This window comes from Pongo abelii, chromosome 22, assembly GCF_028885655.2.
Source record: "Pongo abelii isolate AG06213 chromosome 22, NHGRI_mPonAbe1-v2.0_pri, whole genome shotgun sequence".
In the NCBI taxonomy this organism is placed as follows: Eukaryota; Metazoa; Chordata; class Mammalia; order Primates; family Hominidae; genus Pongo; species Pongo abelii.
The window spans coordinates 43,664,654-43,903,550 of NC_072007.2; the positions used below are offsets into that span (position 1 = coordinate 43,664,654).

Sequence of the window (238,897 nt, forward strand, 5' to 3'; positions counted from 1 at the left end):
TGCTGGCGGCTCAAGGAAGGGGAAAATGGAGAGTTGTTTAGTGGCTATAAAGTTTCAGTTTTGCAAGATGAAAAAGTTCTGAAAATAGGTAACACTACTGAATTGTACATGTAAAATGGTTAAGATAGTAATTTTTTTTTTTTTTTTTTAAGAGACAGGGTTTCACTCTGTTGTCCACACTGGCCTCAATCTTCTAGCTCAAGCGATCCTTCCGCCTCAGCATCTGGAGTAGCTGGGACTATAGGTGTGCACCACCACACCCAGTTTTAAAAAGGTCACTATTTTATTTATTTATTTTTAATTAGGGCAGACTTAACAGTAAGTGATTCATCCTTGGTTTCTGATACATTATTTCCTCCTTTCTCTAAAGGAAGTCTGCTCTCTGCCATTATTTTATCTGCCCAGAATACAAGTATAGTAACGTCTTATTACAAGCTATACAAATCCTTTTTCAAAGTGAGTGTGCAGACTGGGCGTGGCGGCTCACGCTTGTAATCCCAGCAATTTGGGAGGCTGAGGTGGGTGAATCACTTGAGGCCAGGAGTTCGAGATCAGCCTGGCCAACATGATGAAACCCCATCTCTACTAAAAATGCAAAAATTAGCGGGGCATGGTGACACACACCTATAATCCCAGGTACTAGGGAGGCTGAGGCAGGAGAATCTCTTGAACCCGGGAGGCAGAGGTTGCAGTGAGCTGGGAGTGCACCACTGTACTCCAGCCTGGGCAACAGAGTGAGACTCTGTCGTGAGTGTGCAGCTAATCACGTAGGCTTGTGTTGATGTCAACGTAAGGCAAGTACTTCCTCATTGCTCTACATGAGTGAAGAAATGTGAACGCCAAGGTTTAGACTGAGAAGTAGGGCAGGGAGATTGGATGGAGGTAAACTTTAAACATTTCATGTCTTAATTTCTGCTTGTTTACCCCCAAGAGAATTTTATAAATCAATTTACTTCTTCATGTTTTAATTAACATCTAAAATATTTCCTGACACGTTTAAATAGTTGCAAAAGGAATACTTTACAGTAGGTTGTAAATATTCACATTTTAAAATAAACTTGCTTTATCGCTCTTATAAATGCATTCAATGGAATCTCGTATCAAAGCAATTTGATACCCATCATTGTCTACTTTGAAATTAAAGCAACTCGGCCGGACATGGTGGCTCACTCCTATAATCCCAGCACTTTGGCAGGCCAAGGTGAGAGGATTGCTTGAGTCCAAGAGTTCAAAACCATCCCGGGCAACATAGTGAGACGACCTTGTCTCTACAAGAAAATGAACAGAATTAGCCAGGTGTGCTGGTGTGTGCCTGCAATTCTAGCTACTTGGGAAGCTGAGGTAGGAGCATCTCTTGAGCCCTGGAGGTGAAGGTATAGTGAGCCAAGATTGTGCCACTGCACTCCAGCCTGGGCAAGAGAGCAAGACCCTGTCTCAGAAAAATTTTAAAAAAATTTTTTTTAAAAAGAAACTCCAGAAACTCTTCTTTATAGGTTCTGAAACTTTACATCATTTCCTTTCCTCCTTGAATTCATATTCTTATTCCCACAAAAGTTTATCTTCATGCAGTAGATTTATTGATCATCTATCATGTATCTTTGCAACAAAAAATTATATAAATTGATATATTTCTTTTTATATGATCATAGTCTCTGAATGTTAAAAAGAAAAAAATCTGGTCAGGTATGGTGGCTCATGCCTGTAATCCCAGCACTTTGGGAGGCCGAGGCGGGTGGATCACGAGGTCAGTAGTTCAAGACCAGCCTGGCCAAATGGTGAAACCCTGTCTCTACTAAAAATACAAAAATTAGCTGGGCACAGTGGCAGGAGCCTGTAATCCCAGCTACTCGGGAGGCTGAGGCAGAAGAATCACTTGAACCCTGGCGACAGAGGTTGCAGTGAGCCAAGATCAAGCCACTGCACTCTAGCCTGGGGGACAGAGTGAGACTCCATCTCAAAAAAAAAAAAAGAAAGAAAAATAGCTTTTCTGGATTATTATTGCAATTATTAGTATACAATTGATCAAAACAAATATTTCATAACCTTTGATAAATAATTTTTCAGCATAAAAAGTCCGATTTCACTGGAAATGCATCTCTTTTATTTACTTATTTATTTATTTTGAGACAGAGTCTCGCTCTGTCACCCAGGGCTGGAGTACAGTGGTGCTATCTCAGCTTGCTGCAACCTCTGCCTCCTGGGTTCGTGCGATTCTTCTGCCTCAGCCTCTCGAGCAAGTGGGATTACAGGTGCATGCCACCATGCCCAGCTAATTTTTTGGATTTTTAGTAGAGACAGGGTTTCACCATATTGGCCAGGCTGGTCTCGAACTCCTGGCCTTAAGTGATCTGCCTGCCTCAGCCTCCCAAAGTGCTGGGATTACAGGCATGAGCCACCACGCCCCGCCTGGAGATACATCTCTTAATGAACTAGATGGAGCTTCTTCCCTCTTCCTTCAATGCCTGCAGGTGTCACAGATTGAAACATGCATTCTTGCCACATGGAGACAGGACCTAGTGCCTCTGCTGCTCCTGTTTTCCATGTTTTGGGGTGAGGCTTTGTGATGGGCTTGGAAGGAATCCCAAAATGTCACCTCCACTCGAGTCTTTGGATTCTTTCTGATTTATAGGTCAAAAGCTATTTAGTGAACGTTTATCAAAAATTATCTCTGTCTAGTTGCTGAGCATGATATGAAAGGAAAATAAAAACTTGGGACTCCCAATTCACTCTGCCAAAAGAAAAAAATTAAGCTGAAATCTGAGTCGTACAAGAAGCTGCCTTTCCTTCTGTTCCTAAGCAGAGAGCTACAGGTAAGGTAAGTATCTTGGGGGGATATTTAGCCTACTCTGTGTTCACCTTATCTTCTGTAAAGTGCCGATTTTCTGAACATCCAAGGAATACATAATTGAAATTGACTATTCCCCTACCTGCTCCTTTTCTCTTGAAACCTGTGGATTCAATAATGTGACCATACCCTCCTTCTTTCCACACCAGCCTGTTTTTTCCCTTATATTGAAGCCCTCAAAATCATCTTTGGAGAAAGGCACAGACCTGTCTCCTGGGCATTGCCCTTAACCTTGGCAAAGTAAACTTCTCAGTTGAGACCTGTCTCAGATACTTTTCAGTTTGACTGGGTGTGGTGGCTCACTCCTGTAATCTCAACACTTTGGGAGGCCAAGGCAGGTGGATCGTTTGAGCCCAGGAGTTTGAGACCAGACTGGGCAACATGGTAAAAACCGTCTCTACAAAAAAATACAAAAAAGTAGCTGGGCATGGTGGTGCACACCTGAGTCCCAGCTGCTCAGGAGGCTGAGGTGGGAGAATCACTTGAGCCCAGGAGGTGCAGGTTGCAATGAGCCACGATCAAGCAACTGCATTCCAGCCTGAGTGACAGATTGAGACCCTGTCTCAAAAAAAAAAAAAGAAAAGAAAAAACCCAGCAGCTAACATTATAAAAACAGAAACTGCCAAATATTATACATCTTCTGATGGACAGATCAGGAGTAGTCTTGAGAAAACCCATTGTTAGGAATGATAAATTCCTCTTCAAAGGGTTTAATTGTGTAAAGTTCTTGCTCTTTGTTCAGAAGCCCAACCTCCTTGTACTCTCTCATTTCTAGCCTGCAAACAACTCTCCCGCTCTGGTTGTGCCCTGACATGCCCAGACATGTTCAGACATGCCTTGTACTCTTAACAGACAAATACTCCTACCCCATCCTTCTCTTAACTGCACGTTTACCATATTTAGAGAAAGTTTAAGTCTTATCCAATTGGGTTAGTTTAGATTGTGCGATCCAACTCCAACCAATGGGGAAAGGACACAGGAACAGAAGCTGCATGCGGGGTAAAAACCCTTCTCTCCTTTGTTCGGTGTGCTCTTGCAAGCAGATGGACACAGGCAGCACCCTTCTGCAGAAGTAAATGAGGCCTTGCTGAGAAATTTTCTGTCTAAGTGCTGGTTTTTCTTTGCAGCACTGAGCACTTGTTTCTAACACCATCCTGACCTGGCCTTAGATCGAATTGCCAACTTATAGAAAATACAGGGGACAAAGAAACAGGTTACATGATACTGTACAGATGCAAATTCCAGACTATGAGCAAGTCTCTATGACAAAAGGGCCGGTTTCATTAGCGAATCAATTGCAAGGAAAAAGAGGGAGAGCTTATCTCTTTTCTTTTCCTTTCTTTTTTCTTTTCTTTTCTCTTCTTTTCTTTTTTGAGACAGAGTTTCACTCTGTTGCCCAGGCTGGAGTGCAGTGGCACAATCTCAGCTCACTGAAATCTCTGCCTCCCGGGTTCAAGCGATTCTCCTGCCTCAGCCTCCCAAGTAGCTGGGATTACAGGCACCCGCCACCATGCCCAGCTAATTTTTGTATTTTAGTAGAGACAGGGTTTCACCATGTTGGCCAGCTGGTCTTGAACTCCTGACCTCAGGTGATTCTCCCACTTCAGCCTCCCAAAGTGTTTGGATTACAGGCATGAGCCACCACACCCAGCCAAGTTTATCTGTTTTCAGTTGTGTGTGTGTATGTGTGTGTGTGCACATGAGAGAGAAAGAGAGAGGAAGTTACATTTATGAGACTGATAGTGGCAAGAGGCAGGCAAATGCCTAGGTGGATAACAGTGGGTCCCTGGTGAAACCCCACTGCCAAGCCAAAAACAGTTTAAAGCCTGAAAGTCAAGCTACAGGTCAAATCCACGGACTGGATTGAGAACCTGTCTTCCCATTTGGTGCACTTTCCTCTGATTGATCCCCACCCTTCACCTGTTTTATATATACCTCCTAATTGGTTCTCTACGCTGTCATGCCCACCTTTGAGTGGTGTCTTTGCTTTAGCCTTTTTTGCATACTCACAAACCAATCAGCATGCACTCCCCTATTCTGAGCCCATAAAGACCCCAAACTCAGCCACACTGGAGAGAGAAACCACCTGACTGTGGGGGTGAGGCACCACCCCCACGTCCACTCTCCGCTGAGAGCTGTTCTGCTCAACAAAATTCTCTGCCCATCCTCGCCCTTCGAATTGTCAGCGTACCCTCATTCTTCTCATTCTTCTCATTGTCAGCGTACCCTCATTCTTCTCATTGTCAGCGTATCCTCATTCTTCTCATTGTCAGCGTACCCTCATTATTCTCATTGTCAGCGTATCCTCATTCTTCTCATTCTTCTCATTCTTCTCATTGTCAGCGTACCCTCATTATTCTCATTGTCAGCGTACCCTCATTCTTCTCATTCTTCTCATTCTTCTCATTGTCAGCGTACCCTCATTCTTCTCATTCTTCTCATTCCTCTCATTGTCAGCGTACCCTCATTCTTCTCATTCTTCTCATTGTCAGCGTATCCTCATTCTTCTCATTGTCAGCGTACCCTCATTCTTCTCATTGTCAGCGTACCCTCATTCTTCTCATTCTTCTCATTGTCAGCGTACCCTCATTCTTCTCATTGTCAGCATACCCTCATTCCTCTCATTGTCAGCGTACCCTCATTCTTCTCATTCTTCTCATTCTTCTCATTGTCAGCATACCCTCATTCTTCTCATTGTCAGCGTACCCTCATTCTTCTCATTCTTCTCATTGTCAGCGTACCCTCATTCTTCTCATTGTCAGCATACCCTCATTCTTCTCATTCTTCTCATTCTTCTCATTCTTCTCATTCTTCTCATTCTTCTCATTCTTCTCATTGTCAGCGTACCCTCATTCTTCTCATTGTCAGCGTACCCTCATTCTTCTCATTCTTCTCATTGTCAGCGTACCCTCATTCTTCTCATTGTCAGCATACCCTCATTCTTCTCATTCTTCTCATTCTTCTCATTCTTCTCATTGTCAGCATACCCTCATTCTCATTCTTCTCATTGTCAGCGTACCCTCATTCTTCTCATTCTTCTCATTGTCAGCATACCCTCATTCTTCTCATTCTTCTCATTCTTCTCATTCTTCTCATTCTTCTCATTGTCAGCATACCCTCATTCTCATTCTTCTCATTGTCAGCGTACCCTCATTCTTCTCATTCTTCTCATTGTCAGCGTACCCTCATTCTTCTCATTGTCAGCGTACCCTCATTCTTCTCATTGTCAGCGTACCCTCATTCTTCTCATTGTCAGCGTACCCTCATTCTTCTCATTGTCAGCGTACCCTCATTCTTCTCATTGTCAGCGTACCCTCATTCTTCTCATTGTCAGCGTACCCTCATTCTTCTCATTGTCAGCGTACCCTCATTCTTCTCATTGTCAGCGTATCCTCATTCTTCTCATTGTCAGCGTACCCTCATTCTTCTCATTGTCAGCGTACCCTCATTCTTCTCATTCTTCTCATTGTCAGTGTACCCTCATTCTTCTCATTGTCAGCATACCCTCATTCTTCTCATTGTCAGCGTATCCTCATTCTTCTCATTGTCAGCATACCCTCATTCTTCTCATTGTCAGCGTACCCTCATTCTTCTCATTGTCAGCATACCCTCATTCTTCTCATTATCAGCATACCCTCATTCTTCTCATTGTCAGCGTACCCTCATTCTTCTCGTTCTTCTTGGACAAGAGCTTGGGAACTGGGTACAAGCCATAATGCAGGTGGGGCTGAGTGGTCAGGATATCTCCAGCAGCAGGCCTGGGGCTGAGCAAAGCCCAGGCAAGGTTGGGGGTGGGGGTGTGGGTCCCCAGCCATGGAGGTCCCTGCTTGGCAAAGTGGTAGAGAAAAATCCTGTGTCAAGACAATTAAAACTTTTAACACCAACAATTTTTTTTTTTTTTTTTTTGATACAGAGTCTTGCTCTGTTGCCCAGGCTGGAGTGCAATGGTGCAATTTCAGCTCACTGCAAACTTCACCTCCCAGGCTCAGGAGATTCTCCTGCCTCAGCCTCCAGGGTAGCTGGGACTACAGGTGCACACCACCACACCTGTCTAATTTTGTATTTTTAATAGAGACAGGGTTTTGTCATGTTGGCCAGGCTGGTCTTGAACTCCTGACCTCAGGTGATCCACCTGCCTCAGCCTCCCAGAGTGCTGGGATTACAGGCATGAGCCACCACGCCCAGCTACATTTTTTTGTTTTCTTTTGTTACATAGATGAGGGCTTTCTATGTTGCCCAGGCTGGTCTCGAACACCTGACCTCATCTCATTATGTGATTATGTGCCAGCACAATAGGCCTGAGCCACTGCACCTCCCACAATTTTTATAATATGAATTACTAACTTATTTTGTGCCAGCTAATAATATTATGGTATCTTGTGCTTTAAATAAGATGCATCTGAAATTTTTATAGATGAAGTAACATAATATTTGAAATTTACTTCAAAGGAACACTGGAAGAAAGATACAGAAATGCAGGGCAGTGCAATGGCTGTAATGCACTGTGCACAAGGGAAGGCCTTATTCCCCCACCTGCTGAAGCATTGCCAAGAGACAGCCTGGCTCTGTCAGTATCTTCGAGAAGCAACTCACTGAGGAGTACCAGCCTGTGCTGAGCCCTTGTCTGTGACAGCCCACATCCAGTGTCTTCTCCATCAGGGCTTGCCCCACTGGGTCAGCTCCCAGGTCCATCCCCTAGAACTCACTCTTCCCAGCCCTGCTCCTTCTCTTCTTTGCACAGATTTGATCCTGGGAGCACTCCCTATTCAACTTCTGCAAGCTAACCTGGATCTCAGAGTCTGCTCCCAGAGAATTCATCCTGTACAAGTTGAAAAAAAACTGGCCATGAATGGATAATTCTTAAAGCTGAGTGTGATAGGTAGAATTCAGAGATGGTCCCCAAGGTCCCCACCTCTGATATAAACACCCTGTATCATCCCCAGTACTGTCTGGCAATAGATTTTACTCCTGTAACTAGGTTCTATGGCACAGTTGACCTCTAGCTGGGGAGAGTATTCTGGTGGGCCTGACCTAAATCACATGAGTCCTCCAAAAGCAGAGTTTCCTCTGGCTCCTCCCAGATGCAATTCAAAGCACAGGGATTCAACAGACCACTGATGGCTTTAGGATGGAGGGAGCCACAGCACATGGATGCGAGTGGCTAGTAGCAGCTGGGGCAGCCACTGTGGGCAGTCAGCATGGAAACAGGGTCCTAGGTCCTACAGCCACAAGGAATGGAAGTCTGCCAACAGGAGCAGACTTCAAGGAGAATTCTCCCGCCAGAGCCTTCAGATGAGAACACAGCCCAGCCAACACCTTGACTTCAACCTTACGATATGCTGAGCAGAAAGCCTAGCCATGCTGGACTTCCGACCACAGGGTGTGAGCTAATCCATGGATATTGTTCTAAGCTGCTAAGTTTGTAGGAATTTGTTGCACAGCAACAGAAACCTAATGTACTAGGTGACAGGCACAGGGAGGTTCATAACCCTAGTCTCTCTATTTTTGTACAAGTCTGAAATTTTCCATAGTGAAGAAAACCAAAATATTTCACCCCAAAATATATTTCCTTGACATAGTTCAAGATGGTGATTCAGAAGGGCTAGAAATACAAGAGTAACTAAAACGCTGTCTTTTGTCAGGGAGATTTGCATCTGTCGAGAAAATCTGCACTGATGCAACCAGGCTTCCTCTCAGGCCCTCCCTTGTCCTATCCAGGAAAGATTAACTGAGAGTCAGACATCTTTAAAAGTCTGAAAAGCATTCATCATCTATTCTCTCTGAGCACTGCTATCTGTAAAGTTTCTAACAAGACCACCTTTGCTAACCAGACCTCCTCTTCTCCCCCTCCCATACCTGTTTTGCCATGATTCAAGTCCCCATTCTGTCTGTCCACTCAGGAAGGCGTGGAAGCTACTGAGCCCCACTGGGGAGTTGGGGTCATCGCTCTGGGGTTCTCCTGTGTGCATGTTAATACATTTGAATGCCTTCTATCCTTCTAATCTGCCTTTTTTTTTTTTTTTTTTTTTTGAAATGGAGTCTCACTCTGTTGCCCAGGCTGGAGTGCAGTGGCATGATCTCGGCTCACTGCAGCCTCCGCTTCCCAGATTCAAGTGATTCTCATGCCTCAGCCTCCCAAATAGCTGGGATTATAGGCATGCCCCACCACACCTGGCCAATTTTTGTATTTTTAGTAGAGACAGGGTTTCGCCACGTTGGTCAGGCTGGTCTCAAACTCCTGGGCTTAAGCGATCCACCCACCTCAGCCTCCCAAAGTGCTGGGATTATAGGTGAGAGCCACCAGGCCCAGCCTTAATCAGCCTTTTGTCCATTGATTTTTCAGCAAAACCTCAGAGGGTGAAGAGGAAGTTTTCCCTTGGTCCCCATAACAGTCACCATAAATGTTTAAAATCCTGATTTTCATGTTGCTAATCGAAGCTGAGTGTTGGGAACTCAGCTGAGTGGCTCATTATACTTCTCTCTAATTTCAGGAACATATAAAATTTCCCATAATAAAACCTTCAAAAATTTGTATAATGATTGATTGGTCAGCAGGCAATTTGAGTAGTTCCTATTTACATTATTTTTGTAAGCAAATATTAATAAGTGTCAGCCTTCTTAAAGGGCTTGTCACCCAGTCACTGAAATCATTCTGTTTCTCAACTGAGTTGTCTCTTAGCTTGTGCCCCAGAGATTTTCACACCCAGGTCATCCTAGTGAGAGTCCAAGGTGGGAGAGAGGAGCATGCTTTTCTTTATGAAGTGAAGGAAGGGTGATTGTGGAAGGGAAGGTGGAAACTAACCTCAAAACATGGGCCCTGAAGATGAATTGTAGGCAAAAGCACTTATGGAAGCTGAGAGATTGCAAATTAATTGCATTAAAGCAGTGGTGGAAGTTTTACCCCCAGAGGAATTTCGCATTGTCTGGAGACATTTTCGGTTGTCACAACTGGAGGGTGGGGGTAGGTGCTACTGGCATCTAGTGGGTACATGCACAGAACAGTCCCTTTTTCCCCACCCAAGTATCATCTGGCCCAAAACATCAACAGTGACCAGGTGGAGAGACTATGCCTTAAACACATCTGTGTCCACACTTCTGGAAAATCACCAGGAACCCCTAAAATTGTACATACTCTTTTTTTTTTTTTTTGAGATGGAGTCTCAATCTGTCGCCCAGGCTGGAGTGCAGTGGTGCAATATCGGCTCACTGCAAGCTCCTCTTCCTGGGTTCACGCCATTCTCCTGCGTCAGCCGCCCAAGTAGCTGGGACCACAGGCACTCGCCACCACGCCTAGCTAATTTTTTTTGTATTTTTTTAGTAGAGACAGGGTTTCACCATGTTAGCCAGGATGGTCTCGATCTCCTGACCTCGTGATCCACCCATCTCGGCCTCCCAAAGTGCTGGGATTACAGGCATGAGCCACTGCGCCTGGCCGAAGTGTGCATACTCTTGACTTTGTTACTTTGAGAGAGGTATTTCAATTTTTCTGCTACTAAAAGTGATTGCTTCTACTTGGGGAGGTATGAGTATGGGATGTAGCATTTGTCACTGTAGAGAGGCCAGCAGCCCCCAGGTCTGTAGCAAGACACTCATGCCCTCACTTAATGCTGAAGGAGACCATTGGACTGGCTCCAGAGGGCACCTCCCAGGTGCGTGGGTGCGGTAGGATTGTTTTTGGGGAATCCTGGGGCCAGGCCTCACCTTGTGGGTGGAGTAGAGAGGTTGCTCCTAAAAGAAATGAGAATGGGCCGGGTGCCATGGCTCACACCTGTAATCCCAGCACTTTGGGAGGCTGAGGCGGGCAGATCATGAGGTAAAGAGATCAAGACCATCCTGGCCAACATGGTGAAACCCCGTCTCTACTAAAAATACAAAAATTAGCTGGGTGCGGTGGTGCGCACCTGTAGTCCCAGCTACTCGGGAGCCTGAGGCAGAAGAATTGCTTGAATCCGGGAGGCGGAGGCTGCAGTGAGCGGAGATCGCACCACTGCACTCCAGCCTGCTAATAAAGTGAGACTCCGGGAAAAAAAAAAAAAAAAATGAGAATGAGCCTCAGTCCTCCTGGGAAGCAAATGAACTTCAGGCCAGGACATGAAGGCTTGAAGGAATCCATAACCCCTGATTCAGGGAGGTGCCTCTCCCTCCCTCTGATCTCAAGATGCGTGGGCATCTACCAGGGTGAGAGATTTGCCTGAGGGCACTGGGATTCTGAAGAGGCTGGCCTGGCTCCTTAGCAGACAGGAGGCCCTTCAAGGCCCTGAGTTCATTCCTGTGGATTCCAAGCATGGCCCCAGCATAGCAGCGTTAACAAGTGACTGCCTGGGTAGGAATTCCCTTCCTTTACCTGTAAACCTTCAGGGAAGTCATATTAAAGCTGTAATCTTGTCACCACTATCTCTTTGGAAAATGAAGGGAGGGATTTATGCCCAGAGTTGGCTGAACCAGTAGAGAGAAAAGCAAAAGGCAGGAGGTGCCAGTGTGGTGAGCAGACCCCTCGGGGAATAGTAAGCAGGCTCTGCTATCAGGTGACCAGTTGCTTTGAAACTGGGAGAATTCATCTGAAATGATTATTTATGAAGTTCAAGTATATATTCACCCTGAGCAAGAAGAGTTTATTTGACTTCATTAAAAGCATAACTGCATGGAAAACAGTACGTGATTTGTTTTTCTTTTTAAACAGATAAGTTGGTAAAATAAAGCATTTGTGTTGCACGTGTTTTCCTCTAAAATTAAACTGGGATTGTACCCAAAAGCTTCCTTCTGTAACCAGCTCTGTACCAGTTTGGCTGGTATCTACTTTCTGAAACTCACATCTTTATGACAATAATCATCAAGAATAAATACATGAAGCAAAGCTGGGTCTTCCTAGTTCTGTTGCTGCTTGTCACTTCAGGGAAAGGAAGTTGAAAGAAAGAAGACCGAGTGTGTTTGTTCATCCTACAAACTGTGCGCATGTATTGTATGCCCTATAAGGTGCACATCTACTCATTGCCAGGTTCAAGGATCTTTGACTTGGACAAAGTAGAAATTTGGGATATATACTGCTTTTGGGACTTTCCTTCAATTGTAAACAATTATTATGGAGAAGCATACATTTCTCTGATTCTTTGCTGGCCTTTCGGCCTCTTGACCCACTTCCTCAAATGTATAGTGGTTTTTATATTAAATTTTCCCCTTGACTAAGCAAAGCATGTAGTGTCCAGTTAACACTTCCTCTTCAATAGGGAAATGCTTATTTTTTCTATTTGTAGAACTTAAAAGCAAACAGTTGCAATATGAAAAAATTATTTAGTTCACCGTCCTAGAGTGTGGAAATGGATGATTCAGAATTATTATCACGTATTTCTTTTGGAGGTTGTACAAAGTTCAGATTCGCAATTAGGCACAAAACAATGTCTTGAAGGGATAGGGACTCCAGGGTACAGTAACCCAATTTGAGTCCCAGCCCTGCCACCTACTGGCCGTGTGACTTTGGGCAAATAACTTTATGTCTCTGTACCTAAAACCCCAAGCAGTGCTTGGTAAGTATTATATCATAATTATAGTAATAAACATAAAATCGACATGCTCATGCTCACATCGGTGTCACAGGGACATTGTAAAGAGAAACGATGATGAGCATGCAGCTTCTAGCGCAGTTCATAGTATTATCTAGCTGATTCTAGGGTCATGTGCTTCAGTCACTTTTTTTTTTTTTTTCAATAGAGGCAAGTTCTTGCTATGTTGCCCAGATTGGTCTTGAACTCCTGGGCTCAAGTGATCCTCCTGTCTCAGCTTCCCAAAGTGCTGGGATTACAGGCATGAGCCACTGCACTCAACCAAGACACATTTTCTTTCACATACACACAAAAGTCTTCCGTTATAAAATGGGAGGTACTGATGCTGATTTGAAACCAAATCAAACACTCTTCAGTCTTTTCCCATCAACATAAGTAGCCGCTCCTTCCTTCCAGTCGCTAAGGTCAAAAACCCTATGCCACCCCTGACTCCTGCCTTTCTCATGCCCCGCATTCTGTCAGGAAATCGCACCCATGCTACCAAAATACCTCCACTCTGACCACTTTTACCACCTCCACTACTGCTACCCTGGTCCAAGCCACCATTCACAAAATTAGGACACATCTAAAAAACACCTTCACAGAAACATCTAGAATAATGTGTGACCGAATGCCTGGGTATTGTAACCTAGTGAAATTGACACATAACATTAACTATCACATGATGTTCAATAAATGATCAAATAGTTGATCCATTAAAATAAGAGTTCAAATGGCTTAGTTTAAGCTAGCGTCATTGAAAGAAAAAAACACACCATTTAAAAAATATGTTCAGGCTGGGCGTGGTGGCTCATGCCTGTAATCCCAACACTTTAGGAGGCTGAGGTGGGTGGATCACCTGAGATCAGGAGTTTGAAACCAGCCTGGCCAACATGGCGAAACCCCATCTCTACTAAAAATACAAAAATTAGGGGGGGTGAGGCAGGAGAATCGCTTAAACCCAGGAGGCAGAGGTTGCGGTGAGCTGAGATCGTGCCACTGCACTCCAGTCTGGGAAACACAGCAAGACTCCATCTCAAAAAAAAAAAAAAAAAAGTTCAAATTTCAGAGTTTTTAAAATAGACATTTTTTTCTCTAATGCTAATTGTATTTAAGGTGTTTTCAAAAAGTTAAACAAAAATTTTTCTAAAACTAGATTGTGGTAGTATTTATATAACTCTGTGAAGTTAATAAGAATTATTGATGTATACATTTAAGATGGATGAGTTTGTGGCATGTAAATTATACCTAGATAAGGCTGTTTTTTTAATTGGGCAATAAATGAGCTGTTGATTATGTAAAAACATTCTATTTCAGGAAGAATATTTAAACAGAAAATTCCGGGGCTGAGACAAAACTGCACTTGATAGTATGCAATTATAAGTAGGATAAAATCAGGAGACACTTGAAAATTAGTATTACAGACAAAATCCTGAGTAGACACAAGAAAATAATCTTTTAAAAATAATCTTTGGCCGAGTGCGGTGGCTCACGCCTGTAATCCCAACTCTTTGGGAGGCCGAGGCAGGTGGATCACCTGAGGTCAGGAATTCAAGACCAGCCTGTCCAACATGGTGAAATACCAGCTCTCCTAAAATTACAAAAATTATCCAGGCATGGTGGCAGGCACCTGTAATCCCAGCTACTTGGGAGGCTGAGGCAGGAGAATGGCTTGAACCTAGAAGGCAGAGGATGCAGTGAACCGAGATTGCACCACTGCGCTCCAGCCTGGGTGACAGAGCGAGACCCTGTCTCTAATAATAATAATAATAATAATAATAATAATAAATGATCTTTTTAAAAGGTAATAAATTTTTTTCTTATAAATTTGAATGACATTGAAAATATCAACTGCTTTTGGAAGGAAAGCACTAAAATGCACCCTTTGGATTTAGCCACAAAGAAGCCACTGGTGCCGTGACAGTGACACTCTCCCTTCGTGTTCAGCAGCATCAGCACTGGGCTTCTGAAGGCACCTGGAGGAGGGAGCTTCCTTCCTGCCTTGTCTTCCTCCAGCGCCACTCATCCCATGTAGGGGACAAACAAAACTTTCCAGAGGTGGGCACTGCTCACCTTTCGGTCCCTCATTTTCTCCCAGCAATCACACTGTGCTCAACCTGCCCTTTTCCTTATTTACTCTCCTTCTTTCTATCTAGCACAGCCACCTTCTCTACTTTCTCCAATTTGCCAGTTTTTCTGGGATTTTTTTTTCCATGCTCTTAAAAATGTCCCATCCTCATGGCAGCGACCACAGTCACTGCAGCATTTTGACAGGTATGAAATGAGACTCATAGTTAGCCACTGTGTGCTCACCTGCTCTGAATGTGGTGCCCTGAAAGTCCCTGGACTGTGTGAGTTCACAGACACAGATGACCAGTCACCTCGTGACTCACATGAGGTCCAGAAACCCATCTGTAGAGCTCCCTTCTTGCAAGGGAGCTTAACTGGAGGAAGAGAAAACTCAGCCCCTTTTGATAAATGTCTCATGAATGCAGAGGCTGGCTGGCGATAGAAAGGGTGGCAGAATTTGGAGACTGTAAGAACATACCCCACCTAATTACCCCTTGGCCCAACCTCTATCATTCACTTGCTTCTCCAGTGCCCAGGAGCGATGGGACTAACCAGGCAGTGCTGAAAGAACTGTGGGGACTCTGTCTGAAAGACCTGGCCAGAGAGCCGGAGCAGTCAGCAGCAGCGTCAGCAGCACAGAAAAGGCATAGCCAACAGCAACACAGCAGAGAAGGCATGGCACAGCCAACAGTAGGGCTGCTTGCTGCAGGTGCATCTCTGAGGATATGTGTGAGCCCTCCTTCTCTGCCTAGGCTTCCCATCTGCTCTTCTCTCCCTACCCAGGAGCCCTTTGAAGAAATGGCTGAAGAGAAGGAGCCCTTCAAAAACCTGGATTCCCAGCAACATAGCTAAGGGACATCTGGATTGTTGAGATTTGAGATTCTCTATAAAGGCGATACAGTATACACACACACTGAGTGGAGCCTGGGACATTCCAGAGATGTTGGTATATGGTAAAGCAATTTATTTGCATACATTTGACATGTATCCAGTCACTTTCCCAAGCTCAGGGATACTGGCAAAGCTGTCTTGTTTATTTGTTTGTTTTGAGACAAAGTCTTGCTCTGTTGCCCAGGCTGGAGTGCAGTAGCACCATCCTGGCTCACTGCAACCTGTGCCTCCCAGATTCAAGCGATTTAGAACCTCAGCCTCCTGAGTAGCTGTATTTACAGGTGCGCCACCACACCCGGCTGGTTTTTCTACTTTTAGTAAAGATGGGGTTCTGCCATGTTGGCCAGGCTGGTCTTGAACTCCTGGCCTCAGGTGACCCTCCCACCTCGGCCTCCCAAAGTGCTGCGATTACAGGCGTGAGCCACCATGCCCGGCCATGGCGAAGCTTTTAATTGCATCTAAATGTTTCAGAACAGTAGTTCTCAAAGTATCCAGAACTCCTTTCGGGGGGATGCAAGGTCAAAACTGTTTTCATAACCAACCAAGAGATGAATTGTCTTTTTCACTCTCATTCTTTCAGTGGGATATGCAATGTGATTTTCTAGCGGCTGCATATGTGATACTGCACCTGTGCAGAGCAGAGCAGATGTAAGAACCCAGCTTCCTTCTATTAGGACAGAAACTAAAGAGATTTTTTTAAATCTCTTTTTAAAGAATAGCAATTTTGGCCAGGCACGGTTGCTCACACCTGTATTCCCAGCTCTTTGGGAGGCCGAGGCGGGCAGATCACTTAAGGTCAGGAGTTTGTGACCAGCCTGGCCGACATGGTGAAACCCCATCTCTACTAAAAATACAAAAAGTTAGCTGGGCATGGTGGCATATGCTTGTAATCCCAGCTACTTGGGAGGCTGAGGCAGGAGAATCGCTTGAACCCAGGAGGCAGAGGTTGTACTGAGCCAAGATCGCACCGCTGCACTCCAGCCTGGGCAACAAGAACGAAACTCTGTCTCAAAATAAATAAATCAAAATTAAATGGCAAGACCCCGGAGGATGCAGGAGAAATATGTGACCTCAAAATTGAGCAGAGCATCTGTGAGCTGGGATCCCATACCCGTTAGCAGTCACTCCCCGTCTCCCCTCCTGCCAGCCCCTGGCATCCATTGATGTACTTTCTCTCTCTATGAATGTGCCTATTTTGGAAATTTTACATAAAGAGGATCCTACAATACATGACCTTTGTGACTGGCTTCTTTCACTCAGCATCACATTTTTGAGGTTGGTCCGTGTCGAAGCGTGTATCAGTGCGTCTTTTCTTTATTGCCAAATAATTTCCGCCATTTGGATACGTCGCATGCTATGTATCTAGTTATAAGTTGATGGACATTTGGCTTGTTGCCACTTCTGGGGGCGATTATGAGCAGTGTTTTAGGGGCCCACTTTCTTTTTCTTTCTTTTTTTTTGAGCAATTTTATCAAAGAATACTTTTTTGTTTGGGAAAATATATTTTTCATGAAAAATATGTGGTTTGTGTTAACATGTAATTGGTATGTTACTTTTTTTTTTTTTGAGATGGAGTCTCACTCTGTCACTCAGGCTAGAGTGCAAATGGCGTGATCTCGGCTCACTGCAACTGCAACCTCTGCCTCCTGGGTTCAAGCAATTCTCCTGCCTCCCGGGTTCAAGTGATTCTCCTGCCTCAGCCTCCTGAGTAGGTGGGATTACTGGCAGGCGCCACCACACCCAACTAATTGTTTGTATTTTTAGTAGAAACGGGGCTTCACCATGTTGGCCAGGCTGGTGTCAAACTCCTGACCTCAGGTGATCCACCTGCCTCAGCTCAGCACAAACCACCCAAAATATGGCCATAGGAGATCAGAACATGCCAAAATATACTTCCTTGGCATATTTTGAGCTGGTATTTTGAGAAACTGCAGGCACAGGAGCAGCTGAAAAGCTGTCCTTTTGTGAAGAAAATTTACATCTACAAAGGAAATCTACATCAGTAAATTGTATCAGGCAGAAGGCCTGGGATATCTCTATTTTTTTTTTAATACCTCTATTAGCTCAGAGACTGTTTCTCTGCAGAGCAGGACAGGGTTTGCTCACCAAGCACTTACTCCCCTTGCCCTGCCATGACTTGCTGTTGCTTAATCCCCGGAAGCCTCAAGCCTCTACTCCTTTCTGTAGAGCAGAATGCTGTATAAGGCCTGACATGGTGGCTCACACCTGTAATCCCAGCACTCTGTGGGGCAGAGGCGGCTGGATCACTTGAGGTCAGGAGTTTGAGACCAGCCTGGCAAATATGGTGAAACCCTGTCTACTAAAAATACAAAAAAAAAAATTAGCCAGGTGTAGTGGCACGTGCCTGTAATCCCAGCTACTCAGGAGGCTGAGACAGGAGAATCACTTGAACCTGGGAGGCACAGGTTGCAGTGAGGAGCCGAGATCGCACCACCACACTCCACCCTGGGCGACAGAGCAAGATTCTGAAACAAAACAAAAGAAAACAAAACAAAAAGCCCGAACAGAATACTGTATAAACCTCAATCATCTGGCCTTTTTGAGGCTCAGATTTGGTGGGACTTCCATGCGCATGCACATAATTAAAATGGTTTTAGTGGACAGACTGTCATCTGTCCACTGTCAGTTTACTTCATAGACTCGATTATCTAACCTTCAGAGAGTAGAAAGTTTTACTCTCCACCACACTAGTCTTTAAACATGCCCGGTGTCTCTAACACGCAGCCGAGCTGAGAACACTGGCTGGGCTATCTTCAGGCCTCCCACACCCTCCGCTGTGACTCGCTCTGACTCACACAACAGGATGGCAGAGGCTTGGCAAGACAGGAAGCCAACGCCTGGGGCAGCAGCCAGGTCTGTGCTCCCGGAAATCCACATTTGGTCAAAGGGGACACTTCGGGGTTGGTCCTCCCTCTGGCTGGGTTGGCCCAGTTTCTTCCTGCCTCACCCCCATGCTTCAGAGACTCCTCCACGCAGAGCTGGTCTTAAAGCATAAACAAAACCCATGGATGATGCGGCCACAGAGATGAAATGGCAAGACCCCGGAGGATGCTGGAGGAATGTGTGACCTCTAATTAAGCAGAGCATCTGTGAGCTGGATGTCCCATACCCGTTAGCCGTCACTCCCCGTCTCCCCTCCTGCCAGCCCCTGGCATCCATTGATGTACTTTCTGTCTCTATGAATGTGCCCATTTTGGAAATTTTACACAAAGAGGATCATACAATACATGACCTTTGTGACTGGCTTCTTTCACTCAGCATCACATTTTTGAGGTTGGTCCATGACGAAGCGTGTATCAGTGCTTCTTTTCTTTATTGCCAAATAATTTCCGCCATTTGGATATGTCGCATGCTATGTATCTAGTTATAAGTTGATGGACATTTGGCTTGTTGCCACTTTTGGGGGCAATTATGAGCAGTGTTTTAGGGGCCCACTTTCTTTTTCTTTTTTCTTTTCTTTTTTTTAACACGGTCTCACTCTGTCGCCCAGGCTGGAGTGCAGTGGCACAGTCACAGCTCACTGCAGCCTCACCCTCCTGGGCTCAAGCAATCCTCCCACTTTAGCCTCCTGAGTAGCTGGGACTACAGGCATGAGCCACCACATCCAGCTAATTTTTTTTTCTTTTTTTTTTTTCATAAAGACAGGGTTTCGCCACGTTGCCCAGGCTGGTCTCAAACTCCTGGGCTCAAATGATCCCCTGGCCTCGACCTCCGAAACTGCTGGGTGCTGGGATTACAGGTGTGAGCCACCACTCCCAGTCTAGGGGCCCGCTTTCAAATCACAAGCAGCCACTTTCTGGAAGGCACCTCATCATGCATTGGCAGGGCTATGTCCCTCACAAGTTGCCCCAGACGACGCTCTTCCCAAGTGACTTCTGCTCCAGGTCCACTGTTCAGGCTCCCCTTGGTCCTAACCCCTCCAGACATCCAGCCTTGGGGGGATCCTGGGCCCCTACTGTTCTTTCCTATATCAGCCTCAGCCAAGCTCTCCCCACCCCTCAATCCATCAGACGTCCTCCAGTGACACTGAACTTCAAAGAAAGAGCAGAGGCCGGGTGCGGTGGCTCATGTCTGTAATCCCAGCACTTTGGGAGGCTGAGGCGAGTGGATCACCTGAGGTCAGGAGTTCGAGACCAGCCTGCCCAACATGGTGAAACCCTGTCTCTACTAAAAATACAAAAAAAATTAGACAAGCATGGTGGCGGGCACCTGTAATCCCAGCTACTCGGGAGGCTGAGGCAGGAGAATTGCTTGAACCTGGGAGGTGGAGGTTGCAGTGAGCCTAGATTGTGCTACTACACTCCTGCCTGGGCTACAGAGAGAGACCCTGTCTCAAAAAATAAAGAAAGAAAGAAAAGAAGAAAGGGAGAGAGGGAGGGAGGAAGGAAAGAAGGAAGGAAGGAAGGAAGGAAGGAAAAAGAAAAGTAAAGAAAAGAAGAAAGGAAAAGAAAAGAAAGGAAAATAAAAGAACGGAAGAAAGAAAGAGTAGAGAGGCCCAGTCGCTCTTCTCAGAGTCTCCGTGGCATCTCGGTAGATTTGCTGATCCCTTTACATAACCCAAGTTGAGGCATCCCCTAATTTCACCCACAGATGCTACTAAACCCAGGCCCTTGTCCAGCCAAAACCATCCTGCCAAGCTCCCACCACCTCCATCAGCATCATTTTCAGGTTGTTGTTTATCACTGGTTGTTGGTCATCTATGTCACCTAAGAGGCCACTCATGACATTAGCCCTTGACTTCAAAAAGGACCTCAAAGAAAATTCCAGTTTTCACTCCAAAAGGAGAAATCAGGCCAAGCTGTGATGGCTCATGCCTGTATTCCCAGCACTATGGGAGGCTGACGCAGGTGGATCGCTTGAGCCCAGGAATTTGAGACCACCCTGGGCAACCCTGTCTTTCCAAAAAAATACAAAAAATTAGCTGGGCATGGTGGTGCGTGCCTGTAGTCTCAGCTAGTCAGGAGGCTGAGGTGGGAGGATCACTTAAGCCTGGGAGGTTGAGGCTGCAGTGAGCGGAGATGGTGCCACTGCACTCCAGCCTAGATGACAGAGCAAGACGCTGTCTCAAAAACTAGCAAACTAAACAAAAGGAGAAACTGCTGGCAGCCCCTAATCTAGTACTGTCCCAGCTCCACCCACCTTCAGATCCAGCCTCCTCCCCTGGCACACAGGAGCCCCCTCCTCTGACTGTGCTGAAAGTGAGGGAAGATCCCCTCTGGGGAGAGAGCTGTAGCCTTGACCTCTGCACACCTTACTTATCCAGAGCACGAGGCAAGTCCGCTGACTCATCCTGGTTTACCCTGGGCTTTCCCAGTTTCAGCACTGAAAGTCCCGCATCTGGAAAAGCCCCTGAGTCGCTGACAAACCCGACAGTCCGGACCATGCAAAGCACAGTGCATGGTGCTTTAGCCACAAAGTTGATTGAAAAGTCAGAGGCAGTGAGCCACAGGAAGCGCCACGTGACCCATACTGTGAGGAGGACACAGGAAACCAACCCTCACCGTGTCCTGCCAGGGGGTTAACCCGTCTACAAGCATCAGGGTTGCCATTCCAGAGATCAGCAAACTGAACAGCAGTCGTGACTTGTCCTCGCCTGCGAGACAAGCGAGTAACAAATCCATGAAGGGAAGCACGCGGAATTGAGCAAGGGAGCAGGGCCTGATGTCATTTTGGCGTTTTTTTTCTTTTAATGATTGAGGTAAAATTCACATAACATAAATTAACCATTTTAAAGTGTACAATTCAGAAGCATTTGGTACATTCACACTGTTGTGCAAGCACCACCTGTATCTAGTTGCAAAATATTTTCACTTCCCCAAAAGGAAACTGTCCCCATCAAGCAGCCACACCCTACTCCCTCACCCCTGCCCCCAGCCTCTGACAACCACCGATGTACCTTTTGTCTCTATGGATTTGCCTTTACTGAACAATTCATATTAATGGAGCCATACAATATGTAGTACTTTGCGACTGACTTTTTTTACTCAGCATCAATTTTTTTTTTCTTTTTCTTCGAGACAGAGTCTTGCTCTGTCATCCAGGCTGGAGTGCAGTGGCATGATCTCGGCTCACTGCAACCTCCGCCTCCTGGGCTCAAGCGATTCACATGCCTCAGCCTCCTGAGTAGCTGGGACTGCAGGTGTGCACCACCATGCATGGCTAAATTTTTTTTTTTTTTTTAAGAGAGGGAGGTCTTACTATATTGCCCAGACTGGTCTCCAATTCCTGGCCTCAAGCGATCCTCCTTCCTCGGCTTCTCAAAGTGCTGGGATTACAGGCTTGAGCCACTGCGCCCAGCCTATCATCCTGGTTTTGTTTTTTGGGTTTTTTGTTTGTTTGTTTGTTTTTGAGACCGAGTTTCACTCTTGTCACCAAGGCTGGAGTGCAATGGTGCAATCTTGGCTCACTGCAACCTCAGCCTCCTGAGTTCAAGTGATTCTCCTGCCTCAGCCTCTCAAGTAGTTGTGACTACAGGCGTGTGCCACCACATGTGGCTAATTTTTGTATTTTTAGTAGAGGCAGGGTTTCACCATATTGGCCAGCCTGATCTCAAACCCCTGATCTCAAGTGATCCTCCCACTTTGGCCTCCCAAAGTGCTGGGATTTCAAGTGTGAGCCACCGTGCCTGGCTGCCTCATCAATTCTCTATAAACATTTATTAACGAGAAGTCAGTTGAGCTGTTTCTATGTATTTGTTTCCAGAAAGAAACAGGGTGCACCTAGACCACCCTGGATCTCAGTAAAAGGCTCTCTTCCCTTTAAATAACTGATCGAGAACTTCTAATTATTCTTCTATGAACCTTAGAATGTACCAAGAAAATCCATTCTGCAGAGTCTTATTTCTGGGCATCCTGTGCACATGAGCTGAGAGGAATCTGATTTTTATGCAGCGCTGAATGTCATCAAAAGGCTTCGAGGAAGAGTTTCCTGAGTTTCCTTGATGTTCGCAGCGCTTACTGTTACTTTCACACTTAGCTAAGTAACCTTTGATACTGTGTGGTTATAACATAATAACCACAGGTCCTTTGTCTTCTCTGTCAAGAGTGAAGAATTCGAAGGACTTTAACCACTGGTAAAAGTGTCTTCTCACATAAACCGCATAGCAGCAAGCATTACATGAACCAGCTGGTTATTCTCACTAAATGGGTTAGATACAAGTTACAAGCCGATCGCGAAGCTGCCTAGACTGGATTGAGTGTAGGTTAGCCAAACGGCATGATTGAGAAGATAAATCTCATCTGTCCACCCTTTTCCCATTAGTTCCAAGCCAGCCTCGCCGCTGAGCCCAGCTTCCCAAGCCTCTCTGAAGATGGCGTCAGGCAGTCCAAGACAAGTTTAGCTAAGAGTGCTTCTGGCCATCCCAGGCTGCAATCACGCCTTCCTTTGCCATCTGGGCTCTCCCCAGGTTAGTGGAACTGCTTTCAGGAAGGTGAGTCCTCCCCTGTGGAGTGCCTGGAGTAGGGACTGGTCACTAGCGTTAAGTGCCCAGGGAGGGAGCACGTATACATGAATCACTTTTTAGAAGAGACAATAACCCACTCAAAAAAGGGCAACAGCCAGACTGGTAGCTCATGCATGTAATTCCAGCATTTGGGAGGCTGAGACGGGAGGATGGCTTGAGCCCAGGAGTTTAAGACCAGCCAGCGTAACTTAGTGAGACCCTCGTCTCTATAATTTTTTTTTTTTTTAATTAGCTGGGCATGGTGACCCCTACCTGTAGTCTCAGCCACTTGGGAGGCTGAGGTGGGAGGATGGCTTGACCCTAGGAAGTTGAGGCTGCAGTGAGCTATGATCATGCCACTGCACCCCAAACTGGGCAACAGAACAAGACAAAAAAAAAAGAGGGGTGGGGGACAAAAGATGTGATAATAGAAAAAGAGATTCAAGTGTTGTTAAACAATGGATGGCCAGCCGGGTGCAGTGGCTCACACCTGTAATCCCAGCACTTTGGGAGGCCGAGGCAGGCGTATCACCTGAGGTCAGGAGTTCAAGACCAGCCTCAACATGGAGAAACCCCATCTCTACTTAAAAAAAAATACAAAATTAGCTGGGCGTGGTGGTGCATGCCCGTAATCCCAGCTACTCAGGAGGCTGAGGCAGGAGAATTGCTTGAACCTGGGAGGCAGAGGTTGCGGTGAGCCGAGATTGTGCCATTGCGCTCCAGCGCGAAACTCTGTCTCAAACAACAATGGATGGCCAACTTCACCCACGGTCAAAAAATCCAAATCAAACAACAATGAGATATCCTGGGGGTGGGGGGCAGTTTCATGGGCAAATATTACCCCGTTTAATATCCTTGGTACCAGTGAGGTTGTGGGGAAAGAATTTGCTCACTAGCGCCCCCTGAAGGAGACCTGAGCACCTTTCCTGGCCTTGGGGCCTCCAAACCAGCTTCCTGTATCTTCCAAGGATTGTGCTACCAGTGACCTTCCATTAATTTGTTTTCTGCTTAAACTAGCTAGGGTGGGTTCTGTTGTTTCCAACTTGGCCTCTAACACAAGGCCTCTGAGCTTCAGTTTTCCTCCCAGGTGAGAAGGGGATACTGCTCCCTTCTTTACAAGTGGGTTGAGAGCATTTCCCGAAATAACATCTCAAGTACGGCTGTTCACTAGATGGGTGTGTTATCAGCCCCTGTCCACAACCCCTTATCTGGGAACCTCAGGGGCCAGAAATATTTCGTGAGTTGGGTTTTTTGGTTTGTTTTTAAGATGGGAGGGGGTCTCACTATATTGCCCAGGCTGGTCTCAAACTCCTGGCCTCAATAAATCCTCCCATCTTGGCCTCCCAAAGTGCTGGGATTACAGGCGTGAGCACCCAGCCTAATTTGGCATTTTAGAAAAGCGATATGGTGCAGGTAATATTAGGTAGCACTCTCAGCATGTTTTGGGCAGCACCCTGTAATCAAACCATTTCTAATTTTCTAGGGAAAGTGTATCCATTTCACATTTAATGGAAGAATTAAGGACTATATCTAGTTTGATATTAATTCAAGTCAGGAGTTAAGAAAATGTTTGTGATTTTCAGAGCTCTTTGGATTTTGGAGCTGTAAGTTGGAATTTATTTTCCCATGACCTAAATATTTTATTCTGTGATACTTCATTTTTTTGTTTTGTTTTGTTTTGCTTTGTTTTTGAGATGGAGTCTCACTCTGCTATCCAGGCTGGAGTGCAGTGGTGTGATCTCGGCTCACTGCAACCTGAGCCTCCTGGGTTCAAGCGATTTTAGAGCCTCAGCCTCCCAAGTAGCTGGGATTACAGGTGCCCACCACCATGGCTGGCTACTTTCTGTATTTTTAGTAGAGACAGGGTTTCACCATGTTGGCCAGGCTGGTTTCAAACTCCTGACCTCAAGTGATCCTCCCACCTCGGCCTCCCAAAATGCTGGGATTACAGGTGTGAGCCACCGTGCCCAGCCTGATACTTGGTTTTTAAAAATCCTTCGACACAGGACTGGAGTGTGACATCTGCAGCTCTCGTGGGAAGAGCTCGGGCCCCTTGGCTTATTCTTGCTTCTGAGCAGTCCCAGTGACCTTCAGCCTGAGGCAGGTGAGCCCCAGGTAGTTTATGACATCGCTGGGTTGTTGGCCTCTCCAAGCCCAAAGTGACACTAGCATTTCTCTAGGCCTTGAACTACCTGGGGAGTCAGAGCTACCAGCATTGAATGGGCATCAGTTTGTTTTTGTTTTTGTTTTTGTTTTGAGACGGAGTCTCACTCTGTCGCCCAGGGTGGAGTGCAGTGACGCAATCTCGGCTCACTGCAAGCTCCGCCTACCGGGTTCACGCCATTCTCCTGCCTCAGCCTCCCTAGTAGCTGGGACTACAGGCACCTGCCACCACGCCCAGCTAATTTTTTGTATTTTTAGTAGAGATGGGGTTTCACTGTGTTAACCAGGCTGGTCTCCATCTCCTGACCTTGTGATCCACCCACCTCGGCCTCCGAAAGTGCTGGGATTATAGGCATGAGCCACCACACCTGGCCGAATGGGCATCAGTTTTACATACGGGTCCTGAACTGATTTCCGTGGGAGGAAATCCCAGAATTCCCAATTCAGATTAAGGGTGGGACATCCCTAGGTTAAAATTCTCTTATTAAGGTTCTCTAAGAAGTCACATTTGAGCATACAGTTGGACTACTACTGCAGCAATCACTGACTGAGCATTTTGCAACCCTATTTTTAAGGTGCCTATGTAGTTTTTTCCCTTTTGTCACAGCTTAATTGAGGTATAACTGGTATCTATTATGCTGTGCATGTTTTAAATATACATTTTGATAAGTTTTTAACATATGTGAAATCATCCCCACAATCAAAATAATAAAGATCCGTTACCCTCAAAATGTCCTTGTTGTACACAGTTTTGAAATAAATGTTGTTGGAATTATAAGAGGAAGTAGGCTGGGCACAGTGGCTCATGCCTATAATCCCAGCACTTTGGGAGGCTGAAGCCAGCAGATCACTGCACTGCTGCACTGCTGGCTTGAAGATGGAAGCGGGGAGCATGAGTTAAGGAATGTGCCCAGGCATGGTGGCTAACCCCTGTAATCCCAGCACTGTGGGGGCCAAAGCAGGCAGATCACCTGAGGTCAGGAGTTTGAAACCAGCCGGACCAACATGGTGAAACCCCATCTCTACTAAAAATACAAAATTAGCCGGGTGTGGTGGCACATGCTTGTAATCCCAGCTACTTGGGAGGCTGAGGCAAGAGAATCGCTTGAACCTGGGAGGCAGAGGTTGCAGTGAGCCGAGATCATGCCACTGCACTCCAGCCTGGCAACAAGAGCGAAACTCTGTCTCAAAAACTAAAATAAAATAAAATAAGAGAAAGTAAAATTTTTCTCTCTTACCAAGCTCTTGCTTTTAAGGGACAAATCCAGTTGCTTGACTTTTTGATTTTCTATTTTTTAAAGAGCAAACTAAAGTCAAAAGAGAGTCTAGATTCAATAGTACCAACAGGGTTACACATAATTAATACTACCCTATTTGTAAGTTTCTATCTGTCACTTCAAAAAGAAGCCAAGGTGACATAATGTGGTTGTGGGCTAAAGCAACTCCATTTCGGATGCTGATCTGCCGTGTTGGCTGCTGACTAACCCAGTTTCAGAAATGCCTCTAAAGAGTTCTACTCTACCGTTCCCTTGCATAAGACCATGTACTTACTGTAAATCCTGCCCTTAGGTCAAAACAATCTTGATGTTATCGTGCACATTATGACACACATAGATAGCATTCTGGTCTTTTCCTGGAAGCTCACCTCCCGGCGGAGCACATAGCCCCTTTCCCTATGGCTTACAAGCCCTGGGTCTGGGGGTAACAGTGGGGGATGTACCTGTCTTGTACTGCCCAAGACCAAGCTTCTGTCTACAAATTCCCCAATAAACTACCCTTTTCTGACAAACTGGATTTGTCTGCCACATTCCTTGGTTTCTCAGCTCCTTTTGCATTTGGGGGTGACTTTGCATATAGAGCCCCGGGATTGTTTCCTGGAATGGAAAAAGGAAATTAATGTGAAAACTGGTGAGATCCAAATAAAACCTGAAGTTTAGTTAATATTAAGATGCCAATGCTGTTTTCTGGGTTTTGACAAATATCTTAGAAATGTAAGATGTTGGCCAGGCATGGTGGCTCGCACCTATAATCCCAGCACTTTGGGAGGCCAAGGCAGGTGGATCACTTGAGGTCAGGAGTTTCAGACCAGCCTGTCTCTACCAAAAATATAAAAGTAGCTGGGCGTGGTGGCAGGTGCCTGTACTCCCAGCTACTCAGGAGCCTGAGGCAGGAGAATCGCTAGAACTTGGGAAGCAGAGGTTACAGTGAGCTGAGATGGCACCACTGAACTCCAGCCTGGGCGACAGAGCGAGATGCCATCTCAAAAAAAAAAAGTAACAACAAAACACATTTCACTTTTTAGTGCTGCCTTTCCCTAATTGGTTTTATCACCTTTTCTCTCTTTTCCATGTCACCTGTGCAGTCCTTTACCTATCTTCTGCAGCCATGTCTAAATGCAAGGTTGAACAGAAGGCTGGTATTTCGATTCTTGAAAATAAGACTAATCTGCTTCTAAAGTGAAGAGAGTAAGGAATTCCATTTGTGGACCAGGAACCGTCTTTTTTGTTTGTGCTTGCTCTGATGCCAGCACTGCTACCGTTTGGGGAAATGCTTGTGGGAGGATAGCATGTACACATCCGAGCACCCCCCTGCAGAAAGATCATGTCTCCTTTCCCCACCGGCACCTCCAGAAAGTTTTGTTTCCCAGCCCTAGGCTCCAAGGTTGGAAGTCTCCAGGAGGAAGGGAGTGGGCCAGCAGGCAGGGAGGCTGGTCAAGAGGGTTCCTAGGGGACAGCCATCCCTCCACACCTTTCTTGGGCTTTGTCCAACCCTAGAACCCTGGAAAGTTGGGCATGGAGCCTTGAGTAGCCATAGGTGAGGGGGACCCAGATGCCTGGGACCTCAAAAGTTTCCAGGAGTGGGGGCCTCAAACAGCAGCTCCACCCACTTTGAATAAACTGCTGAGTTGTGCTCATAGCAGATGTCACGCCCATCCGTGTAAAGAGACCACCAAACAGGCTTTGTGTGAGCAACAAGGCTGTTTATTTCACCTGGGTGCAGGCAGGCTGAGTCCGAAAAAGGAGTCAGTGAAGGGAGATAGGAGTGGGGCCGTTTTATAGGATTTGGGTAGGTAGTGGAAAATTACAGTCAAAGGGGGTTGTTCTCTGCTGGGCAGGGGAGGGGGTCACAAGGTGCTCAGTGGGGGAGCTTCTGAGCCAGGAGAAGGAATTTCACAAGGTAATGTCATCAGTTAAGGCAGGAACCAGCCATTTTCACTTATTTTGTGATTCTTCAGTTACTTCAGGACATCTGGGTGTGTATGTGCAGGTGTGGGCTCAGAGGCCTGACAGCAGGTTCAAGGCCAGCCCAGCCATCCCTCCACACCTTTCCTGGGCTCTGTCCAACCCTAGAATCCTGGAAAATTGGGCATGGAGCCTGATTTAATTTGACTTAGACAGCAAAAGTGATATGATGGTTCTTGTTTCCGAGTGTTGTGAAGAAATGCACAGCAGTTCCCAGCTACTTGGTAAAAGACCCACCCTTTAGGCTGATGAAAAAACTTATCTAGGTCAGGAAGTGCATCCTGTTTTCAGTAATCAAATCTGCCCAGTGATCCATCTAGCTTCCTATTTATGCAACACATCTTACTTGTAGATAATTACCAAATTCTTGAAGGCCAGGCTGGGCGGCTCACATCTGTAGTTCTAGCTACCCAGGAGGCTAAGGTGGGAGGATTGCTTGAGCTCAGGAGTTCGAGGCCAGCTTGGGCAACAAAGCAAGACCCCGGTTTTAAAATTTAAAAGAAAGAAAGAATGGAAGGAAGGAAAAAAAGTCCTACAGGAGGTTGAAGTTGAAGTTTAGCGACAACGCTTTGGTCACCGATGTATCTCAAGTGTCTAGAACAATGCCTGGCATCTAAGGAGTGCTTAGTAAATATTTGTTGAGGAATAAAAAAGTAAATGAGTTTGTCTCTCTCTGTTTTTTTTGGCGGAGGAGTGGGCAGGGTCTCGCTCTATCACCCAGGCTGGAATGTAGTGATGCAATCATGGCTCACTGCAGCCTCGAACTCCTGGGCCTGGGCGATTCTCCTGCCTCAGCCTCCCTAGTAGCTGGGACTACAGGTGCACACCACCAAGCCCAGTTAATATATTTTTTTTTTTTTGAGATGGAGTTTCACTCTTGTTGCCCAGGCTGGGGTACAGTGGAGCGATCCCAGCTCATGGCAACCTCTGCCCCCTGGGTTCAAGCAATTCTCCTGCCTCAGCCTCCTGAGTAGCTTGGATTACGGGCATGCACCACCACGCCTGGCTAATTTTGTATTTTTAGTAGAGACGAGGTTTCTTCATGTTGGTCAGGCTGCTCTCAAACTCCTGACCTCAGGTGATCTGCTCACTTTGGCCTCCCAAAGTGTTGGGATTACAGGCATGAGCCACCGTGCCTGGCCTCTAATTTTTTTTTTTTTTTTTTTGAGAGATGGGGCTTTGCCACATTATCCATGCTGGTCTTGAACTCCTGGGCTCAAGCAATCCTCCCGCCTCGGTCTCCCGAAGTGCTTGGATTACAGGTGTGAGCCACCACACCTGGCTGAATCTCTTTTTGATACTTGGATAAGTCAAAGCTTCAGCATTAGAATATCATATCTGGTAGTGTTGCCTTTATTTGAGCCAACGTTTTTTGAGGTGAGGCTGTTTCCTAGGCAATGTGAGTGATGTTCATTTGGAAAACAGGAATGTCCCTGAGTCTTGAGTAAAGTGGGTTCTGGAGCTTCCTTTGCCTAGATGCCCCAATGCTACCTGGGGGAATGAGTTAGGAGGCATGTGTGGATGTGCCCAGGTCCCTGGGTGTTGGACTGGACTGTGCTGGGAGGAATGGTGCCCTCCCCGCTGCATGAACTGGCAGGCCCAGGCAGGGTGGAGGCTCCCCCAAGCCAGGGCAGGTCATGAGACTGTGAGTTGGGGGTGCAGCCCATTGACAGATGAGAAGAAACTGCCACTCAGTGGACACCCTCCAAGTGCCTTGGGGATGTTGAAAAGCTCTGTGGATTCGTGCTTGTCTAGCTCAGCCAGAGGGGCCACCCCAGTTCCTGCCATGGGCTCCCCAACTCCCACACAGAGAGTCCAGCCACCTGGGGATCTACCACTAATGCTGGAACAGAGGAAAAGGAGGGGATTTGACAGAATCTCCTACTGCAGACCCCAAGAGAATCACCTGGGACTGGATGTAATCCAACTTGCAATCCACTCATGTCCTTTCCATTGCACGATCACCGTCGTTCCAGACACTAGATGCTGTGTTCAGCGATTGACCGGGCATTCTCTGTCGCTGCCACTAAAACATAAGCTCCGCAAGCTCAGAGTTTTTATCTGTTGTGCTCAGAACAGGGCCTAGCATAGAGTAGATGCTCAGTAAGTAAATATGTGCTAAATACATGAAAGAAGCGAGGGCGGAAGGGAGAGAAGGCACCACATTCCAGACCACCGCGTCCTTTCTGAACATGCTCCACCGCCCCTAGGCTCTCTGTGTTCTTGCCCTTATCCACAAAGGTACCCACATGAATTCATGTTTGCTTTGCTTGGATCTGTTTTGTATGGATACACCAGAAGTCACACACTATGATGTTTGAGGTTTCCAAGATAAAAAGAAAGCTCACAGTGACAATAGTTTAAGATTCTGCAAAAGAAAGGACATTACATTAACAATGTATTTAACATTCACAAAATGTAGCATAATCTCTACATAATGGCTTACGCCCAGTGCCCATGACTGGGCAAGTCACTATACCCGGGAGTCGGCCAAGGGAGGCTGAAGCTTGAGGGCTGCTGACAGTGAATTTGAGGCATTCGGCATCTCCTCTTATCGCTGGTCAAGGCGTGTTCAGGGCTTTGCAAAGTCAAGACTATACCTGTAGAGAATGTCCTGAAACTACAGGCAACCTGATTTTCAAACAATCCTGAAACACAGGAGAAGCAAAAGGTTCCTTCCTCTCCTGTTCTGTGTGTGGTTTCTACACACTTTTCAGAAAGGGTGAAATAATGCTGCCTTCTGGCCGTTTTGCTGGTGCTTAAAAATTGAGGAGTTTCAGGATATGAATTTTGGCCATTTCTGTATTGTAAGACTATGGAGGAATTGTTTTTTCTTCTTTATACTTTTCTGTATTTTATAGTTCCTTGACAATGAACAAGTACTACTTTTTTTTTTTTTTTTTTTTTTTTTTTTTTTTTTTTTTTTTTTTTTCTGAGATGGAGTCTCGCTCTGTCACCCAGGCTGGAGTGCAGTGGCGTGATCTCGGCTCACTGCAACCTCTGCCCCAGGTTCAAGTGATTCTCCTATCTCAGCCTCCTGAGTAGCTGGGATTACAGGTGTGTGCCACCATGCCCAGCTAATTTTTGTATTACTAGTAGAGACGGGGTTTCACCATGTTGTCCAGGCTGGTCTCGAGCTCCTGACCTCAAGTGATCCGCCCACCTCAACCTCCCAAAGTGCTGGGATTACAGGCGTGAGCCACCATGCCTGGCCCAAGTACTACTATTATAAAGACAACAGCAACAAAAAAGTTAGAAAAATTTATGGGCTGGGTGTGGTGGCTCACACCTGTAATCCCAGCACTTTGGGAGGCTGAAGTGGGAGGATCACCTGAAGCCAGGAGTTCGAGACCAGCCTGGGCGACATACTACGACTCCATCTTTAAAAGAATATATTTTTTAAATTAGCTCATGTGGCGGCACGTATTGGTAGTCCCAGCTACTCAGGAGACTGAGACAGGAGGATGGCTTGACCCCAGGAGTTCCAGGCTGCGGTGAAATATGATTGTGCCACTGCACTCTGGCCTGGGCAACAGAGATCCTGTCTTTAAAAAGCAAAAACAAACAAACAAACAAAAAACTTGTGTATTTAAGTTTACAAGTTCCAAATCAATTAAAATTTCATTTTAAGTTATCCCATATACTAAGGGCCCCCACAGAGGTACAAATCCTAACAAAAGCAAAAATAGCCATTGTCCATAGCAGAAGTCAGACTGAAAGCAAAACGTGTGTGCCTGTAAACTGCCCTTCTCTTTTTTTTTTTTTTCTTTTGAGATGGAGTGTCACTCTGTTGCCCAAGCTGGTGTGCAGTGGCACGATCTCAGCTCGCTGCAACCTCCGCCTCCTGGATTCAATCGATTCTCCTGCCCCAGCATACCGAGTAGCATGCCCACCACCATGCCCGGCTAATTTTTGTATTTTTAGTAGAGACGGGGTTTCACCATGTTGGCCAGGCTGGTCTAGAACTCCTGACCTCAAGTAAGCTGCCCGTCTTGGCCTCCCAAAGTGCTGGGATTACAGGTGTGAGCCACCACGCCCGGCCTCCAGGAGACTTGGATCCTTAGACCACACACCAGCTTGCCCTGGCAGCCTTAGTCCTGGCAAGAGCCTCTGCAAGGGGAATGTGTTCCCAGAAAGAACTGCTTGTGGAGAGGAAGGAGTTAAATAAAGAACATGCTGTCCCAGTAACCTCTCCCTCCCTCCTGTAGAACTAACGACCGGCCACACTCACCAGGCCAGGTCCCCACTGTTACCTTTTCACAACCAGAAAATTATAGTCTTGTCCATAAATGGATTTGGATAGATTATTCAAGAAGCACAGCAACTCCCTTCCACCCTCACTTGCCCTGAATCCCCAGCCCCAGAAAGCAATTTTAATCTCTCTACCTCCTCCTTAGTTGAAGGCAGGCTTTGACTAAGCTAATTTAACAATACACTGAATTTAACAAGAAAAGGACAAGAACCAGCCCCAGGAAATGTAGCCCTATAAGGGCCACAGGCCTGCAGATTTTGAGAGGAGGGGAATGCTGGCGTGGTGGCAGCCTAGGGCTGCCAGGCTCTGGGTGTGTGTTGGGAGGGGGGGTTGGGTGTGTGTGTGTGTGTGTGTGTGTGTGTGTGTGTATGTATGCGCACGCACGCACGCTGGGCAGGGGTGAAGCGGACGGGCCAAAATGGAAGTGGGGCAAAGAGTCCAAGGTCCAGACGCTGAGAGCTGCCACCTATCTGTCCAGTGTCATTCTCTGTAGCCCCTATGGTGGGCTGAATAATGACCCCCAGAGATGTCCACAACCTAACCCCCAACATTTGCGAATATGTTACCTTCCATGATAAAGGGGAGTTGGCAGATGTGACTAAGCTAAGGGTCTCGAGATGGAAAGATGATCCTAGATTATTGGGTGGGCCCAATGTCATCACAAGGGTCCTCGCATGGGGAAGAGGCAGGCAGGAGGGTCCGAGGAGGAGGGGTGGGGATGGAAGCAGAGATTAGAGTGGTTTGAAGATGGCTTGAAGATGGAAGCGGGGAGCATGAGTTAAGGAATGCGGCCGGGCGCAGTGGCTCATGCCTGTAATCCCAGCACTTTGGGGGGCCAAGGCGGGCGGATCACCTGAGGTCAGGAGTTCAAGACCAGCCTGGCCAAAATGGCAAAACCCCATCTCTACTAAAAATAAAAAATAAAAATAAAAAAAAAAATAGCCGGGCCTGGTGGCATGTGCCTCTAATCCCAGCTACTCAGGGGGCTGAGGCACGAGAATCGCTTGAACCCAGGAGGTGGAGATTACAGTGACCCCAGATCGCACCATTGCACTGCAGCCTGGGAGACAGAGAAAGACTCCATCCCAAAAAAAGAAGAAAAGAATGTGGCAGCCTCTCTAGAAGCTGCAAAGGTCAAGGAACTGATTCTCCCCAGAGCCTCTGGAAGGACCACAGCCTTGCCAATCCATTTTGGGTTTCTCTCTTTCTTTCTTCCTTCCTTTTTTTTTTTTTAACAAAGTCTTGCTCTGTTGCCCAGGCTGCAGTGCAGTGGCACCATCTCGGCTTGCTGCAATCTCTGCCTCCTGGATTCAAGAGATCCTCCTATTTCAGGCTCCCTAGCAGCTGGGACTACAGGCATGCACCACCACCCTCCCTTTCTTTTCCTATTCTTTTTTATAGATAGGGTTTCATTCTGTTACCCAGGCTTTGGGTTATATGGAATTGATGTCCCTTTCTTTTTTATAGACAGCGTCTCACTCTGTCACCCAGGCTGGAATGCAGTGGTGCAATCATAGCTCACTGCAGCCTCAAACTCCTGGGCTCAAGTGATCCTCCCAACTCAGCCTCTTGAGTAGTCCTCTACAGGTGCCCACCACCACGCCTGGCTAATGTTTTATTTTTTGTAGAGACAGAGTCTTGCTGTGTTGCCCAGGTTGCTCTCAACTCCTAGACTCAAGTGATCCTCGCATCGCAGCCTCCCAAAGTGCTGGGATTACAGGCATGAGCATCCAGCCCCATTTGGGATTTCTGACCTCTAAAACTATAAGAGAATGAATTTTTGTTTTAAGCCACTAAGTTTGTGGGGATGCATTACAGCAGCCATAGGAAACTAATCCAGCTTCCAAGAACTGGGGGCCCGGCCAGACCTCCTCGGGGTGCACTGGCAGAAGAGACTGGCTCACCCATCTCTGAGCTGGGCATCCTCAGCCTGGTTCCCTGCATCTTGAGTCCTACATGGAAGGGTGAAGTCCCTTAGTGTATCTGAACCCAGCATTTCAAAACCCCTTGGAAGTCACCCATGTGCTCCCAGGCAGGCTTCCTAAGAAAATGAAAACATCGAGTTTCTTCATTTGTGGCTAGTATTGCACCCCGTCAGTGTGGCAATGCGGTTCTGTCACCAGAAACGCTGACTGGCAACTTCTGTGTGGTTGTAAAACAGGGACTGGATTCACTGAGACTGATTCCTACGGTGTGGTTCGGCTGTGGCAAGGCAAGCGCAGGTGTTTTTGAGATAGTGACTGTTGCTGTTTCCTTAACAATCTACATAAAATGAGCACCCATCAGGCAGAAGCCGGTGACATCTTCACTTCTGTTTCTCACATCTCTGTTTTATGGGCTCTTTTAAAAAAAATTATTTATTTATTTATTTAATTTATGTATTTTGAGACAGAGTCTCGCTCTGTTACTCAGGCTGGAGTGCAGTGGCATGATTCTGCAACCTCTGCCTCGCGGGTTCAAGCAATCCTCCCACAGCCTCCCGAGTAGCTAGGAATCCAGGCATGGGCCACCACATTTCCGACTAATTTTTGTATTTTTAGCAGAGACAGAGTTTCACCACGTTAGCCAGTTGGTCTCAAACTTGTGAGATCCACTGCCTCAGCCCTCCAAAGTGCTGGGATTATAGGTGTGAGCCACCGCGCTCAGCCTGTGGGCTCTTTTTTTACACATTGGCATAGCCAAAGACCAAGCCCTTTCCAAGACACGTATACACATGCGCGCACACACACACACACACACACACGAGGAAGTCATGCTCTGGAAGGTGAACAAACTCAGAGAATACAAGATTTACAAGGGGTTCAAGTACACACTTTCCAAACCCGAAAAGTAGCAGTAATCAAATCAAAATACATGTTTGGAAAAAATATTCAAATATATTTTTTGAAAGCAAAGAGAGTCACAATAAATAAGGTAAAGAATGTATCTGAAAGGGTATTCATATGTATGTTTGCAAAGAAAGAGAGTTAGACTAACAAGTGTTTTTCATTTTTAGAATATGTGACATTAGATTCTTTGGGTTATATGGAACTAATGTCCCTCATGAAAAATTGTCAAGGAATTGGGGGTGTGTAGGGAGCTCCAGGTGATTCTTTGAGGTGAAATCGTGCGTGATTTTGGGTCCAGTGAAGGTGTATAGTGGGAGGAGGCTCCCACAGAAGGTGGGATTGACACATGCTGGAAAGCATGGCTGCAAGGGAGGTTGGGAATTTGAATTTTCTGGAAGCAGTGAATACTCACAAGACTGAAAATCCTCCCAGTACAGCAAGAACATTCCAAAGATGCTGGACAGTCAGAAATCAAGATAAATGGCCACTACCCTTACCTCATAGATGTGTTATAAGGGTTGGCAGAGCGATATATACAGCACACAGCAGGTCAATAAATGGTACCTCTTCTTATTAGAGGATATGGGCATAGCTCCCTGTTTGCCCACAGCCTTGTAGTGACTCATCAGATGCCCCATGGGCCTCCTCCTGGCTGCGGCTTACAGAAGGGGTCCCCAACCACTGCTCATGAACAGGGGTGAGCTACAAGCAAAGCTTCATCTGTGTTTACCGCCGCTCCCCGTTGCTCACCCCTGAGCTCCTCCTCCTGTCAGATCAGCAGAGGCACTAGCTTCTCATAGGAGCGTGAACCCTATTGTGAACGGCACACGCAGGGGATCTAGGTCGCACACTCCTCATTAGAATCTAGTGACAGATGATCTGTCACTGTCTCCCATCACCGCCTAGTTCCAGGAAAACAAGCTCAGGGCTCCCACTGATTCTACATTATGGTGAGTTGTATAATTATTTCATTATATATTATAAAGTAATAATTAGAGAAATAAAGTGCACAATAAATGGAATGTGCTTGAATCATCCCGAAACCATTCCTCTCTGCTCCCCCGTCCCCCATCCCCCGCCTGGTCCTTGGAAAAATTGTTTTCCACGAAACTGGTCCCTGGTGCCAAAAAGGTTGTGGACCACTGCCTTCCAGCAGCTGCTACCTAGCCTAAGCCTTTGGTTAATAAACTGCTCCTACTCATGCCCAAGCTGCCAGGTTTTTCCTGGAAGTCTGCAGGATCCCAGAGTGCAAAATTATTATTATTATTATTGAGACAGAGTCTTGCTCTATCCCCCAGGCTAAAGTACAGTGGCGCGACCATAGCTCACTGCAGCTTTGAACTCTTCGGCTCAAGCAATCCTCCCATATCAGCCTCCTGAGCAGCTGGGATTATAGGCATAGGCCACCATTCCCAGCTAATTTTTATTTTTAAAAATTTTTTGTAGAGACGAGGTCTTGCTGTGTTGCCCAGGCTGGTCTCCAACTCCTGGGCTCAAGGGATTCTTCCTGTCTCAGCCTCTCAAAGCACCGGGATTACAGGAGTGAGCCACCGCACCCAGTCGGTGAGCAAATTTAAACACACAGAAAAAATGATAGCCTCTTAATCTTTCCAGGAAATGGGGATTGGTTTGAGTTTTTCTGAATTACAAAACCCAAGAGGATTGTTACACAAGTCCTGTCCTGAGAACTCATGAAAAAAAAATCTCAGGCCTGGGCCTTCTAGTTATTACTGGCAGCTTCCCAGGCCCTGGGCTGTGGCCCTGGGGTTGTGGGTGCTTTTCCTACATACCAAAGTCAGGAATATTAAAGCTTCATATACTTAAAGTGTAGGAGTCTCCTGTTTTTCAAGGAGTTAAAAAGGAACTGGAAGATTTTCTTTTCTCTGCCTGTTGTCTCTTCTCCCTGACAAATTTCAGGATATCGGCCGGGCGCAGTGGCTCATGCCTGTAATCCCAGCACTTTGAGAGGCTGAGGCGGGCACATCACATGAGGCTAAGTGTTCAAGACCAGTTTGGCTAATATGGTGAAACCCCGTCTCTACTAAAAATACAAAAATTAGCCAGGCATGGTGGTGGGTGCCTGTAATCCCAGGTACCCAGGAGGCTGAGACACGAGAATCGCCTGAATCTAGGAGGCGGAGGTTGTAGTGAGCCGAGATTGTGCCACTGCACTCCAGCCTGGGTGACAGAGCAAGACTCTGTCTCAAAAAAAAAAAAAAAAATCAGGATATCATTCATTCCCTGTTTTCAGGAGGAATTAAATGTAGAATGCTGTATGTGTAATAGTTACTCTTGTGAGGGTCCCAGACAGGAGGCAAAAGACTAGAGAAGACTGGGCATTACTGGAACAATGTTTTATGATGGCCCCACTGGGGAAGTAGAAATGCAACAAGTGTAGGCTGGTGAAAGGAGGGGGCTGTGGCCCATGACAAACACTGAGAAAACCCAGCCCATCACCGGAGACCTAAGGGAATTCATCCTTTTGCTAACATGCCAATTCCTCTGATGTTGATCCTGGAATTTCTTGAAACAAGGGGCACCAAGTCACATATCAAGGCCCCACTTGGTAACGATCAAGGCCTACTTTGAGCTCGGAGCTCTTACAGCTCTGTTGAATCCAGGGAAGACACTCACCGACCCACTCACAGGTGTCAGCAGCCCTGCCTTTGGCTGTGTCAATCCCCAGGGACACCAATGATGACAGAAAATGGCAGCAAACAGGGGAAGATGGTAGTCAGAGAAGGCAACAGAGTTCTCAGGAAGTGGAGTCCAGAAGTTATAGAATTTGGACTGTGGGTATGGCAGGACTAGGGGGTGGGGGAGGCGTTGGAGACGAAGGCAGGGAGAGGCGCAAACAGGTGGGGTGAACAGCAGAGGAAGAGGCAGACAAGTAGGGCACACGTGACCTTCACGAAGTACAATTTCAAAGACTCACTGATGGAATAGCTGGGTCTTGGGGAGCTGTGGAGTGCCTGATTGGGCACAGAGCTGGGTCTCATTACGAGAAAACTGAACAGCATGATGAGAAGTCTGCTGTGAAATGCATGGGGCTTTGGCACTAGACAGGCCTGGCTAGGAGCCCACACTGCCACTCAATGGCTGTGTGATTTGGGGCATGATCAACCAGATTTTGAACCAACAAGCAAAACCATCATGTGATGTGATGTGTGTGTGTGTGTGTGTGTGTGTGTGTGTGTTGTTATATTACAGAGATTTGACCTCACATAAACATGAGAGACGTGTGCACAGTCCAGGAGAGACAATTTTCCCGTCCGGTGCTGGAGCCTGAAGTCCTTAGGGCAGGAGGCCGGAAAGAGACGGTGGACAAGAGGTGGAGGAAGTAGGGACAAGCTGAAATCTAAGGCTCAGCTGCCACCCTCCTCACCCTGCTCTCCATCGCCACACCTCCAGCTTACAGGACCACATGAGATCCACGAGGAGCTGGAGGAGCCTGGAGCCCGTCTGCATCCCCGCCATCTAGGACGTCAGCAGAGAAGCCACAGGTCGTGAGCTGCAAAGATGGATGCCTTGTGCCCTGCCCCAGCCTCCCAAGGGTAAAGGAATATGGCTGCACCTTTCCTTCCATCTTCCAAGTCTCGCACATTGCTAGGGTTTGAATGTGTCCCCAAATTTCACGTGCTGGAAATTTGATTCCCAATATGGCAGTATGGAGGAATGAGGCCTTTCAGAGGTGATTGGTTATGGTGATCCTGCCCTCATGGATGGGTGGATTCATTCATGGACTAATGGGTTCATGGACCAATGGATTATCATGGGAATGGGGCTGGTGGCTTTATAAAAGAGGGAATGGGCGTGGTGGCTCACTCCTGTAATCCCAACACTTTGGGAGGCCGAGGCAGGTGGATCACTTGAGGTCAGTAGTTCAAGACCAGGGCAACAGGTGAAACACCATCTCTACTAAAAATACAAAAATTAGCTGGGTGTGGTGGCAGGTGCCTGTAATCCCAGCTACTTGGGAGGCTGAGGCAGGAGAATTGCTTGAACCCAGGAGGCAGAGGTTGCAGTGAGCCAAGATCGCACCATTGCACTCCAGCCTGGGCAACAGAGTGATACTCCATCTCAAAAGAAAAAAAAAAAAAAAAGAGGAAGATAAACTGAGCACCTTAGCACCCTCAGCCCCCCTTGCCATGTGACGCCCTGACCACCTCGGGGCTCTGCAGAGAATCTCCACCCGCAGGAAGGCCTTCACCAGATTTAGTCCCTAGATCTTGGACTTCTTAGCCTCCCAAACTGTAAGAAATAAATGCCTTTTCTTTATCAATTACCCAGCTTCAGATATTCTGTTATAAGCAACAGAAAATGGACCAAGACACACACAAACATCCTGCCCTGCCCATGTTACCTCAGAACTTTTCAGGGACGGGAATTCTAGGAAATGCAGTTACAGTTTAGCAGACCTACCGCAGTGCAAACCCACTACAGGCCAAGTCACTGAACTCTGCTGGTGTCCCCATGGGACAGCCATCGCCGGCCTAACTGGGAGGTCTAAGTGTTACAATACCTAGAGAAGCACCACTGGCCAGCAAAAAATGTTGGCTTCTTTCTGCCATCCCCCACCCACTCTCCTGAGGGAGGTGAGAGGAGTCCCTCTAGGCTATTAGAAATGCTTCAGAAAGATCAACTGATTAGAAGGTAAGAAATTAACGGAAAGGGATGGTGCAGATTCAGGGTTTTTAGGGCTGAAGTGTATATAATATATGGAGCTCCCTTTATAAACAAATACACAACTCACTATAAAATTAGGCACAAAAGTATTTCTTTTTTTTTTTTTTTTTTTGAGATGGAGCCTTACTCTGCACTCAGGCTGGAGTGCAGTGGTGCTCTCAGCTCACTGCAACCTCCATCTCCCAGGTTCAAGCAATTCTCGTGCCTCAGCCTCCCAAGTAGCTGGGATTACAGGCACCTGCCACTATGCCTGGCTAATTTTTGTTTTAGTAGAGATGGGGTTTCACCATGTTGGCCAGGCTGGTCTTGAACTCCTGGCCTCAGGTTATCCACCCGCCTCGGCCTCCCAAAGTGCTGGAATTACAGGTGTGAGCCACCACATCTGGCCAAAAGTATTTTCTTAGAATGATAAACAGGTTACAATTTTTTTTTTTTTTTTTTTTTTTTTTTTTTGAGACAGAGTCTTGCTCTGTGGCTCAGGCTAGAGTGCAGTGGCATGATCTCAGCTCACTGCAACCTCCACCTCCTGGGTCATGTGATTCTCCTGTCTCAGCCTCCCGAGTAGCTGGGATTACAGGCACATGCCACCACGCCTGGCTAATTTTTGCATTTTTAGTAGAGACGAGTTTCACCATGTTGGCCAGGCTGGTCTTGAACTCCTGACCTCAGGTGATCCACCTGGCTCAGCCTCCCAAAGCACTGGGATTAGAGGCGTGAGCCACCGCACCCAGCCATCAAAGATGTAACCTTGAAGCAAACTGCAGAAGCCTTTTCCCTTAGCCTTAAAATGGACTCCACGTCCCTCCCTTCTTCACAGTATAAACTCCCTTCACATTTACCTAACTGTATGCTCGTGTCTAGTTACGTGCCTTCTTCGAGGTTCCAGTTGCTAACCTTGAGACAGACCAAGCCTGGAGATCCTGCTGCAAAATTCCAGACATGACCTCAAGGCGTCTAATTAAGAATCCAGCCATTGTTGAGATGATGCCAGCCCACGCTTCCTGTGGACTAGGACCCAAGACAGCCACCGGAACAAGACAAACAGACATTGTACTTAGCATAATCCTTGCCTGACTTCCACATCGTTTTCCCGTTTTAAACCCTTGCCTTGGCCGGGCGCGGTGGCTCACGCCTGTAATCCCAGCACTTTGGGAGGCCGAGGCGGGCAGATCACGAGGTCAGGAGATCGAGACCATCCTGGCTAACACGGTGAAACCCCGTCTCTACAAAAAACACAAAAAATTAGCCGGGTGTGGTGGTGGGCGCCTGCAGTCCCAGCTACTCGGGAGGCTGAGGCAGGAGAACGGCGTGAACCCGGAAGGCGGAGCTTGCAGTGAGCCGAGATCGCACTGCACTCCAGCCTGAGTGACAGAGACTCTGTCTCAAAATAAATAAATAAACAAATAAATAAATAAATAAATAACCCTTGCCTTTCCCACTCCCCATACCCCACAATTCAAAGTGATTGCTTTGGGGATAGGAATCCAACCACTTCCCCTTGCTAGCTTTGGAAATAAAGTCACTTTCTTTCCACCACATCTTGCTCTTGTTAGACTCTGCAAGCAGCCAGCGACTGAACCAGCATTCAGTTACATCCCCTGAGGCAGATGACACTTGCGTGATCCCATAACCGATTTCTTGTTAGAATGTTGGCATCTTTCACCCAGTCGTTTTCTTGTAATTTTATTTATTTGTTTGAAAACGGAAGCCTTCTTGCAATCCTGTCATTTTCAGTGCCTTTTTTTTTTGAGATGGAGTCTCGGTCTGTCACCCAGGCCGGGGTACAGTGGCGCAATCTCCGCTCACTGCAACCTCCGCCTCCCGGGTTCAAGTGATTCTCTTGTCTCAGCCCTCCAAGTAGCTGGGATTACAGGCGCCGGCCACCACGCCTGACTAATTTTTGTATTTTTAGTAGAGACGGGTTTCAGCCATATTGGACAGGCTGGTCTCCAACTCCTGGCCTCATGTGATCCGCCCACCTCGGCCTCCTAAAGTGCTGGGATTACAGGCGTGAGCCACCGCGCCTGGCATCAGTGCACTTTTTGAAGTGATTCCAAGTTATCGCCCGCTTTTTTCATGTGACATATAAATACATCTCTATATCTGGAAATATCCAATGCATAATTCAATTGTCTGCTAGGTATTTCATCACATATTTTCACGAGCGTGGCCAATTTCAAAATAGTTCTACAAAGAGGAAATGCAAGAATGTGGGAAGAGCAAAAGAAAAGCTCTATGTTGCAAAACCCATTTTTGCTAACGTGTCCAGTGGGCTCCCGGGACGACCTGTTTTTAAATTCTTGGTCTCCCTGCACCGCGTCCCTCCTTTGCTGCGCTAGCTTTATGACGCATCTTGGAAGAACAGGGCAGATTTAAAACCCTCTCCCAACAGGCGTCAAACTGGACATGGTGCAGACTCGGGCTGGGGAGCGGGCCTGCGGCTGCCCAGCTGCTAAAGGACTTCCTATTCGTGCACTGCCGCCGGCTCCAGGGCAAACCCCACGCCATTTAGAAATGCTGGAAGTTTCTGTCTCTCCCTCCCCCTGCTCGGAGCCCATTCCCCCCACCCCCAGAGCCCCACCTCCTCCTTCACTGGGCCCTTTCTAACTCCTTCCCCTTAAAACCCTTTTCAAAAGGGGGTTGACAGGAGGCGGAGGTTGCAGTGAGCCGAGATCACCCCACTGCACTCCAGCCTGGTGACTTCGTCTCAGAGAAAAAGGGGAGGGGGGCGGGGGGGAGTTGAAAGCTTAATATGTACTTTGGGGGCTATTAAAGCAAACATTTCGACTAAAGGGGCGAATCCTCGAATTGTGCGATCAAGCACCCGAGAGGAGAGTGAGGGGGGTCAGGAGGTGTGCGGGCTCCAGGGAACGCCCGGGGGCCTGGGCCGGGGTCTCGGGGGGGCCCTTCCGGAAGGATCGCGGCCCCCGAAGGTGGGCGTCCCGCGGGGCTCCAGTCTCCAGGACGTTCCGGGAGGCTCCGCGCTCTGGGAGGCCGGCTGTGTGGGGTCCCCGCGCTGCCGCCGCAGAGGCCCCCCGGGCCGCGGTTCCCCGAGCGGGAAAGTCCCGCGCGGGGGCGGTGGCCTCGGGGGCGGGGCGGGGGCGGGGGCGGGGGCGGGGGCTGGGGCAGGACGGGCTGGGCGCTGGCGGCCGAGCCGAATCCCCTCCGCCGGGACGCCCCGCCGCCGCTCGGGAAGAGGCGGGCCCTGCGCGCCCTGCGCTCGCCATGGCGGTTCGGGCGGCGACGTGAGCGGTTCCGCGGACCCCGAGTGGGGCCCCGGCCGCGAACTGAGCCGCCGCCGAGCGCCCGGGGCCATGCGACCGACGCTGCTGTGGTCGCCGCTGCTGCTGCTCGGAGTCTTCGCCGCCGCGGCCCCGCCAGGTGAGCCGGGCCTGGGCCTCCGCGGCGGGACGCGGGCGCAGCCGCAGCGTGTGGGGGCTGGGAGACTCCCGGATCGTGGGGTGGGGGTAATCTGCCGGGTGTTCAGAGTGGGTGGGAATCTGTGGGGTGCTCTTGGTGGGTGGGATATGCAGAGTGCTCAGATCGGGTGGGAACCTGCGGGTGCCCCGGGTGGGGGTCTGCGGGGTGCCCAGGGCTAGAGGGGCCCGCGGGGAGCCCGCAGCGGGGCTGGGGTGGGCGGCCAGGAGTTCCAGACAGGAGCTGGGCAGGAGCAGGAAGACTGGGGGCACCCCTCCTGGCGTCCTGGCCGCCGGGACACCCCTCTCCGGGAGAAGACACTCGGTGCCCCTCCGTGAAGCCGGTAACCTCGGCTGCGCCACCTCCCCCACCCGCGCGCCCGCGCCGGGAAAGCCAGCGTAGCCCCTGTCTCCGATTTTCTCGGAATGAACAACAGCAAATTGAATCCAGGGCTCGGGCAGGGGCCGCCTCTGCTGGCCACGGGTTCTGCAGCCTGGCGAGACTGCGCTTGGTCCCCGCCTGGAATGCCTCCCGAAGGCCTGGCTGGAAGCTAGACTCAGTCCCTTTGTAGAAGCAGCGGTGGAGCAGGGACCAGCGTCTTGGACGGGTGACCCAGACTCAATTCCGACTTTGGCCGAGGGCATGTTTGACACTGGGTGTGAAATCCAGACAGTTCCCGCGGTCATAGAGATGGAGCAGCAGCATTCAGGCAGGGCTCAGAACTGCCCGAGTCCCTTCAGTGTTGGGGCGGAAGAGGAAGAGTGTCAACTGAGCCAGGCATTTATTTATTTATTTATTTTATTGTTGTTTGAGGCAGGGTGTCGCTCTGTCGCCCAGGCTGGAGTGCAGTGGGCAGCATCTCAGCTACTGCAGCCTCCGCCTCCCGTGCTCAAGCGATCCTCCCACCTCAGCCTCCCAAGAAGGTGGGATTATTGGCCACGCCTGGCCAATTTTTGTGTTTTTTGTAGAGAGGAGGTCTCACTATGTTGCCCAGGCTGTTCTTGTACTCCTGGGCTCCAGCAATCCACCCGCCTCGGCCTCTGAAAGCGCTGGGATTACAGGCTTGAGGCACCGTGCCCAGCCGAGCCAGGCTTTTAAAACCGGTTCTGTCCCTACCCAGAGAGCTTCTTACCTGGCGGCCTCCTTAACCTCTGACACCAACTGACCACACTTATGAGCCAAACATAAAAACCAAAAGAAGGCCAGGCTTGGTGGCTCACGCCTGTAATCCCAGCACTTTGGGAGGTTGAGGCAGGATCATGAGGTCAGGCGTTCGAGACCAGCTTGATCAACATGGTGAAACCCCCGTCTCTGCTAAAAATACATAGCTGGGCCTGGTGGCGCCCGCCTGTAATTCCAGCTACTCAGGAGGCCGAGGCAGGAGAATCATTTGACCCTGAGAGGCGGAGGTTGCATTGAGCCGAGATCTCACCACTGCACTCCCGCCTGGGTGACAGAGCGAGACTCTGTCTCAGAAAAAAAAAAGAAAAAGGGGAAAAGACCTTAATGACAAATGTGTGGCTAGAACATTCTTGTGTATGTGTCTGCGTTTGTTTTGCTGGGTTCTTTCCCGCGGAGAGAGTGATATCATAGGTTGGACAGCCCTTAGGCAGTCTCGAGAACTTAGAAGATTCTTCCCGTTCGAAGCTATAACCTTGTGTTGTGGGTTTGTTTTTTCTACCAGCATTCCTTGCAAAGGCCCGTAAGTTCCGTATCTCCTTGATCTGGGGTTCCTTGCACTTGAGGAAATTATTAACTGCTTTTCCATGGGAGTCAGACAGATGGGTTCAAATCCTGACTCCACTTCCACTCGGCAAGTCTTGAGCAATCTGTATATGCCTCCTCCCTAGGCCTCCTCCTAATGAGAGTTGATGATTGTCCCAGTGTGGGATGAGCAGGCGAGTGACTTCATGCCAGAGAGGAGTGACTAGTGGTGATCTGTGGACGTTTGTGACTTACCTGTGATGAGTCCAGAGGTTGAAAAATGTATTTAGAAACTTTATAGTCTGACATTGCCACAACATCCAGGTGCCTGTCCATCTTGCTAATGATTAACTTTCATTGTATTCTACAAAAGTTTTGGTCTGTGTGATACGTTGCAAAATAAAAAAATAAAAAAAAGTGAGGCCGGGCTTGGTGGCTCACGCTTGTAATCCCAGCACTTTGGGAGGCTGAGGTGGGTGGATCACCTGAGGTCAGGAGTTCAAGACCAGGCTGGTCAACATGATGAAACCCCGTCTCTACCAAAAATACAAAAATTAGCGGGGCGTGGTGGTACACACCTATGTCCCAGCTACTCGGGAGGCTGAGGCAGTAGAATCACTTAAATTCAGGAGGCAGAGTTGCAGTAAGCTGAGATCACGCCACTGCACTCCAGCCTGGGCAACAAGAGCAAGACTCTATCTCAAAAAAACAAAAACAAACAAATAAAAAACTGGCTCCATCCATCCTTTGAAAAGTAGTAGCAGCTGGGCACGGTGGCTCATGCCTGTAATCTCATCACTTTGGGAGGCAGAGGTGAGCAGATCACCTGAGGTCAGAAGTTCCAGAGACCAGCGTAGCCAACATGTTAAAAACCTCTTCTTTACTAAAACTACGAAAATTACCCGGGCATGGTGGTTGGCGCCTGCAATCCCAGCTACTTGGAAGGCTGAGGCAGGAGAATCTCTTGAACCTGGGAGGGGAGGTTGCAGTGAGCCGAAATCAGGCAACTGTACTCCAGCCTGAGCGACAGAGCGAGACTCTGTCTCAAAAAAAGAAAAAAAAAAAAAAAGAAAAGTAGTAGTGCTTTAAACTAATCTCTATTTTGCAACTATTTGAACATTTTCATATTAAACAGCTTAAAAACAAACCTAATGGATATCTTCAAAAGAAACACTCTTTTAGTCAAAACACAAAGTGAAAATATTCACAATGATTATATGGCAAATGGGTGGTAGAAAGGTTTTCACACTTTCCCATAACTTACCAGTGTAATTTTGAAATTGCTTTTATGGTCAGAGAAAAAAAAAAGTGTTGGAAACTTTTTTTTTTTTTTTTTTTTATAGATAGTATCTCTCTCCATCGCCCAGGCTGCAGTGCAGTGGCATGATCACAGCTCACTGCAGCCTCAACCTCTCCGGCTCAAGCCATCCTCCCACCTCAGCCTTCTGAGTAGCTGGGACTACACGTGCACGCCATCATACCCGGCTAATTTTTGTATTTTTTTGTAGAGATGAGGTTTCACCATGTTTCCCAGGCTGGTTTTGAACTCCTGGGGTCAAGAGATCCACCCGCCTCAGCCTCCCAAAGTGCTAGGATTATAGATGTGAACCACCCAGCCTGGCTCCGGAAACAGATTTTTTAAAGGGAGACATAGTGTCTATCCCTTAGAGTTGTATAACGGTAGACTATATAAAATATGGGACCTGTGGCAATTTGTAACAATGCCCTGTTAAGTAGTGGCCGTTTGCTCTAGATAGAAAAAGGTAACCAACAGCACAAGTGTAGTAAATCAACTGACTGTTCAGTTAGTTACCTGAGTGTTGAGGAATTAAGGCTTCTATTTGTAATTGTAGCAGCTGCTGCTGACTTTTTCAGGGGATTGGATATGTACTGTGCCACATAATTTTTTATCATTATTTGCTGACTTGAACAGCCAAAGCTTCTCATATGCTTAGAGACCACCGAGAAAGTAAGTCCCCAGCAACTTAAAAACCATTGCATATGAATGTCCACTGGGTAAGTTCCTGAGTGTTCCTAATCTCAGCAAGTGAAAATAAATATCATATAGCTGGAATGCTTTTGCCACCTTTATAAACGATCATGATAGTAACATTTATTGGTCAGACGAGATGCCAAGTGCTTTATATACATTACCTCTCTTAATTTTCTCAGCCATTCTTTCGAACTAGGTTATATCTCTATTTTACTTCCTAGAAAGTCAAACCTTTCTTGATATGAAGAGCCAAATAATCTAGGTCAATAACTTGATGTCCAGTTGTTGTTGTTGTTGTTGTTGTTGTTTTTGAGATGGAGTCTCGCCCTGTCGCCCAGGTGGGAATGCGGTGGCGCGATCTCGGCTCACTGCAACCTCTGCCTCCCAGGTTCAAGCAATTCTCCTGCCTCAGCCTCCCAAGTAGCTGGGACTATAGGCACCTACCACCATGCTTTGCTAATTTTTATATTTCTAGTAGGGACGGGGTTTCACCATGTTGGCTAGGCTGGTCTCGAACTCCTGACCTCAAGTGATCCCCCCTCCCCCCTCCCCCCCCGGCCTCAGCCTCCCAAAGTGTTGGGATTACAGGCATGAGCTACCATGCCTGGCCTAGTATTTCTTGAAGAGAACAATTTCCTGGTTATGGCTGAGGAATCAGAAAATGCTTTTTTACTTCTCATCTGCAAGGTGATGGAGGTGGGATCAATGATGTTCACCTAATTGATTTTCATCATAATGTCCCCCCCCCCACAGAAAGATCCTAAAGGGTCAGTCTTTAATTATCAAGATTAAATGATTAATGTTAATTATATTTTATTTTATTATCTGTGTGTGATATGTGTTAATCAAACTATGCTGTTAAGATCCAGGATATCCTCCTAGTCTTTTTGTTTGTTTGTTTGATACAGAGTTTTGCTATTGTTGCCCAGGCTGGAGTGCAATGTCACGGTCTCGACTCACTGCAACCTCCGCCTCCTGGGTTCAAGTGATTCTCCTACCTCAGCCTCCCAAGTAACTGTGATTACAGTTGTGCACCACCACACCCGGCTAATTTTTGTATTTTTAGTAGAGACGGGGTTTCACCACGTTGGTCAGGCTGGTCTCGAACTCCTGACCTCAAGTGATCCGCCTCCCTCAACCTCCCAAAGTACTGGGATTACAGGCATGAGCCACCGCACCCAGCCCCTCCTATTCCTTAATATGCATAAAGTCTGAAATGCCTAGATCTGGGATAGATAGATCAAAGGTGTTGGGATGGGTCAGGAAGGCAGAGTTTGTTCATTCACCTCTTCACTGGTTGTTAAATGGTCCTAGTGTTTGGCCCTGAGTGTATAAAAATGATTAAGACAATGAATATAGAGAATAGTCTACTTAGAGACATTGTCAGAATGTCTGTATTACCATATGTACTATAATAGATACACATACACTATATGCCATGATTTTTCAAAGTGCTAGAATAGAAATATTTTGAAATGTTATAGGGCACTACTTGCCAGGAAGAGTTGAAGAAAGTCCAATAGAGGAAGAACAAACTGAGCTGGGTTTTGAAGCATGGAGTTTCAGATTAAAGAAAAGAAAAGGCCAGGCGTGGTGGCTCACACCTGTAATCTCAGCACTTTGGGAGGCCAAGGCAGGTGGATCACGAGGTCAGGAGTTCGAGACCAGCCTAGCCAAGATGGTGAAACCCTGTCTCTACTAAAAATACAAAAATTAGCTGGGCACGGTGGCGGGCGCCTGTAATCCCAGCTACTCGGGAGGCTGAGTCAGGAGAATCGCTTGAACCCAGGAGGTGGAAGTTACAGTGAGCCTAGATAGTGCCACTACACTCTAGCTTGGGTGACAGAACAAGACTCTGTCTTAAAAAAAAAAAAAAAAAAGGCCGGGGGAAGAGGAAGAAGAAGAGGCTGGGCTCAGTGGCTCACGCCTGTAATCCCAGCACTTTGGGAGGCCAAGGCAGGCAGATCACGAGGTCAGGAGATCGAGACCATCCTGGCTAATAGGGTGAAACCTCGTCTCTACTAAAAACAAAAAATTAGCTGGGCATGGTGGCAGGTGCCTGTAATCCCAGCTACTCGGGAGGCTGAGGCATGGGAATCGCTTGAACCTGGGAGGTGGAGGTTGCAGTGAGCCAAGATCGCACCACTGTGACACTGCACTCCAGCCTGGGGGACAGAGTGAGACTATGTCTCAAAAGAAAAAAAAGAAGAAATATGCAAAATTATGTAGGTCCAAAATAAAATAGGATAGAGTTTATGGTATTTCAGGGAGTGGTGGTGATTGGTCTGGGATAAGATCTTGAAGGATTTTCAGTTTACTCAAGTCTGAACTCTACCCTCTATGCCAGGAATTGGCAAAGTTTTTCTGTAAAGAACTAGACAGTATGCACTCAGATGGTTACAGAAGTTTGATTAAATGGCTGATTTCTGAATTAGGTATGGCATTTGAGATTCTCCCTAGGGAGAGTGCTCAGGTCATGCTTATATGTGAAAATGTGTCATTATTTTTTCCTCTTGCTCTCACACATGTCCCTTGGTTTCCGAAGCTGAAGTTTTGAAAATGAAATTTTGACAGTTGAGCCAAAATGCCCTCTATAAGCATGTGTATTTCCTTCTTTAAAGAATTCCCTCTCAGGAATAAGAACAATTGTTCTCTAATGTATTGTAAGACTTGGGGTTCGACCATTAAAGCATTAGTCCAGTTCAATAAGCTTCATTTTTTTCGTTGGTAGCAGGGTCCATTTTATGGGAGAACATACCAGTAAGTTCCTTGCCTTTGGGGAAGTTGAAGTTTATTAAAAGCAGTTACAGATATATTACAGATGTATTATACAGGAGGTTTCTCAAGAGGCAAGAAGGTTCAGCAAGTTCATTGTCTTAATTACAGTAATTTTTTTTTTTTTTTTTTGAGACAGAGTCTCTCTCTGTCACCCAAGCTGGAGTGCAGTGGTGCAATCTTGGCTCACTGCAGCCTCCACCTCCTGGGTTCAAGTAAATTCTCTGCTGCAGCCTCCTGAGTAGCTTGGATTATAGATACCCACCACCATGCCTGGCTAATTTTTATATTTTTAGTAAAGATGGGGTTTCACCATCTTGGCCAGGCTGGTCTTGAACTCCTGACCTCATGATCCACCCACCTCAGCCTCCCAAAGTGCTGAGATTACAGGCATGAGCCATGCAGCTAGCCTACAAAATTTTTTTTTTTTTTTTGAGGCAGAGTCTCGCTCTATCGCCCAAGCTGGAGTGCAGTGGCGTGATCTCAGCTCATTGCAACCTCCACCTGCCAGGTTCAAATGATTCTTGTGCTTCAGCCTCCCAAGTAGCTGGAATTGCAGGTGTGCACCACTATGCCTGGCTAATTGTTGTATTTTTAGTAGAGACGGGGTTTCGCCATGTTGGCCAGGCTGGTCTCAAACTCCCGAACTCAGGTGATCCGCCCACCTCAGCCTCCCAAAGTGCCAGGATTACAGGTGTGAGCAACCACACCCATCCAATTAGAATAACTTTTTACATGTTGTGTTTTTAAAATTCATAACTCATAATCTAAAATTTATGCTCAGCACAGCTAACTTTGGAGACATACCAAGAATGGCGCAATGATTCAGCAGCTATTCATGGTAAGACGAGAACAGCTAGGTGTAACCTAATGAAACCTGCATCTCACAACCACGGCTCCTTCTCCCCAGCCTTCCAGCCCTGGTGTTTCCCATCAGGGGCCATGTGGCCTGGAACACAGAGGCTGGGCTGCCCAAGGACAGGCCCCCTGACCTGCAAAAAGGACAGTCTTATCACAGATGTGCAATCCTTGGCACTTCCCTGTGGCGTCTGCAGTTCTGAGACTGATTTTATTCTATAAATGTGAAAAGATAGGGGATGATAGGAAACTCGGATATAAGGCTGAACAATGTTACTTGGGCCATCTCTTACACCTCAGTGAAACGGCAAATGAAGGAAGTGGAAGGCTGGCGTGGCAACCCCGACTTATACAGTGATGCCCTTTTGCTGTTCCACGTGTCGCTTGGGGTGGAAGCCCTTCCTTGTCCCCTCGCCCCCCACCCCGGAGCCCTTTGGTGCTTCCTTTCTCAACTGAATGCTTAGATTGGGGAACTAGAGATGCCTGGAAAGGGAGTTCAGGAAGAAGAGACTATTCCTGTTGGTTCCTCCCCAGAGATGGGAGATAGTGAACAGGCTTGTGGAGGGCAGAATAATGGTCCCCAAAGATGTCCACGTCCTCATCCTCAGAGTCTGTGAACCTGAGAATGTGCTGCCTGACATACAAAAGGGACTTTGCAGATGTGAGTAAGTTAAGAGTCCTGATGTGGGGAGATTGTCTTGCCTTGTTGGGCCAGGTAGCCTTATACTATCACAGGGTCCCCAAAAGATGGAGCAGAGGCAGAAGATTCAGTACCAGAGAGACAAGAAGGGTGCGGCCAACCTTGCTGGAGGAAGGTGCCCTGAGCCAAAGAATGGGACTGGCCTCTAGAAGCTGAGAAAGGCAAGGAAATGGATTCTCCCTGGAGGTTCAAGAAGGACCCCAGCCCTGCTGATAACTTGACTTTAGTTAGTGAGACTGACTTTAAACTTCTGACCAGCGGAACTATAAGAAAATAAATTTAGATGGGATTTTTATTTATTTATTTATTTTTAGAGATGGGGGGGTCTCGCTATGTTGGCCAGGCTAGAGTGCAATGATTATTCACAGGCATGATCATAGCGCATGCACTACAGCCTGGAACTCCTGGGCTCCAGTGATCCTCCCGCCTCAGCCCCTTGAGCAGCTGGGACTACAGGTGCACTCCAGCACGCCCAGCTAAATCTGGGTTGTGTGGAGTCACTAGGTTAGTGATAATGTGTTACAGTGATAAGAAGAACCTAATAAAGGAAATAAAAGGAGTTGTCAGATTCTTTGAATGCCCAACCCTAAGCAGGCACTCACCCTGTTCCCAGAAAGAGCTGGGTCCAGCTGCGTTTTCTCATGGCCCAATAACAAGAAGCAGACAAACTAGGAAGAAAGAGAATTTATTGCTGTAACAGGAAGGTCGGAGATAATCCCACCAGACCAACTCAAAGTGTTTGATTTTCTTAGTGCTTACATAGGTTTGGGTTATGTGCCTATGCGCGGTATTGCGCTAAGTCTATGAGTAACTAATTTTGTTTCAACTAGAAAGTCAGAGGCCAAAAAAGTACTTTCTAAGTCTAATCAAGCTGTGAGGTCCCCAGTACCTTCAAGGCCTGTCTCCTAAATTCTATTTAATGAGGACTGTGGTACCAGAGTGTTTATTTATTTATTTTTGAGACGGAGTGCCGCTCTGTCGCCCAGGCTGGAGCGCAGTGGCGCAATCTTGGCTTGCTGCAACCTCTGCTTCCCGGGTTCAAGCGATTCTCCTGCCTCAGCCTCCCAAGTCGCTGGGACTACAGGTGTGTGCCACCATGCCTGGCTAATTTTTCTATTTTTAGTAGAGACAGGGTTTCACCGTGTTGGCCAGGCTGGCCTCGAACTCCTGACCTCAGGTGATCCGCCACCTCAGCGTCCCAAAGTGCTGGGATTTCAGGCATGAGCCACTGTGCCCGGCCAGGAGTGTTTATTTCTATCTTATCTCATTTACAGTTTGGTCCGGAGAGCTGCCTTAGACTCTCCAATAAATCTATTCAAACAGCTGCCTCTGTTACCTTGACTTGCTCCAGGTTTGGAAGAAGCCTGTGTAGGATCTGTGTTTCATTTCTGGCTTTGATGTCTGGGCGTCAGTTTCCCTGGGGTTAATTATTAGCTTAATGTGAAGGCAGCGTTGTGGAAATTTCTCTGCATAGTTCGGGTGCTATTCAGATCTGTCTGTGTGACTGTCATGCAGGCCTGTCTGTGTGACTGTGAGGGAGCGTTGACCTGCCACCACCCCCCTCTGGAAGCATCCAGTCCCCAGCTGGCTTTGGGCATTGCTAGGTCGTAGCAGCCACAGCACACCTGGTGGGCCTGCCTCTCGCCACGCAGCTTTACCTGTCTGCCTTCGGCCCAGGATGTCATGAGGCCTGCTGTGTGTCAGAAGTGTTGTTAGCTGGTTGGATGAAGGTCACCCAGAGCTCATAGGTGTGGAGGGGAGGGGTATCCTATAACTAAACAAATGGCCGCAGACTTGGCAATTCATCTTTCAGAAGAAGAGCCAGTGGTCAGGCTGTCAGCTGATCTCTTTGAGGTTGGGCACATTTACCGAAAATATGTGGCTTGAATTTCCTGCTTTGAATTTTGGAACAGCATGTTTTTCAAACCTTTCTTCCACCTTCTGGGCATTTCTTATTAATCTTTTTGGTCAAAAGCCTTATCTTGATTATGTTTTCTTTCTAAGACAAAAGGCTCCCTGTGAAGTATCTGCTTGGGGAAGGGAGGAGTTGTGAGTTTCTTCCAGGTCCCCCAAAGGCTCCCTGTGAAGTACCTGGTTGGGGAAGGGAGAAGTTGTGGTTGTTTCTTCCAGGTCACCCCAAAGAGAGGGATTCTGATATTGGTGTTGTTTCCAGGGGAGTATATTCTTTCTCTGCTTATTGCCCTCTAACCTTTTTTTTTTTTTTTTCTTTTTTTGAGACAGAGTCTCTCTCTGTCGCCCAGGCTGAAGTGCAATGGTGCGATCTCAGCTCCCTGCAACCTCTGCCTCCTGGGTTCAAGCGATTCTCCTGCCTCAGCCTCCCGAGTAACTGGGATTACAGGCGCTCACCACCGCACCTGGCTAACTTTTATATTTTTAGTAGAGACAGAGTTTCGCCATGTTGGCCACACTGGTCTCAAACTCCTGACCTCAAGTGATCTGCCTTCCTTGGCCTCCCACAGTGCTGGGATTATAGGTGTGAGCCACTGAGCTCGGGCCGTATCGTCCTCTAACTTTAATGTGTGTGAGAAGCAGCTGGAAAGCTTGTTTAAAATGCAGATTTCCTGGGGGCCTCGGGACCTGCATTTTAACCAGCACCCCAGTGATTGTGATGCTGGGGGTCCTTGAAAGACACAACTCTGATGGTGCCCAGAAGTCGGCGCTCCTTGCCCTCCCCGGCAGCTTGGGCTTTGTGTACCTGATTTAGGGTGTTTGTGTGTTTGTGCGTATGTAGTGTGTGCGTGTGTGCACATATTTGTGGACATTTACCAGACACTTCCTTGGTACTAAATCTGAACCTAACGCGTGTCACATGATCACCACTTTAATCTTTGCCACAGCCCTGTGGGTGTATCATTATTGACCCCTTATTCCTGAAAAAGAAAACTCATGCTCAGACAGGTGAAGTGACCTGCCCCGAGCCTAATGCATTTACTAATGGTAGAACTGGGACCCCAGTCCGGCCAGACTCCAGGGCCCAGGACCTGTTCATAACAACTGGGACCTGCAGGTGGAAAGGCTGCCCCAGGCGCCTCTTTTCTTTTTGTGCTGCCTGTACCAGTAGGGCCATCTTTGTAGCCAAAAGTTGGGGGTGTGGGGCCATGCCCAGGGAGACCTGATAATGCCATTTCTGCACTTTGACAAAAACTGAGTTGTATGATGACTTAGGTAATGTGCATTGAAACATTTTTGTAATTATTTCCCTCTCTCTCCTCCCTTCCCCCTCTCTTCTTTTTCTCTGTCCCCCTCAAGACCCTCTTTCCCAGCTGCCCGCTCCTCAGCACCCGAAGATTCGCCTGTACAACGCAGAGCAGGTCCTGAGTTGGGAGCCAGTGGCCCTGAGCAATAGCACGAGGCCTGTTGTCTACCAAGTGCAGTTTAAATAGTAAGCTGGTAATTCTGTTACTATGGATCCTTGCTGGGAGCTGTGGGGGCATCGTGCAGAACCCTAGGGCCACATACTAATTCCTGCCTCTGTGCAGGGTTTGTTATGAAACCCGTGGGAAACACGTCGTTCTTGGAGCTCGTAAAATCTCTGTGGACGGAGGTTTCACAGCCTCCCGCTCATCTGAAGGCTTAAACTACACTGGCGGTCAGGACTCCGCTGTCTAACCACGTGGGTTCTTGCTTTGGTGGAAAGTTTATTCTTTCGCTGGTTTCGGGAGGAAGGTTGTAAAAATAGGCTTCCGCCATGGAAGAGCAGGAGGCAGCTTTTAGTCTTCATCTTCGGGCTTAAAAATCGGATTGATTCAACCTTATAGACCAAATATGGCCTGATCAGAAATTTGTTTGGTTAATTACAATGAATTCTGAGTTTCTCAACTGGTTTTCCATTTTGCATATTATCCTGGCTCTTTCATCTGTCTCTTGCCTCTTCAAGCTTTTGCAGAATTGGCCATCACTTGATTTGCAATATAAATACATATAGAAAGAGGGCAAAGTCCACATCCTTTGTTATTTTTTGTTTACGTTGTTAAGTAGGTTAATTGAAGAGTAAGGTGAAGTTATTGGCTAAGTCATTTTGTACTATTTGGTAAACCAAATGTAAAGACATGATGATGTCCAGTCCTTGTGAGATGGGATTGGTTCACATGTGTTCACCTGATGCTGTTTGCAGAATCAATTAGCATAGCCCTTTCAAAGAGGAATTCTACCAGACATTTGAAGTCATGGAAATGTCCATAGTAGTTTTCCTGTGTGTGTGTGTGTGTGTGTGTGTGCACGTGCATGTGTGTGTCTGTTTGTTGTTGTTTTGAAACAGAGTTTCCCTCTATCGCCCAGGCTGGAGGGCAATGGCATGATCTCAGCTCACTGCAACTTCCACCTCCCGGGTTCAAGTGATTCTTAAGCCTCCTGAGTAGCTGGGACTACAGGCAGGAACTACCACGGCTGGCTAATAGGTATATTTTTAGTAGAGATGGGATTTTGCCATGTTGGCCAGGCTGGTCTCAAATTCCTGGCCTCAACCTCAAGTGATCTGCCTGTCTGGGCCTCCCAAAGTGCTGGGATTGTAGGCGTGAGCCACCGTGCCCAGCCTTCATAGTAGTTTTATCCTACACAGATAATTCAACTCCGTATCAAAAAAAAGAGAGACAAAAACTATAATCATGAAGAGATACATGTAAGTGTATATTCATATCCGTCAGTAGGAAAGTGACAAATTGTAGGCTGCTAACTTACCCTTGAACACTAAACCACAGACAGCCACTAGAAAGGATAATTAGATGTCATCTGGTAGAAATTGCAACTCTGTCAACTTTGGCATGTATTTGTATTTTTTATTTCTTATTTTTGTTACTTAAAAAAATGTTTTATTCACTTTTATACTGAAAAGTTGCAAGTGGTGTGTATTTATTGTCAAGAATAGAAAGGGGCTGATCACGGTGGCTCACACCTGTAAAAGAATAGAAAAGTAGGCCAGGCATGGTGGCTCACGCCTGTAATCCCAGCACTTTGGGAGGCCGAGATGGGTGGATCACGAGGTGAGGAGATCAAGACCATCCTGGCTAACATGGTGAAACCCTGTCTCTACTAAAAATACAAAAAATTAGCTGGGTGTGGTGGCGGGCGCTTGTAGTCCCAGCTACTTGGGAGGCTGAGGCAGGAGAATGGCGTGAACCCTGGAGGCAGAGCTTGCAGTGAGCCGAGATCGTGCCACTGCACTCCAGGCTGGGTGACAGAGCGAGACTCCATCTCAAAAAAGAAAAGAAAAGAATAGAAAAGTAATGTGGAAAAATGACAGGCAATTGAGTTGTTAGAGGAGTAGGTTTCCAGGTAACTTGTTTTTCTTTTTTTTTTTTTTTTTCTGAGACAAAGTCTCTGTCGCCCAGGCTGGAATGCAGTGGCACGATCTTGGCTCACTCGACCTCCAACTCCCAGGTTCAAGCAATTCTTATACCTCAGCCTTCTGTGTAGCTGGGATTACAAGTGTGCACCACCCCACCCGGTTCAGATAATTTCTTATTCTTTTTTTTTTTTTTTTGAGACAAGATCTCACTCTGTCCCCCAGGCTGGAGTGCAGTGGCATGATCATGGCTCAATGCAGCCTCAACTTCCTGGGCTCAAGAGATCCTCCCACTTCAGCCTCCCGAGTAGCTGGGACTGTGGGCGCACACCACTGTACCCAGCTAATTTTTAATTTTTTGAAGAGATGGGGTTTTGCCATGTTGCCCAGGCTGGCCTCGAACTCCTGGGCTCAAGTGATCCACCCACCTCAACCTCCCAAAGTGCTGGGATTACAGGCATGAGCCATCACACCGGCCTTTCTTATTCGTTTTTAAATGTCCGTTGTAACAGTAGTTGCTTAATAGAAACAGGTGCTAAACTGAGGTTTGAGAGTTATCTCTAAATCACATTGATCTGTTCCTCCAGTAGTTCTAAATTACGAACATTAAGTCACCTGTAATTAATGGAGCAATCCACCAGAACACGCTACACAATTTGCAAGACCCAGTGCAAAATGAAAATGTGAGACTCTTTATTTAAAAAGTAAAGAATTTCAAGATGGCAACCGCAGAGCATCAAATGAAGTGCCTTTCTAAGAACGGGCTTGATGTGAGCGCACAGGTCACATGTCATGAAGTTGGCCCTACCCTCAGCATTCAGCAAACGTTATACCCTAGAGCTAAACAAGAAGCTTGTTGTGAGAGTCACAGCTGATGTATTGACTTAGCCTTGACAGCTGATTTATGGGCTCCTCAGCCTTGAACAAGGAAGTACATTTACTGGTTTTCAGAGGAGATGCTTCTAAAAATAGGATAAAACGTTACTGCATTTTAAAAAAAAAAACCTTTGATAGAGTTTCATATGATAAACTAACCTGTTTCACTCTGTCTTCTTTTCAAAAAGCATTTTGTAGATATTTTCTCAGGGATAAAGGTTGGTTTTATTTTTTATTTTTATTTATTTATTCATTTATTTTGAGACAGAGTCTCGCTCTGTCATCCAGGCTGGAGTGCAGTGGTGTGATCTCAGCTGACTGCAACTTTCAGCTTACTGCAACCTCCGGCTCACTGCAACCTCCACCTCCCGGGTTCAAGCGATTCTCCTGCCTCAGACTCCTGAGTAGCTGGGATTACAGGCACCCGCCACTACGCCCGGCTGATTTTTATATTTTTAGTAGAGACAGCTTTTCACCATGTTGGCCAGGCTGGTCTTGAATTCCTGACCTCAGGTGATCCGCCCACCTAGCCACCCAAAGTGCTGGAATTATAGGTGTAAGCCACCACGCCCGGCCTAGAGGTTGGTTTTAGTAAAAGAAACATAGGTTAGGGTACATGTGAATGTTCCTGTTAGATAAAGGTGAAATTGAGGATGATTTTCTTTTTCAGTTTGTAGATTTGATAATGGAAGAGGGCCTTTGCATTTGTTTTTAGATACTTTGTTTTAGATACAAACATGTGTTTGGGACTTTTTATTAGTTTTGAGGCTTGTGAGACTTAAATTTCCACCCTGTTTCTCTACAATAAAGCATTGCTGTGATTAAAAATGAAGATGCCTTTGTTTTTTGACAGTCAGAGTAGCAAGACCAAAATTACATGGAGCACTTGATGGGAGAATTTCAAGTCTAAATCGTGGGTAGCAGACAGTGGCTGCAGGCTATTTGGCTCCCAGTGTTTAATTTTTTTTTCTTCAATTTGTTGCCAACATTAAGAAATCCGGACTTTTCACTTAGAAAAAAATAATAATAAATAACAGGAAAAAAAAACCCAATCCTGATTCCAGTTTTTCTTGAAAATGCAGACAGTCGGGCAGCAAGGCCCCTTCCAGATCACACCTCCTGGTCTACTGCCAGCCCCTCTCTCAGACCTGCCCAGCCCTGTCTTCTCAAACATTTGTTTTTCATTTTCTTCTGATTTTAATAGCAATCCATGTTCTTTATAGAAAATCTGGACAATCTAGAAAAGTAGAAAAAATAAAATAACCTGTTGTTCTATACTCTAAGAATAATCACTATTCTCATTATTTTATTTTACTTTTATCTTATTTATTTATTTATTTGAGACAGAGTCTTACTCTGTTGCCCAGGCTGGACTGCAGTAGCATGATCTCAGCTCACTGAAACCTCCGCTGCCTGGGTTCAAGTGATTCTCCTGCCTCAGCCTTCCAAGTAGCTGGGATTACAGGCGCCCGCCACCATGCCTGGCTAATTTTTTTGTATTTTTAGTAGAGATGTGGTTTCATCATGTTAGCTAGGCTGGTTTTGAACTCCTGACCTGAAGTGATCTGCCCGCCTCAGCCTCCCAAAGTGCTGGGATTACAGGTATGAGCCACTGCACCCGGCCATTATTCTCATTTTAGACTTTTTTTCTAAATTCGTTCTCTTGTTTGAAAATGTGTGTGTGTGTAAACCAAACCAGACTGGGGTCACACTTCTGGGGTCTATTTCCTTTTTTTATTTTAATTTGATGTAGTTAAATGTGAGCATTTCTTCATGTAATTATTTCTGTGTGGACATTGTATGTTTCATTATGTGACATATCACATGTGCTGTATTTAACTTTTCCCCACTCATGGGTGTAGACAGTTGGCAGCTTGTGCCTGTCCTAAGTCATATCATCGTACATGAATCATATCTGGTTATTTTCTTACACTTCTAGAAGAGAGGTTGCTGGGTCAAAGGGGATGGACTTACTTAACGTTTTTGTGAGTGACCTCACAAAGGCTGGGCATAGCTCTTGAGTCCCAGGGACAGGCTGAGCCCCGGCAGTGGCAGGGGTGTTGGGGAGCAGGCCCCGCACTGCATTTGAAGAAGAGCCGTGCATGTTGCTCTTGGAGGAGGAGGAGCGGGGCGGTTAGAGGGTCTTTAGGTATTTGTCTACCTTGAAAAAGAAATCACTCACCTCTTCCAGAGCACACCCCTCACCCCCGACCTGAGAGGGGAGGCTCATGGTTTGCGATCCCTCTCCCCATCAGGGTCTGTCACCCTGGGGCTGGGTAGTAGGTATCTATGGCGGGTGTCTTCATGGAAGCCCTGGCCACGCATCTTGAAGTGGCTTTCATCTTGTCCCTTGCAACTTAAACGGAAGATGCATCTTGGAGAGGGTCGGAGGTACAGTTAGAAGCATGTGTGGTATGTGAAAGCCGGTGGCCGTGGGGATACAGAGGGGTCTCCAGTCTCGTCTCCTGTCTCCCATGGCTTTGCTTTCTGGGCCATAGTTGCTGTTGTGGGGGACACTGTCCACTGCCCCTACTCAGGCTCCCAGCAGCCACCGTCTTGGCCTTTCTGAAGTCTGTCACCTAAGGCAAAGAGGTCAGAGCTGGGGACTAGAGTCCCACGTGGGAGTGTGGCATTGGGACTCTGGGAAAGCCACTGTCATTCACAAGGATGTGTGACCATGTATTTGGCAAGGTTTTCATATGGGTGAGACAAATCCTCTTTAAATGGGCAGCTATGGGTGGAAAGAAACTCCGCACCAGCAGGAAGCAGGAGTGGAGTTTGTATTAACACAGTTCCATTCCCAAAACATAGGCTACAGAGAGTGAGTTTGAAGTATTAAAATCAGTTATGGGATGGAATGGGAGAAAATATTTGCAAATCATATATCTGACAAGGGACTTGTATCCAGAATAGATAACGAACTCTTACAATTCAACAATTAAAAGACAAATAACCCAATTAAAAACCACAGCTGGGCACAGGGGATCACGCCTGTAATCCCAGCACTTTGGGAGGCCAAGGCAAGAGGATTACTTGAGTCTAGGAGTTCAAGACCAGCCTGGGCAACAAGGAGAGACCCCAGCTCTACAAAGAAATTAAAAATAAAAATAACATTAGCAGCTGAGCACAGTGGCTCACGCTTGTAATTTCAGCACTTTGGGAGGCCGAGGTGGGCAGATCACATGAGGCCAGGAGTTTGAGACCAGCCTGATCAACATGGTAAAACCCCGTTTCTACTAAAAATATAAAAATTAACCAGGCATGATGGTGCATGCCTGTAATCCCAGCACATTGGGAGGCCAAGGCAGGTGGATCACTGGAGGTCAGGAGTTCGAGACCTGCCTGGCCAACATGGTGACATCCTGGCTCTACTAAAAATACAAAAATTAGCTGGGTGTGGTGGTTCACACCTGTAGTTCCAGCTACTTGGGAGGCTGAGGCACAAGAATCACTTGAACCCAGGAGGTGGAGGTTGCTGTGAGCCGAGATTGCGCTACTGCACTCCAACCTGGGTGACAGAGCAAAACTTCATCTCAAAAAAAGGGGGGGGGGGAGGAACCATATGGTATATATAAATTGTATCTCAATAAACCTGTGTTTTGAACAAAAGCTCTGGGGAAACTATTACACATGAAACAGAGAGAATTCTGTGAATTGAAATCCTTTTTTTCCTTCCCAGCACCGACAGTAAATGGTTCATGGCCGACATCATGTCCATAGGGGTGAATTGTACACAGATCACAACAACAGAGTGTGACTTCACTGCCGCCACTTCCTCAGCAGGCTTCCCAATGGATTTCAATGTCACTCTACGCCTTCGAGCTGAGCTGGGAGCACTCCATTCTGCCTGGGTGACAATGCCTTGGTTTCAACACTATCGGAATGGTAAGAGAACTTGGGTGTAGAACTTCCTTTACACTTTCCAGGTTTTCTTCACTTGCAGTATCGACTCCACACAGCTCTGTCCTGCATCTCACCCTAAATGACCAGCAGACAAATGGGTAGGACGGTCAAACCCACACTCTGACCTTGGAGGCTGATGCTAAGGGAGTGTGATTTGCTAAACCAGGGGTTGGCCAACTACAGCCTGCAGGCCAAATCTGGCCCACCACTTGTTTTTGTAAATAAAGTTTTATTGGAACACACAGTTACATCCATCTTTTATTGTGTCTATGGCTGCTTTCACACTAAAATGGTAGAGTAGTTGCAATAGCAACTGTTGAGCCTGCAAAGTCTAAATTTACTGCGGCTCTTTACTGAAAAAGTTTGCCAACCTCATGCTAGAAGGGATGCTAGCATATCTCTCTGATCACCCTCACTTCTTCTGGTGCAACTTCGTTTATGTTGCAGAATAGGCACCTTGAATGGTGCCTAGCATGTAGTAGGTATTCAGTAAATATTTGTTGAATGACTGAGTGAACAAATGTGTCCCCAGATATTGGAAGGAGACAGAAGAACCCTCAGATTCCAGTTCCTACATTTGTTCCTCCAGTAATTCATTTGTCACATAGTCAGCCATGCCAGATGTTTCTTCCGTGTCTGGTTTATGCACACACAGCGCATGAAACTTACGTGGATCTTGATTTAGACAAATTAATGTAGAAGACAATTGAGGAAATGTGATCACCATCTAGATATTTGATATATAATGAACAACTTTATTGTTGACTTATTTTCAGTGTTATAATGGTGTTTTGGTTATGATTTTTAAAGGGGGAGGTGGTCTGGTTAAGATGTTAAAGTTTATGTTATGTGTATTTTACCACAATAAAAAATTGGGGGAATAAAAAGAGTTCCTGCCGGGCGCAGTGGCTCACGCCTGTAATCCCAGCACTTTGGGAGGCCGAGGCAGGCAGATCACTTGAGGTCAGGAGTTCGAGACCAGCCTGGCCAACATGGTGAAACCCCATCTCTACTAAAAATACAAAAATTAGCTGGATGTGGTGGTGCATACCTGTAATCCCAGCTACTCGGGAGGCTGAGGCAGGAGAATCGCTTGAACCCGGGAGGCGGAGGTTGCAGTGAGCCAAGATCACATCACTGCACTCCAGCCTGGGCGACAGAGCAAGACCCTGTCTCAAAAAAAAAATAAAAAATAAAAATAAAGTGTTCCTATATTTCAGAGGTACATATTAACATATTTGCAGATGAAATGATGTGATGGCTGAGATTTGTTCAAAGAAATCAAATAGGCTGGGCACGGTGGCTCACACCTGTAATCCCAGCAGTTTGGGAGGCCAAAGTGGCAGGTGGATCACCTGAGATCTGGAGTTTGAGACCAGCCTGGCCAACATGGTGAGGCCCCATCTCTACTAAACATACAAAGAATTAGCCGGGCGTGGTGGCAGGCGCCTGTAATCCCAGCTACTTGGGAGGCTGAGGCAGGAGAATCACTTGAACTAGGGAGGCAGAGGTTGTGGTGAGCTGAGACTGCACCATTGCACTCCAGCCTGGGCAACAAGAGTGAAACTCCATCTCAAAAAAAAAAAAAAAAAAGCAAAATAATCCAAAGAACAGGAGGGACAAGGACAAAGCTTCCAGGCATAGAAGAAACAAAATTGGCCATAAGTTGACAGTTGATTCAGTTGGGTAATGAGTACATGAGTGTTTGTTAATGATCTTCTCTCTACATTTTTTTTTTTTTTTTTAAGACGGAGTCTGTCTCTGTTGCCCAGGCTAGAGTGCAGTGGCGCAATCTTGGCTCACCGCAAGCTCCGCCTCCCGGGTTCACACCATTCTCCTGCCTCAGCCTCCCAAGTAGCTGGGACTACAGGCGCCCGCCACCACACCCGGCTAATTTTGTATTTTTAGTAGAGACGGGGTTTCACCATGTTAGCCAGGATGGTCTTGATCTCCTGACCTCATGATCTGCCCGCCTTGGCCTCCCAAAGTGCTGGGATTACAGGCGTGAGCCACCACGCCCGGCCGATCTTCTCTCCACTTTCTATGTGTTTGAAATTTTCTGTAATAAAAAGTTTGTTGTTGTTTTTTGTTTTTGTTTTTGTTTTGAGATGGAGTCTTGCACTGTCGCCCAGGCTGGAGTGCAGTGGCGCAATCTCGGCTCACTGCAAGCTCTGCCTCCCGGGTTCAAGTGATTCTCCCTCCTCAGCCTCCCAAGTAGCTGGGACTACAGGCGCACGCCACCATGCCTGTCTAATTTTTTGTATTTTTAGTAGAGATGGGATTTCACTATGTTGTCCAGGCTGGCCTCTAACTCCTGACCTCGTGATCCACCCATCTCAGCCTCCCAAAGTGCTGGGATTACAGGCGTGAGAGCCACTGTGCCCAGCCAATAAAAAGTTTTTTAGAGAGGGTCATGCCTGTAATCTTAGCCCATTGGGAGGCTGAGGTGGGAGGATCGCTTGAGCTCAGGAGTTCAAGATGAGCCTGGGGAACATAGCAAGATCCCATCTCTATTTTTTTTGTTTTGTTTTGTTTTGTTTTAAATCAGTGGTTTGTGCTAGGTGCTGTGAGGGACAGAAACAGAGAAGACAGGGCAGTCCTGCTGGCTCCTCATCTGCTGTGGACAAGCCATTTGTCCTTGGGTGCCAAACCACCCTCCATTTGAGCTATAAAGTGTCAAATAAGTGGGAATTAGGAGTATGCAAAGAAGTAATGATGGCTGGGCGCAGTGGCTCACCCCTGCAATCCCAGCACTTTGGGAAGCTGAGGCACGCAGATCATCTGTGGTCAGGAGTTCGAGACCAGTCTGGCCAACATGGTGAAACCCCATCTCTACTAAAAATACAAAAGTTAGCAGGGTATGATGGCACACGACTGTAATCCCAGCTACTTGGAAGACTGAGGCAGGAGAATCTCTTGAACCTGGGAGGTGGAGGTTGCAGTGAGCCAAGATCACACCATTGCACTCCAGCCTGGGTGACAGAGCGAGGCTCTGTCATTTAAAAAAAAAAAAAAAAAAAGGAATGATACTTACCACCACTGCCCAGGGATCAAGAGAAGGTACCAGAAGCAGGATGTATCGTGAAAGTGGGTCCGGCGCCAGCCAGCTGCCACTCCCGGCCGGAGTCAAACACCCATGTTTCTGTTAGTTACTGGCTGGGTTGCTGTTCTCTGCCCTCGTGCTTGAAAAGCTTGACACAGTGGTGGTCTCACGTCACACCTGCCACTTTCACCTCTGCTGGTGGCATTAGAATCAGTAATGGATATGAAGGTGGTTTACCAAGTGGAGGAGTGAGATGGTGGTTGGAGGGGGCGGGCTTTAGCATCACCCCCTCCTGGGTTCATATCCCAACTCTGCGATTTATTGGCTGTGTTACTTTGGGCAAGTAGTGTCACTTCCTGTCTTCCGTTTCCTCATCCAAGAAATGGGGATAACCTTATTTGGTTTTTTGTTTTGTTTTGTTTTGTTTTTTGAGACAGCCTCACTCTGCCCAGGCTGGAGTGCAGTGGAGTGATCTCAGCTCACTGCAGCCTCCGTCTCCAGGTTTAAGTGATTCTCGTGCCTCAGCCTCCCCAGTAGCTAGGATTACTGGCATGGGCCACCACACCCCAGTTAATTTTGGTTTTGTTTTTGTGAGATGGAGTTTCATTCCTGTCACCCAGGCTGGAGTGCAGTGGCCCGATCTCGGCTCACTGCAACCTCCGCCTCTCAGGTTCAAGCGATTCTCCTGCCTCAGCCTCCTGAGTAGCTGGGATTACCGGCATGCACCACCATGCCCAGCTAATTTTTGTATTTTTAGTAGAAACGGCATTTCCCCATGTTGGCCAGGCTGGTCTTGAACTCCTGACCTCAAGTGATCCGCCCACCTCAGCCTCCCAAAGTGCTGGGATTACAGGTATGAGTCACCATGCCCAGCCCGGGATACCCTTATTTGGCAGTGACACTGATCGTGAGAGGCTTCGTGGAAAGGCCATTTACCTGGAGGCTCCACACATTGTCGTCCAGTGTTCCCTGGATCCAGCCTTCCTCCAGTGCTGTGAGAGGAGGCAGATTGTTCTCCCCTCTAGATGAGGTTTACTGGGTTCATGTCAGATTCCAGACCGGGACTCTCTTCAGAAGGGCAGGTCTGAGCCCTGTGCTTTCAGCCGTGCAGTGGCCAGCTGTGGCTGGTGTCCACACTCCCACGTGCTAATGGAGATGCCCAAAGAATGTGTCCTACAGCCAGGCCCTGCAGGTGCTTCTGCAACACGCTTCTGCAACACGCTTCTGCACGCTCTGCTCACTTAGCTGGGACAAGGGAAGCTGGAGAAAGTGTGTGCTGGCGTCCCTGGGCAGGCTGAGTGGAAGAGCATTTTGTCACTAGCAGTCAATCCACGAACATCACTGTGGCTGGTGGTGGGCCAGGCCTGACCCCACTTCTGCCACTGGGAGTTGTCTGGACTTACCACCTCCACCAGAACAAATGAGGGGGCACAACTACAAACTCAGCAGTTCTTTTGCACAGAGAGAAGCTTGGCCAGATCATACACCTAACCCTCACCAACCTGGAGTGCCCAGGGGAGAGAATCCAGCCCCGCTGTTGTGAACACACAGTGACAGGATTGTCTCCTTGTGTAAAATGTGCAGACATTGGTCTCTTAGAACTTTGAGGACCCAACCTGTACTTTGATCTGAGTTTCTCTAGTGAATTATACAGTGTGCATGCTTACTTAATAAATGCTTGATAACCCCTCATTGATAGCACATCATGAGTCACAGTCCTAGCCTGACCTGTGAATTAATGTGAAAGGCCTGAACAAATAGACTTACATGGCAACACTTCTCAGTTATTGTGTTTAAATATAGTATGGGCGTGGTGGCTCACGCCTGTAATCCCAGCACTTTGGGAGCCCAAGGCAGGCGGATCACCTGAGGTCAGGAGTTTGAAACCAGCCTGGCCAACATAGTGAAACCCTGTTTCTACTAAAAATACAAAGATTAGCCGGGTGTGGTGGCGTGTGCCTGTAATCCCAGCAACATGAGAGGCTGAGGCAGAAGAATCGCTTGAACCTGGAAGGCGGAGGTTGCAGTGAGCCGAGATCGCACCACTGCACTCCAGCCTGGGTGATATGTGCAAGATTCCATCTCAAAAATGAATAAATAAATAAAATAGGCCAGGCGCGGTGGCTCACGCCTGTAATCTCAGCACTTTGGGAGGCCGAGGTGGGCAGATCATGAGGTCAGGAGTTCGAGAACAGCCTGGCCAACATGATGATACCCTGTTTCTACTAAAAATATAAAAATTAGCCGGGCATGGTGGCACACGCCTGTAATCCCAGCTACTTGAGAGGCTGATGCAAGAGAATTGCTTGAGCCCGGGAGGCGGAGGTTGCAGTGAGCCGAGATCGTACAACTGCACTCTAGTCTGGGCGACAGAGCAAAACTCCATCTCGAAAAAATAATAATAAATAAATAAATAGATAAAAATGTGTGTGTATATATCTACACCCACTATATATATATATATATATATATATATATATATATATAGCATTATATAATACATTGTATTGTATCTATAATACATATGTGTATGTGTGTGGTTTTCTCTTTGTAATTCTTTTTCAGTGACTGTCGGGCCTCCAAAAAACATTGAGGTGACCCCAGCAGAAGGCTCCCTCATCATCAGGTTCTCCTCTCCCTTTGACATCGCTGATACCTCCACGGCCTTTTTTTGTTATTATGTCCATTACTGGGAAAAAGGAGGAATCCAACAGGCAAGAGCATGTTTCTTTTTTGTTTGGATTTTCTTTTGTTTGCAGTTTCTGGCTTAGCAAAAGAAAGAAACCTTTAACATGGGCAAGAACAGGGTGTCCCCATGTCCCCATGTCCCCATAGAGGCTGAGCCCTGAGCCTGTTTTCATTGTCCTCTTCAAGACCTGTTTTTCCACTCGGTTTGCTGAGACCTCCCTCCACCAGGCTGATCTGAAGGGCCAGCCATCTTTTGATGTCACTCTGTGTCCCTTGTGTGGGGTTGAGACTTTGCTGGTGCCCTGCTTACAATGGCCTTTGCCACGCTCTGTAGTTTGGAGGAGGTTTTAGTGGGCCTGGTTCTCCATAAGGAATCCACAACTACAGCCTGCAAGGCTTAACTGTATAAATGTTTGAACAGTTTGTGAAAAGGGCTTATGCGAAATCGGGGGGAAACAGAGGGAGAAAGAGCTTTCCAGAGAGCAGTACCAGCAGGCATGAGAAGGCGTGGCACACGTGGAGAACTGCAGGTGCTTAGATTGGTCAGAAACGCAATCCGCAAGGGGCTGTGGCAGGTGATCACGTTGACAGAGGTGCATGACATCAGAGGGGCCTGGTCAGCCTCGGGGAGTATAGGAAAAAACATGATTGTCTTGAAGCATCTCCAGTGCCGAAATTATCCTAGCTGCATTTAAGGAGGTTCTGATATCTATGTGAACTGCATGATTTCCTAAATTCAACATTATTATGGTTTTTGATAATAAGAGCTTACATTTATTGAGAGCTTCCTTTGTGTTTGGCTCTGAGCCAGAATTTCAGATACTTCATCTCATTTCATCTTTTTTTTTTTTTTTTTTTGAGCTAGAGTTTCGCTTTTGGTGCCCAGCTAGTTTTTGTATTTTTAGTAGAGACAGGGTTTTCACCACATTGGTCAGGCTGGTCTCGAACTCCTGACCTCAGGTGATCTGCCCACCTTGGCCACCCAAAGTGCTGGGATTACAGGCGTGAGCCACCGTGCCCGGCCCATTTCATCTTTATACTAATCCGTTTGCAGAGAGAATCCAAGTCGTGAAGTGACTTGCCTCAGGTCAGCAGCGAATCACTGGCGGAGCAGAGCAGAGACGCCTAGCTTCAGAGCCCTGCTCTTGACCACCACCTTTTTCTGCCACACGCTTTGTATCTGTGCTTCTCCTTCATTTTTTTTTTTTTTTTATTATTGTTCTTTTTTTGAGACAGTCTCACTGTCGCCCAGGCTAGAGTACTGTGGTATGATCTTGGCTCACTGCAACCTCTACCTCCCCGGCTCAAGCAATCCACCCACTTCAGCCACCCGAGTAGCTGGAACTACAGGCCTGTGCCAACCACACCTGGCTAATATTTTTAAATTTTTTTATAGAGATGGAGTTTTGCCATGTTGCCCAGGCTGGTCTCGAACTCCTGGTCTCAAGCGATCTGCCCACCTCAGTCTCCAAAAGTGCTGAGGTTACAGGCATGAGTCCATTCCCAGCCTCCTCTTCATTTCATTTTGGGGAATATGAAACTGGGAAGGGTGAGACTCACTGAAAAACAGACTTAGCATCTAGGAAATAGGGAAAAATCATTTCTCCAAATCAGAGCTCAAGATCTGGGTCGATTAGAATAGGGGGAGCCTGGCAGAATCCAGAAGGGAGAGACTCTGCCTCTTCCAAGTCTGTCCTCACCAACCGGATACAGTGCCGGAAATGCAAGAGATGGGATGGGCGCTCTGGCCACGTTTTTCTCCACCCTTTGGTTGGTTTCTTCACTCGAGGGCACCGTGTTGCCATGCTCCCTCCCCAAGGGCCCGCTCATACTTTTGTTTTTTTTAGGATGGAGTCCATCCACTTCTCTGCACTGAGTCGGCCCCCAGAGGGCGAGTTGCCACTTGTATCCTAGAGCTAGGCACGGCTGCCCAGCACTGGAGGACTCAGCTCCAGGACCCTGGGGCCAGCCTTGTTGAGCAGCGTGCCCTAATGAAGAGCACACAGAACAGGCTTCCACTGCCTGGAACCCACTTAGCACCATGTCACTTAGCCTCTCTGGGCTGCAGCTTCCTCGTGTATAAAATGAAACAACTGAGCTATAAGCTGGAACCTCTGAAGAGGAGCAGCCGTGAGGGCCCCCAAGTCCCTCTCCTCCATTTGACCAGAGCATCTGTACTTGGCTTCCATGATCAAAAGGTTCAAGGATGAAAATGACTCTGAAAGCCACCAGTGTGATCTTTGTTCCAGCTGTGAGTCTGTGTGTTGGGGTCCCCAAGACCCACCCTAGATCGCTCAAAGGACTCCCAGGACTCAGCACAGTTTCTTTTGTTTTGTTTTGTTTTGTTGTAAGACAGAATTTCACTCTGTCGCCCAGGGTGGAGTGCAGTGCCACAATCTTGGCTCACAGGTTCAAGAGATCCTCCTGTCTCAGCCTCCACATCTGTGCCTGGCCCACACTCTGATTTTTTACAGCAAAAGGATGCAAAGCAAAATCAGCAAAGGGAAGAGGCGCATGGAGGAAAGTCTGCAGGTGTCCAGGGGTAGGCTTCCAGGAGCCCTCCCTGAGCTGAGTCACACAGGATATACTTCATTCCTCCACCAGCAAGCTGTGACTGCACATGTGAACTGTTGTCTGCCAGGGAGGCTTATGAGAGACCCAGCGCCCAGGGCTTTTTCCGGGGGCTAGCCACATACGCACCCTCTGTCTAGCATATGCCAAAATTCCGACTCCCAGAAGGAAAGCAGATGCTCCTCATAAAGAAAACACATTGTGCAAACAGTGTAGGGACAGTAAGCCACCTTACCAGTTTGGGAATGGGAGGGATAAACTTGAAATCCAAATTCCCAGGCCGGGCACGGTGGCTCACGCCTGTAATCCCAGCACTTTGGGAGGCCGAGGCAGGCGGATCACTTGAGGTCAGGGGTTCGAGACAGACCTGGCTAGCATGGTGAAAACCCATCTCTACTAAAAAATACAAAAATTAGCCAGGCGTGGTGGTGGGCACTTGTGATCCCAATTACTCAGGAGGCTGAGGCAGGAGAATTGCTTGAATCTGGGAGGCAGAGGTTGCAGTGAGTCGAGATCATACCACTGCACTCCAGCCTGGGCAACGGAGCAAGACTCCGTCTCAAAAAAAAAAAAACACACACACACACACACACACAAATTCCCAGATGTCAGCTAAGGGTTGACCTTGAAATCAGGCCCTTCAAAGGGCATTAGTGTTAGGCCTGTTACGTTAGCTCTTCTGCAGTCTGTGTGATTCTGAATTTTAGGAATTCCAATTGAATGCTGAAATAAACCCAAAGGGAGTTTTTGTCCTTAGAATCGTGTCTTCCTCTGCCCTGGCAGTCCAACACCATTAAACAGAAGAAAAGAAAATGTAAAACCATCAAGTAATACTACTAATTCATAGATCATACAATTATTTTTATATTTTTATTTTTTAATTTTTCAGAGACAATTTCACTCTGTCACCCAGGCTGGAGTGCAGTGGTGCAGTCATAGCTCACTGTAGCCTCCAATTCCCAGGCTCAAGCCATCCTCCCACTTTGGCCTCCCGAGTAGCTGGGACTATAGGCATGCACCACCATGATGAGCTTATTTTTTTTATTATTATTTTCTGTAGAGACGGAGGGAGGGGGGTCTCACTATGTTACCCAAGCTCAAACTCCTGGGCTCAAGTGATCCTCCCACCTCAGCCTCCCAAAATGCTGGAATTACAGGCATGAGCCACCATGCCTGGCCTATTTTTGTATTTTAAAAAATAACATGTTCTGTATTTGAATAATCTGCCTTTTTTCAGTTAACAATTTAGCAGCCTTGTCTTCCCATGTTTTCAAGCATATGTTATACCACCATTTCATGTGGCTGCAGTGGATTATATTGTATCTCAAAATTAGGAAACAGTTCTTTGCAAGAAACCCTGTACTGCCATAATAGGGTATCACTGTTTTCCACTTTGGTATGGGACGATGACAGCCTCACCAGGACAACAGGAGCCATTGCCTGGAAGACCAGGTGGGGAGGCAGCAAGGCCTGCTTGAGGCAGCAGAGGGATGCGCAGAGGAGACACAGAACCTTCCTAGAGTCTAGGGTCCAGTTGTCTCCTGATGACATAAATCCCTAAGGTCATTTTAGCTGAAACTATAGGAGGCTCAAGCACATTTCGGTCAAACTAGAAGCAGGTTGGGAATGAAAGGAACATTATTTCCCAGAATAATTTTTTCTCTGTTGACTAACTTGAGGTATCTAGATTAACCATGAGATACAAAATGTTGGCCGGGCACGGTGGCTCACGCCTGTAATCCCAGCACTTTGGGAGGCCGAGGCAGGTGGATTACCTGAGATCAGGAGCTCGAGACCAGCCTGGGCAACATGGTGAAACCCTGTCTCTACTAAAAATACAAAAATGAGCCGGACATGATGGTGGATGTGTATAATCCCAGCTACTCAGGAGTTGGAGGCAGGAGAATTGCTTGAACCTGGGAGGCGGAGGTTGCAGTGAGCTGAGGTCGCACCATTGCGATCCAGCCTGGCGACAGAGCGAAACTCCATCTCAAAAAAAAGAGAAAGAAATACAAAATGTTTGTTTTGAGATGGAGTCTTGCTCTTCATCCAGGCTGGCGCAATCTCGGCTCACTGCACCCTCTGCCTCCTGGTCCAAGTGATTCTCCTCCCTCAGCCTCCCATGTAGCTGGGATTACAGGTGTGCATCACCACATCCAGCTAATTTTTGTACTTTTAGTAGAGACTGGGTTTTGCAGTGTTGGCCAGGCTGGTCTCTAACTCCTGACCTCAGGTGATCCACCCACCTTGGCCTCCCAAAGTGGTGGTATTACAGGCTTGAGCCACCCCATCCAGCCCAAAATGTTAATTTTAAAGGAGAAAAAGGTTATCCTAGAAATTGGGATTTACTGAAGTCTAGTTACTACAATGGGCACTCTGAGACCTCACAGCCAGAAACACAGTTCTAAAGCTATCAGCCTCTTTGGCCACACAACACACCAATTTTCACACATAAAATGTGTCCACTGCCAGCCAGTGACCCGCTAAAAATGGCATCTTGTTCTCCTTTGGTTGTCGTGTTCACAGTGAATTTGAGGAAACATCAGAAAAGATGTAGGCAGCTTGGCCATGTTCATTTACATGTGTGCTTGTGGTGTTTTTAAAACAGGTCAAAGGCCCTTTCAGAAGCAACTCCATTTCACTGGATAACTTAAAACCCTTCAGAGTGTACTGTTTACAAGTCCAGGCACAACTGCTTTGGAACAAAAGTAACATCTTTAGAGTCGGGCATTTAAGCAACATATCTTGCTACGAAACAATGGCAGACGGTAAAATATACCTTCTTATGTCCTTTCTGAACTGGGAAAAGAATACTCCTCCAACAGTGAAATCGGGGAATGCTTATGAGGTCATGGGTGGTGGGAGTCGGGAGACCCAGTGAGAAGAGAGTGTTGAACTGCAGGAATAATGAGCTTGTGCTGAGATCTGCAGTAGTGGAGGCTGCCAGACAGCTACCGCTTGCTTTATTTCATTACAGGATTGACTTTAGCTATTAATGTAAGCATACCAGGTGAGGGTGGGGGTAGGGGGACTTGCCCATTTTACTAGGACAGGAATGCTCTTCAAGCAGCATGGATGAAACATTAACTGATGTTTGTGTTGTGCGTAGAAAGATCATTCTGTTCACTTTTGTGTCCTCTTTTTAGCCTCCACTGAGCTTCAGCAAGTCATCCTGATCTCCGTGGGAACATTTTCGTTGCTGTTGGTGCTGGCAGGAGCCTGTTTCTTCCTGGTCCTGAAATACAGAGGCCTGATTAAATACTGGTTTCACACTCCACCAAGCATCCCGTTACAGATAGAAGAGGTACATGTGCACACATCTCTTTTTTTTCTTTTTTTTTGAGACAGGGTCTTGCTCTGTTGACCAGGCTGGAGTGTGGTGGTACAATCTCTGCTCACTGCAGCCTCCATCTCCCAGGTTCAAGCGATTCTCCTGCCTCAGCCTCCCGAGTAGCTGGTATTACAAGTGTTCACCACCATGGCCTGCTAATTTTTGTATTTTTGGTAGAAACGGGGTTTTGCTATGTTGGCCAGACTGGTCTCAAACTCCTGACCTCAAGTGATCCACCCACCTCAGCCTCCCAAAGTGCTGGGATTACAGGCGTGAGCCACTGCGCCCGTCCACGCAGACATCTTAATGGTGACACATCAGGGCCCCACTGCCCCTGGCAACCCCTAAGAGTGCAGCTGTGGGCAAAGCTGTGGACACAGAGATTTGGGTTAAAAATGGTATGGGGTTGTTTGTACACCCATGTTCATATTGACATGATTCACAACAGCCAAAAGGCGGAAGCACTTCGGTGTCGTTGAAGGATTAATAGATAAATCAGTGGATGGTCTTTCCATACAATGGAATATCATTCAGCCTTAGAAAGGAAGGGGATTGTGACACATCCTACCACACGGATGGACCTTGAGGACATTATGCTGAGTGGAGTAGGGCAGTCACAAAAGGCTACTGTCTGCTTCCACTTAAATGAGGTCCCCAGAGTCATCAAATCCATAAAGACAGGAAGTAGAATGGCGGTTGCGGTGGAGGAGGGAGGGAAGTGGGAAGTTCGTGTTGAATGGGGCCAGAGTTTCATTTCTGGGGCTGTACGGAGTTCTGGAGATGGATGGTTGTCATGATTGCACAATGTGAATGTGCTTGGCACTACCAAACTGTACACCTAAAAAGAGTTATGATGGTACGTTTTATGTTATGTGTATTTTACCACAATTTAGTTTTTTTTTTCAATGGCATGGGGTTGGCTAAAAAGGTGGCCTGGCCTGGCCTGGAGATTGGCTGCAGTAGGCCCCTCTCCGAGGCAGCAGGTCTCCTCTGCTGTCTGGAGAATGCGCCAGGGAAGCAGCCTGGCTGGAGGACGTGAAGGTGGTGGAGACGGTGATCAGGAGCTTGAGCTTTGGGGCTCACAGGGTGCTTAGGAGGGCCCTAAGGCAGAGTCAACACCCAGAGCTGTGAGTGCCAGGCCCTGTGCACCCATTGCCCAGTAGGTATTGCTAATATTTGAAAGGACTTGAGAAAGAACAGTAGCATGGGTCTTGTGGAAAGTCTTATTTTCCTGCATAACCCCAGCCCCTTGAGGCTTTGTGAGGCCATTGGGCCTTCTGAGGACACGGTCAGGACATTTTGGGGATCAGAGGTGAGCTGAGAGAAGAACATTTAAAAAGCATTTGCAGCCGGCCACAGTGACCCACACATGTAACCCCAGCACTTGGGGAGGCCAGGATGGGCAGATCACCTGAGGTCAGGAGTTTGAGACCAGCCTGGCCAACATGGTGAAACCCTATCTATCTCTACTAAAAATACAAAAATTAGCCGGGCGTGGTGGTGGGCGCCTGTAATCCCAGCTACATGAGAGGCTGAGGCAGAAGAATTGCTTGAACCCAGGAGGTGGAAGTTACAGTGAGCCAAGATCGCACCATAGCACTTTAGCTTGGGTGGCAGAGCAAGACTCCATCTCAAAAAAAATAAATAAAAAGCATTTGCCTCTGGAGGCTTCACATTATTCTTGGGTAAACCCAGAGTAAAGGTGTTGGAAACAGAATGTTACTCGGTTACATATGGGATGAACAGATGTTAGATAAGGTCCAAGTCTGCAGACACATAGCAGCACTTTCAGAAAGAACCCTAGTCACTTGTTCCTTCATCTGCCATGATGTATCGTAGCTACACAGGCAGTATACAGATTCCCTACTAGAACCTCCCTGGTTAATACTGTCACAAAATCACAGCTCCTAACAGGTCTCAGAATCTTACTTGCAGTAATAATCTCTCTCTCTCTGCTGGTAGAACTACCAGCTGAGCCCCAGTACATGAATATACTATGAGTCATTCCTCGGAGACATGAACAGAAAACACAGGCCTGTCAGTTCTCTTTTCTAGGAAAGCATAAAGAACATCCGCCAAAGGTCTCTGAGTTACATGGGAACAGTGAATCATGTTTCACTTATAATTCTGGGGTTTCACAAGGGTACATGTTTTGGTTTTGTTCCTCTTTCAGTCAGTCAGCTACAAGCTCATTGTCTTTCAGTATCTTTCAGCATTTCCAAGAGCTAGACACTAGATTCTTGGTAACTTGGTGAATCTATGGCTAAGCCTAAAGCCTGCGGGAGCAAAAGGGAAATTAATCTCTGGGAAACACCCCTTTATATGTTAAGGCCTAAGGCCCTCCCTCCCAGATTCTCTGCTTGCTGTGCGCTGTGCACCGTGCGCTGGTGCGAGGGGAGGGGTGGAGGAGTGCCTGAGACCGATGCTTGTGAACTTGCCTTCTTTTTCCCAATCACAGCTGAACAAGAGCCCCCAGTCCCACCTTCACTGAAAGGTTACAATTTTAGAGACGTTTTAAGATTAATAACCCACAGGCCTACACTGAGGGTTGCAAGGAAGAACTTGCTTTTCTTCCAATCAGAAAATCAGAAGAAAAAAAACAAAAAACAAAACTTGCTTTTCCTGAGTGTTGCCCTTTTAAACTCTCAGCATATTAACGTGGTCAGCCCTGGGATGAGTATTAAAGTGATTACTGAGATGAGGGGTAAGGAGTATTCAACTATTAGAAGTTGTTGGCTGGGTGCGGTGGCTCATGCCTGTAATCCCAGCACTTTGGGAGGCTGAGGTGGGTGGATCATGAGTTGTAGAGATCGAGACCATCCTGGACAACATGGTGAAACCCTTTCTCTACTAAAAATACAAAAATTACCCAGGCATGGTGGCATGCGCCTGTAGTCCCAGCTACTCGGGAGGCTGAGGCAGGACAATCGCTTGAACCCAGGAGGCGGAGGCTGCAGTGAGCTGAGATCATGCCACTGCACTCCAGCCTGGCAACAGAACAAGACTCCGTCTCAAGAAAAAAAAAAAAAAATTAGCCAGCCCTGGTGGTGCATGCCTGCAATCCTAGCTACTTGGGAGGCTGAGGCAGGAGAATTGCTTGAACCCAGGAGGCGGAATTGCAGTGAGCCAAGATCGTGCCACTGCACTCTAGCCTGGGCGATAGAGAGACTGACTCAAAAACAACAATAAAAAATTGTTGCCGGGTGCAGTGGCTCACACCTGTAATCCCAGCACTTTGGGAGGCCGAGGCCGAGGCAGGTGGATCACCTGAGGTCGGGAGTTTGAGACAGCCTGACCAACATGGAGAAACCCCGTCTCTACTAAAAATACAAAATTAGCAGGGTGTAGTGGTGCATGCCTGTAATCCCAGCTACTTGGGAGGCTAAGGCAGAGGAATCACTTGAACCTGGGAGGCAGAGGTTGCAGTGAGATGAGATCGTGTCATTGCACTCCAGCCTGGGCAACAACGCGAAACTCCGTCTCAAAAAAAAAAAAAAAATTGTTTCATTGTTGAAAAAAAAGAAAAAGAAGTTATGTCATTGGTGGACAGAATCAACTTATATCTGAATAAAATAACAACTATACCAATTAAAACTAAAGTAGGCCAGGCGTAGTGGCTCACGCCTATAATCCCAGCACTTTGGGAGGCCGAGGTACGTGGATCATTTGCGGTCAGGAGTTTGAGACCAGCCTGGCCAACATAGTGAAACCCTGTCTCTACTAAAAATACAAAATTAGCCGGGCGAGGTGGTGGGCACCTGTAGTCCCAGCTACTTGGAGGGTTGAGGCAGGAGAATCGCTTGAACCCGGGAAGCAGAGGTTGCAGTGAGCTGAGATCACACCACTGCACTCCAGCCTAGGCGACAGAGTGAGACTCCATCTCAAAAAAAAAAAAGAATTAAAAACAAAAACTAAACTTAAAAGGTCTGGTATATTGAACTGGTAAACTAATTACAATTTTGCTTTCCAACCTCCTCCAGTATTTAAAGGACCCAACTCAGCCCATCTTAGAGGCCTTGGACAAGGACAGCTCACCAAAAGATGACGTCTGGGACTCTGTGTCCATTATCTCGTTTCCAGAAAAGGAGCAAGAAGATGTTCTCCAAACACTTTGAACCAAAGCATGGGCCTAGCCCACCGGCTCCCTGGAAGAGATCATCGAGCCATCGGAGCTGCTGGAGTTCTGTCTGGACTTTCCAGAGACCAGTATTCCCTTTTGCTGCCTCTAAAAGGCCTGTCCCTGCAGACATGAGAGACAGCAGGTCTCATGGGGGTGACAAGCTTTTTTTTTTTTTTTTTTTTCTTGAAGAATTTTCAAAATCAAACAAGTTTCCAGAATGATTCTACGGAGATATCCCAGGAAAATTAAGGCTTCTCTTAAACACTAAAAAGGCATGTAATTGCTTGTTAGCAAAATGGATATGACACATCTCTGATGCTTTTTTCATTATTGGTTGGGCTGAGCAGTCAGAAGACCTGGTCTTCTTCTTGACTTTGGCAAATGAGCCGGAGCCCCTCGGGCAGGTCACACAACCTGTGCCAGCAAGGGACACTGAGTGGCCCTTCATGTACGTCCATGGTGTGCTGGCTTAAAATGTAATTAATCTTGTAAATATACTCCTAGTAATTTAAGATTTTGTTTTTAAACTAACTGGAAATAAAAGATTGTATAGTGCATGTTTTTTAAAGTCTATGTAAAGTCTTTTCTTTATTGTAGCCTATTTTCTGCAGAGTTTCAGCTTTTTAAAATTACTCAATCTAAACTTGTTTTTTCTTAAATAACACCTGCTAGAGCTACTGAGGCCTCATGGGAACTGAGCAAACACTTCCTATGGATGTCACTTGATCTTCCAAAGGTTATAAAGAAGGCCGGGGCCTAGTGCGGTGGCCCACGCCTATAATCCCAGTACTCTGGGAGGCTGAGGTGGGTGGATCACTTGAGGCCAGGAGTTCTAGACCCGCCTGGGCAACATGGTGAAACCCTGTCTCTGAAAAATGCAAAAATTAACCAGGCATGATGACGTGCACCTGTACTCCCAGCTACTTGAGAGGCTAAAGTGGGAGGATGCTTTAGCCTGGGAGGCGGAGGTTACCATGAGCCGAAATGATGCCACTGCACTCCAGCGTGGGAGACAGCGAGACCCTATCTCAAAAAAAAAAAAAAAAAAAAAAAAAGAGGGCTGGGCATGGTGGCTCATGCCTGTAATCCCAGCACTTTGGGAGGTCAAGATGGGAGGATCGCTTGAGGCCAGGAGTTTAAGAACAGCCTGGGCAACATAGTGAGACCTTGTTTTCACAAAAAATAAAAAATTAGCTAGTCATGGTGGTGCACACCCGTAGTCCCAGCTACTCAGGAGGCTGAGACCAGAGGATCATTTGAGCCTAGGAGTTAGGAGTTCAAGGCTGCAGTGAGCAATGATTACACCACTACATTCCAGCCTTGGCGACAGAGCAAGAGAGACCCTGTCTCAAAAATATAAAAGTTATAAGGGGGATTTGCAGAAGGCACATTAGCACTTCATTTATATGTGACAAGTCACACTGTGTTGACCAAGGCAGGGATTTGTGGGCAATAAAGAGAATTAACTGATCAATAGTAGTGTTATCCACTGAGCACGCAAGTCATCTGACTGTGTCAGTATTGTTGGGCTCTGTTGTTCAAAGGATATGTATTTAAAATCCACTTACAGGCTGGGCACGGTGGCTCACACCTGTAATCCCAGCACTTTGGGAGGCCGAGGTGGGCAGATCACCTGAGGTCAGGAGTTCGAGACCAGCCTGGCCAACATGGTGAAACCCTGTCTCTACTAAAAGCACAAAAATTAGCTGAGTGTGGTGGCAGGCACCTATAATCCCAGCTACATGGGAGGCAGTTGGGGCCCTGTACTGCTGGTAAGAAAGTGGCTTTTTTTTTTTCCCTTTTGAGACAGAGTCTCGCTCTGTCGCCCAGGCTGGAGTGCAGTGGCGCGATCTCGGCTCACTGCAACCTCCACCTCCCAGGTTTAAGCAATTCTCCTGCCTCAGCCTCCCGAATAGCTGGGATTACAGACGTGCACCACTATGCCTGGCTAATTTTTGTATTTTTAGTAGAGAAGGGGTTTCACCATGTTGGCCAGGCTGGTCTCGAACTCCTGACCTCGTGATCCACCCGCCTTGGTCTCCCAAAGGGTTGAGATTACAGGCGTGAGCCACCGTGTCCGGCGAAAGTAGCTAACTCTCTAAGTATTGTGTACCGTGCTGTCTGCAGTGGCAAGAGTTAGAAAAACAAGGCCCACTCCCACCCCATGCACGCATCTGTTGTATGCATTAGGTGCACCTTAAGTAGACAAGTTTGGAGGAAGAAGTTGTAGATAGGAATTGTAAAGACTTACCTTAGACCGTTCAGGAAATCAGAGACAGAAGAGCTTCTTCTGTTGGGCATCAGGATGGTGCCCAGCGAGGAGTGGAGGATACATCTATAGCAGGAGAACAGGAAAGAGTTTGAGCCCAGCAGGACAGAGGGCAGATCAACTCTGTTAGGGTAAGGGCATCTGTGCCACCCCATTTATTTATTTATTTAGAGACAGAGTCTCACCCTGTTGCCCAGGCTGGAGTGCAGTGGCACGATCTCAGTTCACTGCAACCTCCGCCTTCCGGGTTCAAGCGATTTTTGTGCCTCAGCCTCCAGAGTCGCTGGGATTACAGATGTGCGCCACCACACCCAGCTGATTTTTGTATTTTTAGTAGAGATGGGGTTTCACCCTGTTGGTCAGGCTGGTCTCAAACTCCTGACCTCAGGTGATCCGCTCACCTCAGCCTCCCAAAGTGCTGGGATTACAGGTGTGAGCCACTGTGACCAGCCTTAAATAGTATTTTTTGAAATGAAATGCCTCATTCTCCTTAGTAAAATAAATGACTAATTGATGGGATTAGTATTTACACTAGTCAAGGCCAGGCGCAGTGGCTCACACCTGTAATCCGAGCACTTTGGGAGGCTGAGGTGGGTGGATCATGAGGTCAGGAGTTTGAGACAAGTCTGGCCAACATGGCGAAAACCTGTTTCTATTAAAAATACAAAAATTAGCCGGGCGTGGTGGCTCACACCTGTAATCCCAGCTACTTGGGAGGCTGAGGCAGGAGAATCACTTGAGCCCGAGAAGCGGAGGTTGCAGTGAGCTGAGATGGCACCTCTGCACTCCAGCCTGGGCAACAGAGCAAGACTCTGTCTCAAAAAAAATAAAGTCAAGCTAAGTACATAGTCAAAATTTTTGAGTTGGAAGCATTCTTATAAATCATCTGTTGACAGGGCATAATCCATAACCTACTTGCCAAATCAGTCCATTCCCTGTTTTTGTAAAACCCGTGTGCTAAGAATAGCTTTTACATCTTGGAATAGTTAGAGAAAAAGTCAAAAGAAGAATATTTCATCACACATGAAAACTGTATGATATTCAAATTTCACTGTTCATAAATATTAGAACCCAGAAGGTAAGCTGGGCGTAGTGGTTCACACCTGTAATCCCAGCACTTTGGGAGGCCGAGGTGGGCGGATCATTTGAGGCCAGGAGTTTGAGACCAGCCTGACCAACATGGTGAAACACCGTCTCTACTAAAAATACAAAAATTAGCCGGGCATGGTGGTGCACGCCTGTAGTCCCAGCTACTCAGGAGGCTGAGCGAAGGGTATTGCTTGAACCCGGGAGGCTGAGGTTGCAGAGCCTAGATCATGCCACTGCACTCCAGCCTGGGTGACACAGTGAGACCCCATCTCAAAAAAGAAAAGAATAAAAAGAACCCAGAAGGTGAAGGAGAGGGAAGCTTCAGAGGAGCTGATCGGCATGGGGGTGAAGAGGGGAAGCCCCAGGGCAGGAGCTGGAGCCATGGTGGGGCAAAGAAAGGAGACTTTGTAGGACAGCAGCCGATGTGCTACACTGAAGAAACCAGCGCTGCCTCCCACCCAGCAATTACCTTCCTGGGGAACATCTCAGTTCCTAGCCAGGGCTTGGGTCATCTGCCTCTGAGACATTTATATCTTTTAACATCACGTCTCTGGCCAGGCGTGGTGGCTCACACCTGTAATTCTAGCACTTTGGGAGGCCGAGGTGGGCGGATTGCCTGAGCTCAGGAGTTTGAGACCAGCCTGCGCAACATGGTGAAACCCTGTCCCTACTAAAATACAAAAAAAAAAAAAAGCCAGGCATGGCGACATGTGCCTCTAGTACCAGCTACTCAGGAGGCTGAGGCAGGAGAATTGCTTGAACCTGGGATGCAGAGGTTGCAGTGAGCAGAGATCGTGCCACTGCATGCCTGGTGACAGAGTGAGACTCTGTCTCAAAAATAATAATAATAAAATAGGCCAGGTGCGGGGGCTCACGCTTGTAATCACAGAACTTTGGGAGGCTGAGGCACGAGGGATCATGAGGTCAGGAGTTTGCGACCAGCCTGACCAACATGGTGAAACCCCGTCCCTACTAAAAATACAAAAATTAGCCAGGCGTGGTCATGTGTGTCCGTAATCCCAGCTACTCAGGAGGCTGAGGCAGGAGAATCACCTGAACCTGGGAGGCAGAGGTTGCAGTGAGCCGAGATCGCACCACTGCCCTCCACCTGGGCGACAGAGCAAGACTCTGTCTCAAAAAATAATAATAAAATAAAATAACGTCTCTGTCCATAGTGTTTAAATCACATAAAATGGACTTCTGGCAGGGCACGGCGGCTCACACCTGTAATCCCAGCATTTTGGGAGGCTCAGGTGAGCGGATCACCTGAGGTCAGGAGTTCAAGACCAGTCTGGCCAACATGGCGAAACCCCGTCTCTACTAAAAATACAAAAATTGGCCCAGCGTGGTGGCAGGTGCCTGTAATCCCAGCTATTCAGGAGGCTGAGGCAGGAGAATCGGTTGAACCCACAAGGTGGAAGTTGCAGTGAGCCAAGATGGCACCACTGCACCTCAACCTGGGCAACAGAGCAAGAATCTGTCTCAAAAAAAAAAGACTTCTTGGTACATAACATTTAAAGAAGCCTGCATAGTCACTATGGCCACCATGTCTTTGAAGCGCCACAACAGAGAGAGGCTCCCTGAAAGGAAATGATACTGATTTGGGAATAGGGTATTACAAGGGGAACACGTGTGCCAGAGTAAACTATGTACATACTTAGGCAGGTGAAGGAAAACAAAGGTTCTTAAAGGAAAAATGAGGATGAGATCACTGTTTTAAGATAATTATCCTTGGCTATAAGGATCAATAGCAAGGGGGATGCCATTCCAAGGTTAGACAGGCAGTTGTTGGGCAGATGTCCTCATTAAAGTGTTTTTTGTGTAAGACTGTGAAGGGCTTTTGTGCAAGGCTGAGATTTTTACAGTCTTTTGTGATCATTTTAATTTATGTATTTATTTAGAGACAGAGTCTTGCTCTGTCATCCAAGCTGGAGGGCAGTGATGCAATCACAGCTGACTGCAATCTCTGCCTCCCGGATTCAAGAAATTCTCCTGTCTCAGCCTCCTTAGTAGATGGGACTACAGGCACCCGCCACCATGCCTGGCTAATTTTTTGTATTTTTAGTAGAGATGGGATTTTGCCATGTTGCCCAGGCTGGTCTTGAACTCCTGACCTCAAGTGATCCACCTGCCTCGACCTTCTAAAGTGCTAGGATTACAGGCATGAGCCACCACACCTGGCCTTGTGATCATTTTTGTTATCAAGCAATTTTGCATGAGAATCCTTCATGGCCTTCCCCAGCTCTATTTGTCAGGGTTTTTTGTTTGTTTGTTTGAAGCACAAGTGACTCCATTTTGATTCTGACAACTTCCACACTATGCAGTCACATCTCTGAGGTGCCCAGAGCCCTTCAAAATATATTTGCTATTTACCAAATAGTCTCTATTTGAGATGAGAACATCTCCAGCTGTCCTTCTGTTTGGTGAGAAGTGAGACTCCACCCCAGCATTTTCCGGAGATGCAGTCACGCCTCCCCGCCCTTCACTGCCACTCCCAGCCTCCCTTGAGACTCAAGGACTGTCCCATGGGAATGAAGTGAAAGTGATGTCTTTCTCCTTGTTTCCAGTCTGTGGTGAGGGAAAACAGCTGGCTACGCTTGGGAGGGTATGGAAACTGGTCAGAGTGGGTACTTGGGACCTGGGGCCTCAGAGCCGCCCGTTGCTAAGGAGAGGACTCTAGTCAGGGCAACTTGCCAATGCTCTAGGAAGATGATCTAGTAATGACACCTAGACATTCCTAAAAAATGATAGCCTAAAAATTCATCCCATTGTAGAAATGCAGGCAGCACTAGCTTCTCTGGGCCCCTCAGTTATCAAAAAAAGAGGAGGGAGGCAGACCCTCAGGGTTACTTTACATCCATATACCTAGCTACAACATAAACATCAAATGATATGTGGCCAGGCGCGCTGGCTCACACCTGTAATCCCAGCACTTTGGGAGGCTGAGCAGGAGTTCGAGACCAGCCTGGCCAGCATGGAGAAACCCCATCTCTACTAAAAATACAAAAATTAGCCAGGCATGGTGGTGCACATCTGTAGTTCCAGCTACTCAGGAGGTTGAGGCATGAGAATCGCTTGAACCTGGGAGGCGGAGGTTGCAGTGAGCAAGATCGTGCCACTGCACTCCAGTGCACTGTTCGCCACTGGGCGAACAGAGAGAGAGACTGTCGCAAAAAAAAAAACAACAAAAAACAAAACAAAACAAAACAAAAAGCACAACATATGAAATTAATGATTTTCCTTGAAATTAAATAGTGGTATGAGTAACAATGTATAATAACTGTAAATATTAATTCAACTCGTTTCATTTCTACATTCAGGTGAATAAAAATATCTGATCTATTCTCTGTGGGTAATAAGAGTATTTTTGTATCTGAAAAGCCTAAGAGAGGGTCAAACCCTTAAAGAGCTGGTAAGTCCGGGTAGGAGGACCCTGAGGTCCTTGGAGATGGACAGGTACAAAATTTTGCCTGGCACAAAATTCAATTAATCAATCAAACTAGTACGTTTCTTGACTATTTACTTTCTGAAATTTTGCTGTGACCCTTAGTACAACTGTGAGTACCTTCAAGTGTCCTCCAGATCCAGACGCTTCTCAAGTGGCCAGCCCCATGCTAACTACTAAAATATGTGGAGCACCAGTAATCAGGGCTGTGGGTACATTCCTGTAGGCTGTGCACCGCACAACCCCACTGGTGCTGTTGACCTAAACAGAACACAAAGGCACACAGCAACTGCTAGTAGCCCTGATACGTAAACCACTCAAGTTCCAAATGCCTAGTCACAGAAGACAAAGACTGAAGAACCATTCCAAATGTAAGAGACACTGCAGGGATATGACAACTAAATGCAATGTGTGACCATGGGCAGGATCTTGCCACAGAAAAATAGAGGTTTTTTTCTTTACTATAAAGTACATTACAGGGGTAACGTGAAAAATTTGAATAAGGCACAAAGTACTGTATCAGTGTTAATTTTCTGACTTTGGCATCGTATTGCAGTGATGTTTGGGGGGAAATATACACAGGATTCAAGGGTAAGTAAACAGGTGTCACATCTGCAACATGCTGCCAAACACTTAAAATAACAGACCAAAGTAAATGTAGTAAAATGTTAACTTCTGGGAATCTGAAGGTTATACAGGAATTTTTTTTTTTTTTTTTTTTTTTTTTTACAGAGTTTCGCTCTGTCGCCCAGGCTGGAGAGCAATGGCGGGGTCTTGGCTCACTGCAACTTCCGCCTCCTGGGTTCAAGCGATTCTCCTGCCTCAGCCTCCCAAGTAGCTGGGATTATAGGCACCTGCCACTACGCCCGGCTAATTTTTGTATTTTTAGTAGAGATGGGATTTCACCATGTTGGCCAAGCTGGTCTTGAACTCCTGACCTCCAGTGATCCGCCCACCTTGGCCTCCCAAAGCACTGAGATATAGGCGTGAGCCACCATGCCTGGCCTCTTTGTGCTATTTTTATAACTCTCCTGGTAAGACTGATGTAATTTCAACATAAAAAGTTAATCTCAGGCTGGGCGCAGCGGCTCACGCCTGTAATCCTAGCACTTTGGGAGGCTGAGGTGAGCAGATCGCTTGAGCTCAGGAGCTCCAGACCAATCTGGGCAACATGGTGAAACCGTGTCTCTACAAAAAATACAATTAGCCAGGCATGGTGGCATGTGTCTGTAGTCCAAGCTACTCAGGAGGCTGAGGTGAGATGATCTCTTGAGCCTAGGAGGCAGAGGTTGCAGTGAGCCGAGCTCACACCACTGCACTCCAGCCTGGGTGACAGAGCCAGACCTGTCTCAAAAAAAAAAAAGGTTAATTTCTAAACTCACAACTTCCATGGTGGGAGGGAAGTACATTGATCATACTGAATAATGTTTTTGGCACCAGGAGTAGAAACTGTTGGAGTACAGACCTGTACTATAGTCCCAGCTACTTCGAAGGCTGAGGCTGGAGGGTCACTTGAGCTCAGGAGTTCCAGGACGAAGCGTGCAATGATCATGCCTGTGAAAGCCACTGCACTCCAGCCTGGGTAAAATAGTGAGACTCCATCTCTTTACAAAGAAAGAAAGAAAAGAAACTGCTGGCTGGGTGCGGTGGCTCATACCTGTAATCCCAGCATTTTAGGAGGCTGAGGTAGGCAGATCCTTTGAGCCTAGGAGTTCGAGACCAGCCTGGGTAACATGGTGAAACCCCATCTCTACAAAACATTAACAATTAGCCAGGATGTAGTGGCAGGCACCTGTAGTCTGAGCTACTTGGAAGGCTGAGGTGGGAGGATCACTTGAGCCTGGGAGGCAGAGGGTGACAGAGTGAGACCCAGTCTCAAAAAACAAAAAACAAAAAACAAAAAACAGAAATTGCTGCTGGAAAAGAGCACAATTTACATCCTTTTTGGAGAGCTCTCTGGTTTTATGTCTAGACCTCTGGGGTGGGGAAGAGGTCAACATGCTCCCCAAATCAAAGACCCAGCGCTGTCTACACTGGCATAATCCATGAGGGTCTAGGCAGCCTGTCCTACCATATTTACTCAAAGAAATTTAAAATATCCTATCTGCCACAGCTATAAGAATTGAAGAGGCATTTACTGCTATCCAAAACCCTACGTAAAATTACTTAAGCTGTGATAAAAGTGCTACAAAAAAAAGCTCTGGCATGCTCTAACCCTGGAAGTCTTGTTTTCCTTAGCATGGCATGCCACCTTGTGGCAAAAAGCTAAAAAGTCATCAGATGAGAAAGAAAACATCCCTTCAAAAGTCATCTTAAGAAATGCCAGGCGCGGCACCTATAATTCCCTGCACTTTGGGAGGCCGAGGCTGGCGGATCGCTTGAGGTTAGAAGTTCAAGACCAGCCTGGCCAACATGGCAAAACCCCATCTCTACTAAAAATACAAAAACAATTAGCCGGGCATGGTGGCACGTGCCTACAATCCCAGTTACTTGGGAGGCCAAGGCACAAGAATGGCTTGAATCCAGGAGGCTGAGGTTGCAGTGAGCCACTGTACTCCAGCCTGGATGACAGAGTGAGACTCTGTCTCAAAAAAAAGGAAAAAAAAAAGCCTACTTGTGTGAATCACTTACTATTTCCAGGAACTATGTTAAGCATTTCCTCAGATTAATTCTCAAACATACTTACAGACAGGGAAACAGTCTTGCAGTCAAATAGCTAATAAGTGGCAGTGCCAGAATAAGGGAATAAGGGAGAAGTAAACCAACCTAAACTTAAATCCATAGGCCTCCAAGAATCCCAGCGCCCAAACCAGAATTGTCTAGTAGCAACGCAATTGGAAGAATTCTTCCTACTGTGCCCTCCTGCCACCATTTTTATTCCCCATAATCAGGCTGGCCACAGGCTTTTCCCAAAGCCAGCCATGCCCACACCTAAACATTTTCCTCTCCTTTTGTTAATTCCCTGTGTTCTATCTATTCTAAAGCCACCAAAGCAGCAGTTTCCCCAAATTACATTTTTTTTTTTTTTTTTTTTTTTTTTTTTTTTTTTTGAGACAGAGTCTTGCTCTGTTGCCCACACTGGAGTACAGTGGCTTGATCTCAGCTCACTGCAACCTCTGCCTCCTGGGCTTAAGCAATTCTCCTGCCTCAGCCTCCCAAGTAGCTGGGATTACAGGCATGTGCCACCATACTTGGCTAATTTTTTGTATTTTTAGTAGAGATGGGTTTCACCATGTTAGCCAGGCTGATCTCGAACTCCTGACCTCAAGTAATCTGCCCGCCTCGGACTCCCAAAGTACTGGGAGTACAGGCGAGAGCCGCTGTGCCTGGCCCCAAATTACATTTTTCAACATGTTCCAGGAGATAAATTTCCAAGTCTCAGTAATAGAAAACACCATATAACTGACACACAATACACACTTAAAAAAAAAAAAAAAAAACTCTAAGAAAGAAAAGAACTTTACAGAATTTTAAAAAGGTGTTTTGGAGCCTAGTGTGGTGGCTTGCACCTCTAGTCCCAGTTACTCAGGAGGCTGAGGCAGGAGGATCACTTGAGCTCAGGAATTCAAGACCAGCCTGGGCAATATAACAAGACCCCTCTCTAAAAAAGACTAAGCAAGAAGGCGGGGCACAGTGGCTCACGCCTGTAATCCCAGCACTTTAGGAGGCCGAGGCGGGTGGATCACGTGGGGTCAGGAATTTGAGACCAGCCTGGCCAACATGGTGAAACCATGTCTCTACTAAAAATACAAAAATTAGCCGGGTATGATGGTACACACCTGTAACCCCAGCTACTCGGGAGGCTGAGGCACGAGAATCATTTGAACCCGGGAGACAGAGGTTGCAGTGAGCCGAGATCGCACCACTGCACTCCAGCCTGGGTGACAAGAGCAAAACTCCATCTGAAAAAAAAAAAAAAAAATCAAGAAATAAAGAAAGAAAAAACATGTTTAGACCTAGTTCAGCCCAGGGTTTCCCAAGCTTCTTTGACACACACACCTTTTCTCAGGTACACCTTCAGGGCCACCAGTGTTCTACAAGCAACTTGGGAAAGGTGCAACTAAATCTAAAAAGGAGAGCTGAGTGTGGTGGTGCACACCTATAGTCCCAGCTACTCAGTAGGCTGAGGGGAGGACTGCTTGAGCCAAGGAGTTCAACGCAGTAGTGAGCTATAATCACACCACGGCGTTCCAGCCCGGGCAAGAGTGAGACACTGTAAAAAGGACTCCATAAAAAAGAACAATGAAAACAAAGGCTCCTGAGTTGATGTTGTGACTGAAAACCCTTCCATTGGGGAAAAATATAGAGATCATGAGTTCAATGAACCCATGTCAAACCCTCTGGGGGCTCTTGCTCAAGGGGCCAAATTATATGGTTTGATATCATCAATCTTTCCATCTTCCAATTTCAATATGTTGATGCAAATCAATGTCAAGTCAACGTCTTGTGTATAGAAATATATATATACATATATATACACATATATACATATATATACACATATACACATATATACATATATATACACATATAGATATATACACACACACACATATATATACTGGAAAAATACAGCCTCTGGGTTTTTACTCAGTGGCAACAGCACAAGGAATACAAGGATCTTAGAGCAATAAAATGGAATACTCTGATAATACTGGTCCACACACAAAAAACACTCAGATTCAATGACCACTGAATCTATGTGACAGCTTGAGAACTTTAGTAAGGGAATCACATGCATTTGTAGATGATTACCAAAGATTCTGCCCTAACTCATAATATTTCTAAGAGCGGATACCAACATTATCTCTTTTATGTTTTTATTTATTTTTTATTTTTTAGACGGAGTCTCGCTTTGTCACCCAAGCTGGAGTGCAGTGGCGCAATCTTGGCTCACTGCAACCTCTGCCTCCCGGGTTCAAGCAATTCTCCCTGCCTCAGCCTCCCGAGTAGCTGGGATTACAGGGGTGCACTACCACGCCTGGCTAATTTGTTGTATTTTTAGTAGAGACCGGGTTTCAGTATGTTGGCCAGGCTGGTCTCGAACTCCTGACCTCGTGATCTGCCTGCCTCGGCCTCCCAAAGTGTTAGGATTACAGGCATGAGCCCCCACGCCTGACCACATTATCTCTTTTTTTAAAATGAAGAAACAGAAAATTAAGTGATTTGCTCACAACTAAAAAACAAATTCAGGGCTGGGTGTGGTGGTTCATGTCTGTCAACCTAGCACTTTGTGAGGTTGAGGCAGGTGGATGTGTTGAGACCAGTTCACCCAGAACAGCATAGTGAGACCCCGTCTCTACAAAAAAAAACTTTTTTTTTTTTTTTTTTTTTTTTTGACATGGAGTCTCGCTCTGTTGCCCAGGCTGGAGTGCAGTGGCGCGATTTCGGCTCACTGCAAGCTCCGCCTCCCAGGTTCACGCCATTCTCTTGCCTCAGCCTCCCAAGTAGCTGGGACTACAGGCACCCGCCACCACGCCCGGCTAATATTTTTGTATTTTTAGTACAGACGGGGTTTCACCGTGTTAGCCAGGATGGTCTCAATCTCCTGACCTCATGATCCACCCACCTAGGCCTCCCAAAACACTTTTTTTTTAATTAACTGCGTGTGATGACACGTACCTGTGGTCCCAGCTGCTTGGAAAGTGGAGGTAAGAGGATTGCTTGAGCCCCAGCATTTGAAGGTGCAGTGAGCTGTGGTTGCACCACTGCACTCCAGCCTAGGCAACAGAGTGAGATATTGTCTTTAAAAAAAAAAAAAAAAAAAAAATTTCATGGCAGAGTCAGAAATAGAAAAAAACAGCCACCATATCCAGTCAGTCTTCAGGGAAACCTTCAATAACCCTCACATGAGCATTTTACAAGTCTATTTCTTATTTTATAAACGTAACTGCATCTTTAATTGGGTGTACTTGAATAATTGAAAACTGAACAGCAAATCAATTTTTATGGTTCATTTTCTCCAACAAACAACAATATTAAACTGTATGAGAAGTAATATTTATTGCAACAGGTTATGAGGTGGAAACAAATAATTAGTCTTACAATCTGCTAGAAGCATGACAGAGCTTACTAACATTTTGAAGAAAAAACAGCAAAGAAAGAAGTCATCAAACAAGATGGTATCTTGACAAAGGCACAGCGCTCCACAACTGCTTCATACTCTGTGCACAAGAAATCCTCTCAGAGAGAGGAGAGGAGTGATGCCAAACGGGCTTACATTTGAGCCGTGGACACTACCACTGGTATTATTCATACAACCAAGGCTCTACAACACCCCTCTGGAGAAAAAGTGCAACACAAAATCTGTGTAACAAAGGAAAGCAAAAGTAGCAATAAGGGCCCAGAGGAATACAAACAGTGCAAATACAGTACTGCAAACTCAGTAAAAGGAGTTTTTGATTGGAGTATGAACTTTCAAAGTTGAAGATATATTTCGCAGGAATATTCACCCAAAGCTTGAGAGCTACAGCGAAGAGAGACTTGCAGTCGGTAACTGAGTAGATGAAACGCGTAATTTTTCACTAGGTGATAATTCCCTTTGGGAAGAAGTGCTTTATCTTTAATTATTCCACCTTTTGTTAAATGGTTCATGCTTTTAAACTGCGATTGTCTCAAACTTGCTTGCTATTGAATTGTGTAACATCAGATAATGGCAGGTTGTTAAAAGATAACCCCAGTGGATAATTTAAGCTGCTTTTATGAGAAGCATGGTGCTGAGCTGCCTTACACAGTCTTTTTACAGTAACCATAAAAAACTGAGTTTACTTGATCATGTATTATCCCTTCTCACATAAAGTCATATTAGAGGAATTCTTCTTAAAAGAAGCTTTCAAACTAGTCCTTTGGGCATTTAAAAAATCATTATATAAAAGTACACTTCTTCAATACATAAGAACAAACATTTTTCCTTTACAAAAAAAACCTCATTTTTAGGCCAAAATAAATTACAACTTGCTGAACACCTTTTATGGCTCAGTGCTCATTCCAGATACATGAAGCTATATTTTTTTGTACATCTTCAGAAATTAGAGATACTGAGAGTGGTCTTTTTTTTTTGAGAGGAAGTTTCACTTTGTCCCCCAGGCTAGAGTGCAGTGGCGCAAACTCAGCTCACTGCAACCTCCGCCCCTCAAGCAATTCTCCTGCCTCAGCCTCCCGGGTAGCTGGGATTACAGGTACCCACCACCACGCCTGGCTAATTTTTGTATTTTTAGTAGACGGGGTTTCTCCGTGTTGGCCAGGCTGGTCTCGAACACTTGACCTCAAGCAATCTGCCCGCCTCGGCCTCCCAAAGTGCTGGGATTACAGGCATGAGCCACCGTGCCCAGCCAGAGAGAGAGAGTGGTTACTTCTAAAATGACAAGATGATATAACTCTGGCTCAGGGAACAGATCAAGTTCTAAATCTCAGGAATAAAAAACTGATACTCATTATCCAATTCATATAGTCTTGTATTATATACATATTAACAGTCTATGCAATGAAAAATAAAGAAATTTCATAAAACTATTTCAAAACTCAGAACATAAAAATGTAAAGAAACAAAACATTTAATGTACACTCTACTCCATTTGGCAATGTGTACTGAGAGATAAAAAACCTATCTACAAACAGAATATAACAAAAGGAAAATGTGACTTAAGAAGTGATCTCAGGTCCATAGCTCTTCAGTTCTTCCAAATTTGTAGATCAGAGTGCTAGAAAGATAGGAAAACAAATCATGAGGAAAAAACCGATGGAACAAGCAACACAGAATTCATTTTCTCAACATGCTTTGACAGGTACTTCACTGATTCCTTTCTATCAATTTTAAAAATTAAATTAGACATCATGGCAGTGTTGGTCTTAATTTGCTTATTTTGTAAAGCAGTCTGTTAACTACGATGGCTGAGCATAAATGTATTCTTTCCTAAAGCCTGGGAAGTTATTAACAGGCAACCTGTAAGGAAAAGAGACATTTCTCTATGACTCAAAAACAAAAAAATGAATCAATAAATCAAAAAAAAAAGAGAGAGAGACCATTCTCATAGTGACAGGCATTAGGGCCATTTTATGTCTCCAGGAGCCTACCATATCTAAATTACAGTAACTGAAGCACCCTACAACAGACCATGCTGCAATTCTTCATTCCTTCAACAAATAATTATTGTGCACTGAAAACTGGCTACGTACCAAGCACCTAAGTGCTGGGATGAGACTGAGTCCAGACAAACTTGCTCCCTAATGGAGCTAAGGGTCTAAAAAGGAGACAATCAAATAAATATAAAATTCCAACTATAAAAAAATGCTATAAACGAGAGGTGCACAGTATCCTAAGAGTGAAACATAAGGATCAGACTAGTTAGGTCAGGAAAGGTTTTCCTGAGGAGTGGTGACTGAATTGAGATCCAAAAGAAGAGGGGGAATTATCTCGGCCAAGTGAGAGAGGATAAGGAGGCGGGAGCAGAGAGATGGGACACTCCAGGGCCATGTGTTGAGGTGCGGGCACACTAAGTGTTTTGGATTTGAAATGTCAGCAACCCAAGAAGGGATGTGAAGTAGGAATCTGGATATATGGTTTAGGCCTGGAAAGGGACATCTGTGAGTCACTGGCATATAAGCAATAATTGGAGTCCTAAGTACACGAGTTCACCCAGAGACAGAAAAATAACAAGGAGTTTCTTAAGGCCAAGAACAGAGCTTTAAGAGACTTCAAAAGGTAGTAGGCAGGAAGTGGAGGATCAGCTTGCAAGGGAAACAGAGCAGTGACCAGAGATGTAAATAAAAGAGGTTGTACCCCAGAGCTTAGAACAGGTCCAGCACACAGGAAGCACACAGGCTGCCTGATAACTTGCCAGCCTCTGGGCAGAGAACATAGATGACACGGCTGTTAACTATGTCCACCTGAGCATACAAGGTTTCTGTTCATCCAATTGTCATTTAAGTGGATTCATCTACCACCACAAAGTGTTGAATCTGAACTTAAACTTAATCTCTAAAGATTGCCTAAAATGTCTTCATAACTTATCATATCCCCAGAAGGTTGTCAGTCACATGTCAAAGACATGTAAGACAGCAGAAACTGCCAAACATCTTTCAAGACCATAAGGGGAAATCCAGGTAGAGCATGGTGGTCTGAGAGTTGGGGGAGATCACATGGCTAGAGTTTGCCACGCAGCATACAGACAGCCACACAGAGGGAACGCAGGAGATCTGCAGGGGGTGCTCCTTCAGTCTGTGGCTGAGTACTGATCAGTCTATACCTAAGAGGAAACTACCCAAGGGAAGGAAAGAACCACTGGAAAGAACATGTCCCAGAGCTACCACGAGGCTAGAAGAGAGTTCATACTCTCACAAGTCGAGCAGAGAAACCTCGGAATACACGAAGCATCAGAGCATGGAAACACTCAAAGGATATGACTGCCTTAGTAGGGGGACAAATCAGTCCTGGGCTACAGTTGCTCTGGTCCTGCCTATAACAAAGCTTAAAAGACATAAAAGGATCAAATTGTTTTTGAGTCACCTAACTGCATCCCAAAACAAAGCTCAAAAACATTTAAAGGACTAGCAAAGATCCAGTCCCAACAGATTGTATGCAAAGCACCAAACAAGGGAAAATAGGTCCAAAATGAAGAGTAAACAGAAGCAGAAAAAATCAATAGAAGCAGATGCAGAAATGACAGACAATTAATTGGACAAGGACCCTGAGATAGCTATAAATATACTCTGTGTGTTCAAGAAGGCGGAAGAGGGCATGATCATTTAAGAGAAGACACCAGAAATATTTTTAAAGACCCAATCAAGCTTCTAGAGAGAGAAAATACAACGTCTGAGATGAAAAAAATCACTGGATGGCATAGACTAGACATTGCAGAAGTAGAGATTAACTTATTTAATTCTTCAAAGTGACAATGGAGAGATTAATTTTATTTATTTACGTATTTATTTATTTTGAGATGAAGTCTCGCTCTGTTGCTCAGCAATGGTGTGATCTCGGCTCACTGCAACCTCAGCCTCCCGGGTTCAAGTGATTCTCCGGCCTCAGCCTTCCGAGTAGCTGGGATTACAGGCATGCCCCACCATGCCCGTCTAATGTCTGTATTTTTAGTAGAGATGAGGTTTCCCCATGTTGGCCAGGCTGGTCTCGAACTCCTGACCTCAAGTGATCCACCCGCCTTGGCCTCCCAAAGTGCTGGGATTACAGGCGTGAGCCACCATGCCCAGCCGAGATTAATTTTAAAATGTAACAATAGAAACTATCCAAACTGAAACACAAAGAGGAAAAAAAAATCTGACCATTAGCAAGCTGTGAGAGACAACTTCGAGCAGCCTATTATAACATGTAACTGAAATCCCAGAAGGAGGGTGGAGTGGACACAAAAAATGCTTGAAGAAATAATGGCTGAAAAGAATCTAGATTTATTGATGAACTATAAATCTACAGATCCAAGAAACTCAATATACACCAAGCGGAAGGAATATCAAGAAAACTAGACCACAGTACATCATAATCAAATTACTTAAACCCAGTGACAAAAGCAAAGTTTTTCAAGGCTTAGAACTTACTTAATGATTTATGGGGGGTGGGGACAGAGACAGATCAAATTTTATAAATAAATACCTAAATATCCTATGCTGACATTAAAAGACATTCATTCTAGGCCGGGCATGGTGGCTCACACCTGTAATCTTACCACTTTGGGAGGCTGAGGCGGGCAGATCACTTGAGGTCAGGAGTTCGAGACCGGCCTGGTCAACATGGCAAAACCCCATCTCTACTAAAAATATAAAAATTAGCTAGGTGTGGCAGTGCATGCCTGTAATCCCAGCTACTTGGGAGGCTAAGGCAAGGAATTGCTTGAGCCTGGGAGGCAGAGGTTGCATTGAGCTGAGATTGCACCATTGCACATCAGCCTGAGCAACAGAGCAAGAATCCAGCTCAAAAAAAAAAAAGACATTCATTCTAAAAAGCATAGAATGGACTTCATTTTGGGGATATTTTAGAAGACTGCCCCTAAAAAATACTTTTAATATTGGTTTATTTTTCCACTTACTTTAACTTTTCTTAAAAAGGCATTCAGAAAACACAATTTCCCAACAGGTTTTGGATATAATATGCATATCATGTATTAATTATTTTTTTTTTTTTGATATGGAGTCTTGCTCTGTCACCCAGGCTGAAATGCAGTGGCACTATCTCGACTCACTCCAACCCCCGTCTCCCGGGTTCAAGTGATTCTCCTGCCTCAGCCTTCCGAGTAGCTGGGATTACAGGTATGCACCACCACGCCCGGCTAATTTTTGTATTTTTATTAGAGATGGGGTTTCACCATGTTGGCCAGGCTGGTCTCAAACCCCTGACCTCAGATGATCCACCCGCTTCAGCCTCCCAAAGTGCTGGGATTACAGGCCTGAGCCACCACACCTGGCTGGCCACTATATGTTAATTCTGGTTTTTCCTTTTTTCTTCATAAAGGTACTTTACCTGTTGTTAATTTTTTTTTTTTCCGAAAGGCTAGTCAAGTGAAACAATGGGTCTGATAGGGTTTTTTAATAAAACACAGGCTATGGAAGCAGCAGTCTGGATTCAAATCCAGGCTTCTCATTTACTAGCTAGGCATCCTAAAGCAAGCTCTAAACTTTATTTCCTCATCTATTAAAATGGGAATAACGCTGGGTGTGGTGGCTATAATCCCAGCACTTTGGGAGGCTGAGGCAGGCAAATCGTCTGAGCTCAGGAGTTTGAGACCACTCTAGGCAATATGGTGAAACCCCGTCTCTACTAAAATACAAAAATTAGCTGGGTGTGGTGGTGTGCACCTGTAGTCCCACGTACTCAGGAGGCTGAGGCATGGGAATCACTTGAGTCCCGAGGCGGAGGCTGCAGTGAGCCAAGATTGTTCCACTGCACTACAGCTTGGGGTACAGGGTGAGACTCCATCTCAAAAAAAAAAATAAATAAATAAAAATAAAAATAAATAAAATGGGAATAACACCTGACATATATTTAAAATAATTAAATGAGCTTATTTTATCTTATCTTACCTTATTTTATTTTTATTTTATTTTGGTCTCACTCTATTGCCCAGGCTGGAGTACAGTGGTGCAGCCTTGCCTCACTGCAGCCTCAACCTCCTGGCCTCAAGCAATTCTCCCACCTCAGCCTCTTGAGTAGCTGGCACTGTACACCACCACAACCAGATAATTTTTGTATTTTTTTATAGAGCAGGGTTTTGCCACATTGCCCAGGCTGGTCTTAAACTCCTAGACTTAAGCAATCCACCTGCCTCAGCCTCCCAAAGTGCTGGGATTACAGGCATGAGCCACTGCACTTGGCCTAAATGGGAATTTAAAGGGTAAAATATATAAAGGATCCAGCTAAAGTCTTGATACACAGCAAGACCCCTAGTTAAAAGGTCTGTCTTCTCTTATGTAACAGTGGAATTCTCACCTTTTAAAAGAAGTTCTATCATTGTAACCAATCCATGGGATTTACATGTGTTCCATGTATATGCTGCCTTAATTAAGTTGACATTTCTGTAAATGTTACAGGTGTGGTTAAAAAATTAGGCAACTTACCTAAAAAATATAAGTGCATTTTGAAAAAACACAGCTAGTCCCGGATAAACATCAGTATCTACATACATAAAGTAAAACAGATTAGACAGTTATATAGGCAAACGGCAGTAACAAAGTATCAGTGCCATTCATAATGATACATTTTGTATATTACAACATACTGCTATTATTCATTAACTCTAAGACATCTATAATGAAACTGAAAGAAGAAAATGCCAATTTAATTCCCCCAAAGCAAAGGACTGCTCTTACTCTGGATAAAAGTCAAGAACTTACCAAGTTTTCTTTTAGTCTAAAGTAATTGCTGGTTCTAGCTACATCAAAACTGCTGAGGAAGCAGTAACTTGTTCCTTTGCCTCCTACAGCCAACATTGAAATACAAAATCGTAAAAATATACAAAATAAATTCTTGACTTTTAAACAGTCTGTTAATTTATTTTCTTTCATGAATTCAAGAGGTTTTTTGTGTTTGTTTTTAAAGAAATGGGGCCTCACTATATTGCTCAGACTGGAGTGCAGCAGCTACTGACAGGCACAATCATAGCAAACTACAGCCCAAAGTCTTGGGCTCAAGTGATCCTCCTGCCTCAGCCTCCCAAGTGGCTGGGACTACAGGCACACACCACAATGCCTGGCTCTCAATCCAGGAGTTTTATTATGCAAATATGTCAGATATAAATAACAGTTAGAATTTATCATCATTCTCTTTCACTGAATCTATCCTGGAGGAAATGGTTACTATCTTTATAGGAAGAGAAAAGAAACAAAATGGAAACTACTTAAATTTTTGTGGATTATTAACTTTTGTAAAACTACAAATGTTGATTAAAAAAATACTGGAGAGGATGAAGAAACTGGTTCAATTCTGAGCTCTTGATATCATAGCAAACAATACAGCAGCATGGTTAAGAGCTCCAAGTTTGAGCCAGACCCAGGTTTGAATCCTATCTATACCAATGACTAAATGTACGACCTTGGGCAAATCATTTAACCTCAGCATATCTTCATTTCCTCACCTGTGAAACGGGCATTGTAATAGCACCTACTCCAGAGTGTAAGAATTAGATGAGTGACTCTATATAGTGCTTAGAACAGTATCTAGCCTATAAAGTAATATATAAAAGTTAGCTATTACTATGAATATTAATAGTTCAAGCAAATCTGTACAGTAAAAGATTTGAAACATGCCCTAGAAATAAATGCTCTCTGAAATAAAGTCATATTCACTTTACAATACAAAAGTATATTTAGGCTGGGCGTGGTGACTCATACTTGTAATCCCAGTACTTCGGGAGGCTGAGGCGGGTGGATCACTTGAGGTCAGGAGTTTGAGACCAGCCTGGCCAACATGGCGAAACCCTGTCTCTACTAAAAATACAAAATTAGCCAGGCGTGGTGGTGGATGGCTGTAATCCCAGCTACTTGGGAGACTGAGACAGGAGAATCACTTGAACCCAGGAGGCAGAGGTTGCCATGGGCCAAGACTGTACCACTGCACTCTAGCCTGGACGACAGGGCGAAATCCATCTTTAAAAAAAAAAAAAAAAAAAGTATATTTAAATGAGTAATGCTGTTGAAATAGAAAGATGAAATTCACAATCAAGAAATTTATCAATATTTACTAGCTCTTTAAATATTAAGATACAATTGGCTGGGAGCGGTGGTTCATGCCTATAATCCCAACACTTTGGGAGGCCAAGGTGGGTGGAACGTCTGAGATCAGGACTTCAAGACCAGCTTGGCCAACATGGTGAAACCCTGTCTCTACTAAAAATACAAAAAATTAGCTGGGAGTGGTGGCAGGCGGCTATAATCCCAGCTATTCGGGAAGCTGAGGCAGGAGAATCGCTTGAACCCAGGAGGCAGGGTTGCAGTGAGCCGAGACTGCGCCATTGCACTCCAGCCTGGGCTACAAGAGTGAAATTCCAACTCAAAAAGAAAAAAAAAAAAAGATACACTCAATGATAGTACAGCCTTTACAAACAATATTTCCCTACATACCTTACAGAAATGGCAATTTATTCCTATTTTCACCATAGAAACTGTAAAGTTCATGGATCACCTTCAACTGCTAAAGTAAATAAGCAGGAGGCCATTAACCTGAGACTATCTCCCTACTCTGAGTTCTTGTGTGACCCCAACCCCCCACCCCAACCTAATTTATGTAAACAAACTGAAACCTAGGGTTATATTTTTTTAATAAATAGCTGAATTTTGGTCAATCACAAACAGCTAAGCTTTAGCCAATCCCAAGCAGCCAACTGATGAGACCATGCACAAATAGGACAAACATATAGCTACAGACAATCTAAAAATTTCTTGTCTTTGCTTTGTGTTCAGCCTACACCTGCTCATGCTGCTGGGTGCAGCTCTCTGAACCTCTTCTTGGTTCTGGGTCCTGCCCAATTCATGAATCATTCTTTGCTCAAATTGCTAATTTATCTAAAGTTTTTCTTTAACATAACTATGGAGATCTTTTAAGAAAATCAGTGACAGCAGCCCACCCTTCTTACAGTCAGGGATAAAATGAGTTTAAAACACACTTTCCAGCTGGGCACGGTGGCTCACACCAGTAGTCTCAGCACTTTGGGAGGCTGAGGTGGGTGGATCACCTGAGGTCAGGAATTCGAGACCAGCCTGACCAATATGGTGAAACCCTATCTCTACTAAAAATACAAAAATTATCTGGGCATGGTGACATGCACCTGCAGTCCCAGCTACTTAGGAGGCTGAGAAAGGAGAATTGCTTGAACCTGGGAGGCAGAGGTTGCAGTGAGATGAGATCACACCACTGCACTCCAGCCTGGGTGACAGAGCAAGGTTCTGTCTCAAAAAAATACTTTCCTATAAGATTCCATGTGTATGAAATAGATACAGACAGAAAGTACATTAGTGGCTGCCTAGGGCTAGGGGAAGGAGTAATGGGGAGTGACTGCTAATGAGTATGGCAGTGATAAAAATATTCTCAAATTGGATTGTGGTGATGGTAGCATAATTCTGTGAAAATACTAAAAACACTGAACTGCGTATTTTAAATGGCTGAATTATATGGTATGCAAATTACATCTCAATGAAGCTATTTTTAAAAAAGCATTTTCCTTCAGATATGCTTCATACCAGAATTATGTGCTCTAGTAGTATTTTTAATTAACTAAAAAACACATTTTAGATACAAGTGGTGACCAATGTTATTTAAGCCAACCACTGTCCTCTTGTAATCTGACTTATTTTGTACCAAGTGAAAGACAAAGGAAAAACAAAAGTATTCCAAAGATCTTATACTGATCAAACTATGAGACTTAAATGATACTATCAAAAGTACTCAAAAACCAGCTATGAGTCAGGACAAGGAGATGTGACAGTTAAGCAAAGAAGGCTGACAAAGAGATTCCAGAGGTAGAGGAGTCAGAGGATGAATAAACTGTGTTCTCTGAAACTGACTCCTGTCTTTGGAGCAAAGGAAGAGGGCCAGTGAAACAGTCTTCCGACGCTTCCAGAGACACTTCTGAAACTGGGTTCTGTTTTTCATCACTACTGTGAATGAAAAGCTATGGCACCTGGCACAGCCAGAGAACTCAGCATGGTGTAATAAGAGCTCATCCCACTCCATCAACTGTTTCTGTATGAAGAGTATACATATGTGTTCAGTCTTGCCCTTAAAAAACTCCCCCTATATCCGTGACTTAAAAATTACAGGATTGGCTGGGCATGGTGGCTCACACCTGTAATCCCAGCACTTTGGGAGACCAAGATGGGCGGATCACTTGAGGTCAGGAGTTTGAGACCAGCCTGGCCAACATGGTGAAACCCTGTCTCTACTAAAAAAATACAAAAATTAGCTGGGTGTGGTGGCATGCACCTGTAATCCCAGCTACTTGGGAGGCTGAGACAGGCGAATTACTTGAACCTGTGAGGCGGAGGTTGCAGTGAGCCGAGATCACACCACTGCACTCCATCCTGGGCAACAGAGCGAGACTCTGTCTAAAAAAAAAAAATTACAGGATTAGGTTGGAGAGAGAAGGTGTTAATGAAACGAAAGATTATCTACTGGCAATCCATAGATTATCAAATAAGGGGTCTATACCCCTTATCTGAAATCCCTGGGACAAGATATATTTTGGGATTCAGAATTCTTCAGGTTTAAGAACAGTAAGGGAAAGCACATATACTACATAGCATCACCAGCTGGGTATAGACAAGCATCCTATAATCTAATATATCTATTTTCATTCCTACAATAAAACATTTGAATACTTACACTAAATGGGATAAAGAAAATAGTGAGTCCCATGTCAGTTTAGGTCAGGTTTTGCTGCCAAAGTAGTTATAAATAACTTGATTTTCAGCATTTTGTGGATTTTAGAATGGTATATAAGGGAGTGTACACCTGTACTGGTTTCTCACTTTTTCTACTGCAACTCCCAGTAAATGGGCCTCTAGCATAAAATCCTGGCTGTCTAAGGTAAGGAAGGAAAGCAGAAAGTCTGGAGACGGCTGAGAGGTACCAGCTTTGTCAGTGGCTTGGATTTCCTAACCAGGGCTATCCTACTGCACTAAGTGTTCCCACTGACAAGTTTTATTAAACTCATGTATCTTCACACAGAGTAGTATCTTCAATCTAAATGAGTAATTATACTAAATTGTACTCAAGGTAGAGTAAGCCAAATATAAAAGACATATCTGAATCTCTCCTATAAAATACAAGAATACATACTTACTTTGGGTAACATATGCACCAAAAAGAATCCACATGGAAGCAATAAGTGACCCAAACATCAACATGAAACCAATGAAAAGCCAAACTCGAGCACCTGTGTAGAGAAGAGGCTTTATGATTTTGTTCATTTTTGCAGCTCTATAACGTCTTGGGAATACATAATACTAGGAGCCCTGTTAGCCTAATATATATTACGCATATCAAAGATAGTCATATATTTACATAAATCTGCTGTAAGTTAAATGAATGATGATTAAAAAAAAAAACTACAAGAAGTTAAACCATACATGCAAAAGGAAAAAAAGAAAGTTACCTTTTTACTGACTAGAGAAACAAATGCCCTAACTAAAAAATTACGCTGTTGTATATATTATCAAAATAATTGCTCTATTAAAAGTAGCATATGTATTCTGGATAGCCATCACCACGTAGGAATGAGAGACTTCAAATGAAGAAGGACTAATATGTCCCTTTTTAATCAATGGTAAGCTTCTATAATCACACCATTATTCAATATGGTACAAATAACGGCCATTCTTTAGGAGTATATTCAGGCTTTTTTATTGCTGAGGCAGCCAATCTGTACCACATATTCATGAAAACTTCAAAATCAGAAGTATCTCTTCAACCCTGTATTGAACAAAATTCTAGATCTCAATAATGTAAATCATCTGGACACTTGAGTAGATTCAACATATTTTTAGGGAAGCAGGTTAATACTTGCACCAGACCCTGTTTACAGGTATACTGACAGCCCCATCAACCTCTGGAAGGGAAAGAAAGCTCCACTGAAGTAAAAATAAAATCCTAGCCAATTTCCATAACAGAAAACTAAATTTGCCTCAGTTGCAAATATTTTGTTACCAGGGAACAGATTCATTTTAGACACCAGATAAGGAAGAAGCACTGATCAAAGTTCATAATGGTTAGAACAGCTGCTATCTGAGAGAAATAGGTCTCTATATTATCTAAATTTTATTACAATACTAAGCAGATCTCCAGAAATAAACAGTAATGTTTAGTTCTTTGGAGAAATACAATCTCTAAATTATATTCAATCATAGCTTTTATCTAACATGAATAAAAGGAACTATTAAAAATCCTTAAAGGCCAGGCATGGTAGCTCACACCTGTAATCCTAGAAATTTGGGAGGCCAAGGTGGGCGAATTGCCTGAGCTCAGGAGTTCGAGATCAGCCTGGGCAACATGGTAAAACCCCATCTCTACTAAAAGAAAAAAAAAATCAGTCGGGCGTGGTGGCGGGGTGCCTGTAGTCCCAGCTATTCAAGAGGCTGAGGCAAGAGAATTGCTTGAACCTGAGAAGCAGAGGTTGCAGTGAGCCAAGATCATGCCACTGCACTCTAGCCTGCACAACAAAGCAAAACTGTTTCCAAAAAAAAAAATACCCTTACCAATTATTTTCCATCATGTCCTTTATTTATGGCTATATACATTAAACTTTCTAATATAATTAAACAAGAAAAAAATTTCTCTTGTAAAGTAAGTATGTCTGAGGGCGTATTAACAAAAAGAGAAAAAAAAGAAAAAAGTATGCTTTTGTTTAGCAAAAAAATAAAACTATAACATTTTCTCTTGTTTGCTTTGGCTACAAGGAAGCTCTGAGTTAAGGTTAATGAACAATTAAAAGCATCCATCTCGTCCCAGGTTCTAAGTACAATGATCATTTTTCTACCTAGTTCCTGTTCTTTTTTATAGTTTTATTATTTAGCTGTTTCATTTATAGTAATTTATTATTTTGATACTTTCCTATTAATTCCTCTGGGAACTAAACAGAGATAGTTTACAAATAAACCACTTAAGCAGTACAAAAGCTTAAGAGTAGCAATACCTGGGCATGACTATAAGACAGTTTGTCCTTAATTTTTGAAGCACTAGACAGAAATTGCACTATATGCACAATATATAAATATAAACTGTACTGTTAATTTTAACAGAATAGGGAATATCATAGAATAAAATATAATAATCACTTAGTAAGGGTAAAAACAATCGGCTTAGGAACCAGACAGACCAAGACAAATACAGGTTCCACTTTTAAGCTAAAAAACTTTGGATAAGTTACAGTGAAACTTCCTATAAAAAACAGATTATAGTGGCCAGGCACAGTGGCTTGCACCAGTAATCCCAACTACCCTGGAGGCTGAGAGGGGAGGATTGCTTGAGCCCAGGAGTTCAAGGCTTTTCTGCGTTATGATCATGCCACTGCACTCTAGCCTGGGCAACAGAGCAAGACCTCATCTCAAAAAAAGATAACAGCAATGTCCGTGGAATATTCTTTAAAGAAAAATGATAGAGTACATTATTGTATGCTCTACATACAACATCTTCACTTGCTAATATATATTATTTTTTCTTTACCTTCCCTCATTCCTGACATTACTGCTGAGGCTGACATACAGGATATGCTAAAAAGTAAGCGTGATCGCATGTGCATACACACACATATTGTGCACTTTAAACTTAGGCTCATCTGTCATTTGTCATTATACCCTCTCGCGAATTCTCCATGGATTCCAGTAGAAGTGAGGTTACAAAATCTACATCAGCATTTAAAGTATCAGGTAGAAGGCTGGGCATGGTGGTTCATGCCTGTAATCCCAGCACTTTGGGAGGCCAAGGCGGGTGCATCACCTGAAGTCAGGAGTTTGACAACAGCCTAGCCAACATGGTGAAACCCAGTTTCTACCAAAAATACAAAAACTAGCCAGGCGTGGTGGTAGGCACCTGTAATCCCAGCTACTCAGGAGGCTGAGGCAGAAGAATTGCTTGAGCCTGGGAGGCGGAGGATGCAGTGAGCTGAGATCGCACCACTGCACTCCAGTCTGGGTGACAGAGCGAGACTCCATCTCAAACAAATACAAAATTAAAAAAATAAAACATCAAGTAGAAAAGAAAGCTAAGCTCTTCACAGCTGCTTTATTTGGTTTAAAAGGCTATGATACTTACTATATGATCCCGTTTATATGAAATCGTAGAAAAGGCAAAGCTACCACCATAGAAAGTAGATCTGTAGTGGCCAGGGGGTGAGGGAAGAGTATTAACTATAAAAAGGGGTATGAGGGAACTTTTTGGGATAATGGAAATGTTCTGTATCATGATTGTAGTGGTAGTTACACAACTGTAACTGTACACATTTGAGCAAACTCATCAAATTGTACACTTTAAATTGGTGGATTCTGGCCAGGCGTGGTGGCTCATGCCTGCAATCCCAGCACTTTGGGAGGCCGATAGCTTGAGACCAGGTGGATAGCTTGAGGCCAGGAGATCAAAACCAGCCTGAACAACGTGGTAAAACCCTGTCTCTACAAAAAATAAATAAATTAGCTGGGCGCAGCAGCATGTGCCTATAATCACAGCTACTTGAGAAACTGAGGCAGGAGGATCACTCGAGCCCAAGCTGTTGAGGCTGCAGTGAGCCAAGATTGTGCCACTGCACTCCAGCCTGGGTGACAGTGAGACTCTGTCTCAAAAAAAATTAATAAAATAATAAATACATTAGTGAATTTTATTATACTTAAATTATATTCAATTAAGCTGACAAAAAGAAAAAATATACACGTGGTACCAAACCAGACAAAGTGACCAAATGGTTCTAGATGGGAAACAAGCATAGCATGGTGGCTAAAAGCATGGGCTCTGGAGACAGACTGTCAGTGTTCAATCCTGGCTTCACCACTTACTTGCTCTGTGACTTTGGACCCATTATTTAAGCCCACTGTACCTTAATTTCTTCATATTATAATGTAATTTTTCTTTTTTTTTGAGACGGAGTTTTGCTCTTGTTGCCCAGACTGGAGTGCAATGAGGTGATCTCGGCTCACTGCAACCTCTGCCTCCCGGGTTCAAGTGATTCTCTTGCCTCAGCCTCCCAAGTAGCTGGGACTACAGAAGTGTGTCACCACGCCTGGCTAATTTTGTATTTTTTTAGTAGAGACGGGGTTTCTCCATGTTGGCAGGGCTGGTCTCGAACTCCTGACCTTAGGTGTTCTACCCGTCTCGGCCTCCCAAAGTGCTGGGATTACAGGCGTGAGCCACTGCGCCCGGCCGTAAATGTTTAAAAAACACAATTGGGCCGGGCTTGGTGGCTCACTCCTGTAATCCCAGCACTTTGGGAGGCCAAGGTGGGTGGATCACCTGAGGTCAGGAGTTTGAGACCAGCCTGATCAACATGGAGAAACCCCATCTCTACTAAAACTACAAAATTAGCCAAGCATGGTGGCACATGCCTGGAATCCCAGCTCTCGGGAGGGTGAGGCAGGAGAATTGCTTGAACCCAGGAGGTGGAGGTTGCGATGAGCCAAAAACACACCACTGCATTCCAGCCTGAGCAAGAAGAGCGAAACTCCGTCTCAAAAAAAAAAAAAAAAAAATTGGATGACAATTCAAATGAATTCAAACTACAAAAACTAATTTAGGTGTAGACAAATAGCATCTTTCTTCTGAACAATTTTGCTGCAGTCTGTGGGTGGCTACTCAGGTGATCAGAAGTGAATGTAAAGACACTGTAGTCCTAGGTTTAATCCCCTAATGTGTTCATTACTTTCCTGTTAATAATCATACTCAGCCATCTTGTAAGTAACATTATTGGTCAACAATTGGGATAATAATAAATCCATCATTAGCACTGGAGTCCAAGATCCATTTGAATAGCAACATTTTTTATCTATATCATGGGCAGTGTAACATGACAAAAACAGTAACTTCTAGCAATAACTTACTTTCTTAAGGATTTGAATAACACTAAAACTTTTTTTTAAAGCCAATAAAAAATATTCTATACAATCATTACCAGTCCTGAATAAAGACTCACAAGAGAGGCTTTTTTTCTGGTGACAAATTTCTATTTTGTCAACACACATTAACAGCTCAAAGTATCTTTACCTGTTCTTCCTAAACAGCCGCTTTCATAGCTATCACCTCTCACCTGAGCATTGGATACAGCATTTATCCTAGAACAGTACAAAATCATCAAAAGAACTTCAGTATTCGTTGTTAAAATACTCAAATATATAACACTTAGATGGAAAACAGATTATTTCATAACTAAAATCAATATCTGAATAATTTAACATATCTTTTAACCTAATAAAAATGCTAGTTGATAGAAATGTTACATTAGTCTTATTTTCATAAAGTACACCCAGAAAACACATTTATTTTAAGAAATTTCTATCACTTGTCTCCAGAGATTATACAAGAGGGGCCAGTTTTCTGGTTTGTCTATTTCACATTTATACATGAATGACTCAGTGCCATCCCATTTCAAGGTTCTCATTATTATCAAGAGTTAAACAGTTTCTCTTTGTGTTAAAAGTCAAGTGATTTTCTATGATCCATTTCTTAAGCTCAGAGAAAATGTAGCTTATGTATAATATGCCCACTTTATTCAGCTTCCCCTTCCATTTTTGTTAGAGCAAGGTACATTAATTAGTAACAGGAATTTCCTTTTTTTAGAAGCCACAATGGATATAAGTAGTTCCATTTTCCACAATACAACCTTTTTAAAACTCCTGGCCAGGTGCAGTGGCTCACACCTGTAATCCCAGCACTTTGAGAGGCCACGGCGGGCAAATCACGAGGTCAGGAGTTTAAGACCAGCCTGGCCAACATGGTGAAACCCCGTCTCTACTAAAAATACAAAAAATTAGCTGGGCGTAGTGGCAGGCACCTGTAATCTCAGCTACCTGGGAGGCTGAGGCAAGGGAATCACTTGAACCCGGGAGGCAGAGGTTGCAGTGAGCCGAGATCACGCCAGTGCGGTCCAGCCCAAACAACAGAGTAAGACTCTGTCTCAAAAACAAAAAAACCCCTGACGGTATAAGGAAATGATGTAATCTTAACGTTTAATATTTTTTAATTGTTAAAAGACATCCATAAAAAGCTTCCAAGCTTTTTTATGAAATGAGGTAACATAAACTTAAAAATAATTTAATAAAAACAAAAGCCACAAACAAATCTCTTTGAGGCCAATCTTGCCTTTTCCTCAAACACTGGCAAACACAGTTAAGTAGCACATTAAAAAAAATAATAATAATACTGCAAGGTAAAAGTTGAGTGTACTACAACACCTACAGATGATTTACTACTAAAAAATGCAGAAACGTAACATGTTTCATGAAATCTCAGAGCCATCAGTTTTAAGATACACCATTAATTTTTAATACTGACAAGAAATAAAAATGTTATCAATTATAATTCTAAGATACCACTGACTGTAAGATGCATCCTGATATTGGGAGGTATTAAAATGCGAAAAAGTAGATCTTGGAACTGACAAAATATGTAACTGACCAGATTAAAAAATATGAGGAAAAAAAAAAATCACAAGATAATCGTTATAGGTGCTAAAAAGATATATGACCAAATCCAACACTCATTCTTGGTTAAAAAAAATCGTAATAAAATGGGAATTATGTATGTATCATGTTAAAAAATAATCTATCGAATAAATTAAAAAGTTATTCAAGAAAGCACTGCACATTAACGGGAAAGCATTTTTAGAAAAATCATCTTGAATAAAGAATTATCCTCATACTTACATGAAGAAAGCCAATGTGGAAAATACACCACATGTGTGAAAGGCATGGTTCAACTGTTCTGGCTTAGGATACACCACAGCTGCATCAATCATTATCCACCAGCCTGTAAAAAACTTAAAACACAGCCCAAGTCACTGAAACATTAAAACTCTTGCTAGCACAATACCTGCTTTTTAACATTCCTTTTGTCCTACAGATCATATAAATGGGCCGGGTGCAGAGGCTCACGCCTGTAATCCCAGCACTTTGGGAGGCCAAGGCAGGTGGATCACTTGAGGTCAGGAGTTCAAGCCTGGCCATCATGGTAAAACCTCATCTCTACTAAAAATACAAGGCCGGGCGCGGTGGCTCACGTCTGTAATCCCAGCACTTTGGGAGGCCAACACGGGCAAATCACCTGAGGTCAGGAGTTTGAGACCAGTCTGGTCAACATGGTGAAACCTCGTTTCTACTAAAAGTACAAAAATTAGCTGGGCATGGTGGCAAGCACCTGTAATCCCAGCTACTCGGGAGGCTGAGGCAGGAGAATCGTTTAAACCCAGGAGGTGGAGGCTGCAATGAGCTGAGATCACGCCACTGCACTCCAGCCTGGACAACAGAACGAGACTGTCTCGAAAACATTCAAATACAAATACAAAAATTAGCTGGGCACGGTGGCATGTGCCCCTAATCCTAGCTACTTGGGAGGCTGAGGCACAAGAATCGCTTGAACCTGGGAAGTCAGAGGCGGAGGCTGCAGTGAGCAGACTGCTTCACAATTATCATTAGTTCTTGCTCTGCTTCATTTCATTTTGTTTTTCTATTGGACTTTAGGTGTAGAACTGTATATTAAAAGAGATGAATTTTTAAAATATAAACAGATAAAGAAATTTGCTTCCAAAAAATGCTGTGGGAGCCAGGAATGGTAGTATGAACCTGTAGTCCCAGCTACCTGGGAGACTGAGGCAGGAAGATTGCTTGAGACCATTAATTTGAAGCTGTAGTATACTAGGATCACACCCATAAATAGCAACTATACTCTAGTAGCTGTACAACATAGCAAGACCTCGTCTCTTTAAAAAAAAAAAAAAAGTGCGGACAGGGAGTGGTTGATGGAATTATAAACCAAGATAGGTCCTGATTTTGGGTTTTTTTTTTTTAAGCTGGATGATAGATACATGGGATAAAGGAGGTGACGGAACCTTTATACCATTCTCTCTATTTTTGTTTTATGCCTGTCATTTTCAATTAAAGTTAAAAAAAATGATGGAAAGAAAATTAAACAATAGTTTCCTTCACAAATGTCTTCCTCTGATGCTCCCCCGATGTTGCAGCTGGGGAAACAGAGATGGTATTTATTCCCTAGAGCTGCTGCAGCGCTTCAGTTCTAATGGAGCCTAAGGTTGTTACTATTATCTGCAGAGTACTGTCACTGTTGTCTGACCTTCAATAAGTCACAACAATAATTTTGGGTTACATCAAATTCTGAGCCTTTAAGGATCTTAAAGTACTTATATATATGTTGTATCAGTAAGTTAAAAATGCTATTGCCTATAATAATTATATTATCACTGGAACTGAAGAAAAGATATTAAGTACATGTTTACAAAGTCAAAATGAATCCAGGGCCTATCATATTCTGCTTGGCAATAGTATCTAGAACTCTGATAATTATCTATACAAAACAGCAGTGAAATAAATAGTTCTGGAAAGCCATTCTCAGTTCAAAGGAACCGGCATTAATTTCCAGGGCAAAAGGTAAGGGATAAATGCCACCAACCAGTCTTTCTCACTTACCAATATACCTGCGACAACAGACGCCACAGCATTTCTTCTCTCACTCCAGTCAATACATTCACATTCTGGCCAACGAAAATTATCTAGGAAGCCTGCCATTTTTACTTCTTAAGCATAAATTTTTCATTAAATGCTGTATCCTACAAACAGAAAGACAAAAACTAATCAACCCAAGAAAATGTTTTCTAAAAGTAAAATATCTTACTCCTTTCTTAAAGCTTTACACACAACTTTACTTTAGGTCCTATTCTACTATAGTTAAGAAAAATTCAATACTTCAACAAGTACCTAACTGAGATGTATACAGGACTATGCTAGGACCCAAGGGGGAGCTTGCTATTTGATAAATGAGCACTACGGTTTTAAACCATGTCTACGAGCTAAGTGCCGCGGTGGCTCACGCCTGTAATTCCAGCACTTTGGGAGGCCAAAGTGGGCAGATCACTTGAGGCCAGGAGTTCAAGACCAGCCTGGCCAATATTATGAAACCCTGTCTCTACTAAAAATATAAAAAATTAACTGGACGTGGTGGCACATGCCTGTAATCACAGCTACTCGGGAGGCTGAGGCACAAGAATTGCTTGAACCTGGAAGGCAGAGATTGCAGTGCAAGATCATGCCATTGCACTCCAGCCTGGGCAACAGAGCAAGACTCTGTCCAAAAATAAATAAATAAATGAAATAAATTAAACATGTCTAAAATATTTGACACTTCTTCCATTGAGAGGTAGATTTATGTCCTACCTTTGAATTTGGGTCAACAATAAAGACTAGTTGACCAGTAGAGTAGAGGAAGTGATGCTATGTAACTTCTGCCATGCCACTTCCAAGATCAGGTCACAGAAGGCAATGGAGCATCTGCCTGGTTCTCTGGAACACTAATGCTTGGGCTACCATGCTGTAAGGAGACCATTTATAGGTGTTCTGACCCACAGTTCCAGCTGAGGTCCCAGCTAACAGCTAGTATTAACTGCCAGACATATGAGTAAAGACACTTGTAGGTAACTGCTATCCAGCTATAGCACCATCCCAAAAGTTTGAGCCTTCCCAGGTAAGGCACCAGATATACGGAGCAGAGATACATCATCCTGGCTATGCCCCTTCCAAATTCCTGACCCATAAAATCTAATAAACATATTGAAATGACCGTTTTAAGCTACAGTGTTTTGGCATTAATCTGTAACGCAGTAAGACATAACTGGAAGAAGGAGAAAAATCATGTGCCTAAATAACAGGAGTGTAGCATACTATTTTTAAAAACAAAGATATTATGTCCACATGAGATGTTTCAAGGCCACCATAAATTCTAGAAAGAAATAAAAAAAAAATTTTGAAAGCACTGGAGAGGGCTGAAAAAACAGGCAGAAATTGAAAGAAACTTCAGCCTTGAAAGAAAGAAAACACAGCCGGATGCGTGGTGGTTCACGCCTGTAATCCCAGCACTTTGGGATGCCGAGGCGGGTGGATCATTTGAGGTCACGAGTTCATGACCAGCCTGGCCAACATGGTGAAATCCCGTCTCTACTAAAAATACAGAAATCTGAGGCAGGAGAATCGCTTGAACCCGGGAGGCAAAGGTTGCGGTGAGCCAAGATTGTGTCACTGCACTCCAGCCTGGGAGACAAAGCGAGACTCTGTCTCAAAAAAAAAAAACAACAACAACAAAACACAAATTGGCCGGGCTCGGTGGCTCACGCCTGTAATCTCGCACTTTGGGAGGCCGAGGCAGGCGGATCACGAGGTCAGGAGATCGAGACCATCCTGGCTAACACAGTGAAACCCCATCTCTACTAAAAATACAAAAAAAAATTAGCCAGGCGTGATGGCAGGTGCCTGTAGTCCCAGCTACTTGGGAGGCTGAGGCAGGAGAATGGCATGAACCCAGGAGGTGGGGCTTGCAGTGAGCCACTGCACTCCAGCCTGGGCAACAGAGCGAGACTCCACCTCAAAAAAAAAAAAAAAAAAAAAAAAAAAAAAATTCAGCCAGGCATGGTAGCATGCACCTGTAATCCCAGCTACTCAGGAGGCTGAAACAGGAGAATTGTTTGATCCTGGGAGGCAGAGATTGCGGTGAGCCAAGATCACACCACTGCACTCCAGCCTGGGCAACAGAGTGAGACTCCCTCTCAAAGGAAAAAAAGAAAGAAAACACAGTAAGTGGGATCAGCTGTTCCCCTTAGGAACCCCCTTAAACTCCCACTCCCAGCCCAGGGAGTCCCCTTGGCACAAAGTGGCCACAGTGGCAAGCAAAAAGCCACAGTCTTCTTGGCTTGAGATGCCAGAAGATGGGAGTTCAGGACCACTATAACAGCTGGAAATTGAAGGGGGACATCTCGGAAAGGGGTAAGTCACAAAGAGAGCCCCAAACACTTTAATATAAGGGAGACATTTTGGAATTTTCATTCCACCAAGTCAGGGAGGATCAGTAAACACCTTGGGGACATATCTTAACAAAATATACAACCAAGTCTCCACAATTTTAAGGTGATCAGCCAATATTTTAACTGCCTGTTACAACAAAAAGCAATACTTTTCAGATGAAGATAACGAAATTGACTCATATTATTCACAATGTTCAATATATACTAAAAAAAAATACTAGACATGCAAAGAACCAGGAAAATGTGATCTATTTTTAAGGAGGAAAAAGAACAGTCAATAGAAATAAATCCCAAAATGACTCAGATACTGAAATTAGCAGACAAGGACTTTAAAGCACCCATTATAATAATCATATTCAAAGACTTACAGGAAAACATGGTCAAAATAACTGAACCAATGGAGAATCTTAGTAGAGAAAAGGAAACTATTTTTTCAAAAAAGAATCAGGAGCCAATGTGATGGCTTGCACCTGTAATCCCAGCTACTCAGAAGGCCGAGGCAGGAAGATTGCTTGAGGCCAGGACTTCAAGCCCAGCCCAGGCAACATAGCAAGACCCTGTCTCTAAAAAATAAATTAAAATGTAAAAAGATTCAAATGAAAATTCTAGGGGCTGGACACAGTGGCTCATGCCTGTAATCCCAGCACTTTGGGAGGCCGAGGCAGGTGGATCACGAGGTCAGGAGATCGAGACCATCCTGGCTAACACGGTGAAACCCCGTCTTTACTAAAAATACAAAAAATTAGCCAGGCGTGGTGGTGGGTGCCTGTAGTCCCAGCTACTCGGGAGGCTGAGGCAGGAGAACGGCGAGAACCCAGGAGGCGGAGCTTGCAGTGAGCCGAGATCTCGCCACTGCATTCCAGCCTGGGCGACAGAGCGAGACTCCTTTAAAAAAAAAAAAAAAAGAAAGAAAATTCTAGAACTGCAAATTACAATGTTTGAACTTAAAAATTAAATGGACCAGGCAGGATGGCTCATGCCTGTAATCCCAGCACTTTGGGAGGCCGAGGCGGGCGGATCATGAGGTCAAGAGATCGAGACCATCCTGGCCAACATGGTGAAACCCTGTCTCCACTAAAAATACAAAAACTTAGCTGGGCATGGTGGCGGGCACCTGTAATCCTAGCTACTCAGGAGGCTAAGGCAGTAGAATTGCCTGAACCCAGGAGGCGGAGGTTGCAGTGAGCCAAGATTGCACCACTGCACTCCAGTCAGGCAACACAGCAAGATTCCATCTAAAAAAATAAATAAATAAATAAATAAATAAATGAACTCAATCACAGATTAGCTACAGTAGAAGGACAGTAAACTTAAACATCAAAAGAAATTATCCAATTTAGAGACCTGAGGAACAATACTAAGTGGTCTAAAATATATGTAATTAAAGTTACCAGAAGAAGAAAAGACAGAATGAGAAAGAAAAAAATTTTGAAAAAATAATAGATGGGCTGGGCACAATGGCTCACACCTGTAATCCAAGCACTTTGGGAGGCTGAGGCAGGTGGATCACCTGAGGTCAGGAGTTCGAGACCAGCCTGGCCAACATGGTGAAACCCCGTCACTACTAAAAATACAAAACTGGGTGTGATGGCGCATGCCTGTAATCCCAGCTACTTGGGAGGCTGAGGCAGAAGGATCACTTGAACCTGGGAGGCGGAGGTTGCAGTGAGCCAAGATCACACCATTCATTGCATTCCAGCCTGGGCAACAAGAACAAAATTCCATCTCAAAAAAAAAAAAAGAATAAGGCAAAATTTCTCAAATTTGGTGAAAAATATTAACTTACAAATCCAAAAAGCTCAGCAAACTCCAAGGAGGATAAATACAAAGAAAACATCATAATCAAACTGCTGAAAACCAGAGATACAGAGAAACTCTTGAAACAGTCTTATGGGGGGAAAAAATCAATACAACATATACAGAGATAGAACAACAGGAATGATGGCTGACTTCTAACCAGAACAAAGGATGCTAGAAGACACAGGAATGACATTGTTAATAATGCTTTAAGAAAAAAAAGAAATCAGGCCAGGTGTGGTGGCTCATGCCTGTAATCCCAACACTTTGGAGACTGAGGTGGGCAGACTGCTTTGAGGCCAGGAGTTCAAGACCAGCCTGGGCAACATGGAGAAACCCCATCTCTACTAAAAATAATAAAATTAGCTGGGCATGGTGGCCCTTACCTGTAGACCCAGCTACTCAGGAGGCTGAGGCACGAGAATCGCTTGAACCCAGGAGCTGGAGGTTGCAGTGAGCCGAGATCACACCACTGCACTCCAGCCTGGGCAAAAAAGTGAGACTTCGTCTCGGAAAAAAAAAAAATCTATCCCAAATTCTATACCCAGCAAAAATATTCTCCAAAAATGAGGATGACCAAGCATGGTGGTGTGCACTTGTAGTCTCAGCTACTCAGGAGGCTGAGATGGAAGGATCACTTGTGCCCAGAAGTTCGAGGTTACAGTGAGCTATGATGGGTGACGACAGAGTGAGACCTTGTCTCAAAAAAAAAACACAAGAAGGTGACAGCAATTCTACTCCTATCTAACTACCCAAGAGAAACGAAAACATATCTTCACAATAGCTTGTTCATAGCAGCATTATTCATAATTGCCACGGAGTGGAAGCAACCAAACATACATCAACAAATGGATAAATGAAACACAGCACATCCATACAATGGAATACAAATTCAGCAACAAAAAGGAAAGAGGTTCCTACTGATAGATGCTACATGAACGAACCTCAAAAACTGACTAAGTAAAAGACAGAAGACCATATATTGTATGATTCCATTTACAGGAAACATCCAGAATAGGCAAATCTATAGACATAAACCGGATTAGTGGTTGTCCAGGGATGGGGAGAAGAAAGATATGAAGTGACTGCAAAAGGCCACAAGATTCTAAAACTAGATTGTGGCAATGACTGCACAGCTCTGTAAATACTAAAAATCACTCAACTGTACACTTAAAACAGGTGAATGTTAGAGTATATATACTGTATCTAAACAAAGCTGTGTTTTTTGGGGGGCAGGGGAGGGGTTTTTTTTGTTTGTTTTTTTAAGAGAGACAGGGTTTCACCCAGTTGTCCAAGCTGGTCTTAAACTCCTGCCTCAGCCTCCCAAAATGCTGAGATTACAGGTGAGCGCCACCATTCCCAGCCAGTTTTCTTTTTTTTAATATGAGTAAAATAAACGTACTTCCAGGTAAACAAAAATTGAGATAATTCATCACCAAACCTGCACTGAAAGAAATGCTAAAGGGAATTCTTCAATCTGAAGGGAATGATACCCGATGAAACTGAGACCTACAAGAAAAACTGAAGAGGCCAGGTGCCATGGCTAACACTTGTAATCCCAGCACTTTGGGAGGCCAAGGTGGGTGGATTACCTGAGGTCAGGAGTTTGAGACCAGCCTAGCCAACATGATGAAACCCTGTCTCTAATAAAAATACAAAAAAATTAGCCAGGCGTGGTAGTGGGCGCTTGTAATCCCAGCTACTTGGGAGGCTGAGCCAGGAGAATCACTTGGACCCGGGAGACGGAGGTTGCAGTGAGCCAAGATCGTGCCATTGCACTCCAGCCTGGGCAACAGGAGCGAAACTCCGTCACCAAAAAAAAAAAAAAAAAAGAAAGACAACAATTTAAAGCAAAAATTAGAATACTGTACAGAATGTCCACAAAGATAAATTTCTTTCTAAACAGTATGTCAGTTATGTTTTCAAATAATATCATTAAATATGGTTTTAGGTAAAATACCTCTAAATTTAAAGCAGTGAGTCCAACTGTTAATCTGAAAAAAGTACAATAAATATATTACAGAAGGTCCAAACACTGAAAACACAGACTGGGAGACAATATTTACAAAATGATTATCTGGCAAAGGACTTGTCCTTGAATATATAAAGAACTCCTAAACATTAATAATAAAAAGACAAAGTATAGGCAATAAAAAGTATACGAGACTTGAACAGACAATTCATGACCAATAAGCACTGAAAAAGATGTTCAACATCATTTAGTCAACAGGAAAATGCAAATTAATGAAAGATATCTCACACCTACTATAATAGTTAAACTTACAAAGATTGACAACACCAAATGTCAGTGAGGATGTAGAACAAATAAAATTCTCACAACACGTTTCTGATGGCAGTTTTATAAGGTTAAAAATAAATCTCCCTAAAACTCAATAATTTCATTCCTAGGTGTTTACCCAAGGGAAGTAAAAACATCCACACATACAAAAAGGTTTGTACAGGAAAGCTTATAGCAGTTTTATTCATAATAGTGCAAAACAGAAACAACCTAAATGTTCATCAGTAGAAGATGGTAAAACAAATTATGTCTGTTCACACAATGGAATACTACTAAGCAACAGAAAAAAATATGAACCAATACATATTTTAAATCTCATATAAAAAAATCTCAAAAACATGACGAGTAAAAGAAGGCAGATACAGAAGAGTATATACTATATGACTCCATTTAAACGAACTTTAAGAAGAGGTAAAACTAATCAATAGTCACAAAAATCAAAACAGTGGCTACAAGGGGAGAGGACCGACTAGAAGGAACTTTTTGGGGTGAATGGAAATATTCAATATCTTGATTGGGATAGTGGTTATGCAAGTAAATACACTTATCAAGTCACTGAAGTGTACACTTAAGATCTGTCTGTACAGATCTTAAAATTTTAAATTTTTTATCATTTAGCTATGCTTTAGTTACACTAAAGTATTATTCTGAATGCAATATGAACACATTTTATCAAGATATTCTACAGACAAGTTAATGAATTATTATAAAAGATTAAGTAATAACTGGTTAAATGCAAGTATGGGCCAGGCATGGTGGCTCATGCCTGTAATCCCAGCACTTTGGGGGGCCGAGGTGGGTGGATCACGAGGTCAGGAGTTCAAGACCAGCCTGGCCAAGATGGTAAAATCCTGTCTCTACTAAAAATACAAAAATCAGCCAGGCGTGGTGGCAGGCGCCTGTAACCCCAGCTACTTGGGAGGCTGAGGCAGGAGAATCGCTTGAACCCAGGCAGCAGAGGTTGCAATGAACCAAGATCGCACCACTGCACTCCAGCCTGGGTGATAGAGTGAGACTCCGTCTCCAAAAAAAAAAAAGTATAGGGAAAGTCAGCATGAATTTAAGGCAATGCTTGAAGGTTTTAAAAAAAATTCACTTCCCATATAAAATTCATTTCCCATATATTAATCTATTATAAATTGTTATATAAGCAGAAAAGAGGTAGGTATTTCCACACACAGATTTATGGAACAAGTCATAATCTCCTCCCAACTAGGGCTTAAGTTGGGTCAGAGATGGAGTGGGACAAAGGAACAGCAAAACAAATTTATACAAATAATGACTATGAAGGAAATGCATAGGATCATAAGAGAATAAAGGGGAAGCTTATTTTAGAATGAGTGGTCAGGGAAAGCCTCTCTGAAGAGGTAAAGTTTGCTAAAATTAAAAAAAAACCTACTGAAATTTAAAAGCTGAGTAAAGTTAATTAGATTAAATAGAAGTAAAAGGAGTAGAGCAGAGAGAGGGAAAAATATACACAAAGCCCCTAAATCCCTTAGTACCAGCAAGGAAGAATTAGCTGGTACCTAGGAGAATCAGGATAAAGTAAGAAAGTAAAGGGGGCAGGGCTCAGTGGCTCATGTCTGTAATCCTAGCACTTTGGGAGGCCAAGGGGGGCAGATCATTTGAGGTCAGGAGTTCGAGGCCAGTCTGGCCAACATGGTAAAACCCTGTCTCTACTAAAAATACAAAAATTAACAGGGCATGGTGGCGGGAGCCTGTAATCCCAGCTACTCGGGAGTCAGAGGCAGGAGAATCGCTTCAACCCAGGAGGTGGAGGTTGCAGTGAGCTGAGATCACACCACTGCATTGCCCAAGCTGGTCCCTAACTTCTGGCCCCAAGTGATTCTCCCATTTCAGCCCCCCTAGAGTAGCTGGGGTTACAGATGCAAGCCATGGTGCCCTAACAGAAATATGTTTAGAAGAGTTATAGGACACTATTTGCCAGAAAGAGTCAAGGAAAGATCAATAAATTAAAAAGAAATAAAATATGGCCAGGCGTGGTGGCTCATGCCTGTAATCCCAGCACTTTGGGAGGCCAAGGCAGGCAGATTACTTGAGGTCAGGAGTTCAAGACCACCCTGGCCAACATGGTGAAACCCTGTCTCTACTAAAAATACAAAAATTAGCCACCATGGTGGCCCACGCCTGTAGTTCCAGCTACTCAGGAGACTGAGGAAGGAGAATTGCTTGAACCTGGGAGGCAGAGGTTGCAGTGAGCCAAGATTGCGCCATTGCACTCCAGCCTGGGCAACAAGAGTGAAACTCTGTCTCAAAAAAAAGAGGATTTCTTTAAAGAGTTGTAATAGGAAATGAAACATGGCTTTACCAGTACAACCCTGAAGACAAGGCACAAGCAAAGCAATGGCTACCAGGCCAAGGCGGGAGAATCACTTGTGGCCAGGAGTGCAAGACCACACTCTACAAAAAATGTAAAAACTTAGCCAGGTATGGTGGTGCAAACCTGTAGTCCTAGCTACTTGAGGAGAGGCTGAGGTGGTAGGATCACCTGAGCCTAGGCATCTGAGACTGCGGTGAGTTATGACTGCACCACTGTACTCCAGGATGGATGCAGAGCAAGATCCTGTCTCTAAAAAAAATTCAAAATAAGTAAATAAATTATTAAAAATAAAGCAATGGCTACCAAGAGGTAGAAGTGGTCTAGTCAAAGAAAAGCAGATTGGTCTGGCAAGGCAAAATGGCTCATGCCTATAATCCCAACACTTTGGGAGGCCAAAGTGAAATGATCGCTCGAGGCAAGGAGTTTGAGACCAGCCTGGGCAAAACAGGCAGACCTTGTCTCTACAAAGAAAAAATATATATATAATAAAATGAAATGAAAATTAAAGCGGACTGGTCAAGAGGAAAGGTCATGCATGGCAACAGTTATTTTTTTAATGCTCCAGGCATTTTGCTGGTTGACTTTCCACAGGACCAAAAAACAATAACATCTGTTTACTATGAGAGTATTTTGAGAAAGCCAAAGCTTTAGCAGAAAAACACCCCGGAAAGCTTCGCCAAAGAGTCCTCCACCACAAACAACAATGCTCCTGCTCATTCCTCTCATCAAACAAAGGCAATTTTACAAGAGTTCCGATGGGAAATCATTAGGCATCCACCTTACCGTCTGGGTCCTCTGACTTCTTTTTGTTTCCTAATCTTCAAACATCTTTAAAAGGCACCCATTTTCCTTCAGTTAATAATGTAACAAAGATGGCATTGACATGGTTAAATTCCCAGGACCCTCAGTTCTTTAGGGATTGACTAAATGGCTGCTATCACTGCTTACAAAAGTGTCTTGAACTTGATGGAGCTTACACTGAGAAACAGTTTATATTTTTTACTTGTGCTTTTTAATTCCATTTTTACACAGACTTTCTGAAGTCCCCTGATATATTTCAAAATAACTAGGAGAGGACTTGAAATGTTCAAAACACATAGAAATGATAAATACTTGAGGTGATGTGGACTCTAAATACCCTATTTATTACATGTGTTATGCATATAACAAAATATCTTATGTACCCCATAACTATGTACAAATATTATGTATTAATTATAAAAAAGAAACATTGAGAGACCGAAAAATACCCTTTGGGATTTAAAAACATGATGGTAGAAACTTTCTTAAATTCCAAATAGAAGGGTTGGGGAATAAAAGTTAAGAAAATAGAGGCTGGCTGGCCCGGCGCGGTGGCTCACGCCTGTAATCCCGGCACTTTGGGAGGCCGAGGCGGGCAGATCATGAAGTCAGGAGATCGAGACCATCCTGGCTAACACGGTGAAAACCCGTCTCTACCAAAAATGCAAAAAATTAGCCAGGTGTGGTGGCGGGTGCCTGTAGTCCCAGCTACTCAGGAGGCTGAGGCAGGAGAACGGAATGAACCCAGGAGGCAGAGCTTGCAGTAAGCTGAGATCGTGCCACTGCACTCCAGCCTGGGTGACAGAGCAAGACTCCATCTCAAGAAAAAAAAAAACAAAAAGAAAAGAAAAAAGAAAATAGAGGCTGGCTGCGGTGGCTCACGCCCGTAATCCCAGCACTTTAAGAGGCAGAGGTGGGCGGATCACCTGAGGTCAGGAGTTCGAAACCAGCCTGGCCAACATGGCAAAACCCCGACTCTACTAAAAAGTACAAAAATTAGCCGGGAGTGGTGGCAGGCAACTGTCATCCCAGCTACTCAGGAGGCTGAGGCAGGAGAATCACTTGAACCCGGGAGACAGAGGTTGCACTGAGCCGAGATCGCGCCACTTCACTCCAGCCTGGGTGACAACAGCGAGACTCCATCTCAAAAAAAAAAAAAAAAAAAAAAAAAGAAAAGAAAAGAAAATAGAGCAACACTCAGCATGGTGGCTCCTGTCTATGATCCCAGTACTTTGGGAAGCTTTTAAGCAGGAGGAGACTTTGAGGTCAGGAGTTCTGAGACCAGTCTGGGAAACACAGTGAGACTTTGTCTCTATAAAAACTTAAAATGAATGAATAAATAAATAAATAAACAAAATTGCCCAGACATGGTGACATACGCCTCTAGTCCCAGCTACTTGGGAGGCTGAGCTGAAGGATCACTTAAGCCTAAAAGGTCAACGTTGCAGTGAGCCATGATCATGCCACTGCACTCCAGCCTGGGTGAGAGAGCAAGACTCTCTCAAAAATAAAAAAAAAAAAGAAAAGAAAAGAAAAAGAAAATACAACAATAGAGCAAAAAAATAGATAGAAAACAGATAAGAAATTAGAAGACCAGGGCCAGGCACGGTGGCTCACGCCTGTAATCCCAGGACTTTGGGAGGCCCAGGCAGGCAGATCACCTGAGATCAGGAGTTAGAGACCAGCCTGACCAACATGGAGAAACTCCGTCTCTACTAAAAATACAAAATTAGCCATGAGTGGTGGCACATGCCTGTAATCCCAGCTATTTGGGAGGCTGAGGCAGGAGAATCACTTGAACCCAGGAGGCGGAGGTTGCAGTGAGCTGAGATCTCGCCACTGCACTCCACCCTGGGCGACAGAGCGAGACTCTGTCTCCAAAAAAAGAAAGAAAGAAGTTAGAAGACCAGTATAAAAGATTCACATATAAATAACAGGTATTTCAGAAAGAAACTACACAGGAAATAGAAGAGAAAAAAGAATCAACAAAATATTTCAAGAAAATTTCCCCAGAATAAAAGTTCTTGTATTTCCAGATTTAAAGTACCCATTGAATACTTAACTAATGGAGTAAAAAAAGACCCACACTTCATTTTAAATTTCAAAACACTGAGGTCAATGCGTAGATTCTATATGTTTGCAGAGAGGGAAAAAACCAGGTCGCATACAAAGGAGCAGGAATTATAGTAGCTTTTGGAATTTGTGTGTGTGTGTGTGTGTGTGTGTGTGTGTGTGTATGTGAGACAGGGTCTCACTCTGTCACCCAGGCTGGAGTACAGTGGCATGATCACAGCTTACTGCAGCCTCTACCTGCTAGGCTCAAGTGATCCTCCCACCTCAGCCCCCAGGAAAAGCTGAGACTATAAGCACACACTACCACGCCCAGCTAATTTTTTATAGAGATGGGATTTTGCCATATTGCCCAGGCTGGTCTTGAACTTCTGGACATAAGCAATCCATCCACTGCAGCCTCCCAAAGTGCTGGGATTACAGGCGTGAGACACCACACCTGGCCCTCAGCTTGGAATTCTTAACAGTAAAACTCCAAGCAAGATGACAATGGGGCAGTAAGTTCAAAACTCCGTAGGAAAATTATTTCCAACTAAAAGATTTTTACCAGCCAAAATATCAATCAAGTATGAGGACAGCACCAAAACATATTCAGAAGCATTTTGAGAGGCCAAGGCAGGTGGATCACTTGAAGCCAGGAGTTCAAGACCAACCTGGCCAACATGGCAAAACCCTGTCTCTACTTAAACAACAACAAAAAAATATTCAGACACGCAAGGTCTCCAAAAAATGTAACTCTTCTTCTAAAAATGTAACTCTTCTTGTCAAGAAGCTACTGGAGTTTGAGCTTCACCAGGGAGAGTAAATTAATAAAAGAGAATACAGGATACAGGAAAGATCCTGCACAGAAGAGCTAAAAAGAATCCAGCTGTGCCCCAGAAGCAGCAGGTAATCAGGCCAGGCTGAAGCAGTTTTTTTGTGAGGGATTTTGTGCCTTTATACAAAACAATCTTTTAATAAATCCACTGGAATATAGCAGCTTTTGAAGCTGAGGACTGAATGCTCCAGGAACTTGGCCCAGAGCCTATCTGCTATACTCAGTGGGGCTTGGCTTGATCTTGAGCATATGCTGATGCAGTTCCTGCTCTCCTGCAAGGCGTGCAGCCTTCGTCAGCAGAGGACACTCACTTCCCCCACAGAGAGGTTCTGCTTTCACCTACCCTGTTAACTACAGGTAGGCCATGGTGAGCTAAGAAGCAGAAAATGCAGAGGAGCCCACTCCTTCTGACCTTATTTTTGTTGTCTTTCCATTATTTGGTCCACTAGAACCTTCCAGATACCCTGACTGACTGAGGTGACCCCCCTTTCCTAGGACTCATAACACAGCGCACAAACTTCCTCAGAAAGGCCCCCTGTAAACAGGCAAGGGATCTGAAGCCATTCTGTTCAGCTCATCTTTTCCTAAAAATCTTCATCTAAGTGGCTGTCCTTTCCTTAGTGAAGTTTGACCTTATAATTATAAAATGATGCCGGGCATGGTGGCTCATGCCTGTTATCCCAACTTTGGGAGGCCGAGGCAGGTGGATCATGAGATCAGGATTTCGAGACCAGCCTGGCCAACATAGTGAAACCCCACCTCTACTAAAAATACAAAAATTAGCCAGCTACTCAGGAGGGTGAGGAAGGAGAATTGCTTGAATCTGGGAGGCAGAGGTTGCAGTGAGCCAAGATCATGCCACTGCACTCCAGCCTGGGTGACAGAGCAAGACTGTCTCAAAAAAATAAATAAAATGAAATTTCAATCCCAAATTTAGAAAGTTCTAGCATTGGCTGGGTGCGGTGGCTCATGCCTGTAATCCCAGCACTTTGGGAGGCCAAGGTGGGCAGATTACTTGAGGTCAGGAGTTCGAGACCAGCCCGGCCAACATGGTGAAACCCCATCTCTACTAAAAATACAAAAATTAGCCAGGCGTGGTGGCACACATCTGAAACCTTAGCTACTCGGGAGACTGAGGCAGGAGAATCACTTGAACCTGTAAGGCGGAGGTTGCAGTAAGCCAAGATGGCACCACTGCACTCCAGCTGGGCAACAGAGTGAGACTCTGTCTCAAAAAAAAAAAAAAAAAAAGAAAAGAAAGCTCAGGCTGGGCACGATGGCTCATGCCTGTAATCCCAGCACTTTGGGAGGCCGAGATGGACGGATCACAAGGTCAGGAGATTGAGACCATCCTGGCTAACACAGTGAAACCCCGTCTCTACTAAAAATAATAAAAAATAGCCGGGTGTGATGGCGGGCGCCTGTAGTTCCAGCTACTCGGGAGGCTGAGGCAGGAGAATGGAGAGAACCTGGGAGGCAGAGCTTGCGGTGAGTGGAGATCTCGCCACTGCACTCTAGGCTGGGTGACAGAGCGACAGCGAGACTCCGTCTCAAAAAAAAAAAAAAAAAAAAAAGAAAGCTCTAGCATTTTCTAATAAGTATGTCTGGACTTCATCTATGCTCTCAGGGACAGAACTTTGTTATTACAGTTTATTTAATGAACAGCCCACTATTAATAAAGATAAAGACAGTTTATAGCCCTCTGAGGTTTAACTGCAGAAATTAATGAGGTGTTATGATTTTATAGCCTGATAAGAAAATCAATCCCAAAGATATTATTATTTTGTTGCCCTGTGGAACATTAACCAATTAAACTAACTTAGCCATAATACTGAGACATTTCTCTCCCTACAAATTACATAAATATCAATTCCTTATATCCTCTTAAAACCAGCTCTTTGGCCAGGCATGGTGGCTCACGCCTGTAATCCCAGCACTTTGGGAGGCCAAGGTGGGCAGATCACCTAAGGTCAGGAGTTTGAGACCAGCCTATGCTGGCCAGGCTGGTGAAACCCCGTCTCTACTTAAAATACAAAAATTAGCTGGGCATGGTGGCAGGCACCTGTAATCCTAGCTACTCAGGAGTCTGAGGCAGAGCTGCTTGAGCCCAGGAGGAGGAGGTTGCAGTGAGCTGAGACCATGCCACTGTACCCCAGCCTGGGCGACAGAGCCAGACTCCATCTCAAAACAAAACAAAACAAAAACACAGCTCTTTGAGGTACTCTCAATAATAGTAAAACAAAACTGAAACATGCTCCCTATCTATCTGCATGATAATTGTGTTTGTAACACTATTCATTCAAAACTAAGGTGGCTCACGACTGTAATCCCAGCACTTTGTGAGGCCAAGGTGGGTGGATCACCTGAGGTCAGGAATTCAAGACCAGCCTGGCCAACCTGGAGAAACCCCATCCCTACTAAAAATAAAAAAACTAGCCAGGCGTGATGGCGGTCACCTGTAATCCCAGCTACTTGGGAGGCTGAGGCAGGAGAACCGCTTGAACCCAGAAGGCGGAGGCAGCAGTGAGCCGAGATTGTGCCACTGGCACTCCAGCCTGGGTAACAGAGCAAGACTCTGTCTCCAAAAACAAAAAACCCACTAAGTATACTGTTTAGGATATAGGAGTGTGTGTGCAAATTTATGTATATATTTGTAAACATGCACATATGTATAAATGTATATGTATGTGAATTTATGTATACATGCATAAAGCTTATTTTAAAAAGCAAGAGAAAGATAAACACAAAAATCAGGACACAGGCTACCTCTGGAAGAAAAAAATGCAAACATTTTGTTCCTCCACCGCCACCACCCCCAAGACAAGAGTCTCTCTCTGTCACCCAGGATGGAGCGCAGTGGCGTGATCTGAGCTCACTGCAACCTCCACCTCCCAGGTTCAAGCGATTCTCCTGCCTCAGCCCCCCGAGTAGCTGAGATTACAGGTGCCCACCACCACGACCGGCTAATTTTTTTATTTTTGGTAGAGACAGGGTTTCACATGTTGGCCAGGCTGGTCTCCAACACCCAATCTTCAGTGATCTGCCTGTCTCAGCCTCCCAAGATGCTGGCATTACAGGTGTGAGCCACTGCGGCTGGCCAAACATTTTGTTTCTTAATCTGGTAGTGGATACAAAATGATCATTGCAATAGTATTCTTTAAATTATACATGTTTTATATGCTTTTTTGTACCTGAGATAAAATTTGCAATAAAAGAAATTATTATTTTTTTTTTTTGTGAGATGAAGTCTCGTTCTGTCGCCCAGGCTGGAGTGCAGTGGCACGATCTTGGCTCACTGCAACCCCCGCCTCCTGGATTCAAGCAGTTATCTGCCCCCACCTCCCATGTAGCTGGGATTACAGGTGCCCACCACCAGGCCCGACTACTTTTTTGTATTTTTAGTAGAGACGGGGTTTCACCATCTTGGCCAGGCTGGTCTTGAACTCCTGACCTAGTGATCCACCCGCCTTGGCCTCCCAGAGTGCTGGTAATACAGGCGTGAGCCACCATGCCCAGGAAGAAATTACTTTTAAAAAAGAACAAGCAGCTGGGCGCGGTGGCTTACTCCTGTAATCCCAGCACTTTGGGAGGCCAAGGTGGGCAGATCACGAGATCAGGAGAACAAGACAATCCTGGCTAACACGTTGAAACCCCATCTCTACTAAAAATACAAAATTAGCCGGGGTGGTGGCACATGTCTGTAATCCCAGCTACTCAGGAGGCTGAGGCAGGAGAATTGCTTGAACCTGGGAGACGGAGGTTGCAGTGAGCCAAGATTGTGCCATTGCACTCCAGCCTGGGCAACAAGAGCAAAACTCCGTCTCAAAAAATAATAATAAATAAATAAATAAAAATAAAAATAAAAATAAAAAGAATATATGAAATCTTAGAAATGCATTTAATTCAAATAGATTTAGCTACTGCTTTTAAATTATAAAATCTTTTAAGTTATAACATCAAGCGTGGTGGCTCACACCTGTAATCCCAGCACTTTGGGAGGCCGAGGCCAGCGGATCACGAGGTCAGGAGATTGAGACCATCCTGGCTAAAACGATGAAACGCCGTCTCCAATAAAAACACAAAAAATTAGCTGGGCGTGGTGGAGGGCGCCTGTAGTCCCAGCTTCTCAGGAGGCTGAGGCAGGAGAATGGTGTGAACCCGGGAGGTGGAGCTTGCAGTGAGCTGAGATCGTGCCACTGCACTCCAGCCTGGGTGACAGAGTGAGACTCCGTCTCAAAAAATAAAATAAAATAAAATAAAAATAAAAAAAACTGTAAGTTTAAAAAGATTCCTTGTGAAATAAAATTATATCAAAGTACAATCATCTGTTTATATTATCTACCTGAAACTTACCCTACAACGACAAAAAGATTTTCATAAAGCAAAGCTTTTAATGGCTAAAACCCAGAAACAGCCAAAATGTCCATCAATAAGGAACCAAAAAATGTATATTAGGGTACATCCAAACAACGGTATACCATGCAACATTCTGAAAATGAGGCAGGCTGGCTGGGCAGGATGGCTCACACCTGTAATCCCAGCACTTTGAGAGGCTGAGGCAGGTGGATGGCTTAAGCTCAGGAATTAAGACCAGCCTGGGCAATATGAGAAACCCGTCTCTACAAAAATTACAAAAATTAGGCATGGTGGCACTCGCCTATAGTCTCAGCTTCTCAGGAGGCTGAGGTGGGAGGATCGTTTGAGCCTAAGGCTGCAGTGAGCCGTGAGGGAACCACTGCACTCCAGCCTGGACAACACAGTGAGACCAGTCTCCAAAGTGAGGGGTGGGATTGGGGGGAAACGAGGTAGGTCTCCACGTGCTTACGAAGGAAATGTGTCCTTATATTATCATCAGTTGCCGAGCAATATTATAGTATAATATCCTCCTAGGGAATGGAATTGAGGATGTAAAGAGTGAACAAACAAGGAATCCTAACTTGACATACCTTGCGCTGTCCGAATTTTACTTGATATTCTTCTATGTTTTAAACAACCTGAATGTTACTTTAATCATTTAAAAAGTAAAACGGGCTAGGTACGGTGGTTCACGTCTGTAATCCCAGCACTTTGGGAGGCCGAGGCAGATTACCTGAGGTCAGGAGTTCGAGTCTCTACTAAAAACACAAAAATTAGCTGGGCGTGGCGGCGGGCGCCTGTAATCCCAGCTACTTGGGAGGCTGAGACAGGAGAATGGTTTAAACCTGGGAGGCGGAGGTTGCAGTGAGCCACGATCGCGCCATTGCACTCCAGCCTGGGCAACAAGAGCAAAACTGGGCCTCAAAAAATATATATATACATAAGTTAAAAATAAACTTAGGCCGGGCACAGTGGCTCACGCCTGTAATCCCAGCACTTTGGGAGGCTGAGGCAGGTGGATCACGAGGTCAGGAGATCGAGACCATCCTGGCTAAAACGGTGAAAACCCGTCTTTACTAAAAATACAAAAAATTAGCCGGGCGTGGTGGTGGGTGCCTGTAGTCCCAACTACTCGGGAGGCTGAGGCAGGAGAATGGCGTGAACCCAGGACGTGGAGCTTGCAGTGAACCGAGATCTTGCCACTGCACTCCAGCCTGGGAGACAGAGCAAGACTCCGTCTCAAAAAATAAATAAATAAATAAATTTAAAAATAATAATAATACACTTTAAAAGGCCAGGCGCGGTGGTCACACCTGTAATCCCAGTACTTTCAGGGACCGAGGCGAGCGGATCACTTGAGGTCAGGAGTTCAAGACCAGCCTGGCCAACACGGTGAAACTCTCTCTCTACTAAGAATATAAAAATTAGCCAGGCATGGTGGCAGGCGCCTGTGATCCCAGCTACTCGGGAGGCTGAGGCTGTAAAATCCCTTTAACCCTAGAGGTGCAGGCTGCAGTGAGCAGAGATCGGGCCACTGTACTTGCAGCCTGGTCAACGAGGGAGACCCTGTCTCAAAAAAAACAGAAAAGGAAAATGAGGATAAAATACGATAAATTCTTTACCTTGGCCCCCAGAAGTGAATTCAGAATTCAGAAAAGACTAGCCAGTGTAAGGCTGCTGTAACCCTAGTTGACAGAGAGGAGGGATTGGGGTGGTGAGTGGGAAGGCTATGTCTCTGGAAGAAGAAATATACGTCCCCACCTCACTCTAATTAAACCTGCTTTTCCAGCACGATAAATATTCAAGATAACTTTTGGTTTGCATTTCAAGAACAAAGTCTTGCACCACTATCCTCAGTTTAAAAAAAAAGTTTAATGTTTGCTCTACGTTTGAAATGCATGCAGGTTTAAAATACGAGAAGACAAGAAACAAAATGATGAAAAAGTGTGACCGGCCTGAGAGTTCAGAGCCTCTGAAGTGTCAAGGGATCCACAGTGCAGGTAGGATGAAGAGTCTGAAAGGGGAGATGGGATCCTCCGAAAAGAGAAAATCGGGTCTTACAGCGCGACGATGCGGATGCCACTTCCCTCCCACCCCGTCCCGTCCGAGGCCTCCGCCCCCTGCCCCTCCGCACCCCCCGACCCAGGCACGCGCAGCGGGGAGCAGCCCAGCCCAGCCCGTCACACTGCTTTGGTTTTGAAAGGTCATGTATTTACCTTAGAATTTCAGCACCTTCCAACTTACTGTTTTAAGTACCTTTAACCAGCCTATTGGCTAAAAACCGAAACGGTCCTACCCGCGACTACCACTGCTCCAGTGACAATGCTCTGCTGCTACTTATTTAACGGAGCTCAAGGTTTATAATTCTCGAAAGAATGTTGTTCCCCTTCCCTTTCCCCTCCCGCCTCTGTACTTGACTCTCGTAAGAATGAAATCAGAAAAGTGCAGAAAACACGGGTTCCTAGCAATGGTTCAGGGCAAACGAGAGGGGCGAAGAAGGGCTGGAGCCGCCCCGGGGCCCTCGCTCTGGCCTCGGGAGGGCGTCGCGGCCGCAGCAGGGCGTCCCGAAAACCGTCGCCTCCGTGCCCGCCGCGCGAGAAGGTGAAAGGCACGAGATGGAGCCCCTCCAGCCCTCCCCAGGAACGCAACCTGACGGCGTGACAGCGCGGCAGGGCAGCCTCCCCGGGCTGCTTGCGGGTCGCGGCAGCGCCACGGTCACGGTCGGCCCGAAGGGGCGCGGGCAGGAGCAAGAAGGGGCGGCGGGGGCTCCGCGGGCCCGAGTCTGCAGGCCGGTGCCGAGCGCAGGGAAAACCCGGCTGGGCGGCGCCACAGCCCCCAGCCCCCAGAAGGCCGGGCCGGACAGGGCCCGACGAGGGCGCCTCCTTACGCGCGGGCGGCGGGCGCGAGCCCTCTAGGGTTGCCTGGCGCCGGAGACCCACAGACAGGACTCACCCAGCTTCCTCAAATGCCCACGCCGACTTCAGGCGCGCACGCAGGAAGGAGACTGCTGCGCCACAGCCCTGCCGGCGTCCACCGGCTCCACCTCAGCCCCGGGAGCCGGGAGCTGGCGGCCGGCGCGAGGATAGAGCGCCGGTGAGGCGGGGCGAGGCGCCGTGTGCACCGCAGCGACCAATCGGAGCGCAGCAAGTGGCCGGCCGGGGGCGGGGCGGGACGTGAGGGGGCGGGGAGAGGGCGTTGGCTGGGCGCAGCGGGACGCCGGGCGCTCCTCGCGACCAATCGGCGTGCAGCAAGTGGCCCGCCGAGGGCAGGGAGAGCTCCGAGGGGCGGGGTGGGCTGCTCTGCGGGCCTCCCGGAGCCGGGGTCCAGACCCAGCTATCTACGGTTCGGGACAGAGCGGGACGGGCCTCTCCTGTCCCCTGCCGGTGGGCGGCCGCCGCCGGGCACCCGCTGCTGCGTTTCTGCACGCGGACTTGAAGTGCAGTACCGTGAGATTACGTGCGGACGGAGCTCGAGACCCGGGGGACCAGGGTCTCCCTTCGCCTGTGGCCGATCAGTCTTGTCTGTCTGCGAGCTGCCCAGAGTAGGGAAGGTGCTCCGGAAGGGTTCTCGGGAACGGAGGGTCCTTAGAGATGCCTTTTTCTAATCCCCTCAATTCAGAAATGGAGCCCCAGAAAGTTGAAGTTAGTAAACCAGGGCTACCCAGCGAGTGCTGGTTACCCGAGGTGATCCTCACAATACAATAGTCTTCTGATTTCGCTCGGCTCTCTCCCGTCTATTCACGCAGATTTTTGTCTTTTTTTTTTTCGTCTTTCTTATAGTCAGATATCTTTCAGCCTCTTGGATTTTCAACATAACTTTAACAGCCTTTGGAAGCCCCGTCTAAATTTCCTACAGAAATGCCTATAACCATTTAGTTGTTTGGGGAAAAGTCGAGCTTTGTTTTTTGGGTGGTTTGTTTGTTTGTTTGTTTGTTTGTTTTGAGACAGGGTCTTGCTCTGTTATCCAGGCTGGAGTGCAGTGGTGTGATCTTGGCTCACTGCAGCCTCTTACCTCCCACGCTCAATCGATCCTCCCACCTCAGCCTTCCCAGTAGCTGGGATTACAGGTGCGCACCACCATGCTTGGCTAATTTGTGTATTTTTAGTAGAGACGGGATTTCACCTGGCTGATCTTGAACTCCTGACCTCAGGTGATCCACCCGCCTCTGCCTCCCAAAATGCTGGGACTACAAGCGTGGGCCACTGTGCCCAGCCAAGTAGAGTTATTATCAGTGGAAATCTAAAAAGCATTTTACTTGAGGCATAATGAAGTAAAAGGTTTTGTATCATGGAATTATCACCAAAAATGCCATCCTGGATAATGTTCTCCTATAGCTCTTATACATGGGCTAGGATCTAGGTGTTCAATAAATATGTGCTGAATAAGTTACTTTTGAAATATGTCACAATGCTGGCACTCCACCAGAAGAGAGGATACAGAAGGGAACACTCTCTTTAAGAACCTTTTGAAAGGGGCAGGGGTTGCATGTACCATTTTTGTTTTCATTCTGCTAGTAAAATAGTCACTTGACTACACCAAATTGCAAAGAAGGCTGGAAAATGGGGTTTCAGTACTAAGGAAGGAAAACTAGATATTAGGGGACAATTAGAAGTTTCCAAATCTTATCACTTTTTTTGGGGGGGGTGGGGGAGGCATCCCAAAGGGCAGACTGGTTTATTAGGCAGCAGCCAGGAAAACCAGCGGTTGGATTTGTCCCCACGCTCCAGCTCATCCTTCTTCTTGATGGCATAGGAGCTGGAGGAGCCCTTGGTGGCATTGATGAGCTCATCTGCCAGGCACTCAGCAATGGTCTTGATGTTCCAGAAGGCAGCCTCACGAGTGCCTGTGCACAGCAGCCAGAAGACCTGATTCACACAGTGCAGTGGGGACACGTCCACAGCCTGTCGTCTCACAGTCCCTGCTCGCCCAATGCATGTGGAGTCCTCCCAGGGACCACTGTTGATGATGGCGTTCACCAGGACCTGGAGAGGGTCCTCGCCTGTGAGCAAGTGGATGAAATTGAAGGCATGCTTGATGATGCACATGATCATGAGCTTGTTGCTGTTGTTGCAGCCATGCATCATCATGGAGTTAGTGAGGGGCTCCACAATGGGGCACTGAGCTTTGCGGAAGCATTTGGCTGCATACCACCCAGCACTGTGAGGCAGGTACTTGGCATACTTCTCCTTCACTGCAATGTAATCTTGCAGGGAAATGCCATTGATCTGCATATCATCAGCGCTCCACTTCCCAGAGAGCTTGATGTCAAGGGGTCGCTGCCACTGCTGGTGCTGCTGTCTCCCACTTGGTCATCCTGAGGGCACAGCCTGAGTGTCTCTGTCGATCAGCATGGACCACGTGCTGCCCTGGCACAGACAGGCCATCGCTTTTTAAAGTACTAATATTTTAAGGTTTCCCAGGATTTTTTTAAGCTTTGTCACAGAATAATATCTGTAGAAAAATGATTACCTCCATAAATGAAGGAAGACATTACTGTTCACCTACCATTGGGATGCACATGCTTTAAGTTGCTTTTTTAGTAGTGGAGACTTATGTTAATGCAGCTTGTCTGAAGTCCTTTTCTACTGCTATAACAGAATAACACAGAACAGGCAATTTATAAACAATAGTGTTTTATTTGGTCCACAGTTCTAGAAGTCGGGAACTCCAAGAGCATGGTGCTGGCATCTTGTAAGGACTTTCATGCTGTGTCATCCCATGGTAGAAAACAAGACAGACGGGCCAATGAGCATACAAGACAGAAAAAGAAAATCAGGCTGACGCTATCCTTTTACCAAGAGCCCAATCCCAAGATAACTAACCCACTCCCACAATAACAGCATTAATCCATTCATGAGGGTGGAGCCCTCATGACCCAATCACATCTTCAAGGTTCTACCTCTCAACACGATTACAATAGTAATTAAGTTTCAAACACATGAACTTTTTGGGGACACATTCAAACCATAACACAATTTGCTTCTCTCAGTCTATAAACCTCTATTCCACAAAGAGTCAAACATGTATTTAGTTATGCTTTCAAAAATGTGGGCATTTGGCCGAGCACAGTGCCTCACACCTGTAATCCCAGCACTTTGGGAACCAGAGGCGGTTGGATCACCTGAGGTCAGGAGTTCCAGATCAGCCTGGTCAACATGATAAAATCCCATCTCAACTAAAAAGAAAAAACAATTAGCTGGGCGTGGTGATACATGCCTGTAATCCCAACTACTCAGGAGGCTGGCAGGAGAATCACTTGAATCCAAGAGGCAGAGGTTGCAGTGAGCCAAGATCACGCCACTGCACTCCAGCCTGGGCGACAGAACAAGACTCCGTCTCAAAAAAAAGAAAGGCATTTGAAAGATATTGGGATTAAGTTGCTGATGTCAACATTTCACTGTCAATTCCAAATGTACTGATTTAAGTATTTAGTAGAATTGTAAATCAGCCTTTAAAAAAAAACCACACATGGCCGGGTGCGGTGGCTCAAGCCTGTAATCCCAGCACTTTGGGAGGCCGAGGCGGGCGGACCATGAGGTCAGTCATTCGAGACCAGCCTGGCCAACATGGTGAAACCCCGTCTCTACTAAAAATACAAAAATTAGCCGGGCATGATGGCGCTCACCTGTAATCCCAGCTACTCAAGAGGCTGAGGCAGGAGAATCGCTTGAACCTGGGAGTCAGAGGTTGCAGTGAGCCAGGATTGCACCACTGCACTCCAGCCTGGGTGACAGAGTGAGACTCCGTCTCAAAAAAACAAACAAACAAACAAACAAACACATTTTCTGATTCAGTTGGTATTCTACCATGTAGCTACTGAAGCATATGTTTTGTTAAATTCCTGTTACCTAAGCACTTCAGAGAGGCGCTCCTAGATTCTGGAGACATTGTGACTTCAGGACCATTTTCAGGTTTGGGCCAGGACAGGTTCTGAAAGATCTACTTCACCTAAAACTAGACAGAAAATGCAGTCCAGTTGGTACAAGTCTATTAAGAGAAAGGAACAATCCAGGCTGTCCTTCACGCTACGCCCCATGGGTTCTAGTTTATTCTCTCAGGGCTGCTTCATGAACTTACTCTGATAGAGTGGTATTCACTTCCATCTTTTGAGTGTACAAGCCAAATGTGTACCACAGAAACTATCTGAAAGGCTAAAACATGCTGCATAAACAGGTACTTCCCAAAATATTCTCTCTCTTTCTCCATATGCTTATGTGGTTGTATAACAAAAAGATTTCATCTGAGTAAGTCTTAGGCAGCTATTAGAACTGTTGTAGTTTGATAAAGGTGTCTTGAGACTAAGGTTATACTTCCTGTGGGTCTGAAATGGACTCTCTCCTGAAAGGATGGCTATTCAGTGTCAGTCATTTAGGAGAAAGGACTGATCTTTAGATGGGAAACAAAAAACCAAGACCTGGAAGATAATTTGACTCCAGCAGAAAAGGAAATACTTCTTTCCACATCTAGACTCTGAAGACAGTGGATACATTTGTCAGTTGGTCTCTTTCAGTTATAAGTAACAGAAAAGAACATCTCAAACTGGCTTAAATAATGAGGAGGATTCTGTGGCTCACGGAACTGGAGGATCAGAGTTATCGTGGGTGTTACGGTCTGAATGATTATGTCTCCTCAAAACTCTTATGCTGGGGTACTATATTAGTCCATTTTCACACTGCTATAAAAACATTACCTGAGCTGGGCACGGTGGCTCACCTCTGTAATCCCAACACTTTGGGAGGACGAGGAGGGCGGATCACGTCAGGAGTTCGAGACCAGCCTGGCCAACATGGTGAAATTCTGTGTCTACTAAAAATACAAAAATGAGCCAGGTGTGGTGGCGGGTGGTTGTAGTCCCAGCTACTCGGGAAGCCGAGGCAGGAGAATCGCTTAAACCCGGGGTACAGAGGTTGCAGTGAGCCAAGATTGTGCCACTGCACTCCAGCCTGTAAGATTTGTTTTTCATTTTTTTTGAGAGAGGGTCTTACTCTTGCCCAGGCTGGAGTGCAGTGGTGTGATCATGGCTCACTGCAGCCTTGACCTCCTGGGCTCAAGCGATCCTCCCACCTCAGGCTCCCAAGTAGCTGGGACTACAAGAAAGTGCTACCACACCTGGATTTTTTTTTTTTTTTTTTTTTTTTTTGGTAGAGACAGTTTCACCATGTTTCCCTGGCTGGTCTCAAACTCCTGGGCTCAAGCAATCCTCTTGCCTTGGTCTCTCAAAATGTTGGGATTACAGGCATGAATCACACCGTGCCTGGCCAATCAAAAACATTTTTTAAAAAAATGCATTTAGGGCTGGGCGCGGTGGCTCATGCCTGTAATCCCAGCACTTTGGGAGGCTGAGGTGGGTGGATCACCTGAGGTCAGGAGTTTGAGACGAGCATGACCAACATGGAGAAACCCTGTCTCTACTAAAAATACAAAATTAGCTGGGTGGCACATGCCTGTAATCCCAGCTACTTGGGAGGCTGGGGCAGGAGAATCTCTTGAACCCAGGAGGCAAAGGTTGCGGTGAGCCGAGATTGCGCCATTGCACTTCAGCCTGGGCAACAAGAGCAAAGCTCCATCACACACACACACAAAAATTAGGTGCCTAGCCCAAAATATTATTACCATTATAACAAAGGGACATTGAATAATCATTATACTAACTTTATTAACATAGACAACATTTACAAACATAAAGTGCACTGTGCTGAAATTAAAAATTTACTGACATTTTCTGGTAACCGTACCTTCTCATTGACCAATATGGAAAATGGTTTTGTTCATCTATGTTACTGTAGTGCAGTTAAGCCTCTTACATCTAATTCCCACTATTTTTTTTTTTTTTTTTTGAGATGGAGTCTTGCTCTGTCACCCAGGCTGGAGTGTAGTGGCGCGATCTCGGCTCACTGCAAGCTCCACCTCCCGGGTTCATGCCATTCTGCTGCCTAAGCCTCCCCAGCAGCTGTGACTACAGGCACACACCGCCATGCCCAGCTAATTTTTTTTGTATTTTTAGTAGAGACGGGGTTTCACCGTGTTAGCCAGGATGGTCTTGATCTCCAGACCTCGTGATCTGTCTGCCTCGGCCTCCCAAAGTGTTAGGATTACAGGCGTGAGCCACCGCGCCCGGCCTCTAATTCCCACTTTTAACAAGAGTCACAAAATTACTGCCTTCTAAAATGTTTTTGGAACTATAGCTCTTATTAAGCAACATTCCATACTGTTCACAATTTTATTTACAGTGATACTATCATTGTAGAAGCCAAATGACAACTCATTAAATAAATTATAATCACATATTATGCCAATTAATGCTGCAGCATCTAAGCTAAAGGCCAAAAATTTCTTTTTGAAGGTGTAGTTTTGTTTGTTGTTTTAACTATCACACATTTTACAAAATAACACTTTCTTGCAAAATGCAGGTGGTGAGTCCCTCACTTCTGAACCACTTCTGTAACACAGCACTCTGGATTAAAGAAGGAAACACTGCACTCCAGCCTGGGCAACAAGAGCAAAACTCCATTTCAAAAAAAAAAAAAAAAAAAAACGTGGACACTGGACTGGGCACAGTGGCTCGCACCTGTAATCGCAGCACTTTGGGAGGCTAAGGCAGGTGGATCACCTGAGGTCAGGAGTTGGAGACCAGCCTGGCCAAAATGGTGAAATCCCATCTCTACTAAAAAAAATAAAAATTAGGCCGGGCCGGGTGGCTCACGCCTGTAATCCCAGCACTTTGGGAGGCCGAGGCGGGTGGGTCACGAGGTCAGGAGATTGAGACCATCCTGGCTAACATGGTGAAACCCCGTCTCTACGAAAAAACACAAAAAATTAGCCGGGCGTGGTGGCATGCGCCTGTAGTCCCAGCTACTCGGGAGGCTGAGGCAGGAGAACGGCGTGAACGCAGGAGGCGGAGCTTGCAGTGAGCCGAGATTGCGCCACTGCACTCCAGCCTGGGTGAAGAGCCAGACTCCGTCTCCAAATAAATAAATAAATAAACAAATGAAAATTAGCTGGGCGTGGTGACGGGCACCTCTAATCCCAGCTACTTGGGAGGCTGAGGTAGGACAATCACTTGAACCCAGGAGGCAGAGGTTGCAGTGAGCCATGATCGCACCATTGCACTCCAGCCTGGGCAATGAGAGTGAAACTGCATCTCAAAAAAAAAAAAAAAAGTGGACACTGGAGTTTATTTCTAGAATTGCTAAATCAACTAGCTTCACTGATTTCTGCAGCCAATAAACCATCGAGTTAGACAGGAAAAAGTAGAATCTGGATGTTTGGTGTGTTTTTCATTCAGTACCCACAGAGAAGGCCCTCATAAAACAAAAAGTACAGTAATTCCAGTGGGCTAATTTCCTGATCTTAATATTTCCACCTATATGGAGGATGTCCCAAAAGTCTTGGAACGGTTTTGAGCCTTAATAAGTTCAGGAGTATAAATCCAGCAAGCTCGTTTAAAAAGAAGTCATCTGGAGGTTTAATTGGTTAAATTTCATAACACTTCAGTTTTGTGACTTTTGATAACGTATTTTTCGGTTTCCCTGTTGTTGTTTAAGTACCTATGTTTGAAAATGGCAACAGTCACTGCTTTTAAATTAGTTATTACAGCTCAAAACTGCACTAAAACTTTTGGAATTCATGTATGATTCCTAAGTCAGAAACCCGATCCTAGCTCATTTCACTGGATGACCAACATTTTAACACTGGAATGAACTAAATTATTTTCTTTAGAAGTTTCAGTTATTTTTGGCCGGGTGCGGTGGCTCACGCCTGTAATCCCAGCACTTTGGGAGGCCAAGGGGGGGCGGATCATGAGGTCAAGAGATCGAAACCATCCTGGCCAACATGGTGAAACCCCATCTCTATTAAAAATATAAAAATTAGGCCGGGAGTGGTGGCTCAAGCCTGTAATCCCAGCACTTTGGGAGGCCGAGGCAGGTGGATCATGAGGTCAGGGGTTTGAGACCATCCTGGCCAACATGGTGAAACCCCATCTCTACAAAAAATACAAAAATAGGCCGGGCGCGGTGGCTCACACCTGTAATCCCAGCACTTTGGGAGGCCGAGGTGGGCGGATCACGAGGTCAGGAGATCAAGACCATCCTGGCTAACACGGTGAAACCCCGTCTCTACTAAAAATACAAAAAATTAGCCGGGTGTGGTGGCCGGAGCCTGTGGTCCCAGCTACTCAGGAAGCTGAGGCAGGAGAATGGCGTGAACCTGGGAGGCGGAGCTTGTAGTGAGCCGAGATCGCACCACTGCACTCCAGCCTGGGTGACAGAGTGAGACTCTGTCTCAAAAAAAAAAAGAAAAAAAAAAAATACAAAAATAGCCGAGTGTGGTGGTGTGTGCCTGTAATCCCAGCTATTCGGGAGTCTGAGGCAGGAGAATCACTTGAACCTGGGAAGCAGAGGTTGCAGTGAGCCTAGATTGTGTCATTGCACTCCAGCCTGGGCGACAGAGCAAGACACCGTCTCAAAAAAAAAAGGAGTTTCAGTTATTTTCTTTTCTTGCTATATCCTCAGGACAAACCTGATAGGTTTCCCACTCACAAATCATTGGCTATGTGATTAGTTTTGTGATAAGTACAATGGCACAGTTCTTAAATTCTTGTATTATAGCAATAAATCTCATTTTCCATGTTGTCAGTGGAACTAAGAATGATTTATGATAGTAAACATCAGAATGATCGCATTTTAATAAATTTCCACAGATTCATCCAGTTTAAAAAACCTTTCTTGATTTCAGGTGTTTTCTCTCCTTCTCCTTGATCAAGGTTATTTGGGTTTCTATCTGTGACTTCTTTTGTTTTTATAAGGGTCTCGTATATTTTCTGGGCTCTGACAATTTCTTTCTGAGCATCAAAATGGACTTTTTGCCTGGTCAGGATGGGAACAATTAAATTAAAATCATTAATTCGCTTGTTTAATTTTCTGATGTTTTCTTGAAACTGCTCACAAACATGGTTCCACTGTTTCTGTTCAGTTGGTGTCATTGGATTCCCAAGTTTTTTCCTAGACACTAAAATTGCCTCTCTGAGTTGCTCAATAGTATCGCTTATTTCCTTTTGCATAAGGATCCATTCTGGTTGGTATCCGTTATCGATCAGTATTCGGTTCAGGTTGTGAGTCATGGGATCAATGTAAGAACAGTCAGAAAACTTTTTCAGAGGTTTTCCTTTCCCACTGAGATTGTCAAAGTCTCCTTTTGCCATGGATTCTTGAATGAGGTCCTCCACTAAACGTTCTATAGCTTGAGTTATCTTTTGCTGTTTGCTCTGTCTTATATTTTTAACAATTACACTATCAGGAAAATACTGGCTTTGTAGTTTCTGCTTTTGATATTCCATCACTTGTTCAGTAGCACGGTCTGCCCTAAATTGCCTATATTGCTTCTCTCGTTGAGTTGGAGTCCCAAAACCAATACCTTCAAAACTTAAATAATGCCGGTGTTGGGGTGTTTTATATTTGAATTTTTCTACATCTTCTTCTTCACCTTTACTCTGACTGGCATTTGTTTGTTCTATCACATGGGAGAGCACCTTTCTATAAGCTTTTTCAATCCTTATAAATGTTGCAGAATCAGCAGTATTACAGCCACTGTCAGGATGATACTGCTTGGCAAGCTTATGAAAAGATTCCCTGACTTCATCTGCAGAGCATCCTTCCTCCACGTTCAGCAGCCTATAATATTCTCTGATCTTCTTTTTGGATTTATGGGTTGACATCATTCTATTTCTAATGATACCAAAATATGGAAGCATTTTCACTCGATTAGGAATCACTGTAGCCTTTATCAGGTGAGATCTTAAGATCTGAGCCATCATCACGCACATTGTATTCATTATTGTACCCAGAGTTCTTCCTAGCAATGACCTATAAAACGACAACAAATATAGGTTGAACAAAGTTGTATTATCCGTTAATTTCTTATTTTCAGCAATAAGGTAAAAGATACAGCATGAATTTACAAGTACAACAAGGGGCAGTTCTTTTGAATGCTGCTGTCAACATTTTTTTTCCTTTTTTTTTTTTTTTTTGAGACAGAGTCTAGCTCTGTGGCCCAGGCTGGAGTGCAGTGGTGCCTCCGCCTCCAGAGCCACGCCCAGCTAATTTTTTTATATTTTTAGTAGAGAAGGGGTTTCACCATATTGGCCAGGCTGGTCTGGATATCCTGACATGGTTATCAGCCTGCCTCCGCCTCCCAAAGTGCTGGGATTACAGGCATGAGCCACCACGCTCAGCCTTTTTTTTTTTTTGAGTCAGGGTCTTGCTCTGTTGCCCATACTGGAGTGCAGTGGCACAATCATGGCTCACTGCAGCATCAACCTCCTAGGCTGAAGTGATTCTCCCACCTCTGCCTCTCATGTTGCTGGGACTACAGGCATGCACCACCATACCTGGCTAATTTCTGTATTTTTGTAGGGATGGGGTTTCGTCATGTTGCCCACCCTGGTCTCCAACTCCTGAGCTCAAACATCTGCCAGTTTCTGCCTCCCAAAGTGCTGGGATTATAGGGTTGAGCCACTGTGCCCAGCCACATTCTTTTTTCTTTTCTTTTCTTTTTTTTTTTTTTTTTTTTGAGACAGAGTCTCACCCAGGCTGGAGTGCAATGGCATGATCTTGGCTCACTGTAACCTCTGCCTCCTGGGTTCAAGCAATTCTCCTGCCTCAGCCTCCCAAGTAGCTGGGATTACAGGTACATGACACCACCCCCGGCTAATTTTTGTATTTTTAGTAGAGACGGGGTTTCACCATGATGGCCAGGCTGGCCTCGAATTCCTAACCTAAGGTGATCTGCCTGCCTCAGGCTCCCAAAACGCTAGCAGCACAGGCGTTGAGCCACCGCACTCGGCCTGGCTGCATTTTTTTTTTTTTGAGACGTACTCTCACTCTGTTGCCCAGGCTAGAGTGCAGTGGTGTGATCTCGGCTCACTGCAACCTCCACCTCCCCGGTTCAAGCGATTCTTCTGCCTCAGCCTCCTGAGTAGCTGGGATTAAAGGCGCATGCCACCATGCCCGGATAATTTTTGTATTTTTAGTAGAGACGGGGTTTCACCATGTTGGTTAGGCTGGTCTCGAACTCCTGACCTCGTGATCCTCCCACCTCGGCCTCCCAAAGTGCTGGGATTACAGGGGTGAGCCACCGCTTCAGGCACCAGCTGCATTCTTTTTTTTTTTTTTTTTTCCCAGACGGAGTCTCGCTCTGTCGCCCAGGCTGGAGTGCAGTGGCACGATCTCGGCTCACTGCAAGCTCCGCCTCCCAGGTTCACGCCATTCTCCTGCCTCAGCCTCCCGAGTAGGTGAGACCACAGGCGCCCACCACCATGCCCGGCTAATTTTTTGTATTTTTAGTAGAGACGGCGTTTCACCGTGTTAGCCAGGATGGTCTCGATCTCTTGACCCCGTGATCCGCCCGCCTCGACCTCCCAAAGTGCTGGGATTACAGGCGTGAGCCACTGCGCCGGGCCCCACCAGCTGCATTCTTATAGCTATGTTTCACTGATGTGGGCAGAAAAATGGAAGCTGATGAAGTTTAGTGTTAACATATTGTGGGACCAGGCACGGTGGCACACGCCTGTAATCCCAATACTTTAGGCGGCTGAGGTGGATGGATCACCGAGGTGAGGAGTTCGAGATCAGCCTGGCTAACATGGCAAAACCCTGTATCTACTAAAAATACAAAAATTAACTGGGCGCTTGCAGTTCCAGCTACTCGGGAGGCTGAGGCAAGAGAATTGCTTGAATCTGGGAGGTGGAGGTTGCAGTGAGCCGAGATCGTGCCACTGCACTCCAGCCTGGGCGACAGAGCGAGACTCTGTCTCAAAAAAATATAGATAGATAGATAGAATGTGGATTCTACCCCTCACTAACTAACCGTATATTTTACAAGTGGAAAGTTCTTAGAGATCATCTAATCCAATCTTCTCATTTCATGAGAAAACGTAGGTCCGGAAGGTTAAGCAATTTAACCAAGTCCCATAACAAGGTGTAAGCAAAACGGTTAGGGGTGAGCACAGTAAAAAAGGAGGCTCGCTTAACTGTCTATACCTCCAGCCGATTATAAACTGCACGAGAGTCTGCATCATCTCAAGGAGTCTTCTCATAAGACGACTTATGGACAAGGTACGTACCTGGTCTGATACTGGATTGAATAGAATCAAGTGTCCAAAAGACTTTAAGCTCCACAGCTCGCTAGGGAGGAGCTATCTGCCAGAGGCCAGAAAAACCACGATGAACTGTGAGGCCTCCCAACACGTTTGCTGCTATTGCAATAACATGGTCTCGAAGAGGAGGAAGACTTGTACACTGACAATGGCCAAAAAATAATGGAAGTGGCTTAATTGGAATTGGGATATATAAACGCTAAAACGGAGCTCCTGAGACCCCCTATTTTCTAGGCAATCGGGGCCAACGGTCTGGGAGCCGGCAGCGAAGGTGGTTATCATGGCAAGGGAGGTAGGTCCTGCCCCGCCCCCTCCTCACCTGCGCAGACCTGGGGTAGGGGTTCCGCGGCTCCCGCCCCCCTGCCGCGCCTCTGCGCATGCGTGCGCGGTGCGCCCTTCACTCCGGGTGTCAGTGCCGCGGCCTCTAGCTGGTGCCTCCGCCGGGCTAGACCATCTGCCACTTTACATTGAGGGGCTCAGGGGGTACGGAAGGCAGAATCGTACCTGATTGGGACAGGTGACCTTACCAGGGAAACGGACAATCTTTCGTCAAACGAACTTTACCCCGGAGGACCCAGGCAGGGCACCTCGGGAGCCTTCGTCCCGGCCGGGGACCACCAGCTCCGCCTCCGTCCCCGCCCCGAGCGGAGGTGGTCCGGCCGATTGGGATTGTGGAAGATGTAGTTCGCTAGAAGGGGCGATGTGCGCCTGCGCCTCTCGGGAGGGACTTAGGTGCGTTGAAAATGATGCAAAGACAGTTGGCGGCGTGGGGAGTTGTGGCTCGGAGGGCGAGGGTAACTTTTTGGGGGCAGGGGAAGGTAAGGCTGTTTCCCCGGAACGGGACCTGAACAGGTTTCTTCGGGGTCACAGAAGGAGCCACCTGCGCAGATACATGAGGCTTAAAACCTACCCTTTTATTAATTCAAGTACTGTTGAGGGGCTGGCGACAGGCCAGAGGACAAAATCAAAATAGGGATCTTCTGGCTTGGAGTTCAACCACTGACGTGGGGACTGAGCATTTCCCCTCTCTGTACAGGAAGCAAGTTTTTTAAAAAGGAAAAAGAAAAAGGATAAAAAGAAAAAGGCAGAGGCTTGGGAGTTTTCAGATCTGGGTTGAAAATCCTGTTTCTTCTGCTTGCACCTTAGGCAAGATACCTGCAAAATGAGAGTTGCAATAAATAATAAACTATAGTAAATAGTATGCCATTGTGCTAAGTGCTTTAGGTATATTCTCATTTGCTTTTTTTTTTTTTTTTTTCTCAGGCAGAGTCTCGCTCTGTCGCCTAGGCTGGAGTGTGGTGGCGCGATCTCGGCTCACTGCGACCTCCACCTCCCGGGTTTAAGCGATTCTCCTGCCTCAGCCTCCCGAGTAGCTGGAATTCCAGGCGTGCACCACCATGTCCGGCTAATTTTTTTGTATTTTTAGCGGAGACCAGGTTTCACCATGTTGGCCAGGCTGGTCTCGAACTCCTGAGCTAAGGTGATCTGCCTGCCTCGGCCTTTCAAAGTGCTGGGATTACAGGCATTCATTTAATCTTTACAACAGCCCTCTGAGATAAATGCTGTTTTTTCCCTATTTTACATATAATGAAATAATAATTGTATCAAGTTCATTGACTTTTTTAGGGGGAGAATTACACAATGTATGTAAACCACTTGGCACTGTGCCTCGCACATTAAGCAATATTTTTTGTTATGACTGTGTCTCTTAAAAGGAGCCAGAAATAGGTATTGGCCTTCTCAGCTTCTACATCATAAACATTATAATCATTTATTGCCATCTATGTAGGAGCACAGAAAAAGATACAGTATAAACTCTGATTCCGAGGGATTTAGTTATAAGCAAACAATCAACAAAATAACTCGTGTGAAAGAAAATAGGATTTCTGGCCGGGCGCGGTGGCTCACGCCAGTAATCCCAGCACTTTGGGAGGCCGAGGCGGGCGGATCACGAGGTCAGGAGATCGAGACCATCCTGGCTAACACAGTGAAACCCTGTCTCTACTAAAAGTACAAAAAATTAGCCGGGTGTGGTGGCGGGCGCCTGTAGTCTCAGCTACTCGGGAGGCTGAGGCAGGAGAATGGCGTGAACCCGGGAGGCGGAGCTTGCAGTGAGCGTAGATCGCGCCAGTGCACTCCAGCCTGGGCGACAGAGCAAGACTCCATATCAAAAAAAAAAAAAAAAAGAAAGAAAGAAAATAGGATTTCTATTAAAGTTAACTCTTCTAGGCAGCATCTTAAACAGTATAAAAGAAAAACAGGCCAGGTGCAGTGGCTCATGCTTGTAATACCAGTGTGGACAACATAGTGAGACTCCATCTGTACAAAACTTTCAGGAAAATTAGCCAGGTGTGATGGTGCCCACCTGTAATCCCAGCTACACAGGAGGCTGAGGTGGGAGGATCACTTGAGCCCAGGAGTTGGAGGCTGCAGTGAGCTATGATTGTACCAATGCTCTCCAAACTAAGCAACAGAGTAAGACCTGGCCACTAAAAAATTTTTAAAAAGAAAAATAAGGCCAGGCACAGTGGCTCATGCCTGTAATCTCAGCACTTTGGGAGGCTGAGGCAGGCAGATCACCTGAGGTCGGGAGTTTGAGACCAGCCTGACCAACATGGAGAAATCCTGACTCTAAAAATACAAAAAATTAGCTGGGCGTGGTGGCGCATGCCTGTAATCCCAGGTACTCGGGAGGCTGAGGCAGGAGAATTGCTTGAACCCTAGAGGTGGAGGTTGCAGTGAGCCGAGATTGCTCCATTGCTCTCCAGCCAAGGTGACAGTGCGAGACACTGTCTCAAAAAAAAAAAAAGAAAAAAAAAAAGAGCCACCAAGCAAAACTTCCTAAAAGTTGTCAGTAGCCATCACCCTCTTCTGCATCCAGGCCCGGTAAGGTGCCTTATATCTCTCTCAATCTCATCCTTCTCCCAGCCTTGCTTCTAAATGCACTCCAAGGCCAGGCACAGTAGCTCATGCCTGTAATCCCAGCACTCTGGGAGGCTGAGGTGGGAGGATCACTTGAGCCCAGGGATTTGAACCAACCTGGGAAACATAGGGAGACCCCATCTCTATTTATTTTTTTTAAAAAAAAGTAAAATTAAAATACACTTCAAGTGTCAACACTTCACGTAGAAAGCAGAAATGTGGAAGTTAGCCTTCCCTCTCCAGCTGCTCAAAGACCTTTTGAAATCTTCAACTGAGTGCCCAGCGAAGGCTGGGGAAGGGGCGGGGAGTGTCCATCCTCCTTCCCAATACCAATGGTTTATCAGTGTATTCAGCCCATAAAGCATGTCCCTTCTCTAGGTACAGGGGAAAATTTCATCAGTAAAAAAAATAAGAATTTTTCCCTTCAATCCAATAAAATTATAAAAATACATAAAACAAGATAGAAATGACAGAATGTTCTCAATAAATTGTCCATATAAAAGGCCATACTCTGGCCAGGCACAGTGGCTCACACCTGTAATCCCAGCACTTTGGGAGGCCGAGGCAGGCAGATCACGAGGTCAGGAGATCGAGACCATCCTGGCTAACACAGTGAAACCCTGTCTCTACTAAAAGTACAAAAAATTAGCCGGTCATAGTAGTGGGCGCCTGTAGTCCCAGCTACTCTGGAGGCTGAGGCAGGAGAATGGCATGAACCCAGGAACGGAGCTTGCAGTGAGCCGAGATCGCGCCACTGCAATCCAGCCTGGGCAACAGTGCAAGACTCCGTCTCAAAAAAGAAAAAAAAAAAAAAGGCCATACTCATCCTCAGAGGTTGCAACCAAACGATACATTAATTAATTAATTTTAAAAATGTTTTAAAGGTTATATTCAGCCTAAGAATGATTCACACAAACTTTATTTTATTTATTTATTTTTTTTGAGATGGAGTCTTGCTCTGTCGCCCAGGCTGGAATGCAGTGGCGTGATCTCAGCTCATTGCAACCTCCACCTCCCAGGTTCAAGCGATTCTCCTGCCCCAGCCTCCCGAGTAGCTGGGATTATAGGCATGCACCACCACACCCAGCTAACTTTGTATTTTTAGTAGAGACAGAGTTCTGCCTTGTCGGTCAGGCTGGTCTCGAACCCCTTACCTCAAATGATCCACCTACCTCGGGCTCCCAAAGTGCTGGGATTACAGGTGTGAGCCACTGCACCTAGCCCACACAAACTTTGGAATCTTGATTACCTCTGAAAATCTTCGGGTAGACAGGGGAGTGTCCCAAGATTTTCATTTGATCCACTATTCATAATAGTGAGGAAGAATAAAGTCAAATTACAGAGAGAGAAATAAATTATGAAAGATTCCATGCTATAGACCAGTGCTGTGGCACATACCTGTGGTTTCAGCTACTCAGGATCGCTTGAGCCTAGGAGTTTGAGGCTTCAGTGAGCTATAATCGTGCCACTGTTATTCCCGCCTGGGTGATAGGTGAGACCCTGTCTCTTAAAAAAAAAAAAAAAGAAAAAAAAGAAAGAAAGAAAGAAAAAAGAAAGAAATAGTGCAGTCATAAAAGAGAATGAGATCACGTCTTTTGGGGGAACATGGATGGAGCTGGAGGCCGTTATTCTCAGCAAACTAAATCAGAAACAAAAAACCAAACACTGCATGTTCTCACTTATAAATGGGAGCTAAATGATGAGAACTTAGGAACACAAGGAAACAACAGACACTGGGGTCTACTTGAGGTGGGAGGGTAGGAGGAGGGAGAGGAGGAAAACAGAGAACTATTGGGTACTGGGCTAAATACCTGCGTGATGAAATAATCTGTACACCAACCCCCCCATGACATAAGTGTACCTATGTACACCTTACAGGTGTAAGTCACCGCGCCTGGCCAGTAATTACAATAAGGAGACGCTATGTACAGTTGTCTCCCTCCAGATGACCTGGTCACTTCTCCACTCTTTGGGCTAAATTGTGCCGCCATGTTGAAGCCCTTACCCCCAGTACTTTAGAATGTGACTGCATTTGGAGATAAGTTAAAGAAAGAGAAGAAAGAAAGAAAGAAAGAGAAAGGAAAGAAAGAGAAGAAAGAAAGAAAAAGAGAGAAAAAGAAAGAGAGAGAAAGAAGAGAAGAGAAGAGAAAAGGAAGGAAGGCAGGCGGGAGGGAGGGGAAGGGAAGGAAAGAAAGGAAGAAAGGAAAGGAAGAAAAGAAGGAAGGAAGAAAGGAAATAAAGGAAAGGAAAGAGGGAGGGAGGGAAGGAAGGGGGGTGGGGAAACATTTCATGCTCTGTAGCATGTAAAAAGAATGACATGGTTCTTGGCCGGACAGGATGGCTCACACCTGTAATCCCAGCGCTTTGGGAGGCTGAGGTGGGTGGATCATGAGGTCAGGAGTTTGAGACCAGCCTGGCCAAGATGGTAAAACCCGGTCTCTACTAAAAAGAAAAAAAAGTAGCCGGGTGTGGTGGCAGGAGCCTGTAATCCCAGTTACTCGGGGGGCTGAGGCAGGAGAATCTCTTGAACCTGGGAGGCGGAGGTTGCAGTGAGCCAAGATCGCGCCACTGCACTCCAGCCTGGGTGACAGAGTGAGACTCCGTCTCACCACAAAAAAAAAAAAAAAAAAAAAAAAATGACATGGTTCTGTAGATGCAGCCACAGAAAAGTGGCCACTATGTTTTGTGAATAAATAGGTATTGCTAAATTATGTTCAAGAAGGGATGGACCAGTTTGCATCACCAACATATTTGGAAATGTCTGTTACTCCACAGTCTTGAGAACTCACATTAGTAGTCTCTTTTTAATCTTCGCCAGTCTGATAGGTGTGTGTCAACACACACACTTAAGATTCCTTTATTGTAATTACTGGCTGGGTGCGGTGGCTTACACCTGTAATCCCAGCACTTTGGGAGGCCGAGGCGGGCAGATCACCTGAGGTCAGGAGTTTGAGACCAGCCTGGCCAATGTGGCAAAACCCCAACTCTACTAAAAATACAAAAATTAGCCGGGTGTGGTGGTGGGCACCTGTAATCCCAGCTACTCAGGAGGCTGAAGCAGGAGGATCATTTGAACCTGGAGGCAGAGGTTGCAGTGAGCTGAGATCTCTCCACTGCTCTCCAGCCTGGGTAACGAGAGCAAGACTCCGTCCCAAGAAAAAAAAAAAAATAAGATTTCTTTATTGTAATTACTGAGGTAATGGAATTACTGCTCTCCATGCTTCTAGTCCACAAAGCTGGTGGGATAAACACTAGTTATTTTGATGATGCATTTGCACAAGGAGGTGGGTAATCAAGATGGTGTTCACACAGCTGTCTCCCTCCAGATGACCTGGTCACTTCTCCATGCTTTGGGCTGAATTGTGCCCCCATGTTGAAGCCCTAACCCCCAGTACTTTAGAATGTGACTGCATTTGGAGATAAGTTATTTAAATAGGTGATTAAGTTAAAATGAGGCTGTTAAGGTGGGTGATAATCCAATCTGACTGGCATCCTTATAAAAGGAGGAAATTTGGCCCCAAAGAGACACCAGGGTTGTGCACACACAGAGCAACGTCCCTGTGAGGACACAGAAAGAAGGCAGCCATCTGCCGGCCAAGGAGAGGCCTCAGGAGAAACCCACTCTGCAGACACCTTGATCTTGGACTTCCAGTCTCCAGGACTGTGGGAGAATAACGGTCTCCTGTAGTTGGAGCCCCAGTCTGTGGTGCTTTGTCACATCAGCCCCACCAGACCAACACAGCAGGTGTCTTTGATCCTTATACGTCCCTTCAGTAGGTCCCAGGGATTTGTGTTACCCAAAATGTTTCCTCCCAGATGGAAAACTCTGAAAGCAGGTGAAAGCTTTCCCCCTCATTTTCCTCTTGCTGAACACACCCCTGCCCTGCAGGACCAGTTCTGGGCTGCTGCCTCCTGCTTTCCTCTTTCGAAGTCATTCTGCCAACTTGGAGATTTGGATTTGGGTGAGCTGTGCTGGGGGTGGGATGTGGGGCAGAGTCTCCTCATCCGAAGAAAGACAGGAGTTTCTGATCCTGGGATTTCGGGTTTGCTGAAGGGTGCTTGTGCAGGTGGCACTGACTCTTCTCTCTTCTTGCTGTAGTTGACCTCTAAGAGAAAAGCACCAGAAGCTCGTTCTCCGCTCTTTGAGACACCCTTCTTCAAGCTTCGCGGCGTCTCTCTCTTTCTCTCTCCTGGATCCCCCTACTGCACAGCCTACTCATACCCAGTGTCCTTGGCTGGCTCCGCCCTTCTCACGCGATTGGTGCTCTCAGATTCCACGCCTCTACATAATGTTCATTATCTACTCTCCCTTGCCAATGCCAACGCCAATGCCTAAACCTCCTCCTCGAAGCTAATGACTGACCCCGGAGTGATGTCACAGTGTTGAATACAAGAATCCCTCAAGGTGTACAAAGAAGTCCCACCTCCCCTCTGAGCATCATCCCTCCCTCAATTTGCAAAAGAAAGGCACACCTCTCATTTACCCCAGACTGTTAACACCTTCCAGGCAGCAAAGGTGCAATTGAAAAGGTTGATTTACTGTGGGTGCTGAAGAAGGAAAATTAATCCTTTATGGATTGGATGGTTTGGCCAGGTGTAATGGTTCACCCCTCTAATCTCAGAACTTTGGGAGGTTAAAGGGGGAGGATTGCTTGAGTGTAGAAGTTCGAGAGCAGCCTGGACAACACAGTAAGACCCTAACTCTACAAAATACAAAAATTAGCCAGGCATGGTGGCACGAGACTGTAGTCCCAACTAATCAGGAGGCTGAGGTGGGAGGATCACTTGAGCCCAGGAGGTCAAGCCTGCAGTGTGCTGTGATCATGCCAGTGCACTTCAGCATGGGTGACAGAGCAAGACCCTGTCTAAAAAAGAAAAAAGGCTGGGCGTGGTGGCTGACACCTGTAAACCCAGCACTTTGGGAGGCCGAGACGAGCGGATCATTTGAGGTTAGGAGTTCGAGACCAGCCTGACCAAAATGGTGAAACCCCCGTCTTTATTAAAAAATACAAAAATTAGCTGGGCGTGGTGGCAGACGCCTGTAATCTCAGCTACTTGGCAGACTGAGGCAGGAGAATCACTTGAACCCAGGAGGCGGAGGTTGCAGTGAGCGAAGATCACACCACTGCACTAGAGCCTGGGCAACAGAGTGAGACTCCCTCTCAAAAAAAAAAAAAAAAAAAAAAATTGTGTGGTTTCCAATACTTGGCTTTCAACAAAAGTGAAGGAGGATCTAATAGACTCCTCAGCTGAGTATTTCATTTGAAATGATTTTCAGTGGTAGATTTTCCTGGTGGATATAACTGAAGCATTCAAGGAGTTGAGTGATATTGTTATAACAACTATTTTTTTTTCCTGTGACTTTCTGGAGTTTGGTGATGTCGGAAATTTAAAATGCTGTTTGGGGCCAGGTGCGGTGGCTCACGCTTGTAATCCCAGCACTTTGGGAGGCTGAAGTGGGCGGATCACCTGAGGTCAGGAGTTTGAGACCAGCCTGGCCAACATGGTGAAACCCTGTCTCTACTGAAAATATAAAAATTAGCTGGGAGGCCGGGCACGGTGGCTGTTTGTAATCCCAGAACTTTGGGAGGCCAAGGCGGGCGGATCACCTGAGGTCGGGAGTTCGAGACCAGCCTGACCAACATGGAGAAACCCCATCTCTACTACAAATACAAAAATTAGCTGGGCGTGGTGGCACGTGCCTGTAATCCCAGCTACCTGGGAGGTTGAGGCAGGAGAATCACTTGAACCCGGGAGGCATAGGTTGCAGTGAGCTGAGATCTCGCCACTGCACTCCAGTCTGGGCGACAGAGCTAGAGTCCGTCTCAAAAAAAAAAAAAAGGCTGGGTGCGGTGGCTCACGCCTGTAATCCCAGCAATTTACAGGCGTGAAATTACACGCCTGTAATCTCAGCACTTTGGGAGGCCAAGGAGGGTGGATCACGAGGTGAGGAGTTAGAGACCAGCCTGGCCAAGATGGTGAAACCCCATCTCTACTAAAAATACAAAAATTAGCCGGGTGTGGTAGCGGGTTCCTGTAATTCCAGCTACTCGGGAGGCTGAGGCAGAGAATTGCTTGAACCCGGAAGGCAGAGTGTGCAGTGAGCCGAGATCGCACCACTGCACTCCGGCCTTGGTGACAGAGTGAGACTCTGACTCAAAAAAAAAAAAAAAAAATTGTTGTTGAGGTTTCAGTGTCCACAGATATTTCAATTCATGAAACTTTCATTTTATAAAGCAAAATCAGCTTGTAATATTAAAATCTTCACATCTTTATTGCAATGCTCAGGATACAGGTGGGCTCAGGAGTTAGCCTCTTAAATAAGTTTACACATGAGGATTATCAGGTTAACAGATGGGGGATTTGAGGATTAGGCTTGCTACTGAGTCTTTAATATGCTTTCTGTTACAAAGCCTGGAAGTTGGAAGTTCTACCTCTATTCATTTAAAAGACTTCATGTTCTGAATGTGAAGTGTGTTCAATGTACTCTTGTTGTATTTAAAAAAACTATGAATCAAATTTTTTATAAAAAAATGATTTTTTTTTTTTTTTTTTTTTTAGGCCAGGCACGGTGGCTCATGCCTATAATCCCAACACTTTGGGAGGCCGAGGTGGGCAGATTGCTTGAGGTGGGGAGTTCCAGACCAGCCTGGCCAGCATAGTGACACCCCGTCTCTACTAAAAATACAAAAATTAGCTGGGCATGGTGGTGAACGCCTATAATCTCAGCTATTCGGCAGGCTGAAGCAGGAGAATCCCTTGAACCTGGGAGGCAGAGGTTGCAGTGAGCTGAGATCGCGCTACTCCACTCCAGCCTGGGTAACAGAGTGAAACTCCAACTGAAAAAAAAAAATTGATTTGTTTTTTTGAGTGACAGACAAGTTGGGTGTCTCCTTTTGGGAAACAGTTTTAGAGATACAATTCATATGCCATGCAATCATGAATTTGACATGTACAATTCAATGGCTTTCAGTACATTCTTGTGGTTGTGCAACTATCACTGCAATCAATTCTAGAACATTTTCATCACTCAAACAAAAACCCCTGTACCCTTTCGTTGTCACCCCAAATACCTCTATCCCTCTATCCACCTTAGGCAACAACTAATCTATTTCTTGTCTTCTGGATTTGCCTATTCTGGACATTTCCTTATTAAATGTTATTTATTATTATTAGGATTTTTTTTTTTTTTTTTTTTTGAGACGGAGTCTTGCTCTGCCACTTAGGCTGAAGTGCAGTGGTGCCATCTCGTCTCACTGCAACCTCCACCTCCCGGGTTCCAGCGATTCTCCTGCCTCACTCTCCCAAGTAGCTGGGATTATAGGCACCTGCCACCATGCCTAGCTAATTTTTGTATTTTTAATAGAGACAGGATTTCACCATTTTGGCCAGGCAGGTCTTGAACTCCTGACCTCAAGTGATCCGCCTGCCTCGACCTCCCAAAGTGCTGAGATTACCGGCGTGAGCCACCGTGCTCGGCCCCAGTTATTATTATTAGTTTTAGAGACAGGGTCTCACTTTGTTGCCCAGGCTGGAGTGTAGTGGCATGATCTCAGCTCGATTGCACTCAACCTCCTAGGCTCAAGTGATCCTGCCACCTCAGCCTCCCAAGTAGCTGGGACCACATGTGTGTGCCACCACACCTGGCTAATTTTTTTTTTTTGAGACGAAGTTCCCCTCTGTTGCCCAGGCTGGAGTGCAGTGGCGTGATCTCGGCTCACTGCAACCTCCGCCTCCAGGGCTCAAGCAGTCCTCCTGTTTCAGCCTCCCGAGGAGCTGGGACTACAGGCACACGCTCCATGCCTGGCTAATTTTTCTATTTTTAGTAGAGATGGGGTTTCAGCATGTTGGCCAGGCTGGTCTCAAAGTCCTGACCTCAAGTGATCCATCCACCTCGGCCTCCCAAAGTGTTGGGATTACATGCATGAGCCACCGCGCCCGGCCCTTCCTTTCTTCTACTTCTTATTATTTTTGAGACAAGGTCTCACTCCGTCACCCAGGCTGGAGTGCAGTGGTGTGATCCCAGCTCAATGCAACCTCCGCCTTCCAGGTTCAAGTGGTTCTCCTGCTTCAGCTTCCAGAGTAGCTGGGATTACAGGCAAGGGCCACCATGCCTGGCTAATTTTTGTATTTTTAGTTGAGATGGCATTTCACCATGTTGGCCTGGCTGGTCTCGAACTCCTGACCTCAAGTGATCCCCCTGCCTCGTCCTCCCAAAGTGCTGGAATATAGGCCTGAGCCACCGCACATGGCCACACCTGGCTAATTTTTATATTTTATTTTTTGTAGAAATGGTTTCCTGCTATGTTGCCTAAGCTGGTCTGGAACTCCTGGACTCAAGCAGTCTTCCCTCCTTGGCCTCCCAAAGTGCTGGGATTACAGGTGGATGGTACTGCACCCAGCCTGGACATTTCATATAAATAGATTTGTATAATATGTGGTCTTTATTTTTTGAGACGGAGTCTCACTGTGTTGCCAGGCTGGAGTGCAGTGGCACGATCTTGGCTCACTGCCATCTCCGCCTCCTAGGTTCAAACAATTCTCCTGCCTCAGCCTCCTGAGTAGTTGGGACTACAGGCGCGCACCACCACGCCCAGTTTATTTATTTTATTTATTTTTATTTTTTCTTCTTTTTTCTTTTTTGAGACGGAATCTCGCTCTGTCGCCCAGGCTGGAGTGCAGTGGCACGATCTCAGCTCACTGCAAGCTCCGCCTCCTGGGTTCACGCCATTCTCCTGCCTCAGCCTCCCGAGTAGCTGAGACTACAGGTGCCCGCCACCACGCCTGGCTAATTTTTTGTACTATTTTAGTAGAGACGGGGTTTCACCATGTTACCATGAAACATTTAATAAGGAAATCTCGATCTCCTGACCTCGTGATCTGCCCGCCTTGGCCTCCCAAAGTGCTGGGATTACAGGCGTGAGCCACTGCACCCAGCCGCTTATTTTTATTTTTAGTAGAAGTGGGGTCTCACCATGTTGGCCAGGATGGTCTCGATCTCATGACCTGGTTATCTGCCTGCCTCAGCCTCCCAAAGTGCTAGGATTACAGGCATGAGCCACCGAGACCAGCCAGTCTTTTTGGTGGTGGTGTTATTGAGAAAACGTCTTACTCAAGCTGGAGTACAGTTGTGCGATCACAGCTCACTGAAGCTTCGACCTCCTGAGCTCAAGGAATCCTCCTACCTCAGCCTCCCAAGTAGCTGGGACTACAGGTGTGTGTCACCATGCCTAATTTTTCTATTTTATTTGTAGTTATGGGGGTCTCACTATGTTGTCCAGGCTGGTCTTGAACTCCTGGGCTCAACTGATCCTCCTACCTTGGCCCCCCAGTGCTGGGATTACAGGTGTGAGCCACCATGCCTGGCTGCATGTGGTTATTTATGACTGAATTCTTTTTTTTTGTTTGAGATGGAGTCTTGCTCTATTGGCAGGCTGGAGTGCGGTGGCATTATCTCAGCTCACTGCAACCTCTGCCTCCCGGATTCAAGCAATTCTCCTGCCTCAACCTCCCTAGTAGCTGGGACTACAGGTGCACGCCACCACGCCCAGCTAATTTTTGTATTTTTATTAGAGACAGGGTTTCACCGTGTTGGCCAGGATGGTCTTGATCTCTTGACCTCGTGATCCGCCTACCTTGGCCTCCCAAAGTGCTGGGATTACAAGGCTGAGCCACTGCACCTGGCCCTGAATTCTTTCACTTAGGATAATGCTTCAAGGCTCACCCACACTGTAGCATGTGTTAGTATTTCATTCCTTTTTTATAATTGAATAGTATTCAATGTATGGATATATTTATCCATATATTTATCAGTTCATTTGCTGATGAACATTTGCATTGTCTCCACTTATGAATCAGTTTTTAACTGTTAATTAACATTTGGCTCCAGATAAAGGAAAACGATCTAACACTGTGGTAAATGTAAAATTTACATGGCTTGTGAAAGAACGGCTGTCAGAGATGGTCTCTTTTAAACAGTGGAGGAGGCAAATGTATGCATTAGAATTGCTGAAAAACACTTTGGGAGATAAAGACAATTTTGGTTTTAAAAAAGCCAAAGGAGGGCCAGGTACGGTGGCTCACGCCTGTAATCCCAGCACTATGGGGGCCAAAGCAGGCAGATCAAATGAGGCCAGGAGTTGGAGACCAGCCTGGCCAGCATGGTGAAACCCCATCTCTACTAAAAATACAAAATGAGCCGGGTGTGGTAGTGCATGCCTGTAATCCTAGCTACTCAGGAGGCTGAGGCAGGAGAATCACTTGAACCCGGGAGGCAGAGGTTGCAGTGAGCCGAGATCTTGCCACTGCACCCCAGCCTGGGTGACTGAGTGAGACTCTGTCTCATCAAAACAACTATATGAATGGTATTTGCCTACTTTAATTGACAAGGGAATAGAGAGACACAGTGGATGAGAAACGTGCCTAAAGTTTTGTGCTTGAATCTAAAAGCCACCAACTCTCCCCCTAATCCTCTAGTGACTTGCAGAGAAGTATGGATCTTTATAAACCACAGGATAACTAAACTTTACTGAAGCTAAAATCTGGGGATTACAGAAAGTGTCAATAATTACAGGAACGTTTAATGATACTTCAAAGCATAAAGGATACTATCCTTCAGAAATGGGAGCTATCCAGAAATCTTAACACACCAGATTATGATCACGATGGTCGGAAAAGTCTCAAATCAGCTATACAATATAAGGAAGAAATACTGCCTTGTTAGACTTGGGGAAGAGATAGTCACTTGACACTGATCAGAAGGAGGCTGGGCAACTTTTACACACTGGAATCTATAACCAAGATTATAAACGGAACCCAGGTGATACACTTGGGCTTGTCCTCATGTTTCTTTTCCTCATTTTAACTCAGATACATCCAGCAGTCATGGCTTCAAAAGCATATGATCAAAGATCAGAAAACACATAACTTATTATTTTATTTATTTATTGAGATGGAGTCTTGCTCTGTCGCCTGGGCTGGAGTGCGGTGGCACGATCTCGGCTCACTGCAAGCTCTGCCTCCCGGGTTCATGCCATTCTCCTGCCTCAGCCTCCCGAGTAGCTGGGACCACAGGCGCCCGCCACCACACCCAGGATTTTTTTTTTTTTGTTTGTATTTTTAGTAGAGATGGGGTTTCACTGTGTTAGCCAGGATGGTCTCGATCTCCTGACCTCGTGATCTGCCCGCCTTGGCCTCCCAAGTACTGGGATTATAGGTGTGAGCCACCGCACCCGGCCCATTATTATTTTTTGAGACGAGTCTTGCTCTGTTGCCCAGGCTGGAGTGCAGTGGCATGATCTTGGCTCACTGCAACCTCCGCCTCCTGGGTTCAAGCGATTCTCCTGCCTCAGCCACCCGAGTAGCTGGGATTACAGGTGCGTACCACCATGCCCAGCTAACTATTTTTTGTATTTTTAGTAGAGACGGGATTTCACTGTGTTAGCCAGGATAGTCTCGATCTCCTGACCTCATGATCCGCCTGCCTCGGCCTCCCAAAGTGCTGGGATTACTACAGGCGTGAGCCACCGTGCCCAGCTGAAAACATATAACTTATAAAAATGGAGGTGATTTGTCATGTTGTCAGGCAATACCAAAAAAAAAAAAAAAAAAGAGGGGGTGACGGTTAGAAAAAGAGCATAAAAAAGACCAAGAAAACTGTATGTCTCAGATGTGCTGCACTAACTAGTCTTGTTTTTAGTAAGTCTCTATTTATTAAAAAAATAGATGAAGTAAGGGTGAGGTCTTTTTTGTCTTTTAGCAGTTTTTCTTTTGGGCCAAGTCCATGATAAAAAACCACCATGCAAACAGCAAATAATTCTTTCAAAACTGGCCCCATTTCTGAATTAAAAGGCTTCATTCCTCTTTAACCCAACAGATCTTGCCATTTTCTCCAAGCTGTACAGTTCCACTGGCCACCAGCTGAAGGGCTGCAGGAAATATTTTATGTTCTGCTAATTTTACTCTTTCAGAAAGAGTTGCGACAGTATCACCTCTCTTCACGGGAACAGCTTCTTGCAAAATAATTTGTCCAGCATCTACATCTTCCTGGAAAAGTAAGCAAAAGTTTTGAACATTACCTTCTAGCCAGCGTAATTTACATCTGACTACTAATATTATGTTGGTAGAAAAAGACATACTCACAGCTACAAAGTGTACAGTGCACCCAGTAACTGTGACTCCGGTTTCCAGGGCTTGCTCATGGGCATTCGAACCCTTAAAAGAAGGGAGCAAGGATGGGTGGATATTGAGCATTTTTCCTAAAAATTAAAAAAAGTATAGCGTCAGAATTTAAAAATCCTGGGCATTCTGTTAAAGGAATACGTTTTCCTATCTAGATCCGAAGTCAAACAGGAGTTGGATTTCTGGGATGGATGTTTTCTTTGCCAAACACAGAAATGTGGTAAAAAGAAGTAAGTTCTCATCCAAGAAGGCCCTGGAAGCAGCAAGTACCCGCCTTGCACAGCCAAAGGCATGCTGGGGTGCTCTGAACAGACACTCATGGTGACAGGAAGGTGGGGAGTTCATGCTGAATACCAGCTTGTTGCTGGCATGTACTATTAAAAATAAGCAAGAGGTTCTTACATAGCATCTATGTGCTTGACTTCTAACCACAAAGTGACCTGTCCACCAGACAGATGCTAGATTAGTTCTGTGTGGCTCATGTCACCAAAAGGCATTGTCTATTTTATATCACACCAGAAGTGCTCTAACTACATTCACGTAAGAATACATAAACTCTTTGGAGGGAAAATGCATTTATTGACCAACTGTGTGACCAACTGTGTACAAACCTACACAAACAGGATGCAGTCAAGGCTTTTGGGAAGAAGGCAGTAACATAGATAGTATGTGTTTTCTGGCAATAACCTCCTCCTTGCCAACTCCTGGCAATGGTCTATGCTTCCTAAGAGAGGATGGACTCTTCATTTTGGGATATATGGAATCACTCTCTTTTGCTTCCAAACAAATAAAGGAAGGTCTTCTGAATATTTATTCAGAAGATGAAATATTATCTTTGCAGTAATGTGAAACAAAACTAAGCTACATTAGAAAAAGTGATTAATTACAGCAAGCCAAAGTAAACGGAGAGCAGGTTAATAAATCATCATTGGATCATTCTTTAGTGTAAAACAAAGGAAATTAAACTGTGACCTGTGTTAAAGTATTAATAAAATATCACAGTCAAACAGGAGTTGGATTTCTGGGATGGGTGTTCAGTACTGGGATTGTGTGGCAAGTTATCTGTTCTGGAGACCATTTTCAACTGATTTGCCAATGTGATGTCGAATAATTTTTGCTTACCATTCCACTTCCGGACAAAGGGGCCAGAAAGAATTCTCATGAATCCTGCAAGACAGACTATGTCTATGGAGAACTCTTCAAGGACTAGGTCAATTGCACTGTCAAATTCTACACGATTTTTATACAGTTTATGATTAATTACCTGTAATAGAAAAAGATAAGCACAACCCTTTTCAATGAATTACCAAAAATAATTAAAAACTCAACCTTTACACAGACCATACTTCACTTCCTTGTAAAGATATACCTGATAGAGAGATTATTAAGAAAGGGACAGGATGAAGGAGAAGGCAAGCCCAGCACCCACCCAAAATGGCAAAGTCCCAAGAACAAGTGCCCACAGACCAGGGTCCTGTGAGGGCAGATTACGAGCTTAAATATGGCCCACAGGAAAGATATTTGCCCAAGTAACTTACTCTAGTGGGAATACCAGCTCTTTCCGCTTTATCTAACCCAGCTACTGCGGCTTTGTTGGAGATAACAATATCAATTTGTGCAGAGCTATTTGGTTCGCGAGTACTGTCTATGAGTGCTTGCAGGTTCGATCCTGAGAAGGGAGAAAAACAGCAGTGCAGTGAACTCATACTACTTCTTCTTCTTTTTTTTTTTTTTTTTGAGAGGGAGTCTCACTCTGTCGCCCACGCTGGGAGTGCAGTGGTACGATCTGGGTTCACTGCAACCTCCACCTCCCGGGTTCAAGCAATTCTCCTGCCTCAGCCTCCCGAGTAGCTGGGATTACAGGAGCCCACCACCACACCTGGCTAATTTTTGTATTTTTAGTAGAGATGGGGTTTCACCATGTTGGCCAGGCTCGTCTGGAACTCCTGACATCAGGCGATCTGCCCACCTCGGCCTCCCAAATTTGGGATTACAGGCGTGAGCCACCGCGCCCAGCCTCACACTTCTTAAAAAAAGAGATGTGCCATTTTGAATAGGGGACGGTCAAATTTTCTGAATAAATGTCTTGGAAAAGACTGGTGATATGTGAGGCTTCTAAATTTCCTTTCTCTTGGCACAGGCAACTAAAGTAAATATGGAAAAGTTCTGTATAGCAATGGAAACAATCAACAAAGTAAGGAGACAACCCACAGAATGGTAGAAAATATGTGCAAACTACCCATCTGACAAGGGATTTAGTAACCAGAATATATAAGGAGCTTAAACAATTCATTAGGGAAAAATCTAATACTCTGATTAAGAATGGGCAAAAGATCTGAACAGACATTTCTTAAAAGAAAACATACAAATTGCAAACAGGTATATAAAAAGGTGCTCAACGTCATTAATCATCAGAGAAATGCAAATCAAAACTATAATGACATATTGTCTCGCCCCAGTTAAAATGGCTACCATCCAAAAGACAGGCAATAACACGCTGGCGAAGATGTGGAGAAAAGGGAACCGTCACACACTATTGGGAATGTAAATTAGTACAATTATTATGGAGAACAGTTTGAAGGGTCCTCGAAAATTAAAAAACAGAGCTACCATATGATCCAGCAATCCCATTGCTAGGTATATACCCAAAAGAAAGAAAATCAGTGTTATCAAAGAGATATCTGCAGTTTCATGTTTATTCTCCATAGCCAAGATCTGGAAGCAACCTAATGTTTATCAGCAGACAAATGGATAAAGAAAATGTGGTACATCACACAATGGAGTACTATTCAGCCATAAAAAAGAATGAGATCCTGTCATTTGCAACAACATGGATGGAACGGGAGGTCATTAAGTTAAGTGAAATAAGTCAGGCACAGAAAGACAAACCTCACATGTTCTCACTTATTTGTGGGAGCTAAAAATTAAAACAGTTGAACTCATGATGATAGTGCAATGATGGTTACCAGAGGCTAGGAAGGGTAGTGGGAGAGACGGGGAGAGGGGATGCTAATGGGTACAAAAATATAGTTAGAATGAACAAAATATAGTGTTTGATAGCATAACAGGGTGACTATAGTCAACAATAATTTATTACACATTTTAAAATAACTGGAAGAGGCTGGATATGGTGGCTCACACCTATAATCCCAGCTTTCTGAAATCCTTTACTTTTTTCTTTGGGAGCTGTCTCAAATTCCTAAGAAAAGTGGAAAGACTAAGAATGCTGAAAGACAAAGACAACCCTCATGATTCCCCCCAGTCCCTAGACTCTGCCGAGAGTATCCTTACAACCTCATAAGAGTGCGGGGAGGAAAGGAAGGGCAGTCAACAGCTCTACAGTGAAGAGGAAGCCACATCTCACCTGTTCCAGATATTAAGACAGCCACTCTGGCCTTTTTTTTTTCAAAAGAGAAATGATTTGTCGGGGAGTCATTCTTCAACACTGACCCATTTATTTGCATGCTGTCAATCAGATTCTTGACTTTCACACGTGGGGAACCTTCATTTCAAACATATCCATAAATAAGTAAAGAACAATTGTGAATTAACAGGAATAATGGAAAGAAAAATATTTTATGAAAACTTTAGGGTATATTTTATCCTGAAAATAAGATAATGCAAGGACTAAAATGAACAACACATTTGTATCACTTAACACTACTCATTCATAAAAACTTCCAAAAGGTGGACATATGTAATTACTTCAACTAAAAGCTGCAGATCACATCACTATCTTGAAGCATACAGTGGATATATATGACTGCCTGCCAGTATTCTGCCCCTACTCCCCAAATCTTCCTAGTGAGACCACCCACAGTAGTGCCATGACCTCCTGGTCTCGGGGATAAGCATGTGACCCAGCAAAGCCATTTAAAGGCTTGATATGTGATGTTAAGAAAGAAGGTCTCTCTTTTTTTTCTTTTTGAGACGGAGTCTTGCTCTGTTGCCCAGGCTGGAGTGCAGTGGCCCGATCTCGGCTCACTGCAAGTTCCGCCTCCCAGGTTCACGCCATTCTCCTGCCTCAGCCTCCCGAGTAGCTGGGACTACAGGCGCCCGCCACCACGCCCGGCTAATGTTTTGTATTTATTAGTAGAGACGGGGTTTCACCGAGTTAGCCAAGATGGTCTTGATCTGCTGACCTCGTGATCCACCCGCTTCGGCCTCCCAAAGTGCTGGGATTACAGGCGTGAGCCACCACGCCCGGCCGGGTCTCTCTTTCTTATTGTAATGTGAGCTGAAGGATGTTATCTTTCCGGCATTTGGAGAACCTGCTTGAAAATGAATCCTACACAATAGAGGAAAGAAAGGCAGATAGAGGTAAAGTCAACAAGGTCTGACATTTTTTTTTTCTATTTTTTATTTTTGTGAATCTTCTCTGTATCGTTTCAATTTTAGTATGTGTGCTGCCAAAGCAAGCATGTGACATCTTTGTTAGTGAATCTGAGTGGATTTTCTGCCCCTCTGCCAAGTTCTAGCACTTCTCGCAGAGTCCTGACTGATACAGTACTTGTCAGGGTGCTTGCTCGCTATTCCTTGAATCGAGCTGAGTGACAAAGCAGAGCCATGAGGTCTTGTGTGTAGGGAGATTACTTTGGGAAGCGATCCTGTGGGGTGTGGCTGTGCATGCATGAATGCTCAGAGTTCTGAGGCAGAAATGAAGAGATACGTGGTATTGCTGGGGTGGGTGCTGTCATGTTACATCTGTGTAAAGATAGTTGCCATAGCGATGGCTGCACTAAAAGGTGGGCAGAAAGCTTGTGAGGCAAGGCTGAGGTATAGCTAAAATTATACAGCTAAAATTATATATCTAAAAATGAATAAGGAGCAAGTACCTTCAGCTCGTGCAACCACACTGCCAATCACCCAGGCTTCTTCCTTGTGCTGCTGGATATCCCTCAGAATCTGCTCTGTCTGCTCCTTTGATACCACAAGGACAGCGCCAACCCCACAGTTAAATGTTCTGGCCACCTCTTCCTCAGAGAGGTGTCCTTCCTGCTGTAACCATGAGAAGACCTTGGGGATCCTCCAGGTCTGGGCATCTGAAAAAAATAGACACAAATTGTTTGATTTTCCTACCTTCTCACACAAAGTACAAAAGTATGCACATATTCAAAGATATGGAAATTATAATCAGGCTCTGCTATTTTATGTAGGGTAAAACTATAAACTGGCCTCTGAGAACTTTTTATTTGGGGATCCATTTGTACCTTAGATGTTAAGAACATTTTTTTGTTGACACATTTGGCCAGTACTCACAATTGAGTGAGGTTTTGTGCTACATTAACTAACTAGACCCTTAGACATTCCCTAATGGATCAGATGAGCTAGTAGCTGAATTCCAGCAAAGGCCAGTATACCATCCTTTTGTGAATGTTTGACGGAGTCTTTGCGATGACCAAAATGCACCCAAAGTACAATGCAAAACTGGATGGCTTATCTACATATTTAGAGAAAATGCATACACTCCTCAAGAAAAGTTATGTTAATGGAAGGCAGATCAACACCCTCTCCCTCTCATTCGTTTTAAAATTTAGACTTCCTAGGTCTGATGTAAGAATACATTCTCTCGGCCGGGCGTGGTTGCTCATGCCTGTAATCCCAACACTTTAGGAGGCCGAGGTAGGCGGATCACGAGGTCAGGAGAGCCAGACCATCCTGGCCAAGATGGTGAAACCCCTTCTCTACTAAAAATACAATAATTAGCTGGGCGTGGTGGCGCATGCCTGTAGTCCCAGCTACTCGGGAGGCTGAGGCAGGAGAATCGCTTAAACCTGGGAGGTGGAGGTTGCAGTGGGCCGAGATGGTACCACTGCACTCCAGCCTGGTGGACAGAGTGAGACTTCGACTCAAATTAAAAAAAAAAAAAAAAAAAGAATACATTCTCTCTTATCACAAATAATACAACAAAAATCTCTAATAAAAATTTTTCGGTAAGGCCTATATACACACACACAACATTTCTGAATTTAAAAAGAATCTGGATAGTTCTTTGGAATCTACGATTATGGGATCTGATTTTTTTTAAAAACTATATTGAATTAAATTATTTATGATGCTCTTAAGAAAGGGAAGCCAATGTGAACTTAGCTTTTTATTAAATAATAAGGTTTACTATCAGTTCTGCATATTTATTTGATTTATTTATTGGATAATTTTTTTTTTTTCTTTGAGACAGGATCTGGCTCTGTTGCCCAGGCTGGAGTGCAGTGGCATGAACATGGCTCACTGTAGCCTTGATCTCCCAGGCTCAAGTGATCTTCTCACTTCAGCCTCCTGAGTAGCTGGGACTACAGGCATGTGACACCATGCCTGGCTATTTAAAAAAATTTTTTTTTAAAATAGGGTCTTACCATGTTGCCCATTCTAGTTTTGACCTCCTGGGCTCATGTAATTCTTCTGCTTCAGCCTCCCAAAGCGCTGGGATTATAGGCATGAGCCATCATGCTCAGCTGATAATCAGTTTTTTAATACTTTGGAGTTGATACAATTTTTTTTTTTTTTTTTGAGACAGAGTCTCTCTCTGTCGTTCAGGCTGGAGTGCAATGGTGTGATCTCGACTCATTGCAACCTCCGCCTCCTGGGTTCAAGCTATTCTTATGCCTCAGCCTCCCAAGTAGCTGGGATTATAGGCATGTGCTACCACACTTGGTTATTTGTGTGTGTGTGTATTTTTAGTAGAGACAGGGTTTCATCATGCTGGCCAGGCTGGTCTTGAACTCCTGACCTCAGGGGATCCACCCACCTCAGCCTACCAAAGTGCTGGAATTACAGGGGTGAGCCACCATGCCCAGCCTGAAGTTGATACAATTTTAAAAATGAGGCTGGGTGCGGTGGCTCAGGCCTGTAATCTCAGCACTTTGGGAGGCCGAGGCCCACGGATCACGAAGTCAGGAGTTCGAGACCAGCCTGGCCAACATGAAGAAACCCCATCTCTACTGAAAATACAAAAATTAGCTGGGCGTGGTGACACACATCTGTAATCCCAGCTACTTGGGAGGCTGACGGAGGAGAATCGCTTGAACCCGGGAGGTGGAGGTTGCAGTGAGCTGAGATTGCACCACTGTACTCCAGCCTGGGTGACAGGGTGAGACTGTCTAAAAAAATAAATAAATAAAAATAAAAATGAATCACATGTCTATGACTCTTAGATTCAATTCCATTTATAGTAGCTGGGAAATGTCCATTCTTAATAGTTGAGCTCAGAAGATTTATTAACTACATTGTTCACTATGCTCTCAATAGTTAAAAGTGAATAGCAACTTAAAACTAAATAGTGGTACATCTATAAAATGGAATACTTGTTATCAAAAATAATGCTACTAAGACAAGTAGATAGTGATGACATATTTAATGGCAGGGCAAGTAGCAGATTACCAAATTATCTTGTTTTAGTGAAGTTTTACAAAGTATTTATAGGCAAAAACACTGGCAGACTAAGAGTCTAGTTTCTATAAATGAACAAGTACTTCATGAATAATGTAAGTTGTAATTTTAATGTTGAAAAGTCCTGGCCGGGTGTGGTAGCTCATGCCAGTAATCCCAGCACTTTGGGAGGCTGAGATGGGCAGATTGCTCTGAGCCAAGGAGTTTGAGATCAGCCTGGGCAATGTGGTGAAACCCCGTCTCTACTAAAAATACAAAAAATAGTCAAGTGTGGTGGCGTGTATCTGTGGTCCCAGCTACTTAGGAGGCTGAGGTCGGAGAATCACTTGAACCCAGGACGTTGGGGCAATAGTGAGCTGTGATCGCACCACTGAACTCCAGTTGGGGCGACAGAGTGACACTCTGTTTCAATAAAAAACAAATAAAAAAACCCCCAGAAGTCCTTACTTAAATCTGTTGTCAAAGTATGATTCCTGGAAGAAACTTTAGAGGCTGATGCAAGGAATTGTGCAATGGCTTTTATTGGAATACAGACATTTGTGTAACTCAAAATATAACTGCTTTCAGGAATATGGCTATATCACTTTCAGTTTCTTAATGAGGTGACTACTATGTTGTTTTTAACTAGTGGTGTGCTAAAGCCAGCTTGTAGAGACTGTTAAACAGCCATTTTTAAAGCAGCTATGATGGGAGTATTTATACCACAAAAACTAGCAAATGCACAAATCAGTCCTGCCTCCTTTCCCCATTTATCAGCAGGCAACTGTTTTTAACTATTTGAAAAGGATGATGAATGAACTACTTATTAAGGTTCTTATATATGCTCACCAGAAAGCATTTCTACCCGAGGAATGTCTTCAACCACTAGTTTCACTCTCCTATGAATCCTTCAACTCCTTACTATGCTCAGTCCATGGACCTGGAAGAGACTCCCACTCAGCCTAGCCTGGCCTGACTGTTTTGCTTCCTTGACTAGGCTGAAATCCCATATGACCACTCTCCCAGCTTCCCTTGCCGATTTCCTCACTTCCACACAACCTACCTCTGACTCTTCAGTTCTCTCTGAGCTTCACATGCGCTCTGACTCTTGGGTTAGCTCACCATATCTACTCACCTCTATCACTCTGACTGCTTCTCCCCAATGAATGACCCCAATACCTGCTTAGTTCAGCTGGATCAACCTAACTTATCTATTTTTTTTCTGTTCTTGCTTCAAGGCTATATACATGCTTTTACTCTGGGAGAAAAACTACATGAGCAGCTTCACCTTCACCTGTGCCTTCAGTCCTGCTCGCTGTCTCATTCCTGTTTGACCTTGACTACTTTATCCACTCCTCTCTTCAAGCTCCCACCCCAGGCCCGCTCATCTCACTAATACTTCACAGGGAAGTTATTTTACGTAAACTCCCTCAGTTTCTACTCCTTCAAACCAATGTGTATTAGTTGACTATAGCTGGAAAAGTTTCTCTGACTTTATTTTACAAAAACAAGGAAGGGAGGGGCCGGGCACAGTGGCTCATGCCTGTAATCCCAGCACTTTGGGAGGCCGAGGTGGGTGGATCATGAGGTCAAGAGATTGAGACCATGCTGGCCAACACGGTGAAACCCCGTCTCTACTAAAAATACAAAAATCAGCTGGGCGTGGTGGCGGGCACCTGTAGTCCCAGCTACTTGGGAGGCTAAGGCAGGAGAATCACTTGAATCTGGGAGGCGGAGGTTGCAGTGAGCCGCGACTGCGCCGCTGCACTCCAGCCTGGCGACTCCAGCCTGGCGACAGAGCGAGACTCTGTCTCAAAAAAAAAAACCAAAAACCAAAACCAAAAAAGAACACAGGGAGGGAGGACTCTGTCCCCCACTTTTGCTGCATGCATAAAATTATTCCACTTCCCTTTTACCAGTATGTTTCTTCAAACAGAAATCTCTACCCACTGTCTCCACAACTCTGCCACAACACTCTAGTGGGTGGTATCTATGTCCAGCAAACTGCCTTTTGACCTAACTCTAAAATACACTGGTCTTTTTCTAGTGCTTATTCCAGATCTCTGTGCTGTACCTGACACTGCAGACCAGTGTCACGTTAAAATCCTACCTTGGGGCCGGGCACGGTGGCTCATGCCTGTAATCCCAGCACTTTGGGAGGCTGAGGCGGGCGGATCACTTGAGGTCAGGAATTCGAAACCAGCCTGGCCAACAAGGTGAAACCCTGTCTCTACTAAAAACACAAAAATTAGCCGGGCATGGTGGTGGGTGCCTGTAATCCTAGCTACTTGGGAGGCTGAGGCAGAAGAATCGCTTGAACCCAGGAGGCGGAGTTTGCAGTGAGCTGAGATCGTGCCAATATACTCCAGCCTGGGCTACAGAGTGAGATTCTGTCTTAAAAAAAAAAAAAAAAGAAAAGAAAAGAAAAAAATCCCATGTTGGTTTGATAATACTTTTACATGGTTTATCCTCTGCTTTGGACTGTTCTTTTCAGTCACTCTACTTTGAGAAACAACCTTTTGATCTCCCTCATTCTCTTGGCTATAACTATTACTACGTGCAAATAACCACCCAATTTATCTTCAGCATGACTTCAACTTCTGCTCACAGTCACCTTGGAATAAACACACTGAAGATTTTAAAACCTTCTACTCCAAACTTACTCTTCTTCCTATGTTAATGATGTTACCACCTACTCACCTGCTTAACTGGAAACCTGAGACTTCTTTTTACTTCTAAGCATAAAATGATTCTCCAATGTGCCTCCCTTCTCTATGCCTTGGTTTAGGTCCTTTTATCTCGCATACGGATTACTTAATAGCTAACATTTCCTTTCCTGGTGTGTAGGGCTCCATCTTAATAGAGCTTGAAGTTACCAATCCCCTTGGAGGACCTACTTAGAGTACTTCAACTTTATGTAAGCCAATTACATGACAATATTTTATATCTTATAAATACAGATAATGAAGCAAAAGGAGATAGAAAAGGGTCAACGAGTTTTTCCCTCCCAAAACCCCCAATGATTAAGAATTTTCCATGTGTAATCATGTGTCACTAACTACCCATAGTTTTCTCGCACAATGCATTTTTTTCCTTAGCAATCTTCTGAATAGAAGTTCGTTTTAGTGATCTTACCTAAATCTACCCCAAGTTTCTCAGGGAGGACTCTGGGGATGTTCTCTAGTAATCCTCCACCAGTAATATGGGCAAAGGCTTTGACATGTCCTGAACGTAGGACAGGTAACAGTGAATGGCTGTAGATTCTGGTAGGCGTGAGAAGTAAGTCCCCTGTATGTTGAAGAGAGAAGACAAAAACTTAGCCTATGAATAGAAAACCAAAACATAAAAATCAACTCTGGAGAATGACACCAGCTCTACAATAATGACCAAGTAGCAAACCAAGGTAATTCATTCCCTTTTAGCTCTAAGTAATGAGAGACTAAAACCACTAAATGCTTGCTCAGGCATTTCCAAGCAGGACAGTTTAAACATGAGGGAGTTTACCTAAAGTCTGGTCACCACAACCATCAGGTGCTGGAGATGAGTACTGGAGGGAAGATTTTGCCACGATTTTCCTCACAAGGCTAAATCCGTTGCTATGAAGACCAGATGAAGCTATTCCAACAACAACATCACCCTCAGTGATTCTTTCCAGGTGAGGGAGTTTCTGATCTCGCTCCATGGCACCAACGGCAAACCCAGCTAGGTCATACTCTCCAGGGGGATACATGTCAGGCATTTCTGCTGTTTCACCTCCTGGTGGGATAAGACAAGAACAAAGAAATCAGAGTTTTTATAAATCTGTCTAGGAAACAGTGGCACAGGCTACTCTTAACATGAACAATTAACACATGGCTATGTCCTACAAACATTTAAGAAAATGTACTCTACCAGCTGTCTAACAGAACTTTCCACCAAGCATGATTTCAGGAGAAATAGCACTTGTTTCCACAAAGGGTGAGATTAGGTAACACCTTTACAAGTATATATGCAGCCTCCAAACACCACTGCTTTCACAGAATGAATGCTCAGTTGAATATAACATCATTTCTATAGCTGTTTAGTTTCAAAACTGCTTTCATATGTATTTGATCTTTATAATCAGTCCATTTTTCAGGTGATGATACAACCTTAAAGAAGCGACTTAACTGGGACTGCCCAACTCCAAATACCCTAGCTTAAAAAGTATAGCATTTTACTTACAATTACATCATGTCAAGATATAAGGTACAGGCAGACTCCAAATAAGAAACTGTGTTCTAAATGGTGGTTGAAAGGCAATTTTTGTTTGTTTCAAACTTTATTCCCAGGCTTCTTTAGCTTAATTAGCTACAAAGAATAAATTATGGGATGGGCATCGTGGCTCACACCTGTAATCCCAGCACTTTGGGAGGCCGAGGCAGGTGGATCAGGTCAGGAGTTCGAGACTATCCTGGCCAACATGGCGAAACCCTGTCTCTACTAAAAAACACAAAAATTAGCCAGGTATGGTGGCTTATGCCTGTAATCCCAGCTACTTGGGAGGATGAGGCAGAATTGCTTGAACCCGGGAGGTGGAGGTTGAAGCGAGCCGAGATTGTGCCATTGCACTCCAGCCTGGGCCACAGAGCAAGACTCCATCTCAAAAAGAAAAAAAAAAAAGAATAAATTGTGTATAAGCAAAAACTGAAAAGAGCTGCAGTGTCCAAGGGAAATGGGGCTTAAAATATTAGAGATCTAGATTTTATCAGATCCATAAACAATTTCAGAAAGCAGTCATAATGTAAAATAGCAGCTCCTAGTTACTTCATATTTTTTCTTCTTCAGAAGTTGACTCAATTCAGTTTGCCTCATTCTTAATAGCCTCATCAAAACTCCTCACAAGATCTAGAACTTCATCACCATCCCCTCCAGTAGCAAGCAGTGCTTTTCCATCCACAGACTATTTGGGCAGAGCTTCAGTCGGTCTCCTTAAGTCAGATTGTCTGAACCAAGCTGGTTTAAGATGCTGGTAGCATTTCTGTCAGCTGCTTTGTCTCAGCATGGCCTGTAATGGTGAAAGTGTTCACTGCCCCAGAGAAATGCTACCAGCATTTTAGGTTGTTAAAGTGGATCACTGGTCTTCATTTGTAAACATACTCACCTCTTCAATACCAGAGATATTGTTTACCCTTATCTTCTTAAGGAGAACTGAAGTTTTTTTTATCATCTGCTATAGCTGAACCACCTTCTCTGTTTCTTTTCCATCATTACGCAATTGTGCCTGCAATTTGGTTGTTTCTTTAATCTTGTCAGAGTGGAAAAGGGTCATGTGGAGGACTAGGGTTGGTGCTCAAGGGGTCCTGGGTAGACCAGCTGAGATTAGGTGCACACATGTGGAGATGCAAGACGGCACAATTTCTGGTTTAAATGGTCATATACAAGAGGCAGTTTCTGGCCGGGCACAGTGGCTCATGCCTGTAATTCCAGCACTTTGGGAGGCCGAGGCAGGAGGATCACGAGGTCAGGAGATTGAGACCATCCTGGCTAACACGGTGAAACCCCATCTCTACTGAAAAATAGAAAAAATTAGCCGGGCGTGGTGGCGGGCGCCTGTAGTCCCAGCTACTCGGGAGGCTGAGGCAGGAGAATGGTGTGAATCTGGGAGGCGGAGCTTGCAGTGAGCCAAGATCGCGCCACTGCAGTCCAGACTGGGCGACAGAGTAAGACTCTGTCTCAAAAAAAAAAAAAAAAAAAAAAAAAAAAAAAAAAAAAGAGGCAGTGTCTTTGGGAGGCTGCGATGGGCAGATAGCTTGAGCCCAGCAATTCAAGACCAGCCTGGGCAACATGGCAAAACCCCATCTCTACAAAAAGTACAAAAATTAGCTGGGTTGGTGACACATGCCTGTAGTTCCCAACTACTTGGGAGGCTGAAGCAGGAGGATCCCTTGAACCCAGGAGGTCAAGGCTGCAGTGAGCTGTGATTGAACCACTGCACTCCAACCTGGGTGACAGAGACCGACCACTTCTTTTTAAATAAAAAAAAAGAGGTTGTTTTGTTCCTTGGTCAACCTACAGATTCATTTTGCTCAAACATTTCATGTATAAAGATACTTCTATAAAACTTGGGCGTATATTATTATTTATGTCACTCTATGGGAAAATTTGGCTTTAGCTAAGATCGGGAATGCCAGGAACCCATCTGCCTGTACCGTGGGGTCAATAAGGAGGAAATAACTCCTAAACCTGTTTGTTGAGGAGGTTACTGAGACTGATGCGGATGTTAAAAGGTGGCCAAAAATTGGAAAGAAAGATAAGGCCTGTCTGACAGTTTAGGAGTATGGGTCTAGTGGACAAACCCTTGAGGAGGGCTTTGAAGGTAGCAGGCTCTAAATTTAATTCAGGTAGTTTTACCTATATTTCATTTGCTGCATCTGGTGATATACAGTCTCTCTTGCTAGCTACATTGGCACTGATCACATTTTTACGTAGGGCTAAAACACAAAAAGAAGAATGACATGTTATTGATTAAAATGGCTGATCATACCAAGGAGAGCACATCCAGCTTTTCCACAAGCTTTAGCAATTCCAGCAACAACAGCTTCCGTTACACTGAGGTCAAGTTTTCCACAGGAAAAGTAATCAAGGAAGAAGAGGGGCTCTGCTCCTTGTGCCAGAATATCATTAACACACATTGCTACCAAATCTTGACCAATGGTATCATGTTTATTGCACAGCTGGGCAATCTATGTAAGAATAATATAAACATCCACATTAGGGAATAAGTTCAAAATTGTATCTTATCCATTTGGCTAGCTGCTCTTAACACCTAAAAACAAAAGAACACGAAATTCTGACAAAAGCTACTTGGTCTAAAAGTATCCCCTTTTATCCTCTAAAGTACCCTTCCATCCAAATATAATCTAAATAATAATTTGTTATTAGAAATGTTCAGATATTTTAGCCATTTTACATGGTTATTTGTTATGGTCCTTTTTTGCTCATATATGTCAAGAGAAGAAAAATATATATTTGATATAAATTTCGTCGTCTTTCCTAAAAGGCCTTTATTCACAAAGGTGTCTGATTACCTTTAGTTTAGTTCCAACGCCATCCGTTCCAGAGGCCAGAAGGGGATCTTTGAAACCAGCTGCTTTTAAATCAAAAAGACCAGCAAAACCTCCAAGATCAACTTTACAGCCTGTTGGAGAGGAAATTAATTACTTGCTACATTTTAATAGATTAAACATGTAATTATTTAAATGTCTACTAGTTTAAAAAAATCAGTATATTTAGCGGCCTGTGAGATGTACTTCTGGAAGAAATAGATGATTGGAACAGCTGTTCTCAGAGATGACATAATCAAATCAACTGGGAGAATGTAATCATTTAATAGATTAACATGTAACATGTTAATAGGTTAAACATGTATATACATGCCACTTCTTCATAAGAATGGTTGAAACAAGAGATGCCCTTCCTGAGTATGAGAGATTGCACCGTGTGCTCAAAGAATTAAGAAAGTAATTAAGGCCGGGCACGGTGGCTCACTCCTGTAATCCCAGCACTTTGGGAGGCCGAGGCGGGCAGATCACAAGGTCAGGAGATCGAGACCATCCTGGCGAACACGGTGAAACCCCGTCTCTACTAAAAATACAAAAAAATTAGCTGGGCATGGTGGTGGGCACCTGTAGTCCCAGCTACTCGGGAGGCTGAGGCAGGAGAATGGCATGAACGCAGGAGGTGGAGTTTGCAGCGAGCCGAGATGGCACCATTGCACTCCAGCCTGGGTGACAGAGCGAGACTTTGTCTCAAAAAAAAATAGAAAGTAATTAAATAGTAAAGGACCAGCCAGACACGGTGGCTCACGCCTATAATCCCAGCACTTTGGGAGGCTGAGGTGGGCAGATCGCCTGAGGTCAGGAGTTCAAGACCAGCTTGGCCAACATGGTGAAATCATGTCTCTACAAAAATACAAAAATTAGCCAGGCATGATGGTGGGTGCCTATAATCCCAGCTACTTGGGAGACTGAGGCAGGAGAATCGCTTGAAACCAGGAGGCAGAAGTTGCAGTGAGCCGAGATGGTGCCATTGCACTCCAGCCTGGGTAAGACTCTGTCTCAAAAAAAAAAAAAAAAAAAGTAAAGGAGCATAAATATCCTTTTGAGTTTAACATGATAGATGAGAAATACTTTCTTTAATATTAAAGAAAAGAAAGCAGAAGACTGGGTTTGGCTTAAGCAGGGCAAAACTTACAGTAACCAAGCTGTAAGTTTGGTTACTTTGGAAAAAATTCCTGTTAAATATAAAACCCAAATCCATTCACAATGTATATCAAAGTTAATGAATTAGCAAAGTATAGGATCACTGACCTGATCTGGAAGTGGCTTTTGCTAAAGGCTGAATTTTCTTGACCAGCATATTTCCAGCTGCGATGTCTACTCCAGATTCCTTGTAAGTCAAACCCCTAAAGAATTAAAAACAAGTCATCACCTAAACGCCAGGGAAAATTATTTTAATCTTAAAATATTATTTAAAGCAGAAGATATCCCAAGTGATTTTCACATACCCTAAAGTGCTTAAATTTTTTTAAAATCAGTGCCTGGGCCCCATCTATACAGATTCTGATTTAACTGGTCTAGGGCAGGCTCTGGGAATTGAAATGAGTTTGAACAATCTCCCCAGTTGACTTGATTACATCATCCCTGAGAACCACTATTCTAACTTAATCACCTATTTCTTCCAGAAGTACTTCTCACAGGCTGCTAAATATACTGATTTTTTAAAACGATTTTTTATTAAGGTAGAATATACACAACATAAAATTCAGCATCTTAACCATTTTTAAGTGAACAGTTCAATAGTATTGAATACAATTATAATGCTGTGCACCCAGCACTATCATCCATCTCCATAATTCTTTATCTTGTAAAACTGAACGTCTGTCCCAGTTAAATAACTCCCCATTCTCCACTACCCCAGACCCTGGCAACCATCTGTTTAAAAGTAGATATACTGATATTGTGCTATAACTTTTCTAATTTTGTTAAGAGGAATGCCTAATCAAGTCAAAAAAGTGAAAATTAGATTTGTAAAAACTGTACAGAAGTATCCCTAAATAATTAAACTGAGTTCTTAATTGCAATAATATATAACTGTATCTGTTTCCTAATAGCTGAGGACAGTAAACACTATGACAAAAGCAAAACCAGGTAAAGATACTCAGTGCATCATTTCCTTCTGTATAGGACCCACAAGTCGGAGCACTACATTTAGAGATCAAATTTGTGAATGACACTGCAGATTTTGTAGTCTTGACTTGCAAAAATGAGAACTCTGGCCTACTGGGATGCAGTGATACATGAAGAAATATGTGTTTTTTTTTTTTTTGAGACGGAGTCTCGTTCTGTCGCCCAGGCTGGAGTGCAGTGGCGTGATCTCGGCTCACTGCAAGCTCCGCCTCCCGGGTTCACGCCATTCTCCTGTCTCAGCCTCCCGAATAGCTGGACTACAGGCGCCTGCCACCGCACTCGGCTAATTTTTTTGTATTTTTAGTAGAGATGGGGGTTCAGTGTTAGCCAGGATGGTCTTGATCTCCTGACCTCGTGATCTGCCCGCCTCGGTCTCCCCAAGTGCTGGGATTACAGGCTTGAGCCACCGCGCCCGGCCGAAATATGTGTTTTTATAGAGGTGTCTTTAAAAAAAGCATACAAAAACAAAAAACAAAAAAACAAGCTGCCAGAATACAGTTGAGTGCATTGGCAGTTAACTCAAAGCCAGCAGCCCAGGGTCACTCTCAGATAGAAAACAAAGACTGATTTTAAAAATCTTTTTCTCCAGTAGCAACTAACACTGTGGCATTTCAATTTTTTCATCTTTATAACTTAAATAATTCAGACTAGAATTGAGATTGCAGTCCCTTGAAATAGGTCATTTCAATGGAATCTAGTCATTTTTAAATGAAAAATAAATTTTTAGCATGGTATTTTAATGTTCTTGATTCTCGGAAAATCTGTGTTTAAACTTTAAAAAAATCTGCCTCTTGGTAACAGTATAGCTTGAATTACATTGGTAAAAAAGTTTTGTCTTAAAATTTATTCATTATTTGTAAATGAACTTCATGAACAACAGTAAATGTGACATATTTTTAAGAAATCAGGCCAGGCACGGTGGCTCACGCCTGTAATCCCAGTACTTGGGGAGGCTGAGGCAGGCAGATCACCTGAGGTCAGGAGTTCGAGACCAGCCCGGCCAACATGGTGAAACCCCATCTCTACCAAAAACACAAAAATTAGCTGGGCACGGTGGCAGGAACCTGTAATCCCAGCTACTCAGGAGGCTGAGGAAGGGGAATCACTTGAACCCGGGAGGTAGAGGTTGCAGTGAGCCGAGATCATGCCACTGCACTCCAGCCTGGGTGACAAGAGCAAAACTCTGTCTCAAAAAAAAAAAAAAAAAGAAATCAAAACATCCACATTTCCAACTAAGACTTTATTGATTTTACAAGTCAACAGTTTGTACGTACCAACAATGAATCAGTAAGAGGTCAAAAAATACATTTTAGTAATAGATACAAACGCAGTGATAAAATGAGACTGTCAAAATTTACAGTATAATCAAATCAAATTACAAAGTTAGATGACCAATATTCTCACCTTCAGTTCTTTGATAAAACCATGAACTATGTTTCAAATACAACACTATGTGATAACGCAAGGAATAAAAATCAGTATCAGGCCAAGTGCAGTGGCTCATGCCTATAATCCCAGCATTTTGGGAGGCCAAAGCAGGAGGATCACTTGAGCCCAGGAGTTTCAGACAAGCCTTGGCAACATGGTGAAACCCGATCTCTACAAAAAATACAAAAAAATTAGCCAGGTGTGGTGGTCTGTGCCTGTAGTCCCAGCTACTTGGGAGGCTGAGGCATGAGAACTTGGGTGAGAGAGGAAGACCCTGTTCAAAAAATTTAAAAAATAAAATAAAAAAATAGAAAACAAATAAAAATCAGTACCACTGTGATTTTGCTAAACTTTCCAAACTTAAGCTATCATGAAGTTTTTTCCATTTAATTTGAATATTGCTATAACCAGTTTTGATTCAAACAAAATACGAACCAAGATTGTATCAGTCCCACAGAGAGAAAAGAATACTGAAGGACTTATTATAGGGTTAATGAAATGTTCTACATAGCGATTTAGGCCAGTTTCTGAAATGGCACTACAGCTAACTTGCTTAGAGTTTTACCTGGGCTGCTGGAGGAAAGCTATGGCACGAAAGCCGATGTCTTTCCTATAAATTGCTCCCTCAAACTTTATAGCAGCTAGTCCTTTCTTGGCTTCCTCGAGGGCTGATACGAGATTTTCCCGGATGGCTGTGACTGCAAGAACTCTACCCCCATGAGTTACTACTTTGCCATTTTTTAGGGCAGTGCCTGCGTGGAACACCTCCAGTCCTAGAGCTTGAGCCTCAGGAAACCCTAGAAGAGAACATATTTGACATATGATTTGAAATAGCAACAGTATTTCACACTGTGAAGTGATTTACAATTTCCACAAGTTTCTTTTTTTCTTTTTCTTTTTTAAACTTGGCTAGGTGCGGTGGCTCATGCCTATAATCCCAGCACTTTGGGAGGCTGAGGCAAGAAGGACTGCTTAAGTCCATGAGTTCGAGACCAGCCTGGGCAACAGAGCAAGACCTCGCCTCTACATACATAAATAAATAAATAATAATAGCTAAGTGTGGCGGCACACACCAGCTGAGGTGGGAGGATCACTTGAATTTGGGAGTTTGAGGCTGCAGTGAGGTGTGATCGCACCACTGCTCCAAACCCAGCAACAGAGACCCTGTCTCAAAATAAATAAACACATAAAAATTAAAAATTAAAGATCTTTATCTCACTTAAAAGAACCTTCCCTATCAGACAGGTCTTCTTTTATTTTTTGAGACGGAGTCTTGCTCCATTGCCAAGCTGGAGTGCAGTGGCGCGACTTCGGCTCACTGCAACCTCTGCCTCCTGGGTTCAAGCAATTCTCCTGCCTCAGCCTCATGAGCAGCTGGGACTACAGGCACACGCCACCACGCCCAGCTAGTTTTTGTATTTTTAATAGAGACGGGGTTTGAAAATGTTGGCCAGGATGGTTTCAATTTCTTGACCTCCTGATCTGCCCGCCTTGGCCTCCCAAAATGCTGGGATTATAGGCATGAGCCACTGCACCCGGCCCTGACAGGTTTTAATGCAATATAATAGTAAATAGACTTTTCTCCTAAGAACTGTCTGCTATTTTAGGATGACAACCTAAATTCTTGTGTTGTCGTAAATCTCATTATAAAAGCAATTGTTTAATGAGGAAAGAAACAAAAATCCTGCATCTGATCACATTAATCTTTTCCTTAAGAGTAAGGGAACTTCCTTTTCTTTCTTTCTTTTTTTTTTTTGAGACAGAGTCTTGCTCTGTCACCCAGGCTGGTGTGCAGTGGTGCAATCTTGGCTCACTGCAAGCTCTGCCTCCCAGGTTCACCCCATTCTCCTGCCTCAGCCTCCTGAGTAGCTGGGACTACAGGTGCCCACCACCACGCCCGGCTAATTTTTTGTATTTTTAGTAGAGACAGGGTTTCACCGTGTTAGCCAGGATGGTCTTGATCTCCTGACCTCGTGATCTGCCTGCCTCGGCCTCCCAAAGTGCTGGGATTACAGGCGTGAGCCACTGTGTCCAGCCGGGAATTTCCTTTTCTTTTTGGGACGGTCTTGCTCTGTCACCCAGGCTGGAGTGTGCAGTTGTGCGACCTCGGCTCACTGCAACCTCCACCTCCCGGTTCAAGCCATCCTGCCACCTCAGCCTCCTGAGTAGCTAGGATTATAGGCATGCACCACCACATTTGGCCAATTGTTTTTGTATTTTTAGTAGAGACGGGGTTTCACCATGTTGGCCAGGCTGGTCTCGAACTCCTGACCTCAAGTGATCCGCCTGCCTCGGCCTCCCAAACTGCTAGGAATACAGGAGTGAGCCACCGTGCCTGGCCTGTAAAGGAACTTCTTTTCATCACAGTTATTCAATTAAAGCTGCTTTTTTTCTTTTTTGATTTTTTTTTTAACCAGACTATGAGACTTAAGTTTCTTTCTTTTCAGTATAACCAATATGATCAGTACAATGCAAAACATAAGTAATCTTTTCACTATTATAACACTTGTACGATTTTAAGACAAACTTGGCTTAAATTAAGTTTTGGGGTCAGCCCCAAATTCCTACCACTCCACTGTATTTTGAATTATTTTTAAACTCTCAGATACAGCTTTATACTTAAAACATTATTAGACTATATATTCTAAATTCTAAAGTGACCAAAGGGGACAGTTTATATAAAGATAACACTTCTTCTTAATTTTTAGAAAACCATTCTTTCATCTCCTGGTGGTCTTCTTTTTCCATCTCTATTTCTTTTGTCAGCGTCCTATTTGGTAGTTTGTTAATATACATCTTCCCTGAGTGTTTTTACAACACAAAGCCAATTAGTGATTTTGAATGGCTAGTCTGCCTGCCAGTACTGGTAAAACTCAATATTGCTCTGGCAGAAATATTACACACTTGTTACTTCAATCTTAGGGAAATTTCACCAATGCAAGGGATCTTGGTTCTGGCCCATTTCTTTCTTTGTCCATATTCAAAAGGAATCAATTCCTAACTGCCTGCCTAGCTGCCATGCGTGGGATTCATAAGGCAATGGACTTGGTGTCTGGGCAAGACAGTTTATGGGGTTGTTGAATTAAATACACTACTGGAGGCTGGGCACGGTGGCTCACACCTGTAATCCCAACACTTTGGGAGGACGAGGTAGGCGGATCACTTGAGGTCAGGAGTTCGAGACCAGCCGGGCCAACATGGTGAAACCCTGTCTCTACTAAAAATACAGAAATTAGCTGGGCCTGGTAGCACACACCTGTAATCCAGTTACTTGGGAGGCTGAGTCAGAAGAATCGCTTGATCACAGGCGGAGGTTACAGTGAGCCGAGATCATACCACTGCACTCCAGCCTGGGTGACAGAGCTAGAGTCCATTGTAAAAAAAAAAAAAAAAAAAAAAAAGGAACCCCCCCCCCCCCCGCAAATACACTACTGGAGCACGGAGAGTGGCCAAACTATAGCCTGCTAGGGGTCACAGAGGTCTGCCTTTGGACTTATGGCACTGGAACTTAGATTTAACATCATTTAACGAGATGTTTCACCTACTTTATATAAAGAGAGAGAAAAAAAAGAGAAGGATAAACTTTGAAACTGTTTGAATTTTGCCATCCAAGTGACTATGGGGTACCCTGTAAACTGGGGGTCAAACCACACAAGACTGTATGCATTTGTGATAATTCAGAGTCCTCACCTCTAAAATATATCTTATTGATATACTTTGTACTAATGTTCCTCTGACTCTCAGAGAATCTCATTATTACCCTGGCTCTAGGCAGGTGGAAGTGGAAGGCTGCACTGGGTGACACTCAGGAGATGTGGTTCTGCCACTTATGTCTTCCTTGCACAGGAAGGGAAATCAACGGTTCTCTGAATACAGTAATTGCGGATTATTTGAACACACATAACCAATAAGCAACATGGTTAAGACCCTCTGAAAGGTTTCTGATGGCTTCACACTCTTATCAAGAGCAAGCCTTAGTGTGAGAGGGAGGTCTGCTGTGGTGCTGGCACTTGTCACATTGTACTCCAACCTCTTGCTCCCTGACACTCACCTGTTATCTCTACACCCTTGGTGTAGTCTCCAGGATAACCTTTACTTGCCATGACAACAGTTAGGGCGGTGTGGTTTTCTAGCCAAACAGGCAGAGATGTGCAGAGCAGTCCATCTAAGGTGGACTGAATCACTTCATAAAGATCACTTTTAAGAAGTGGGAGGATTACCTGGAAAAACATAATCCACATGGCAAGTAGGATAAATTTTAGTTTTCCTTAAACATTTTATTCACTGGGGTACTAGCAGAACTTGCATGAATTTTTCAAAGGAAATTACTTCCAGGCTGATAAATTCCAAGATTAAAATAACACATATCTTCTACTAAGTAATACTTTGATATTTTTACCCACTTGGCACTCTGGATCACCAAAACGGCAATTAAACTCTAGAACTTTTGGGCCATCCTTGGTCAGCATTATTCCAGCATACAGAATACCTTCATTAAAAAAGAAAAAAAAGAGAGAAAGAAAATCTATAATGAAGACACTGTATTACAAATATAAAATCTACTACATAAACTTCTAATAATCAAAATTTTGGAAAAATCATAAACATTTAAAAAATGGTCCATTAAAAAGTGGTAAAAAAAAGGGGAATGGAAAATAAGTTTTATCAAAAGTAGAAAGTTACTCTATAGGTGGCTTCCATAGTAATGTGGCTGGGCCTACCTGTATATGGAGTACCCTCTTGCTGCATGCCATCCACTGTCCTCTGAAGAACAGTATCTTTAATTTTTAGTAATAGATCATTAGAAACCTGGAGAACGTGCAGAAACACTTAAATGTAACAGGTAACTTAAAAAGTCTAAGTAGTATTACATGGGACAACAGAAGGGGATGATGAGGATAACTCATTTTTTTACTACCTGAAACAGGCTGAGCACTTTGAACATGAAAGATTTAAACTTTCTCAATCCTCACAATGACTCTATCAAGTAGGTATTTTAGCTTTATGATTTTCAAAAAATACACCCTTAAAAGAACTAGCCAAAAATAACTTCCTGAAACGTAATAGAAATAAGTTCTCTCCTACCCTAAGGCTTCTTTGTACCTTTACCAGTATACGCTGCATATTTCATAAGCCTATATACATAAGATTCTGGGTTTATGAATTTAATTGTAAAAATTAGACCCAGATATAGTTCTTAGAATACACTATTACCAAATGGTAGTTTTAATACAAGTGTTGGGATTACAGGTGTGAACCACCGTGCCTGGCCTACACTTATGAAGTCTTTAAAAAAAATGAAGTTTATTTTTAATCTTTTTTTTTTTTTGAGGTGAAGTTTCACTCTTGTTGTCCAGGCTGGAGTGCAATGGCGCAATCTTGGCTCACCACAACCTCTGCCTCCCGGGTTCAAGTGATTCTCCTGCCTTAGCCTCCCAAGTAGCTGGGACTACAGGCATGTGCCACCGCGCCCAGCTAATTTTTGTATTTTCAGTAGAGATGGGGTTTCTCCATGTTGGCCAGCCTGGTCTCAAACTCCCGACCTCAGGTGATCCGCCTGCCTCGGCCTCCCAAAGTGCTGGGATTACAGGCATGAGCCACTGTGCCCGGCCTATTTTTAATCTTTTAAGCAAGAAAAATATGTAAAGGGGCACTACCTTAGCACAAACAATTATAACTATCATCAAAGAAAAGAATAGGTGAGTTTTTGGATTGCTAACCTACTTATATGCCAACAGCACAAATTCCTAAAAAAAACTGTGCAGAAGGCCAGGCATGGTGGCTCACGCCTGTAATCCCAGCACTTTGGGAGGCCGAGGCGGGCAGATCACGGGTCAAGAGATCCAGACCATACTGGCCAACATGGTGAAACCCCATCTCTACTAAAAATACAAAGATTAGCCTGGCGTGGTAGCGTGTGCCTGTAGTCCCAGCTACTCGCGAGGCTGAGGCAGGAGAATCGCTTGAACTCGGGAGGTGGAGGGTGTAGTGAGCCAAGATCGCGCCACCGCACTCCAGCCTGGTGACACAGCGAGACTCCGTCTCAAAAAACAACAACAAAAACAAAAACTGTGCAGAAATTGTTTGGAAACGTGTTGTCTGTTATGAAGTAGAAAGATCAGAACAAATTCTGATCTGACTTGGTCCTCAATTCATATCACACACACACAAGAAATTCTGATCTGACTTGGTTCTCAATTCATATCACACGCACACAAGAAATTCTGATCTGACTTGGTTCTCAATTCGTATCACACACACACACAGATACACATAGACAACACTTTTGTGCTGAACCACGGATATCCAAAGATGAATCCAAGACCACAACAGGCTCCCATGTGTTAAAAATTGGGTGTAGAGAGGAGGGAATAGGAGGATCTATTCAACCCATACTATACTTTAGATTGGCTTATTTTAGTTCTTCAAAAAAGGCTTTTAGGAAAAGTTAGTTTTAGAGACCAGAAAAGATACTCTTCATTTAATTGCTGATTAGTAACATAATTCATAGCAACAAACAAACAGAAAACAAAACAAAATAGAAAGTATCATCTAAGAGTTCTCTGAGAAAACCAACTACAAGACTTCAGCAGAGTCTTCGGGAAGTACCTGAGGGGCCGGACAATAGGCTCCCATTCCCCCTGTGTTAGGGCCACCATCTCCCTCCAGTAATCGCTTATGGTCCTGTGCTGGGGGCATGGGGGCCACAGTCTTGCCATCAGTGAAACACAGACACTATAAGGAAAACAAAATAGTCCATTTATGTTAACTGTCAAAAAGTAAAAAAAAAAAATTTCGTGAGGCAAACTATATGTCCCTTAATTCTTCTTTGAGGAAAAGTTTTTTTTTTTTTTTTTTTTTGCAGAGACATGAACCGAAACGTCAATAACATAAGTTACATACATCAAGAATCATAACGTACTCAACTTCTGAAGGATTTGTAATTTTTGAGGCAAGTTAGAAAAAACCAAGCTACTTTCAAAGTAAAAGATTTCAACCTTTCCCCCACTTTAAGCTTCCAGGCATTAAAACTTGGTTTAAGGTGACTTTATTTATTATGCAATAAACTGTATATGAAAGAAAAAGCATGAATGCTTGAATTAATCCAGAACCTCAATAGTGTGTGATGTAAGTCCAAGTGCCCCCACTCATACACTAGGCATGACTAACAGAGGATCAATTATTTTTTCATTTGCACCCCCAACAATAAAAGTATACAAATTCCTTTGTAACTGCTGGGTTTATGTTTTTAGATGAAGCAACCAGAGTATATCAATTCTTTTCTGGGGTACACAGGTCAGATGACAGCTTCTTATACACTACAAAAGCCAAAAAGATGAATATACACACCGACACCTCTTCTCCGTCAAGAAGTTCTTCAATGACAATTGTTTCTCCAGCTGCCCCAAAGGCTTTCTCCTGATGGTAAGATTTTTTTTTTTTTTTTTTTTTAAAAAGAGGTTTGGTTAGTTTTTGATACTTAGTTGACTTTTAGCATTATCCAGCATTTGTATTACGAACCAGTGAGTACTGTAATTTTTCTTTCCCTTTCAGAAAGACTCAAAGGGAACATATAAATGTTTCCTATTTTTAATGTGGCAATAGTGTAGCTAACACTGGTACAGACGGAATAAACACATCTCTAATATTCTCCTGAAGATTTAGTGATCCAGTTTCAAATAAGGTGTGGGAAAAACAGATGTTTTCGTTATCACCACTTAATCCTTACTTCCGATTATAATTATACATGTTTGGCTGTAATAACTATACTAAAGCATGCTTGTGAAAGTAGATTTCTACAAGGACAGAAAACCCACAACAACAAAGATCGATCACGAAAGACAAGGCATATTCATTCATTAATTTACTTCTCTTAGACCTGGGACACGTGGGACAAATACTTTTGTCCTCATGGATGGCGTGATAATTCATTTATATGTTCTAGAGTCTGAGGATTTTCTTTCAGTGGCAGACAACAAAGGATGTTACAATTTACTTCAAAATAATACAATCATGGTTTAATTTACAGTGTAAATCCATAATAACTATTTTATAGAGATGGATTATAATACATGGGATTATAAAAAATAACTTACCCATGTTTGAAAATAGATTTTCCTTATTGTGAGGAACATTTTTTAAACTTAAAAGGGTATTTATTCAGTATGAATAGAAAAATAAATTTTTTCAGAAGACTCAGCCTACCTGCATGATCTCTTGTACAGCTTTGCAGGCCTCTTCTTTGCTCTTTGCAACAATCACCCCTTTTCCAGCTGCAAGACCACTGGCCTTCACAACCAAAGCAGGGAAGTCTGCACTGTAAAGACAGAGTAATCTTCAACATTCAATAAACCACTACAACTCAAGATTTTAAAATGCTGTGGGATTTTGTAACAATATGCTATAACAATGACTGAAAAGCAGAAAGAAAAAAATTTCTTATCATTCCAACACATTTTGATGTACTTCCCACCAGGATTTTTTCCCCTACATATTCCTTTGTAGTTGCAATCATACAGTACCTATAATTTTGCCTTTTTCATTTATCATGAGATTACATAGGCAATATCTTTGAAAGAATAAGTAGATATGGTATAATCTCTAAGACACAAAGTAGCAAATAGTACTCACATTCAAGTAGAAAATGCAGCTGTATAACAACAGTAAGCATACACAGACCATTTCTGGGAGTACACATAGGAAATTATCAAGTGGGCCTGGGGGTCTGGAAGGAGACTTACCCAAAGTAAGTAACAAAACTGTTACTTGCTCAAGGCATCTGGCTGCTAGGAAATAATATTCAGTGTTTAAGAAACTCTGTAGGATATAAATGAAAAAAAAAATGAAACTGACACAACTGAAAGGAAAACATACCAGGAAGCAGAAGTGTCAACAAAAAGAGGGCAAATGCATGTGCCTACTAACACTCATTAATTGCTCAATGCTTTCCACATAATAGAGAACAAAGGATGTTTAATTTTGAAATTTAAAATTGCAATAGTGGACAGGCGCGGTGGCTCACGCCTGAAATCCCAGCACTTTGGGAGGCCGAGGCAGGCGGATCACGAGGTCAGGAGATCGAGACCATCCTGGCTAACACAGTGAAACCCCGTCTCTTCTAAAAATACAAAAAATTAGCCGGGCGTGGTGGCGGGCACCTGTAGTCCCAGCTACTCGGGAGGCTGAGGCAGGAGAATGGCGTGAACCCGGGAGGCGGAGCTTGCAGTGAGCTGAGACAGAGATAGCGCCACTGCAGTCCAGCCTGGGCGGAAGAGCGAGACTCAAAAAAAAAATAAAAATAAAAATAAATAAATAAATAAAATAAAATTGCCATAGTGGTGGCAGATAACCAAGTGATGATTACTCACTCTGGCTAATTATTTATGATAAAAAAAAAAATCAATGTTCTTTATGTTGTAAGATGCCACCGCATTTGTCAATCTGACCGTGAAGCCTAGTGTTATGGCTCATGCCTGTAATCCCAGCACTTTGGGAGGCAGAGAGAGGCAGATCTCTTGAGCTCAAGAGTTTGAAACCAGCCTGGGAAACATGGTAAAACTCCGTCTCTACAAAAAATACAAGAACTAGCTGGGAGTGGTGGTGTGTGCCTATTGTCCCAGCTACTTGGGAGGCTGAGGTGGGAGGATCACTTGAGTCCAGGAGGCAGAGGCTGCTGTGAGCCAAGATCATGCCACTGCACTCCAGCCAGGGTGACAGAGAGAGGCCCCGTCTCAGGTTGCGGGGTGGTGGTGGGCGGCAGGGAACCAAAAATCAAAAACATGGCTGTGAAAAGAGTGCACAACTGCAGAACCAAGTGTATTTTTCCCCTGAGGAACTACTCAGATTTTATTAAAAATGTCATCTTCCTGCAAGGCCACAAGATCATATAAACTCTATATGCACAGAATCCTGTTTTATTTTGGTTCTGGAAAAGGACAACCCACATAATTATTTATTGAGAAAGTTTTTTCCTTAATTATCTTACTACAATCTTGTGACAGCCTAAGGACCTAGCATTACATTTTCAACACAGAAGTGACCTGTATATTTATTTAATTTTTTTGAGACAGGGTCTCACTGTGTCACGCAGGCTGCAGTGCAGTGGCACAATCTTGGCTCAGTGCAGCCTCCGCCTCCTGGGTTCAAGTGATCCTCCCACCTTGGCCTTTAGAGGAGCTGGGACTACAGGTGCACACCATCATGCCTGGCTTTTTTTTTTGTATTTTTTGTAGAAACAGGGTTTTACCATGTTACCCAGGCTGGTCTCTACCTCCGGAGCTCAAGTGATTCACCTGCCTTGGCCTCCTAAAGTGCTAGGATTACAGGAGAGCTCCTGCGCCTGGCCACTGATCTGTGTATTTAAATATCACCATCAAACAACTGTCCTTCACAGGCAACCATTTACCTACCTCAAAATGAAGCTGCAGGCCTCTTCAGGTTTGGTGAAAGCCTTCCATTGTGCAGTTGGGATTCCATGTCTCTCCATAAACTCTTTGGCAAACCTTTTACTGGACTCTAACTGAGCCGCTTCTGCTGTTGGGCCAAAGCATCGCACTCCTGCAGACGTCAGGTTCCCAACAATCCCTATTGATGAAAACAGTAGCCTTAGGTGAACCAAGGTCTCCCCAGGGGCTTTTCAGCCTGAAGACGAATTAGTATCAGACTATATCTACATCTAGACAAGGCAGATGACTGGTGGCAGAGGATAACTAACTTTTTCATGTTGTCTACTGGATAGAGATAAAATGTTACTAACATGTTATTCAAATCTATCAAAAATTGTTATATTTGCATATATGGATTATTAAACACACACCAGAATACAGCAGAATGAAGACATATAAAATGTTTTCCATGGCTGCAAATTTGATCTCTAACTCATCATATGCTTGGGAAAAAAAATTTAGACTCCATAAATTTCAAGAGTGGAAGCTCTTTTTCCAAAATAATATTACAAATTCTCATCTATAAAATGAATTGGATTAGATGATCCCTAAGCTTCTGTTTGCACTGAATGTACTATAACAATAAACAGAAACAAACTTTACCAGCAGCCAGAGGTGCTTCTGGTCCAACAACTACAAATTCAATTTTCTCCTCTTTGCAGAATTGAGCAAGGGCAGTGTGGTCACTGATTGAGATGGCTGTAAACAGAAAAAAAAAAAAACACTGCATTTACAAAAACATTCCACTTAAGTAAACTAAGTGTCTCACTAAAAACTAAGTTCTATACTTTAGTATGCTTGTTATCTGTTGTTTTCTTATATTGGCAGAGATGACAGTTTCAACGTGTGAAATTCAAAGAGTGCATTAGGCTAACCAACAGAGCTCAGTTCTCCGTTATCATTGTAGACAGATGAAAACACCAATAAACTTCCCAAAGAGCCATAAAGTATCACTTCCATGATATTGTTCACGTCACTAATATTGATCGTATATTAAACAAAAAACATACCATAAGATACACTCAGAAATTGGTCTTTTAATGTCAATCATTCAATTGTACTGAAAATCCACTATGTGCTAGGTACTGTCCTCAGCACTGGTATTAAGATGTCAACATGGCCGGGAGCAGTGGCTCACGCCTGTAATCCCAGCACTTTGGGAGGCCGAGGTGGGTGGATCACCTGAGGTCAGGAGTTCGAGACCAGCCTGAACAATAAGATGAAACCCCGTCTCTACTAAAAATACAAAAAGTAGCTGGGCGTGGTGGCATCTGCCTGTAATTCCAACTACTCAGGAGGCCGAGACAGGAGAATCGCTTGAACCAGGGAGGCGGAGGTTGCAATGAGCCAAGATCGTGCCACTACCCAGGCACTCTAGCCTGGGTAGGTAACAAGAGCGAAACTCTGTCTCAAAAAAAAAAAAATTTATCAACACAAGCAGGGTCCCTATACTTAACATGTTTACAATCCGCTGTAGGAATGCTGGGTAATAAATATACAAACAAAAAAACAGCAAATATGAACAAATTAAGCAAATTTGATATGAAGTGAATTGAGAGGCTATTTTGGGTTGGGTCAGGAAGGATCTCTTTGGGGCAGAGCTGTTTAAGCTAAGAACTCAACGACGCTTTTAAGAGGAACCTGTCTTCTCCAACCTACAAGTCAGGTAAATTTTCTTCTGTGGAGTTCTAAGTAACTAGTGGTAGGATCAACCACATACTGAACATGGTTTGGCTCCATAGGTGCTCTCCTGCTTCACTGTGTCTGGACCACCATTCGTTAAGTCAGCTGAAGTCTGCAATCACTCTGCCATTGGTACAGAGTGCAAGAAGTCATATTTGTGATGTACAGTTGTCCCTCCTTATCCTTAGAGGACACATTCTAAGATCCCTAGTAGATGCCTGAAACCACAGTGCTGAACCCTATATATACTATGTTTTTTCCTATACATAAACATCTATGATAAAGTTTAATTTACAAATTAGGCACAGAGATTAACTATCACTAATACTAAAATAGAACAATTATAACTGTATGCCAGCATCAGCTTTGGGGCCATTATTAAGTAAAACAGGGTTACCTGAGCACATGCACTGAGATAATATGATAGTCAATCTGATAACCGACAGGGCTAGTAACAACATGGATATGCTGGACAAAAAGATTCACGTCTCAGGTTGGACGGCACAAAATTTCATCATGCTATGCTAGACTGGTGTGCAATGTAAAATTTATGAATTATTTCTGAAATTTTCCATTTAATATTTTGGACTACAGCTGACTGTGGGTAACTGAAACTGTGGAAAGTGAAATTGTGGATAGGCTGGTGACTACTGTATAGGGTCCAAGTCCAGAAAAGGTAGGGTTCTCAATCTGCAGCATCTGCCTGAATGTGATTAAGATGGAGTACCACGCACTTTGGGTTAGTGGTTCTGAACACAACTAGGCTGAGCAGGGTCAACTATATCAGTATAGCAGAGGGCAACAGGACGAAGAGGTCTCTTTAGTAGTCTTACAAGACTACTTGTAGTAGTCTCATGACGATCTTAAGAGACTTTGATGGGCTTGCCTGTATGACCTCAATCGCAGATAAACTGTCCCAGTTCTCTAATAAACAAATACCTCACCCCTAGAACTAAGATCCCAGAAAAGGAGGTATTTTCTAATTTGTCTTTTTCTTATTCTTTTTGGTCTTATATACATGCCACTATCTTCTCCCAGTTTGTGGCTTGTTGGGTCCATGTTCTTCTTTCCATAAATATTATGTACCACATAGGGAACTAAGCACTGTGCACACCATGCAAAACAAGACAGACAAGTTCCTTGCCCTCATGGAGCTTACATTCTACTAGAGATTATATTCTAGTGGGGGAAAAGAACATAGGAGACAGACAATAGTGAAGTAAAAATAAACACAGACATTGATGATTATAAACAAATGAAATGGGGATGGACACTTGCTTTTAGTAAGAAACTGTAGGAGAGATATAATTAAGGAGGCTAACATTTAAGTGGAGCTCTGAATAATGAGGAGACAGTCATGTTAAGGGGTGGGAACAAACATAAAGTCCAAAGCAGCAAGCTTCTGCTTGGGAAATTGGTAGGACAGCATGGATAGGGTATAGTGAAAAGAAAAAAAGGGATATAAAAGATCAGGTTGGAAAAGCAGGCAGAAGACACACTGCATAAAGGGCTTTGAAAGGCATGGTAAGGAGTTTTGAGTTTTATTCTAAGTATTATTAGAATACTGAGGAGTTTCTGAAGCCACTGACAAGCTTAATGTAGTATACGAACTGATCATTTTTTCATTTTTGCCAATTGAGAGATAAGGGTGGAGGTTGGGCACGGTGGCTCATGCCTGTAATCCCAGCACTTTGGGAGGGTGACGTGGGCAGATCACCTGAGGTCAGGAGTTCGAGACCAGCCTGACCAACATAGTGAAACCCGGTCTCTACTAAAAACACAAAAAATTAGCCGGGTGTGGCAGCATGCACCTGTAGTACCAGCTACTCGGGAGGCTGAGGCAGAAGAATCGCTTTAACTCAGGAGCCAGAGGTTGCAGTGAGCTGAGATCATGCTACTGCACTCCAGTATGGGTGACAGAGTGAGACTCTGTCAAAAAAAAAAAAAAAAGTCAGAGAGAGATAAGGGTTGAGATCTATTAGAGTAACAACTGTTAAAAACTTTGTTTTGTGAGACACGGTCTCATCTTACTCTGTTGCCCAAGTAGCTGGCACTACATATGTTCACCACCATGCCTGGCTAATTTTTGTAATTTTTTTTTTTGTAGAGATCGGGTCTCACTACATTGCCCCGGCTAGTCTCAAACTCCTGGGCTCAAGAGATCCTTCTGCCTTGGCTTCCCAAAGCGCTGGGATTATAAGTGTGAGCCACTGCATGTGGCTGAAAGTTGTATTTAATAGCAATACTAAACTTTCCATTTACAAAAATACACATCAAAATGCCTTTAATCTGTATTAGGCACTTACTACTTTTCCAATGGATGTGTTTTATCAGGTTTAAAACAGTTTAAGATAAGGAAATGCCATATTCTGAACAATAGGTTACCTTAAGTTTATAACATATGGCAAGCATTCAAATTACCAAATAAATCTTAAGGTCAAGGAAAGCACTCAACCCTGAATAGCAATCTATCTTTATTTTATTTTATTTTGAGACGGAGTCTCGCTCTGTCGCCCAGGCTGGAGTGCACTGGCATGATCTCAGCTTACTACAAGCTCCACCGCCTGGGTTCACGCCATTCTCCTGCCTCAGCCTCCCAAGTAGCTGGGACTACGGGCGCCTACCACCACGCCCGGCTAATTTTTTGTATTTTTAGTAAAGACGGGGTTTCACCATGTTAGCCAGGATGGTCTCGATCTCCTGACCTCATGATCCGCCCATCTTAGCCTCCCAAAGTGCTGGGATTACAGGCATGAGCCACTGTGCCCAGCCTATCTTTATTATCGTAAAGCACAGATATGGTTGACAGCATACCATTAATAACAAATAATAACCATTACTCCCCACTTTAAAACATGATTACCGGTATTTGAAATCTTTTCAGAGCAGGCAGTGCCTGCGTTTCCTGGGGCAACCAACACTTGTTTGACATGATGAGACAGTGCAAGTTTCCAGGCCAGTGTATGTTCCCTTCCTCCACTGCCAATTATAAGTACTCGGGCTGCCATTGCTCTGTTTGTAAAGCAGAAATTCCAAAGGAAAATGAAACCTGCAGAAAGAAAACCACAGTTTATATCTTAGGATGCACATTTTAGAAATCCAAGGACGGGCGCAGTGGCTCATGCCTGTACCCCCAGCACTTTGGGAGGCCGAGGCAGGTGATCACTTGAGGTCAGGAGTTTGAGACCAGTCTTGGACAACATGGCAAAACCTCATCTCTACTAAAATACAAAAATTAGCCCGGCATGGTGGCAGGTGCCTGTAATCCCAGGTACTCAGGAGGCCGAGGCAGGAGAATTGCTTGAACCTGGTACGAGGAGATCGCAGTGAGCCAGGATCACGCCACTACACTCTAGCCTGGGCAAGAGAGCAAGACTCCATCACAAAAAAAAAAAAAAAAAAAAAAAAAAGAAATCCAGATTTGTAAATATAATTTAAGTAATCATTTGTACTCATACAAATGACATTTTCATCCATGATTCATTTTTGAAAAACTGGGATTCATAATTTGAGAAATATGACTGTGGTCACAAGCGTAAGGGAGGTATTTCAAAAAGAAGGCAGGCTGGCCTAGAGAGCTAGGTTAAGGAGTCAAAGGATGACTCTCAGCTTCTTATGTGATAATCTCCCTTCTCTGGGCTTCACTTCAAAAAGATTTAATAATCATCATGCCTTAGTTATGAAATGAATCTTTAGACTCAAAATGTATTATAAAATATCAATTTTTAAACCTTGAAATCTTAAAACTGGGGTAAGCAAACTTTACACAAAAAGGGCCACATAGTTCTGTCAAAACTACTCGACTCGGCCACCTTAGCAGGAAAACAACCAAAGATAATACAAAAATGAATCAATGTGCCAATGTCCAGAAAAACTTAACTGACCGATAAACAGGCAGTGGGTCAGAGATCACTGCTGCCTATCAGTACTTTAAGTAGTAGGAAACCATCAAAAGTTTGTAACAAATAAACGTGACTCGCTTTCAAAAAAACTTTATGTACGCATACTATAATTTGAATTTCATAAAATTTTCACGTCACAAAAACCTCATTTATTTCCTGTTCTTTTTCTCATTCATATTTGGTGAGCTGTACAAAAGCAGGCAGCAGAAGGATATGGTATGTGGGCCACAGTTTGCTGACTCCTAATTCAAATAGCGCAATATGCTAGAATATTGGTAGAGAAGGCAAAAATCAAATTCCAACTCATTTCACTTTAGTTCTGGCACCTGAGACTTAGAAGGATGGATACAACAGCAGTGTAACCTAGGAGACTAACTGAAATGACATTTATAAATAAGTACAATCTAGCACTCAGCAGTAGTAAATGTTAACTTGTTACATTTACTTACCACAAGGCAAACTGTTAACAGGGAAAAGAAAATTGAAAACTTCTTTTGATGATGTTGGGATTACATATTTTAAGAAAAATGTAAGCTGACAATATACAAAACTAACATTTTTTTGAGCACTTAACCTTGGGCAGGGTACTATTTAAAATGCTTGTCATGAAAGAATCCTATGAGGGAGATACTATTACTATCACCAATTTGCAGATAAGACAAGGAGGCCCAAATAGGTAAATAACTTGCTGGAGGTCACACAGGTAAGAAAGGGTGGAGCCTAACGGAAGCAATTTTGCTTCAGATTCTCTCAACAAGTGAAACGATGATCATTAAAAATTTGAGAAAGCAAAAAAAAAAACCCTGTTAAATTACAGTCTCAGAAGGAAAAGCTACTTTAGTGTAATGGGAAAACACATTTTACTTGCCATGTGTATCTGAAATAAACAGATTTTTTATTTTATTTATTTATTTAGACAGTCTCTCTCTGTCGCCCAGGCTGGAGGGCAGTGGTGTGATCTCGGCTCACTGCAACCTCCGCCTCCCGGGTTCAAGCGATTCTCTTGCCTCACAGCCTCCCAAGTAGCTGGGATTACGGGCGTGCGCCGCCACGCCAGACGAATTTTTGTATTTTTAGTAGCGACGGGGTTTCACTACGTTGGCCAGGCTGGTCTCGAACTCCTGACCTCCAATGGTCAACCCACCTTGGCCTCCCAAAGTGCTGGGATTACATCACATCCGGCCAGAAATAAACAGATCTTTAAATCTAGAGCAAATGTTACATCTTTAGTTTGAATATAGCAGTAGTGTGGGAAAATTCTGTTTACTCTAGTGGATCACTGAAAATAGCATTACTACCCAGTGGTGAGGACGCCTGGGCTCCTGAGTCTCACACAGCGCCCTGGCCTGGGTAGAGACGCTGCCCCATACTAGCAGGAAGACCTTGGGGGACTTCACTAACCTTGGGCCTCATTCATCAGAATGGGTAACATAAGCAGAATAAGACAGGCAAATAAAGCCGTATCAGAGAATATGGAGAATAAAGTAGAAACCAACTATAAAATTAACCAAGTAATCTGCTAGAGAAAACGGGTGCATAAAGAGAAAGTACACCAATTTAGGGTTATGTCCTAAAAATGTATAAAGACACAAAAAGGCCTTGACATCTTAGAAAACAGGAAAAGTAAAAGAGCAAACAAACCAGCCAACAGCAACTGAAAAGCACATGGCCAACCCCCACCCACCGCATGTACAAACAACAGGAAAATTTCTACAAATCAGTTTCTATGGTTTCACTCAGTTCCCGATCTTAAATCCCCAAACCAAACCCTAAGCGCGCTCCGTGTAAAAGCGGAGGGGGTTTACGCACCGACACCGGGCGACCACCTGGTTCCCGCTTGCCTGCTCGCCGGAAGTCGGCCCACCGGGACCGGCGCGGGACCGGCGCGGGACCAGCGCGAGACCAGCGCGGCACCGCCCCTCACCGCCCCGCCCCGCCCCACGACGGCTTCCCTGCCCCATTGGTCCGTGCGGCTCTGGGTCTCCGCGGCGAGAATCTAGTCTGATTCCCTCCCGCCCTGGGCGCGGCCTGACTGCTCCCCAGCCGACACCCAAGCCCTAGCACGTTTATAATGTGACAGTGGTACGGGGTGCCACGCAGTGTTTCCAGTAGCGCCGAGGGGGAGCGCCAAAATGCTAAACCCATTCTTAGCTAATTGTGCGCCGCTCACGAGTCAGAGCTGACCAGCTACCGCGGAAAAATCTCGTGACACGCCTGACTCTTGATGAGACTAAAATGCACCAGGCGTTGAATGCCGGTCGCTTAGCACATCCGGCCTATTGCTAAAAAAAAAATGAGGCTGGTTATAGAACGCACTGGGGGAGACACAGGGCAACAGCGAGTTCTTCCTCTCTCATCCCAGTGGGGGCGGGGGCTGAAAAATTCTCTCCCGGATGCATATCCCTGTCGAAACTGAACTTGGCGCCACCTGAGAGCGCCTGAAAGCCCTGTGTTAAACACCGAGTTGCCCTTCTTGCTCTTCTTCCTCTTGGCCTTTAATCTCAGGCACTTAGCAAGCCTCTTAAGGCTCCCAAACACTGCTGAGGACTGACAACTTAAGCGGACACGGTCGCCTCGAGAGACAGCTCCTGTAATGGCGCCTGCGTCAGACACTAACATGGCGGACATAGTCGTGCGCGGTGCAAACGTCAGCACCTCTACCCCAGCCGCTCAGAAACAGCCGAGGAGAGCAGGGCCATGCTCACTGATTGGTCCCTCGTTGGAGCGGGCCGGACCGGGCGTTCCCTTTGGAGCCAATCAGGAAGGCAAGAGACCGAATTGGCCGCCGCGCCTCCTCCCGAGGCATGCTGGGAGCCTGGAGGACTAGCGAGGAGGAGTTGAGAGAACGGAGCAGACGCCATGGCGACCAACATCGAGCAGATTTTTAGGTCTTTCGTGGTCAGTAAATTCCGGGAAATTCAACAGGAGCTTTCCAGGTAAACGCCTCCCAGATTCTTCTGCCCCCAACGGACCGTTAGGGCCTCACCTAGCCTTCTTTGGCACCTTTCTTCGGAGACGCAGTCGTTCGTCGGCTCAGGCCCCGCTAGGGCCCCGCCTGGGCCTGGGATCCATTTTCCGGGCCCCCCCCAACCGCCCCCCCAGCCGCTCCCTTCCTTTTCCCTCGAGGAACTTCGCCTTTTCCGAGGTAACCCAAGACTCCTTGTTTCAGAACCGAGTTAAGATGCTCACCCTTCTCCCCTGTTTGGGTCCCCCCTGCCGTTTAGCTACTCGTAGGCCCGGTTGTCCACCAGGGACGGGCCTAGTTCCTTCCTCAGCTCCTCCTCCGCCGCCGCGTATCCCCTCCCCCTCTCCGCCTCCGCGGATTTTGCCGGCCGGTGCCCCTGACCGGAAAGGGTCTCTAACGGCCGTTTCTTGGGTAATCTTAAATCCTCTTTATTATTGCGAGCTTCAGACCGCTTGGGGGGTCTGGATCTATTAATAAGATTATTCGGGGCCTAGTGTCCTGTAGTATCTATCAGCCGTTCTAATAGTTAAATGTTTCAATTAAAACGAATTCAAACTGATGCACTTGCTAGTTTGTTAAAATACTCGAGATGAAGATGGAAGGGGACTTTGAAATGGTTGCGATTAATTACAGCAAGTGAAAGTGGACTTTGTGTGTAGGTCTATTATTTTCTTGCTACCCCTGCCCCAGTTGACACGCTATTTTTGTCATTGCTGGTAGACTTTACATGATTTGCGCTTGGCTTCACAAAATTTGAAGGCGAAGAGATTGTTAAAGAAATGGTTGTTGAGTCAGGAAAATAGTGTATCATGTTCAGCGGTTGTCTCTCGGTATTTGCTTTTGTGTAAGATACTCATTTCTTTAAAGTACAGAAGTAGGAAAGAGATCTTGAAACGTAAGTGTTCTGAGTTCAAGTGTTTTTAATTGTATTTTAAAAGTGGAGAGCAAGAGCAGTACGTGAATTTGAAAATGGGCCGAAAACCAGTTGTAAGTGCCCAAAGTAATACAGGATTATTAGGGCAATGATGTATTATTGCTAGAATTATCACTTTTGCAGAATGTGTTGTTTTTTAAGTGGAAATAGATCCACTCATATTGCTTTTTAAATTTCTGTGACATTGCTAGTAGTGTTTTGGATGAGAAGAGACCCGAGCTAAGAGAATATAATTTTCCTAACAAATCTCTGGATGCAATAAATAGTTGTTTGCTTAGTTTAACGAGGTGTGTTTTTGTAGCTTTTAAAAGCTAGTCTTTCCTTTAGAAAATGAGTGTTTTATTACAATTTAGAAGACATGAAAAAGGAGAAAAAAAACTCACGTTATTTATATTCTCATGTCATTTCATTTTCCCCCCATGTATTGTGTGATATGTGATCATCTTGTTTTGTATTGATCGTTTTTCCAGCTAATACGTTGTGAACAAGTTTATCTCTCTCAGTCTCAGTCTTTTGGACTTCTTCATGGCTGCATAGAATCCCATTGTAGGAATATACCGTTGCATATTTAGGTGGTTTGAAATTTTCATTGCTTTTCAGTAAGTGCGGTTAACAATTGGTAGCTTTAAGATGAAATCATTACTTCCTTGTAGATTAACTTTTAAAACCATAATTACTTTTCTGATTTTCAAATTTGTCATAATTATGTATAAATGCTTAGGAAAATGGTAAAATAAAGTGTTACAGGAAGAATATCTAAAAATAATATTAGACGAAGCAGTTTATTGCTAGAGGAATATGCAGCTTCTCTTCAACACATAATGCGTTATCAGTCTGCAAACAAGTTTTTGATTATTTGCCATTTCAGTGAGCTGTTTTTTTTTTCTCATCTGCTTTTATGTAAATTAGAGTAATGAGGCTGACATTTAGATAGTTAAAACAAGTTATCGAACTTCTGTTACAGATGGTGTGTAAGAATATGGCCTTTGGTTTGAGTACCAGCTTCACCTCTTAGTAGCTGTGTGACCTTCAGCTAAGTTTCTTCATTTATAAAAGAATAATAGTGGTGATCTCAGAGTTTTGTTAGGATTAAATGAGTTAATGTAGAACAGTATGACACTAGTAGTCAATAAATGTTAATTATTATAATTATAATTATATAATTCATTGTATTAGAAAACCAGATGTTCCTTAATAATATTTAGGCCACTACTGAATTTTTTTTGGTTTTTGACCATTCAGACTTTTATCAGGTAGTGGAGCATAATTGATATGTTTTCATTTAGCTAAAATTGAAGTTAAAATCAAACTGTTGCTGAAATTATTTGATTTTTCAAAATTTTGCAAATTCACACGAAAATAGTAAAAATTACTGGGCGAATGATATGTTCTTACCTATTTAAAAATTTCTCTGGCCCTGTGAATGGAACATGTGTTAAGCCATCTATCCTTTTACTGTTGGTGTAAATGCTACTTGTTTTATGTGAGTTTTATAAACCAGAGTTCTTGATAATTGTGTAAAAATTACATAAATTATTTTCCTTTTTAAGTTCAGTGGCATTTCAGTAACAATGTAAGCCTGGACAGAGGTTATAGGTTACCCTTTTTATTCAGTGTGCCTGTGGCTAACTTTTGTGTTCCTTGATACTATTGATGGTGATTGTGATTTATGCACAGATGTGGCTTTAATGTAGCCATGGTTTCTACCATAATGTTAGGCCACATGTTTTTCTTTCGATTTGTGACTGGGCTCTTATTAATTTTTCTCCCCTGAGAGAAATATGTGGGTAACCCAAAAGCCTAAAGTTAGATTTCTGAAATTATTTTGTTTAACAAAGAGTGTACTTAGAAACCTGTTTTAAATATTTTTTCTTAATTTTCATAGTTCTGAAAACTTTAATTGTATAAAAATGAAATGTCCAAAATATAAGTAGATCATGTTAAGGAAGCATTATTAGTGGTGAATATCTAAAATAGGAAAAAGGTAAAACGTCTGACATTCAGTTCAACATACGATTATTGTAATTAATTGGATTTTTTTTTTATTAATGGTATGACAAAATATTAATGAATTTCGATAACTTTTCATGTCAAGTGGAAGGAATGAAGGCCAGCTGAATGGTGAAACAAACACACCCATTGAAGGAAACCAGGCGGGTGATGCAGCTGCCTCTGCCAGGAGTCTACCAAATGAAGAAATAGTGCAGAAGATAGAAGAAGTACTTTCTGGGGTCTTAGATACAGAACTACGATATAAGCCAGGTAAGTTGGAGATAATTAACTGTCTCAAAAATTTTCTTTTAAGATTTTTTTGAAATTTGAAGGTTAATATTAGTTTTTGACCTCAGTATTTAAGATATTTATTAAATTAAAAACTTCAGGCTGGGTGCGATGGCTCACGCCTGTAATCCCAGCACTTTGGGAGGCTGAGGTGGGTGGATCACCTGAGGTCAGGAGTTCCAGACCAACCTGGTCAACATGGAGAAACCTCATCTCCACTAAAAATACAAAAATTAGCCGGGTGTGGTGGTGGGTGCCTGTAATCCCAGCTACTTGGGAAGCTGAGGCAGGAGAATTGCATGAACCCAGGAGGTGAAGGTTGCAGTGCGCTGAGATTGCACCATTGCACTCCAGCCTGGGCGACAAGAATGAAACTCCATCTCAAAAAAAATAAATAAATAAAAATTTCAGTAAATTTAAGCTTTTGTTTAATTGATTTAACGAAGATTTTCTTGTTTAAATTCTCCATACTTCCACTGAAAAACAAACATTGATGTACTTGTTTACTCTGCTGGTAGAATATAATTTTTATTTTTGACTTAGTTTCAGTTTATTTGATTCAGTTTGTTTTCTTTTTTTTTGAGACAGTTTCACTCTTTTTGCCCGGGCTGGAGTGCAATGGTGCGATCTCAGCTCACCGCAACCTCCGCCTCCTGGGTTCAAGTGATTCTCCTGCCTCAGCCTCCCAAGTAGCTGGGATTACAGGCATGTGCCGCCATGCCCGGCTAATTTTTTTTTGTATTTTTAGTAGAGACGAGGTTTCACCGTGTTGGCCAGCGTGGTCTTGATCTCTTGACCTCGTGATCCGCCCGCCTCGGCCTCCCAAAGTGCTGGGATTACAGGCGTGAGCCACCGCGCCCGGCTTGATTTAGTTTCTCAGTATCAGGAATTTGAGTATGGATTTTTATTAAACAGTTGTGTAAAAACATCCATCCCACTTAAATTGCAGTGGATGGAGAGGAATCATTGCTTGAATATTTAGCGTTTTTGGAATTGATTAATTGATGTTTAGAAATGAAGGATTTAGCCACAAAAATAACAGTCATTACCTTGACTTAGTTCTGGAATCAAGTTTGTAATATGGTTGGTTTGTCCTCTTTTTTGGGGGGAACTTTGTGCTTAGATTCATGACTCTCACAGACTTTATGCTTAGATTCATGGCTCTAACAACCTTGATTGAAGTATAACTTATCTAACATTTTGTATTATGAAACAATTAATAGAAAATGGTAAGTTTTGCTTTGGCGTATGTCAAGTGTTGATTTATTTTTTTCTGTAGTCTTTTTTTTTGGAGACAGAGTCTCGCTCTGACGCCCAGACTGGAGTGCAGTGGCGTGATCTCGGCTGACTGCAAGCTCCGCCTCCTGGGTTCACGCCATTCTCCTGCCTCAGCCTCCAGAGTAGCTGGGACTACAGGCGCACGCCACCACGCCCGGCTAATTTTTTGTATTTTTTTTTTTTTTTAGTAGAGACGGGGTTTCACCGTGTTAGCCAGGATGGTCTCGGATCTCCTGACCTCGTGATCCACACGTCTTGGCCTCCCAAAGTGCTGGGATTACAGGCGTGAGCTACAGTGCCCGGCCTTTTTTCTGTAGTCTTAATGGCTCAGATTTCTGATGAGCTTTTTTTGGGATCCCTAAGATTTATCTAATTTGATATTGGCATTAGAGTAAATAACTCCCATCTGGTTGTTAAAGTTGAATACTCCCATCTCTTTAGGGTATGTAAATTCAAACCTTCTTAAGTTGTAAATTAAGGACTAAGAATTTCCTCTCTAAAATCAGTATTCTTTTCTAAAATAGAAACCTTTAAAAAGTTATTTATTAGTGGTTTTAGAATAGTATTGGGGGAAAATGTTCCCTCTTTAGGATATGTAAATTCAAACCTTCTTAAGTTATAAATTAAGGCTAAGAATTTCCTCTCTAAAATCAGTATTCTTTTCTAAAATAGAAACATGTAAAAAGTTATTTATTAGTGGTTTCAGAATAGTATTGGGGGAAAATGTTATTTTTATTAGAATGTAACATAGGCATGATAAGGTAAAATTTGAGTTCTCTATGAATATTTTGTATTTGTTGTTAAGATATTTTTATACTCTGTAGAAGCAATCACTGACCTTTGTTGAAAGCTTATTCTGTGCCAGGCATTGTTTGATGTACTTTGCATGTTTTAACTCACTTTATCCTTTAACTCTAGAAGACACAAGTGTGTCAGTAATTTGGCCAAGACCATTAACCTAGTAAGTGATGAATTGATTGAGGATTCAAAAGTGGCAGTCTGTTCCAGAGCCAGTGCCATGTTGCTTCCTGTATAAACAAGGGTTAATAATCGCAAAAATTATATTATGTGGGTATTTTTAATAGAAACTGTAACAACTAATAACATGAAATATATTCAGTGACAAAAGTAGTTTAAAAGTAATTTTGCTATGATTTGAGAGCTGGAGGAAATAATTATTTTAATAGAATTTAGTGAAACATATCTTAATGTAATTCGAAGTAAGTTTTGGTGTTATACTAATAATTTATTTTTAACCCAGGCATTAGTTGTGGAAAGAATTATCAGAAAAGTAGTAGTCTCCAGGTTAACTGTTTTATGAAAAGTAGTTTATTTGGTAACTTTTAATTTAACGTGAGGTGTTATACTGTGGGGGTTTTTTTTTTTTTTTTTGAGACACAGTCTTGCTCTGTTGCCCAGGCTGGAGTACAGTGGTGCAATTTCAGCTCACTGCAATCTCCACCTACTGGGTTCAAGTGATTCTCCCGCCTCAGCCTCCCAAATAGCTGGGACTACAGGTGCGCATCACCATGCCCGGCTAATTTTTATATTTTTAGTAGAGACGGGGTTTCACCATGCTGGCCAGGCTGGTTTTGAACTCCTGACCTCGTGATCCATCTGCCTTAGCCTCTCAGAGTGCGAAGATTACAGACGTGAGCCACTGTACTTGGCCTGTACTATGGTGTTTTAACATGGAATGTAAATATGGGTTTATATGATTTAATCTAACTCTACTTTGGGGAATGTCTGACAAAATTAATTTCTATTACTTTCAGACTTGAAAGAGGCCTCCAGAAAAAGTAGATGCGTATCTGTACAAACAGATCCTACTGATGAAATTCCCACTAAAAAGTCGAAGAAGCATAAAAAGCACAAAAACAAAAAGAAGAAAAAGAAGAAAGAAAAGGAAAAAAAATATAAAAGACAGCCAGAAGAATCTGAGTCAAAGACGAAATCTCATGATGATGGGAACATAGATTTAGAATCTGATTCCTTTTTAAAGTTTGATTCTGAACCTTCAGCTATGGCGCTGGAGCTTCCTACAAGAGCATTTGGCCTATCTGAGACCAATGAATCTCCTGCAGTTGTGCTAGAACCTCCTGTAGTATCAATGGAGGTATCAGAGCCACACATCTTAGAAACTCTGAAGCCAGCTACAAAAACTGCAGAACTGTCAGTTGCATCTACATCAGTAATCTCAGAGCAGTCAGAGCAGTCTGTGGCAGTAATGCCAGAACCATCCATGACAAAGATTCTGGATTCCTTTGCAACAGCACCAGTGCCTATTACAACAGTGGTGTTGAAGTCATCTGAGCCAGTTGTAACAATGTCAGTGGAGTATCAGATGAAGTCTCTGCTGAAATCTGTGGAGAGCACATCTCCAGAGCCATCAAAGATCATGTTGGTAGAGCCCCCAGTAGCAAAAGTGTTAGAGCCTTCAGAAACCCTTGTGGTATCATCAGAGACACCTACTGAGGTGTACCCTGAGCCAAGCACATCAACAACAATGGATTTTCCAGAGTCATCTCCAATTGAAGCGCTAAGATTGCCAGAGCAGCCTGTAGACGTACCATCGGAGATTGCAGATTCATCCATGACAAGACCGCAGGAGTTGCCGGAGCTGCCTAAGACCACAGCGTTGGAGCTGCAGGAGTCGTCGGTGGCCTCAGCGATGGAGTTGCCGGGGCCACCTGCGACCTCCATGCCGGAGTTGCAGGGGCCCCCTGTGACTCCAGTGCTGGAGTTACCTGGGCCCTCTGCTACCCCGGTGCCGGAGTTGCCAGGGCCCCTTTCTACCCCAGTGCCTGAGTTGCTAGGGCCCCCTGCGACAGCAGTGCCTGAGTTGCCGGGGCCCTCTGTGACACCAGTGCCACAGTTGTCGCAGGAATTGCCAGGGCTTCCAGCACCATCCATGGGGTTGGAGCCACCACAGGAGGTACCAGAGCCACCTGTGATGGCACAGGAGTTGCCAGGGCTGCCTTTGGTGACAGCAGCAGTAGAGTTGCCAGAGCAGCCTGCGGTAACAGTAGCAATGGAGTTGACCGAACAACCTGTGACGACGACAGAGTTGGAGCAGCCTGTGGGGATGACAACGGTGGAACATCCTGGGCATCCTGAGGTGACAACGGCAACAGGGTTGCTGGGGCAGCCTGAGGCAACGATGGTGCTGGAGTTGCCAGGACAGCCAGTGGCAACGACAGCGCTGGAGTTGCCGGGGCAGCCTTCGGTGACTGGGGTGCCAGAGTTGCCAGGGCTGCCTTCGGCAACTAGGGCACTGGAGTTGTCGGGGCAGCCTGTGGCAACTGGGGCACTAGAGTTGCCTGGGCCGCTCATGGCAGCTGGGGCACTGGAGTTCTCGGGGCAGTCTGGGGCAGCTGGAGCACTGGAGCTTTTGGGGCAGCCTCTGGCAACAGGGGTGCTGGAGTTGCCAGGGCAGCCTGGGGCGCCAGAGTTGCCTGGGCAGCCTGTGGCAACTGTGGCGCTGGAGATCTCTGTTCAGTCTGTGGTGACAACATCGGAGCTGTCAACGATGACCGTGTCGCAGTCCCTGGAGGTGCCCTCGACGACAGCGCTGGAATCCTATAATACGGTAGCACAGGAGCTGCCTACTACATTAGTGGGGGAGACTTCTGTAACAGTAGGAGTGGATCCCTTGATGGCCCCAGAATCCCATATATTAGCTTCTAACACCATGGAGACCCATATATTAGCATCCAACACCATGGACTCCCAAATGCTAGCGTCCAACACCATGGACTCCCAGATGCTAGCATCCAACACCATGGACTCCCAGATGTTAGCGTCTAGCACCATGGACTCCCAGATGTTAGCAACTAGTACCATGGACTCCCAGATGTTAGCAACTAGCTCCATGGACTCCCAGATGTTAGCAACTAGCACTATGGACTCCCAGATGTTAGCAACCAGTTCCATGGACTCCCAGATGTTAGCAACCAGCTCCATGGACTCCCAGATGTTAGCAACCAGCTCCATGGACTCCCAGATGTTAGCAACCAGCTCCATGGACTCCCAGATGTTAGCAACCAGCACCATGGATTCTCAGATGTTAGCAACCAGCACCATGGACTCCCAGATGTTAGCAACTAGCTCAATGGATTCCCAGATGTTAGCATCTGGCACTATGGACTCTCAAATGTTAGCTTCTGGCACCATGGATGCTCAGATGTTAGCGTCTGGTACCATGGATGCCCAGATGTTAGCGTCTAGTACCCAAGATTCTGCTATGTTGGGTTCAAAATCTCCTGATCCCTATAGGTTAGCTCAGGATCCTTACAGGTTAGCTCAGGATCCCTATAGGTTGGGCCATGACCCCTATAGATTAGGTCATGATGCTTACAGGTTAGGACAAGACCCTTATAGATTAGGCCATGATCCCTACAGACTAACTCCTGATCCCTATAGGATGTCACCTAGACCCTATAGGATAGCACCCAGGTCCTATAGAATAGCACCCAGGCCATATAGGTTAGCACCTAGACCCCTGATGTTAGCATCTAGACGTTCTATGATGATGTCCTATGCTGCAGAACGTTCCATGATGTCATCTTACGAACGCTCTATGATGTCTTATGAGCGGTCTATGATGTCCCCTATGGCTGAACGCTCTATGATGTCAGCCTACGAGCGCTCTATGATGTCAGCCTACGAGCGCTCTATGATGTCCCCTATGGCTGAGCGCTCTATGATGTCAGCTTATGAACGCTCTATGATGTCAGCTTATGAACGCTCCATGATGTCCCCAATGGCTGATCGATCTATGATGTCCATGGGTGCCGACCGGTCTATGATGTCATCATACTCTGCTGCTGACCGGTCTATGATGTCATCGTACTCTGCAGCTGACCGATCTATGATGTCATCTTATACTGCTGATCGTTCAATGATGTCTATGGCTGCTGATTCTTACACCGATTCTTACACTGACACATATACAGAGGCATATATGGTGCCACCTTTGCCTCCTGAAGAGCCCCCAACAATGCCACCATTGCCACCTGAGGAGCCACCAATGACACCACCATTGCCTCCTGAGGAACCACCAGAGGGTCCAGCATTGCCCACTGAGCAGTCAGCATTAACAGCTGAAAATACTTGGCCTACAGAGGTGCCATCATTACCATCTGAAGAGTCTGTATCGCAGCCTGAGCCTCCTGTGAGTCAAAGTGAGATTTCACAGCCTTCAGCAGTGCCTACTGATTATTCAGTGTCAGCATCAGATCCCTCAGTTTTAGTATCAGAGGCTGCTGTGACTGTTCCAGAACCACCGCCAGAGCCAGAATCTTCAATTACGTCAACACCTGTAGAGTCTGCAGTAGTAGCAGAAGAACATGAAGTTGTTCCAGAGAGACCAGTGACTTGTATGGTATCTGAAACTCCCGTGATGCCAGTTGAACCAACTGTGTTAGCATCAGAGCCTCCTGTTATGTCAGAGGCAGCAGAAACATTTGATTCCATGAGAGCCTCAGGACATGTTGCCTCAGAGGTATCTACATCCTTGTTGGTTCCAGCAGTAACTACTCCAGTGCTGGCGGAGAGCATTCTGGAGCCGCCAGCCATGGCTGCCCCAGAGTCTTCGGCTATGGCTGTCCTGGAGTCTTCGGCTGTGACCGTCCTGGAGTCTTCGACTGTGACCGTCCTGGAGTCTTCGACTGTAACTGTCCTGGAGCCTTCAGTTGTGACTGTCCCGGAGCCTCCTGTTGTGGCTGAGCCAGACTATGTTACCATTCCTGTGCCAGTTGTTTCTGCACTGGAGCCTTCTGTGCCTGTCCTGGAACCAGCGATGTCAGTCCTTCAACCTTCTATGATTGTTTCAGAACCATCTGTTTCTGTCCAGGAATCTACTGTGACAGTTTCAGAGCCTGCTGTCACAGTCTCAGAGCAGACTCAAGTAATACCAACTGAGGTGGCTATAGAGTCCACACCAATGATACTGGAATCTAGTATCATGTCATCACATGTTATGAAAGGAATTAATCTATCCTCTGGTGATCAAAATCTTGCTCCAGAGATTGGCATGCAGGAGATTGCATTGCATTCAGGTGAAGAGCCACATGCTGAGGGACACCTGAAAAGTGACTCTTACGAAAGTGAACATGGTATAAATATAGACCTTAATATAAATAATCATTTAATTGCTAAAGAGATGGAACATAATACAGTGTGTGCTGCTGGTACTAGTCCTGTTGGGGAAATTGGTGAAGAGAAAATTTTGCCCACCAGTGAGACTAAACAGTGCACAGTATTGGATACCTACGCTGGTGTTAGTGAAGCTGATGCAGGAGAAACTGTATCTTCTACTGGTCCTCTTGCTCTGGAACCTGATGCAACAGGAACTAGTAAGGGTATAGAATTTATCACAGCATCTACTCTCAGTTCAGTTAATAAATATGATGTTGATGTATCTTTAACTACTCAAGATACTGAGCATGACATGGTAATTTCCACCAGTCCTAGTGGTGGTAGTGAAGCTGACATTGAAGGGCCTTTGCCTGCTAAAGATATCCATCTTGATTTACCGTCTAATAATAACCTTGTTAGTAAGGATACAGAAGAACCATTACCTGTAAAAGAGAGTGACCAAACATTAGCAGCTCTGCTCAGCCCTAAAGAAAGTAGTGGAGGAGAAAAAGAAGTACCTCCCCCTCCTAAAGAGACACTGTCTGATTCAGGATTTTCTGCCAATATTGAGGATATTAATGAAGCAGATTTAGTGAGACCGTTACTTCCTAAGGACATGGAACGTCTTACAAGCCTTAGAGCTGGCATTGAAGGACCTTTACTTGCAAGTGATGTTGGACGTGACAAATCTGCTGCCAGCCCGGTTGTAAGCAGTATGCCAGAAAGAGCTTCAGAGTCGTCTTCAGAGGAAAAAGACGATTATGAAATTTTTGTAAAAGTTAAGGACACTCATGAAAAAAGCAAGAAAAATAAGAACCGTGATAAGGGGGAGAAAGAGAAGAAAAGAGACTCTTCATTAAGATCTCGAAGTAAGCGTTCCAAATCTTCTGAACACAAATCACGCAAGCGTACCAGTGAATCTCGTTCTAGGGCAAGGAAGAGATCATCTAAGTCCAAGTCTCATCGCTCTCAGACACGTTCACGGTCACGTTCAAGACGCAGGAGGAGGAGCAGCAGATCAAGATCAAAGTCTAGAGGAAGACGATCTGTATCAAAAGAGAAGCGCAAAAGATCTCCAAAGCACAGATCCAAGTCTAGGGAAAGAAAAAGAAAAAGATCAAGCTCCAGGGATAACCGAAAGACAGTTAGAGCTCGAAGTCGAACCCCAAGTCGTCGGAGTCGGAGTCATACTCCAAGTCGTCGACGAAGGTCTAGATCTGTGGGTAGAAGAAGGAGCTTTAGCATTTCCCCAAGCCGCCGGAGCCGCACCCCCAGCCGCCGCAGCCGCACCCCCAGCCGCCGCAGCCGCACCCCCAGCCGCCGGAGCCGCACCCCTAGCCGTCGGAGCCGCACCCCAAGCCGCCGGAGAAGATCAAGGTCTGTGGTAAGAAGACGAAGCTTCAGTATCTCACCAGTCAGATTAAGGCGATCAAGAACACCCTTAAGAAGAAGGTTTAGCCGATCTCCCATCCGTCGTAAAAGATCCAGGTCTTCTGAACGAGGCAGATCCCCCAAACGTCTGACAGATTTGGGTGAGTCATTTTAAAATTTAATGGGATGGTAGTAGAAAATGTTTTAAACCTTAATTTTTTCTGATCTTAAGTGAAATATTTAGTTACTGGTTTAGGATAAATATTTCTGTCTTTAAGTTTTTATTATTACATGGTACTATATTTAGGAAATACTGGGGATCAGTGTATTATAATTAGAGTTAAAAAGTCCTGTTTCGGAGTATAATAGAACCAAGGTGTTTCCATACTTGAGTGTTTTATTTTGTTTCAGTTATCTTGCCATAGCTAAAAATGGAAAGCAGAAGCAGATGTAGAACTCTAGCTAAATTAAAAACAAGCTAAGTATATGCTCAGATTGTTATTGTATGTGTTCTAACATACATCCTTGCAACTAAGCCTAAAATTACAATGTTCCTTTTTAAAAAAGTTAACGTATCTTAAAATGGCATGATAGGACTGTTAAATGTCGGTGAAGGAATTCTAATTGATATAGTTGGTAATGGAAGTGAGTAGGGAATTTTGCATGTGGAGGTTATTTAATTGGGTAGGTGATACTAGCTAAATAAAGTTAAATATTTTAGATCAGTGTGATTTTTAATAACCTGTTCTGCTTTACTTTAAAAATAACTGTTGTAATTTCCCCTGATTTTTAGTGTGCAGAGGTGATTAAAACTTGATCGATATGCATGATTACCTACAATAAATATGGATAATTTATCCTTATCCCAGTATACTGGACATTTCTAGGCCAGGATTGTCTAAAGAAGAAGAGGTTAAGAGTAAAAAGGGAGAATCTTCATTCAGTTCAACAGAAGTTTTCTGAGTTCTTTTTTATTCACACCAGAGGAACAGTATGTAATTCCTCAAGTGATTGCAAGTTGGTGGAGGAGACATGGGTAAAATGCATATATGTCTCTCTTATAGTAACACTGTCTAGAAAGGACAGAATGTGATTACTAGACAGAATGTGATTACTATAATACTGATAGAGGTGAGGTACTTTAGGAACACAATGGGAAAAGGAATGTTAATTCTGACTTAATGACAGCTTGTTAGAAGAGGTGGCACTTTGGCTGGGCACGGTGGCTCATGCTTGTAATCCCAGCACTTTGGGAGGCCGAGGCGGGTGGATCACCTGAGGTCAGGAGTTCGAGACCAGCCTGGCCAACATGGAGAAACCCCATCTCTACTAAAAATACAAAAAATTAGCCAGGTGTGGTGGCATGCGCCTGTAGTCCCAGCTACTCAGGAGGCTGAGACAGGAGAATCACTTGAACCCGGGAGGTGGAAGTTGCAGTGAGCCAAGATGGCGCCACTGCACTGCAGCCTAGGCGACAGAGTGAGACTCTGTCTCAAAAAAAAAAAAAAAAAAAGGTGGCACTTGAACTGGGGCTCAAAGAGTGATTTAAGGTGTCAGATTAGAAGGAGAGTAAGGTCATGATAATTTTGTGAAATGAAATTGGCTTTGGCAGGTTTATATCTTAGAGTGTGTAGTAGGGCGATCATTATAGTTGTGTAGTAACCTATTGTAATATTCTAATGGGAAGCTCACTATGTGGACTTAATTCCCTGAATGAGGCCACTGCTTAAAAACTTTGAGCCAGTGGTTTGATCATAGCTGTAACTTAGAGCAGAATATTGATGCCTATAGTTTTTTCCTTTTCTTCTTCTTTTTTATTAGATACCCAAGTTCTTCGATGGATCTAGGATGCCTTTAGTTTTGTTAGTATGTTAGACTTTTGGTAATACAAAATGTACGGCCTTTTAGGAAAACTGCAGCTTGTATTTTTCTTCTTACAGATAAGGCTCAATTACTTGAAATAGCCAAAGCTAATGCAGCTGCCATGTGTGCTAAGGCTGGTGTCCCTTTACCACCAAACCTAAAGCCTGCACCTCCACCTACTATAGAAGAGAAAGTTGCTAAAAAGTCAGGAGGAGCTACTATAGAAGAACTAACTGAGGTAAGCTAGACAGAATTTGTTTTCATTCTTAAATGGATTATTCCAGTGATGTTGACTCTGGAGCGTGCCAAAACCCGAATTGTGGGCAGAACTGATAATGGCTGGCACCGAGTGGCCAAAACCCGAAATACAGATGTGGCAGCGGCAGAAGCTCTGTTTAGCAGGCCATTATCCGGGATGGCTAAGCTCCGCTAGCTAAAAGTTACTTCCCATTACTTTTGCTTTCCAGTTTTAGAAGCCAAACTGACTGAGGAGTGGGACGGTTCGTTTGAATGGAGGAGGTGTTGAGTGAGCAACACGCAGAAGCTCGCCTACAGTTTCGTTTCCATTCACGACGCGTTCACTGATCGCCACGAGTATACTGCATATACGCAAAGACACAGACAATCTTCAGAAATGATCTTTTGCCACCGGAGCTTGGAAATTAATAAGAATAGCTGGCCATTGCCTGAAAGGAACTTCTTTCGCATCAACATTTCGGGTTTTGGCTGTTTGGTACCAGCCATTGGCGATAATGGCCGGCCATTATCAGTTCTTCCTGCGGTTCGGGTTTTGGCAGTAACATATATATTTTAAACACACTTATTTTTGTTTTTAAAAGTTTGATCTTTTCAATTGAGGCTTTTTTGGGGCTTTGTTTTATTACTATTTTTTTGGTGTGGGTGGGTGGGGGGAGATGCTAAAATATTGCTGCTAGGATCCAGAAATACCACACTGTTTCATATATTGGAACTTGTTATTGGCTAGCCTTATGCCAGCCTGCCACTGTCAATATATTCTGTTCCCCTTGGTTACAAGCTTAATATACTCCTGTGTTTTTGGCGAAATGAGCTTTTTATCCTATTGTAATATTTTCAATTGATAATAGATGTCATTAAATCTACTGCTTGTATAGAGACAGGTGTACCCAAATTTACTCTTGACCTTTTTATAAAGCCAGGTAATGGAGTCTGTTCCTTTGCATCTCAGGAAGGAATTGACTTTGCTTTATGTATCAGACCTCATCAATTGCACCCTCTCCATCATGCCTTATTTTCCTAAGTTCTCCTTAAAGAAACTCAACCCACAAAACATTTATGGAGAGACATGTTGCTATCTAATCCTGTTGCAGATGTTTCAGATCTTTTTTTTGCCATACATTTGGGAAAATGTAAAGCTTCTGAATCTGTTTCCTCACTTAGATTTATTACAATATGAATTACAACTTTTTTAAAAAAATTAAGGACCTTGTAAACGCTTCTATTGCTTATTTACCTAATCCAAGCTCCTTATCCAAAATGCTAAGAACAGTTAGTATTTTGCTGTTTTCGGCCTCATCTTCAGCCTTCTTGTCCCAAGTTTCTTCTCACCTTTTTACCACCACCTGACTAGGATAACTTCTCCTTTCCCTACCAGTCTTTGTTCTTTACTATGAAAATCTGGCTTAGAACTCTTCAAGGAATATTCCTTGATTCTCTAACTCTGCCTGACTATTCTCTCTTAAGCCTTTGTTCTTTTAGCACTTATGTACTCAGTTTGTATTATATCAGTTTGCACTTGTTATTGTGTTGCTCTGTAAAAGTGTTCAATTATTTCATGTATATGTATTCCTTCTCTTGTACTAGATTGTAAGCTCCTTGAGAGCAGGGACCATGTCTTCTACTTCTTTTTTTTTTTTTTTTTTTTTTTTGTATTCCCCAGACAGTGCCCAGTACAGTGCTCTCTCTGCACATAGTAGGTGCTCAATAAATGTTGTTGACTGACCAGCCAGAGTGTGTTTAAATAGTAGTTAATATGCCAAGTTACGTATCTATAACCTACCATGAATGTTGTTTAACTTTTGAAAGTTGCTTTTATGTGGTTTTGATTCTAAGAAATTACATGTTCTACATAAAGCGTAAGATTTATCTTTTGTTTGTTTTTACTTTTAAAGAAATGTAAACAGATCGCACAGAGTAAAGAAGATGATGATGTAATAGTGAATAAACCTCATGTTTCGGATGAAGAGGAAGAAGAACCTCCTTTTTATCATCATCCCTTTAAACTCAGTGAACCCAAACCTATTTTTTTCAATCTGAATGTGAGTATTAGTGCTTATGGATTGGTAAAACAGTGTAACTTGTGGAACTATTTAAATAAAACCCAAATCAAATTTAGTTTATTAATTTTTGTTTTAAATACTGTGAGAAATAATGGATAATATTATTTCCTTCAGATTATGTCGAAAATCTCAAACCATTTAATGTAGATATTATATTGAGCTTTAATTAAGAAACACTTTATTTTTTAGATTGCTGCAGCAAAACCAACTCCACCAAAAAGCCAGGTAACATTAACAAAAGAATTCCCTGTATCATCTGGATCTCAACATCGGAAAAAAGAAGCAGATAGTGTTTATGGAGAATGGGTTCCTGTAGAGAAAAATGGTGAAGAAAACAAAGATGATGATAATGTTTTCAGCAGCAATTTGCCCTCAGAGGTAAGTAGAAGGAATATTATGTATTTTTCCTTTTTTATACCTGAATCTGCCATTTCATTGTTATTTTATGTCTGATTTGGATTCTGTTTCACTCTTCTTAGGGCCGGGTTAAACGGCAGGGCCGGGTTAGACGACAGATGAAACAACCCGCAGCTTCTCATTTGACAGTAACTCGATGCAATTCACTTTGTGGAACCAAGCCACAAAGTGAAAAGCATCGAATTGCAGAGAACAGTGTTATCACATCCCTACCCAACATTGGGCCCTCCCTGCACTTGTGGGAAGGTAGTCCAAGGTACAACTATTTAGCTTCCCGATTTGCTTCAAGGCTCTATAGCTCTAGATTTTGGTGGTAGCAAATTTATCGGGTGGAGGGATTGATCGGAGAGGGCAGATCCTCAGGTTCAACACAAGAACTGGATTGGAAAAGGTCATTGTAGGTTGATGTGAGCATCTTGGGTACATAGCCCATTGCCCTTAATGATGGTTTCTTACTGTTTCTCTGGGTTGTTTGTCAGATAGCCTTTAGTTTTAATTATTTTTCCTTCCCTTTGCTACCTTGGCCCTTTTAAATTCTTGTGTTTAACCTAATGCTCAGCCTTGGTACTCCATTCCCTTCTCCTTCCCCTCTTTGCTACTATTAAAAGTCGGAGAAGTGGAATTCAGACGTTGAAATTTCCACGGGGCTATAGTTGTATCTTAATAATGCCAAGTGTCGAAACAACCCCATTAAAATGCCGCCTGATTAAATAATGTGCTGCTAAATATAGTGCACATGAAAACAGCAAGACTGTATATATATGTAAATATATATATATATCTGTATCTTTGTATGTATCTCTGTATCTGTACCTTTGCTGTATCTTTTAATAAACAGTTTACTTTTATTTAACTTGTTGTGCAAAATCACGCTTGGGGGATGTGGGAGGGTGGAGTCTTAATAGGGGGGTGGGAGTTTTAAATACTATAGATTAGTTGTCATCACCTCTTGCCCTTGGTTTCCAAAGCCCAGACTTTTGCCAAGGACTGGACTAGGTATCTGATGCCCATCTGGACATTTTTCTTGCAGTTCTTGGATATGTAGATCAGAGACACCTGTACTCTTCACTGTAGGTTCTCTTCCTTGGCTTGGCCATATCATCATCTTCCAGTAAACACCTCCAATTCTACAAATAAATCCTGTTTATAAAATCAGAAAGTGAACAGAACCCAAATCAGAAACTTTTTGATAGCAGTACTTTTTTCCCCAAGCTATTCACAGGTGACATTTTCACTTTTTTGTTTGTTTGACCTGCAGCATTTTGAGAGAACAAGTTCTATACAATGAAGCTGGACATGATAACTAGCCAGTGCAACTTACAGTTACTGGTGATAATCTGTATTCCCATGGGATTCAACAAGTGAAGCAAGTTATGCCATCACCAGTTAAGAGGGAGATAGTTGGTTTGGATAATATTTTAGTGAGACCATTTGAGTTGTTAATCCCCCAGTTAGGCTACCTGCATATCTTGAGAGAAAGGTTAACTGACACGTGCAGCTGACTTAATCTTGTAGTAGCTGAATAGAAACCATGGTAAGAGGGTTGAACAGACTTACTTAGAAATCCTAATATGTATGCTTTTAGTAATTTCCTGCAGATTAAGCATTTAAAAAAGAGTTGGAAAAAAAATAGGGAGAGAGTCTATATGACAAATATTTTCCAATGAAGTGAAGACTTAACAAATATTGCAGAATTCCAAGGGATCTTCCTGAGAAGATAAGTGAGCATAACTCTTTTGAATTTCTTCAGTTCAATCATGGGGAAAGTGCTTAGTAACTTCTGATGCTTACACTTTTTTGAGAGAGAGAGAGAGAGTGTGTGTGTGTGTGTATGTATGTATTTATTTGAAATTTAGTCCTCAGCCATTTTCAATCTTAACACTGAGTGTGGTGCCTTAACCTTGTTTGTCATCAAAAGTTGTCAGATTTTAATTAAAGGTTGAGGAGAATTATTCTTAAATCTGGTGGGAAAAGTTGATAGAGAAAGGTACTCAAATAATGGTGACATTATTATTTTTTGTTAAAAAAATTTTTCTTACCAAAGAAGAATCCTAGAAGGTAAAATTATTTTACAATTCTTTTCAAAGGGCTAAATGAATAAAGCAGATGATGTCTCTTGTGGGACGATATATGTAACTATTAATATAAAACCTCTTTAAGCTGCTTAGAAGATTAGACTCAAAAGAACATACAGATTAATTCTAAAGAAGAGAATCCCAAAATACTAGGGCAAAGAGGCAGGATTGCCTTTTGCTTTCATATCTGCACTTCACCTAGCAATAATGTTAAAATGTTTAGAGGAAATAGTCACAATTTAAAATGTTTAGTTCCAGTTATTTAGTGACCATCTAAATATACTATATTGTATATATAGAAGGTAAAAGTAATGAATTTATTATTTATACAATTAGTGTTATATATACCAGTGTTGTGAAATACTTTTGGTAACACTTTATGGGAGCATTAACCCTTTTGATTCCTTGTTCTTGAAATAAAGGCTTCTAGAGTAAAAGGAGATAGTTCTTTTAAATGGTCAACCTTTAAACTGAATAGTAATTTTTATCTACGCCTTTTTCATTTTAATAAATATAAATGGAGTTTGTGGTTCTTTGTTGTTGAGCATAAAACATTTAGGCAAAGATCACAGATTTTATCTCCATAAGAGGGCTGAATTAGCTTTGCTGTAATCCCTAATCCCACCAATTGTCTTGCATATGAATGCTCTTTGACATGAGTATGAATGGATAGACATTGTGGATGAAGCAGCATAAATTCATTTCTTATGGAAAAACAACTCATCAGACTGTGTGCGGTACTGCCATAGCATCGTCTTCATACTCAGAAACCAGCCAGCATCATCCTCAGTAAGGAGTAACTACAGAACTTTTGACTGTATTTGTGTGAATTTGATTTATAAACAATGAAATAAAAAAATATTGGAAGACTAATATTTTAAAAATAGTCCTCAGGGGCATGAATTCTTGGTAATAAAGTTAGCAGAGGTTTATTGAGTAGAAGATTAGGATGTAATCTTTGACATAAGTGGAGTAATAACTACTCAACTATTAGTGTGGAGTTTTCATGGATTTAGTATCAATCAAATGTTTTAGGGGTCCAGAGGTAGTATTGTTAAGGTCTAGTGAATGCTTAGATGTTAAGATCATCTTTATCTTAAGCAGTTTGCTGGTTTGTATTTATCAAATCATATTTCCACATACCAATGGAATTACAATTTTTTTAAATGTATAAGCTCTAAATGTATAGGAAAACTTGGAGTAAAATGAAAATTTTAATTGGAAGTCAAACACATAGGTCCCGGCACTGCTAGAATGTGTAATATACAGCCTTGTTATTAATTCTTTTCTTCCTAGATTCTCTTATGTGGTTAACGCTGAATTTCTCTGAACCATTTAGTAGGTTATCTATTTGTTTTCCCGTTGTACTTCATTTAGTCTATTATACACTAGAGAATTTTGTATGATACAATAAAAAGATTCGTAATTCACTTTTTAAAGCCAACCAAACACATAACTGGGACATTCTGTGGCTTTTATTTTTGCAGTTGTCATTTTGCTCTTGTATGCATTAACCTCTTTATATTTTAATATTTGCTAAATATTCTAAAATCATGTTTTATATACAGGCCAGATGCTTTTACTTTAGGTCTATTTTCTTATAATTAAAGTTTTCCTTTTATGCCTGCTTTTGAGAGATCTGTTATTACCAATAATAGAAAATAATTTTCTGGTTATAGGTATTTTCCTTATCTGACTCACCCCATCCTAACAATTATCTTTAGCTCTTTTATATCCTTTCACTGATGTTCTAAGAAGTCTCTTAAAATACTTGTTCTTTTTATGTCAACAGTTGTGTTAACAAAAGGAGTAAATGGATTTAGAAGAATTTCCTAAATGAGAAATAAAAATGTAAAAGGCCCACTTACATGTATAATATAGGTAATGAAATGCATGTTATATGGTGCCAGTTGCATTATGGTAATTTCATTATGCCTCAGACACCTTTGTAGGTTTTATAAGAAGTAGTTGTCTGCTTTGTTGCTGAGGGAGAGAGAGTGAAGAATTTGGGCAGTTTTTATTAACCTGAGATTTGTAATTCAGGACACTTTTTATGTAAATTTCACCTTTTACAGCAAAGGTGAAAAGTCAGTAAACATTTCCCCCATTATCATACCTAGAATATTACTACAGAATTATTTTTATACATTAGGTAACATGCTAGTCTATAGTGTATTGGTAGAAACTAAGGCTTGTTGGTGACAACTTGGTAATAGTATTCTACAGATTAAAGATTCTCTTTTTCCCAGTTTTTGGAAGGGCCTTTTACCATCATTTTGGTGCCTTTCTTATATTTCCAGTTTCTGAATATTAAAGGATAGTTAAGATTCTAAAGCTCTATTGTCCAATACAGCAGTTACCAGCCACTGAAAAATCATGTTTTTAATCACACTAGTTATATTTCAAGTGCTCAGTAGTGATCACTGTAAGACGTTGTACTGGGCAATGCTGCTCTCTAAAGGGTAGCTGTGGTATTATGAGTGTTTCAATACTGATAAGTAACATCGGGTTTGACCCTTAAACATTGCTGCTTTGGGGATTGTATTGGCTTTTTATGCCTCATTGTATAACTTGAGTTACCTTGAAAGGCTGGAAACAGGCTTTTTGATGTAAACTTTTGAGGATCTTTATGAGGTTAAGATAATCTTGATTCATTCTACTTTGAGTATATGTTTTCGCATTTAAAAATAAAAATATGGCCAGGCACAGTGGCTCACGCCTGTAATCCCAGAAATTTGGGAGGCCAAGGCGGGCGGATCACCTGAGGTCAGGAGTTCAAGACCAGCCTGACCAACATGGAGAAACCGCGTCTCCTAAAAATACAAAATTAGCCGGGGGTGGTGGCGCATGCCTGTAATCCCAGCTACTCAGGAGGCTGAGGCAGGAGAATCACTTGAACCCAGGAGGTGAGAGGTTGCAGTGAGCCAAGATTGTGCCATTGCACTCCAGCCTAGGCAACAAGGGCGAAACTCCATCTCAAAAAAAAAAAAAAAAAAAATGAGACTAATAGTCAAATTACTATTTGGTAATACATTTTTGACATGAACTTGCAGCTCCCTTGGTAAGTCTGTTGAAGAATAAATGAAGTTTTACTACCTCAGGAAAAACATAGTTGTAATTTTATTTAAATATCAAGGTTGCTATAATAAAATTCCTTTCAGAATCATGAATTTAATATGAAACACTAAGATTTGAAGAGTTTCATTCTGGGGATAAATGGTGAGGCATTTAGGTTAAATGTTTAATAAAGGCTAAGAGAGAAAAACATTCACAGGTGTAATAGTTTGCTTTCCACTTGGAAAGAATTAGTTTTATTCTAGAAGTTATATTTTAGAGCCATCTGAATAGATTAGTGGCTAATTTATGGTTGGAAATTAGGGATCAGGAGTTGGGATAGTGGGTAGACACATTTTCCCCAGTATCCTCAGATTTTAGCCTTGTTAGAGTAAAAGCCTATTATTTATGCCTAAGCACCCTAACACTTAGATTTATAGAGACTGCTAGGAAAAGCAAAGTAAGTGTGAGAAGGTTAATGAGACAGTACTTGTCGCATCTCATGTGCCTTCAAAAATTACCTTGATAATCCTACCTGACAAAACATCTTAAGGTAGGCCTAGGGGGACATGAATTTTCACCTGAAATATCTGCATTCTCATTTAAAGTCCCAGGAATCAAACAGACTTAAGTGAAAGATGAACATACTAAGTTTCTTAGTGTTTGTCTCACTTTGCTTAGATTAATATTTCTAATAGGTCTTAGAAATGTTCTAATTTGTGTGATGATTTACTTAAGTCAGCTTAGCGAAATTACAGTCGAGAGATTGAATTTGGAAGATGCATTCTGCAGTTGTTTATTAGACTGTTTATAGATCTCTAGAAAGATTTATATATTAACATAAACAGTCTTAATTACAGAAAGAATTGTTTAGTTTTGTTTTCATTTTAAGAAGGCATTATATCAGAATCCATACTTTCTTAAAGAAAAACCTTGAGTTAGCTAAAGGAATATTAGTTTATTAGCAAGGTAACTAAGAATTATGGAGTATTGGGGTTCTGAAGGTAAGATTGATTTGTGAATCCTTATGCATGTGTTATAATTATTCTCATAGTCATACAGCCTTCTCTACTAGACAGGTCTTATTCTTAAGAGAAGTCTTTTATACATGATACATAGTCTTAATTACAGCTAGCCTCTACTTGTAAAAAAGAAAATCCTTAGCTGTTAGCTATTTATTGACTTCCCCGTATTTGTTATGTTCATGCAGTGTCTACTTATTCTTTGTATATGAAAACAGCAAAATCTTCTATGTCAGATAAGCATTTTACAAAAATGAATTTTCTTGTTTGAGATGACTAGGAAATAATAATAATGTTAAAAGAAGGACAAAAACCAAGAACTGAGTTGATTAAAATCAACTCGAGCTTTTAATTTTAGAACAAAAAAAATACCAAATACTTATCTTGATGTATTTTTCATTCTGTGGTTAAACCTTCCACAAATCTGACAAATAAGAATTGGCTCCAAAGAAAGTTTCTTCCACTTGCCATAAGGTTTTAAAAGGTAGAATATGAGCTTTGAAAAGAAGCACTTAAAAGTGTTTCAGTTGATGTTATGGACTTCCACAGAAATATTATAAATAGTATAATATTATACTTAATATAAGTAATAAGTGTGTATAAACTGAAAATATGGTTCGTTTATTTATATCCTGAATATATTGTTTAAAGAAATTGGGTTCTTAAGACCAAAGTGTCCACAACTGGAAGATGTTAAAGATACGCTGATGAGTAAAGGAGTGATCATAGTGGTTTCCTGCTTGCTTATTCAATAATTTTGCTTACTGCTCTTGAAGGTTAGGCTAATGAGTAAAATGAAAACTGCTAAGGAATGTAATAACCTTTACCACAGTTCAAAAAATTTGCAGTTTACTATAAATGGCTTTCAATCATGAAGGGTAGTGAGTTTTAAGTTCTTAGTGGAACTTTCTATGATTATAGTTTGATATACATATAATAGAAAATTGACTAAGTCAGATTTGGGGTTCAGTTCTGCGACCTGTGTGATACTTTGTAATTCATCTTAATCCTCTTCTGTTTCCCAAGATTACTTTCTCTTTTTGAGTCTTCTCCCTATTTTCCAAGATTATTAGTATATAAGACTATTATTTTATTTTTGACATGTAGCAACTAAAGATATGAGTACTTTTCAGAATTTAGGGGACTATGGTAATTTGAGATAATTATCTGTTTTCTTTCTTAGCCTGTGGACATCTCTACAGCAATGAGTGAACGGGCACTTGCTCAGAAAAGACTCAGTGAGAATGCATTTGACCTTGAAGCCATGAGCATGTTAAATAGAGCTCAGGAAAGGGTATGTAGCAGTTTAAAAAAAAAAAAAAAAATTATTATTTACCGTCAAGCCAACTCACACCAGTGTACCAGTTTTAATGTCTAAATAAGAATTTCGCTAACTAGATGGTTGAGTTGTGAACATCCTTTACCTTATTTTCAATGTCTTATTTTAAATGAAAATGATTTGAGGCCTGATCATTTATTCAATAAATGTTTATTGTTTACTATGTGGCAGGAACTGTTTCTTGAGAGAACAAAATAGAAAACTAAGTGCCTACAACCCTATGAAATGTGTAGGTATTAATGGTTGCCATATTTCAGCTGAGAAAATTGAAGTAAAGAGTGGTTAAGGCCAGGCGTTGTGGCTGACGCCTGTAATCCTAGCACTTTGGGAGGCCGAGGTGGGGGCAAGGAGTCAGGAGTTCGAGACCAGCCTGGCCAAGGTGGTGAAACCCCATCTCTACTAAAAATACAAAAATTAGCCGGGTTTGGTGTTGCATGCCTGTAATCCCAGCTACTCAGGAGGCTGAGGCAGGAGAATTGCTTGAACCCGGGAGGCAGAGGTTGCAGTGAGCCAAGATCGTGCCACTGTACTCCAGCCTGGGCAACAAGAGAGAAACTCCATCTCAAAAAAAAAAGTTGTTTATGTATTCAAGTGGACAGTTTCCTATATTTAAACTCTTTAAACCTGTGTCATGAATTTAGTCTGTATAAATGTCTCGAAGTAATTAAGAATCCAGGCTGTCATGACATGTATTACAATACATTTGTATGAGATAGGAAGGGAGGTTGGGGACCCATTGTCATGAGCTCTTTTTTGCATTTTTAGTGTATCTGTGTGATAGTTTGAAGAATATTAACAGCTGTATTTTTTAGTAGCCGTGCTTTTAGATACATTTCAAAATCTTATTAATGGGATTCATTAAATGTTGTCAAACTGCTTCTTTAGAAAGTTTAGGCAAACATTTAATGTTAAATATGTTTTAAAAGTTAAATATTTAAGTCTGCTTTTCAGCCATTTTTAGTGAATTATTACCAGTGATGTTTTAATCAGGTAATTTTATTTAGTTAACTGAGACTACTTCTTTTCTTCAGATTGATGCCTGGGCTCAGCTGAACTCTATTCCTGGCCAGTTCACAGGAAGTACAGGAGTACAGGTTTTGACACAAGAACAGTTGGCCAATACTGGTGCCCAAGCCTGGATTAAAAAGGTACACAGTATATGCACATATGAAAGTGTCGAACAAAAAGTTTAAATTTTTTGGAAACTGTTTATTAAAACTGCATGAAAAGACCAGTGACTCTAACCAAAGTTCCAAGTAAATTTGCTATGTGTATATGCTCCAGGGTGGACACTGAAGACGACTGGATTCATGAGAAAATGGCAAATGTATAAATGTGGCTCAAGAGCCACTAATTTATAAGGTCATTTTAAAAATTGTTACTGCTGCTTTTGAAGGGGTGATTTAACTGTATTTTGAACGCTAACAGCGTATCAGGTGCTGTTCAGAATATTCCACAGTTCCTGCTGGACTACTAACCTAATCATTTCAAAGCAGTGGTTCTCAAATTTTTCTTCATCATGGGATACTTTATTACAGGTTTATTTTTGGTGGATCACTGCCCCCAAGAGCCCTCTACCACCTTAATTTTCCATTCCTCTATTCCTTTGCCCTCGCACCCCACCCGCTTCATTAGTGCCTGTGCCTTCTTGTAAGATCTCTTGGCCCCCGTTCCTCACTCCTCTTGTGACCTGTAGCCCCAGGACCTTTTGGTTGTCAGCTGCTGGTTACAGCAAGTGGTTGGGAGGCCCTAGTATTAGCTCTGCATGTGGTGATCTTGCCATGGGACTGGAAGGCTGAGGGAGGATGGTTGGAGTGGGGTGGGCTGTGGTGAAGGGGATGGGATGGAGATTAATCTGTGGACCACCATTTAGGCCCTAGTGGCCTCTGGTGATCCACAGGCTCAATTTGAGAACCACTAATTTCATGACAAAACAGATTGTAAGACCTAAAATCAAGGGAGAGGATGGACGTCTCGTGCTACGAAGATGTAGGTGCATCTGGTTTCAGATTCTGCAGTGAGACCTGTGAACTCCACCTACGGCTGCCTCATCATTGGGGGAGTCTTAGGTGGCTAAGAAGGGCATTCTGAAGAAATGCGTTCTGGTGAAGGGACAAAGCTTGGTTGGATGGGTGATGGGAAATTTGTTACAGGAGTACTGGCAGCATAGCAGTGCTGAAACTGGGAGGCCGCGTGGTCTAATGGATTGGGAAGGTTTCTTTATCCTGTTGTACTCCTGACTCCTTGTGTAATCGTGGGCAAGTAACTTTTTGGAATTTCAAAGTCTCCGAGGTGGCTAGTGGTAATGTGATGGTTACCTATAGAGAGTTGCTGTGAGTGCCAGTGAATGAGCTGAATTTCTGAAAAATGAGACACTGGTTGCTTTGGGTATTTTAATCTTGTAACATTTATTTCAATTTTGATAGCTTTATCTTTGTTGATCTTACTAACAAATTAATATGAAACATCATGTATACTCATTATGCCTGCCTTTTTTTGGGAAGTAGTTGCACTGATGTGTATAGTGAATACACAGTTAGATTCATTAAGAAATTACAATTTCTGCATTTTGCTGAGGGTTGGTGTTAGAATAGAGGGTGAAAATGTATATAGCAAAATATTTTAAAGATTGGATTAATCTTGGACTTCTATATTGTAGTTACTATGAAAGTGATTTATATAATATTTGAAAAAATGTTTCATCTTTGAAAGAACTATAAATGTACATCTATTTCTTTAGTTTTAATTCTTTAATACTATTTAGTCTTGAAGCTAAGTACTCAGCCAATATTTCAGGAAGTTAGAAATAAAGCTTATGGGTGTTAAAATAGGCACATAATACACAGTCATGTACACTGCTAGGTAGAAACTTCTGAATGTGCTTCCATTACAAAATTTTGGTCTTTATCTAATGATGTACTGATCCATAATGTTTGTATACTTCTAAATATGTTAATAACTTAAATAACTTTTAAAAAGTGAATCTTTTACTGACTCAATTGGTTTTCCCCTAAAATAATTTCTTCTGGTATTTGCAGTCTTGTAGGCAGTTAACAGACTTTAAGTAAATAACTTTAAAATGTTTAGTAGCACCTTTAAAAAAGGGTTCGACTTTATATTTTATGTAAGATATACTTTGGGAAGCAAATTATTTTGATAAATTATGAGATAAAGACATGTTCAGACCAAATTTTAAATTATAGGTAAAAGCAGCACTTAAAGGAAAAGATTCATTACTATAGAATTACTGAAGAATATTTGATGCTAGTATCAACTAAAAAAGAAACTTTTTAAAATTAAAAATGGGCCACAACATGTAAAAGTCATTAGGCAGCTGAAAATTTAGGATGTATCATCCCTGTTAAATATCACAAATACTGTCTACTCATTAAATGTTTTGTTGTGTTTAGAAAACCTGTCAAATGATCATTTTGGCTCTTCTTTAGTATAGTCCAGCATCCGCCTTACGTGTTAAAAAACACATGGAATACCAACATCCTCTGTGTTCTTTTTAGTTTGTTGCAGTATATTTTTAGATTAAAAAAAAGCAAAGTTTTATCAGTATTCTCATTAATCAGTAAAACATTAAAGTAGTTGGTTTAAAAGAACTTTTATTTCTGGAATGGAATGATTTGGATGTGACCTGATAAATACAGTTTATTATTGTGGTCTCATTAAATTAATCAGCTTTTTCACACTGGGGTAAAGAAACAGATGATGATACTAGGGAATGGAAACAAAATTGGAAACTGGGTTATCTGGGGATTTATATTGTACTCTGCACAGTTGCCCTTTTTTTTAGGAGTGTTCCCTGGAAAAGAGGGACGGATGAACCTGGAAGTAAGTAAAAGACATTCTAGGTGTGTAGCATCAAGGCAGTTAATATCCAAGCATCAGCTTTCTCTTTATACATCTACACTGCATGGCCTGCACCAAATAAGGAACTGAACCAGGGGTATGTTTTTACCTCCACAGCTGCCTCCTTCCATCAGAGCACCTTGATGAACTTAATGTCTAGTCACACGTCATTGGCATGTTTTCTCCCCAGCATTTAATTATAAAGCTGGGAAACAAAAGATGATACAGTTTTACTACTGCATACAAACTTTTTTTTTTACATTCAGTATTAACTTATCAATATAGGAGATGTGAATACATACTATTTCCTGAGCTACCAAAGTTTTTTTACTCTCTCTGTTGATAAGTTAATGACTTGCTATATGTACATTTATATATATATATTTGGTAAGAGAACATAAAAACCTAAAATTTAGTAACGAGGGGAAAATAAAGCATGATTTGGAGATATGTTTGAAATTTTTAAAAAATGACCATAAAGATCAACAGTACAACTTAATATTGTTTGTTATATGTACATGGATGCCCTTTAATAAGAGGCATTGAATATTTCTTAACCTGTAAAAATAACTGTTGACCATGCTAATGTATATACTTGTGCATTTTAGGACATTAAGTGGTTTGCTGCTTTGATGGAAATTATGGTTCAGTGGGTTGGATACAAGAGAGATGATTGTTCACAGAATAACCTGTGAACTTTCACCCCTCTGTATGGAAACTTGTTTCAGGGCCAAATCCTTGTAGCTGTCTTCTTGCCCCGGTCAGTGCCAGCCGTACTATTCACAACACTGCTGCTACCGAGGCCTAGGTATGTAAACATTTAAGGAGTTTTTTAAAAAGTCTTTTAACATCAAGCTAGGCTTTAAAAGAATTCAAATTCATTTTGGCATACTTATAGGATATTTTATGTGATTGTTTTCTATTTGTTACTGTGTAAATTTCAAGAGTTTTTTTTTTTTTTTTTGCTGCTTTAGGGATTTTCTAAGTAAAATATTTATACTTGCTTTATAGTAAAATGGGGAAGAAAACTTTGGATGACAACAGTATGCTTCTTCAGTGTCTAAACTATTTCTAAGTGATTTCTGGGCTTTATTCATAAACTAGGTACACCTGGGAGAATTAATATCATTGATTGTTTTAACACTGCCTTCTTTTTATTTTGCAAGCTAAGAAGAGATACCAGTGAACCTAAATAGTGGACGAAAACAGGAGTGTTCTAATTTTTTTTTTTTTTTTTGAGGGGGGCACGAGGGCTACTGTTTCAAAACTGCCATTTACTTGTCTTATTTGACTTCCAAAATACTATTACGTTAATGTGCAAATAATCAGAACATACACACTACAGTATGTATAAAGTATAGAGGAATTTACATTTAATTGCTATAACAGATCTAGAAGTAAGATTCCTCTCTTTAGAAAGTAAACAATGAATCTGTCACCAAGTTCTAACTTTAAAATGGGGACATTTTACCTTTCTTTCTTTGGATAGGATCAGTTCTTAAGAGCAGCCCCGGTAACTGGAGGAATGGGAGCCGTTTTGATGAGAAAAATGGGCTGGAGAGAAGGAGAAGGATTAGGAAAAAACAAAGAAGGCAATAAGGAACCCATCCTAGTTGATTTTAAGACAGACCGAAAAGGTAACAAGTTCTTTTTTGGAATGTTTATTAACACCTCCTTTAACATTACCTTTAATATATCCTTTTGAACCCAGTGATCCTGAACTGAAGGCACTTCTTGTATATATACGGGTATTTGTCAGAAAAAACATTAACCCCTTTTGGGGTTCACAGAGCAGCTTATTTTTATATAACTATGGATAGAGACACCAGTTTGAACTTTTAAAAGGCACCTTTTGTTATGCTAGTTGCTAAATATGGAAATGTGTATATATCTAATTGTATTATTACACCTCCAAATTCAACTGGATTTCATGTTTAGAAAACAGGATTTCCATTTTCTCTTGACAAGGAACCATCCTTTTTTCTAGAGTTTAGTTTATTTTTTGTCAGATATTTTAGCACATCTTCATTATTTCCTATTACAATGCTGTTTAGTCTAGATTTCATAAATCCTGTTTGCTTTTTTTCCCCAAGCTTAGTAGTTGAGTTGGGTTAGAGTATAGTAGACCAGCTGCTGACAATAATGTTACCTTCCTGTTGCCTTGTGTTAAGGCATCTTGGAACTGTTAGCATTGACTGTATTTTCCTTTTACCTTCAGATACCTGGGCAGGGCAGCACTGTGTCTTCTATGTAGCTTGTATGTAGTTGCTAAGTATTTAATCATTCCCACAGATGATAGCTAATTGGCATCTTTTAAATAACTTCTTCCCTTGGAATAATGTAAGTGGAATCATGAAAGGCTTGCCAGCTCAGTATGATTTTTGTATAGCTTGTTTAAACCTCATTTATAAAAGCTGACAAATGTAAAACTGGGATTTATTTTCATCTTTGTAATCAAACAGTAAGTTGAAGCTAACTTCAGCAGTTAAACTCTCAATGAATTTGGAAACGAACTAGCTCTGCACCAAATACTTTGGTGTTAAGTATTGTACAATTTCAGGAAGCATTCTCCTTGGAATTGTGGGACATGGCCTGACTGTAAGCTCTCAGAGAACCACAGATTTCCCAGGATAGGTTTAGAAAAGCTTATATTAGCATGGAATTATTTAGCAAAGGTTGAAAAATTTCCTGTAACATACAGGATGAGCATCCCACATCTGGAAACCTAAAATGCTCTAAAACAGAAAACTTTTTGAATACTGATATGATGCTCAAAGGGAAATGCTCATTGGTGCATTTTGGATTTCAGCCTCTTCAGATTTGGGATGCTCGACTGCTAAATACAATGCAAATATTTGAAAACCTGGAATCAACCGACACACTTCTGGTCCCAAGCATTTTGGATAAGGAATACTCAACCTGTATATGAATTGGGAAAGCAGTGTTTCGATTTAGCAATGTAGCTAATCCCCTTTGTAATAAGCCTATGGAGAGAGAGGTTATGTAGAAAGGTTATGTTCATATTTTGAGAACATCTCATCATTTGTTAGGAAGGGAGAGGAGAGTTTGCTAGGAAAAAAGGGACCTATTTTATTTGGAGACAACCGTTTTCACCTTTTTGGTGGCTTAAAATCCTAACCTTTTTTGGAAGAGTCTTAACTGAAGCTTATTTTTTTAAGAGACAGTAAATCTGCAGAAATCACTTGGCAATAAGCTATTTTTTTCCTGTTTTTGAGATGGAGTTTTGCTCGTTGCCCAGGCTGTCAGTGGCACGATCTTGACTCACTGCAACCTCCGCTTCCCAGGTTCAAGCGATTCTCCTGCCCTAGCCTCCCGAGTAGCTGGGATTACAGGCGCCCGCCACCACGCCCGGCTAATTTTTGTTTCTTTAGTAGAGGCGGGGTTTCACCATGTTGGCCAGGCTGGTCTCGAACTCTTGACCTCAGGAGATCCACCCGCCTCGGCCTCCCAAAGTGCTGGGATTAACAGGCATGAGCCACTGTGCCTGGCCATACTTAACTTTTTGTTTTCTGTTTACATTTGGTATTTATTACAATTTCTCATACCAAGATCTATGAATATTAAATATAAATTTATATGCTGAAAAACAGTAAAAGAGAATAAAGAGAAGATTGATAGAGAAATCAAGTGTACTAGGAATCTGTTGATTTTATTTGAAGGCATACATTTTGAGGTTCAGACTCCTACAGAGGGATCTTTGTTTTAAAGTGGTGCTTTGAAATTTATTTAGTGAACAATTTTTTTTTTGTTTAAGGTCTTGTTGCAGTAGGAGAAAGAGCACAAAAGAGGTCTGGGAACTTCTCTGCTGCAATGAAAGATCTGTCAGGTGAGAGCACATTTTTGAATTTCCTCTTACCCTAATCCCACCGTGAATTCATTATTTGTTGCAGAAGTTGGTGGAAATAATTTAAAACTGGGTATTTCTCCCCTCTGCAGGCAAACATCCTGTGTCTGCTTTGATGGAAATCTGTAATAAGAGAAGGTGGCAACCACCTGAATTTCTATTGGTCCATGATAGTGGCCCTGATCATCGCAAACATTTTCTCTTTAGGGTAAATATGAATTTCTGCATTAATTATATATATTTATTAATGTGATGACTTAGAGGGTGAGGGGTAAACATGATCACAGGATTAAGATTCTGTTCGTGGGTGGGGGGTTTGTATTTGTAGTTAAGTGGTGGGGTTTTTAAACACTGAAGGGTGCTTTAATATGACTTGTCAATGTCCTATTTTTTAAAAAATTGGAAAAAAGGGCAAAATATAGTATACAATTTGTTATTTTCTAGTTGAATGTGGGGAATTAATTTAATACTTTTGTCAGTCTTTTTCTCAATTTGGAGACCTGCTCTTAATTTGCAGTCGCTTTTCCCAAATGATTTGATTCTTCTGGGTTGAGATTATAATTTGACTTACATAGTATGGGTTTTATATTTTTGTAAATTATTTTTCTAGCATTTAGTGAAAAAATACAAAGCTAATAGATATTAAAGTTTGATGCTGTTCTTATTGTATGTTTTTCTTGAATAGGTATTGAGAAATGGAAGCCCTTACCAGCCCAATTGTATGTTTTTCTTGAATAGGTATTGATAAATGGAAGCGCTTACCAGCCCAGCTTTGCCAGCCCTAATAAGAAGCATGCTAAAGCCACAGCAGCTACTGTGGTTCTTCAAGCAATGGGCCTTGTACCAAAGGACCTCATGGCTAATGCCACTTGCTTCAGGAGTGCCTCACGTAGATAGATTGAGGTTTTATAATAATCATTTCAGATAATTTTACTCTGCATCACAATGTATTTCCTCTTTAATGTTGTAAATATTTGGCAATTTAAGACATTGTGTAAAAAGCAATCTGTAAAAACATCTCCAGGCTTTGATTTTTGTACCATGGAAATTGTATTTAACCATACAGGGTTTTGGTATGTTTATATTGTTTACCTTAGTGATGTATTTGTTTAAGTGGCTAACATCCAAACGACTGTTTGAAGGCATCAGAGTAATCTTCAGTGTGGAATGTTAAATAACGCTTTTATACTGTATTTTGTACTATGATGTAACTCCCCTTCCTTATGGCTAGGCTACTGTAACACTTGCCTGTAATCAGTGAAGGGCTGTGCACCTTGTACTATTTCACAATGGGTTCTGCTGGACAGATAATGGGCCAGTGTTATTGAGATGATCAAGATCTGTTCCACAGGGCTAATGCCACCATCTCCCCTCAAAATTTTGTAGAGGTTCTAGAAAGAAAGTGGTATGTTGTGTGATAATCAGCACTAAGTCCTGCATTCCTGTTAAAGCCACTTGGGTCATAAGAAGGGAGTAAAAAATGATGTCTGACTAGAATTCTATTGCAGAGGCCAAGTACATTTAGTATGGCATTGAGTTGTGATATAGTTTTACTTTGATGTGCATTTTGAATTTCAGCTACACCTAGATAGACGTAAAATGATAATTAAAATGCTGTAACCAACTTATCTAATAAAATTGGCAACTAGCCACTATTTTGTTGACTATGAGAAAGTTAAAGTTTATGTTAATTTTTAGGGTCCGATAGAATATTTCACGTGTATTACAGTGGTATTCATATGCTATGTCTCTAAACTTTATTTTCAAAAGCTTAAGGCCCAAATACAAACTTCTCTGGAATAAACGTGGTGTTTTATTTTCTGGGTTATAAAGTGAACAAATACTTAGATACTATTATTTCTTTACCCAATGCTTTTGATTTCTAAGCACTTTTATTTTAAAAATGTGAATTATACAATCTCTCCTACACATACACACACACACACCCACACACACCCCCCCCATAAGCACATTAAATACTACTTTGCCATGACAGCTCAGTGTACTTCACAATTCTTAACACTATTCTGTGTGGAATACAAAATGCCTTTTTATCTGAATTAACATACATTTAAAAAGTTTTAGTATATGTGAAAATAAAGGAATTATAAATCAGTAGGAAAGATATTAAGGTAGAAGCATCACCAATCAGCTAGCTCAGTAGATGTTGTTGTCTATATTTATTTTCTACCTTTATGAAACAAGAACCTGCTAACAGTCTTAGGTAAATGGTAAAGTAACATATTTTTGCTCTGATGCCATTAGTCACAATGCCATGGGGTAACTGCTATGTGATTTCCCATTTGCAAGGAAACATATTAATTCAGTTTCTGCTCAATATACAATTAGGTTGTAGGGATATAGATACCTCATTTGAGTTATCTGGGTTTTTCATCTTTATATCTAAAAATCTAATCTGAAAATAGTAAAACACTGATTTAAAACCTTAGATGCTACTGTAATAAAAGTTATGTTTATAAACATTTCAGTATATTCCTTCAACTTCAAGAATCTTGAATTTCCTTGCTAGAAGGCTTTTTTCCTCAAAGATTCCTTTTAGGCTTACTTTGGTGTTCAGGATCTCCAATTATAAATGTAGTCTCTCAGCACCACATTCCGTAAAGATGATTTCCCAAGTAATGGTATTTGACTAAGTTGCTCCAGAGTGTTAGGGTGCAAACCACAGTTAGTAAGCTCCTTATGAACAACCTCCTGTGGAAATGTGTGTATAAGTCAGTAAAAAGCACATTAGTCTTTAAACACAGAAGAGTTTTAAATAATTACTATGGAGACTGACAAATAAATGGCTCATTAATGTGATTCATCCTATCAACAGAAGTTGATCCTAAGAATTTTTGTAGTGACAAAATCCCAAAATATTAATGGTTATTTTTATAAGTCTAGCCAACTGAGATGCATGAGACAATTTTAAAGGTCTTAATTCTAACTCAAAATCTTAAGTATGTTCAAAATTAAAGGCAAATATGGTTAAATACCCACAGTGAATCGTTTCCTTAAACTATAAAGGAATCAGGTACTATTGAGTTTGGATCCAAGAGGAAATGAAAAAGTTGCCCCTTTTTGGAATGGGAAGTTCTTCAGTCACTGTTAAAACTATTTGGACTGTGGTCGGGTGCCGTGGCTCAAGCCTGTAATCCCAACACTTTGGGAGGCCAAGGTGGGCAGATCACCTGAAGTCAGGAGTTTAAGACCAGCCTGGCCAACATGGTGAAACCCCATCTCTAATAAAGATACAAAAAATAGCCAGATGTGGTGGCACATGCCTGTAATCTCAGCTACTTGGGAGGCTGAGGCAGGAGAATTGTTTGAACCCAGGAGGCTGAGGCTGCAGTGAGCCGAGATCGCACCGCTGCATTCCAGCCCGGGCAACAGCAAGACTCCGTCTCAAAAAAAAAAAAAAAAAAAAAAATTGTACTTGGACTGAATTCATGAACGCTACCTCACATAAACAACTTACAGACATTATTCCTTCCTCTAGTAATTCATAATTAAGTAACAGTTTAACTACTTGAAACACAATAGTGACTCAGCATAAATTACTCAATTTCCCTCTAGCTAGTCTGAGGAAACTACAACTTAAAACAGTCTGCTCATAGGTGTCTACTTACCATATCAAGTACTTTGTCCATTTGCAGGCAGATGTTAAATACAGCAGTTGGCTCGTGTGGATACAGTACTGCAGAGAAAGATCCACTCTGTGAAGATCTGAGCAGCATGGTCAGCGAATGCACAGAATGAGGCATGATAGGACCTGTAATCTCCAAACTAAATTGGTCTCTGTAACCAGAAAGAGCTTGTGTCTTCACATTTACACTTCGTGCCTTCATGAAAATGTAAAGAAAAGGAAAATTATGATCATCTCTCAACCTTTTGCCTAGCCAAAAATATGTTCAACATATTTCCATTTGGGGTTTCCTCTAACAATTAGGAACAAAACTATTTCCGAAGACATCTAAACAATGCTATGTGAGTACAAATACTTAGTAAATTTTCAGCAACCTCTCCATATTAAGAGATTTTCAGGTGAAGTATATTCCAGAGAAACCATTTTTTCATACAGTATTTTATCTGAATTAGTAATACACTGTCAATGCAGACTACCGGAAAAACAAAAATTTAAAATCCATTCAATTTTATTGCTAAGATTTAGCATGTATTTTCTATTTACATGTATAATTTATTATGATTATAATCCCAGCACTTTGGGAGGCCAAGGTGGGCAGATCACTTGAGGTCAGGAGTTCAAGACCAGCCTGGCCAACATGGTGAAACCTCGTCTCTATTAAAAATACAAAAAAATTAGCCAGGCATGGTGGTGTGAGCCTATAGTCCCAGCTACTTGGGAAGCTAAGGCAGAAGAATCGCCTGAGCCCTGGAGGCAGAGGTTGAAGAATCACTTGAGCTCGTTAGGCAGAGTTTGCAGTGAGCCAAAATTCAGCCACTGCCCTCCAGCCTGGGTGACAGAGCAAGACTCCGTCTCTAAACAGATGAATGAATGAATGAATGAATGCAGGGCGGCCAGGTGTGGTGACTCATGCCTGTAATCCCAGCACTTTAGGAGGCCAAGGAGGGCAGATCATGAGGTCAGGAGTTCGAGCCACCCTGACCAACATAGTGAAAACCCGTCTCTACAATTAAAAAAAAAAAAAAAAAAAAAAAAAATTACCCAGGTGTGGTGGCACACGCCTGGGTGAGAGTGAGATTCCATCTCAAAAAAAAAAAGCATGGCAGTCCTGTGGTCCGATACTCGAGAGGCTGAGGCAGGAATTTCACTTGAGCCCACATGGTTGAGGTTGCAGTGAGCTGTGCCACTGCACTACAGCAAGACCCTGTCTCCCCAACTAAAAAAAGAAAATACATGTTCGTATAATTTAAAAAGAGGCCAGGAGTTCAAGACCAGCCTGGTCAATATGGCGAAACTCCATCTATACTAAAAATACAAAAATTAGCTGGGCGTGGTGGTGCCCACCTGTAACCCCAGCTACTTGGGAGGCTGAGGCAGGAGAATAGCTTGAACCCGAGTTGGAGGTTGCAGTGAGCCGAGATCGCACCACTGCACTCCAGCCGGTGACAGAGTGGGACTCCCTCTTAAAACAAACAAAAACAAACATGAAAAAACAAAACAAAAAAAATAGCTAGGCTTGGTGGTGTGTGCTTGTAATCCCAGCTACTCAAGAGGCTGAGGCACGGCGCGAGAATCACTTGAACCCGGGAGGCAGGGGTTGCAGTGAGTTGAGATCACGCCACTGCACTCCATCCAGCCTGGACAGCAGCGCAAGACTCCATCTCGAAAAGAAAGTAAAAAGGATTTCATATAATTTATATATTTCCACATAATTTCTTTGATGTAACCATCTTATATAATTTTTGTTTCTTTTTTTAATGGGAGGAAAGCAAAAGGAAAATATGTACCAAGTAAAAATGCTAGGAGGTTTTTTTTTAAATCAAGAATTTATCCTATCAAAGTAGAGTACTTCTTAAAAGCTAGGTTATGCAGATTTTTATTACCTTAAGCATTTGCATTGTGGCACCTCGGAAAGCAACAGGGGACAAGAGGGTTGGAGGAAGTCCTGCCTGTGGACCTGAGGTAGCAACTAAACTCTTAGAGTTAATCAAAAAATTGAGCAATGTAAAGGTGTTGATTCCTTTTACCAACACAACAGACTCAGGTCTGTGATCCATTTGTACTTCATGTTTCTCTTTACGCCTGAAGATGACAATCAAGGAAATTGCAAAAGCAAATCTCACCTAATGTGGAAAGCAGTTATCTTGATTCTGAATCACCCAAGACTCCTTTTCTCCATAATGAAATGGAAATCCTCTTGCTACCTCTCTTTACCGAATCATAAGGCATATGTTTCAATCAAAACGTTAACAATCTGAATTTGCTACAAACTGACACCTAAACCTAATTTCTTCTTTAGTCAAAACACACCTATTCTCCCAAAATCATAATTGAACGTTTTGATTAAAAAAGGTTTAATAGTTCACCATTTACTGATACTTAGGGGCTTATTTAATATTACAATGGAGAATTAGTTTTAATATGACCTGAAGATAATTTAAGATTACAGTCATATAAAACTGCCAATGTTAAACTTCTCACTAACGTCATTCAATGAAAATTAATTGTAGTTAACAACAACTGAAAGGATACAGCTTGATAGAAAGTATGTCTGGCTTTTTAATTTTATCTTGCACACCCATCTCTTCCAGCCAGGAAAAACTTTCCTCTTCATCTTCATCACTGATGGCTTGCTCCCTAGGAAATTGCTACAGTTAGAGTCTCTATTTCACAAAGCTGTTCCTGTGCAAATCTATTTCATGAGTCCATAAGTCAGTGGATGATATAAAAAGTTATTTTAATCACATACTCCCCATATCCCAAGCTTGTTCCAGATGCTGTCTCCTTCTTATGGCCACTTTCTTTTATTAAAGGCAGAGAAAATTCAATACCTATATGAGGAAAAAAAATGTAACTGAGTTTTCATTTAAAGTATTTAACAGGCATGCTGTACTTTTAGAGTGTACAAAATTTGAAATGTTAGTTTTTACAAATGATCTATTAAGGCAGTAGAGTTTTCAAGCTTTCTTCACAAACCTACATACATGCATAAAACATATCTCCTTGAAAGAGGTTCGGGAAACAACACATACATGTAACACTCTTTCATAAATGATATTGTATTCCAGTTCACTTTTTGAAAAAGTACTGATTGGGCCCATTAAATAGATTTCATGTTCCACTAATGGGTTTACTCAGTTTGAAAATTTTGTTATTAAAGGGGTAATTGGTACTATAGAAGAATTTCTAGAAGAGTATATCCAGATAGTGACTATCTGGCCCAATATGTGTTTTATTTTAGAGATCAGAGAACACTATCTGGAAGGAACAGTTTAAATCAGGAGTCCTCAACCCCTGGACTGTGGACTGGTACTGGCCTGTGGCCTGTTAGAAACCGGGCTGCACAGCAGGAGGTGAGCGACTGGCGAGTGAACATTACTGCCTGAGCTCCATCTCCTGTCACATCAGTGGTCGCATTAGATTCTCATAGGGGCACGAATCCTACTGTGAACTGCGCATGTGAGGCATCTAGGTTGTGCCCTCCTTATAAGAATGATGATCTTGTCCGGGCACGGTGGCTCACGCCTGTAAGCCCAGCACTTTGGGAGGCCAAGGCGGGCGGATCACGAGGTCAGGAGATTGAGATCATTGTGGCTAACACGGTGAAACCCCGTCTCTACTAAAAATACAAAAAATTAGCCAGACGTGGTTGCAGGCACCTGTAGTCCCAGCTACTCGGGAGGCTGAGGCAGGAGAATGGCTTGAACCCAGGAGGCAGAGCTTGCAGTGAGCCGAGATTGCGCCACTGCACTCCAGCCTGGGTGACAGAGCGAGCCTCCATCTCAAAAAAAAAAAAAAAGAATGATCATCTGATATGTAACAGTTTCATCCCGAAACCACCCTCCCCACTGCCCATGAAACTGATCCCTAGTGCCAAAAAGTTTGGGGACTGCTGGATTAAATAATTGTGGGGGAGGGAAAAAAAACCAGAAATAAAGAAATAATATATTTCTTAATGTTGCTAATCAACTGGTAAAAGGCATTTTAAATTTAAATAGCTTTTAGGCTAAAATAGGTTTACTATATAGTATAGTATTCTCACTTTAAACCTAAACTTTTACCTTCGTTTCTCATAGCTTCTCTTAAACCTCGAGTTGTTGGAGATATGAGAGCTGTGATTAAGTCACTTCCAGCTAATCCTGCTGCTCGGAACAGGACAGTAAACTGATAGGTACAAACGTAGAAATAGGGGCAAAGTTTTGTCTTCAGCAAATTATATAGAGAAGTAAAGCTCACAGACCTATAAAGTAAAAAAATTTTCTTAAGGTGTTATTAAACATTTAATGCAATGTTTATAATTTTGTATAATTCAGTTTGATACCTGGTTTAAAACACAACACAAATATTTTAGATAATGGTTTGAATTTTTGTGGTTACGTATGACTTAGCTTTAAAGGACTGAAATTGGTTATGAGGACTCGCTGATGACTTCTCAATACTTTAATAAACAGTGTATACCACTTAAACACTTATTTTTTCTTTAAACAAAACTTAATTGAGAATTGCTTGCTGACTTTCTCTGAGCTGCTGATAAAAAAGGAAGCAGAGACTGACAAGAAGTAGCATTAAAGAATTAGGGGTGTGGGTGTGTGGGGGGGTGTGTGTGTGTGTGTGTGTATATATATTTTTTTTTTGAGACGGAGTTTCGCTGTGTGTGTGTGTGTGTGTGTGTGTGTCTGTCTGTGTATATATATATATATATATTTTTTTTTTTTCTGAGACGGAGTTTCGCTCTGTTGCCCAGGCTTTATATATATATATATTTTTTTTTTGAGACGGAGTTTCGCTCTGTCGCCCAGGCTGGAGTGCAGTGGCGCAATCTCGGCTCACTGCAAGCTCTGCCTCCCGGGTTCACGCCATTCTCCTGCCTCAGCCTCCCGAGTAGCTGTGACTATAGGCGCCCGCCACCACACCAGGCTATTTTTTTTGTATTTTTAGTAGAGACGGGGTTTCACCGTGTTAGCCAGGATGGTCTCAATCTCCTGACCTTGTGATCCGCCTGCCTCGGCCTCCCAAAGTGCTGGGATTACAGGTGTGAGCCACCGCACCCGGCCTGTCTGTCTGTATATATTTAACCAACACATATACATTCTACCACAATTAGGTAAAGAATGACTAACAGCTAAAAAAAAAAAAAAAAAAAAAGTAAACAGTTTACATGTTGGTTATTAACAGGTTCAGATAAAATTCACAAGGATCTAGATACCCTTCTGCCATTAACGTATCCAGTCACAAATATTATAGAGAATGCTGCTAAAATAAAATTCACTATTGAATTATACAAGTTTCTCTTACTAATCTTACCAGTCACTCATTAAAACATGCTGCAGGGTTGCATCACTTGACCAAGGACTTGTCTTTCCAGCCATTTTTCTATCAGCTCCAATACGAGGGAACAGTGGTAGCCAAGACAAAGCAGGGTGGAGCCAATAGATAAGGCTCTGCTGGAAGGTACAACGGAGCTCAGTGGAGAGTTTGGGATCCTAAAATCCAAAGGTGACAGTGGGCAGTTTTTGCCCATTGAGAAATAGAGAATTTTATTAAAGACAATATATACCAAACACTTAGGTCTAAGAATCTTTATTGCTTTCTATAGGAAAGCATTAATAACTGTTATAGGAACGAAAACATAGTTTATCCTTATTTGAGCCAGATGTAATGTTAAGCCGTAGTATCAGAACATTTAAACATAGATGGGAACATTTGCCTGTTTCTACCATCCTTAAGGACAATGACTACCTTTTTTATCATGAGGAATAGGGGTAGGCATGTGTGTGTAGGTAACACTACATCCAACCCTCTCTCCAAAATGCTGTTTTAAAAGTAGCCAGTAAACACTGATATGGCAAATCACAAATCATCCTAATCTATTTATTGAAAAGATGTATAATATACCAAGACCTTTTTCAGGGTAATCCTTTTTAACCTAGTTTGAGACTTTAAAAAAATTTTTTGAAGATACAGTCTCACTCTGTCACTGAGGCTAGAGTACAGTGGCACAATCAGAGCTCACTGCAGTCTTGACCTCCTGGGCTTAAACAATCCTCCCACCTGAGCCTCCCAAGTAGCTGGGACTATAGGCACCCACCACCATGCTCAGCTAATTTTTTTTTTTTTTTTTTTTGTAGAGATGGGGTCTCACTACGTTACTCAGGCTGGTCTCAAGCAATCCTCATACCTCAGCCTCCCAAAGTGCTGAGATTACAGGCATGGGCTATTATGCCCAGCCTCCCAGTTTTGAGTTGATGCTTTAAAATAATCAAAATGTATTTCTCTAAAACCATTCTAGAACTCACAAACTCCACAAAATTTATAAAATTTTTCTTATACAGGTAAGAAAATCTGTAAATCCATCAGCCCTTGCAATCCCACCCAATTGCTTTTCACTTCTTTCTTTGTATTTTCTTTCTCAAAAAGCCTTAGAGAAAAATAATTTAACAATTTTTGCCTCCAACACTGACTAATTTGCAGGACAAGTCTCTAAATGTATGAGCAGTTACTCAATCTGACTTAAAAAAAAAAAAAGGTATGAAAGCACCATAAGCACCATTTGGGAAAGACAAAACTTCCTAAGTCTTTGTATCTTTAAATTTCCAAAGAAAAACTTAATGGAAGGCAGTATTTGCTATTTTGCAAAGGAGAGCATTTCACGCTTAATTTGTTACGTTAACACATAACTATTTTATTTCAGAGTTACCTGTATACTTTTAGGCAAAGTAACTTCTGTTGCCCTACAATGCTGGACAAGACCTTGAGCTTCTTCCTGTGCTTTCAAATGATCTGCCCAGGTAAAGGGTTGAGAAGAGGTGAAAAGGAGTCGCGTTTTAATACTCCAGTCCACAGGTAACTCAGTACTTTTTGAGGATGGAATATCAGGCTCGGAGAATGATACATGTGAAGTCTTTAGAAAACAAAGAATACAAAAATTAGTCGAGTATCAAGAAAAAACCTTCAACCTAAAGATTTTATCAGCTAACATACTCATGATCACTGAAAAGTAAAAATCATATAAACTGTATAATAAATAACATGAAAAATATATTACACACTGTAAAAAAGTCTGAAAGGAGTCACACTAAACTTTTAACCATGGTTACCTATGGGAAGCGGGAATTTGTTGTTGGGGGTAGGGGTGGTGGAGGAGCAGATTTCACTTTTTAGTTTTTACATTCTTTATGGTAGTATAGATGTTTGTATTGAAGTAGAAATATTCCAAGTGTTAAAACATTTTGGATCTTTTAAGCTTCTGAAACTCTGCATCCAGGGCTAACAAAGCCCATATTTAAGAAACATTTCCTGACTTCAAATATTTCCCCTCAACCTGTCTGCTTCAGGTCAACGTTCTCCACAATACAAAAAAAAATTTTTTTTTAAACTGAGACGGAGTCTCCCTCTGTCGCCTAGGCTGAGTGAAGTGGTGTGATCTCGGCTCAGTACCAACCTCTGCCGCCTGGGATCAAGCGACCCTCGTGCCTCGGCCTCCCGAGTAGCTGGGACTACAGGCGTGCCCCACCACGCCTGGCTAATTTTTTTGTATTTTTAGTTGAGACGGGGGTTTCATCATATTGGCCAGGCTGTTCTCGAACTCCTGGCCTCAGGTGTGATCCGCCTGCCTCAGCCTCCCGAAGTGTTGGGATTACAGGCATGAGCCACTGTGCCCAGCCAAGGATTCTTTTATATCACAATAAAATATCAGAGAAGGGGGAACTATCTTGGATAGACCATAACAAGGTCACTTATTTACAAGAGAAACTGGGTCTTGGAGAACTCTTCTAGCCTGTTCCCATTAGGACAAACCGCATTTATCAAACTACACAGCACAATAGTAGTAGTTGGGGAATGGAAACGTGTGTGTGTTACGGGAGGAGAGCAACGAGGTTCAGTGCTATGCCACAACCTGTGGAGGTGGGCCAGGAGGGCTGGCTCTGAGTGATGAGCTGGAGAAGTCAACTGCCCAAAGAAGAGTGTTAAAAACTGTTAGAGAGTAAAAGAAAACCCCCACGTCTATTAGGCCTATTTTAGCGCTGGCTACCTTTACAGTCATCATTACTGTATTAAACCAACTCCTTTACCTTGGCTGATGCAGTATTTTCATCCCTGGTAGAGATGATCAAGCCTCTCTGTAAAACTACTTTCCTAGCAAAATGCTTCTGAGAAGTATAAATGTATTTTTAAAAATAGGCTCAAATCCTAGCTATGAAAAAAAGTTTATACAAATACACATTCTAATGATATTTAAAAAGTATTACCTGGGGTAATTCAGTAACAGTTGTTCTTTCAGGAAACTTCTCTTCCCATAGCAAATCATTTTCTTGATTAGAATCTAAAAACTGAGGTTAAATATATTGTCCTTTAAAATTTAAAGGATGCTGAAGTTTGCGTTAAATATGTACAGAGCCTCACCTGGCATACACGTTTCTAAATAAATGCAAGTGCATCCAAATTCAGACGCATCCCATCCAATCTATGAGTTTCAACACTTGAGTTTTGTGTCTGAACTTTAGTATCAAAATTGAGGGGAACAAGGACCGGCGTTTCAAACCGAAAGATCCAAAAGGCTTTGGGTAAGACAAATGCTAGTGAATTCTGACCCCACAAATCCTCGACATTCCCCCATCCCCAGAATAATTTGGAGTGCGTGAGAGAAGGGAGGCCCTGAATCACGCGGGAAGCAGGGCTTGTCACCTGCTCCATCGAACAGCGTCCTTGCAAGATGGGGGCTCTCAGGGTTTTTCGAGCTCTTTTCCAAGTCACCTCTAAGTCCTCTCCAAGGGGCTCCTCGCTGCTCTCTGGGGCCCCCTCACTTTCCTCGGGAACGCGTCCCGTGAGCACAGCCCGCAGCGGGGCAGCCAGGGGCGCGCTCTTCCCACAAACCCGGCCTTGCCAGAGTCGCGGCTCCCAGCGCGGGGTACCCTAAGGCCACGGGCGGCCGAAGTCTTCGCGCCCATTTCCTTGCCTCGAACGCGAGGACTTTCCGTCCCCGATTCACAGCTGGCTCAACCCACGAAAGACAAGAGCCCCTTGACGGCCAGGCTACAAGACACTCACCGGGCCCGGCGCCTCCGGCTGCTCGCGGGCCGGCCCGTCGGGGGGCTCCGCGGCGACCCGCGGTCGGTTATCCAGGCGGGCGAACGGGTTCCTCCGGGCAGTGGCCGGGCCGCCGCCGCCGCCTCTGCCCCCCGCAGCAGGGAAAGGGCGAAGGGGCAGCCCCGCCGCCAGGGCGGCTCGACGGGCCGCCGGCTCCGTCAGCTCACGGGGCGGGGAGGCGGCAGCTCCACGGCTCCGGGCCCTTTTCCGTCGGAGCCGCACTACTTCGGGCGGCTTTCGGAAGCCCGGTGAGTAGCCGGGCACCGAGAGGGCCATGACGCGCGGCGACTGAGGCTGGCCGGCCGCTCCGCAGAGACTTCCCGCGCGCGCCGGGCCCGCCCCTGACGTGGCGCCGCGCCGAGCTCCCGCCCCCGACGCGGCCCCGTCCCCGCCCCCGCCGGTTCCGAGCGGAGCATGCGCAGTGGGCAGCCCGCGAGACGCAGCCCGCGGCCGCGATCCCTGGTGGCCGTCAACGCCCACTGTCCTGGCGCTTCTGCCAGGTCCTCGGCCAGAGTCCAGTCGCCAGGTTCAGCGACGCTTCTGGAAAGCGTGCGATCCAGGGCG

General features: G+C 43.8%; 6 protein-coding genes, 1 long non-coding RNA gene and 1 pseudogene across 26 annotated transcripts; 2 read left to right on the forward strand and 6 right to left on the reverse strand.

Moving 5' to 3' along the window:
• The first annotated feature begins 43,097 nt into the window (after positions 1 to 43,097).
• IFNGR2 (interferon gamma receptor 2) lies at positions 43,098 to 77,813 on the forward strand. Its single transcript, XM_024239362.3, has 7 exons — positions 43,098 to 43,356; positions 54,693 to 54,825; positions 61,280 to 61,485; positions 67,112 to 67,260; positions 72,414 to 72,573; positions 72,952 to 73,109; positions 77,117 to 77,813. The coding sequence occupies exons 1-7, from the start codon at positions 43,290 to 43,292 to the stop codon at positions 77,249 to 77,251; spliced, it is 1,008 nt and encodes a 335-aa protein (XP_024095130.1). The 5' UTR covers positions 43,098 to 43,289; the 3' UTR covers positions 77,252 to 77,813.
• LOC129052369 (uncharacterized) lies at positions 77,171 to 85,685 on the reverse strand. 2 transcript variants are annotated; one of them, XR_010138808.1, is made up of 3 exons: positions 85,525 to 85,685; positions 79,508 to 79,591; positions 77,171 to 77,376 (listed from the first exon to the last, which is right to left on the reverse strand). It is a non-coding gene; the product is annotated as an uncharacterized LOC129052369 (long non-coding RNA). The 2 variants fall into 2 exon arrangements; XR_008517379.2 differs by lacking the exon at positions 85,525 to 85,685 and adding an exon at positions 84,180 to 85,498.
• A 4,358-nt stretch (positions 85,686 to 90,043) lies between these two features.
• On the reverse strand, positions 90,044 to 129,654 carry TMEM50B (transmembrane protein 50B). Of its 5 annotated transcripts, none has more exons than XM_054542424.2 (8): positions 129,488 to 129,645; positions 110,418 to 110,571; positions 109,674 to 109,813; positions 107,898 to 108,010; positions 106,240 to 106,307; positions 101,339 to 101,431; positions 96,621 to 96,678; positions 90,044 to 91,759 (listed from the first exon to the last, which is right to left on the reverse strand). In XM_054542424.2, exons 3-8 carry the CDS (start codon positions 109,770 to 109,772, stop codon positions 91,714 to 91,716), a joined length of 477 nt encoding a protein of 158 aa, XP_054398399.1. In that variant the 5' UTR covers positions 109,773 to 109,813; positions 110,418 to 110,571; positions 129,488 to 129,645; the 3' UTR covers positions 90,044 to 91,713.
• Positions 129,655 to 131,138: 1,484 nt separating this feature from the next.
• Positions 131,139 to 131,930, reverse strand: LOC100443488 (small ribosomal subunit protein uS7-like; annotated as a pseudogene).
• An 821-nt stretch (positions 131,931 to 132,751) lies between these two features.
• On the reverse strand, positions 132,752 to 142,333 carry DNAJC28 (DnaJ heat shock protein family (Hsp40) member C28). 7 transcript variants are annotated; one of them, XR_010138794.1, is made up of 5 exons: positions 142,194 to 142,328; positions 138,056 to 139,398; positions 133,384 to 133,489; positions 133,161 to 133,258; positions 132,752 to 132,871 (listed from the first exon to the last, which is right to left on the reverse strand). XR_010138794.1 is itself a non-coding variant. In XM_009233895.4 (3 exons), exon 3 carries the CDS (start codon positions 139,365 to 139,367, stop codon positions 138,204 to 138,206), a length of 1,164 nt encoding a protein of 387 aa, XP_009232170.3. In that variant the 5' UTR covers positions 139,368 to 139,398; positions 141,657 to 141,831; positions 142,194 to 142,333; the 3' UTR covers positions 135,346 to 138,203.
• A 13,969-nt stretch (positions 142,334 to 156,302) lies between these two features.
• GART (phosphoribosylglycinamide formyltransferase, phosphoribosylglycinamide synthetase, phosphoribosylaminoimidazole synthetase) lies at positions 156,303 to 194,119 on the reverse strand. 3 transcript variants are annotated; one of them, XM_024239467.3, is made up of 22 exons: positions 194,013 to 194,119; positions 189,785 to 189,970; positions 185,842 to 185,937; positions 185,203 to 185,377; positions 182,999 to 183,110; positions 182,144 to 182,212; positions 181,403 to 181,528; positions 179,515 to 179,602; positions 179,197 to 179,282; positions 178,845 to 179,013; positions 175,359 to 175,590; positions 172,487 to 172,581; positions 171,206 to 171,315; positions 170,662 to 170,860; positions 167,661 to 167,912; positions 167,292 to 167,444; positions 161,627 to 161,833; positions 160,156 to 160,293; positions 158,330 to 158,460; positions 157,914 to 158,055; positions 156,753 to 156,868; positions 156,303 to 156,656 (listed from the first exon to the last, which is right to left on the reverse strand). In XM_024239467.3, the coding sequence occupies exons 2-22, from the start codon at positions 189,927 to 189,929 to the stop codon at positions 156,465 to 156,467; spliced, it is 3,033 nt and encodes a 1,010-aa protein (XP_024095235.2). In that variant the 5' UTR covers positions 189,930 to 189,970; positions 194,013 to 194,119; the 3' UTR covers positions 156,303 to 156,464. The 3 variants fall into 3 exon arrangements, with proteins under 3 accessions (XP_024095235.2, XP_054398755.2, XP_024095234.2); XM_054542780.2 differs by lacking the exon at positions 194,013 to 194,119 and adding an exon at positions 193,252 to 193,268; XM_024239466.3 differs by lacking the exon at positions 194,013 to 194,119 and adding an exon at positions 192,633 to 192,885.
• Positions 193,489 to 227,404, forward strand: SON (SON DNA and RNA binding protein). 5 transcript variants are annotated; one of them, XM_054542777.2, is made up of 12 exons: positions 193,489 to 193,759; positions 196,818 to 196,984; positions 200,056 to 205,950; positions 207,730 to 207,890; positions 209,803 to 209,949; positions 210,160 to 210,348; positions 217,722 to 217,832; positions 218,909 to 219,025; positions 223,225 to 223,372; positions 225,511 to 225,582; positions 225,693 to 225,808; positions 226,286 to 227,404. In XM_054542777.2, exons 1-12 carry the CDS (start codon positions 193,683 to 193,685, stop codon positions 226,343 to 226,345), a joined length of 7,260 nt encoding a protein of 2,419 aa, XP_054398752.2. In that variant the 5' UTR covers positions 193,489 to 193,682; the 3' UTR covers positions 226,346 to 227,404. The 5 variants fall into 5 exon arrangements, with proteins under 5 accessions (XP_054398752.2, XP_054398751.2, XP_063576887.1 ...); XM_054542776.2 differs by having other exon boundaries at positions 226,339 to 227,404; XM_063720817.1 differs by lacking the exons at positions 225,511 to 225,582; positions 225,693 to 225,808; positions 226,286 to 227,404 and adding an exon at positions 222,464 to 222,543 and having other exon boundaries at positions 223,225 to 223,296.
• Positions 211,308 to 238,672, reverse strand: DONSON (DNA replication fork stabilization factor DONSON). Of its 3 annotated transcripts, XM_054542781.2 has the most exons (11): positions 238,295 to 238,672; positions 237,496 to 237,576; positions 235,944 to 236,147; positions 234,551 to 234,729; positions 233,308 to 233,486; positions 231,996 to 232,077; positions 231,779 to 231,883; positions 231,130 to 231,328; positions 229,230 to 229,442; positions 228,167 to 228,312; positions 211,308 to 211,527 (listed from the first exon to the last, which is right to left on the reverse strand). In XM_054542781.2, exons 1-10 carry the CDS (start codon positions 238,607 to 238,609, stop codon positions 228,175 to 228,177), a joined length of 1,695 nt encoding a protein of 564 aa, XP_054398756.2. In that variant the 5' UTR covers positions 238,610 to 238,672; the 3' UTR covers positions 211,308 to 211,527; positions 228,167 to 228,174. The 3 variants fall into 3 exon arrangements, with proteins under 3 accessions (XP_054398756.2, XP_024095237.3, XP_054398757.2); XM_024239469.3 differs by lacking the exon at positions 211,308 to 211,527 and having other exon boundaries at positions 227,474 to 228,312; positions 238,295 to 238,671; XM_054542782.2 differs by lacking the exons at positions 211,308 to 211,527; positions 237,496 to 237,576 and having other exon boundaries at positions 227,474 to 228,312; positions 238,295 to 238,671.
• Between the last annotated feature and the right edge of the window lie 225 nt (positions 238,673 to 238,897).

Bases quoted from the DNA above. Each gene is read 5' to 3' on its own strand.
- IFNGR2 (XM_024239362.3), top strand. From the start codon at position 43,290: ATGCGACCGACGCTGCTGTGGTCGCCGCTGCTGCTGCTCGGAGTCTTC. The intron at 61,486-67,111 runs GTAAGAGAACTT...ATTCTTTTTCAG, and splicing joins GTTTCAACACTATCGGAATG to TGACTGTCGGGCCTCCAAAA. The intron at 72,574-72,951 runs GTAAAATATACC...TCCTCTTTTTAG, and splicing joins CTACGAAACAATGGCAGACG to CCTCCACTGAGCTTCAGCAA.
- TMEM50B (XM_054542424.2), bottom strand. From the start codon at position 109,772: ATGGCAGGCTTCCTAGATAATTTTCGTTGGCCAGAATGTGAATGTATT. The intron at 108,011-109,673 runs GTAAGTGAGAAA...CTGTGTTTTAAG, and splicing joins CTGTTGTCGCAGGTATATTG to TTTTTTACAGGCTGGTGGAT. The intron at 91,760-96,620 runs GTAAGTTGCCTA...CTATCTTTCTAG, and splicing joins AATGCACTTATATTTTTTAG to CACTCTGATCTACAAATTTG.
- GART (XM_024239467.3), bottom strand. From the start codon at position 189,929: ATGGCAGCCCGAGTACTTATAATTGGCAGTGGAGGAAGGGAACATACA. The intron at 175,591-178,844 runs GTGAGTGTCAGG...GTTCTCTTCTAG, and splicing joins CAAGGGTGTAGAGATAACAG to GGTTTCCTGAGGCTCAAGCT. The intron at 171,316-172,486 runs GTCAGTGATCCT...CCTCTCCAACAG, and splicing joins AAAAGCCACTTCCAGATCAG to GCTGTAAAGTTGATCTTGGA.
- SON (XM_054542776.2), top strand. From the start codon at position 193,683: ATGGCGACCAACATCGAGCAGATTTTTAGGTCTTTCGTGGTCAGTAAA. The intron at 217,833-218,908 runs GTATGTAGCAGT...TCTTTTCTTCAG, and splicing joins TAAATAGAGCTCAGGAAAGG to ATTGATGCCTGGGCTCAGCT. The intron at 225,583-225,692 runs GTGAGAGCACAT...TCCCCTCTGCAG, and splicing joins TGCAATGAAAGATCTGTCAG to GCAAACATCCTGTGTCTGCT.
- DNAJC28 (XM_009233895.4), bottom strand. From the start codon at position 139,367: ATGAATACAATGTGCGTGATGATGGCTCAGATCTTAAGATCTCACCTG.
- DONSON (XM_054542781.2), bottom strand. From the start codon at position 238,609: ATGGCCCTCTCGGTGCCCGGCTACTCACCGGGCTTCCGAAAGCCGCCC. The intron at 236,148-237,495 runs GTAATACTTTTT...TGTTTTCTAAAG, and splicing joins CTGTTACTGAATTACCCCAG to ACTTCACATGTATCATTCTC. The intron at 229,443-231,129 runs GTAATAAAAATC...ATTTTCATGAAG, and splicing joins CCACAATGCAAATGCTTAAG to GCACGAAGTGTAAATGTGAA.